This window comes from Clupea harengus, chromosome 6 (genome assembly GCF_900700415.2).
Source record: "Clupea harengus chromosome 6, Ch_v2.0.2, whole genome shotgun sequence".
NCBI classification, from domain to species: domain Eukaryota; kingdom Metazoa; phylum Chordata; class Actinopteri; order Clupeiformes; family Clupeidae; genus Clupea; species Clupea harengus.
This window is the reverse complement of record NC_045157.1, coordinates 20,547,771-20,818,187: the sequence shown is the minus strand read 5'-3', so window position 1 is coordinate 20,818,187 and position 270,417 is coordinate 20,547,771. Positions and strand designations below refer to the sequence as shown.

General features: G+C 42.1%; 19 protein-coding genes across 49 annotated transcripts in view; 14 read left to right on the top strand and 5 right to left on the bottom strand.

Moving 5' to 3' along the window:
- The first annotated feature begins 3,433 nt into the window (after positions 1-3,433).
- On the top strand, positions 3,434-6,963 carry psmd7 (proteasome 26S subunit, non-ATPase 7). Its single transcript, XM_012834669.3, has 7 exons — positions 3,434-3,600; positions 4,901-4,992; positions 5,084-5,176; positions 5,308-5,405; positions 5,506-5,586; positions 5,866-5,957; positions 6,071-6,963. Exons 1-7 carry the CDS (start codon positions 3,527-3,529, stop codon positions 6,543-6,545), a joined length of 1,005 nt encoding a protein of 334 aa, XP_012690123.1. The 5' UTR covers positions 3,434-3,526; the 3' UTR covers positions 6,546-6,963.
- Positions 6,964-7,955: 992 nt separating this feature from the next.
- pkd1l2a (polycystic kidney disease 1 like 2a) lies at positions 7,956-26,337 on the bottom strand. The gene is given in 39 exon segments (XM_042707936.1): positions 7,956-8,249; positions 8,383-8,514; positions 8,603-8,704; positions 8,872-9,082; positions 9,175-9,335; positions 9,452-9,579; positions 9,703-9,836; positions 10,198-10,528; positions 10,798-10,983; positions 11,060-11,220; positions 11,350-11,429; positions 11,541-12,013; positions 12,109-12,298; positions 12,400-12,650; positions 12,781-12,980; positions 13,160-13,306; positions 13,622-13,800; positions 14,244-14,345; positions 15,783-16,013; positions 16,218-16,408; positions 16,510-16,735; positions 16,867-16,998; positions 17,197-17,317; positions 17,529-17,653; positions 17,756-17,911; positions 18,195-18,332; positions 18,501-18,680; positions 18,996-19,141; positions 19,501-19,754; positions 20,110-20,131; positions 21,271-21,681; positions 21,776-21,954; positions 22,387-22,534; positions 22,972-23,082; positions 23,643-23,703; positions 23,705-23,832; positions 23,934-24,092; positions 25,674-25,933; positions 26,330-26,337. Coding segments are annotated over 39 exon segments (6,711 nt in total). The 3' UTR covers positions 7,956-8,093.
- A 494-nt stretch (positions 26,338-26,831) lies between these two features.
- LOC116220811 (beta,beta-carotene 15,15'-dioxygenase-like) lies at positions 26,832-31,150 on the top strand. Its single transcript, XM_031569346.1, has 11 exons — positions 26,832-27,266; positions 27,624-27,755; positions 27,851-27,980; positions 28,111-28,258; positions 28,554-28,701; positions 28,830-29,050; positions 29,141-29,407; positions 29,530-29,635; positions 29,743-29,837; positions 29,933-30,044; positions 30,214-31,150. Exons 1-11 carry the CDS (start codon positions 27,206-27,208, stop codon positions 30,372-30,374), a joined length of 1,581 nt encoding a protein of 526 aa, XP_031425206.1. The 5' UTR covers positions 26,832-27,205; the 3' UTR covers positions 30,375-31,150.
- A 12,736-nt stretch (positions 31,151-43,886) lies between these two features.
- On the top strand, positions 43,887-48,203 carry bco1l (beta-carotene oxygenase 1, like). Its single transcript, XM_012834654.2, has 11 exons — positions 43,887-44,324; positions 44,681-44,809; positions 44,905-45,034; positions 45,165-45,312; positions 45,608-45,755; positions 45,884-46,104; positions 46,195-46,461; positions 46,584-46,689; positions 46,796-46,890; positions 46,986-47,097; positions 47,267-48,203. Exons 1-11 carry the CDS (start codon positions 44,261-44,263, stop codon positions 47,425-47,427), a joined length of 1,581 nt encoding a protein of 526 aa, XP_012690108.1. The 5' UTR covers positions 43,887-44,260; the 3' UTR covers positions 47,428-48,203.
- Positions 48,204-53,895: 5,692 nt separating this feature from the next.
- On the top strand, positions 53,896-60,808 carry bco1 (beta-carotene oxygenase 1). Its single transcript, XM_031569345.2, has 11 exons — positions 53,896-54,067; positions 55,597-55,725; positions 55,953-56,082; positions 57,483-57,630; positions 57,722-57,875; positions 58,212-58,423; positions 58,537-58,800; positions 58,896-59,001; positions 59,152-59,246; positions 59,359-59,470; positions 59,575-60,808. The coding sequence occupies exons 1-11, from the start codon at positions 54,004-54,006 to the stop codon at positions 59,727-59,729; spliced, it is 1,569 nt and encodes a 522-aa protein (XP_031425205.1). The 5' UTR covers positions 53,896-54,003; the 3' UTR covers positions 59,730-60,808.
- A 918-nt stretch (positions 60,809-61,726) lies between these two features.
- bola3 (bolA family member 3) lies at positions 61,727-65,073 on the top strand. Its single transcript, XM_012834646.3, has 4 exons — positions 61,727-61,886; positions 62,171-62,294; positions 62,406-62,494; positions 63,109-65,073. The coding sequence occupies exons 1-4, from the start codon at positions 61,851-61,853 to the stop codon at positions 63,172-63,174; spliced, it is 315 nt and encodes a 104-aa protein (XP_012690100.1). The 5' UTR covers positions 61,727-61,850; the 3' UTR covers positions 63,175-65,073.
- A 110-nt stretch (positions 65,074-65,183) lies between these two features.
- Positions 65,184-86,720, top strand: vat1l (vesicle amine transport 1-like). The gene is made up of 9 exons (XM_012834659.3): positions 65,184-66,282; positions 67,516-67,645; positions 68,373-68,588; positions 69,018-69,160; positions 70,397-70,500; positions 71,242-71,297; positions 71,609-71,803; positions 84,029-84,112; positions 84,850-86,720. The coding sequence occupies exons 1-9, from the start codon at positions 66,053-66,055 to the stop codon at positions 84,946-84,948; spliced, it is 1,257 nt and encodes a 418-aa protein (XP_012690113.2). The 5' UTR covers positions 65,184-66,052; the 3' UTR covers positions 84,949-86,720.
- Positions 86,721-88,265: 1,545 nt separating this feature from the next.
- On the top strand, positions 88,266-90,485 carry clec3a (C-type lectin domain family 3, member A). The gene is made up of 3 exons (XM_042707935.1): positions 88,266-88,374; positions 88,577-88,660; positions 89,855-90,485. Exons 1-3 carry the CDS (start codon positions 88,266-88,268, stop codon positions 90,250-90,252), a joined length of 591 nt encoding a protein of 196 aa, XP_042563869.1. The 3' UTR covers positions 90,253-90,485.
- A 102-nt stretch (positions 90,486-90,587) lies between these two features.
- Positions 90,588-109,916, top strand: usp47 (ubiquitin specific peptidase 47). Of its 8 annotated transcripts, none has more exons than XM_012834689.3 (29): positions 90,588-90,828; positions 94,608-94,667; positions 95,980-96,174; positions 97,724-97,837; positions 98,061-98,214; positions 98,378-98,474; positions 98,598-98,746; positions 98,973-99,052; positions 99,681-99,830; positions 100,012-100,107; positions 100,220-100,372; positions 100,552-100,710; positions 100,967-101,098; positions 101,332-101,408; positions 101,930-101,985; positions 102,091-102,203; positions 102,376-102,483; positions 102,744-102,951; positions 103,424-103,539; positions 103,683-103,802; positions 104,172-105,093; positions 105,386-105,561; positions 105,676-105,756; positions 106,118-106,233; positions 106,603-106,721; positions 106,948-107,078; positions 107,382-107,429; positions 107,546-107,676; positions 108,093-109,916. In XM_012834689.3, the coding sequence occupies exons 1-29, from the start codon at positions 90,784-90,786 to the stop codon at positions 108,265-108,267; spliced, it is 4,281 nt and encodes a 1,426-aa protein (XP_012690143.2). In that variant the 5' UTR covers positions 90,588-90,783; the 3' UTR covers positions 108,268-109,916. The 8 variants fall into 8 exon arrangements, with proteins under 8 accessions (XP_012690143.2, XP_012690142.2, XP_031425204.1 ...); XM_012834688.3 differs by having other exon boundaries at positions 99,669-99,830; XM_031569344.2 differs by having other exon boundaries at positions 95,977-96,174; positions 99,669-99,830.
- A 924-nt stretch (positions 109,917-110,840) lies between these two features.
- Positions 110,841-116,170, bottom strand: dkk3a (dickkopf WNT signaling pathway inhibitor 3a). The gene is made up of 7 exons (XM_012834660.2): positions 115,843-116,170; positions 115,390-115,503; positions 114,934-115,011; positions 113,414-113,506; positions 112,302-112,446; positions 111,757-111,913; positions 110,841-110,966 (listed from the first exon to the last, which is right to left on the bottom strand). Exons 1-7 carry the CDS (start codon positions 116,044-116,046, stop codon positions 110,879-110,881), a joined length of 879 nt encoding a protein of 292 aa, XP_012690114.1. The 5' UTR covers positions 116,047-116,170; the 3' UTR covers positions 110,841-110,878.
- A 1,866-nt stretch (positions 116,171-118,036) lies between these two features.
- mical2a (microtubule associated monooxygenase, calponin and LIM domain containing 2a) lies at positions 118,037-152,583 on the top strand. Of its 7 annotated transcripts, XM_012834724.3 has the most exons (28): positions 118,038-118,681; positions 126,973-127,391; positions 132,202-132,409; positions 132,681-132,797; positions 134,261-134,362; positions 136,508-136,663; positions 136,900-137,000; positions 138,174-138,431; positions 138,590-138,705; positions 139,156-139,282; positions 139,532-139,622; positions 140,678-140,825; positions 142,133-142,332; positions 143,133-143,239; positions 143,502-143,573; positions 143,716-143,850; positions 144,136-144,264; positions 144,575-144,853; positions 145,151-145,258; positions 146,965-147,123; positions 147,286-147,357; positions 147,629-147,712; positions 148,465-148,572; positions 149,472-149,646; positions 149,771-149,847; positions 149,937-150,021; positions 151,968-152,063; positions 152,351-152,583. In XM_012834724.3, the coding sequence occupies exons 2-27, from the start codon at positions 127,131-127,133 to the stop codon at positions 152,021-152,023; spliced, it is 3,531 nt and encodes a 1,176-aa protein (XP_012690178.1). In that variant the 5' UTR covers positions 118,038-118,681; positions 126,973-127,130; the 3' UTR covers positions 152,024-152,063; positions 152,351-152,583. The 7 variants fall into 7 exon arrangements, with proteins under 7 accessions (XP_031425196.1, XP_012690178.1, XP_031425197.1 ...); XM_031569336.2 differs by having other exon boundaries at positions 118,037-118,681; positions 149,937-152,583; XM_031569337.2 differs by lacking the exon at positions 146,965-147,123 and having other exon boundaries at positions 118,039-118,681; positions 149,937-152,583.
- A 3,251-nt stretch (positions 152,584-155,834) lies between these two features.
- atpv0e2 (ATPase H+ transporting V0 subunit e2) lies at positions 155,835-158,890 on the top strand. Its single transcript, XM_012834657.2, has 4 exons — positions 155,835-156,039; positions 156,373-156,420; positions 156,576-156,675; positions 157,601-158,890. The coding sequence occupies exons 1-3, from the start codon at positions 155,936-155,938 to the stop codon at positions 156,667-156,669; spliced, it is 246 nt and encodes an 81-aa protein (XP_012690111.1). The 5' UTR covers positions 155,835-155,935; the 3' UTR covers positions 156,670-156,675; positions 157,601-158,890.
- A 2,789-nt stretch (positions 158,891-161,679) lies between these two features.
- Positions 161,680-176,054, top strand: cars1 (cysteinyl-tRNA synthetase 1). 2 transcript variants are annotated; one of them, XM_012834733.3, is made up of 22 exons: positions 161,680-161,799; positions 163,891-163,982; positions 165,017-165,105; positions 165,335-165,431; positions 165,599-165,697; positions 165,905-166,054; positions 166,448-166,588; positions 166,833-166,921; positions 167,026-167,147; positions 167,440-167,552; positions 168,685-168,813; positions 168,925-169,054; positions 169,194-169,297; positions 169,480-169,577; positions 169,756-169,945; positions 170,078-170,146; positions 170,231-170,312; positions 170,402-170,482; positions 171,035-171,102; positions 173,959-174,018; positions 174,330-174,413; positions 174,643-176,054. In XM_012834733.3, the coding sequence occupies exons 1-22, from the start codon at positions 161,778-161,780 to the stop codon at positions 174,769-174,771; spliced, it is 2,238 nt and encodes a 745-aa protein (XP_012690187.1). In that variant the 5' UTR covers positions 161,680-161,777; the 3' UTR covers positions 174,772-176,054. The 2 variants fall into 2 exon arrangements, with proteins under 2 accessions (XP_012690187.1, XP_031425195.1); XM_031569335.2 differs by lacking the exon at positions 161,680-161,799 and adding an exon at positions 161,896-163,272.
- Positions 176,055-176,283: 229 nt separating this feature from the next.
- nap1l4b (nucleosome assembly protein 1-like 4b) lies at positions 176,284-188,780 on the top strand. Of its 5 annotated transcripts, XM_031569332.2 has the most exons (15): positions 176,284-176,386; positions 177,959-178,009; positions 178,545-178,641; positions 179,174-179,315; positions 182,919-183,002; positions 183,230-183,361; positions 183,467-183,538; positions 185,085-185,224; positions 185,456-185,601; positions 185,975-185,994; positions 186,116-186,235; positions 186,350-186,385; positions 186,480-186,542; positions 187,017-187,048; positions 187,847-188,780. In XM_031569332.2, the coding sequence occupies exons 1-14, from the start codon at positions 176,299-176,301 to the stop codon at positions 187,020-187,022; spliced, it is 1,197 nt and encodes a 398-aa protein (XP_031425192.1). In that variant the 5' UTR covers positions 176,284-176,298; the 3' UTR covers positions 187,023-187,048; positions 187,847-188,780. The 5 variants fall into 5 exon arrangements, with proteins under 5 accessions (XP_031425192.1, XP_031425191.1, XP_012690151.1 ...); XM_031569331.2 differs by lacking the exon at positions 187,017-187,048; XM_012834697.3 differs by lacking the exons at positions 176,284-176,386; positions 187,017-187,048 and adding an exon at positions 176,427-176,515.
- A 5,451-nt stretch (positions 188,781-194,231) lies between these two features.
- Positions 194,232-194,648, top strand: LOC116220684 (pleckstrin homology-like domain family A member 2). Its single transcript, XM_031568624.1, has one exon. It carries the CDS (start codon positions 194,232-194,234, stop codon positions 194,646-194,648), a length of 417 nt encoding a protein of 138 aa, XP_031424484.1.
- Positions 194,649-200,195: 5,547 nt separating this feature from the next.
- Positions 200,196-200,612, top strand: LOC105906460 (pleckstrin homology-like domain family A member 2). The gene has a single exon (XM_012834614.1). The coding sequence runs from the start codon at positions 200,196-200,198 to the stop codon at positions 200,610-200,612; it is 417 nt and encodes a 138-aa protein (XP_012690068.1).
- A 1,023-nt stretch (positions 200,613-201,635) lies between these two features.
- Positions 201,636-217,547, bottom strand: slc22a18 (solute carrier family 22 member 18). 2 transcript variants are annotated; one of them, XM_042708052.1, is made up of 11 exons: positions 217,130-217,547; positions 216,549-216,802; positions 216,309-216,406; positions 215,684-215,829; positions 214,681-214,813; positions 207,681-207,793; positions 207,476-207,577; positions 206,351-206,451; positions 203,091-203,192; positions 202,345-202,465; positions 201,636-202,117 (listed from the first exon to the last, which is right to left on the bottom strand). In XM_042708052.1, the coding sequence occupies exons 2-11, from the start codon at positions 216,678-216,680 to the stop codon at positions 201,933-201,935; spliced, it is 1,233 nt and encodes a 410-aa protein (XP_042563986.1). In that variant the 5' UTR covers positions 216,681-216,802; positions 217,130-217,547; the 3' UTR covers positions 201,636-201,932. The 2 variants fall into 2 exon arrangements, with proteins under 2 accessions (XP_042563986.1, XP_012690148.1); XM_012834694.3 differs by having other exon boundaries at positions 217,192-217,547.
- A 99-nt stretch (positions 217,548-217,646) lies between these two features.
- On the bottom strand, positions 217,647-253,252 carry LOC105906459 (oxysterol-binding protein-related protein 5). Of its 8 annotated transcripts, none has more exons than XM_031569324.1 (25): positions 247,696-248,733; positions 240,586-240,643; positions 239,058-239,136; positions 232,761-232,914; positions 230,828-230,950; positions 230,202-230,275; positions 229,656-229,736; positions 229,103-229,204; positions 228,779-228,982; positions 226,622-226,706; positions 226,219-226,378; positions 224,826-225,036; positions 224,107-224,291; positions 223,794-223,875; positions 223,499-223,597; positions 223,283-223,379; positions 223,081-223,179; positions 222,758-222,855; positions 222,567-222,656; positions 222,133-222,269; positions 221,540-221,719; positions 221,080-221,215; positions 220,759-220,855; positions 219,556-219,658; positions 217,647-219,237 (listed from the first exon to the last, which is right to left on the bottom strand). In XM_031569324.1, exons 3-25 carry the CDS (start codon positions 239,097-239,099, stop codon positions 219,102-219,104), a joined length of 2,775 nt encoding a protein of 924 aa, XP_031425184.1. In that variant the 5' UTR covers positions 239,100-239,136; positions 240,586-240,643; positions 247,696-248,733; the 3' UTR covers positions 217,647-219,101. The 8 variants fall into 8 exon arrangements, with proteins under 8 accessions (XP_031425184.1, XP_031425186.1, XP_031425187.1 ...); XM_031569326.2 differs by lacking the exon at positions 240,586-240,643 and having other exon boundaries at positions 247,696-247,827; positions 247,997-248,732; XM_031569327.2 differs by lacking the exons at positions 240,586-240,643; positions 247,696-248,733 and adding an exon at positions 246,870-247,684.
- Positions 253,253-254,126: 874 nt separating this feature from the next.
- Positions 254,127-270,417, bottom strand: part of ptprja (protein tyrosine phosphatase receptor type Ja) — a 22,176-nt gene continuing 5,885 nt past the window's right edge. Inside the window, exons 2-31 of one of the 5 annotated variants that reach the window (XM_031569318.2) lie at positions 267,212-267,230; positions 266,879-267,073; positions 266,634-266,723; positions 266,144-266,413; positions 265,616-265,858; positions 265,201-265,473; positions 264,652-264,909; positions 264,270-264,524; positions 263,753-264,010; positions 263,383-263,637; positions 262,881-263,147; positions 261,904-262,164; positions 261,382-261,654; positions 260,935-261,204; positions 260,440-260,697; positions 259,854-260,123; positions 258,976-259,119; positions 258,653-258,854; positions 258,265-258,383; positions 258,010-258,097; positions 257,873-257,920; positions 257,721-257,729; positions 257,446-257,533; positions 257,075-257,165; positions 256,865-256,938; positions 256,606-256,740; positions 256,405-256,521; positions 255,903-256,063; positions 255,589-255,724; positions 254,127-255,412 (exon numbers count right to left, since the gene is read on the bottom strand). In XM_031569318.2, the coding sequence (XP_031425178.1) occupies positions 255,257-255,412; positions 255,589-255,724; positions 255,903-256,063; positions 256,405-256,521; positions 256,606-256,740; positions 256,865-256,938; positions 257,075-257,165; positions 257,446-257,533; positions 257,721-257,729; positions 257,873-257,920; positions 258,010-258,097; positions 258,265-258,383; positions 258,653-258,854; positions 258,976-259,119; positions 259,854-260,123; positions 260,440-260,697; positions 260,935-261,204; positions 261,382-261,654; positions 261,904-262,164; positions 262,881-263,147; positions 263,383-263,637; positions 263,753-264,010; positions 264,270-264,524; positions 264,652-264,909; positions 265,201-265,473; positions 265,616-265,858; positions 266,144-266,413; positions 266,634-266,723; positions 266,879-267,073; positions 267,212-267,230 (5,283 nt within the window). In that variant the 3' untranslated portion in view covers positions 254,127-255,256. Of the gene's footprint in view, positions 255,413-255,588; positions 255,725-255,902; positions 256,064-256,404; positions 256,522-256,605; positions 256,741-256,864; positions 256,939-257,074; positions 257,166-257,445; positions 257,534-257,720; positions 257,730-257,872; positions 257,921-258,009; positions 258,098-258,264; positions 258,384-258,652; positions 258,855-258,975; positions 259,120-259,853; positions 260,124-260,439; positions 260,698-260,934; positions 261,205-261,381; positions 261,655-261,903; positions 262,165-262,880; positions 263,148-263,382; positions 263,638-263,752; positions 264,011-264,269; positions 264,525-264,651; positions 264,910-265,200; positions 265,474-265,615; positions 265,859-266,143; positions 266,414-266,633; positions 266,727-266,878; positions 267,074-267,211; positions 267,231-270,417 lie in introns of all 5 variants that reach the window. The other 4 variants (XM_031569317.2, XM_031569320.2, XM_031569319.2 and 1 more) reach the window with 4 other exon arrangements.

Genomic DNA, 270,417 nt, shown 5'->3' with positions numbered 1-270,417 from the left:
AGGAAACCGATGTGAAATTGAAATAGTTCTCCTTTAACCCCCACATCCTAAAGGGAGCAAAATAGCATTCTTAGATCTACAATATGATTCAGTAGTAATTAGATATTAGATTAACATTGTCAGATTGTACGTGTGCACTGTGCTAGTGACGATTAAGACAAGGGAATTGTTACTTTTGTTCGGTCAAGGCAAACCTGAGCTGTATTTTACGGTATGATAAGAGGTATAAAGATGTATAAAGGGTCATCATGTGAGTCAGTAAGTGCACATGATGGGCTTTAACAATCTCTCTTTTCTGTCTGTTGCTGACAGGCATCAACCTGACCTCATCATGGATTTTTCAGAATAGATAACGGGAAAGGGAATTGGGCATTCTTATGTTTAAGGACATCAAAGATGGTATACAGTACTGTGCAAAAGTTCTAGGCATTTGTCTTAACAAAGTTTTCTTTACTTCTGCATTAGTGTTTCAATAACATATATACTGTATATATATTTTTAAATATCCGCACGTTACAATTTTTTTTTCAAACATGCCTAAATCTTTTGGCTACTGTATGTGGACATAAATCATAATGACCACGATGAAACAAGGACTGTTCTATACAAGTTTCCCTGAGGTAGGCCTACTGTGGCATTGTTAAACCTAGGATATGCTATTTCTGTGTTTAGATTTACCATAACCTTTCATACACAAGGTATGTGGACGGTTTGATCAGGTCTTTAAAATGTGTATAATTTCACCAACATTCACAAAAAATGCTGCTTAGATGGGCTACATGTCTGCGATAGATGTGTCGAACAATGGACTACTTCTTTTCTCTTCCAAATATGTGTGATGCTGTCTCTGTAGGATACTACATATGTGTAGGATTCTCAGGATTCTCTAGAGACAAACTTTGTTTGATGCAGTATGAAGGTTATCCTGATATTGATGCAGATGAGTGGTCTCTAGGTCATCCAGTTCAGCCGTGTTTGCATCACACTCCAAAACAGTAGGTGGTGGTATGCACCCATAGAATAAAAGATGGTATGAGAAATTAGTTTTTGGCATGAGTGACCTCACCAAATCGTCTTAGACTGTAGGAATAATATAGACATCTCATCACAGACAACAATCATGTTACGGTTAACATTAGATCCGGCTGCATTAGCTGCAGACGCACCCGGTCCCATAGCCTCAAAGGGGGCCCAAAATAATCATGAGTCATGACATGAGGCATGACATGAGTTACAAAACACAAACTGTCAAATACATTTAACTCACCAAACTGTTGCCTCGGTTTTCCATTGGCGGATTTTCGCTCACACTTAACAAGCTGGTGAAGAAGTTGAGTATCGTGGAGCTAGCGACAATAAGTGACGCAAAAAGCGTCAGAATAAAAGTCCGGTTTGACAAATGATTCAACGTTTTGACCGGCAGATGCCTGATGTGCTGGTACCTAGGGTGGATAAATACAATTACAGACTCATCTGGCAAATAGCCATGGAATGAGATGGTAGCATATTATGTCGTTTTTCGTTGTTTATTATCATTCATTTCTCCATTAAATCAATAATACATCACCACATCCAGAAAGTTGCATTTCACACCAAGGGCCGCTTAGCTGCTAAAAAAAAAAAAACGTTTTATTTAAACTGCTTGTGAGTCATAGAATATCCTATACATTACTTAAAAAAATGAGCCTATAGACTGTGTTTAATATGAATAGGCAGGACAGAGTTGCAAGTTCTTTTTTTAACACAAACAGAAATACACACAACACTTACCAGAGGGGAGGTTTTCAAAAAGACCTGACTAGGCTGGGAAGGGTCAGCCATAATCATCCCTGCTCACTTCAGGGCCCTGGAGTCGTGCAGGTCCTGGAGTGTTGGCAAATTGCAGCCAATCACCTTCTCAGTAGAACAAATGATACACTGCAGCTTTTCTCTGGTCTTTGGCAGTAAAGGCAGCATACCAGATGGTGATGGAGCAGGTTAGGATGGAGTCAAGGACCTGTTGACATCTTTACACAACTAACATCAAAGAGTAACAGAGTGCCATTATAATGTTCCCTATTCAAAATATAAATGTATATGCAATACATACACATACAATATTTATACACACCCATGACAGCTGGTGAACAAACAGTAAATTGTCATTTTTGTACTTCATATTGCTAAGCAAGACAGGGAAGGTGGCAGTATCTGTATAATGTTATTCACATAAAAAGACAAACAAGTAATGCTGAAAGATACAGAAACAAAAAAACAAGGCCTGTTTAGCCCACTCACCACATCAAAGTACAGATCACAGGTGGGATGTTAGTTGGACAGGACAGAACAGAAGACAATGTTAATAATAAAACACATGTTCTACAAGCGGACACAAAGAGATTCACTTGTATTTTCACAAGCTACTCAATTATATAAAGGAAAAACATTGGCATTGAAATGTACTGCATATAAATTGCACCAGATGCTACAGAAAAAACTATTTAACACTCCACATAAACATTAAGGAACACTTGTATGACATAAGGAACTACAATTTGTGAAACAGCATGACATTAACTGTTTTAGAAAATGTGTAAAGTCAGTTTATTTGGCACAAACGACACACAGCAACACACACGTGCATTTAGGGTGGCGACACAGGACACACACACACACACACACACACACACACACACACACGCATGCCGAGGTCGCAGTCAATTTTTCCTCTGCGTTTTCCCATCCTGGACTGTCCTTCCTCCAGGGCAGCCAGGAGCAGTGGGCAGCCTTTATAGCATACATTTCTTTGAAGTACTTGTTATGAGGATTTCATTTCACTGCCATATCAAGGATGCACAGGTTGTTGTTTTCTCAGCCACACAATTTGAAGTTCATCAGTAGGCGATTACTGTAGGCCTATTGTATGTGGCTCAGGTAGGGCTTACTATGGCCCGATACCTACAAAGGCGATGCAGGTGTCATTATCTGTATATTTCCTTAAAGTACTTGTTATAAGGATTTCACTTCACCCCCATATCAAGGATGCACAATTTGTTGTTTTCACAGCCACACAATTTTAATTCCATCAGTAGGTTGTAAGTTATTGTAGGCCAATTCTATGCATTTTATCGCTTATCTTTCAACTCTCAGTCTCAAGCAGGTGGAATGATGATGTTGAATCACCTTTTCTCTTGTATTTAAATTTTTGGATTTGTCATTTCCCAGACTTTTTTTATTTAAGGAAGAAATTACTTTATTTTATTTTATTTGAACAACAGTAGGCTCTTTGCATTTAAAAAAAGGCATTTCAAGCTTTTTTTCAATTTTTGGTTTAGATTTTCCCAACTTTATGTGTATTGTACCTTTGGTAGCACATACAATTTGTTAAATGAGGATTTTTCTTAAAAGTTTCGACTTTTATTTTGAAGACATTACGAATGGCGGCCATATTGAAATTTTCATTATTGTCGCTGGCTACACGCTGCTCAAGTGAAATTTCCATTGAATGATAGCTAGCTAGGTTATTGTCAATACTTCATTGACCAAAATGCCGGAGCTTGCGGTTGAAAGGGTTGTTGTACATCCCCTCGTGTTGCTGAGTGTGGTTGACCATTTCAACAGGTAAATATGTTTGTATTATTTGACCTAGGGTTTATTTGTGAAAGTATATCTTAGGTCGCGGTTTAACTTCAGGGCCCCAGCGGTGCTGGCTCATCGGCTAACGTAAATAGTAACCAAGCTATTCAGCGAAGTAGATAACCAAACATAATTTCTTAGTGAAAGTACTACTGAAATAATTTTTACGCGTGACATGTATGCTGGAAAGGACAGAGTTTGTAGGATAAATGTACTGAAGTCTAGTTTGTCTGCTGGGACTTTCATAGTTGTAGCTATAACGTCAGCTAAACTTGGAGAACTATCGACAGCTAACGTCAGGCTTTGCTACCTTTGGCTAACATTAGGCAAGTTAGCCAGTATCTGTCATTTAGGGTGCTATAGCTGAAAAGTACGTTATTTGTGGCTGTGATTTAACGCATAATACTTTCTTCCTAACTGCGTTATTAAATATGCAGGCGTCAAATTAATTCAATTGTAACAATGTAAGCTACGTAGCGAAAGCAGGAAAGGCCAACCGGCTTCAGTGTCGTGATTTAGACAGCATTTTTCTCGCTAACATAACGTTAGCTAAGTAATTTATTTGGCCAGAAGATGCACAATTTTCTGTCCACAGATGATTTTCATCATCGTGATATAATCCTTACTCTCAGTATTTCATTAATATATTGATGTGAGGTAATTCTGGTTAAAGCCATAAATATCAGACCGTTGGCTAGTTCGTGTGACTATAACTTTAGCTCCAAGCTAGCAAAATGACTCAGTCATTTAGCTATCTACCTAACGTTAGCTGCGTAGTAAGTCCATGATTAACAGTTAGCATTAAATCAATAAAACATCTGGCAACTTTTTCAGTTTTTCCACTTTTTCAGTTTCTGTCTGCAGTTGCTTGTGTTTTGTTCGGATTTAATTGTCGTATAAATGTAAAAAAAATTCATCTTGCCTGAAGAGGCCTAGATAGTAGAAAAACGACCTCATTCCTACCTGATACTTTTTTTATCAGTTTTTGTGCAATTGTTTACATTTTACAAGGCTTGAAAAATGTAAACAAATGCAATTAATTATCTAGAAATAAATACAAATACATACAAACGCCCTATGACAGTTGTATCAATGTAATCGTGTTAGTTTAAAATCACAATTTGCCGTATTGCTAGTGGGAATGTGGAGAAATACTGAAGATGCCATCAAGAGTGAAGCATAAACATGTAGTGTCTGTCTAACACCTGTTCTCATCCTCGATGCCATTGAGTGAAGCATAAACATGTAGTGTCTGTCTAACACCTGTTCTCATCCTCAACGCCAGAATCGGAAAGGTTGGAAGTCAGAAACGTGTTGTGGGTGTTCTTCTTGGATCGTGGCACAAGAAGATTCTTGATGTTTCCAACAGTTTTGCAGGTTATAACATGCTTCTCTTGTTTTGAAACAGCTTATCTGACAATGCTGGTATGGTTATACCAACTAATGCACAATGCCTTTTGATATACAGTGCCTTTTGATGAGGATGACAAAGACGATTCGGTGTGGTTCCTGGACCATGATTACTTGGAAAATATGTATGGAATGTTCAAGAAAGTAAACGGTAAGTTTTTGTGTCTGCGTGCGGGATATCAGTCTCACAAGCTGTGTCCACCATTTTCCATCCCTGTAGGTGGAAAATATCATATGTAATTGGGCTCTAAATCTCTTTTTTTATGTTCAATTGCTCTTTAGCCAGAGAAAGAATAGTTGGGTGGTATCACACTGGTCCAAAACTACACAAGAATGACATTGCCATCAATGAACTCATGAAGCAGTACTGCGCCAACTCTGTAAGTAATTATAAACATGTTGTAAGGTTTTAAATGCCTTGAGTATGTAGAATTCTTGCTTGACTTCTAAAATACTGTGATTTGTGTTTGTGATTTAAAGGTGTTGGTCATCATTGATGTGAAGCCCAAAGACTTGGGGTTGCCCACTGAGGCCTACATCTCTGTGGAAGAAGTGCATGATGTAAGATCATCCTTATTATTCTTGTTTATAATACTATATATAGAGAGAGATGGAGAGAGAGGTGGATAGAGAGATAATAGTATAATTAAGTATGTAAATCAATACTGTAACATAGTAAGTATTATTATTTATTTCCACAGATTTGATTACCTGACCTAAATGTGTGCAACTTTAGATAGATTGCTTTGTTTTGAACTATTAGCTCAGTGATTTTAACTCCAAAAAGATGATGATCGGATAAATAGGGCCTGACATGTTTTGCTGTGCTCTGTGTGATAGGATGGAACTCCCACTTCAAAGACATTTGAGCATGTGACGAGTGAAATTGGAGCTGAAGAGGCTGAAGAAGTTGGTGTGGAGCATTTACTCAGGTAGGGTCATTTGGCAGGTGCTGAGTCCTGTGCTGCTGGAGATGATGGACATTGAAATGCCATAGCTGAATAGTTCTGATTTCTCAAACTTAAACTTATTTTATTTTTAACAGAGATATCAAGGACACAACAGTCGGAACATTGTCTCAGCGCATCACCAACCAGGTACATGGCCTGAAGGGCCTGAACTCCAAACTGCTGGAGATCAAGGGTTACCTTGAGAAGGTGGCCACTGGCAAACTGCCCATCAACCACCAGATCATCTACCAGCTGCAGGATGTGTTCAATCTGCTGCCGGATGTCAACTTGCAGGAGTTCATTAAGGCCTTCTACCTCAAGACAAACGACCAGATGCTGGTTGTCTACTTGGCCTCCCTAATCCGTTCCGTCGTGGCCCTCCACAATCTAATCAACAACAAAATTGCAAACCGAGACGCTGAGAAGAAGGAGGGTCAAGAGAAAGATGATGCCAAGAAAGAGAAGAAAGAAGACAAGGACAAAGAGAAGGAGAAGGAAAAAGAGAAAGAGAAGGAGAAGGAGAAGGGAGATGCCCCATCCAAGAAAGATGAGAAAAAGGAAAAGAAATGAACTAGTGCTTCTAGCATGGGCTCACACCGTCTTGACTAAAGTTGAGAGGATGTTTGTTTTTTGGTACCCCCGTCCTGTTTGTAAGTACAGGTTTGGTCGGGCATTGTATTTATCTTTTTGATAAAGAGGACTCAACATGCTTTTGTTTTGATTAAAAGAGGGAAGGGAATCCCATTTTTTTTTGTCATTGGTCATTAAATCCATCTGTGCTACGTATTATATAGAGATTTTTTTTTTGTTTTTGTTTGTTTTTTAAAGAAAAACACTGAGGCTGGTATCTGACAGTCATATACTGCAACAGTCCTTGAAACATCAAGGCGTGGTTGTAACCTACTCTTTTGTTCCCCTTGGTGTAGGATCTGTTGAAGAACAAACATGTAAGCCATTTTTACTAAATAAAAAAAATTCTAATTTCAAACCTTCCAACGATCATTTTCAATATAGCTGAAGCCTCATAGTATTTGCAAGGGGGAGAGGCAGGTCACGGGAAGATCATCTTTTACATTAATTAATAAGCATCAAGGACATTAATCATAAGACTCAAATTTCACCAAATGGCTGCACTTAAAGTATGCTGTATGAAAACAAGGTCCTCAGTGAGCTGCTTATTCAACTGGTTTGTCAGCACAATGTCTATATTAATACCACTGAAAGCACACTAAACCATCTCCATATAACCTATTGTACAACATAGTAGTTATTCTAATGCCTTTGCAATACTTACCCCATTAAATTGAGACTTGAATTGTGGTTTATTTATTTTATGACAAGGACAGTCCATCATAAAATAAATGTATTGTCCCTTAAAAAAAAACCTTAAGTGCTCTATTGTAGCTCTTCATTTAGAAACATTACCAATTAGATGGCACAGATGTGTTCATTTTGTGTTTTATAGATTTACAAAAATACATATCCTGTGTGAATTTAATTTAATCTAAATCTCATTATAAAGAAATACAATATGTCTGACGGGCTCAGGAGGAACTGCTTTAGAGTTACTCTGACCGTTCCACAATGTTCAACCATATGCACCCCTCCTGTATGGATGCAATACATGAAGACATGAATTCTGCACCAGCGTATTATGCACTGAATTATTCGTATGAAATATTCCACACATCATTTTTGGCCTTTATGTATTTATTCCACACCAGAAAAAGCGTGTGATAATCAAAGCACTAACGAGTATAGTTAGGAAATTCAAATACCATTTCACTAGGATCTCTCAGTGATAACATGTGGACAGTTTACAATGTTTACGCCATCCAAAATAATTCATATATGAAAGACACAGGATGCTCCCTAACACATCACAACTACTTTCCCCAAATCTTGGGATGTTGTCTTTTAATTATAAGAAGTTCAAGTTAGCAACATACAGCATATGTGTATACATAAACAAGAACCAAAAGCAGTATATTTATTTATTTTGCATACTAACTTTGTCCTACATGCGGCAACATCACTTCCCTACTAAAATCCCAGACACCAGACTACTGAGCACCAGAGTGCTTCTGTTGCTAAAGTAACAATGGAAGACAAACAGTTTTATGATATGACAGATGGTGCAGGATTGTTAGTGGTGGAAGAGGAGCCACTCTCTTTTGCACTGCAGTGGTTGTCTTCTTTCTTTTTGACCTTGATTCCAAACAGGCTGCTGATTTTCATCAGCATCAGGTCTACTATCTCCTCCTCTTCAGATGGCTGGGGAATAAAAGGATATCAATGTAATTAAAATCTCACGAATCTTAGACATACACTTACAGAGAATGCAGGGTATAATATTTAAGAGTATTTTCTTAAAATCAAAAGGTCAAATGTTTTGTTATGTCAAAACCTTATGGTGAAGTTGCTCTTCACTAAATGCCACCAGGATCACAGAAATAAAGAGGTTCAACACCACAAAGGTCATAAAGATGATGCACGATCCAATTAGGAATGCACCAAGAACTGGGTTATCGTCCAAAACCTATAATCCAAAACCAAAACAAAGAGATTCATGAGCTGTTACCTATTTGCATTAATTTCTGTAGAAAGTACATTTACCAAGAATTTACCTCATCATAGTTGAAGATTCCAAGCTGTAAGCTGACCATAGTCTGTGCGGCATTAATGAAAGTCCTGTATGAGTATAGCTTCCAGCCATACATTAGGTTGCACTGCAAAAATATGTGTAGTTTAATATGAGATTGTTTATTGGTTAGGAATACAGTGAATCTAACTAACAATCAGATTTACATAATAGCATCAATTGTATGCTTCTGTGATATCAAACCATTACACTGGAGGCCGGTGGTTGCATGGATATCGTGCGTGGGTAACCTACAGCAATGGAGTAGGCCAGAAGCATGATGGTCATGACCAGCAGGAAGCCAGAGATGTCTGTCCACGCTCTCTGCAGGGTGGAGGTGATGAGGTGCAGTTTGGGATTGAGCCGCAGCAGGTGCCACAGCTTTATGGTGGACAAGAGAACCAGGAAGGCGATCAGGTAGCCCAGCACTGCATCCGCTGTAGCAGTCTCATGGAAACTGGTGTACCTAATGGAGAAGAGGTTTCAATATAACTTCACGATCCAGTCCCAAGATTCTGCACCATAAGGATGGTCACCTGAAAAATGATGATCACTCACGTGTCCTTGTTGTTTTGATAGAATTCCAGGTCCCGGTTTCCCAGCAATGTTCTCTTGATGAAGACACTCAGTGCGCTCCAGCTGAGGATGATGATGGAGAGCTCTAGAAGGTTCCATTTAGTCTTAAAGTAGGCCCACTTCTGCTGCTTCATTAGCTTACCCTATTAGGAGAGAGAATGATGGCTTTACAGATGGAACTATGGCTACGGAGGAATGAACAGTCTTGTTCATTTTTACTACTTATGTTTTAGGTAAGTCCTTCATGAAAAATACTCACCTGGACAAACATATAGTAGAGAATGAAGAGAAAGTAGATGACCTCAGAGGCCATGACAAAAATGTGAAGGCCACCCGTAGACTGATAGATACGGACAGTCTGTATCTCACTACGATACTGGAATGCACCTGTACAAACATAATGTTGCTGAATTGTTGGAAGTAATTACACATTATAAAATTATTGTGTTTATGTCTGATCTCTGATATTTGAATGTGAAATGGCTCTAATCAATAAGATGCCCGCCTTACCCACAGCTGTTGTTTCTAGCATTAGTGTGACAATGCAGAAAAGGTTGATGTTGGCGTTGTACACAGTAAACTCCACGAAGATGGCACGAGTGTAAACATCCAGCCATCTGTTGTCGAATAAGTACTGAAGAGCACTGTGGATTAGAAAAATATGGTAATCAGTTACAGTTATTGAGAAAAAATATGTAATTCAATTATAGTTACTAATCAACATGTTGGGGATTACAAAGGGGTAACATCTGAATATATTATTTTCTGTAAAAAGCTTTAAAGCTTATATGTAGACTATGCACTGCCTCTCATCTACTAATCAAAAAGAAATCGAAAGTAATCAAATGTAACAAGTTGTACCAACAAAATAGTTGCATTACTTCTTACACTTTTAACAGGGTAACTCATAGTCTGTAACCTATTACATTTAAAAAGTAACATTGCCAACCCTGCAAGTGATCTTAAGTTCTTATCGTTACAGTTTTTCATTTGTCATCTTTTTACCTTGTAGCATTGGGTAAGTCAGGGCCCAGGTTCACTACGAAGCCTCCCCCTCTGTACATGGCCACATTGCCCCAGATGGGATGTGCTCTGAGTCTGACCTGACTCAGGTAACGCCAGGGTCTGAGAGCCTCCTGTGAGGTATTCATATCCCTGGACCGGTTCCAGCCTGGTCCATAAGAGCCCATGTCCTCTATCTCCCAAGAGTACGGAGCATGACAGTCAGTGGCAGACTGGCGCATAGAACGGGCAATGCGACAGGAGTCCTTCTGCACCCTCACCTGGCGAAGGCGGGCATTGCCGATAAGTTTGGAATTCCCATCTGTTATGAAGCCTAGAGTAAACAGAGACTAATGAGTGCATGAGGCTGTGTACAATTAAAGTGCAGACATCACATACCTTCATGTTGTGGATTTGACATGATGATGAGATGATTTTGTATTTTAAACATTGACTAGGGCTAGGCTTATGTTCCCCTTTGACTTCCATTTAAATATTATACTGTACTGTACTTGTCATACTGTATGTTTGTCTGTTATTCAATCCTCAAATGGTATAATGAAACATTTGTCTATGAAAACTACATAATAACAAACTGCTTACCCGGATATTGTCCAAAAAGGTTGTTCAGAACGGATGTGTTGGCCCATTTAAACACCTCCTTGTGACTCATAGAATCTGCGATTCCACAACTGAAGCTTTGCTGAATGTGCTGGTTCAGATAGTAAGCATTTGGATCTCTCTGACCATAGGCAACCAAGAGTAACATCCACATGAACCCCATGTATACTGCGGAAGGAAAAAACGGTTAGTTCTGATTCTTCAGTGGATGGAATGACAGTGTTTATCAGTAGGTCTCACTTACTGAGGATCTCTTTGATAAGAGCAAATACTTTCTGCTCCTTGATCATATTCATTCTCATCCTCTCAATGTCTGAGGGTGGCGGAGGCTGGTAGAAGCTGCACGTGCTGTCTCTTCGTGCAATCCGTACAGCATCAGGATCACCTTAAGGTATGTATGTGTGTGTTTATTTAATTTACGTTAAATAACTGATACATGACATTATGATAAAGTATCTTTATGCATAACAAAGGATTTGTGGTATAATAATAATAAATAATAATAATAAATAGGTACCTGCATTTGGCCCTGATCCATCAATAGGTGGATCGCCGTATTCTTCCTGATCGACTTTCTTCAGCACCAGGGCAAAGAAAACTGCAAAACCAAGCACCTGTGTGGTGTCGAATATAACACAGATATGTCAGCATATCATAAAAGTCTTTTTTTATATACATTCATTTAATTAAATGCAGTTGGTTTAAAGTTATTTCAAGTTTCTTACTTTCAAAGGCTGAGTGATAAAAAGGCTTTCAAAGAAGGACACCACCATGGAGATTAGCCAGCTGACTGAGCGCTCTTTCCCGTACTTCAGCCCGTACAACATAGTGAAGAACGCAGACACTCCACTGGTCGCCACAACCAGAAGCCAGCCGATGAACACAAACCACCAGGGCAGTCCTCCCTGACAGCATTTCTTGCCAGCGCCTCCTCCCTCTGTGCTGTCCTCCGGGCTAGGGCTGCGGGAGGGGTGATCTGCGCTGGAGGCTGAAGACAGGTGGGGCTCCAGGAGATCCTTCATACCCCTCACCTGCTGCACGGCCTGGCTGTAGCTGTCAGGGTTGGAGAAGCGGGTGGGGCCTAGCAGCCCCAGCTCTTTCTCCACATGCTGAAGCTGCCGGTAGAGGTATTGGCTGTAGAGACTGCACCTCTGGCCATCACTGGTAATTTTCTTTGGACTTTCAGAGGAAGTGTTCTCTGTCAGCAACAAAGAATTACACCCCATTTTTTAAGAATTGCAACTTCCCTTTTACAAGATGCATTTGTCATTAATAAGACAATATTGTAATAACCTTCTAAGGTGACAGTAAACTTGGAGTCATCTGTGTAAAACCTGTCCCCTGCACGGTTCTGCTGCCGGATGATATCCTCCACGAGTGACAGAAGAGTGTTGATGTCAGGGTTTTTGCCAGATGTTACATCTATCCTGGGAAGAGGGTTCTTCATGACCTTGGAGAGGGACTGAGCTATTCTTTTTATGTCCTGGGGGAAAGTGTAGACATTACCAGCATAAAATTGAAGACCCATTCCACTTATTAGATGGTTAAAGCTGAGTTACTGATTATCTGTGTAATTTGTTTTACCTTGATGACAGCGTCTGGTGTTATTTCCCTGTGCTGGCTCTCAGGAGAGGGTGGCTGAGTTGGTGACACACGACCACTCTTTGCCTGTTTGCACGTCTCTGCCATGGTCCTCTCCTTTCCAGACTTCTTGGACTTCCGCTGTCGGGGACGTGTGTTTCTGAAGATGCTGACAATGAGGAGGTTGATGGGAAACATGATGATGGAGCTCTGGATGCCAATCATCACTTGTTGCATGGTGAACTCTATGTGACCTGTCATATTGGGAAAAGAAGATAAAGAAATAGTCTAACCTTAAAAGGCATCTTACCTCAGAAGTGAGCGCTGCTGTCTGTTGTTCTCATCCAGGTAGTTTGGCAAAAGGTGAAATCTGCAGAGACTTACCCAAGTCCATGGTCTGCTCAGCGGGATCTGTGGGCACGCCGTAGAACATGATGCTGGTCAGCATTGTGCAGAGCAGCAGGGAGAAACAGCAAGAGACGCGCTGCACACATGTGAAGGTACTGTTTGGGGGACGGCTGATCACAGAGAACCAGATGTGGCCGTCGCGGAAATCTTTTGCTGTCTTCATGTAGAACAGATTGCTGCCACATGAAAAACAGGACATAGACCCATAAATTAACTTGAAGAAAATCGATATTTTTGTCATACCTGAATTCCAATACAATATGTTGCTAAAGACTGGGACTTATCATGACAAAAAAATGTTCTAGTCACAATCAAACAACATATGCAGAACAAATTGAAAAACACAATGTTTTACCTAAATCTCTTTAAGTCCATCTCTGTAGCTGCAGGGAACACTTTATCCAGGACACACTCCCCCATATCTATGGCAAGCCATGAGCTACAGAGGAAGTGCCATTTCTGCCCTGTCTCAATGTCCTGCACCATCACTTTGTTAATGTACCTGTTTTGCACAGAACATTAGAGGCAGGCATAAGAGTCACTGTAAAACATGGATGTCACAGACACAGATGTAATAGTACTGTGTGCCTGGTTTAGTGATGCTACACCAACCCTGCTTTTGGTTAGCTCTGTGTCATAGACTTGGGTTCAGATCTGGCACACAGCACGTATCTTGGTACGATGAACTTTTTCAGATGAGTGGATGACAGATTTGTGAAATTAACGTGTAGCCTATTGTTTAATGATTGCAGTAAGTAGGAAAATATGAGTGGATGAGGTCTTGACTGGTGGCAGTGCACAGGCAAATCTATGTTACCAGGCGGGATGATTTCCTGAGTTGTCATGCCAAAGCCTGACACTCTGCAGGTCCCCCAGTGAGAATGGTGTGGTCAGTAAAAACATGTCCACCCCTCCTCTCTCAAACACTGGCTTGTCTGGGTCAGTCAGATGGTGGGGTTCACTCTCACCCTCAGTGCCCAGCAGAGTCACTGTCACCTGCCATGGGACCAAAGACACAGTGTGACCTTTGACATAGGAAAACTCACTATAACCGGCATCACATAGTCATTGTCAGTAAATGAGAGAAAAAATAGTATCTCAAAATAACAACAACAGGAAATTGCAACCTTACCAATCAGAGATGGCCATTAAGACCTTGAAGTAGTCAGGTATACAGACCTTACCAATCAGAGATGGCCATTAAGACGTTGAATTAGTCAGGTATACAGACCTTACCAATCAGAGATGGCCATTAAGACGTTGAAGTAGTCAGGTATATAGACCTTACCAATCAGAGATGGCCATTAAGACCTTGAAGTAGTCAGGTATACAGACCTGACCAATCAGAGATGGTCATTAAGACCTTGAAGTAGTCCGGTATACAGACCTGACCAATCAGAGATGGTCATTAAGACCTTGAAGTAGTCAGGTATACAGACCTGAGAGGATGTAGAAGCCCCACGCCGGTGCCCAGTGCTGATGTTCATAAAGTATCTGTATTCTGCCAAGGGGTCGTTGTCTTCCAGCACAGTAACCTTAACCTAAGAGGCAGCACAAAATGGGTGAAATAACTGACAAATACAGACTACTGTGAGTTGATCAGTAATTCTTATTAAATGTAATTTAATAAATACATTCACAAATAAGGATGATCTATATAATGGGATCCACAACTACTTTGAGAGGGTGTTGTAGCTCAAACTGGTAATTCCTGTGAACACTGGCACCTTACACTTAGCACTGGATGGTACCCCTAGGTGGAGCTCCAGGGACTGGTACTTACCTGACTGCTGGAGAGTGCCACTAGGGGGAGCTGGGTAGTTACAGGTTAGTACCTCTTTCAACTTATGACTACAGTGATCATTTCACGACCTCTTGAAATTGAGTCTTTCTGAGTTTTTGTCTGTTGAGGAACACTAAATGCTGTGACAAGTCAAAAGCCAATATAATGTTGGTGCAACAACAGATAGCTTACTATATACATTGCACTGTTTAAAAGGGAAAAAAATGTGGAAATAAAATATTTATGCTAGTAGACCCTGTAGGAACCCCACAATTAACCAACTCATTAGATTCGACATTATTTGTACATATTGATATTTGTCATTAAGATCCTCCTTAGCCATGAATATGCTATTCATCTAATACCATATCACTCCAGCTTCTTCAGTCTAAAAAACGTTCTCTGAACGGGAACAAACAGGTCTTGTCAAGATCTGTTCTTTCTCATTTAGTTATGTGATAGTTCATGCAGATGCTCCCCCACACAATCCGTGCATCAGTTCACGCATCCCTCATGGCTCCTCTGCATGGGTCCTGGATGATGGCCTGCCAGAATGAATGGTGGACCACTTGACCGATGACCGTCAACTGCAGCGACTTCTTCCCTAGCATCTGTGTGTGCCTCCCATGACAGTGTCAATGCGGAGCGTGGTTGTCCCAGGCAGCGCTCTGGGGAAGACCAGAGAAATGGTGGACCAGAGCTGCAGCTGTTCGGTAGGAGGGAGGGGACAGTGTTCATTGGTTCACAGTTCTCCCGCTGTGTTGCCCCCCTGCAGTTTGATGGTGGCTGTGCTGGGTTGCGGGGTTTCGACCAGTAAGTAACCAGTCCCTGGAGCTCCCCCTAGTGGCACTCTCTAGCAGTCAGTGCAAGGTGCCAGAGGCACTGACCGGTAAGTAACCACCAGTCCCTGGAGCTGCCCTTAGTGGGACTAGCCAGTATCAGCACAAAGTGTCAGGGGCCTTAAGACCGTCCAGCTTGAGCTACAACTGCTTCTGACTGTCTTTCAGTACTATCACACTGGATGAAACTCCAACAGCATACAAAACTATTCAGGGTATGATGCCAATCATAGAACAATATACAATGAAAAGTATTCTGATATATGTACAGTCTAGTCTAGTCATAGCTGGGCTTGTAAAATACCAACCAGAATGTCACATACGTATCTGTGAGGTTTGTAATAAATGAGACAGACCTTAGCTGTGTCTTTAACGTCCTTCCGGCGTGCCCATATCACCACCACAAAGTAGGACAGGACGATAGCACCAATAAAGCACACCACCACTGGATTGTTGACAAAAGTGCCAAAAAGCTGAGCAATCTGAGTGACATCTATCACATTGGGCATGACAAAGAAGGAGCTTCCAAAGAACGTCAGGTGGTTACATAAGCACTGTGTGACCAGGGGCGTAGTCAAAGGGCCAACCTATGGATACAGAGTAGAGGATGTGCTATAGACTAAAATACAGAACATCATCAAGTTAAATGAATCAGGTGGTAGTGATGGGTAATAACAATCTGAATAAAGCCTGTTTTCATTGTAAAATGCTTTCATAACCAACACTGCTTTTTGGTAAAATGCATAATCACTCTCAGATAAGTGCAGAAATGTAATGCAAAAAGAACATACCCTGCATCCATAGTCACTCCAGTTAAGCTTTAGTTCATCCCAATACACGCACTGAGCAGCGATGGATGTGATGGACACTGAGGCATTTGTAGAGTTTACACCAACTTCTACAATGGGCCTCACTAGAAGGTAGTATATACCTTCATCTATGGTCATATTGCTGGGGCTCAACACCCATGTATATCTCTCATCTGCACAGAATCAACGGAATGACAAAACACATTTCAGTCATTCAGTTATCTTGATTTGAGAAGTTGTGCATATTATTAGGAATGAGTTTCAATGTGGACACCTTGTGTGTTTCCCTCATGTGGTAGGTAAGTTTGTGCCTCGTAGTGTGTGTTATTGGGATACTCCTGAAAGCCTATCATCAAGTGTAAGGAGATGTCCTCTGAGGGGTCCAGCTTGAGCACCAGGGACACATTAGGTGATGTCACATTGATCATGATCGTGCTGAAATTTCCGAGGTCCAGAAAAGTGCTGTTCACTCCAGCAGCTAATGGCCTCGGCAAAAAAATCTGAACAAAATCAAAACAGTTACTGGAAAACTGGGTCTCAAATGAACCACCTTAGCTAAACAAAGGATTTACAACATACAATAAACATACAATAAACAAAACACTGTAACAACTTATGTAAACATGCCAACCTCAATCTCATTTGCCAGGTTCCCAACGGGGATGGTAGAGCCATTCTCTCGGGTGAGAGACAGAGCTCCCACTGTGCCATTGATGGGCTGTGCTTCATTCCAGGAGAATGGATTTGTCTCAAAGCTCATCATCTGATATGGAACACAGACAGGTGGTCAACCAGAAGTGAGGATAAACACCATTGCTGACAAGTGGAGTGAAATATGCAGGAGCAGAGAAAGTAATTAGTTGAAATTACATAATAGTCCAAACAGTTGCATTCAAACACAATTTAGACAGAACATACATTAGCATCCATGCATTGTCTACACTGTGTGCCTAATTCTTACGCGGACATCCACTGGCTTCTCTGGTGGCACAACAGAGGGATCCAAAGGTGGGAAGGTGAAGCTGGCAGAGCTGGAGTTCTGAATTGTGAATGACTGTTTCTTAAGGTCCTCCGGAGACAGTCTACAGGAGGGATATTGTGTGATAGATTTTTTTTAAGTGCAAGCTGTATATAGACAATATTACATAAAGAAATGATAAATTGATCTTTCGGTAATAAAGCACCAATTCAGTGATCCACTACGGAATGGAAAAAAGATATGCCTTGTGTAGCTTAGCGTAATGGAAAGAACAAATATAAAATGACCCTGCAGCGTAAGTAGCTGGTCCTTACCTGTTGACGTACAAACTAATCTGAGGAGTGCTTAAGACTGTGGGCCCTTGGCTGAGCGTTCTCCCTGCAAGAAGGGCACTCTGGACATTGTCTACAGCATTGAGTAAATGTTCTGTGATCTCACTCTGAAATATATGTAAACGTCAATGAGTGAGTGCCTGTACCAGATCATATTTATTCAAACATTTAAATCATTTGAAACTACACTTTTCATGCAGCAAAAGTACCTGTTTATCTGTAGCTGCTGAGACCCCAAGGATATTACTAGCAGCTTCAATGAGAGGCCTGGATGCTTCCAACATCTGCTCACTTGCATCATTTCCAGGGAGTGGAAATGAGGTGAGGGACTTGCTGAGTTTTGACAAAACAGAGCTGGCCTGAATCTGTTCGTAAGGGAACAAAAAGTGTGCATCATGGGCTAAGGTAGTCCTCAAAGGCTCAATTCCAGTCCCATATCACACTGGGTTCCTTAAACCCCTTTTAACCCCTCTGATCAGAGTATGTAGGGGGCCCTAGATTCTCAGATCCAGCAGCTCATAGTCATAGACAAGATATCTGTGTCTGTGTGGCACACCTACTCAGACTGTATTGCGAGCCATATATGACAGAGATAAGTATTTCCTTAAGAAACGTAGGGTCCAGCACAAAAGTCCAGAAGTCCTTTACCTGTGTTGCTGTAGTCAGCTCATCATCTTGCTTAGTAAGTTTTGCCACAGCACTGGCAATGGCCTGAACCTCTTCTGGACTCTTGATGGGGGCACTTTTTATCGCTACGGACATGTTGGTGACCATCTGCTCTCTGAGCTGAAAGGAAACCAAAATGATCGTTGAACTGGATTCCACATCTTAGCATCTCACGGCAATACCATGGGCTAAACTCATGATCACGACAGTTACCCCATCAACATGTAATTTGTTTGGATAATCGTTTATGTTAACCTTCAGCTAAGCGCTTATGATTTGCACTGATACCTCTTTTCTGGCACTCTTCTCCTCCTCACTGGAACCTTCATTCAAGGCATTGGACACAGATTGGTACATCTGCGCCAAGGCTGCCCCTGTAAGCTGGCCTTGGCTCTGCAACTCTGCCACTTGATTTGACACCAAGTTCTGGAGACCCTGTACAGAGGACTCTGCAATAGAGTCCCTCACCTAAATGACAGACATACATTTAATGTGGACAAACACATCAACCATCATTTTTTCAGTTTCATCCGTGTCCATTTTCCACATACTGTATCATGTCAGTTTGTGTCTTGTCATAAGGGTGAACAATGTTCAAACACAGTTTCTAGTGTGGCTGAACTGGATGAGTGTTATCCTATGCTAGACGCCTCACATAATGTTAGCCTAACATTAAAACCTCTGCTGATACCATGTCATTCCCTTCAACATATTCTGTTCAAGGTTTGTTGATCGAAATAAATCAGATAAGAACTGAGAATTGTCTTATTAGCAATCACAAACCGTGATGACAATTGTGGAGTTTAAGGTTTCTCCTGCTGAGTTCTGCGAAGTTGCAATGACAGTCAGGCTGTAGTCACTACTTTTGTCCCCTGGCGGCAGAAAGAGTGACCTCTTTTCGGGATTATTACCACAATAAAGGTAATTGCCTACAAAAAGATAACAAAATGAGCCAATGTGTTAATCAAGATTTGGTCACTATATCAAGAATGATAATGCAGTTAGTTCATACACTTTAAATTACTATATAAACCTTCATCCTGTTCATTTTTATTTGACTTCATAAAAATAGAAAACAAATTGGAACAGTTTCAGTTAATTTTAAGTATTCCAAGCGATCACCATCTGACATAACTGACAGAAACTCTTCAAAGCTTGACATTAACAATGTACCCAAGAGTAGTTCCTTACCACTGGCAGTCCTGAGGCAGTAGGTGCAGGGTCCAGGAGTACAGAACAACTGGGTTACTTTACATGTGATGGTAAATGGAGAAAGACCATCTCCAGCAGTTGGGTTGGTCCTGCATGAGAGGACACTGGGTGGAGCTGCGCTCGTCCCAGGAGAAGCTGAGGTTGTAGCAGAGACTGATGTGCTGGGACCAGAAGCTGAGGTTGTAGCAGAGACTGATGTGCTGGGACCAGAAGCTGAGGTTGTAGCAGAGACTGATGTGCTGGGACCAGAAGCTGAGGTTGTAGCAGAGACTGATGTGATGGGACCAGAAGCTGAGGTTGTAGCAGAGACTGATGTGCTGGGCCCAGAAGCTGCGGTCGTAGCAGACAGAGATGTGCTGGTCTCAGAGCTAGACTGTCCTTTTGTTGTGATAGATGCAGAATTTGTCGGTGCCACACTTGGGGTGCCAGTTAATGGAATTGTAAATTCACCATGCCCAGACGTTGTTATTCCTGATACTGTTTTTGAACCTATCGTGGATATAGTAAATACAAAACATCAGTGAGTTACATATAGTGACTTATATTCATGTGCACAGTGTCTGAACTAGAATAAGGCACTTACCATAAACAACCACTTTGATCTTCTGCTGTGCATTTACAAGGGTTGCCTTTGGGACCGCCCATGAGCTACCTCTCCCTACCTCAGTCAGACGTTTTTGATCACCGTAACAGGGGCTGAGGATGTCCTTGAAGATAAAAACAACAACAAAAACAGACAACAGAATTCAGCCAAATTATTAGAGCTTTAAAATACAGTATAAAATATCACCAGTATATATATATAATATAATATAAATATAAGTAAACACACTCACAGAGACTGCAGATGTGTCTTCCATTAACCACACTATCGTCTGACAACCCTCACATTGCACAATTAGTCTTAGATCATTTTTAACGTTGACAGGGTTACAGTGCGCACAACTGAAAAGAAGATTAATTTGCATTGCCATTGAAATCCTGGAGCATAAGACATCAAACAATATGTGTTACATTAAATCCCCAAAACATTAAAACGAAATGTATATATATAACCAAAAATAGCTTCACACCTTATTTTGACAGTTATTTCTTTCTTTGGAGTAATGGTTACACATTTGTTTTTTGTAAACTCCTCAGTTTTACCCGAATTTCCTTTAGTCTTCGTGCCTTTCACAGAGTACATTACATATTCAAAGGGCCTTGGAAGGCAGTCCTCGGAAATCTGATGAGTTTCCCCATCAGAGCTTTCACGACATTTACAATTCTGACTGACTGAAAAACAGAAAAAATTGAAATCCCAATCAGAGTGACACCAATGTCATGCTAGTCAACATATAACCATAACATGTTGTGACAGACTTACTGCAGCTCCATTGATTATCATAATTTTTTCCATTTCCAGTGACCTCAAGCTTGACATTTGTGTCTCCAATGTTAGGATCCTTAGGAGTCATTTTAATTTCAGGATTGGACCTGGGAATTCTCACATGCTCCTCGCTCTAAATAGAAAAGTCATGGGAGTTATATGGATCAGTTTAATTCCGGTTTAACTAGGTGTAGCATTGACATGAGAGTTACAGAGAATCAAGTAAGGATTCAATAGCTGAATGCATCTTTGAGGGAAAACCTACTGAATTTTGAGTATCATTTGACCGAAGTTCTAACTCAGGGAGGCAAACCACTGTTGTATTTCCTGCATCTTGATCTAGGGCTGAGACTGAATTCCATGCTTTGACCTTCACTGCACTGTTCCTAAAATACAAACAATATAGGTATCAGACAACTCTGAGAGCATTCTCTGATTGATTACATTGTAATGAAAATCTTTTAAAAGCATGGAAACCTTGGACACTTGTTGAAATGTTGAAAACCTGAAGACTGCCACTGTCCATTTCTCTTGTGTCCTGGGCAGTCTTATTGTCGCTGTCGGATATCTGGAAGAGCAGCTGCACGGGAGCTCCGTGGTCCAGAGAGACCGTGATCTGGAGGTCTGACTCAGGGCACAGCCCAGCCTGCGATGACACTGATGCCTGTAGGCCCTGCACCAGCTCTAACACACACACCTCCAGTGCAGCGGAGGGGTCTGCAGCGGTGACGTTGTTAGAGGCCAGCAGAGTCAGCTGATGGCAGCCTAGACCCAGTCTCTGCACCGCCTCTGGACCCAATGTGATGTTGTGAGGGTATATGCCAATAGCGGCGGATGACAAGGCCAGCACTGTGACATCGCTCTGAACTTTGTAGGTGACATTGGTTCCTGTGAAAATGAAGTCATGTGCTCATCTTATCAACTCTAATGGTACCATTAAAACTAATTTCACATGGGCACCGCATGGAGACATTTTGGTTACCTGCCTCCAGTTCGACCTGGATTGTGAGAGGGTTGTTGGCGAGGGCTTTGCAGTTTGCGCTGATCATTGACTGGCCCATGCTGTAGCACTTGATTACACCAAATTCACTGAGTGGTTCCTGGATAGTGATGGTCTTCTGTGCTGTCACATGCCACTCACTGGTGGAGCACTCCACCCCCCTGCATGTTTATACTGATGCACCACACTGGCTTGTGACCTAACCAAAGGAAAGCTGATTAAACACCACTTAGATGCTGCTAGACCCTCTTTCTAGAACCTCAGAATGTTTGTGTTCCATGTTCTATCTTTCTTTTCAATCAGAATCACATACCAGCCTACTTTATCTATGCTTGTGAGGTTTTGTGATATCCCAAATATCTCTTTTTTAGCTTAGAGATTCATAAATGTGGATGTCAACATCACAGCAAAGTGCAATTCCTAAACTCCAAAGGTCATCTATTGCATCCCTGACCGTATCATCACTTCTGCTTTCTGGATAAATCATCAACCTTCTTTTCAATGTGGGTGTAGTCTGTAAAAGTTGTGGCAACGCTACAAATACAATTGATGCAAATTGCTTATAAAGTAAAAACACACTCATCTAAACTCACTCATCAGGGCTGTATGGATCGATAGTGTGGCCATCACCTGCACTGAAAGTGCATGTCAGGTTGCCCTGAAATGGGTGCAACAGCCACTTCACCTGGATAGTGACGTTGTCAAAGACAGCAGCCAGCTTGCTCATGAGCAGGTGAAGACCTGGAGGACAATTATAAATATGTCACAGACCTCATAGGCAACAGATACCATCATTTTAATACCATTCAATACCATTTGTTGAGTGAATGATATGGGAATAGAGTTGAGTGATATGGGAACAGGTGTAGGTGGTAATGCAACAGATAAGGAGATTATGAATACAACATGGCAGGCAGAAGGGCACGTACAGTATGTACACCAAAGGTTCACACAGTCACAATGTTACAGATTAAGCTTCAGTTAAGTATTACTGACCAGGGCTGTATAATCACTAATTTTATCCTTCATGAATACTGATCCATTAATTTGCCTTGACATATTTACAGTCCATGATTTCACTATGACCACTACCAGCTATCATTTTTATGTTTTTATGTCTATAAATATGGACAATTTTGGAAAGCATAAACAATCAGGTTGAGACAGAGAGCACCTACCATCTTTACAGTGATATTCCACAGACAAGTAGCTCCCAAGACCAGGGCAAGGTTCTCCAAAAGATGATGCATCTGCCAAAGCCTGGCAGGCTTGAAGTCCATGGCAGTGCCCTTGAAATTGAATAACCGTCATTGTATTACTATTTGTTTAGGAAATGTGGTCTACTCTCTCCTCGTGCAAGGCTGTCCATTCAATGGAAAGTATCCCTGTACCAAGTATTAGATTCACAGTAAACACTGTACTTCACAGAGAGGAGTCCATATTGCACACAGTGTTGACTTCATCCCTGTAGCTCATCCGGCCTCCTCTACAAACACAGATATATTTCTGAAAGCCCTCAGTAAATATTGACCTTGTTATAGTATGAGCCTTATTTATCCTCTAAGTCATCAAAGCGTGCTATGGGAGAGAGATCCTTTTCTGCTTGAACTATCAGTGATGACACAAACATTAGGGTGGCTGTGGCATTTGCTCCCTTTGATTTCATACAGAGACAGCTGAGTGTCTAGTAGTCTTAGTAGAGAGATGTTGTACCCTCACCACAAAGAAAAACACCAAATAATATTGTTGAATTATTTCTGTATATGATGTACATATTATCAATTTAGGGTGTGTAAATGTAAGTAGAAAACACATGTAAAGCAGAGAGATGTTGTGCTGACCACCATACCTGCTGCTAAATCTACTACATCCACCCAACTGCACTCCTCCTGAGAAGATGTGACGGAAGAAGAGGTGCCACCCTTGGCAGTAGTGTATCGTCTTTCTACCGAAGAAGCTGTCGTCGACCTGTATCACCTGCCCAGAGCCACACTGAAGTGTAGCGTTATGGTTTGCACAAGCCATAGATTTCCCATTCTCTGAGGAAAAAGAACGTTACCAGACATGACTGGTAGGAACAGAACAAGACTGCTTTTATCCCATAAGCCTATGCACTCAGAAAAAGGAAATGAAGACTAACCAAATTCACAGACAAAGAGCATCTCTTGGGTGCAGTTGTCTGTGGCCTCCCATTGAAAGCCAGAATCCTGCAGGATGTAGCCACATCTGGCTCCTACTAAGGGCTCACCCACCCAGTTAGAGTAGCTAACATCAGAGCCATCAAGCCAGGACAGGGTTCCTAGGAGAAAGTAATATAATGTCAGTGAAGCTTTTACCAAATACATTTCCATACAGGATGAATGGTTCTAAAATTAAACAAACTTTCTTGTAGTGGTTTTTATATGGAGACTGAAACTAGACCATTTTCATACTTAATTATGCATTTCAAATACAGGCTTATTGTTGTAGTGACGAGCGGAGGTAAGGCTTCTCTTTGGCACTCACAGCATTTATTCAGATGGAGGACAATTGACATAGAGTGCGGGAAAGGCTCTGGGCTTTATACACATGCGCAGGTGGACACAGGCCTTAACACATGAGGTAACTACATGACTCCTTATCGCTAACAAAAGATACACGCTGACCTTAACAAAGGAGGGGAACATGAATACACTCTTAATAACAAACATTACACATAGAATTACACAGTACACCCTACAGTTATTACAAGCTCGGAAATATGGGTGAACTCACCACGCCAGAGCACAACATAGGAGCACGCAGCCCTGCATGCTGCAATATGTACCCTTTATGTGATTCCTCAGATCAGGTTCCCAGTGATAACGTTGTTCAAATCAGAAACAATATATTTCCACCAAGCATGTATACTGGAGTTGCAGCTTGACCCTGGTAGGGTCTAAATTACCCAAACAAGACACGGGAGGAACACCCATAAATGGAACAATAGAAGCCGTGATAATGAGTGATAATGCTTTCTCTTTTGTGAAGAAGATAAAGCTAGGGCTGTGTCAGTCTGGCCATTAACCCATTTTCAAAGGCATGAGAATAAACACATTAAGACCCAATATTTCTTGTCAACAGACTGCTGCTAATCAGAGATATCGAGAGGGCGCTGTTTTTGGTTGATTGACAGATGTGTAAATGGCTTGGAGGCAATCTGAAGTGAGAGATAACACTGATTTAAAAAAAAAAGAAGCCGGTTTAGTGGCCGCATTTCCAGCATCATTTGATAGACAAATGAGAAACACGGCAGATATAAAAGTTCAAGGATTGTTTTGTCACCCACTGCAGAAAATCATGCAGTAAATACTTTCTCCTGTCAGCCCATAGTGTATCACATTGTCTGGTGTATCACTGCTGGGACAATTACCAAGTACAATAATTCAACCAAATCAGCTGGTAATTGGATCTGGAAATGGTAAATGTATTTATAATGTTAATCTTGATAAAGAAATATGTGGTTAGGCTAAGCAGTTATTCTTCTTGTTCCTCTACATTTCTTCAGAAGTATCAACTGCAACAACACTGTTTAAGAAACACTATTCTAAAGAAAAGGCAGAAGTAGTACACACACACACACACACACACACACATACACACACATACACACACACTCCTCACACAAACAGCTTGGTGGGAACAACTTGTACTATCAGTGGTTTACTAACATGGTTCTCATTCACATCCCCTCTTTCACATCTCCCTGTGCAAGTTTTAAAAATAAAAACCATTAAGAATGCTCTGTTTTGTTCATGTCATGTATTCAATCCATCATTAAGAGTACAATTGTAACTGTAAGTACTAAGACAGCAGACCAAATCAGGGTGATCAGCTTTTTTTATCACAGCTCTTGTATTACCTTCAGCGGCAGCCGAGTCCAGGGTCAGGTTGATGGAAGCTGGGGCCAGCCCTACCCACCAGTCCTGCTGGGGCTGAAGTTGCCTCTGGAAGAACTGCTGCGTTTCATCATTCTGAATGAACGCCAGGTGTCCTCCACCTCGCTCACACCAGCGCTGAGCACTCTGGAAGGTGCGCTGCTGCGCCACAAACTCATAACAGGAACCATCGAAAGCCTCCTGGTGCTCTAGACAGGCCGACACCTCTGTATAATCTTGGCCACTTGTCACAGATATGTGTAAAATCGCAATGAGGAGCACCTTGGGTAAGGAAACCTGTCTCCATCTTTGCCACTACTAGTGACCTGATGCAGCCTCAAAGCTCTGCACATTTAAAGCATACTGACGTCAGTTGCCCTCATGCTGCTTCAATCTCATGAAATGACCTGTTCGCTGTCAGCGGGCTGGCTGTTTGACTGCTTTGTGACATTTCCATTGAGGCATTATTGTGAACAATGGCCTGTAGTGAATGTGCTGTAAAAAGGTCCATAGGTAAATAACTGCCGGACAATCTGTGTTCCCAGTGGGTTGATAGTGAAGCCTCAGGACCACTGTCTGCTTTGGAAGATAAGCTTGTGAAGTTGACCAGCTATTATAGTGAGACGCTGTTGTTCTGTACAGTGCCATCTTGTCATCAACAGAAACGACACATTGTTGTTGTAAATTATCTATAGTGTTTATGTTAAGTTCTCAAGGAAGACCAAAATGGTTTTCATAATCAAAAGCCCTGCCACTGCTAGTTCCTTCAGCTGTTTTGCAAGCAAGTGGATATTATTAATATTTCTATAAGATCTTCTGTTGACCTACATTTATGTTTATTTTTTTATATGGTATGCCAGTTATCAGTTACCAGTTACACACTGACCTCCTCCAGGCCTCGCTGGCAGAAATATAAAGTGCCACCTGCCAAGATTATTTGTTTGATTGCTTGCTGTACCAAGAACGGTGTGAAATTAACATTACTCTAATAATGTCTTTAAGGGTGCTGTACCTGCACCCAAAATTGACTTTTTTATTTCTAAAATATATTTAGTTACTAGTTTTATAGTACAGTATGTGTATGGGTCCTTATTCAGTTCCTTAGATTTTTTTCCCACAAAAAAACAAGGCGATCTCCCAGTGTTCTTGTGAAAAGTAGCAAAGTCCACAAAAGCAATTTAGATAAAGATGGAAGGGAATTATAGAGTTTTACATATTTTCGTAGTGTGCGCCACGTCAATAGTATCTCACAGATCGTCAACAGTGCAGATTGAATGCATGTGTCGATAAAGTAAGATACAAAGAAGTAAGTTGACTGATAGGCGTCAATAAGTCATGAAAAATGTGTCACATAATACATAAACATGCAGTTACGCATGTAGGCGGTAGTGTTTAGTCGACGCATATATAGACTGGCGTAGTAAACGAAGGTGCCTTTGAACTTGACAGCATTCCATTTCACGAGAAAGCAGTCATACGTACGGCACGGAGAATACTGAGCTGACAAATCGGAATCATGCAAGCAGTATTTACTAAGAATGGATCTGAGACCCCGGAGCCCGTAAAAGCGAAAGTATCTTGGTAATTCCGAGTAAACTTTCACTCAAACTTAAATTAACTAATTCAAAACCGTCACTAAAAACATAAATGTTATTTATCTCTTTAGGGTTTTATTGTTCATTTGTGATATGAGGTTGACAGCTGCTTGACTTTCATGTTGTTGCATTTTATTGTTTTAAAACTGGTGTCAACAAGAACGATGATCTGGAGATTTATGTTTAGTATATGAGTTATAGTGATTGTTACTGAACAAAGCTGTTATCATTTTAAACTGTCTGAACCACTGGTTTGCAGCTGAACTGATGACAAAAGCTAATACTGAACATGACTGGGGAAATAGCATGATTCCTTCTTTTCTTGTGTCTGTCTGCATCCAGGAGCAATCCCAGACTGGTTACAGGGGACACTTGTGCGCAATGGTCCTGGCTTGTTCAATATTGGGGATACTGCTTACAATCACTGGTTTGATGGCATGGCTCTCCTCCATAATTTCACCTTTAAAGATGGTGAGAGAGAAGGGCATAGCACACAGCACTATCCACACTGAGCTACATTTCGCAATGCAATACAGTTACTGATAGTGAATGCTATCACTTTTCAGGTGATGTGTACTACCGGAGTAAATTCCTTCAGAGTGAGACTTTTAAAAGGAACACAGGTGCCAACAGGATTGTTGTGTCAGAATTTGGGACTATGGTCTATCCTGATCCCTGCAAAAACATATTTTCAAAGTAATACCTGAATTTCAATGCAATACATTTTCATTTTCAACTTCAACTTACTAAGTTGCTATGGAACAGAAATGAAATTACTCAACACTGATGCAGATTCAGATCCATGACACTTTTGGCCTTTCCAAAGGGCTTTCACCTACTTCAGCAATGCCATCCCTGATTTCACGGACAACAACCTTGTGAACATAATAAGATATGGCGAGGACTACTATGCTGCATCTGAAGTTAACTACATTAACAAGATTGACCCGCACACTCTGGAAACAGTGGGCCGGGTGAGTTCAAAAATTCCAACATTTGTCTTCAATTGAATTGAAATGAAAAACATTTAAAGCAAAACTGTGGAACTTAACATTTTTGTTTTGAGGACAGGAGATATCACCGATTAATGAAAATGTTTGTTTTCCTTGCCAGTGGTTTGAGAGGTTGTTCCATAGTCCTCTTGATTTACTATATGAGTTGATGTGTGGCCAAATTATTATTTGACAAAAGGTCATGGAAAGGTTACTTAACCAAGGTGTGAAAGCCCTTTATAAAGTTATGAAACACATGTGATACATTTTCCTGTAGACAAATTACAGGAACCACATTGCGCTAAACTTGGCCACTGCACACCCTCACTACGATGAAGAGGGAAACACCTACAACATGGGCACAGCGATCATCGGTTTTGGCCGACCCAAGTACATGATATTCAAAGTTCCAGCAGATGCATCAGGTATCAAGAAAAAGAAGGGTTATGGTCTGACGCGGCAACACTCAGATCGGATAACATAAAACAGATTCATACTTAATATATTCAATGTTTAAATGTTTATGAAAAGAAACACTGTTATCTGTCTGCAGATGAAGACAAGAAAAAGCCAGCCATGAGTAAAGTTGAGAAGGTGTGCTCCATCCCCTTCCGATCATCCCTCTATCCCAGCTACTTCCACAGCTTTGGCATGACGGAGAATTACATCGTCTTCGTGGAGCAGGCCTTTAAGCTTGACATCTTCAAGCTCGCCACGGCCTACTTCCGAGGGGTCAACTGGGGAAGCTGTCTCAAATATGACAAAGACGATATGGTAAGCAAATTATTTCTTTTGAAGTGTATATCCTCTAATGTTTCCACCTTAAATTCTAGAGGTACTACGATTTATATTTGTCTGTTGTAGACATATTTCAATCTGATCAACCGGAAGACTGGAAAGGCAGTGTCCACAAAGTTCTATGGAGATCCTTTTGTAGTGTTCCACCACATAAATGCCTTTGAGGAAGACGGCCATGTTGTATTTGATCTGATCACGTACAAAGACAGTAACCTGTACGACATGTTCTACATTGAAAACATGAGACAAGACACAGATAAGTTTGTCGAAAACAACAAAATCTTCTCGCCGCCAGTCTGTCAGAGATTTGTCTTGCCCATTACTGTTGACAAGGTATAGTGGACATCTCTGCATACATTTCAGTGAAGTTAAAAAAGCCTAATTTGAATTATTTGAATTCAATTTGACTGGAATTATGCCTGCTTATTCTATATGGGTCACACCTCGTCTTGCAGGACACTCCAGTGGGCACAAACCTTGTGACACTAAAGGACACAAGCGCCAAAGCAGTGATAGAGAAGGATGGCTCAGTCTTCTGTTCGCCTGACACACTCTTTGTGGGTAGGTTTCCTCCTTAAATTAACTAATGACCTGTACCATTTGATCAAATAAGCCCTTGGTTGAAAGTTTTTCTTCTTTATCTTAGCTGTCGATTTTTTCCCCCGCAGGTTTAGAGTTGCCACAGATTAATTACAAATTTAATACCAAAAAGTACAGATATTTCTACGGTTCAAGGGTGGAGTGGTCTCCACATCCAAATAAGGTAACATGTTGTCTCAACACCAGATAATGTAACAGGTATAATAGCAGGCACAGATTTACTCATAAGAGTCTTGCTGTCCATCCTTTTTCCTGCAGATTGCCAAAGTGGACATTGTCACCAGAACTCATCAAGAGTGGAGGGACGAGGAGTGCTACCCATCTGAGCCTGTTTTTGTGGCCTCACCCGACGCAGTGGAGGAGGATGATGGCAAGTAGTACAGGCTGCATGCGAAAGAGGAACATGAAAATATAGTTTTATTTCTGACAATTACCACAAAACACAGCACGTGTTGTATTGTAAGGTGAATACTATCAATAAAGTATAATGATATGTCGTTAATCATGAAATATATGTTTTCCTTCAATTTAATTTTCAGGAGTCCTTCTGTCCTCGGTCGTGTCTCTAAATCCAGCAAAATCCCCCTTTATGCTCGTCTTGAATGCCAAGACAATGGAGGAGATTGCACGTGCATCAGTGGATGCCTCTATTCACATGGACCTACATGGCTATTTCATTCCTCAAAAGGACAGTAATTGAGCAGGTTTTGGTCTTGTGGTCTGAGGTCAGAGTTTATGAAAGTGCACTATGACTATAATTCACATTATCAGTCAAATCTCAGCGAGACTGCCCCAGGGGGACATGCAAGATTGAACAAAAAAAGATATAACAAATTACTTTGAATAGAATATTTGTTAACATATAATAAGTTATTTAATACAATAATTTGTATTTTAACATTATTAACCTTCAAAGTCAGAACTGGTAGTAGCTACTTTGCTACTTCTGTAGTTAATTTGCCCTGGCCTATTGTAAACCATACAAGTAATTCATAACGTGGATGTATAGCCCTTTAATTTGTTTATTTGTTATCTATTGTATATTTGTATGATAATGAAGAATGTGTGGAGGTCATCTCAAATAGAGGAAGTGAATGCTTTTGAATGCAGGCTGGGTTTTCATTTTAGGTGTCATTGGTTTTCAAAGCACATTACAAACTGCTTTTATGAATCTCTGGTCTTAATAATCATAGTAAAACAAGACCTCTCTGTAAAAGCTTAGATGCCCATGCAGTAAATCTTATATAAAGCACTTATTTATATTAAATGGTCAAGAGAAATCATTTCAGCACCATTTGTCTTGCACAGTCTAGTCAAAATGGTGGAAAGTGGCCAGTATTGTGGGAAATAATGTACAGTATATCAATGTCTGATAAAAAGCTGTAAGCAGTCTTGTGGTTATTTAACCTTACTTACCCAACTAGCATGTTATGGGTTTGGTATTAAATTATTTTAATTATTAAAGTGCACTAACTATATATCGTCTTTCATTATTTCATCTATAAACCATGTTTCAATTTACTTTATCCAAGCATGCATATAAATGCATTGATCTTATCAAACACAATCTTGTCAATCAAGTTGTTGCGTCAGTGTAGTGGTAGTCAAAACTGATCTTGCCGTTACTTCAACAGTTATCTAAGAGGTTTTGACCTTATCCACATAACTTTTAGTAATGTAGCATCCTTCCTAACCTCCTCAACAACAGACAATTCTTGTCAACTAAACCATTCACAACAGCTTGGCAATTAAGCATTTCCAGACTACTAATTACTAATTAAGCATTTTTTTTTGTTATACACAGGACAAGATGTTACATTCCTTGTGCTATTGGTTGGGGATTTCTCACCTAAGTGTTACAACACAACAGTGTAAACGACAACCATCATTCTGATACTTACCAGTAGCCTACCTAACAACAATGACAACAAAAGCCATTTCCTAACTGCCTTATTCGTGATTCTCTCAAATTGAAATAGCCACTTCATGCACAGTCAAAGACCACATTATGCACGGCAAAAGCCCAGACTGCTAGCACCACAATTTCAATTTACAGGGCAAGAAGGTCTTGTCAATGGTATTGATAGCCTTAACAATGAATTCTGCAACCTGTCCTCGGTCTCTCAACATATAATTGTACCATCCAATGACTGTGTAGTCGATGGTACCACCTTCCTCAGCTCTTCACCGTTTTCTGTACAAAAGAAGGAATCACCTCGCCATCAATATAAAACTATAATTAAGTGGCCTCTTAGCTAGGTGTAATGTGCTTCAAAGATTAGTAATGTGGTTCAGCATAATGTGTGTCTCATGTAAGTACACACAGTTCCACAGTACTCACTCAAAGCCTACAATCATGTAATGGTTTGATTCAATGCATTTGAAAAATGAATGTGAGATGAGGCAAGACACTGAATGACATGGTTAAGATGACTAAAAGCATAATAACTGGCTTGACTTTGCACACCTCACAGCCTTAATTACAGACTAACATTGTGTAAGGAAGGGATTTTTGTGTCTGCTCTCATATGGATGCAGAGGAGATTCTGTGTCCACTTGCCACAGACACATGGAGAGTTATCTTGCTTGGAACTTTTTTTTTTTTTTTTTACATGTTATTACTTTACCAACACCAGGGAAGAAAGTATGGGGTATTTCAGTGACATGTGCAGATACATTGACTCCCTAACCCCTTTACATATTTACAGCTACTGCCCTCTGCTGTCTAAGTTCTTCCTTAAGAAGCTCCAAACAAACATAAGACTCACACAAGCTCATCTCTGTGCCCCTTTAAGTGTAAAACTGCTATTTTGCATCAGTCTATGATAAACAATATGATATAAAACATACTTCTCGTACATGTTTGATTATGTTAATTTAAGTAGTGTTTTGTAATGCCGGGATATTTACTCTGTGCTATGAACTTCAAGTATGGCTTGTAAAACAAACAGATGACAAATGCCAAGTCAACTGGTTAGTGATCTGTATTGTCAGGAAAGTGAGCAGACAACAAATAATTGGTGGTGGCATCTAACAAGAAAGAGAAAATCTCTCAGGACTTAAGTGTTGAGGTTAAGGTTAAGTGTACTGAATTTCTGTCAGGCACTGATTTGGTACAACATGATTTTTGACTCACCTTCCTCCCCAAATAATCAGAATCAGGTTTTATTGGCCAAGTAAGTTTGCACAAACAAGGAATTTGACTTGGTAAAGTGGCTCTCACTGTGCTTACACAGAATATACATCACAAAACAAAACAATACAAACAGTGCAATATTTAAGAAGTCTAAAAAAGTATATACAAGGAGGAATGCCTATATACAGGAGCTGTGAATTGTAACACAACTATAGTGCAAAGAAGTGGAGAGTCCAAGAAGTGCAGGGATAAATATTAGATGGTATGAGTATGACGGTTATACAGTAAGGCTGAAATAAATAAATATGATTGCGGGAGTAATTGTACAGTGGTTATTATAATGATCCAGGGTTATTGCACAGTGCCACAGTGGGTTAGCTGTTCAGCAGTGAGACAGAGAGGGGGAAGAAACTGTTTTTGTGTCTGGAGGTTTTGGCGAACAGAGATCTGTAGTGCCTACCAGAGGGGAGGTGTTTGAGAAGGTTGTGTCCAGGGTGTGAGCGGTCTGCAGTGATTTTTCCTGCCCGTTTCCTGACTCTGGAGGATTACAGGTCTTAGATGGTGGGCAGGTTGGCACCGATGATCTTTTCTGCAGACCTGACTGTCCGTTGGAGTCTATTCCTATCCAGTTTGGTGGCCGATCCAAACCAGACAGTTATTGAAGTGCACAGAACAGACTCGATGACTGCAGTGTAGAACAGGATCAGCAGCTCCTGAGGCAGGTTGTATTTCCTAAGCTGGCGCCGGAAGTACATTCTCTGCTGGGCCTTCTTGATGATTGTGTTGATGTTGGGTTCCCACTTCAGGTTCCGGGAGATTGTAGATCCCAGAAACCTGAAGGATTCCACAGCCAACACAGTACTGTTGAGTATGGTGAGGGGGGGGCAGTGCTGGGGGGCTCCTCCTGAAGTCCACTGTCATCTCCATGGTTTTAAGCGTGTTCAGCTCTAGATTGTTGCGACCGCACCACAGGGCCAGCTGGTCAACTTCCCGCCTATATGCAGACTCATCATCATCACGGATGAGGCCGATGACTGATGTGTCGTCTGCAAATTTTAGGAGTTTAACAGATGGGTCTCCTGAGGTGCAGTTGTTTGTGTAGAGGGAGAAGAGCAGTGGGGAGAGCATGCATCCCTGAGGTGCACCAGTGCTGACTGACCGGGTGCTGGATGTTATTTCACCCAGCCTCACCTGCTGCTTCCTGTCTATCAGGAAGTTTGTGATCCACTGACAGGTGGAGGCGGGCACAGTGAGCTGGGTGAGTTTGGTGAGGAGGACTTCTGGGATGATGGTGTTGAACGGCGAGCTGAAGTCCACAAACAGCATCCTTGCATAGGTCCCTGGGGAGTCGAGGTGTTGCAGGATGTAGTGCAGCCCCATGTTGACTGCATCATCCACTGACCTGTTTGCCCGGTAGGCAAACTGCAGAGGTTCCAGCAGGGGGCCTGTGATGCCCTTCAGATGGGTCAACACCAGCCTTTCAAAGGATTTCATGACCACAGACGTCAGGGCGACGGGCCTGTAGTCATTCAGTCCAGTGCTGTAGTGTTTCTTAGGGACTGGGATGATGGTGGAGCGTTTGAAGCAGGAGGGGACTTCACACAGCTCCAGAGATCTGTTGAAGAGCCGTGTAAAAATGGGGGCCAGCTGATCAGCGCAGGCTTTCAGACAGGAGGGTGACACACCGTCTGGGCCTGATGCCTTCCTTGTCTTCTGTCTCTGAAAGAGCTGGCACACATCCTCTTCACAGACCGTCAGTGCAGGGGGGAGTCAGGGGGAGGGGGGAGGTGATAATAGGGGGTGCAGATGATTGTGTGAAGTCTGAGTTGGAGCAGGTGAGGGGTGTGAACTAACCTGCAGTAAAACATATTCAGATCGTCAGCCAGTTGAGTGTTCTCCATGGAGTGGGGGGAGGTTTTCCTATAGTTGGTGATGTCCTGTAGGCCTCTCACAGGGTCGTTAGCTGAAAACCTGTTTTTCAGCTTTTCAGAGTAGCTTCTCTTTGCTACTCTGATCTCCCGCTCTAGTCAGTGTGTTTCTGGCCTGGTTGTACAGGATCCTGTCCCCACTCCTGAAGGCCTCCTTAATAATATTAAAGAATCATTACAGTGCAGCAAGGTTTGGTTGCACTGTTAGATATCTCTTTCATTATCAATTGCGATGACATTGCAAAATAGACCGATCATCCAAGTCTAAGAAGTAGGGCACCTCTTATCCCAAAGAGCAGCCTTTGAGCAATCACGTAATTACTGTACAGCACTACCCACTATGCACAAAGCGGCACAGAGTACAAAGTCGCCAGACCAGTGCTATAAATGCATTACATAGGCGTATTCAACAGACAAATGCCTTTTGGCTCCATGGTGAGCTCAGGATAAAAAATCTCTTTAGCTTCAATATTGACACGTGATCATTAGCTATCGCCAAGTTCATTTATGGCACCCATGTAACTACTCACTGGCACGTTCAAGGACACTAGTAAACTCGGTTGAAACAAACAGACAAAGCTGATCACATCAGACACTTGTTCAGCTAACAGTCCATTCCCAAAGACATTGTACATTCACTGATGAGTGCATTGAATTCTGTTGAGTTCTCCACTGTGACTTGAGGAGGTCTCTCTAACTCTGTCCTGAGTTGTGTGTGTTTGTGTGTGCGTGCAACTCACTTACACTTCAGTTTGTAAGAATATGCTAAGTAGCTAGACTTATTGCACATCTGTAATTTGTACCAGAGCCACATAACTTTGAAATGTCACAAGATTAAGACAGTTTGTCAATCTCTGTCCAAGTTTTCTCAACTAATTGCAAGTGAAAAGTCTACTAATGCCCACTGCATTGTTTTAATTTCACAATTTCTTTCAGTACCTTATCAATATGAACATTTTCTCATTCCTCGTAAGCCAGAGTCATGTAAAACATACGTTTGACTTTATGTGGCTATGTTTGCTTGGCTGTAGGGATATGCACCAGTGTATCATCACAATAAACCACATCATATGTTAAAATTAAGTAGGTAGGGGAAACATTACCACATCTTATAGATTCATTTTTTGTCTTGTGTATTTGTTGCAGCTTTATGCTTATATAAGCATTGCTATAAAACATAAAGAACAAAAAACATGGCAGTTTGTTAAAAGGTGGTTTTACTGTTCAACCAACGCATAAGACTTACAACAAATATCAAGACATTAATCATTTTCTCATGAAAGACTGCATGAAACATGCAACATTTTCTCAGGAAAGAGTGCAGTTTATGCCACGCTCTTTTAAACAGGTGGAGGTTCTCCTCCCATGACCATGAAGTCTGCTTTCATGAGTTAAAAATTGACTTGAGCTCAACATGTGATAAATGACCTGATGAACCTTCACTGTGATGTAACTCATACCCATAAAACCTGACATGAAGATGTACACGGCACTCCTCTCCTGATAACATAAGTTGTTTCCTTGCACCTTATTTGGGTTATCACTTTAAGATAACATGTTGTGTGCTGATAATGCAAGGAATATGGCCATCCTGGACATTTGTTTGTAATTACAGTTTTACTGGACCACACAATATAGATAGATAGCTTTGAACTCCATCACCCTGCATACAAAGGGTAACATAATTAAGGATATCTTGCATACACCTCTTCCATATCAGCCATGAACAAAGAACAAATGTATAGCTTGCTTGGATGAACAGATGACCGAGTTATAACTATATAAAATATTTGGGTCAGATTAACCTTCAAATGCCTTGCCGAACAAGCGGAAAGTCCACTGACGTCCTGTGACATTTGGAAACTGCTCAAAATGTCATATAGCTATAAAACGTTTTGTACTCATAAAACACACCTGTCAGTTAAACATTTAATACCTGTAATTCCTCTATCAACAATAAATTCAAGAAAAAATAACGAACTCTATGAGTACGAATTAAGATAACAGGTATTTTTCTAAGAAGCGTGCAGCTAGAAAGCTAAACGCTTCTTAGAAAACTACCTGTTATCTTAATTCGTACTCATTATACAGGGAGGCTCGATGAACAGGGGGAGGGGTTAAAGCTTTCACATGTCTTTATAAACCAGTCTCTCTGAGGATTCTTAGAAAACTGCCTAGCTCTGGCATCCTGAAAGCAAAATGGAGTACGATTACGGTAAAAACAAAGAAGAGAGTCCTGAGCCAGCCGAAGCAGATATCGCTGGTGAGTGTTTGTGTGAGTGTGTGTCAGTGACAGCGATGATGAACCATTTTACACAAACGCCCTGGTAATTTACTTTATTTCAAGATATGATGTATTTCCAAATGGTTTTAAACCCCTATTTGAAACAAGCTGATTGTTGATCCTGTTGGTACTGTTTACTTGGGACTAATGCTGAGCAGGGTTTATATGATATATGTGATTATCTATTCCAGACACTCATACAGTGTAACTGAAAAGGGGAATAATGTAACTTACTTTCTACATTAGGGGCAGGTGGCACTGCCCCACCAGATCCAGATGGCGCTGCGGTGCAGAAAGCTCAATACATCTGTGCTTTGTGGCAAAATATATCTTACTTTATTTAATATGCAAAGTAGCGATTCAATTGTGAATGGGTGTGTGTGAATAAACTAGACTCACAAGCACTAGAGTGCTGTTTTGGAGTAATTCGATTCGTGTGTGTTTCTCTGTGTGTGCTTGCTCTGTGAAATGCTGTCCCTCTGCTCTGTGGGGTAGCGCGGCAATTGCTATGAAAATAACATTAGCGTGATTTGAAAGTGTACAGTGGGGGAATGGGCAGTCTTAATTGTGCCCCTTGAATCCTGCCTAGCAACAGGTGCCCGCTGCCTGCAAAAACTGTACCCTGGCCCAGTGACCAAGAAAAAATAAATGACAGATCTATAAGACATTTCTACTATTTTGGACGTTTTTTCATTTAGCCTACAATGAATAATGTAGACCAACTTCCTTTTCAAGTGATCTGCATTGGTTAGTCAAAACTTTTTTTTTAAGGTGAAGGTGCTTGGACATTTATAGTGCGCCGTTCACTGTAAACTGGATTGGCGAATTAACTTTTGAGCTGATGTGTTGCTTTCGACATGTTTTGGACAATGCGCCGTTCCTATGTATATAAGCTGCATTGGTTGAGGTTTTTTTTCTTTTCTTTTTTTGGAGCTGATGGATGTGTAACAAAATGCAAGAGACTTTAATGGACAAACTATAATGAACTAACCCCCGTGTTTCAAGTTGCAGCCTGAAATAATTTCTGTATATAAACCAACATTGTATGTATCAATGAAATCTTCAAGGACACCAACTTTTTACAAAGTTTTGTTCATTTAGCAGTATGATTCGTTGCTGTTATTTGTTTCAGTTATGTTATTCGCTGCATGTTGCATGCGTAGGCTAAGTTGATATTCACATCATAAGATGCACTGTTCCTAAAATACAAACAATATAGGTATCAGACAACTCTGAGAGCATTCTCTGATTGATTACATTGTAATGAAAATCTGATTTTAAAAGCATGGAAACCTTGGACACTTGTTGAAATGTTGAAAACCTGAAGACTGCCACTGTCCATTTCTCTTGTGTCCTGGGCAGTCTTATTGTCGCTGTCGGATATCTGGAAGAGCAGCTGCACGGGAGCTCCGTGGTCCAGAGAGACCGTGATCTGGAGGTCTGACTCAGGGCACAGCCCAGCCTGCGATGACACTGATGCCTGTAGGCCCTGCACCAGCTCTAACACACACACCTCCAGTGCAGCGGAGGGGTCTGCAGCGGTGACGTTGTTAGAGGCCAGCAGAGTCAGCTGATGGCAGCCTAGACCCAGTCTCTGCACCGCCTCTGGACCCAATGTGATGTTGTGAGGGTATATGCCAATAGCGGCGGATGACAAGGCCAGCACTGTGACATCGCTCTGAACTTTGTAGGTGACATTGGTTCCTGTGAAAATGAAGTCATGTGCTCATCTTATCAACTCTAATGGTACCATTAAAACTAATTTCACATGGGCACCGCATGGAGACATTTTGGTTACCTGCCTCCAGTTCGACCTGGATTGTGAGAGGGTTGTTGGCGAGGGCTTTGCAGTTTGCGCTGATCATTGACTGGCCCATGCTGTAGCACTTGATTACACCAAATTCACTGAGTGGTTCCTGGATAGTGATGGTCTTCTGTGCTGTCACATGCCACTCACTGGTGGAGCACTCCACCCCCACAGTGAAGACCCCTGCATGTTTATACTGATGCACCACACTGGCTTGTGACCTAACCAAAGGAAAGCTGATTAAACACCACTTAGATGCTGCTAGACCCTCTTTCTAGAACCTCAGAATGTTTGTGTTCCATGTTCTATCTTTCTTTTCAATCAGAATCACATACCAGCCTACTTTATCTATGCTTGTGAGGTTTTGTGATATCCCAAATATCTCTTTTTTAGCTTAGAGATTCATAAATGTGGATGTCAACATCACAGCAAAGTGCAATTCCTAAACTCCAAAGGTCATCTATTGCATCCCTGACCGTATCATCACTTCTGCTTTCTGGATAAATCATCAACCTTCTTTTCAATGTGGGTGTAGTCTGTAAAAGTTGTGGCAACGCTACAAATACAATTGATGCAAATTGCTTATAAAGTAAAAACACACTCATCTAAACTCACTCATCAGGGCTGTATGGATCGATAGTGTGGCCATCACCTGCACTGAAAGTGCATGTCAGGTTGCCCTGAAATGGGTGCAACAGCCACTTCACCTGGATAGTGACGTTGTCAAAGACAGCAGCCAGCTTGCTCATGAGCAGGTGAAGACCTGGAGGACAATTATAAATATGTCACAGACCTCATAGGCAACAGATACCATCATTTTAATACCATTCAATACCATTTGTTGAGTGAATGATATGGGAATAGAGTTGAGTGATATGGGAACAGGTGTAGGTGGTAATGCAACAGATAAGGAGATTATGAATACAACATGGCAGGCAGAAGGGCACGTACAGTATGTACACCAAAGGTTCACACAGTCACAATGTTACAGATTAAGCTTCAGTTAAGTATTACTGACCAGGGCTGTATAATCACTAATTTTATCCTTCATGAATACTGATCCATTAATTTGCCTTGACATATTTACAGTCCATGATTTCACTATGACCACTACCAGCTATCATTTTTATGTTTTTATGTCTATAAATATGGACAATTTTGGAAAGCATAAACAATCAGGTTGAGACAGAGAGCACCTACCATCTTTACAGTGATATTCCACAGACAAGTAGCTCCCAAGACCAGGGCAAGGTTCTCCAAAAGATGATGCATCTGCCAAAGCCTGGCAGGCTTGAAGTCCATGGCAGTGCCCTTGAAATTGAATAACCGTCATTGTATTACTATTTGTTTAGGAAATGTGGTCTACTCTCTCCTCGTGCAAGGCTGTCCATTCAATGGAAAGTATCCCTGTACCAAGTATTAGATTCACAGTAAACACTGTACTTCACAGAGAGGAGTCCATATTGCACACAGTGTTGACTTCATCCCTGTAGCTCATCCGGCCTCCTCTACAAACACAGATATATTTCTGAAAGCCTCAGTAAATATTGACCTTGTTATAGTATGAGCCTTATTTATCCTCTAAGTCATCAAAGCGTGCTATGGGAGAGAGATCCTTTTCTGCTTGAACTATCAGTGATGACACAAACATTAGGGTGGCTGTGGCATTTGCTCCCTTTGATTTCATACAGAGACAGCTGAGTGTCTAGTAGTCTTAGTAGAGAGATGTTGTATCCTCACCACAAAGAAAAACACCAAATAATATTGTTGAATTATTTCTGTATATGATGTACATACTATCAATTTAGGGTGTGTAAATGTAAGTAGAAAACACATGTAAAGCAGAGAGATGTTGTGCTGACCACCATACCTGCTGCTAAATCTACTACATCCACCCAACTGCACTCCTCCTGAGAAGATGTGACGGAAGAAGAGGTGCCACCTTGGCAGTAGTGTATCGTCTTTCTACCGAAGAAGCTGTCGTCGACCTGTATCACCTGCCCAGAGCCACACTGAAGTGTAGCGTTATGGTTTGCACAAGCCATAGATTTCCCATTCTCTGAGGAAAAAGAACGTTACCAGACATGACTGGTAGGAACAGAACAAGACTGCTTTTATCCCATAAGCCTATGCACTCAGAAAAAGGAAATGAAGACTAACCAAATTCACAGACAAAGAGCATCTCTTGGGTGCAGTTGTCTGTGGCCTCCCATTGAAAGCCAGAATCCTGCAGGATGTAGCCACATCTGGCTCCTACTAAGGGCTCACCCACCCAGTTAGAGTAGCTAACATCAGAGCCATCAAGCCAGGACAGGGTTCCTAGGAGAAAGTAATATAATGTCAGTGAAGCTTTTACCAAATACATTTCCATACAGGATGAATGGTTCTAAAATTAAACAAACTTTCTTGTAGTGGTTTTTATATGGAGACTGAAACTAGACCATTTTCATACTTAATTATGCATTTCAAATACAGGCTTATTGTTGTAGTGACGAGCGGAGGTAAGGCTTCTCTTTGGCACTCACAGCATTTATTCAGATGGAGGACAATTGACATAGAGTGCGGGAAAGGCTCTGGGCTTTATACACATGCGCAGGTGGACACAGGCCTTAACACATGAGGTAACTACATGACTCCTTATCGCTAACAAAAGATACACGCTGACCTTAACAAAGGAGGGGAACATGAATACACTCTTAATAACAAACATTACACATAGAATTACACAGTACACCCTACAGTTATTACAAGCTCGGAAATATGGGTGAACTCACCACGCCCAGAGCACAACATAGGAGCACGCAGCCCTGCATGCTGCAATATGTACCCTTTATGTGATTCCTCAGATCAGGTTCCCAGTGATAACGTTGTTCAAATCAGAAACAATATATTTCCACCAAGCATGTATACTGGAGTTGCAGCTTGACCCTGGTAGGGTCTAAATTACCCAAACAAGACACGGGAGGAACACCCATAAATGGAACAATAGAAGCCGTGATAATGAGTGATAATGCTTTCTCTTTTGTGAAGAAGATAAAGCTAGGGCTGTGTCAGTCTGGCCATTAACCCATTTCAAAGGCATGAGAATAAACACATTAAGACCCAATATTTCTTGTCAACAGACTGCTGCTAATCAGAGATATCGAGAGGGCGCTGTTTTTGGTTGATTGACAGATGTGTAAATGGCTTGGAGGCAATCTGAAGTGAGAGATAACACTGATTTAAAAAAAAAAAGAAGCCGGTTTAGTGGCCGCATTTCCAGCATCATTTGATAGACAAATGAGAAACACGGCAGATATAAAAGTTCAAGGATTGTTTTGTCACCCACTGCAGAAAATCATGCAGTAAATACTTTCTCCTGTCAGCCCATAGTGTATCACATTGTCTGGTGTATCACTGCTGGGACAATTACCAAGTACAATAATTCAACCAAATCAGCTGGTAATTGGATCTGGAAATGGTAAATGTATTTATAATGTTAATCTTGATAAAGAAATATGTGGTTAGGCTAAGCAGTTATTCTTCTTGTTCCTCTACATTTCTTCAGAAGTATCAACTGCAACAACACTGTTTAAGAAACACTATTCTAAAGAAAAGGCAGAAGTAGTACACACACACACACACACACACACATACACACACATACACACACACTCCTCACACAAACAGCTTGGTGGGAACAACTTGTACTATCAGTGATTTACTAACATGGTTCTCATTCACATCCCCTCTTTCACATCTCCCTGTGCAAGTTTTAAAAATAAAAACCATTAAGAATGCTCTGTTTTGTTCATGTCATGTATTCAATCCATCATTAAGAGTACAATTGTAACTGTAAGTACTAAGACAGCAGACCAAATCAGGGTGATCAGCTTTTTTTATCACAGCTCTTGTATTACCTTCAGCGGCAGCCGAGTCCAGGGTCAGGTTGATGGAAGCTGGGGCCAGCCCTACCCACCAGTCCTGCTGGGGCTGAAGTTGCCTCTGGAAGAACTGCTGCGTTTCATCATTCTGAATGAACGCCAGGTGTCCTCCACCTCGCTCACACCAGCGCTGAGCACTCTGGAAGGTGCGCTGCTGCGCCACAAACTCATAACAGGAACCATCGAAAGCCTCCTGGTGCTCTAGACAGGCCGACACCTCTGTATAATCTTGGCCACTTGTCACAGATATGTGTAAAATCGCAATGAGGAGCACCTTGGTAAGGAAACCTGTCTCCATCTTTGCCACTACTAGTGACCTGATGCAGCCTCAAAGCTCTGCACATTTAAAGCATACTGACGTCAGTTGCCCTCATGCTGCTTCAATCTCATGAAATGACCTGTTCGCTGTCAGCGGGCTGGCTGTTTGACTGCTTTGTGACATTTCCATTGAGGCATTATTGTGAACAATGGCCTGTAGTGAATGTGCTGTAAAAAGGTCCATAGGTAAATAACTGCCGGACAATCTGTGTTCCCAGTGGGTTGATAGTGAAGCCTCAGGACCACTGTCTGCTTTGGAAGATAAGCTTTGTGAAGTTGACCAGCTATTATAGTGAGACGCTGTTGTTCTGTACAGTGCCATCTTGTCATCAACAGAAACGACACATTGTTGTTGTAAATTATCTATAGTGTTTATGTTAAGTTCTCAAGGAAGACCAAAATGGTTTTCATAATCAAAAGCCCTGCCACTGCTAGTTCCTTCAGCTGTTTTGCAAGCAAGTGGATATTATTAATATTTCTATAAGATCTTCTGTTGACCTACATTTATGTTTATTTTTTTATATGGTATGCCAGTTATCAGTTACCAGTTACACACTGACCTCCTCCAGGCCTCGCTGGCAGAAATATAAAGTGCCACCTGCCAAGATTATTTGTTTGATTGCTTGCTGTACCAAGAACGGTGTGAAATTAACATTACTCTAATAATGTCTTTAAGGGTGCTGTACCTGCACCCAAAATTGACTTTTTTATTTCTAAAATATATTTAGTTACTAGTTTTATAGTACAGTATGTGTATGGGTCCTTATTCAGTTCCTTAGATTTTTTTCCCACAAAAAAACAAGGCGATCTCCCAGTGTTCTTGTGAAAAGTAGCAAAGTCCACAAAAGCAATTTAGATAAAGATGGAAGGGAATTATAGAGTTTTACATATTTTCGTAGTGTGCGCCACGTCAATAGTATCTCACAGATCGTCAACAGTGCAGATTGAATGCATGTGTCGATAAAGTAAGATACAAAGAAGTAAGTTGACTGATAGGCGTCAATAAGTCATGAAAAATGTGTCACATAATACATAAACATGCAGTTACGCATGTAGGCGGTAGTGTTTAGTCGACGCATATATAGACTGGCGTAGTAAACGAAGGTGCCTTTGAACTTGACAGCATTCCATTTCACGAGAAAGCAGTCATACGTACGGCACGGAGAATACTGAGCTGACAAATCGGAATCATGCAAGCAGTATTTACTAAGAATGGATCTGAGACCCCGGAGCCCGTAAAAGCGAAAGTATCTGGTAATTCCGAGTAAACTTTCACTCAAACTTAAATTAACTAATTCAAAACCGTCACTAAAAACATAAATGTTATTTATCTCTTTAGGGTTTTATTGTTCATTTGTGATATGAGGTTGACAGCTGCTTGACTTTCATGTTGTTGCATTTTATTGTTTTAAAACTGGTGTCAACAAGAACGATGATCTGGAGATTTATGTTTAGTATATGAGTTATAGTGATTGTTACTGAACAAAGCTGTTATCATTTTAAACTGTCTGAACCACTGGTTTGCAGCTGAACTGATGACAAAAGCTAATACTGAACATGACTGGGGAAATAGCATGATTCCTTCTTTTCTTGTGTCTGTCTGCATCCAGGAGCAATCCCAGACTGGTTACAGGGGACACTTGTGCGCAATGGTCCTGGCTTGTTCAATATTGGGGATACTGCTTACAATCACTGGTTTGATGGCATGGCTCTCCTCCATAATTTCACCTTTAAAGATGGTGAGAGAGAAGGGCATAGCACACAGCACTATCCACACTGAGCTACATTTCGCAATGCAATACAGTTACTGATAGTGAATGCTATCACTTTTCAGGTGATGTGTACTACCGGAGTAAATTCCTTCAGAGTGAGACTTTTAAAAGGAACACAGGTGCCAACAGGATTGTTGTGTCAGAATTTGGGACTATGGTCTATCCTGATCCCTGCAAAAACATATTTTCAAAGTAATACCTGAATTTCAATGCAATACATTTTCATTTTCAACTTCAACTTACTAAGTTGCTATGGAACAGAAATGAAATTACTCAACACTGATGCAGATTCAGATCCATGACACTTTTGGCCTTTCCAAAGGGCTTTCACCTACTTCAGCAATGCCATCCCTGATTTCACGGACAACAACCTTGTGAACATAATAAGATATGGCGAGGACTACTATGCTGCATCTGAAGTTAACTACATTAACAAGATTGACCCGCACACTCTGGAAACAGTGGGCCGGGTGAGTTCAAAAATTCCAACATTTGTCTTCAATTGAATTGAAATGAAAAACATTTAAAGCAAAACTGTGGAACTTAACATTTTTGTTTTGAGGACAGGAGATATCACCGATTAATGAAAATGTTTGTTTTCCTTGCCAGTGGTTTGAGAGGTTGTTCCATAGTCCTCTTGATTTACTATATGAGTTGATGTGTGGCCAAATTATTATTTGACAAAAGGTCATGGAAAGGTTACTTAACCAAGGTGTGAAAGCCCTTTATAAAGTTATGAAACACATGTGATACATTTTCCTGTAGACAAATTACAGGAACCACATTGCGCTAAACTTGGCCACTGCACACCCTCACTACGATGAAGAGGGAAACACCTACAACATGGGCACAGCGATCATCGGTTTTGGCCGACCCAAGTACATGATATTCAAAGTTCCAGCAGATGCATCAGGTATCAAGAAAAAGAAGGGTTATGGTCTGACGCGGCAACACGCAGATCGGATAACATAAAACAGATTCATACTTAATATATTCAATGTTTAAATGTTTATGAAAAGAAACACTGTTATCTGTCTGCAGATGAAGACAAGAAAAAGCCAGCCATGAGTAAAGTTGAGAAGGTGTGCTCCATCCCCTTCCGATCATCCCTCTATCCCAGCTACTTCCACAGCTTTGGCATGACGGAGAATTACATCGTCTTCGTGGAGCAGGCCTTTAAGCTTGACATCTTCAAGCTCGCCACGGCCTACTTCCGAGGGGTCAACTGGGGAAGCTGTCTCAAATATGACAAAGACGATATGGTAAGCAAATTATTTCTTTTGAAGTGTATATCCTCTAATGTTTCCACCTTAAATTCTAGAGGTACTACGATTTATATTTGTCTGTTGTAGACATATTTCAATCTGATCAACCGGAAGACTGGAAAGGCAGTGTCCACAAAGTTCTATGGAGATCCTTTTGTAGTGTTCCACCACATAAATGCCTTTGAGGAAGACGGCCATGTTGTATTTGATCTGATCACGTACAAAGACAGTAACCTGTACGACATGTTCTACATTGAAAACATGAGACAAGACACAGATAAGTTTGTCGAAAACAACAAAATCTTCTCGCCGCCAGTCTGTCAGAGATTTGTCTTGCCCATTACTGTTGACAAGGTATAGTGGACATCTCTGCATACATTTCAGTGAAGTTAAAAAAGCCTAATTTGAATTATTTGAATTCAATTTGACTGGAATTATGCCTGCTTATTCTATATGGGTCACACCTCGTCTTGCAGGACACTCCAGTGGGCACAAACCTTGTGACACTAAAGGACACAAGCGCCAAAGCAGTGATAGAGAAGGATGGCTCAGTCTTCTGTTCGCCTGACACACTCTTTGTGGGTAGGTTTCCTCCTTAAATTAACTAATGACCTGTACCATTTGATCAAATAAGCCCTTGGTTGAAAGTTTTTCTTCTTTATCTTAGCTGTCGATTTTTCCCCCGCAGGTTTAGAGTTGCCACAGATTAATTACAAATTTAATACCAAAAAGTACAGATATTTCTACGGTTCAAGGGTGGAGTGGTCTCCACATCCAAATAAGGTAACATGTTGTCTCAACACCAGATAATGTAACAGGTATAATAGCAGGCACAGATTTACTCATAAGAGTCTTGCTGTCCATCCTTTTTCCTGCAGATTGCCAAAGTGGACATTGTCACCAGAACTCATCAAGAGTGGAGGGACGAGGAGTGCTACCCATCTGAGCCTGTTTTTGTGGCCTCACCCGACGCAGTGGAGGAGGATGATGGCAAGTAGTACAGGCTGCATGCGAAAGAGGAACATGAAAATATAGTTTTATTTCTGACAATTACCACAAAACACAGCACGTGTTGTATTGTAAGGTGAATACTATCAATAAAGTATAATGATATGTCGTTAATCATGAAATATATGTTTTCCTTCAATTTAATTTTCAGGAGTCCTTCTGTCCTCGGTCGTGTCTCTAAATCCAGCAAAATCCCCCTTTATGCTCGTCTTGAATGCCAAGACAATGGAGGAGATTGCACGTGCATCAGTGGATGCCTCTATTCACATGGACCTACATGGCTATTTCATTCCTCAAAAGGACAGTAATTGAGCAGGTTTTGGTCTTGTGGTCTGAGGTCAGAGTTTATGAAAGTGCACTATGACTATAATTCACATTATCAGTCAAATCTCAGCGAGACTGCCCCAGGGGGACATGCAAGATTGAACAAAAAAAGATATAACAAATTACTTTGAATAGAATATTTGTTAACATATAATAAGTTATTTAATACAATAATTTGTATTTTAACATTATTAACCTTCAAAGTCAGAACTGGTAGTAGCTACTTTGCTACTTCTGTAGTTAATTTGCCCTGGCCTATTGTAAACCATACAAGTAATTCATAACGTGGATGTATAGCCCTTTAATTTGTTTATTTGTTATCTATTGTATATTTGTATGATAATGAAGAATGTGTGGAGGTCATCTCAAATAGAGGAAGTGAATGCTTTTGAATGCAGGCTGGGTTTTCATTTTAGGTGTCATTGGTTTTCAAAGCACATTACAAACTGCTTTTATGAATCTCTGGTCTTAATAATCATAGTAAAACAAGACCTCTCTGTAAAAGCTTAGATGCCCATGCAGTAAATCTTATATAAAGCACTTATTTATATTAAATGGTCAAGAGAAATCATTTCAGCACCATTTGTCTTGCACAGTCTAGTCAAAATGGTGGAAAGTGGCCAGTATTGTGGGAAATAATGTACAGTATATCAATGTCTGATAAAAAGCTGTAAGCAGTCTTGTGGTTATTTAACCTTACTTACCCAACTAGCATGTTATGGGTTTGGTATTAAATTATTTTAATTATTAAAGTGCACTAACTATATATCGTCTTTCATTATTTCATCTATAAACCATGTTTCAATTTACTTTATCCAAGCATGCATATAAATGCATTGATCTTATCAAACACAATCTTGTCAATCAAGTTGTTGCGTCAGTGTAGTGGTAGTCAAAACTGATCTTGCCGTTACTTCAACAGTTATCTAAGAGGTTTTGACCTTATCCACATAACTTTTAGTAATGTAGCATCCTTCCTAACCTCCTCAACAACAGACAATTCTTGTCAACTAAACCATTCACAACAGCTTGGCAATTAAGCATTTCCAGACTACTAATTACTAATTAAGCATTTTTTTTTGTTATACACAGGACAAGATGTTACATTCCTTGTGCTATTGGTTGGGGATTTCTCACCTAAGTGTTACAACACAACAGTGTAAACGACAACCATCATTCTGATACTTACCAGTAGCCTACCTAACAACAATGACAACAAAAGCCATTTCCTAACTGCCTTATTCGTGATTCTCTCAAATTGAAATAGCCACTTCATGCACAGTCAAAGACCACATTATGCACGGCAAAAGCCCAGACTGCTAGCACCACAATTTCAATTTACAGGGCAAGAAGGTCTTGTCAATGGTATTGATAGCCTTAACAATGAATTCTGCAACCTGTCCTCGGTCTCTCAACATATAATTGTACCATCCAATGACTGTGTAGTCGATGGTACCACCTTCCTCAGCTCTTCACCGTTTTCTGTACAAAAGAAGGAATCACCTCGCCATCAATATAAAACTATAATTAAGTGGCCTCTTAGCTAGGTGTAATGTGCTTCAAAGATTAGTAATGTGGTTCAGCATAATGTGTGTCTCATGTAAGTACACACAGTTCCACAGTACTCACTCAAAGCCTACAATCATGTAATGGTTTGATTCAATGCATTTGAAAAATGAATGTGAGATGAGGCAAGACACTGAATGACATGGTTAAGATGACTAAAAGCATAATAACTGGCTTGACTTTGCACACCTCACAGCCTTAATTACAGACTAACATTGTGTAAGGAAGGGATTTTTGTGTCTGCTCTCATATGGATGCAGAGGAGATTCTGTGTCCACTTGCCACAGACACATGGAGAGTTATCTTGCTTGGAACTTTTTTTTTTTTTTTTACATGTTATTACTTTACCAACACCAGGGAAGAAAGTATGGGGTATTTCAGTGACATGTGCAGATACATTGACTCCCTAACCCCTTTACATATTTACAGCTACTGCCCTCTGCTGTCTAAGTTCTTCCTTAAGAAGCTCCAAACAAACATAAGACTCACACAAGCTCATCTCTGTGCCCCTTTAAGTGTAAAACTGCTATTTTGCATCAGTCTATGATAAACAATATGATATAAAACATACTTCTCGTACATGTTTGATTATGTTAATTTAAGTAGTGTTTTGTAATGCCGGGATATTTACTCTGTGCTATGAACTTCAAGTATGGCTTGTAAAACAAACAGATGACAAATGCCAAGTCAACTGGTTAGTGATCTGTATTGTCAGGAAAGTGAGCAGACAACAAATAATTGGTGGTGGCATCTAACAAGAAAGAGAAAATCTCTCAGGACTTAAGTGTTAAGGTTAAGGTTAAGTGTACTGAATTTCTGTCAGGCACTGATTTGGTACAACATGATTTTTGACTCACCTTCCTCCCCAAATAATCAGAATCAGGTTTTATTGGCCAAGTAAGTTTGCACAAACAAGGAATTTGACTTGGTAAAGTGGCTCTCACTGTGCTTACACAGAATATACATCACAAAACAAAACAATACAAACAGTGCAATATTTAAGAAGTCTAAAAAAGTATATACAAGGAGGAATGCCTATATACAGGAGCTGTGAATTGTAACACAACTATAGTGCAAAGAAGTGGAGAGTCCAAGAAGTGCAGGGATAAATATTAGATGGTATGAGTATGACGGTTATACAGTAAGGCTGAAATAAATAAATATGATTGCGGGAGTAATTGTACAGTGGTTATTATAATGATCCAGGGTTATTGCACAGTGCCACAGTGGGTTAGCTGTTCAGCAGTGAGACAGAGAGGGGGAAGAAACTGTTTTTGTGTCTGGAGGTTTTGGCGAACAGAGATCTGTAGTGCCTACCAGAGGGGAGGTGTTTGAGAAGGTTGTGTCCAGGGTGTGAGCGGTCTGCAGTGATTTTTCCTGCCCGTTTCCTGACTGTGGAGGATTACAGGTCTTAGATGGTGGGCAGGTTGGCACCGATGATCTTTTCTGCAGACCTGACTGTCCGTTGGAGTCTATTCCTATCCAGTTTGGTGGCCGATCCAAACCAGACAGTTATTGAAGTGCACAGAACAGACTCGATGACTGCAGTGTAGAACAGGATCAGCAGCTCCTGAGGCAGGTTGTATTTCCTAAGCTGGCGCCGGAAGTACATTCTCTGCTGGGCCTTCTTGATGATTGTGTTGATGTTGGGTTCCCACTTCAGGTTCCGGGAGATTGTAGATCCCAGAAACCTGAAGGATTCCACAGCCAACACAGTACTGTTGAGTATGGTGAGGGGGGGGGGCAGTGCTGGGGGGCTCCTCCTGAAGTCCACTGTCATCTCCATGGTTTTAAGCGTGTTCAGCTCTAGATTGTTGCGACCGCACCACAGGGCCAGCTGGTCAACTTCCCGCCTATATGCAGACTCATCATCATCACGGATGAGGCCGATGACTGATGTGTCGTCTGCAAATTTTAGGAGTTTAACAGATGGGTCTCCTGAGGTGCAGTTGTTTGTGTAGAGGGAGAAGAGCAGTGGGGAGAGCATGCATCCCTGAGGTGCACCAGTGCTGACTGACCGGGTGCTGGATGTTATTTCACCCAGCCTCACCTGCTGCTTCCTGTCTATCAGGAAGTTTGTGATCCACTGACAGGTGGAGGCGGGCACAGTGAGCTGGGTGAGTTTGGTGAGGAGGACTTCTGGGATGATGGTGTTGAACGGCGAGCTGAAGTCCACAAACAGCATCCTTGCATAGGTCCCTGGGGAGTCGAGGTGTTGCAGGATGTAGTGCAGCCCCATGTTGACTGCATCATCCACTGACCTGTTTGCCCGGTAGGCAAACTGCAGAGGTTCCAGCAGGGGGCCTGTGATGCCCTTCAGATGGGTCAACACCAGCCTTTCAAAGGATTTCATGACCACAGACGTCAGGGCGACGGGCCTGTAGTCATTCAGTCCAGTGCTGTAGTGTTTCTTAGGGACTGGGATGATGGTGGAGCGTTTGAAGCAGGAGGGGACTTCACACAGCTCCAGAGATCTGTTGAAGAGCCGTGTAAAAATGGGGGCCAGCTGATCAGCGCAGGCTTTCAGACAGGAGGGTGACACACCGTCTGGGCCTGATGCCTTCCTTGTCTTCTGTCTCTGAAAGAGCTGGCACACATCCTCTTCACAGACCGTCAGTGCAGGGGGGGAGTCAGGGGGAGGGGGGAGGTGATAATAGGGGGTGCAGATGATTGTGTGAAGTCTGAGTTGGAGCAGGTGAGGGGTGTGAACTAACCTGCAGTAAAACATATTCAGATCGTCAGCCAGTTGAGTGTTCTCCATGGAGTGGGGGGAGGTTTTCCTATAGTTGGTGATGTCCTGTAGGCCTCTCACAGGGTCGTTAGCTGAAAACCTGTTTTTCAGCTTTTCAGAGTAGCTTCTCTTTGCTACTCTGATCTCCCGCTCTAGTCAGTGTGTTTCTGGCCTGGTTGTACAGGATCCTGTCCCCACTCCTGAAGGCCTCCTTAATAATATTAAAGAATCATTACAGTGCAGCAAGGTTTGGTTGCACTGTTAGATATCTCTTTCATTATCAATTGCGATGACATTGCAAAATAGACCGATCATCCAAGTCTAAGAAGTAGGGCACCTCTTATCCCAAAGAGCAGCCTTTGAGCAATCACGTAATTACTGTACAGCACTACCCACTATGCACAAAGCGGCACAGAGTACAAAGTCGCCAGACCAGTGCTATAAATGCATTACATAGGCGTATTCAACAGACAAATGCCTTTTGGCTCCATGGTGAGCTCAGGATAAAAAATCTCTTTAGCTTCAATATTGACACGTGATCATTAGCTATCGCCAAGTTCATTTATGGCACCCATGTAACTACTCACTGGCACGTTCAAGGACACTAGTAAACTCGGTTGAAACAAACAGACAAAGCTGATCACATCAGACACTTGTTCAGCTAACAGTCCATTCCCAAAGACATTGTACATTCACTGATGAGTGCATTGAATTCTGTTGAGTTCTCCACTGTGACTTGAGGAGGTCTCTCTAACTCTGTCCTGAGTTGTGTGTGTTTGTGTGTGCGTGCAACTCACTTACACTTCAGTTTGTAAGAATATGCTAAGTAGCTAGACTTATTGCACATCTGTAATTTGTACCAGAGCCACATAACTTTGAAATGTCACAAGATTAAGACAGTTTGTCAATCTCTGTCCAAGTTTTCTCAACTAATTGCAAGTGAAAAGTCTACTAATGCCCACTGCATTGTTTTAATTTCACAATTTCTTTCAGTACCTTATCAATATGAACATTTTCTCATTCCTCGTAAGCCAGAGTCATGTAAAACATACGTTTGACTTTATGTGGCTATGTTTGCTTGGCTGTAGGGATATGCACCAGTGTATCATCACAATAAACCACATCATATGTTAAAATTAAGTAGGTAGGGGAAACATTACCACATCTTATAGATTCATTTTTTGTCTTGTGTATTTGTTGCAGCTTTATGCTTATATAAGCATTGCTATAAAACATAAAGAACAAAAAACATGGCAGTTTGTTAAAAGGTGGTTTTACTGTTCAACCAACGCATAAGACTTACAACAAATATCAAGACATTAATCATTTTCTCATGAAAGACTGCATGAAACATGCAACATTTTCTCAGGAAAGAGTGCAGTTTATTCCACGCTCTTTTAAACAGGTGGAGGTTCTCCTCCCATGACCATGAAGTCTGCTTTCATGAGTTAAAAATTGACTTGAGCTCAACATGTGATAAATGACCTGATGAACCTTCACTGTGATGTAATTCATACCCATAAAACCTGACATGAAGATGTACACAGCACTCCTCTCCTGATAACATAATAAGTTGTTTCCTTGCACCTTATTTGGGTTATCACTTTAAGATAACATGTTGTGTGCTGATAATGCAAGGAATATGGCCATCCTGGACATTTGTTTGTAATTACAGTTTTACTGGACCACACAATATAGATAGATAGCTTTGAACTCCATCACCCTGCATACAAAGGGTAACATAATTAAGGATATCTTGCATACACCTCTTCCATATCAGCCATGAACAAAGAACAAATGTATAGCTTGCTTGGATGAACAGATGACCGAGTTATAACTATATAAAATATTTGGGTCAGATTAACCTTCAAATGCCTTGCCGAACAAGCGGAAAGTCCACTGACGTCCTGTGACATTTGGAAACTGCTCAAAATGTCATGTAGGCTAGCTATAAAACGTTTTGTACTCATAAAACACACCTGTCAGTTAAACATTTAATACCTGTAATTCCTCTATCAACAATAAATTCAAGAAAAGATAACGAACTCTATAATGAGTACGAATTAAGATAACAGGTATTTTTCTAAGAAGCGTGCAGCTAGAAAGCTAAACGCTTCTTAGAAAACTACCTGTTATCTTAATTCGTACTCATTATACAGGGAGGCTCGATGAACAGGGGGAGGGGTTAAAGCTTTCACATGTCTTTATAAACCAGTCTCTCTGAGGATTCTTAGAAAACTGCCTAGCTCTGGCATCCTGAAAGCAAAATGGAGTACGATTACGGTAAAAACAAAGAAGAGAGTCCTGAGCCAGCCGAAGCAGATATCGCTGGTGAGTGTTTGTGTGAGTGTGTGTCAGTGACAGCGATGATGAACCATTTTACACAAACGCCCTGGTAATTTACTTTATTTCAAGATATGATGTATTTCCAAATGGTTTTAAACCCCTATTTGAAACAAGCTGATTGTTGATCCTGTTGGTACTGTTTACTTGGGACTAATGCTGAGCAGGGTTTATATGATATATGTGATTATCTATTCCAGACACTCATACAGTGTAACTGAAAAGGGGAATAATGTAACTTACTTTCTACATTAGGGGCAGGTGGCACTGCCCCACCAGATCCAGATGGCGCTGCGGTGCAGAAAGCTCAATACATCTGTGCTTTGTGGCAAAATATATCTTACTTTATTTAATATGCAAAGTAGCGATTCAATTGTGAATGGGTGTGTGTGAATAAACTAGACTCACAAGCACTAGAGTGCTGTTTTGGAGTAATTCGATTCGTGTGTGTTTCTCTGTGTGTGCTTGCTCTGTGAAATGCTGTCCCTCTGCTCTGTGGGGTAGCGCGGCAATTGCTATGAAAATAACATTAGCGTGATTTGAAAGTGTACAGTGGGGGAATGGGCAGTCTTAATTGTGCCCCTTGAATCCTGCCTAGCAACAGGTGCCCGCTGCCTGCGAAAACTGTACCCTGGCCCAGTGACTAAGAAAAAATAAATGACAGATCTATAAGACATTTCTACTATTTTGGACGTTTTTTCATTTAGCCTACAATGAATAATGTAGACCAACTTCCTTTTCAAGTGATCTGCATTGGTTAGTCAAACCTTTTTTTTTAAGGTGAAGGTGCTTGGACATTTATAGTGCGCCGTTCACTGTAAACTGGATTGGCGAATTAACTTTTGAGCTGATGTGTTGCTTTCGACATGTTTTGGACAGTGCGCCGTTCCTATGTATATAAGCTGCATTGGTTGAGGTTTTTTTTCTTTTCTTTTTTTGGAGCTGATGGATGTGTAACAAAATGCAAGAGACTTTAATGGACAAACTATAATGAACTAACCCCCGTGTTTCAAGTTGCAGCCTGAAATAATTTCTGTATATAAACCAACATTTTATGTATCAATGAAATCTTCAAGGACACCAACTTTTTACAAAGTTTTGATCATTTAGCAGTATGATTCGTTGCTGTTATTTGTTTCAGTTATGTTATTCGCTGCATGTTGCATGCGTAGGCTAAGTTGATATTCACATCATAAGATTTAATTATTTCTGCTACTTCGCTTTTGTGATGGTGACATGACGTCATACAAAATTGACCCACTAGAAATTTCAGGCTAAAATCGCCACTGGTGCAGAGTATGAGACATGTTTTCTACCTAAAACCAAAACTTGTATCTGAACAGAAGTAAATCTTTAGTCATATTTCTAATTAGTCATATTTGGGCTCACATGTACAAAGAAGAGTACTTTGCATCATGCTCCATTTTTTTTCAAGTCATTTCGAGGTGTCTGTATTCACTGGCCAATACATTATTTAGAAACAACTGTCACTGCTCTGTGTTCATTTCTGATTTCAGGAACGCTTCCAGATTGGCTTCAAGGCACTTTGGTGCGTACTGGTCCAGGTATATTCTCTGTGGGTGAGACCTCCTACAACCACTGGTTTGATGGAATGGCTTTAATGCACAGCTTTACAATTAAAGATGGTAAGGGATACTTTCTTACATACAAGGGACAACTGTTTGGACTGACTACACATATTTGTACTTGTACTTACTTGTAATATACTTATTCAGTTTTCCTGCTTTCCACATTTATTTAGACTGATTAGAATAGTCTTAGGGAATCATGCTGGGGGTTAAGAAATACAAAATATGTTTTGAAATTGGGGTATATAAATAAATTAAATGGATAATCTGATAAATATCTTTAGGTGGAGTGAGCTACAAAAGCAGGTATCTCCAAGGAGACACATACAAAGCCAACATGGAGGCTAAGAGAATCGTTGTCTCTGAGATGGGAACAATGGCCTACCCAGACCCTAGAAAAAACATCTTCTCCAAGTAAGTACCTTCTGTTCCTCTAGTGATTAGGATTCAGGAAATCTTTTCTTGCTTTGTCCCCCCCATGATTTCGTGATTTTTTGTCATTCTTTTGCGATCAAAATGACAGATTTTGTGGTGGTGATTCCTCAAAGTTTGCACAAAAAGTGGCGACTTTTGTTTCTCTTTAAACCCCACTTAAACTTCACATACTAGAAAATAAGTGAATGAGAGATAAAAATCACAGACATCACACAGAATATCTCATATGCGTTTTACCAATATTAGTGTAAATGCACCCTCTTCAATTCAGTTTGTTTTATTTAAACCTATAAGGCCTGCTGTATCATATTTGCTACATGAGTTTTTGAGACATCTACATCATCATGATCCATACTTTACTGAAAAACCTGTTCTATGCAATCTGATATGTATTGTGCCAGGTAATCTGGCGGATTAATCGTGCACTGTAGGCAAGGGCAGTGGGCCTTTGAATACTATATTAAAAATTGCTGCCTTCCTGTAGCAACTCAAGTTTTTGGCAGGGAAATCTTTAGTCATTTTGAAAAAGTTACTGTAAGAATGCTACCATTTCAGTATACAATTTAGCAAGCGCAACACAAGACACACAATGCTTGGCATCTGACTTGCTTGATCAATTGTTCTGTCTTTTGCTTGGTTACTCTCTCTTTTTCTCATCCTATCCTCTGACAACGTCTTCCTCGGTTTCTTCGTTGCCTTTACTATGATGTCCATACAGAGAATACTGTGCTAAAGCATTACGTAGTTATCGCAAGAGGTCTCGTGCCCTGTACCCCAAAGTTACATAGTGAAATACCAGATGCACCAGGCATGCTGTGGCGGTGGCAAAAACGCAATTCTCCGAAGTACAAGTCCGTGTACCACCAAAATGATTTTTAAGCTGTTATTTTAAGGTAAAATTGTTGCATAATGTTACTTTAAGGTAATGTATCTGTATTGTAATTCATGATGCTGACAAACACCATTTCTCAGTAACTCTGAGACGGTATATGGACTCAGGATTTTTTCCTGAGGTGGTGCAAAAATGTTGCATCATTTGACCACTGGGGGACACTGTTTTTTCCCCGTCAACAAGGCGAAATAAAAAGGTTGTAGAAAGGTTCTTGTTTGAAAAAAAAATAGGATCATTAATTTCCTGGTTTCACTTATTCTTGCTCATTCTCTCACTTTAATGCCTCGATCATATTACGCACTGCTATGCAGCATTTCTAATTTTATACAATTTTATGCAAATAAGAAAATATGCCGGATCCGGGACAAAATGCAGTAAACTGCTGATTTTGCATTGAATCAGCAAATTGTGGAATTGCAAAAAACTGGAGGGACTGTAGGCCTATGTCTATGAGCAACTGACAAAATATTTTTTTTCAAACCCACAGGGTCATTACCTTCCTCAACCACGCTGTTCCAGACTTCACAGATAACTGTGGAAATAACATTATACGATATGGAAATGACTTTTATGCCACTTCTGAAACCAACTACATTCGAAAGATTGATCCAGTGACCCTGGAAACTCTGGGCAAGGTAGCTGACACACTGAATAGTGATCTACCCCATTACACTCAGTTTCTCTTTGTAGCCTTTACCAATTTTCAAACTCTAACTTGTTTTTAAGGTGGACTACCTCAAATACCTTCCTTTGAACCTAGTGACATCACATCCACATTATGATAAAGAGGGAAATACCTACAACATGGGCACCTCAATTGCAGACAAGGCCAAGTCCAAGTACATAATATTCAAGGTTCCAGCAGCGACTAAAGAAGAGGGTAGGTGTTTCAGTATGAATTATATTCAATGACCACTCTTAACCAGCCAACATATTTGTTTCAGGGTGAAATCATCACATACATTTATTGTGTCATTGCTCTAAGCAGTTCATGACCACCCCGCCCCACATGACAAATGGCAAATTTGTCTCACCTAAAGAAGACCTCATTAACTGATGACATGCACCCTGACCACATTACCAAAACCCAGGCTTATTCTGTACTGCGAAATTGTTTTAAATCAAGTCTGACAGATGCATCATCCCAATATTAGGGTTGTGCTGAACTAATGATTTGGCTCTTTTGTGATAAAAGGATTCCTATTGTCTCTTATAGATGCCGCTCCTGCCCTGAAAAACCTGGAAGTCATCTGTTCAATACCCTGCCGTTCCCTTCTCACCCCCAGCTACTATCACAGTTTTGCCATGACTGACAACTACTTCATCTTCATAGAGCAGCCCTTCAAACTTGACATCCTTAAGATGGCTACAGCTTACATGAGAGGAGTTAACTGGGCTAGCTGCATGAAATTTCATCCGGAGGAAAATGTAACTGTGATTTCAGATTTCAAACATAACTGATTTCAGTAGCTTGACAGAAATACAACAGCAACACCTGTTACAATTTCTGATTTTTTTCTGCATCTCCCATCTTTCTACAGACTCTAATTCATCTTATTGACAGAAGGACGAAAAAAGAGGTGGTGACTAAATACTACACTGATTCTATGGTTGTCTACCATCACGTGAATGCCTTTGAGGAGGACGACCATGTGGTGTTTGATGTGATTGCATATGACGATGACAGTTTGTATGACATGTTCTACCTTGACAAGTTGAACAAAAAAAATGGGAACCTAGGGTCATCAAACAAAGCCTACAGCTCACCAAAATGCAAGAGGTTTGCTCTTCCACTCACGGACAAGGTATGTTGTCTGGATGTTCAGTAATAATAAATCATTTTGGAAATGATTTAGTCAATCAGTGCTTATCATTTACAGAACTTTTATGTTGATTTTAGGGGTCTGAAGTAGGAGCGGATTTAGTGAAGCTCAAGTACACTACAGCCAGTGCTGTGAAAGAGAAAGATGGGAAGGTGCTCTGCCAGCCAGAGGTTCTATGTGGAGGTAAATCTACTTCAGGGACAGATTGCTTTCTGAAAATATAATGTCACCAATGCATTTGTGCAAACGTTGCTATTCAAACAATGTTTTGTCGCACAGGACACAAGAAATGTTGTGTTTTCAGTTATTCTTTCCTTTCCAAAAACCATGTAGATGTAGAAGTACCCAGGATCAACTATGATTACAATGGCAAGAAGCACAGATTTGTGTACATGACAAAGGTGGGGATGTCAGCTGTTGCCACAAAGGTATGATCCCTCCCTTTGCATTATGTCACCTCAAATAATAAACCCTAAGGAGTTGTTATATGTGCTGTCTACTTATATAACCACAATTGATCATGTATATACATCACAACAGATTATCAAGCTTGATGTTGAGACAAAGAAAAAGCAAGAGTGGACTGCAGAAAACTGCTGGCCATCTGAGGCTGTTTTCATTTCCAGACCAAATGCAGTTGAAGAAGATGATGGTAAGCCATAACGACACACCCCATATAAAACCCTGGATGTGTAGTTAAAGTTATTGTAGGTACAGTTTCCAATATCAATACAGTTCCTTTTCTTGTTCTTGTAGGTGTGATCCTAACATCTGTGATAAATGCAACACCGGGTGAACTAGGATTTCTACTTGTACTTGATGCAAAGACCTTTAAAGAGATTGCTCGGGCACGCGTAAAAGCAGAACTGCACATGGATATGCATGGACACTTCATCCCTCAGAGCAGTTAAATTCAGTGTCTTAAAAAGTAAACAGTCCAATACACTTGTATAGTAGCCTACTAAAGAAACATTGATGACATTTTGCAATTTCTCTATATAAAATGAATTGCTGTGATATCACTTTAGCAACTTTTACTGTGAATATGTAATCACTGTAAATGAATGATTCTGAGCTATTTTTATAAAGCTTGTGTAGGCTTTAGCCTAAGAGTCTAAATCCAGCATTAAGAGGTGTGTTTCTGGTCAGAAAACTGAGCACTGCACAGGGACAACATTTATTATGAGTACTGAACAGGGACAACATTTATTATGAGTACTGAACAGGGACAACATGAAGCTGACTGGCTGACGGGCAGACTAGCGCCAAAAAGCAGCCCTGGGAATTTGTTGTCAAGTGGCCCCAGTTTGATATGCCAGATTCAAACTGACACGTGTTGATCAATCGATGAATCATTAATTGAAAACACCATCTGTTATTGTTTGTGTTTGGTTACAATACTGAATCTGTGTTGGTTTTTGCTACCTCCTGTTGGTTTCTGCTTTTGTTTCAGTGCCATGTTCACCTGTTTGTTTAGATTGTACAGCAAGTTTTTAACATACATCATTTTTACACTGGGCTATTAAATAGTATATGCCTTATAGGCTAGTGCAAAAAAAATTATATAGGCCTAATCTATAGAAAATAGCAGCCCATTCTCATTATTTCATAACAGTGATAGTTCATCAATTTAAAACATTTACATGTACATTTTACTTATTTACTGTCAAAGTCGATGACCTTCGATGAACTAAATAGTTAAATCAAACCTGCGGTCGGACTTTTTGAAACGCATTGAAACACCAGTTTTAAAAGTTCCCGAACTTCCCAATGGCCAATTCGCGCCTGAAGGTGACTCATTTAATTATGGGGGGAAAAGTGTGCTTACATTTTTTATGTTTTATAAGTTGATCAAACTGGTTCAGCAGTGTCTTCGCAGCGTGTGTGGTAATATACCTATGCAATGAAATGCTTTTATGTGTGTAGGTTATATTATGGCCTATTCTGTCCTTCCTCCAATAAAAGAAATAAACAGAGATGCATAGACCTACCTCGGAGTCTCCTTAGTCACTTTGCTTTGAGTGAATACCTGAAATTAGTATCCAACTGGTACATTACAAAGATATTCAAAGCTATTCTATAGCGTTAGGGCTATGTTCTTCTTGAGACCTATTATTCCATCCAGGGATGGATTACCGAACGGGCCTACCGGGCCCAGGCCCAGGGGCCCATGAGCTCAGGGGGCCCCTAAGCCAGGGCCTCGGTGTGAAGTCGCTGTTATATATCTCTTATTTGTGGTTGAAAGAGGTGTCTTTTGTTAATTTGCTGTTGGCTTTAATTGAGTGTACATGCGCTGTCTTAGAAAATGTGTATGTGCGCTGTAAATCCTGTTGAGTTGCAGGTACATTTTGTTATTGTGCTGTTGAAAAAAAATGACATTATATTTAAGGAATGTTTTGCGAGTGCGCGGGGGGCCTGTTACATGTCCAGGACCAGGGGCCCATGGTTTCATGATCCGTCCATGATTCCATCACTCATGTTTACTCAAGTGTACCTAATGGTGTACACATTTTGACACGGTGAAAAATTGAGTAAACATTCAACAGGTTTGGCCTACGGTCACAAAATAACTGAAAAGTTTCTTCTGTAATTTTCTATTTTATGAAAACGGGTGCACACTCTAGGAGCGCAAGGAAGACATACTGTATATAAAAGGTTCAAATCTGCTTGCAATGCTTTAAACAGTCGCTAGAGGGCGTGCGTGATATTCACGGCTCAATGAAAATAGGAAATGGAACTAAATGAATAAAGTCTTTGTGGACAAGAAAACAGAAAATTAGCTTTGGAATACAAAGACGGTGTAAAGATAGTTGTGCCCTTGTTTTTTTGTTAGAGAAAAAGTGTGAAGGTGTTGCCATGTTGCCATTACAACCTATGATTACAACGGGGGGGAAACGTGATACGTGACATCATCTTCCCGCGACCGCATTTACACAACTTTCAGCACTGGTGGTAGCGACATGACTTTTCAGAGAGGTTGATTTTAAGTATTTAGTTTGTCCGTTTAGTTCGCAAAACTCTATAGTGTCACTATGATTTCGATTTCAAGATTTGCTCTCAGGTGCCATGTAAGTTAATGCAGTTGTTGCGGTACTTTGCCTACATTAGTTTCATAGCTAACTAAATAAGCCACTGCGATAGATACACTTGTGATGGTCACCTTGTGCTTTTCCCACTCGACAGCTTGAACGGTTGTTAACGAGATGTTATTATACGTGTACATTCACATTTACTGTAGTTTATGATGTATGTTCAAGTGATCGCTTAAATTATAGCCGACTTTCCACGTTAGGTCCCTAGTCACGACGAACGTTACCTTGGTCGCTCATTTGACAATGATATTATCTTGCAGAGCAACGCCTGTAGGCAAGTGGCCAGGACATTGACCACACAGACTGACGGCGAAGTAAGAATCGCAAGTGTATTAAAAGAGAAATTTCCTCAAGCTGCGTCTCTGAGGGTTGTAGATATATCCGGTAAGCTTAGTTAATCAATTACATCATGTATGTAACCTGTTGTGACCCTGTTTGTAGCGCGACGTAACTCTTGTGTAACCGTTAGTGATGGCTGAAATGCTTTTTTTGTAGGTGGCTGCGGAGCTATGTATGAAGTCCATATAGAATCTGATGAATTCAAAGGTAAAAGAACAGTACAGCAACACCAGCTTGTGAATCAGGTAACTATCTTCAGGTGACCACTGGGGTAGGGGGGTAAGGAGTAGGGTATTATCCCACATAACATGAAGTATGTATTTGTATTTGGGGTATCTTACTTCCTTAACACGTATGATTGCTAAAATATAACAACACATTCAAGTAACAGTGGTGTCACGCAGTATGCAGTGGTTGCACCCTCAAACATACCTCGGTTATGAGGTTGACTAGTTGAATGATAAGCCTAACAGTTAACAATTAACTAATGTAATTTGCACTGACTTTATCACAAGACTTACTCGGTTGGCTGATCAACTCCACATTAAGGAGCTTTCAGTGATATAAAAATGTGTTGGTAGGGTTATTGCGCAAATGTGGCAAATTACAGCAAAAGTTAACATATTAGCAAGCCTTTTTATCATTGTCAACTGTGCTGTTGTTGGTGTTTGTAAGGATTTTGCATGCCTTTTTGATAGGTGGGTTGCTAGTTTTGAACAATAACTCCTTACTGCTGCTTTAAGTAGCTTTTATAGCCAACCAATATCATTTAATCAGCTCGTTTGTATTTAAGAGATGTATGTGTTTGGGAGTTTTGTATCAGTCTCAAACACTCATCAGTTTTTTTTTTTTTTGTTAGGCACTAAAGGATGAGATCCAAGCCATGCATGGTCTTCGAATATTCACCGGTATCCCGGGAAAGTAGAAACCAGTTTTTTATTTTGAACTCCAAAACATGTTTTTGATTGAAGATTTCACAGAAAGCGCCAGAAGGAGATATTTATGATTCAACCCACAATGTTGTTTCCTGTCCTTCTCTCCTTGAAGACTCAGCAGAGGGTTTCTGTTAATACGCATACCTGAAAAATATAATTTATTTCATTTTATGTAAGTAAGTCAGATATTATTACACCAGTTATACCATGTGAAGAAAACTCCAGAGAACAAAACAATGTATTGATAGCTTGAAAAAGGACGGAATAGTATTTCACTCTGCATGTCTTATTCGTGTGTCTCAGGCTTTTTTTTTTTCATAATAATTTTTTGTTGTTGTATGCGATACAGTGAACTATTTAGGAAATGAAAGTGACATATAACGCTATTATACGCACAATGTCTATGCCAAGAATGTATGCTGTCATTTAGTGTCAGTTTCCAAAGCACTCAAATAATAAGCAAAGCAAATACATGTTCCTCACCACTGGCCCATAAGCATCATTCTTCGAGTCCTTCCATATTGGCCTTTCCCTTAAACCATGAAAGAATGTTGTGCTTTTGCAGCACTTGTTCAGATCTCTCTATGAACCGTTACAGTCATTCACTCAAACAGTAACAGCTACAAAGATTGTACCCTGTCATCAATATAAGATAATATTACGCCCCCCCCCCCCCCCAAAACACACATAGGATGCGTTTTCTGTAAAAGCGCCGACAAAACAATTGATGACCCAAAAGCTTAAAAATGTACTGTGATAATACCGTCATTGACCAATGGTGTATGGTGGATCAGAGTTACATGAGTGGCATCGCTCACTAGTGTTGTATCTAGTAAGGGGACATTAATTCTATCTCAATTTTGAGGAATTCATTAAAATCCAATAGTACGATATAGCTTAGAATCCGATAGAGTTATTAAGATCCCATAGAAAGTTTCGTCAACATTACTCCTGTAAAGTTTGTCAAATGCCGGTGCACTCTGCTGAACACCTCTGCAAAATTCTGTCACAGATAACAGATCTAATATATACCCTGCTATTACTTTTCACTACTGGGTGTCAGTATTTACCTACATAGAGCCCTACCTCAACTGTTGCTTTAGGTAAGTTGAAGAAAATTAGTGTATGCCTTGCTGCTGCAAACCTCTTCAGTAAACAGAATCATAGTTTATCCACCTGTCCTTCATTTAATGATTCACTGCAGTTTAGCTGTTTGATGAAGAATAATTGAATTGATTTAAGATTGATGCACTATAAGAAATTCACTGAAGGCCATTTGGAGTTTAAATGTAAATCCAGTAAAATAAAACTCAACATTCATTAACTTGTTAAAGTAAATTAAGGTAAAGGAAATCGGCAGCAGAAGTGTACACTCCATAAGGGTAGTTAGTATAGGGGGTGTATAGTAGCTTTATACTGTAAAGTCTTTAGGTTCTTCCAAAGTGATGAGTAAGCCGGTCTTGGTGGAGCACCACCACCCGATTCTGCTTAACCAGTTGCACCATATACACAATGTCAGACCGTTTTTCAAGCACAGTACAAGACCCAACGCTTGGGAGATAGGCCCTTTTTCTGCTCAGTGGTAAACACCCATACCTGTGCACCAGGGGCAAAGTCCTCCCCCCTGCGGCCAGTGTCATTAGCCTGCTTTTGTCAAGCTCCGGCATCTAAGAGGGCCTGCCGAGTCAACTGTGTGTAATAGTTCGCTCCATAATGCTTTGCGAGTGCACTTGCATTTAATTCATGTAGAAGTGTAAAGTGAGTTACTGTTATTATTTTGTCCGTGTTTCATTGATGTTTGATACTTCAGTCTAGCCGCACTTCTGTTACTGCCTGTTTCATGTCATAGTATAAGCCCTTCCCGCTGATTAAAAGTAATTGAATTCTGAGGATGCCTGTCTTCCGCTAGGGGCCACCACTGATTTTAATATCTGACTTTGTCGTACTCAATGTGGACGAGGTATCACATCCACTTAAAGTTTACTCTATTTCCATCCATTTGTGAGCAGAGCGCACCTTTGCCTTGACAATGGAAAGTGCACCTACACAAGACTGAACCATTCAATTCATAGAGTGAGGGGTGAAATATAAAAGCTACTTAGATGGTTTTACCAAAATAAATGGAGAAACAAACTACAAATTTGTAAATGTTGTGACATGATAATGACAAAGGTAATTCTTTTCTATGAAGGCCCTTGTCAGGCCTATGTTGCAATGTGTCCTTTTTAGAACTGAGAGCCCTTGCTAAATTGGTCAGTCAGAAGCCATTTAATGGTGTTGCATGTTTCATTTGCCGTGGATAGATAGTGAAAGGTGTTATTCTGCCTTTGGACTATTAACACTGAATGAGAGAGCTAATGACCAGTATTATAGCAAGCAACAACTTAGATCACTTTAAGTCATATAGCCTATAACTTATTATTTTTTCCAAAGTTCAAGCTGAGATTTTAAAACATTTTAAATGAGCTCTCTATGGATGGAAGCAATTCCCTATCCTTCAGTTTGTAATGGAAACAAAAAAGACATGACAGAAATTACTAGGCTACTGTGTTCTTAGTTGGTTTCACACATTTTAAATATGCCCATGGAGTGTCATCTCAAAACATCAGTCTTGAAGAATCCGATTGCTGTGATATTATCAAAATGATAAATTATAGCAAGTTACCGAAAGTTTAAATCAACGTTATATTTTTAAGTTACACGTGTACACACAGTTTTACGGTAGTCTCCTTTCACAGCGGCCAAATCCGTTCAGCCATAGCAATTTAGCAGCATTTGCTGCACTGTGTACAGGGATACGCAACCTGCGGTAACCACATCGCTGGGAGGGGTTGACGGAACCCGTTAGTTTGCTATCTCAGCCTGCTCATGAAACCCACGGATATGCCAAAGGAGGGAGCGGAGATGACAGAAGAAACTGATCATATGATAGAGAAAAATTGCGCTAAAGAATCAGAGAATGTCGCGTCTGCGGGGGATGCCAAAGAAATGCGCGTCGTAGTGCTTACTGGCTTTGGGGGTCTGAACAAACTCCGGGTAACCAAGAAACCGATGCCAGACCCACAGGAAGGAGAGGTCAAAATTCGGGTTAAAGCATGGTAAATATATTTGAATCCCTGCTAAGTGAACAGGTTATATTTACTTAAAAATGGAGTTAGTGGAAAATAATAGTTGGAACTTTGTGCAACTGGCAGGAATCCAGCAACATGTTGCGTTCGGTATCACCAAAGATCATGGGTCCATAAGTGGGGTGTTGATTCTCATACCAGGTTTTCTATACTCAGTCATTGTTTTTAGGCTATTGTCTTTTGCACTAATACCTCAGCCATCCAAATGGTTTAGGTTTGCGTCAAAGCTGCACCTAGTATTTTATTATGTATTTAATTGATTAAGTACCAAATGCTTTTATTTCTGGCATGTCAGTTGTAGAAAGGAAACGTGCAAGGATAGTATGGGATCAATAATTATGTATATTTGGAATTACATCCACGTTTCTCATGAAGCGTAAGTGCACATAATAATTAATTTAATATCAAGTTTATTTGAATGAGTTGTCTCTGACAGCACCACATACCACTTGTCATGTGTCAGTAAGAGAATCATGGCTCATCATTTCTCGTATGTAGGCCGCTGCTTGACGAAAAATATTTGATAAGCTCGTGGGCAAACGACTTTAAAATGAATCAATCGAAATAGGCTATATGAAATCATCAACGTGGAATGAAATCAGCAAAGTACCAACAACTGTGTACACGCTCACCATCCACTATTTTACGATAATCTCTTGAAAACATTTTTATTCTAAATTTCACAAGGCTTTTGTCCCTGTATATTTTCATGTGCGGAAACCTTTTACGTTTTGTTGATTATGCTGGTAAGTAGGCTATCCCTTTCAGGGATAGAATGGTGGAAAATGTATTACATGTATTAATAGCCAAATGTATGGAAAGGTTTTCTCATAAGTGTGACTACCACAGTGAAAATTATTTAAAAACTGGTGGACTTTTCATTTGAGCTGTTTCATTTGTATATTCTCAGATACATTTTCATTGCCAGTCATAAAAATCTTTATAAAACACTTATAGGCTATATTTAATTCCCCCCAAACGTGTGACCATCATAGTAAAAGGGACTGTTTGAATGAGACAACTAAGACTGATTTAATTAAATAAATAAGTGGGCCTAAAAGCCATCTGTTTAGGTTGCCAGTTGAACTTTCAAATGAATGTGCCTCTTCAATTAGTAATGTAAAGACAAATACATGGGCTACTTGCATGCTCATTAAATGTTTGCATGTTAATGATAGTTTGAGGTATCATTTCTCTTCGCAGTGGCTTGAACTTTGTGGACCTCATGGTTCGACAAGGAAATATTGATAACCCTCCAAAGACTCCACTTGTACCTGGTTTTGAATGCTCAGGAATAGTGGAAGCGATGGGAGACAACACGACAGGATTTGAGGTAGGTGAATCAGCCTCTGATGACTCACTGCTATCACTGACTCTCAGTGGGAAATTACAGCAGGCTTTTTTGTGAACTGCCGTTTTAAAAGCACGCTTTAGAGGAGAAACACTTAGAGGTCATCACTTTCTACCGTTTTTTTTCTTTTCGTTTCCTTTTGTTTTCTTTTGAGGCATAATTCTTTATAATGCATATTTAATCCAAAACAAATAGTATCTATGACAAAATGAAAGATTTTAGAGGTCTTTTCAGTGATGGATGTTAAAAAAACCACATTTACTGTACTTAAAGAGGAGCTAAAGGCTGTGTCTAATGTAGCTTGGCCTCTTACAAAAGCATTAATGGAATCTGTTTTAAAAGTCAGTCAGTGCCTTGAGCTTGCATATTCTGAGAATTCGGATTTTGTGGTAAAATGGTTTGATTAATTTATCATGGGCAACAAATACATGATTAATATAATACCCTGGCTGGCATTGGATAGAAATACATTAATCACATTATTTTAATCTTTCAAGCAACTTCTTTTTAACAAAGACGTGTAACTTAAACTACCCCAGCTGGATAATTCGCCTATTGCCTACATTTGATATCTACCACTCCTGCCTTTATTTTTGATTATACATGATGATTAATGAGTGAGGTGCTGTTATGGTGTGAGGAATGTTCATAATTCAGAGGCCATGTCAGCCTCTAACCTTGATCAGATGGGTGCTGTTATTTTCCACAGATTGGTGACCGGGTCATGGCATTTGTGAATTACAATGCTTGGGCTGAGGTGGTCTGTTCACCACTGGATTTTGTCTACAAAATCCCAGATGATATGACTTTCACTGAGGCTGCAGCCTTTTCCATGAACTTTGTGGCCGCCTACATGATGTTGTTTGAAGTTGCCAATCTCCGGGAGGGCATGTCAGTCTTGGTTCACTCAGCAGGAGGAGGTGTGGTAAGTTACCCGTCCATGTTCACACGTGTGCCATTCTCATAAGCTGTTTAAAGTATAATTGCTCAAGATGGTGACTAATGATATTTTTTGCTGTTGTTCAGCACTTAGGCACATCAATATCAACGTCATATTTATGCCCAATATCTTAAATGCTAGTGACACAGGAGCTAAAATCTTTGCAATTACACCTCTCTCTGTAAATCATTTTACTGTTGGTGTACTTGCGTTCCCTTTGAGACAGCTTGCCTACTGTGAAAGAGATCATTTAATGTAAACTGTAACTTTGTAATGGACAGATACAAAGTATTTCTTTTAACTTGTATAAACTTATATCTACTGCTGTTTTTGAATCTACATAAGCGAGAGACTGAAAAGCATCTACATAAATGTTAGTCACATGATCTCTCCTGGATGGATTGTCTTTTTCAGGGTCAAGCTGTTGCTCAGCTCTGCTCAACCGTTCCGAACGTCACCCTGTTTGGGACCGCCTCACCCTTTAAACACGAGGCCATCAAAGACTCGGTGACTCACCTGTTCGACAGAAACATCGATTATGTGCCAGAAGTGAAAAAGTAAGGGCTCTTTTGCCAGTACCAATGGCTCACTCACGTGGCATGCTACTAAAAAAAATCCATTCTTAATCCTTCCTTTTAAGTCAGTGATAAGATTCCGATTGTGGAAATATCTATAGGAGAATATAAGACGGGAATTGCTCCCTAGATGAAGGGGAGTGGAGTTGTATGGTAAATGCATGCACATGCAAGTTGAATTGGTAATGATAATGTGATTATAGGAGCCACGTCAGTATGGACTGTGCGGATGGAGACATTACCCATAATCGAGTGCGGGTTTGTATGACCATGGTCGCCATGGCAACACATAGAGAGGCAGGGAGGGCATTTCTTCAGGGAGGAGTACCCATAGTCTGTAAATGTAGCAACCAGCAACAGTTGATGTGACAAGCAGTAACAGATGCTATTTGAGAGTCATTCTGACAAGGCTGAGACTGATGTGGCCATTTCTGACCAATCCTCTTGTGTGGGATCAAGCCGGAGGTGCATAACACTGTTATTGATCTCTGCTACTTGCAGAAAAATATCTGAAGCTTTGGTATGTCTAGTGACCAGGGAGAAACATCATCGCAGTACTTGTACACTGGAGTGGTACTATATGTTAAGGAATATCAAAAGAGAGAGAGTGTGAGTGAGGGAGAGACTAATAAGCCTTTCATCTCTGCTACCCCACATTCTTCTCAGGATCAGCAGGAAAGTAAAATTAAATTGGTTTCAAGTCACTCAGTCCACACAGGCAGTGGGCATCACAAGACCACTAAGTCAGGCTGCCACACAAGTTGCCCAGCCAATGGGAAGGCATTAGAACCTCTTGATTAGAGCATGTTCTCATTCCTGTCCAGCTTTTCCAATGCTCTCATTGGAATTCTATGGCATTCTATGAAAATAAAACTACGGCTGTTGGTTGTATATCAACAGCAAGGTCAATGTGATTCTTAAGATGATGTAACTGTATTGTGCCACAGACTGTGTAACAGTTCTTATTTCATTGTAACTCTTTAAAGTGGATACATTGTTTCACTCTGGTGCATACTTTGGGATTAGTATTGCTATGACGAAAGTGGAAAAATGTGTGGTATGAGGGAAGCGTGTGGTTAGATACACTTTGCAGGCTGAATTTCAATTTCAAAAGAGATGTTTCCTTGTGCTTTTATTAAATATTCTGGCCTTGGGTGCTGTGTGCTGCATAGACTGCTCACAAGAGGAGACGCAAATGGAATTTTATGTATTTCCTAGGATCTCTCCAGAGGGGGTAGACATTGTCCTGGACTGCTTATGCGGAGAGAACACTGGGAAAGGCCTTGGCCTTCTAAAGCCCCTGGGCACATATATCCTTTATGGTAGGTATGGTGTCTATGCCATGGGAGATTCATGGTTGTTTCAGCTGTCATCACTGAACTCTCAAAGGTGCACTTTCAGAAAGTTCTACTGAGTTAAGATGACTGTCCTTGTCTTGCAGTCCTACTGTTTGAAAACCACGTAGTCTGATTCAAAATAATTTTCCATCCACATAGAATCTAGTAGACCGCTCTATCCCATAACTGGTCATACATTTAAGTTCTAGCAGTTATTCAGACGTCTTCAGACAGTCACTTTGTTTTGGTGCAGTAAAATGATAAATGTTAGTTTTCACTGTAATCATAGTCTGGAAACTCCCAACCCTCCCTAACCCTAGCTCAGTCCACCACATTCCTGCCCAGCCAATCATCAAGCAATAGAGTGAAGTCGATCCAATCCCATTCAATATCATTTGTAATTACAATCTTTTGCAGTGCGGATGAAATCAGTTGGAGGATGTCAAAACCACAACAAACAAAATAAAGCCATTTAGACAGTCATCCAACACCATTAATATGTATAATATGTATTGTTAACTGTTATCCTGGTTAAGTTTGCTTGTTTGAAAAATACTAATTTTCTCTGAGTCTGTTTTTGTTACCAAGTGACAAAGTCTTGAAAGTTTAATGTAATTAAATGAATTAATTTGTTTCACACTGTTTGTGATCATTTCTCTGTGATATAGTAGCATGGTACTGAATAATGAATTCCATTTTAATTTGATTCTGTCATAATTTTCACAGGCTCATCAAACATGGTAACTGGAGAGACAAAAAGTTTCTTCAGTTTTGCCAAATCTGTGAGTAACTTTTAATCTTATTAACAGTTCTCTGTGCCAAAAAGGTATGTTTCAGAAATAGAAAAAACATTAAGCAACATTATCCTCCCATTATATGAACCAACCACAGGGATGAAAATGTTTCTTTAATTCTTTGAAAAGCATTTCTGTCTTGAAAACACTTTTAGTTAATTACATAGATTTATTCGCTGATTTTGACAGCAAGGTGTCAGCAAGACTATAATGTAACAATTAAACAAAGTTCAATCATTCACCAAGTTTGGCAGTGAGAAGTATAATAAGACTAATGTTGGCTGTGTTGTTTTCTCTAGTGGTGGCAAGTGGAGAAGGTCAACCCCATTAAGCTCTATGAGGAGAACAAAGTAATGGCCGGGTTCTCGCTCCTAAATCTCCTCTTTAAGCAGGGTGGATGCAGCCAGGTGAAGAACGCAGTCCACAAACTCTTTTCCCTTTACAACCAGCAGAAGATAAAACCTCTCGTAGACTCCCTGTGGGCACTGGAGGAGGTAAGATCTACTCTACTGTAAGTAATCAAATTTAGTTCAGTTTGCCTAAATTTTGTCCAGTGTTGCATCATTTTCGGTTCAGGGGGTCTTTGTGTAATCTGACGACACGATGCTAAGAGCAGAACATTTCCATTCTGGTTCATTTACCCTTCGCTATGGTGATAACAGGTGACAGGAAGACAGGGAGCCTGATCAAAAGAAAATGATCTGCAGACCATCTGGATTATGTCCTGTTGAGTTTGTGCCATGAATCACTGTCAGCTGTCTGTAGATGCATTCTCTATCAGATGGTGGGTGGGCTGTCCAACCTGGTCCCATCTACCATTGCTGCTCCCACCCACTTAACTCCAGTCAGCCTTCCAGCCCTCTGTTATGTCTCCTGCACCTCCATCATGGCAGTTTATCCATAGCTCACTGTTGGGAGGTGAAAAAAATATATATATATTTCTGTTTGAAATGTAAATGTGATATTTAAGGTTCAGTGCCGGCGAATCAGATCTTAAAGTAACACTATGCAACAATTTTATACTTTTTGAGGTATGGTTTTATAGGCAAGTAGTTTTGGTACCATCCTCAAATTAATTTTGATAGCATACGGTCATGTGAAGGACAGATAAACACCTGTGTCTTCCCCACTAGCCATCCAGGATATGCCCTATGTAGTTATGTGTACCGGGCTGGAACACCCTGCAAAAATGGAAGAAAAGCTTTCACACACATGACATTGGCAGCTATACTGCCAAAAGACACTAGTTAGTGTGTTGGCAAGCTTCTATGAGTGTCAGCTGGGCTGTTGGTGGTGTTCGCAAGGGTTTTGCATTCCTTTTAGGTAGTTAGCTTGCTAGTTTTGGAACATAACTCCTTATTGCTGCTTTAACTAAGGAGGTTATTGTTTGGAGGCCGGTTTCCTCATTTTCTCTACTGTTGGCTGTGTGGTGAATTTTAAAACGCATGAAAATATCAGATCTTATCTGGTAACCAAGGACTACAAGTAGCTTGTAATGCCCAGATTCTTTGTGAATGGTAGTGTGTTTTCACTGAATGAGTGTCATAGTGACTGTAACAATAGGGCCATTAATGAACACAATAAATACCCTTCAATCAAGCAATTTATTTAAATGATATGCTAACTATCTATATTATTTTATACTTCAACTGCATTCTGATGCTGTTCAAATGGGCTGCGTCCTTATACAGCCATGTTTCATATTTGCCGACTCACAAAACTTTGATGGTAATGGGTAATCTCAAATGGTATGAACTAAGCCTCTGAGGGCGGCTTTCTGTTCCAGACAGTAATGACTTTGTTGTTGACTGAATTGCTCAAAATGTTGCACACAGCTACTGTTTGTTTCCCATGTGAAACAAGTGTTTTCATGAATTATGGCCTATTACATTATATGAATCCTGCACTGTGGCTGGTATTTCTTAGCACTGCATAATGATGGTTGAAAGGGGACTATAATATCTCAGTTTTTGACACCGTTTGGTTTCTAGGGGGTTGAAGTGTGGAGCTTCATCATTGTCTTTCCTTACTTCAGTAGGGACTCATGTCTGATAAGTTATCTTGTGTTTACTCTCCTCTTTGCACCATTGTTTGGACTCATAAATACTGGGACATTTGACATTCTGTGACTCACACATCATCGTATTAGCAGTGAAATATGAATTATGCTCTCACGGATGTCAGTGTTGTGGTGTTGGCTGCGTTGCGGTGAAAACACTCCTCCATTTCCAGTAATATTATTCAGTGGCCATATGCTTTTCGAGAGGAAAATTGCTGCCTTGAAGCGTGTGTAGGCATCAGCGTTTGCAAGCATCATATTTCAGTGTCTCAATACAATTTGCGTGTTCTTCTGTTCAGTTTTGCAATCATGCTTCCTCTGAGGGCAACAGGGGACCCTGCATCTTTTTAGAGCTGCTGTCCTCCATGATTAAGCCCTCTGGTTTAGTGCTTTTTACTGCTCTAATCCACGGTGCTGTGCTACTCTAATGATTCACTTTGGGGTGATTTCCAAGATATAGAGAATGCAATGATGTGCAGTTAAACAATATAACAACCCCCTGATGGTGAGTACACCTTATTGTAATATGTTGTTGGAATAATTGATACAGAAAGTATTCTTGTTGGTGAATCTAGCAGTGAAATTGTGCAAGTGAATGATCCACTTTTGCAAACAGCATTGCAGGAGGCTGTGTGGATTTAGTTCCTCCAGAGAACTTGTATACTAATGTTTCCACCATGTGACTGGATGATATGGGTGGAGTATGAATGCCAGATGATCCAAATGATCAGAAATAATTAAATCAGGACAAAATTGCATTGGGCCATCACTATCAATATCTAGCCCTGGATATCGGGGCCATCAGAAGCTCATACATAATGCCACATTTTTGATATACACTATCTATGAAACCAAGAGATAGGATGCTGCCCATCAAGCCAATCTTAGATGCCCCATGACTTATTGTAGGGCCTCATCTGGCAGTAGTAAATGCTGCCACAAATGGCATTTCAATTCCAGCGGCAAACACTACATAGGTCTCACCGGCCTGAACCCAAATAGCTCCACAACGTCTGTGGAAGCTCGCTAGGATGCAGTGTGCATAGCAGAAGCACTCCATGTAATTCAGAGCAGGCAATTACCACTGCCTCAGCTCTCTCAGATAGGCTGAAGGCTCAATGCCGCAGGACATAGCTGTTGTTATTGGGATCAGCGATGGGGAAAGCCAGGGACAGAACTCACAACTACAGGCTGAAGCACCACAGGATCAGGTACGGGCAGGTGAGAGATGACTGGCAGAACCAATATACTAGCAAGCAGCAGGGGAATGACATGAACATCACTCTTTGAGAGCACTGCCTGGAAAGAATTAGACCGTCTCACAATCCTCAGTGGAGGATTTCAGGGACTGATAGAAAAGAGAAGAGTGAATAGGGATACAGCTGATGCTAAACATCTTTGCAGCTATTCTTGGCTTAAAAATCATTATCTAGATATTTAGATATATCTTTTATGTTGATTTGATTTAAAGAGTTTGGGAGGACTACTGCAATTTTTCAGGATGTCATAAGTCTTTAACAAATTACGTTTTAATGTCAGTGATTTGGATATACAAAGGATATCCACAGAATAATTTACTAGCAGTGCCATGTCAAGTAAATGTTCTTACAGGTCTGCTTATCCCAATGGGCTCCAAAAGCCATCCAGCAGTGCAATCATGTTGCCATGGATTTTTCACTTAAAGGCTTTCAGACTGTTGGCAGAAGCCTGTATGTAAATAATCTCTGACTGCCACTGTGAAAAACCAACAGTAGCTGCTGTGTTTCATTTTGTTTGAGGCAACCTCTGTCTCCACTCATCGAAGTGACAAGATAAAGAAGAGGGAGTACGCGTATTCTTTTGCTGTTGCAAATAGTTCAGACATACTGAGAATGAATGAACTAATGGAGAGGATCAGAGGAACATATTACAAATTAATCTCAGTGGGGAAATGAAGAAAGGTGTTGGATCCTTTGTCTACCCTCTGTCTTTCTCTGAGTGAGATAAAGCAACCTGAGGTGAATCAGATTTAGCCATGCCTATGGCTACCTCTTGCCTTGGGAGACAATAGAATGTCATTACTCAAGAGTGGTTTAAGCTGATCCCTCTTCCCCCTATTACCCCAGGTAGAGATGGCTATCTGGCTGTTTACCTGTATGGCCCTTATGGCCTGAGTCCCTTCTGGGCAGGTTGGGAAATGTAGTTTAATCTCTGTATGACAGTGATGTAGTGAGTATTAGTAATGGTACTGACCTGGCAGCATAAAATGTCTCCTTGTTTACAGATGCATTTCACAGAGTGGACCTTTCAAGCTGCCTTATGAAAGAGTAATAGCTATTTCCCACTATATTTTAGACATGATGCACTCTGCAGAAAAGGGGTCTTTGTGGTAAGAGGTTCTCTTAGCTTCTCCTTTGATGATTGGCTTTGAAGGCACAGGATTCAATTATGCAAACCAATGCACACCCAACACATAAATACATGATGTTCTGTTACTCTGCTAGGCATCTTCTAGGGTCCTGTGTAATGCTGGCAATTTCATCTGAAAGGAGAGGAGTGGAATCTTCTCAATGATGAAATCGACACCCACCACAATGCCACGAGTCGCCCTCGGTCACGTGCCTGGGTGCGGTACTCAAGGAAAATCGGACAAGAGAGTGGGATCTAATTTTGGCTGTGCTGACTCACAGGGGGACTTTTTTAACGCCTGATTTATACGCTGTTGCGCCGCGCGGAAGGGGCATGTCGGCACAGAGAGATAGAGATGGAGGGCTTCTGTTGAGACAGGTGTTGTCAGCATGTGGGCTGCTTGCAGAGCCCAGTGCAGCATCTTCCCCCACTCCTGCACAGACACACATCTCAGCCTCGCCGATAGTGTCAAGCTGGGGATGGACTTGTCAAGCCAGGCCTGATTTAGAGTGTCTGACCTAACCTCATTAAACCCTGCTCCTGCATGCATAGATGTTAACTCTTTACTCCCTCACACCTCAGGCCCAAGGTAAGAAGAAGCCGGGCTGGATTCTACGTTCATACTCATGCTGAGGGAGCCTTTAATGCAGGACAGGGTCTCATCAAATATAAACAAAGCTTTGCATGCACAACTCAGCCCTGTAATTTACAAACTCTTGCACACTCATACACATATGGCTGGGTAGACAAACTCACGCACACACACATGGACTGGTGCACATGGGCACATGCAAACATGCACATTATGTAATGACGGCAGGACAAAGGATACTACACCAGTTTAATTATGCTCGCAAACAGTTATTTTATTGGACTCAGGTGGTGCACAAGCTTAGTCTTGCAGAATATTTGTAGGTATCTAAACCGACTTCTCTGACGTTTGTTGTCATGTTCTCCTTGTCTTGTCAGGCAAAGACAGTGCCGCCCGAAAGTGCCATTTCTTTGATATATTGGACAGTTTTTGTTTGGTTATTTTATATTTACTTTTTTGCATTGGGATTTCTCTTGCTTTTTCATCATTTGAATTTTGTGATGGACTAAAACCCTATTTCATTGCCTCCTCACTCTGATTCTGACCCACCTACAGATGGTAACCCTTCGCTCAGGTCCATCACAAACATAATCTGTGGTTCTGTGCAATGAGGTACCATTCTTACTATATCTAGTGCCCTTATATATAACCATGAAAAGCTAAATATATCGCATATAGTAAATAGTAATCGTGCACAAGGAGAAAGTGATTATCTGTATGCCTCAAGCCTCTAGCAATATGTTTTGTTTTTTTGCATCTTTACAGCCTTCTTTTTTTTCTTTTCTTTTTTTCCTGCCAGGCAGACTCCTGCCGTGCAGTTTCACGTCATTAAACTGCGGTGCAGAATTAGAGATCGGTGACTGTACATCACCGTTGTTCAGTTGCCACCGCTGCTGACATTTCCTCCTTGGTGATGCCACGCTTTGCACAGTTGCCATGGGAACTAGGGTCCTTCGCTAATAAATATGCCAGTGTTTGTTGACCTCTCTGCACAATTGTGCGGTGAGATAGTGACCAGGCTCAGAGAGAGAGAGAGAGAGAGAAGGCCTGGAGGCATTTAAATGGCCACTGACCGGAGTGGCTGAAGAGCTGCTTTAACACTCCCATCTCCCAGATGAGCCTCAGACAGCTCGCATGATGTCAACCGTGGGTTCATTTGAGTGTATCAGTGAAGGCCCTCGTGGGGAGATGGCAAATTGCCTTGACGGCACCAAATATCGCTGTTTAAATTGCTCAGAATGGTGCTCAATGAAACACCTGTAGTGTAGCTCGTTCACACCACTCTTTCAGGATTCTGATTCGTTTAGTGGTGTTTTGAACTCATGGGGTCTTGCCTCAGCACTTTTTTTTAAATGAGCATTACATGCTGAATTAATGTCAGGAGCTGTTGCATTGGTCATGGCCAGCTTACTAATTTAATTGTGCCACACCTGGTGAGACCAGGAGATGTCAAGGATCTTATTAACAAAGCAATCTGGCATGAGTCATTTGTCTTTTTCCTAGTCTGTGAAGGATCTACGTGATGCACAGATATTATTTTATGATTGGATGTGGATTGCACAGATTAGGCGTGATGTTACCTTCGTATTATTTGTTCAGTTGGTTCATATTATTTTGCGCTCAAGAGTAAAATATTTAATATATAATATATAAATATAAAACTGCTGTCAAGAGTTTATAGTGCTATTTGTACGACAGCAACTGAGATTAATTCTGTTTGTGTTACCCAGTTGTCTTTGTGACCAGTGCCACCAATATCTCATTTCCGTTTGTAGTGTTGTCTTCAAGCCAACACAGGGCTGTTACACCAAATTGCATCAGATAATGTAATTCTCCTACCTACCACTGCTTCTCTCAAACAAAAACAAAACAATTCAACGGAAAATGAATAGTGTTGCAAATCGTAATAACAAAAGGGCACAGTTGTCGGTGGAGATTGGGTTTCATATCAGTTTTTATATCTCATATGCTGTGACATGTATTGTTTACAGCACAGAGCACTCCATGTTGTGTGTTTTTGTTCATTCCATATTTCATATTTATCTCAAGTGTGGTTTAAGCAAAACATGTACGCAAAATAGTGAATCATAGTGTTTTTCTTTCATTTGATGTTAAAAGGCAAAATTGGATGAACATGGGTGGGGTGATGTATGTGAAGAGAGGTATGATGTTCCAACGTACAAACTTATTTCAGGCTTAATTGGTTATTTGCCTTGTGTGAACATCATGTTAGGAAGCTTTATCTGCTATGGCCAATTAACATGAATCTATTTTAATGTTATTAGTAATACATATTCTGTATATTATTTTTTACATGAATGTGTGAATTGTGACCTTAAGTTCTAAAATTATATGTTACTAGACAACTCCCTTGGGGTCTAAATCCACTATAGAATTGTGGGGTTTGTCCATCCATTCCAAAATCCAAAAGTGTTTCCAAGTTTACTGAAAACCCCATTTGTTTGAGTGGGACAAATGACTCGGAAAACGGAATTAAGTACATGTCTACGTGTCTTTAGAAACTATAAATGTTACTCAACAAAAGCAACTTTCTTATTTTATTTACAGGCTGTTGTCATGTTCATGTTTGATATCTTGACTGAGGGAATATTTTCAGTCTGAGGGAATATTTTCAGTCAGACTTTTTGTCTCCATTTTGTTCCTTATTGCGAGGGATATTACAAGTGTGTCTTAGTTGGATGAAGGTGGTGACTTCTGCTGGAATCGATTTCAACTCAGTACCCATCACTCATGGCTTCGTTAAGGTCTGCCCTTACAAAGTTACCAGAGATCTGTGAGATTTCCCATTGGCTCATAGTATCAGTAGGGATGGTAATGTGAAATTGTGTGGTCTTTGACTGAATAGACAGGGTGTGCTTTTGGTAAGGAATGTCAGGAGATTTATCAAACTTCACATCCTGGTGAACTGAATGCTTGGCACAAACTGGTATGCTAACAAGACGTGTCTCTGTGTATATCTTTGGAATTTATGGAATTAAATTACTTTTGCTCTTTTTGAACAAGCTTTGTAAGGGGGGGTGGGATATTCCCTGAAACCATAATCAAAGAGCAATGGGTTGAATGCCCGGAGCCCAGTGCGTGGGATGAGAACCAGCAGGGAGACTTTAGCCATCACCAGCCTCACAATCTGCTCCATACACACATATGGTGGGCTTGCCTGCCTCGATACCACTGATTCATGTGCAAGCAGATACATACCAATGTAGCAAAGGCCTTACAATACAGACATTATTTAATTATAATCTTGAGAAAAGCATCCACAGTCACAAAAGCACAACTCAGTCAAATTGCTGATGCCCTTGACACATTATTTCCTCCCATACATCATTTTCATGCCAGCTTGAGTCCGTCTACCAACGGCTGAACGGCTGACTGGCGCTCAACCACTGTCCTATTTTTTTGTGTTGCATTGTGTTCCCTGTGTGCCTGGATTGTGTAATGTTTATTAAATACGTGAATGAAGAACTTGACACAAAGGGGCACATTCATTCTGGGTTCACAGTAAATTAGATAACGCCTCGCATCACTGGTGACTAGCCCCTCAGTAATCGTGCGTGGAGAAATGGAGGGGTAACTGTAAAATGGGGAGGGGCGATTCCGTAAATCCGGCCTGGATTTCTCTCTGCGTCATTCTTTCTGTAATTCCACTACTCTGGTAATTGTGATCATCAGTTAAACCACCTTTTTTTTTTTTTTTTTTTTAGGCTGTTAAGCGTTTGTATAGAGGGAAAAACAGTGAGTCCACGTTGCCCCGCTATCCTGAGTGTCCACTGATGGCCGTGCCTTCCCAGAGTCTCAGTCTGGATCATTCTCTGGTTTTATGCATGAGTTCCCCCTCAGTTCCCTCCACAGCATTTGAAAAGGTTCAGCTCCTAAATCTGCTTTAACAAGTGATTAGGAAGTGAAGGGAGCCGTGGTGAAATGAGAAGAGATTTTTGGAGCAGGGCTCTCACATTATTGTGCTACACTTTAGATTTTTGGATTCACACCTCTGCACTGAGTGCGTGGACATGGTTATCTGTATATTATGGTGTGAATCTGCCATTTTGAGGCAGTGTGTGTTCGCTGTGAAAAGTTGTCCTTGACTGTCACAATGCTGCCTGCCTGCATATTGTAGGAAACCCATCTAGCTTTTGAGAATCCACTTCAACAGCCCCAGACTCTTTTATGTAACATGAGCCAGTGCCAGACATTGTCATTGTCTGCTTTCAGTTATAGTGGATCACGGTCAAATAAAAGGGCCCTTTTTATTCCTCTGACAAGCATCAGATATGTTTAGGATTTTGCCCCTCCCCCATCCCCAATAGACTTTCTTTCAGTAAAATAACAAAGGCATTAAATCTAATTCCACTTCTCCATGGCTGAGGGGCACAAACAAATGACTGCTTTTGAAAAGCTGCGGAGGAAAATCAGATCTATCATGCAGAAACTCTATCTTGCTCTTCGTTGTCCTGATGTGTTTGTCGGAGAAATGTGATTGCAGTGTTGTCCCTGAAAATACTTTATTCTCCATTCCACAAGGGCATTTCCTGGTTTGGAGCATACCTTTCACTTGTTCCATCAAGAAAGACATATAACATCCCCCTTGACTATGCAACATGGGCAGTGGGATATTGACTGTTGCTAACATCACATTTGCCTCTCGCGTCTTCTAGTGATTAGATTGATTAGAACTGGATATGTCAGCAAAAGAACTCTTGTCTCCCTACTAACTAAGTGACCATGTACTGCAATCAGACTCCACCAGCAAGCTTGATCAGGAAACCGTCCCTGTATGGTGTTCTCTGTGTCAGGTTCTCTGTGACAGACCCCCGACAATAAAGCAACACTTGGTCCAGTCTGACTGATCTGCATTCTTAGCACCTAAAAGAAGCTCTCCTGGTATTGACTGAAGGGGCATGTCTGTGGCTCAGTGGCTTGATTCCACCCACACAAAGAGAAACTCCTCTGTGTGAACATGGTACCTTTTCCACAGTGACATTGTGAAGTATCATTTTTAGACGCACCAAGGAAACGGTGTAATTCCAGACAAAGGACTGCGTTCGTAGGACATTCCTGTGGGTCACTTCTGAGTTTTCACACCTTTACCCTAAGTTACTATGATACAGTATGTTAAGGCCATGCTGCCACCTCTAATCATCATATCCACCTAGTACTTTAAGTACTTTAAGTACTCTTTAAGTACCCTTTCCAGTGTATTTAAAAGCCAAGTATATACCTCTGTTGTCACTGTCATAATATTGAAAGAACAGTGAACAATATTGTTTACCAATATTGGTTCTGTATTGTTCATGAATTAGTTCAGTGAATTAGTTCTGTATTGTTCATTAGAATTTATTTTGAAAAACTATATCAATGATGATTTTAATCTATGTTACATTCCAAGAAGGTCATGTTTCTGAGACCACCTTGTTTTGAACCTCTCTGTTTTACCTTGGTGTTATCAGGAATCATATAGGCAGAGCACTGTATGTTTGAGAGAGATAGTGCGATCATTGTTATGACTTATTTGTGTGCATATGTTCACAGATATATTTCCCAGATGTTTCCCAGAAGACATCAAGCTTTAGATTGGCCTGTCAAATGTTATACACAAGAAAAAAAAAATTGCAATCACGTGAAGCTATTTGCACGCCGACGGCTGAGATGAAGTAGATAGTGTTTATGAAGCGCTTTCTCAATGATGCGTTTGATTGTGTTCGCCCAGAACTGCTCTTGCTGCTTACGCGTGATGGCCACAGCGGGCCCATTCTTGAACAATCAAACCCCCCTGATAGCTGGGCGGCCTCTGTAATAGAGTTGAGGGGAGTTTGCCTGGTGTTGCCAGCAGCAGCAGTTCAAGATGCAATAGATGCTGGATGATTGATGATGAGTGTAACCTTAGAGGCAGGGAGTCCCGGAGATTGATCAAGACAACAGTGGGCGCTGGTATAGGCCCCCAGAGCTAGACAAAGTCTATGAAACTTAAATATAAAGTTGAAATTGTCACATTTCTCAGGGACTGCTGCGGCTGAAAACTCAAGATAAGGGCCGCTGGCAGTCAGCATACAGTGTGTTGTGTGGAGCAGAAAGTAGAGGTCTCCTTTCTATGGAAGGCTTGAGAATATATGTACAACCTCCTGTTTAACGTGGCCACAGAAAACTCAAATAAAAGAAGACATGGTCAGAAATTCTACTCACTCCTACAATCAATTGAGACTTGTTTCTCAGCTGGAAGTTTGTAAATTGATATCATCACAGTTGGAGAGGAGGCCCTCTCTTCTCATTGCTATCAGATTGTCATGTCATTCCATTACAATGATGAAAATAAATGATCTAAGGAGATGCATTACGAGATGAAAATGAAACATTAAAGTTAAAGTAGTTCCAGAGATATGGCCATCTGCTTCTAGTATGTAACAGACATAGCATAATAAGTCAGATGAAAATTGATGAATAGGTTGGCATGTGGGTGTAAGAATCTCAGTTTTGGAAATCAGTATGTGTCTGATGGCTGCTCACTGCATACTCAAGTGCATGGTGCCTTGAGCATTTTGGGGGATAAAAGTTAGCTGCCTTTTGCAACACAAGCCGGGCATCAAGCTCAGGCCCAACCCAGACAGTGGTCTTAGTGGCCGTTTGTCTGTGGACGTCTGATGATATTTAGCTAGTCAGACTGTGTTTGTGTTGGTGTAGCCATTAGCTTTCTCTCTGGGCGTAAAAGAAGCACTGCCTTCTGCCTTCACCCACCTGTTTTGTTTGTCAACCCTGTCTTGATTTGCGCAGGCTTTTAATGAATAAATGTTGCAAAAAGACTAGAGGCTTACATAATCCCAGTCCAAGGTATTTGAAAATATATCTGATCATTCTAGTATTGCAACTTGAATATTTGAACTTGCATATGTACCTTACAATTGAACGTTTTAGCTATGTTCCAGTCAACATATAAATATTAATGAGGCAGATTAATGTGGGATTTCTAAATGTAGCTTCAGTACTGTAATCCTATCAAGTCAGTTAAACATTGACCTGGTACTTTCGTGTAAAGTTGAGTTTAGTTATGCGAAAGAGATCCATTCAGCATTTAACAAATGGATTTGTCAACCCATTTTGTATATTTATCATTGTGCTTGAGGAGCACAGTAACATTATGAATCTCTGTGGCTTCAGTTTTTCAGTTCAGCTGTGTGTCTAGCAAGTTACAGCTTAACACACAGATGTTCTTGAAAATCTGGTTGAACTTGTGTTTATTTTAGCTGTTAAATCACTTATGTGGGAGTTTGTTCTGCTCAAAACAGATACAGGAGCGTTCTCCCTCATTAGCCTGTCAGAACACCAGGTAGTCCAGCTCTTAACTCATGTTCTACACAACTCCACTGCCACCCACTGTGCACTTTGAAGCATTGCATACCTTAATGGGCAATAGTTGCTGCAGTTCTAAAACGACATGCCTATTAAAATACACTGCCTGTGATATGTGTGTGTCTGTCTCTCTCTCTCTCTCTCTCTCTCTCTCTCTCTCTCTCTCTCTCTCTCTCTCTCTCTCTCTCTGTGTGTGTGTATGTGTGTGTGTGTGTGTGTGTGTCTGTCTGTCTGTCTGTCTGTCTGTCTGTCTGTATGTGGGGGTGTATAGTATGTTTGTGTTCAAGGCAAATGGTATTTCTTGTGTTTGATTTGCAGGTGAAAGAGGCTATGCAGAGAATCCATGACAGAGGCAACATAGGGAAACTAATCCTGGATGTGGAAAAGTCCCCCACCCCTTTGGTGACTTAGTCTATTTATTCTTTTCAAACCACAAACACTTTTCAGTAGTTAATGAACTTTGCCATGATTAGCTCTCCATGATTTCCATGTGAAAATTAGGAAGTGTAAATTACACTGTTACTACTGCTGTCACTGTCTAAGGCCAGCGAAACTGTGTGTGGAACTGCTCCTTAAGGGAATAGCAGTTTGACAATTGTGTGAAGGAGGCTACAGAGGGGAGAGGCTGGTGACAGTGAACACTATCCCTATGCTGGAGCAAATAAGATGTTTCCATGGAAACGTCTCAGCCTGAAACCCATCTTAAGGGGAAGCATATGCAGAGATAATTGCGAACACAATCATTGTTTTATAATCTGTCATATGAATTTGACCAGTGAGAATTAGCATTGGCCTGTCGCCGGTACTCAATAACTCAATAACAAGGTTCAGACATGCATCCTAATTATGAGTGACGGAGGACTAATGGAAATATTGATATTTTAATACAATTGTACACTGTATAAGTAGTACTATGCCCTCTCTTTCTCTCTCTCTCTCTCTCTCTCTCTCTCTCTCTTTCTCTCTCTCAATTGCTTGGAGAACTGAGATGCAAGAAAGTTGTCACTATAATGACTGGCAGGGACATGTTTGGTTTAACACTTTAAAATGGGAATGTCTTACATCATCCTTTCTCAGACTGTGCTCTCTGCTGTTAAAGACAGCTTGGTCATTATGTTCTCCCCTCTCTCATGCTGTAGATGGCTAATGATAGCACAGAGACCAGTGAGGCAGGCGAAGAGGAGGAAGAACATGAGGGGGACAATGACAACAAGGAGCGCATGCCCTTTATCCAGTAAGCCCTGAGCACTACACTGGGGCCTAAGGAGAGCCGGAGGAACCAGAGACTATTCCAGGACCTGAACTACGCACCCGTGAATCCATGCTGTTGTACAGTGTATGAGTGTGTGTGTTTGTACTGTAGTTGCGTTGTCGACTAGTTTCATCAACATGTGACATGTTTGAAAGCAAACTTATGAAAAATGTTTCAAAACATATGTTTTGACTACACAAAAATTCAAACAAAAGTGCCATTCTCCAATGCAGTGTTGAAATATATTTTAGTTGCCAATCAAAATATTGTTAGGTGGTTATCAGTTTCCGTGGTGTTGGGGGGGGGGGGGAGAGGGGGGGTCTGCACCAGTAGGAGTTTGGATCTTGTTGTTTTGATATGAGAGTGAGTGAGTTGCCAAGTGAAAAAAGAAAAAATAGTAGAATAAACACCTTTTAAAAGATTTCAGTGGAAGGATGACAGTACTGTGTTTGACTCTTATGTGATACTTCTGAAACTTATTTCTTAAAAACACAACCTGATATAGGAACTCACCGTTCATTTATGCATTCTTGCATTAAACATTAACTTCTGTTATGTGCCACTTAGCATTTGACTTAATCCATCCTGCAGTAGTAAAAAGGACAACTGCTAGTGCCTTTGTGTTGTCTTGGAGTTGAATATTTCGAACTACTTTCCCCTCATTCCTTGTCATTCTGTAGAGCCTTAATTTACATAGCATACCCTGTACACTGTATTTCATGTGGTATTTGTGTGATTAGATTTTTGATTAGCTTCTGTTAAAGGGCAACCTCCTAGCCTTATTCTATTTCGAGACAAAAAAAATCAGTGTGGCAGTGAGTGATTGTCTTTAATTTATTCCTTTGCATTGTTGCCATGCTGTGTCATGTTTACTGTACCTTCTGGTGCCTCTGCATGTAGTGCCACACAGAAATGACATAGGCCATTTTCACATCATGAAAAGCTAACCCTGCTAGAACATTCCACTCACATGAAGCAAAATATTTTTATGGTCCAAGTCTGTTATTCTATTTGTGCCAGAAATGCTTCATCGTGCATTGTGCAGAATGCACAGACAATTCAGACTGACTGTGTTTAAGTATTACTCAGTAAGGTTCATATTGTAAACTTTATTACCGGTACACACAAACCTTTTTACAACAAACTCGTAGTTTTAACCTAAGTGTTTCTAGTTCACCTAATGTGGTTTAGATTTAATCAATAAGTTCTAGAATTACCTCAGGTGAGCAGAATCACTAGAGGCGATTATGGTTATTAATTTTGTTGAGAAGGTTCTACTTCTGAATGATCCATTGGAATATCAAATCAGGAACAATTTTAATGACTTTCAAATCACCCTTCAGAAGAACTACATTTGTCTTCAGTCAGTTACAGATGAACTCAGAGCAGATCATTAGATATCAAAATATGCTTGATGTACAAAGGTGCAGATGAAGGATCTATAGCGCACAAGAATCTGACTGTGTCCCCTCTCTGTTTGCCTTTGTGTAGTACTGTGGACAAATATTCTGTTTGTGAGTGACAGAGTGAAAGTGTGAGAGTAATGTTTTGTCAGAATGGGTAATCCATTTGCCTTAAAAAATAAACATTAAAAAAATAGTAGTCATATATGGCTATTTCATAGGATGTGTCCAGGTGCATATAGATGAGAAAATATCAACAAATGTGTGTGTTAGTCTTTTCTTGTGTTCTGCTTTACTTATGTTGTTTGTAGGCATCCTGTTCTTTTCACCTTAATAAATGGATCTGCATAGCAAACATTGCACATTGTGGTGTTTAATAAAACTGTAGTGTGCCTGACGAGACATTGTATATACTTGTCGCTAGTGTCTTTCATCTGTTGGATTCACAAACACCATGCACTCTGGTAAAGCTGTGGTAGCAATAATTGCAAAAGCAGGAATGGTAAAAAAAAAAAAATCTTGGCACGATGTCCATTTATTTCTCTTCCTTCACACAGCAGAAATGTAACCAATGACCTTTCTCCCTCATAAAATGTCGTTTGTGTTATCGGATTAGACACGTAAATCATTATTCTTTGTGTTATCTTCCATCATGCTGAATTCAACCATTCAATGCTGTAGAAGAATCCGGTCGATTATATTTGAATCTCATTGGTCGTCTGCACTGTGGCAGGGGTTCAATAAATAATGCTGTATGAGTCGCCTCAGCCAGTGACGTGTGTTGTATGAAAGGCTTCTGTGGTTTGGGTGCCATGAATATTATGTTGTAAACTGTTCTGTCCTAGTCAGTATGACTAAGTATCTAACACTGTTGGCAAAGACCTATGTTGTCCCTTGAAACATACCTCTCTTTTCACATATTAAATATGTGAAAAGACTGAGGGTCTTTATAAATTATACAGCTTTCCATATATTCCTCCGTATATTCATTTAGTCATAGCACCAAGGCACTAAAAAGTTCCTTGAGTCTCCTTGTTTTAATCGACAGTTTTTCTATACACCTCCCTCCTTCCATCTCATAACATCACATCCTAAAAATAGCCTCCTCCACAGGAACACAGAGGTGAACCTCCTCAGCAAATATGTTTCTTATAAAGTACCTGAAACAGAAACCATACTATAAGTACTATAAGAACCTCTTTCTTGAAATATCTGCACTAATGATGCTTTTTTATTATAGAACATCTCAATTATTGATGCAAATAACACATTGGGAGGGGAAACTGCAAATAATCATAACTGCTATAAATGACCATTAAACTAATGACTAGTCTATTGGTAAAGATTGTACCTTCTTTCAAACAGCAAGTTTGCATGGCATCACATGGCAGTTATAGTGGCTCTGGTATGTTTTGGAGCCACGGTGAAGGGGGGTTCCTTTGATTGCACAAAGTTGCCATATATACATTTCATGGTGTTACAAAACAGGGTTCATAACTGGAGAGAGCTGCCCATTGGGTCTGTTTACTGTACTTGCACATCATGTAACAGTGTGGCAGTCAATGAATTTACAGCTTGTTTGAGCAATGAATGGGGGAAAACTACTAAATGAGCGGCACCCTAGCACAGGTAAATATTTATGAATGGGCAGAAACAGGGCAGCGATTGTTCTCACTTCGTCCCAGGTATTCTAATCCCCCTTGATGTCTCAAGGGGGCATACACAGGCTCTACACTGTAAGCCAATGAGATGCCAGACCCTTACTGTGCAAACCTGCAGCCCCCTATTTGGAGAGCTGTCTACAGCCCCCATATTTGGAGAGCTGTCCAGAGTGTCAGGGAGCTTCTTTCAGTGGTATAAACTGAGCTCCAGTGTGTGCCAGACTCTAATGGCTGCAGCGATGGCGTGCCCAAAGCTCCTGATCCTCCTGGTACTCTGCATGGCCCTGCTTCAACATGGGGACAGCATGCCCTCCCGCTCCAGGAAAGCAGCCCCAGGTCGGCAGAGAGGTAACACACATCACACAGTAGAGGTAGGACAGCCACACTTTCAAGGATAGGTGGGTGCTGAGAACATGTTTTAAGACTAACGGAACAGTTAGGAGGTATCCCACTCACACATTGCCTGAGAGTCAAGTACAATTGCAGCATGAATTTAGCTCATTTTGTTATAGTCCTGTTTTTACCTCTTTTTCTTTCACCTGAAATACAGCAGATGAGGAGGATATGAAGACACAGATAGACAAGCTGTGGCAAGAAGTAAACTCTCTGAAGGAGATGCAAGCTCTACAAACAGGTGAGTGTCCTTGTAGGGTCTTTGTGATGTAAGAAAAACCCCTTCAAATGTATTTGGGTGAATACTTAAGCTTGCCGTCTATAGTTCTGCCCTGATAATTGGCTTTACATTTTGTATATAACTTTGCTCAAGTTATACTCGATTGAAAGACACTCGCCTTGTGACAGGACAAGGCAAACTTACTTTTGGTAAACTGACATGGATCTTGTCTTATGAGCTGTATCACCTCCACAGGGAAACCCGCATTCTGTGTTTAGAATTTCTCCATAACTTTCTTACAGATCCCCAGTCACTAATCAGTGCATAGGAACAGCATAGTGTTCCTACGGCTCAACTAGTGCCAGGTGTGAACAGCACTGTCATGGGTTGTACACCCAGGGAGCACAATTACGGATAGAAACATATATCCCTTCACTATGCTGTAAATTGTTGTGGATTAAGTGCATGCTAACTGCATTAATGTGAATGTAAACTTAAATGTACATGTAAATATTGAACACTAAAGAGGGCTTCGCGGGTTGAATTATGAGAACAATATCTCCAACAGAGGGCGCCAGCAAACTTAAAGACCATATTACATTTAGAGCGGTTGACAATGCACTCTTCCTTGTGATCTGGCCATGTGAGGCTTTAGACCTTTAGATTACTGCATTTGATACTAAGTTTACATTTTTCAGTTGCAGATTACATGCAGTGCATTATAGATGACAGTTTATTTCCTCACAGAACGGTCTTCTGCATCAGGCTTTATACAGGTCAAAAAAAATTGGCATCTGTCTGAACTTACTTCTTTGAAAGGGTTTGTTTGTTACTCTGGGAAGACTTACTTTTTCCAAGATAAATTGAATGTTTAGAGATGCTTAAAATATAAGCAAATTTGAATTTGAGCTTGTTGTGTGCTTCAAACAAGGAAACTGGCAAGAAAAGTATTTATTTGAACAAGGATTGCTAGTTCTGGAGGATACTGAACAGATACTCACTGGTGTGATAAACTACAAAGACTGGGCTAATTTACATACATATAGAGTCATTTACTAAAGTGACTAAATTGAATTCATGAATGAGTTTCAAGGAGAAGTACTATACATATTCTTACTTAAATAATTAGTAGCCTATCCTTCATGTCTATTTCTTATTTGTCAACTTGCCAACCTTTCTTTCCGTTCTATACATTGTTGTTATGCCCTTTTCTAGTTTGTCTGCGTGGAATCAAAGTGCACAGGAAATGCTACCTGGCCATTGAAGAGCCCAAACACTACCATGACGCCAATGAAGACTGCATTGCTCAAGGTGGTACACTAGCTACCCCACGTGACATGCAAGAGAACAATGAACTGAGAGAATATGCCAAACGGAGCTCTATGGGTGCCAAGGATTTCTGGATTGGTGTGACAGACATCGTTAAGGAGGGCCAGTATGTGGATGTTAACAGCATGCCAGTCACTTTCTTTAACTGGGACAAGTCCAAAAAACAACCCACAGGTGGCAAGAGAGAGAGCTGTGTCACTCTCTCCCTGGCTGCACAGGGCAGGTGGCATGATGAAGTCTGTCGCAGTCAGAAGAAGTACATTTGTGAATACCTAATTCCTTAATGTGGTGTCAATACAGAATGCAGTTAATACACCCAAATTTGTCTGAAGAAGCAAATATACTGACTTGTTTTACCTTCACATCCAGGTTGTCTGATTTTCATGCTAAACAAAATTCACATTCCTTGAAGATGTCAGCCTCTTATGTCAGTAAGCTATCAAGGATAGTCACGGCATTATTATTATTATTATTATTATTATTATTCCATTGCTGCTATTGTGCAAATGGATTGGCAGGTAATGTCAGGACGCAAGATGTTTAGGAAGTGACGCAAGCCTCTGTTAACTGAACTCTCGCGAAACTGACGAACGGCCATTTTTACCCCCATTGATAGCTGTTTGTGCATAGGTGGTGTAACTGAAAAGAAAGTATCTGCGATTAGTTTGATTGCAAGTTTTTATCTGTTCAGTTTGACTTTGATATCCAACTGGATTGAACCAAACAGAAATTATGTTTGTGTACAACGTTACTGCTCTTCACATTTCCTGTTGACATCCGATTTGGGGTAGATGTCCGTATAAACTGTCGCCCAAATGGAAATGGTGCCCAGCGAAGAAAACCAGCTCGTACCCAAAGAGGTGAGATTATCACATACACACAGTGACCGGGTTTTGTCAGCAGCGGGCCCTCTGAATGTACGTGTGAGAACATTAGCAATTCAGCAACACGGACAATAATAAACGGGGCCATGTTAAGGAGAAGTTTACATCGATCTTATCACAAGGAAATCGCACAAACTAGAGGCAAATAAACTAGCTAGTTGCAGGACGGCTAATAGCAAGCTAGTAAACCAGCTCGAGCAAAGAGTAATATCTAACGTTGATAAACTGTCTCGCTAGATAATTGTTTCTCTGTGGTCTTCTGTCGATTGAGATATAAGTTGAATACACCAAGTTATTCAGCGGAGGCGAGAGTCATGGGGGTCAAACTGTACCGATGTTAACTTTTAATTGTTAGTTTCGCACTACCTATAGTATGTTAGCCAGTTAGCTAGCATGTAGCTGGTTTGCTAGATAGATAGGTTACAGCTAGCAAACGCTAGCTAAACATTGAGAGAGCCATTTTAATCCATCTTATTAAAATACAAACAAGTTCATTATCTTGGTAGTGTTGAATCGAGTCATTGTTAAGGAATGTTATCAACAGAACTACAATGTGGTATCCTGTGTATTCTGGTGGAAACCTGACGGATGTTGTTTGCCGTTGTGCTGAAGAATTGAAACGCGACATTTAAATGACAACAGTATAGCTAACTCTCGTAGCTTTAAACTAACGTTATGGAATCAACGTTGTCAACTCTTGCAGAACACCTTCTAGGGCCTTCATTTTTGCGACCCGGCTTGGTGACCAAGCTGGTCATCTATGCTTTCTGAAATGGTGCTCGTAAGACAGCCGTGACCGCACAGCGCTTGGGCAGTTAGTCGTATACTTTTGATGACGCCTATCTTAGCTAACTACCCCGCTATCTAGTTAACAGTAATCGTCCACTTAAAGTAGCTACGGTGGACCATCTATCGAAATAAGCAATTAACTTCAAAGAGTACACATGGATGGTGTACGCCCTAGTTTCGTATCAGGTAAGAAAGTATGACGGAAGCACCTGTGACTGTGTCATTGCAGGGACAAAACAAATAGCCAACAGTCGTTGTCGGTGGTTATCACCATGGTTTAGGCCTAGTTGTAATTGTGATAAATGTTGACCTGTCATTGTGCATGGAGATCTGATTCGGTGACGCAACATCTACTCAAACAAAAACACCATGCAGTCTTAAATTGACTCACTTTTTTCTTTCTTTTTTAATTAAAAATACACGGGACCACATTTTTCCATAGCGGTAATCAAGGCACGTAGTCGTTTTTTTTTTTTCCTCCTTCTTTTACCCGCAGTTTCTTTGAGTCCTTAAAAGAGAATGACATCGTTGTAAACATTTACCATGAAATCTGACACATTTGTGCAGGTTATATTTATTAAAAATGATTTGCAGTAGAGTTTTGAAATGTGTACTATTTTAATGCTGAGCAGATTTTAAACAAATTTGGGGGATACCCCTATTCTTGTTTCTTCTTTGATTGCGATTAGCAGTTTTCGTAATAGATTCATTGTGTCTTAAAACAAGAGCCTTTGAGCTTGTGACATAACATGGATGACTCCACTGAACCCGCTGGAAATAGAGGCAAGAGCAGTGTATGGGGAGTCTTCTGCAGTTCAGCAGGATTAGAATCACCAACATTCTTGAGTACAGTGATTTGTACTTCAAGCTGTAGGCCTAAGAGATGTTTACTACTTCATCTGTTCTGAAAGAGAACATCAAAACTACTGCTTTGTTTGCGCTGACTGATTATTTTTGACATTTTGTCATAGGCCTACTATGTAGCCTACATTATCTAAGCAAATAAGCCAGTCTAGGTATGAGTTTCTGAAAAAATTGAATTTGACCATTACTGTACTGACATGGGTCAATCTGTGTGTTCTCAAAAGAAAACAGACCTGGATGCACATTGTAATTAGAGAGTTACATGCAGTGTTAGCCTTAGTTGATACCTTCCCATTTAAATGGACAGGTTTTACTCTGGTTCAGTGTACAAGAGGCACTAGCTACGGCATTCATAAAGTCAGGGAGATAGATTTTGAACAAACATCCTCAGCAGCACGGATATCAGGTGCCCTGATCAGTTCACACTGACGCAACAGTTTGTCTCACAAACAAGAACGCTTTCAGAGAAAGTGTAATAGGGAGAAGATCTGTGACCACAAACTCTCTATGTGCATCTACTTATAATTTATAAAGTAGAAACAGAATTGGCAGCTGGTAGAAAAAGATACTAGTAGCTACTGAAAATTGTTACACAGATTGCAGATAGAATATCATTGCACAATGTACTTTTAACTAGAAGGTGCTTTTTCGAGTCATTGGGCTTTGGTCCCCAAGGTGTAATGGGGCATGTCACTGAGTGCCCCACGTGGTAATCTGCTCCCTCTTTTGATGTCACTGTGTCGGCACCCATTGCTTCAGTTTGCTGTAGTCATCATGTTTACAGAATCCAAGCCTTCCCTTGATGGGCGGAAGTGATCCACACCTCTGTCCACAACAGTGGACATGAAACTGTGTGCATGACAGGCCATTGACTTTCATGTGCTCTTAAATGTCATCATGGTTTGCGCTGGTTTTTATTTCAGCACTTTCCCAGAAACTGTGTTTTGATTTACACGTATGGATTTTGCATATCATCACACTGTTTCAGTTCCTTAAAGGCGATGAACTTCTGGATCAATGGCTTCAGGTTTGTAGGAAAGCTAGACCTCATGGCCACATTTGGTTGGCTCTTCAGTAGACCACCTGCTAGCTGCTGTTAAATAATTTTGACAGTGGGCTTGTGCTGTCGAGCCAGTCATATTACCAGAGGTATTTTTGTTTCAGATTATTTCTTCAGTACTCGATAGCTTCCGATGCTGCTACTTTGTATGTTTACCTTGCTCCAGCATTCGCAACTTTTGACAACCTAAATAACCCAGTTAGAAGTGTCATCCAGTGGTAATTACTCTTCTGGTAGACTCAAACAGCCACTTAAATCAGGAAGTGAAAATTGCTTTTTTGTATGCCTCAGGGTTAGTCTCATAGTCTTAAAATTGAGTGGTGATTGCTTTGTGTTTCCTCTCGTTTAACCTGTCAATTTACATGATTCCTCCCTGAACCGGTTTTATTGGGGAGTAAGGTACAATGACGTCAAGTTGTTGGGATTGTAGATTGCCTTAAGGCCCTTTGGCGATGTCATCAGGTCATGGTACATGCTGTTTTGTGAATATATTGTACATATGCGCTGTCATCCTTAATTTCTTCATTGTCAACATTTCCTGACATTTACAACTGCAATAGAGCAGTCATTATGTCCTGGGGAAAAATGCAGATTATTGCAGCTGGACTGAAGGTATAGGCTAGCTGGACAAAAATTGCAGTCATTTTTGCCAGGTGACCTGTTCAGATGATTCCCTGCCTGCTTTTTGTCTGTGCTTCGAAGCGAGCGACAGAACAGGTGTCCTCCTGTCAGCACCTTGCGATATTATCCATGATAAAAATACCCACTAAGCTGATAATGCCCCACTGTGTATCGACATCTCTGGGACTTTTGGAGCAGCGAGCAGTCAGATTTAGCCAAGATTGCTAGATTCCTTTTCTTTTTTCCCTCCCTACAGTGTTATTGAGGTGTTGATTAAAATGACCTGCGAGAGAATTCCCAGAGACCTGTGGCATTTAGAGTCTGGGCAATGTTAACAACAGCAGCACTGTAACATTTCTGTCTTTGTCATACTCTGAAGAAAGAAAAAAAAAAAAACTCAGTCATGTTTGTTTGGCTCCAGGGGCTGTTTTGGAGATGCAGACAAAGCATTTTTGAGGAAATGAAGCAGAGGTATTCTCAGGTAGCTTCTGCTAACATTGAACTGTGTGTGTGTGTGTGTGTGTGTGTGTGTGTGTGTGTGTGTGTGTGTGTGTGTGTGTGTGTGTGTGTGTGTGTGTGTGTGTGTGTGTGTGTGTGTGTGTGTGTGTGTGTGTGTGTGTGAGAGATTCTGGGCGAGTCAAAGAGTGAGAGTCATGGAGCCTTTGCGTGCCTGTGCATGCTGTGTTGACATCAGAGTGCTTGTTTGCGTGTGTCCTCTCTTACTAACCTTTGACCCACAACACACCTGCTTTCCAAGACTCTTGAACGATGCCCTATCGACAGATAAATAATGGGAGAATGGCTAGCATGTTAAAGGCTAATTTACTTGCTAGCAGCTAGCTCCTCTAAAGAGAGTGGTGGGTGTAGTCTATATAGAGTAGAGCACCAGACAACACAACATGATCTCGCTGCCAAGCTATTGCTCAAGTGATCCCCTTCCAAGTTGTTTTTCTCCAGGCTTACTCATGAACACTGCCCCCATCTCACCGATATCCAAAAAACATGTCTCTTACATCATTCTTGGAACAGGGCAGCCATATATTTTATTGGTATCAGTAATATGAGCATGGTGCAGTCAACAAAGGCCCTTGGCAGCTGTGCTAAAGGAGAGGACCTTCAGCCTCTTGGAGGAAAAAAAGTTATTTTTCAGTGAGATCTTTAAAAAAAAAAATCTTTCTTGGTGACTGAACATAGCTGGCCCTGTTCCTAAATCAGTTTCAAACCTTTTAGCGCTGAGCCTTGTTTGTCTGTGTGTATTGAACGTTTCAGCAGTTGATCTCTTCCTACTAACAGGCATGTCAGTCTCTGCATTGTTACAGCCTGAGTTCTTGGTCATTGATTTTGACAGACATGCTTTGGCTGGGTTTAGTTACGCACAGGCAGCTCGATGGTCCTCCCTCCATGTGTTTTGTATGCCTCCGATCTGTCGATTTTAAGCTGTGTCTTTGGAGAGCTTAATGTAACAAGGTCTGCGGTAGGTCATATCAAGACTGCATTGCACAAGCCGGCTGCTCCAGTTTTGTTCAGTTCACGTCTGTCCTTTTTGGTGTGTGTTAATGTTTGAAGGACATCTGCTGCATTGTCTGTGGAACTGTTGAGACTGGTGGTTGACTAAACGCATTTTCCCCATGTGAGCTCTATGTTCAGTTTTGTCAGATTTATAGTAACAAAACAATACTAATGAAATAGTGTGTTAAGTTATTGTGCACATGTACTGGTTTGCAAATCTGCATGTGTCTGTTTCATTTCTGCATCTGCTCTGTACTTACTGTGTGTTCGTGTGTCCCAAGCAGATAGAAAGTGCAGCTGAGGAGCCTCGTGTGCTGTGCATCGTCCAGGATACCACCAATGCCAAGACTGTTAACGCGCGGCTGACCCTTAACCTGCCGGCTTCCACGCCCCTCTCCAAACTCTGCGAGGATGTGGCCCACAAGGCTGGCTATGTGAACGGCACCTTTGATCTGGCATGGGGCAGCACGGAGGCCATGGTGAGATATTCACCTGTGCAGGGATGATAGACTGGCTAGTGGGCACCATGTATGCCACTAACCACAGTACTGGCAAGGGTTGAATTCTCGTAAAAAATTAAATGCAAACAGTGGTCAACAAACATGTTGTTGTTATAATTATTATAATTGTATTGCATATTATTATTATTATATGCAATACAGTAAATGTTATAAAAAGGTACTTCCACTACTACTAGATAGAACTGCAACAATCCTGTAGATGGTGACTGTCGGTGTGGAGGGTGGGGCATCTCAAAGAACGCAAGGCTATATGATTATTTTTAACATCATAGTGTTTACCATTGAGTATGATTACAAGGCTCTTCCCCCTTGAGCTGTGGGTGCTTAAGAGTAATGAAGGCCGTGTGCACTCTGGGGTCATGCGTGCCTGTGTGCGTATGAGTGTGCTGTTTTTCGCCCGCCCACATGCTAATCCTGCAGCTGACCTAGAGCACAGGTGCTGGGGCTGGAGTTAGCTCACTGAGTAGGTCAGTGGATTAGACCCGTTTCCACGCCTGGCCAGCCACTCTCTTTTTCTCTACCATATACAGGCCTCCCATGGCCATGGAAACTTGGAGAAGTCAGTGGATTTTACATTTGTGTGCGAGATACTATAGGCTATTGTGAAATATTTAAAAGCTTTGTTTATTCTTTGTTTTCCTGTTTTTTTTTCTAGTGGTAATTGATTGTTTTGTGGTGGAGGGTGCTTTCACGTTACCATAAGCTGCTTTTTTTTTTTTTTTTTTTAATCCTCAAAATATCGGTATCATTTTAGGAAAATACACTGGTGTGGTTAGTAGGGCATTGTAATGGCAAGAATCTGGCAGTATGATACATATCATGATCGAGGGGTTACGATTCAATATATTGCGATGTTGTAAGCAAGGCGATATATGTTATTTAAATCGAATTTTAGGAAAATTGTCATGGTGTAAGGAACATACCACCAAATTTATTTTATGCATATGGTCACCATATGCATAAAATACATTTAATCAGTGGGTTCTTTATTTGCATTTATCACAGTCCCTGTAACAACCAACATTATATGCAACACATCTGTAATGGAAGCTCACTATTTTAATTCATTATTCATCTTTTTTTTTTCTAATTAAAATTTGAATTATGACCAAGTGTCTATTACTACAAAATACTAGTTTTGTGTACAGCAGGGCGTAATAGCAGGGAAAGTTTTCTCACTGACAAGCTGCTTATCAGGGTCTGCCAGACGTTCCAGAGTGTTATAGTCATGCTCACATAATGCTGAATAATGTCATCTTTGCCTGACGCTCAATTGACTTGGAGACACATTCAACAGGGCAAACTCAATGTGCACACCCACAGGCTACTGCACGGCTTCACCCCTGAAAGAGCTTTTGAACACACACACCTGATCACATTGCTCCCCTTGCCAAGGCTTGCAAGTGAGCCATTGTCACAGCAGGCGGCAGACAAAAGCAGGCTTCTTGCAGGGATCCCCCTCCTCTTAACCGGCGACCTCTTCTCCTTTTCTTCTTCCTCTCTACAGGCACCTCTTGACCAGAGCAGTGAGATGACTTTGGTGGACTCAGGGTTCGCGGCAGGCAAGAAGAACTTTCTCCATCTAATCGATAAGGATGGGGAGCAGCCGCAGATCGCCTCTGTGAGTGGAGGCTACAGCCAAATGCCCATGCACACATACACACACATGAAGGCTATATAAAACATATAACAACATATACGTTTGGCTTATCTCCTCTCATTCTCCTGCATATATTGAGCTACTGTATCTACACTTAAATTAAATCTCCCCTAATACATTTTGGAAGACTATATTTTTGTAATGGAGCTTTTGGTGGAGTTGACCTCCGGCCCTCTGTGTGCAGGACGAGTCCGGGACGGCGGACAGCAGCGGTTTGGACGACAGCTCGCAGGACCGCTTCATCGGCCCGCTGCCCAGAGACGGGACGGTGGGCTGCAGCAGCGACTACAGCAGCCCCAGCTACTCCTACTCCTCCATACTCAACAAGTCAGAGACCGGTAGGCCTTCCTCCTCCTCCTCTTCACCACCACCTCTTTCACAAAGGAAGTACTGAGGAGAAAACACTGCACTTGTTCCTACAGCATGACCTGCTCACTATTTTTGTCTCGCTTTCCTTGTTCGTCTCTTTCTTTCGACATCTTCTCTCTCTCCCGCTCTCAGGGTATGTGGGTCTGGTCAATCAGGCCATGACTTGTTACCTGAACAGCCTTCTGCAGACACTTTTCATGACTCCAGAGTTCCGAAATGCACTGTACAAGTGAGTCGGGTTTCTCCAGAATGCACAAGCCCATTCACGTCTATTGAGTGTGGGGAGGGGGTTTTCTTTAGACGGTCCCATGAGAATCAGTGCACGCACTCACGTTCTGCTGTCTGTTCCTAGTTGGGAGTTTGAGTCAGAGTCAGAAGAGGACCCGGTCACCAGTATCCCCTACCAGCTGCAGAGGCTCTTTGTGCTGCTGCAGACCAGCAAGAAGCGTGCCATCGAGACCACGGACGTGACGCGGAGCTTCGGCTGGGACAGCAGCGAGGGTGAGTCCTCTTTCCCACCGGCCTGCCCTTCACCTCCACAGGAGCGTCCCCTCACGTGTGCATCCTAGCACTCAGGGAAGCCCGTGTACATCTTTGCACTTTGGCCTCAGCTGTTCTCTGTGGTATTGTGAAACGTAGCGCAGCTTTGTTGTTGTGTTGCTCACTTTGACTGTGGGTTTGTTTGTTTGTGTGTGTGCGTGTGTGTGTGTGTTTTGGTGTTTTTCAGCCTGGCAGCAGCATGACGTACAAGAGCTGTGCCGGGTCATGTTCGACGCCCTGGAGCAAAAGTGGAAGCAGACTGAGCAGGTAGAACTCATGCCCCCCACCCCCCACCCCACCCCTTTGCATATAGTCGCTAATCCTCAGCCAATGAGTGCTCTCCCCCGGACGCCAGAACAAAGAGGCCTGTGTGGAGTGTCAGAGAAAGTGGCCGAAAAGCCCCGGGATCAGCTATTTCTGATCCGGGGAGGTTCGCGTAAACAGCCTCAGAGGGTTGGCTCATGTGAGTGCAAAGGAGTGGGAGGCATTCATTAAGGAAGAGCCCGGCTCCACTCAGCTGAGCGCCAACGGCTGACTGACTGACTTGCATTGTGTCCCTACTCATCGTGTCATCCAAACAGTGCCCATGTTCATCTAGCTGTTTTTTTTAAGGCAGACCTGCAAGCCTCTTCAAAGGCCTCAGCAGTGCATGATTTGGGGGGATAATGAAATGTCAAGTGTAATTGTGACCACTTTTGTAAGTGAACTAGCCTATTGAAGTCAAAAATGTGAGTGGGCTACAAGTCAAAGAGCTCAGTGAAAGTTTAGCATTCATACTGTGTCGAGAAGCACGTCATCGGTTTTGGGCTCTTGTGTGTTCATTGAGAATTAGTGTATTTCTTTATTCTTTATAGTCCGTTGTTCTTATTCTGAGTGCATTCAGTTGTGTATCCAGGCTGATCTGATCAACCAGCTGTATCAGGGCAAGCTGAAGGACTATGTGCGCTGTCTGGAGTGCGGCTATGAGAGCTGGAGGGTCGACACATACCTGGACATCCCTCTCGTCATCAGGCCGTTTGGGTCCAGCCAGGCCTTTGGCAGTGTGGTGGGTCTCTTTCCCCTCCTGAGTCATGGTGCATTCAGAGTTTTAGTGTCCTCAAGTGAAATGACCTCATACTACTTTGAGAGAGTGGCTTTAGTTAGTTGGGTGTTGATAATGCAGGCCATAGTTAATTGTTTGATGTAGATTTTCTGACTGATGATTGTGCCTCTGGGTGGTATCACAGGAGGAGGCTTTGCAGGCCTTCGTCCAGCCTGAGACTCTGGATGGACCCAACCAGTACTTCTGCGAGCGCTGCAAGAAGAAATGTGACGCCCGCAAGGTGAGCCCAAGCCCCAAGAAATGGTCCTCCCCTCAGGTTAAATAGCCTTTTGAGTGGCGCTCACTCCCCGGGCGGTAATCTTCACGTGGCTATGTTTGTCTGCTTTCTGCAGGGCCTGAGGTTTCTGCACCTTCCCTACCTGCTGACTCTGCAGCTGAAGCGCTTCGACTTTGACTACACCACTATGCATCGCATCAAGCTCAATGACCGCATGACCTTCCCCGAAGAGCTCGACATGAGTTCCTTCATCGATGTGGAGGATGAGGTGAGGGAGAGATTTAGTCAGACAGGGAAACAAACTATCCTTCATTTTCTCTTATTTGACGTTTCCAATGTATTTATGTAGCCCTTCGTGGTATGTTAATGTGTAGAAGCAATCATCATAGGCGTCTGTGTGTCTCACCCTCATACTCTTGCTGTCCCCACACCGCCCTTTCGCTGCAGAAGTCTCCCCAGACAGAAAGCTGCACCGACAGTGGGGCAGAGAATGAGGGCAGTTGCCACAGCGACCAGATGAGCAATGACTTCTCCACGGACGACGCCGTGGACGAGGGCATCTGTCTGGACAGCGCCGCCAGCACAGAGAGGGTACTCAAGCCAAAGGTGAGTCCTGATTGCAACCCCCCTTTACCTGCCTGCTGAAGTTAGAGGTGACTCCTACAACCCTCTTCATCAGTTCATCTCCCAGCTCCCTGCTAACAGCTAATGGTTGCTTTCCCCTCACTGCTGATGAGTCCATGTCTATCCAAAGCTAACCTCTTTTACCTTCTCAACTCCACACTACACCAGAGAGGGTCACCACACTGTCATTACTCCATCCCTCGGTGGGTTTTCCTGACAAACTTTGTTTTGTCCCCAGAGCTCGCTGACCTTTGAGCTGTTCTCAGTCATGGTGCACTCTGGGAGTGCAGCAGGGGGACACTATTATGCCTGCATCAAGTCCTTCAGCGACGGCCAGTGGTACAGCTTCAATGACCAGCACGTCAGCAAGGTCAGTCCTGAAAAGATCTGCAGTAAGGCACTAGGGGGTGGCCTTCTGGTTTAGGTCACAATGAGGCGGGGTGGGGTGGGGGGGTGTTTGCTCAGCTTCTAGTCTATTTTCATTGAGCCTGGTAATCCACCACACAAATGCTAGGTGCCCAGTTTAGATAAGATTATGTCTGGAACATGACTGGGTGTGCATGTTTTGACTGGATGCTCTGTGTTTGTTGTGTTTATGTGCAGATCACACATGACGACATCAGGAAAACATATGGGGGGTCCTCAGGGAGCAGAGGCTATTATTCCAGTGCCTTTGCCAGGTCAGTGCAACCTCCCTGACCTGTGGCAAATACAGATGAATGTCTTGCTATCACCGGTGGCCTACAGTATAATAAGTTGACTTTAGTTAAAGATGTTCAGAGAGTTCTAATTAAATGTTCCACTTTGCATTTTAATGTTGTTATAACTATGAGGGATAGCCTTTTGAAGAAAAATGCTTTCGTGTTGCGCTGGTGTCAAAGAATGCAGAGATTTCTCTCTACTCCAAAAAACAGAAGAGCTGCTGGGAAATTGCATCACTATACCACAATCAAAAGTCTTCATCTAAAGGAACCCTGTTCAGGGTGTTGCCGACTGACGTGGTTCTCTCAGAGGGGAACAGGGGGCCCATTATTGCGGCATTAACAAAGCCCTGTTGATAGCCAGTGTCATTTCATGTAGCGCCTCCTTAGCGTGGCAGTCGAACGCCTCCCGTAAAGAACATGGCGTGCCAGCTGATAACATTTAGACAGAAAAAACAATGAGCTAATATTGTCCTCTTTATCTCTCCCTCTCTACGCAGTTCTACAAATGCATACATGCTTATATACAGGTTGAAAGATCCCACACGGAATGCAAGTAAGGGAAATAAATATGCCTGACTAAAATTTTGCTTTTACATGTTTGTTTTTTTTAATTGGTAGATGTTGGATGTCTTCAATATGTGTTGCATGGCTTTTACAGAGTACTTGGATGCGGAAGAGTTCCCAGAGCACATAAAGCGTCTCGTCCAGAGGGAGAAAGAGTCCGAGGAGCAAGAGAAGAGGCAGAGAGAGATTGAGCGCAACACGTGCAAGGTGAACACACACACACACACACACACACACACTCATTGCCACTGAAGGACACTCCAATGCCACTCTTGACATCAGAGCTCGAATACCTTCTCCCAACAGAAGTCTCTGAAGTGTTGTGACTCGTCTGTACTCAGTGCTGCCTCTCCCCTTTCTCTTCACTCCCCTTTGTCAGATCAAGCTGTTCTGCATGCATCCAGTGAAGAACATGATGATGATGGAGAACAAGCTCGAAGTACACAAAGACAAAACGCTCAGAGAGGCCACAGAAACTGCGTATAAGGTACAGTCCACTCTACTGCCATGGCCTCAACATTGCAGCATATTCCCCACAATAGCAGGTGTGCTATTGCGAAGTGTGGCGTCCTTGAAGTGATTGATACTTAAAACTTGTAATTAGCCTTAGTGTGTCAGGGTGGCTTGTAGGATCACCCTCTTCATACATCATACATTTCAGTCTTAACCAATAGCACTGGCTGTAGTGCGATTGACCAGCTTGTGGGATCAATCCACTTTAATTTCTGTGTCGGTTCTGCCCGCTAGCTCATGGACCTGGAGGGTGTGGCGCCGTTGGACTGCTGTCGACTGGTGAAGTACGACGAGTTCCACGAGTACCTGGAGCGTTCGTACGAGGGAGAGGAGGACATGCCCATGGGTCTGCTCCTCGGCGGGGTCAAGTCCTCGTACATGTTTGACCTGCTGCTGGAGACGCGTCTGCCAGACCAGGTCTTTCAGCCCTACAAACCTGGAGGTAAGAGACCCAGACCTGAAGCTCAGATGATCCTTACCTTCAGAGGACATTTCCCAGCATGTGCGTGTGTGGAAGCCCTTTCACCTCAACAAATAGTGGTTGTCAATATTTCTTTTGGGCCAGCCCTTGACAAATAAGGCTGTTTCTGCTTATTAAAGAACAGCGTGTGCTTCTGGCTGTGCACATACAGTATACATCCATGTGAGCTCATCAAAATGAATATGCACACCTGATCAGTATAATTTGGTCAATCAAACTGGGACTATATGGTGGAAAAACCTTTGTAATTGAAGGTTTTAACCTCTTCTAGTCCTGTCTATGTGTATATAGCCTGTTTTTTATAGTCCCAGATGCTTTGATCTTTTGTGTAGCCACAGCCAGACCCAAGGTTGTGGCCACACAATGGCCTTTCACATCACAGGCTGTGAACAGGCTGTCATGTTTGTATACATCTCCATGTGTGTCCCTATAGAGGTCATGGTGAAAGTTCACGTGGTGGATTTAAAGTGCGAGACCATCGCCCCTCCAGTGAGCGTCAGGGCTTACCTGAACCAGACGGTCACCGAGTTTAAGCAACTCATTGCACAGGTACAACCCCCTTACGTGAAATGTGAAATGAAGTATCAAGCTGTTTGTTTGCAGTTACCTTATCTCAAAGACTAGATGTTTGAAGTTTTGCACTGTGTGGTATACATTTGGTCATATTTTACGTGTGTGTGTGTGTGTGACAGGCCACGGGGCTTTCTGCAGAATCCATGCGTGTCGTCCTGGAGCGCTGCTATAATGACCTTCGCCTCCTCTACGTGCCCAACAAGACACTGAAAGCAGAAGGTTTCTTCAGGAGCAACAAGGTTTCCTTCCCCTCCGTCTCACATAAGCAGTATTGTTGAGGACATCCTTTGATATGTCTTCCATTAAAAGGTCTTTTGGATGACCTACAAACGCTGTGATACAGGGCGTGCCGTTTGTACAGCTTGTCTGCCCGGATGTGTCTGGAATGCTTTGGTGTAATGTGGTGTTGAGCTTTGAGAGAGTTTAGTTGTATTCCTTTTTGCTGTAGATAAGTAGCAGCAAAGCATCAGATGTGTGTCGAGCAGAGCTGATATGTATATGTAACTCAAGATTGAAATCGACGGCAAATCTGAGTTAAGTGCCCTTGTGGCTTGATGGGTAAAATGAGGCGCTTGTGTTTCTCTGACTGTGATCTTTGTTGCCCCCAGGTGTTTGTGGAAAGCTCTGATTCTGTCGATCACCAGGTCACTTTCACTGACTCCCTTTTGTGGAAACTGCTGGACCGCCACGGGAACACAATCAGACTGTTTGTCACCCTGCCCGAGCAGTCGCCAGGCTCCCTGGCCAATAGAACTAGTTGCCCCAAGGCAGGTGCCACCGGTGGCGGTGGTGTGGACTCTGAGGACTCTCTGGAGGGGGGAGCCAAGGGCAGCAGAAAGTCGGTGGAGGCAATCCTGGAGGAGAGCACGGAGAAGCTCAAGAACCTTTCCTTACAACAACAGCAGCAGCAGCAGCAGCAGCAGCAGCAGCAGGGCCTGGTCACCAGCACCAGTGGCAGCCAGAAGAGCTCCGACCACAGTGACTTTGAGCACATCGACTCCCCATCCCAGGACACTGAGTCGCCGTCCACCTCGCAGCCCGCTGCTCCCTCCCAGACCGCCCAGCAGCAGCCCCTGCAGCCGCAGCAGGAGAGCCGAGGGCGTGTCGGGCCCAGCGGGGGTGCCGGCGGTTCCTGTGCCGGTGCCGCCGCTGCCGCCTCCTTCTCCTCCTCAGATCCAGACAACCAGTTCCCCCTGGAGGAGCGCTCGGACTCGGACATGAACAACGACCGCAGCACCAGCTCAGTGGACAGCGACATCCTGAGCTCCAGCCACAGCAGCGACACGCTGTGCAACGCCGACAGCAGCGGGCCTCTGCCGCTGGCCAACGGCCTGGACTCGCACAGCATCACCAGCAGCCGCCGCTCCAAGGCCCACGAGGGCAAGAAGGAGACGTGGGACACTGCAGAGGAGGACTCGGGCACCGACAGCGAGTACGACGAGAATGGCAAGAGCAAGGCTGAGGCGCCTTACCTGTACTTCAGGGCAGAACCCTACACGCAGGACGAGGGAGCAGGAGACGCACAGAAATGTGAGTCCCTCTCTCTTCATAGTTCATAACAGCAGTTCTGCTGCTGTTGTTGTCTTCCATAGTGGATAGAGAAGACAGGACATTAATATACTCTGATATCATAGGGACCTGCTGAGCAGTGTGCTCTCTTATGCAGTGTGTTATAATGCTTCTGTTATTTTATGTGTTATCTATCAAAAGGAGCATCAGAAACTCCTAGTGAACATGTACCAAGCAGCCATGCAAGTACCATGTCATTTAGGTTCAGGTCAACAGTCCTCACGTTTTTTTTTTTCTCATACTGGTCTGACAGGTCTACTGGTCCACGTGGACAAGAGAATCACACTGGCAGCGTTTAAGCAGAACCTGGAACCCTTCGTGGGCATCACGGCCACGCAGTTCAAAGTGTTCCGCGTCTACGCCAACAACCAGGAGTTCGAGAGCGTACGGCTAAACGAGACACTCTCCTCTTTCTCAGACGACAACAAGGTCAGTCCTTAACCTGTGGTCACATTGGCTCATTCGGTCATAAGTAGAATAGGTCTGCATCTGAGTCACGGCTGTGTCTGTGTACTAATGAGTGCTATATTTGTGTTCTTGAAGATAACCATTCGGTTAGGACGAGCCCTGAAGAAAGGAGAGTACCGAGTGAAGGTTTATCAACTGCTCATCAACGATGCAGAGGTAAACCTAAAACACCAAAGCTGCAGTCTTTTGAACTCGCACACACGCACACTGAACTTAAAGAAGCATTATAGAGTTCTAAAACTAGAGCTACCTATCTCAAAAGCATGCCAAACCCATCAACAGGCCAGCATCCTTTGAGGATGTTGTGCTGTTAAGGTTTTTGCAACCTGAACCATAGAACTACATAGTGCATAGCCTGGACGGCTAGTGGCAAAGACAGGTGTGTTTATCTGTCCTTCACATGACCATATTCTAGAAAAATGTAGATGATGCCAAAAGTAGTTGCTTATAAAATAAATGCAAATTGTTGCAATGATGTTCAGTAATTGTCTGACCCCAAGTTATTTCTGTCCCCCAGCCTTGTAAGTTCCTGGTGGACACGGTGTTTGCCAAGGGCATGACCGTGAGACAGTCCAAAGAGGAGCTTCAGCCTCTGCTGAAGGACCAGTGCAAGCTGGACCTGAGCATTGACAGGTGAGTCACACACACCACCACTGCACACACACCAACACTGCACACACACCAACACTGCACACACACCAGGGAAGGTTGGTCATCCAATTCAAAAATCACTCTCTCAATTGACATTGATTATAATGAACTAATGTTCCATTGATTGCCATGTCGTGACTGTGTTCACATGAGTGGAAGGTGGAGAGGAATCAAGAGCGAGCGAACCATTTAATCAAGTTTTTTCCTGCATCATGTATCCAGATAAAATGCTTTCGGTTTAGCTCATGAATTTTTAGCAGTACGAGAATCAGTGCTTTAACCTTTTGCAAAAATGACTAAAGCGCTCCGGAGCCGCTGCTGAATGCTAATGAACCATGTTTATATGGTCAGATTTCGCCTCAGGAAGAAGACCTGGAAAAACCCCGGGACAGTGTTTCTTGACTACCACGTCTACGAAGAAGACATCAATATTTCCAGCAACTGGGAAGTTTTCCTGGAGGTCCTTGAGGGTAAAAGTCGTTTGAATGTTTTGGAGGGTAGAAATAGCTACTGCATGCCTTCTGTCTGATGGGTTACTGGAAAGGCAACACTCTTGTGTTCTTTTCATGTATATGAGAAACTTCATGCAAACCACTTTAGCTACTAAAGTCAAGGAGTCGGCCCAATCATGTTTTTGGGTGCACTAATAGAATGTTCTGAGAGTGGTGTGTTTCTGCTTCATTAATCCTCCACCAGAACCAGAGCGGATGAAGTCCATGTCCCAGCTGGCAGTCTTGACCCGGCGATGGAGGCCGTCCCAGATGAAGCTGGAGCCCTTCCATGAGGTGGTGCTGGAGAGCAGCAGTGTGGAGGAACTCAAAGAAAAGGTGTGTGCGTGCTTGTGTGTGCGTGCTTGTGTGTGCGTGCTTGTGTGTGTGTGTGCGTGTGTGTGTGTGCGTGTGTGCCTGTGCATGGATGACTGCAGACCACACAAGTGCAACATGATTCTAATGTTGTGGATTCTAAAGCGACATGTGATTACTAGGTCCTCTCATGCTGTATAAATAGTGTGGCTAGAATGGACCACTGGAGGGAGCTAATGAGCAGTGGATTAATATAGCTAATTACTTTCATCACACATGTCAGTGTACATCATTAAATTCTTACTTTTTTTTTTAATTCTTTTACAGCTCAATGAATTGAGTGGTATTCCCCTTGAAAACCTGGAGTTTTCCAAGGTATGGTGACCATTTTGTACTTACTAGGACAGTGTTTGAATCCAACCCAATCATTTATGACATGCACTTTACCCTCAGTCACCAGTATAAAATGCGGATAAAATGTTTCTCTTTAGGGTCGAGGGACGTTTCCTTGTGATATCTCGGTGTTGGAGATTCATCAGGATTTAGATTGGAACCCCAAAGTGTCCACCCTCAACGTCTGGCCTCTCTACATCTGTGATGATGGAGCTGTGGTCTTCTACAGGTAATCGCCATATAGGCAGAAACCCCATCTGTGGAGCAGCACTCTCACTACTCTCTAAAAGACCACAGACTGATGTATAAAGGCAGTGGGCCATTACATTTACATAAATACTCATTGAGGTTGTTTCCATACTGGAATAAAACCAGTTTGTTTTGGAGCCAATGTGAGTCTTACATTTGATTTTATTTATTTATTTATTTATTTATTTATTTCCTTTTTTACATTCTCTCCCTTCCTTCAATTTGCCCTTTTTTTGTTTCTGCACCCTGAAACTATTGAACTTCCTTTTATCTTTGTGTGAAGGTCAATAGTGTTTCAGTACCTTGTTCTGTATGGAAGCAATGCATAGCGGTGGTGCCTAAGCGCGCGCTCCTGACCACCATTTCTCCTTCTTCCTCTCCTCTGCCCGGCTGCAGGGACAGCACGGAGGAGCTGATGGAGATGTCGGAGGAGGAGCGCAGCGAGCTGATGAAGAAGGAGAGCAGCCGGCTGCTGAAGACGGGCCACCGGGTCAGCTACTCGCCCCGCAAGGAGAAGGCCCTCAAGATCTACCTGGACGGCGGGCCTGCCAAAGACTCGAGCCAGGACTGAAGCTGAAGCAGAGGTGGAGCCGGGCCTTCCTCCTCAAATAATCGTCTCTCTCTCTCTTTTTCTCTCTCTCTCTCTTTCTCTCTCCCTCTCTCTCTCACTCTCTCTTTTTTTTAAGTAAAAGAAGAAAAACTTTTATTGTTTTCCCCGCTGGCCTGCCTGCCGCCGTGTAGCGCGTCACCCAGCCCGCGCCCCGCGTGGGACCCACGTTGAATCAACGTAACTAGTGCTGTTGGGCTGACGACCCTGCACCCTGAACTGCAACGGGGGACGGGGTATAGCGTGGCTCTGATGACTGTTGTGCACTATAGTTTATTGTACTGTAAAGTTTAAAGGGATGTGCAAAAGCTATTCATTTGTGAATCGAAAAGAAAAGAAAAGAAAAACAAACAAACAAACAAAAAAAAAAATCCAATACCATTCTGAAAAATCAGATGCATCAGATCCAGAGAGGTGCACGGCTGGAGTAGAGGCCCATACTAAGATGGCCTCTTTCCCTCTCCCCACCCCCCCCCAGTCTCTCGATCTGATTCTCCTTTTGCTCTCTTTTTATTCTCATCAATGCTTTTGTCTTCAATTACTTTCACCCCCCCCCCTCATGCCTTTTTGTCTCCCCAAGAATTTGCTCTCTTTCATGGGAAGCTTTATGATGGAAGCCCTCCCTGTTCATATGTGCACTTTTTACTCGAAAGTGACCATTGGAAGTCGTTGTCCACCTATGCCCCATGAAGCCACAGTCTAGACATCTTCCATCTCTTCAACGTCTTCTGCAGACTCCAATCATAGTTTAATGCTCACGTGTAAAATTGTTGATTGAATGAAATTGTTTTCCTTTTTGTCGTTTATCACTCAACTATAAAAGCGATAGTAAGTGAACTGCTTTCCTTCACCCAACCCTTTATGGCTGTTGAGGTTTGCCGTTTCTCTGTACATTTGATTGTCTATCCCCCCCCCTTTCCCTGCATCTCCTCTCGCTGCGTGTGTGGGATGTGACCCGTCCCTCCAACACCCTGTGTGACCTTCTCAGGCTTGTTGCGCAGACGGAGTGCTTCTCTCTCTCTCACGGCATGTCCTCCTTGAGGGGGCTCCTCAATACTGGTACATATTAGTCTGCCTAGCCTCCAGCGATAGACACGCAAACCAAGTAGACAGCACCATTTTTGTTTTGTCTTGGTTTTTTTTTTATTATTTTTTTTTTTATGTAAATTATTCTCACCCCAGACTTAATGATGATGTTAGGTCTTGAGAGTGACCTCTGGCACACGTTTTAATTTTCTTTTCTTTTTTTCGTATTTAACCTTTTGTCCGTTTAGAAGATGTCATCTGTTTTTTTTTTTTTTCTTGTTTTTATTTGTGCACAATGTGAACGGAGCCTGGGTTGGGGTTTAAGTGGGTTTTGGGGCGGGGTGGGGTGGGGGGGTTGTATAGGTTGTGCAGGTAACCAGAGCTGAGGCATGTAACTAGGCTGACTGCTGCTGCTGCTTCATGTAGACTGAAAAGCAGACGGAGTGGGACGCACACAAACACACACACACACACACACACACACACACACACACACACACACACAAAAATACACCTGGCTCCTTGTGCCGCCACAAGCTGTTCACAGTAGACATGCCAATACAGAAATAAAGAGACAATAAATTTCCCGTTTTTGTTTTGTTTATTTTGTTCATTTGTCATCTTAATGCTACTGCTGTCGTAATTCTGAGCATTTTAGGATTTAAACTGCATTTTTCCATTCTTGTTTTTATTCTAAGTGCCACCTTTAGATTATTTCTGTATAAATGCAACACTAGATAAAGTCCCTGAAGGTGGTATATGTTGTCTTTTAAGGTCAAAATTTCAAATTAGTCACACAATAGTAATGGAAAGGTATGATGAAAACAATGTATGTGTCTGGTTTCTTTGTCTTAAAGAACTACAACAACTGTTTAAAACAAAGAAACTGTTCTATACAATGCATGGCAATACTTTAAAGTCCTTTTACACAAGACTACGTTCATTAATAGTTTTAGTTTATTCATGCAAAAAAAAAAGAGAGACCAACGGAACACGGATATGAACCCTTTATTGTCTTAATAAGCATAACTGTGACTGAGTTACAGTGAGACTTTGGGAAACCAACTGTAACTGATCATTGATGCTATTGGACTGCTAATGGTATTTGCCATTTTTATTAAAGCAGGTTACCTTCAATTTACAATAAATAAATACATCTTAATAGTATTGCATGGTGTTCTGATAAATACGATTACACTGTGTGTAACTCTCGGGCATCTTATTAAGACTCCTGTCAACTCTGTTAATAATGGGGCACATGTACTGCAACACACCTACAGCATTAGTTAAATGGTTAGCGATTTGCACACTGCAGTAGGATTTAAAATAAGGGCCTGGCTTGTTATGTGGCCGGATCATCTTATGTGTTAAGCCTTTGGTTAGAGCTGGTTTATGTTGTATTTGAATGGGCTCTGTTGCACTATTGAGGAATGTGATGCTTTTGTGGAGATATGATGCCCTTGTTTCTGGATGCTAACCTACCAAGAGCCCACCACTGGATTGTCTTATGTGTGCGTCTCCTTGCTCCTCCACTTCGAGCCGTGAACTCTCAGATGATGTAGTCAATCTCGGAGTAAAGGGTGTCGGTCAGTTCCTCCTCGCTGGACTTCTGGGGCTGTAGACACAGAGATCCCCTCCTGGCAGAGAAGATGCATTCATTCACACGGGACACGGCCGGCAATATACTACAAAATTGTTGCATGCACAAAGTCAGTAAAACTAGGACTGCCTTTCTGGGTCACTGCACTGAATTAGAGACAGGATATGGCCATAAACAGCTGATTTTTTAATAGCTTGAATATGCTGCTATGAAACAGGTTAACTTTGACATTTTCTGTAAATATCACTTGGGCATGATTTAATAGCAATACTATGAGTTCACTTACGACATTTTATGACAATTTATATCATTGTCAGTAGGGTGACCAGATGCAAATAGACTAAATGTGGGATGAGTGGTAAGTTTGTGTGGGACATGTTACTGCTACTGAGAGGTAACCTAACATTTGTATTCTCATGAACAACTGTGTTAAAAAATATATATATTTTGTGTTTTTGTGTACTGGCCCCACGTCTGCATGTTCTGGTTGACGGCCATCCCCGCATCATGATGACCGCTTTCACTACACTCTTCTCAGCCATTAGTTGAAAGACTTGAAGGCTAGTTGAAGGCTTTTAGGAAAGCTTGGCTATGTTGTATGTTTGACACAGCCTAGAAATGATGCTGTAACAGCATAAGCGTCTCATGTACCGGGTGGGTAAAAGAACGCATCCATGTGTTTTTATTTCTGACAATTAAAGGACTTTATCTCAATATGTGTGATGCAGGACAAAGGGTCAACATGCTGCAAGTGAAACCGGGACACTTGGTCACCCTAATTGTCAGTCAAGAAATTAATTTTAATAACAGAATCAGGACCCTCATACCCCATGTGCTGGCACTGGAGCTCCCCAGCACAGGGGCAGTGCTCCTTTGGACCCTCCCCCTCCACGTCCCAGGACAGGAGCTCCATCAGGTGATTGGTGGAACTGAAACAGCGCTCATGCTCGATTGGCTTGGAGTTGCACACAGGGAAGAGCAGGGCTGTTGAGGGACAATATGAGGAAAGGTAAATTGGCTTCAGCATTGACTTCTCTTGTGGCTCTGTATGGGACCTCCATGCTCGTCTTTGGTTCAGACTTGAAAGCTCACATGAGACCACATAGAATATTCTCTATTTTTTCCCCAAAGACAATTAAACTGGTCTTTTTATATTTAAAGCAAAGGGCAATAAAAGCAGGGTGTATTAAATTAAAAACAAATGTGGAATGGTAAACATATGGCACAGCAGAGGCCTTCTGTGAGCAGGATGTAGACCTTGGAGCTGAGATTCACAAGCAAGCAGGCGATTTCCACTGGATGTAACTCACTGTCTAGGCATGAAGAATTACATTCCAGGTTTTGGCAGGATGGGACAGAGAGAGAGACTTACCTTTGTGGACAGCACAGCACAAGTCGGGACAGCAGTCGCTCTGGTGTTGACAGATGCTCCCTCTCTCTCCTTTGGTTGCATTTTGAGAACACTGGCCCCAAATACATAGGTGCCCCGAGCAGCACTCCTCATCCTTACTACATGACTACAGAGCACATTGAAGAAAAAACACCAACAGTAAACATTTGAATGAGCATTACATCAGGCTGGCGTACACCATTATGCTCACCATACGCCATAAAAACCAGGTTACTTTAATCGGTGTGAATCCTGCATGTTTTCACCCTGAAAAATGCCTTACTAGTCTTCAGCTTCATGACAGCGTATTCGTGAGCTCACATTCACTTTCATGCATTCTTAATATTTTGGGCACACACTCTATCTTGGACAAGTGCCACTGCCAGTATTTCCAGTGTGTGCTCTGACTTCGGCATCTTCCTCCCACCCACTCCCTCGCCCACAGCACTGCAGGGCTAGCATCTGCTGAAACTCTGCCTTCTCTCTGCCTCTTTCCACTCTCTCATCTGTATCCCCAGTGAGTCAGGAGAATTAAGGAGGTGCTCATATTTAGCCAGCCTTGCACTCTGATGGGAAAGTCAGTGGGGATAAGGAGTGCTCATATCTGATTACACTTAGCACTTGTGGCTACACTGCAATGCAGTTATAATGCAGACTCAGTTGCATCATATTATTAAAATGCTGGGTGGTGAAGGGCCTTTTGGCTATGTATCTCGTTCTAGCAACTGCCTCTAAAGAGATAGTAAGTGTTTCCCTAAGTATTTTTTTCTGCAGCATCTTTTCAAAAGATCCCTGTAAGGCTTGTCTTACCATCCCATAACCCCTTGTGAAACTCTGGCAACCTCCATAAATGTTTGTCATACTCCTTGAAAGGTATAATGACCTTTAAAATCTTTTGTTGATTCATCATGAGACATCATACATGGTTAAGCATTCATTCTGACTTTAAATATGTAAATGTTAAAGTACTGTTGTAATGACCCATATAATTCAGTTTTAGACAAAACCAGCTGCGTTAATCAGCTGCCTACATTTAGAACCAACATGAAGACTGTAGTTGCTTTATCATTATGCCCATTATTTGATTGCCTTACCCTATCCAGTTCTTTGCAGGGCAGACACTGGGAGCGGTGCGTCTCATAGAGGCAATATGTGCCCTTCTCACAGTCCTCTTCGATGATACACTCCTGTGTGAGAGAGGGGAGGGGTAAGGACACATTCAGGGCGTTTTAGAAAAAGAGGTCAGTGGTTGTTTGCATCAGGATCCAGTACTCTCTAATGCAAAGATTCTCTACGATCCTTTTCGTAAGATGGATGCAATCTACACTGTGATTGCCAAGGAAACATAATATTTCTGTTAACAAAAGGGTCTCATATAGTTGATATATCCTTCAGACTTACAACGCTGTAGAGTAACCATTTATCCACAGATATTAAGCCTGTTTTCAGCACCGTAGACTGGAATAACTCTTAGTGTTTCATGCCATCTGTGTACACTCCACAACATTCCACAGCCATTATGTGTTCCCCATTAGCTGTGTATGTTATCTCCTCTTTGGCTGACCCTTAAGACTTTTCGACTTCTGAATTGAGAGCTATGGTCACATACTGACCCTAGATGTGGTTTCGTAATAGGAAACATCTGCACAGAGCTAGACACATTATGTACAATGCATTACTTGTTCTCAGGTTTATACGGTAGAGTAATTCAACACAATGTTGAAATTATTAATTCAATATATGGCATGGTAGAGGCTCAGCAACCTTTGACCTACAGAAGAGCAACACAGGGCTCTCAAACGTTCTATGACTCCAAAGTGAGCCCTTATGTGTACAAATCCGCTATATGATCTCAGCAGTATTTATTTAAACCATTAACGACCGTACTAATGCTGGACTGAAATGAAACCTGAGACTAGAGAGCTACTCTAAGAAAATATGCCGTTTCCCCTTTTTGTAATTTTACTTCATAAATAATCCTGGATGAGGACAGAGGAGGAAACCTCCCGTCATATATTTTAGGCCAAAAAGACTTTCAAAGCTGTCACTGTTTATCATCAATAAAACTACTGAATTACAGTCTCAGCTGACCTTTAAACACCTCACTCAAACATTCAAATCCATTGTTTACAAGTACATTTTCATTAACTTCGCCATCGTTTTCTACAACACTCCAACATACTTTTCACTACTCTGAATGACTTTTCTCTGGGTTCTGTGTGTGTCTGCCAGACTCAGTATTTCAATGCCTGGCCTTATGCATCACATCCTATGTGAGTCTGGACAGTCAGCATTTTCATCAGTGTGCTGATGACACAGCCATATGCCCTGAAGGACAGGGTAGTGGCCTGAGGACCTCTCAAGACTGACGCACGTCAGTTAGAGAGAGAATTAGCTGTCTGAGCGTATGCTATGTGTTTGTGTGACAGAGTGCAGGTGAGGAGTAGAGGATACAAAAGACTGAAACAGAGATAATATTTCATTTGAGACGGACCTGCATAGCATATAGCAGAACAGTACTTTTGCTTAATCCAACTGGTGAGCAATGTTGACTTTACAAGAAAAAAATTCTCAGTCTACAAGCAGAGGAAAATTAGTGTAACAAAGCACTCACATGATCAACATCATTTTCTTTGGTTGTCTGGATCACACTTCTGGGAAAGTGAGTCTCTCCAGTTGCGTTGTCGGCCACCTGAGTGAGAATGCAGATCCAATCAGGAACACATTACAGACACACATAAAGAGTCAATGTGTACTACTGATTCAGGGCTGGAGAAAACGTCCTGTATATCTACCTATAATTAACTTTAATCTCACTGAATTTCCCCCACAGGTAAAAGCAATTTCACAATGAAATAGCAATGCCTCGACTACTTTACATTCAGTAATTATTTTAGAAAACCTAAATAAATTCTTTGCATTAGGACTAAATATCATATAATCAGAATATAATGTATGTTTCACTATAAAAGGCATAGAGACATTGTCTTTGAATAATAAATTGGGCAAGTTGTTAGTATGCACACAGAGACGTTACACTGAGGGAGTGAATGTCAGATCGGGGGCCTACCTTCTCAAACTCCTTGGTAACTTGAATGGACTGATTTCCGGCCACACTCTCAGAGATGTTTTCATTATGGTAATCCTGTGCATACGAGCTGGACTTGGCACTCTCATTGTTTATCTGAATCACAGATTCATCTTATAAAAGCAAACTCCTTCTTTAACCTTTACAAAGATCAATACACCTATTTTCAGCAACCCATTTATCTCCATGACTAGAGTCAGGAAAACAATGCCTGATCATAGTAGATTTCAGAATCAGTATTTTCTTGAGGTCATTGGGTAAATGCTGCAAATAGCATAAATATAAACAGATAATTTGATGGCTGTTAATTTACTGACAATTTTATGTAAATACATAGCAGCAATGATTGACAAGCCAGTGAAACCTGTGCTGTGTTACAGAGAAATTAGCTTGTTAATGCACATCTGTGTAAGTCAAACAAAAACAAATACCAACCTGGTGCACCGCGTCTTCTAGTTTGTGTTGCGTATCTTCCATCAGTTCCTCTACCTCCCTAAACATATCATTTAAGGTTGTATGACCTTGGGATACATTTGCCTCGAGTGTGCTGTTGACGTCCGAATCCACGGTTGTTGGCATATCTGGTAGAATGCCATTTCCGACAGCCAGACACAGGCTTAGAACGAAAAAGAGCATCATCTCGTCGCAGTATTAGAGTCGTTCAACTGAACGAGCCTGTCCTCAGTCCACAGTCTCCGTATGCGCCGTGCAAATGATCTAGAAGAGCAGCACTGTCATCTGGCACCGTGAAGCAAGCCAGCTGTGCCACTCTTGGCAAGATGCCATCGGGACAGGGAGGACACCGATGAAACAGCAATAATAACGTGAAGGTCGTTTTTATCTGGGAAACGTCTCGATCATAGCAAATTAGTTAGACACCGACTAAATATAAAACTGCTGATTGTATGGATGTGAAGCAGATACTTAGTAGGTAGGCTATCGTGGAGGTTTAATAGCTTGCGTTGGAACTTTTTAGTAACTCACACCCATATCATACCATGAAGTTACTAATTGGGTAACTTAAATATTTTTACGCATTCACTTTAGTGCTCGGCCCCACTGGCCGTTTTGGCTATAGACTATGATGCCAGAGGATGGGTGGGCACCGCAGTGGGCAGGACTCCTCCGCTCTGAGGTTGCAGGGCACAGTAGACTAATGTGATGTCATGTCGGAACATGTTAATGTAGTCAACATATAACCACCAATTCCGTCTGTTCAATAAAAACTGCTTCATTAAAGAAGTTGAATTGGCTAGTTTTGGTGTTTATGTTACTTATGTAGTTTGTAACCTAACCAGAAATATACAGGGGTATATCCTACAATAATCTCAAAACAGAGTTTCACTCGTAATTTGCATTAGGCCGCGTAGGCTTTACAGACTAGGCTACAAAGTAGGCAACTTTGTCTTTTAAACCGGCTCAAGCTATTCACGGTCCGAGCACGCCATCACGTGGCAAACCTGCGGTCCGACCTTATTGCAGTCATCATAAATTTAGTCTGTTGACTTTCTGCTGCTGTGTCTTTGTGTGTTTTTGAATGATGGCAAATAGGCTCTGGTCATCATCACAACTGGCGCAATGAAAACAGACGCAATATAGTGAAGGCTATGCTAGGCCTAATGTTTGTAGTTTTATTTCTGAGTATGCATTAGGCTCCTACAACAAAATGCAAAAATGAGCTAACCTACATTAAATTATCATCTCTTATCAACAATAGGCATACAACGAATGTACAACGCCAAATTAAGATAGCGTAACAATATTATGTATTTTTTGGAGATGAATGTTGGGGGACTGTTGGGTCTGTAGAATGTATTAGCCTAACGTTAGATCCAGGCTAAAAAGCCGGCTGTTGCATGTTTGATGCATAGACATATATACCTATATGTCTATGGTTTGATGTGAACCAATCTTGCCATCATCTTACACTACAACCAGTTTACCGATGAGGGGCGCTATTTACATCAAAACGGGCAACCTTAAGCCCCCACACAAATTGGAAATGATAGCTATAGAACAAAATGAGATCACTTCAAGTGTCAGTGCTTTCCACATCTCCATTCAACAGTGATCCTGTTGGGTAGGGTAGCCTACAAAGCTGGCTTGAAGTTGACCGCAATAGTAGGCTACATAAATAAGATGTCATATTATCAACAAAGGTTTGACCAAAGGTCAAATGCCTGTTGGTTGTTCAGGCAGGACCTTTTGTCCGTATTGTCCGAAGCCTGTTGGTGATATATGAGGAGTTGTCGATCATCCGCCGTTTGCAGTACAAGCATGCGGGCCGAGAAGGAGCAGAACAGTTGCGCATCATTGTTCTGATTGCTGGCCTGTGCGGTGACATTGGACCTGTAAATCAGTCAACACATGCTTAAACGGAGAGAGATGTAAGCTAGCCTACCCTCTACATTGATTGGCTAAATGGCAGCCGCGTTCAAATTCTCGTATAGATACGTTGTTGATCATTATAGGTTAGTTCACACACACAAACTGAGTGAGCAATGGACATTTGTGAAGGCACAAAACAGTTTGTAACGAGAAGCGCAGCAGTCGAACGTCAGTAATAAACTAAAATGTCAAACCTCGTCATTTATTCCTATTTTCGAGCTACCCTATGTAGTTCCACTTGCAATTTTCGACAATGAAGTCTTTACAACTGCCTATCTCGCAATCGAATATGCGCTGCAGTGTTCATATGACCGTTTAAAAAAATCAGTGCAGTGATATGCAGAGCAGCTGCGGATATTTTTATGCCCCAGTGCACACTTTCGTATCACCGCATCCACGTGCCACCTTAGATCTCAGACACTCTTTCCAGTGAAGTAACTTTGTCCGCCAGCCGCGCGCCAGTGAAATTCACAAGATTGGTTTTGAGGAATTGGAGTAATGGCGAGATTTTTAAGTCGTTAATAATATTTATTTTGATTTAAAATAACAATTACGAAAACAATACACAGGACATTTGCTTCGCTGTCAAAGCCCTCTCCGTCGGAGCACTTCTCATTGGAAGTTGCGTTCGTGAGCACCGCCTTCAAAAACAAGCCAGTCGCTCAATGCGAGCTCCCAACGAAACATGCCTTCACACGAAAGTGACAGACGGATTTGACCGTAGGCTACTGGTACACAGTGATCACCTGAAGTCGCGGTAGAATTCGCTGGCTCCTTTACTTTTGTTTACTATAGGTATTCACCAACGAACTAGGTGTGAAGGCGCCGCGTATATCAGCCTATACTACCCTGCTTGGTAAATTGTGAGACGACAGCGGAATATGAAGTAAGTAACCTACTATAAAACACTGCTTGTTTTCGCCATCAGTTCAATAATTGTGCGCTTTTGTCTCTTGACAGCCGTTCAATTAATGTTCAAGATTCTATCTTACAAACAGCCTTGTGGTTTTGTCAGGTTCCTCTAAACCGAAGTAGCCATTCAATCATTTATGAACAGTGACTAATGTTTCCATCCTCGTCTAAAATGTAACATATCCTTCCTCCGAGCATGTTGTTTAAAACTGTTTTAAATTCAGGAAGGTAGCCTGCTGTCTGCTGTAAAATGTTTACAAATTGGGCTAACCAAGCTGGACTACTTAAAGTTATTCGTAGTTAAGCCCCTGATTTTAAAATCAATTCTTGTGATATATGAAATTGTAAATGTATTCAGCGATTTACTTTTGACCTGGTCCCCTTTGAGTATGAGTGGGCAGGATTATTTGCAAAAGTATGGCATTCCTTCTGTATGCCACAGATCCTAGGCTATAAAGTCACCTTGGCCACTGTACCTCAGAAAATGGGACAGCCACTGACACAGACCTCCCTCTTCTATAACTAACACAGTCAGAACTACTGAGGAATAAAGTGAATCTTTTGAAGTTGTTAAATTATGTTAATTTTAGTGCCAGTGCAATTTCAAACTATCATCTTTCTCTACACGCAGAATTTAGTTTCATTACATTTGTTTTATGAAGCAGTCTTTAGGCTACACCCTTTGTTGAAAACACAGAAATACATGGTAACAGTAGTGCCAGGTATTGCTTTTAATCAGTGAAGAATATTTTTAGGAAAAGGTATGCTTAATTAACATTCCTTACTTCATACTTATGTCCAATACTTCATAACTTTATAGGAGTCTAAGTCTATCTTGACAGCATTTTGAGGGAACATTCATTTAGCTACAATCACTAACTTCCAAAACCTTATGCAATAAAGCACGTGTGGTTTGTTTGAACTCCTATAGCAAGCCTATAGATTTAACCAGTATATAGATCTTCTTTTATCTGAGTGTCTAGCCTCTCCCTACATGTCCACGCCGTGTTGTAAAAGTCAGAGTTGCAAAACTCCTCAGACTTCTTGCGTCGATGATAGAAGTAGATAGATAGATAGATGATAGAAGGTAGTAGGAGTCAATTAGAAAAACAGCAGAGATGTGTCATTAGATATCTGTTCTAGTTACCAAAAGCTATGCTGTTGAGTTGAGTAACTGGGAAGACATAAGGGGAAACATCCACACAAATGGAGACAGACACAGAAAGATGACTTATCGCCTTAACAGCATGAGAAAGATAACGCCAGCTTTGAACTGTTCCCCTCTGGACTCTTTAGCCTGTGCAACTGTAACCCATAGATTATCTTGTGTGACAGTGGGGATGAAAATACTGTGAACTGGCTGAATTCTTCTAGTGATCCCCTGAGTAGGTGCAGGCTACCACGCAGTGGCATATATGCTTGTTTGTGTACAACAGTGTTTGCAGTTGGACTTGTATGACCAGTGTCTGTTTCACTTAAGAATGTGAAGAAATGGCAAATGTGTACATTTGATGTGTGGCTCCCGGCAGAGTTCTGTTGATGTGTGCCGGTGTGTATTGTGGTGTGCCTATGGCTTCTGGGGTGATTTTGTCTTTGCAATGAAGACCGTGTGAGGGAAACGTGAGAGGAACAGAAGGAATGTGGCATATGAGCAGGTCTGTGATTCAGAGAGACAGCCACACAAACAGACCAATTTCCCCCCTCCTTCTTCTGAATGAGCAATCGTTTCCTGTGCATCCCACGATGGCTCATGCTTTCGCAGGTCCCAAGACGATTTTAAATCCGTTTGTATTGCAGGGAGCTCACAGAGATATTGCATAAAGAGATGCTAAAATGAGAGAATGTGCCTTCCATGCTGTCTTGATGTGTACATTGAAACAACACATTCTTTGAGTGCAGTTTAAGTACCACAGAGGTTTTCAGACCCATAAGATTTTGATAAATATTTCATGCTTTTTATGTTCATTGAAAACCACTGGGCTTTTTTTTCTTGTATCGTTTGAAATTCCTCAGGAATTCTTAGCGTTGTTGGCCTCTTACGCTGTCATATTGCATAATTCTGAAGATAGCTTTGTGGCAACACACACATACGGTTGCCATGTTCCCAAAACTTCCAGATAGTGTTCTTCTGCACTTTAACTATTTAGAAGGTAACATGCCTTTGCCCTCTTAAGAATGCTGGCCTGTGTTTAGATTCCTATAAATCAACTGCACCTGTTTAGGAGGAGTGACGTAAGGTGAGCAAAAAAAAAGTAGTTTTTTTCTGACATCATCAAGTTAACAACCACCATATTTGGTCTGTTCAGTTGACCAAAAAATGCATGTCTCTCACCAAGGCTAGTATTTGGTTTAGAACTTTCTAATGGTGTGGGAAGTAGAAATCCAAACAGATGAGGAGCTGACATTTAGTCCTCAGTTTTCATAATTATTTAAAGATGTCTGCTGAGATGGAGAGGTTTACACAAACCCAACCTGATATTCTCAGTGGATATACTTAAGGGTAACAACAGGGGAGGTACAACAATCTTATGGCTCATTAGGGTTTACAAATAAGGCCATACAATAGCTAATCTTGGAATTCTCAGTAGAACTTCGTAGAATGTTCAGTTTGGGTCCAAATCAGCAAAAATGAGTGAAAACACAGCTACTGGTACCAGCAGTTCAGTCAGTAATTAGTGGTCGGAGAAAGCTTGATTTAAACCCAGGATTGAAGGGGAAAATACAGTGTTCCAGAGCAGTCCTACCAGAGCAGGTTTGTCTAATTTTAAAACCAGGCACATATGAGCTAACCACTCAAAAATCAAAGCAAGTCTTTCCCAGCAAGTTCACTGCCACTCAGCCGACCCAATAAAGAAACCAGATGAACTTTAAGTCGACGCTGCTTTCATTGTATCTAAGGCAACAAGGGTGAGCATTAATTTTGTACACTCCTCTCCTTGCATAGACTTTCCTCGAGCAGACTAGTGAACTTTCTATTTCCTCCCTCTGCACACACGTTTCCCTCTCCGATCCAAGCAGAAACGGACCCATGTTTCCGGTCCCTCAGCATTGGCCATTGGGACAGGAAAGAAAGAGAAAGAGTGAAAAACATACAAGATTTGTACAGGATTTAAAAAAAAAAAACACTGGTTAAGGCTCGAACACTTACTCATTTAAAACCTCACACGTTTGTAGCATGTTCGTATGTAGAGAGATAAACCCTCACTGGATTTAGCCATCCACTGATTAACAAAAATGTAAAACAACATGTACGTATATTATTCCTGAAGTACTTGTTTGTTTTACCAACACAGGTTTTAAAAAGACATGAAAGTTTAAAGTCCTGTCAAGGCAATAAGCCCTTCACTATGACGTGTGGTTGAAGTTCATCAGAAGCCGGCATGTGTTGCCTTTATGACTCTGGTGAGCACATGGCCATGAGCAGATGTCTTCAGGATCACTTGCTTCCTTCCTCGAGCACAAAACCTGTCTGTCACCCCTGAAAACAATTTTTCCTGTTCTGCACTCTATACCTAGAGGGGGTACAAACTCACTAGTGGCCAAAGCCACAGCAGATAAGGACATGGAAGAATATTGTCATGTGCTATCATTACCCTGTGGCAATTCATTTGAGTGGTGCTGGACGAATGGGCTACTTTAACAACCTCAGTCAAGTAAAAATGGCAACTTTCACTACCCAAAAGCCAGACAGTATAATTGATTGGAACCAGGTAATGTTTATTTGGTGCTTATCCACTTAACGTCTTTATTCCTTTCGTGCGAATGTGGTCATGCCATAAAGGTCTTAGGATTTTTCTGGGTATGACAGCATCTGCCAAACCTTGCATAAGTAAGCAGCCCATCTTTGTGCTGTTATTTTTATCTCTCTTGTGTGGCTCCAAATGTTCTCAGAGAGGAGGGGACATGCGGTACGCACACAGCGGCGGGTCAGACCGGTGCTGAGGCAGCTGAGACAGCTGCTCCATGTCTCTGGGTCTCGCTTCTGTGTGAATTAATGATTTTTCTCCTCACTAGACGGCCCGGCCGGAGCTGGCCAGATAACATATTGTTTTCATTCTTTGTCCAAGAGAATCTTCCTTTGTTTTGGCATCAGCACTGCGAAAAAGAGTCCAGCATTTTTTTGTGTGTGTGTGAGAGACCAACTTTATGAGATACTGGAGTTTAGTTTGGTCAGGAGAAGGACTCAATCCATGACAAGCACCGGGAAACATTGTTTTTCTCCTCCTGGCGCTCGACTCGCAGACACATGGCCTGCTTATCACAGAGTGCAAACTGGGTTCCTTCCTGGTTCAGACCATGGCGTAATTAACGTGTTATGTGTAACTCCCAGCTCTGCTGCTGCTTCCTCCTCTGGTGACATCAGCTTCCTCTTGTTTCCTCTGACAGACAGAAATGCTCTTCATAAACAGCACGCAAAGCTTCCCCAACTAGTTCTCTACAAGGATATGGTCTGTTAACTTTGCAATCCTGAACTATAACTTTATCTATGGCCCATTTCACCCCCTGATATAATATGTTGGTGCTATTACTGGGTGTGGAGTTGCAATGCCAAGTTGGATATCACTTAATTAATTCTGCCTCATTACCATCACCATTGTGTTTCACTGAAATGGGTGTGTTCCCTTATTAGCCATGGCTCAAAACTGCTGAAACTTTCATTGCATGCCTTTTTACCTTAGCCAAACCTGACCTGGCATCAAACCTCAAGAGAAGAATAGTAGTCAGACTGTTTCACTGGCAGTTGTGTTTTCTGTGTTTTCTTTGTGCTTGTGCTTAATGGGCTGCCGTCAAGCAGAGAGAGCAGCAGTGATATCATAGGAGTTCTCTTTGGTGTTGAATTGTCAGTCGAAACAGGTGCATATTTCACATCCTTGGAATTCTTGTCCAGTAATGCTTGACTATGGGATGGAGCAACTTAAAATTCCATTGTTCTCTTTCTTCTTACAAGTGAGGAATACGGATGACATTTTTGTTGTTGTTATTTTTCGATTCACACTAGTTTAGTTGTATCTAAATGCCGATTGCTCACTGTTAATGAACCACGCTTGTACACTTATTCATACATTCGGAAATTGACTTGGTCATTCTTAAAACAGATATGATGCACAGATGTTGTTATACAAGGAGGCAGTTTACAATTAAATGGGGATATTTGTATACTGTGTGTGTTTTGTGTGAATTTGTATGTGTATTTACATGTGTGCGTGTGATTCGAAAGAAAAGGAAGAGAGATCAAAAAGAGAGAGAAAGAGAGCGTGTGTGTGTGTCTTTTACAGAGAGAAAAAAAGAGCGAGAGAGGGGAAGAGAGAGAGAGAGCGTGTATATGCGTGTTTTAGTGAGGCTCTGTGGGCTAGTGCTGTCTGCCCACGACTGGCTTTCCATTCTCTCAGCTGGTGAAGTCATGGCATTTAACTCGTTACAATGCAACCTCAGCTCAAAGGCCAAGCTGTGTGGACTGCCTGGGCTACCTTTTCATTAACCCCCATGGTATTTGCCGGCACTGGGATCTAATTGTTTTTTAGGCCAGCATGCAAACCCAATGTTTTGTAATACAGGTATGAATGTCTCAAATCAGACTTTAACACAGCATATGAATTGTTGTGAGGCAGAGGCTGGAAACAATGAAGTTAAATAACCACATATTTAAGTTGCTTCCTGGTGTTTTGGTCCGGACTCCCAAACTACTTGTTAGTGGTCAACCAACTGCATGTTTTCTGTAGTTTTACTGAGGTTCGAACTTTTACTGCTAAACTTAATGCTAAAATCTGCAGAACTAGGCACCGTGGGCCCCTATATGACACACAGGTGTAGACTGAGGTCATCAGTCATATGCTGAATGACCACTGAAGTTGTTGAAGTTGTTGTTTTATTACCCAAAGTACATACCATCAAATTGAGGTGTCATAAAAATATTAAACTAAGGAATCTGCATGTTTTTATGGCATCCCTCCCACCCCACCCAACCCCCAGCCATAATACGATTCTGAACTGAAATAATTCCTTATATTCCTGAACCAGTGCCCTCAATATATATACTGGAAGTGCAATTAGTAGTGTTGTTTTTCTTCTGAAGTGAGTATTGCTAAACTAAACTGGTCTTAATATCCTGTTGCTAATATAACAGCATCCTTGTGTCACTTCCCAGCCACACCACATTAACCCTGCACATATTAACACACATAAAGCAACAATCTCGAGAAGGGCATGTGCTTCTGAGTGACACTCTTCATGCTGAGGCTTAGCCCCCCCCCCCCCCCCCCCCCCCCCCACCCCACCCAGTAGAATAGCTGGAAGGGGGTGTGTCCTGTGCTGTGGTGCTCTGTGGCTGTGTCAGGCGTCTGGGGTCTGGAATGCGGGCTGGGTGTTTGCAGGGCTGGGCCCTCTCCAGTGTGGAGGCTGCCAGAGTTCATTCAGCACCCACATGCCAGGAGCGGACACATCCTCTCTGAGGGGGCCGCCAGGGACGAGGACGAACACGGCTGAAAACACAATCTCTCAACTTTCCGCCATGTCTATCCCTGTGCTGTTGCTGCTAGTCTTTCTACATGGACCATTACCCCCCAACTGCTCACCTGCTTACCCTTTTCAAAACATGAGCTGCATTAGATGGGAACTACATGGTGTCAGTATGACATCAGGTGAAATGTTTTCATGCTGGGACCGATTTAGCACCTGTGACAGTTAAGGGGGAAATAAGTGTGGATTGCAGAAGTCAGATTCGAGCTATTTCTTTTTTTGACATACTACCTCCCTTCTTTATAGTATTACAGAAGAATACCTCTCTCTGCACCTATAGCAGATTGGTAGACAAGGTCTTGCGTCATCTGACCTGTTTGCATGCAGACAGCTGATAAATGATCTTCAGGGTTTTCAAGAGAACAGATAATCTTTGGGGCTCCGAATGGATATGTTTTGGCCATTTTCAAGCGCTGTGTATGCTATTATGGTTACAGATGAATACAATGTCCAAGAGGTCGCCAGTCGTGGCGTAATGCATTACTCACCAAGAGGTTACTGACTTCTACTGAGCAGACTTTCCACATCTGCCGGGCTGCTGTGTTAGCACACTGATGTTTTGCCTTGATACAGAAATTCGTGCAGCCTGACCATGTTTCACTGCTGATTTTAAAGATACTCTGCTGTCTTATGGCAGGTTACACGCCTGTCAGTGATTTGTTCACGGACAGCTTTTTAAGAGCTGCATAGGAAATGCAGCATACATTTACTAGAGTCAGAGAAGTGATCTCATTCTTTGTGTTGTGGTTTGGAGCCTACAGTTACATTACGATTTGAAGAATCCTTTTGTATTTGTAATATATACTAATTCTATTCTAAAGATATTCTGCAGAGACACTCTATATGTTATACTAATGTGTATCTAATTCTAGCTCATCTTGTTATCTTAAAGTTAAAGGCTTTGGAAGTTAATAGGGAACTACACGTCCTAGGGCATTGCGTACTGAGCTGTCCCATATGCCTGAAAAAAAAATGCACCCCTGTCCTGTTCTGTGCTGCGGAGCCAAAGCCACAAGACAAGCAAAACATTTTTTCTGCTTGCTCGGCAAAACTCTGCTCAGCTTACTCTCCTGCTAAATTGGGTGCTACGTCCAGTGAAGTGTGAATGACTAGCAGAGAGAGAGCAGATGAGCAAAGCTCGCTGGTCTTGTTGAACTGCCTGTGTAGCATTTTTTGGGTGTTTGTATTTGAAGAATAAAGTTGAATAAAAAAAAAATGAGTTCAACTGCTCAGTGCAATCCACTTCAGCGAGACAAAAATACAGACTGTAGTCTGCCTTAAGCCTAGCTGATATGCAGCCAAAGACTCACCAAAGTAATCCACAGAGATAGAATGTACTGAGAGACGGTATGGAACACGTTATTATCTGAGCTCAATGTTTGGACTTGCTGACGCAATTCATTTTCATCAAACCAAACCGATGACATATCACAGATGACTCAATCTTACGTCATGTTTGATTCATTTAGGATGATTCTTCTTTGGCACCCTTTAAACAAAACAGTAAATCACCGGGCACAGGCTCAGTGTTTGGAGTTAAGCAACTTGTTTTTGGCATGTTTCATCTCACCACGTTAATGCTATTGTAGGCTGCTGCTAGTGATTCAGTAATTGACGTAACAACCTCGCAGGCCTTTTTAGTTTCTCCATTCACTGGCACAGTTATGTATCCGTTCAGAATGCCATGCTCCTAATGCCCACAAGATGACTTCAAACTACTCAGTGTTGTTTTTGTTTGTTTTTCTTCAGGTTGGGCATGACCATAGACTCCGGGGTGTGGGTGTAACCACTAAACCAGCCAGGGCAAAAAGGGACAGACTTCGGGAGTAGCGGGCAGACGAGTAGAGAGAAGAGCCACAGAACCAACCCAGGTCTCTAAGCTCTCACTGGGGGAGGGCGAGGTGAAGATGGCCGACACCGAGGACGAGCAGGGCAGGACGGGGAAGCTCTTTGAGAACTTTGTCCAGGCCTCCACCTGCAAGGGCACACTGCAGGCCTTCAACATCATGTGCAGGCAGCTGGAGCTGGACCCCCTGGACCATGAGACCTTCTACAGCAGCCTTAAGACCAGGATGACCTCCTGGAAGGCCAAGGCCCTGTGGACTAAGCTGGACAAGAGAGCCAACCACAAGGAGTACAAGAAGGGGACAGCTTGTGCAGGCACAAAAGTAAGCAACGGTTCTATTTATTAAATCCAAAATGGTAACAAAGGTGTAGGAGGCCTCTCAATTGGAGATAGAGGATCTCTTGGGCAGGGAGGGGAGAATGCTTGAATGTGTGTGTGTGTGTGTGTGTGTGTGTGTAGGCGTGTGTGTAGGCGTATGTGTAGGCAGGCTAGCAATTTGAATGAATCATACAGGGCTGCATAGTAAAGGAGTCCCTATCAGCATTGTGGTTTTCTTGTTTTTGCAGTCTGTTTTACACTATCAGCAGTTTGTGCTGATACCAGAGCGAACATTACAAAGGTTATCTAGCTTGTCTATTCAAAACACAATATGTCAAGACTGATTAAGCCATTTTCTGCAGAGTACGATTGTGGCAAAATGGTAACAATGACTCTTTCTGCAGCTTCTGCTGGTAACTCTTTAACCAAGAATGGTTCTAAAGTAAACAAGTGAAAAGTCCACTGATAGTAGGTTTATTCCTCTCTTTCTCTACACACACCCTTGTGTGTGCCCATGTATGCATACTCCCCCACCCTCTCAAGATCTCGCCATCTCCCACCAGCGTTTGGTCTGAAAACGTCTGTGACAAAGGCTCTCTGAGCTTGCTTACAGTAAGGTCCTCCCTGTGTGATTATACAGCACGTCTAGAAAAAAAACCAGCACAGCCCTCAGACGACATCTTTCAGCAGCTTCCATATGATTATTTCAGCTGGTCCAGCGCCGGCCCTGTTCTTGACACGCCCCCTCTACCGCAACCACCCACCCACCCCGTCTGAATGGCACTCTGCCCAGATTATTATTATTAAAGTGTGCGTGTGTGTGTGTGTCTGTATGTCAGTGTGTGGGCGGGTGTGTGTGTGTGTGTGTGTGTGTGTGTGTGTGTGTTAGCAGTAAGTATTTTAAAATGAGTCGAGTATTCACAGTAGAACTTCAAATCCTCTTTGATTCCAGTCATAAACTTTCCTCTGACTGATTTTCGAGCCTTGCCAAGCCTCAGGACCATGCTCCTCAATGGCAATGATTAATATTGCAGTACAGATAAACAAAAGAACAGATGTGCAGGCTCTTCAGCATGGGTCATTAAGTGTATTGAAACAATCATATGCGAGGATCTGATTTATGAGAGGCACTGGGCGATTGAAGGGGGGTGTTGTGTCGCGGAGGAGGCCGAGTCGTCTGAAAGAATAGCAGCAAGTTCAGCAGATAATATGTGCTGTTTCGCTGTTTCCACAGCTACACACCCTTGTGTGTGCCCACGTATGCATACTCCCTCACCCTCTCAAGGGTGACAACGGTGCCATAAACAGGCCAAACAGTTCCCTTATTTGGGCCGATGGGTCTGGTCGCAAAGCGGGCCATCTGTGTCCCATAGGTGACTTGGTGTGTGTGGTGCTGTGATGACGCAAGTGACGGTTTACTGTGCAGTTCAGAAGGAGAGGGGGGATCAGAGAGAGGGACATGATATCACACCCCACCCTGCCTCCAAATGTCTGGAACCGCAGTCAGGGCAGGATATGAGGTCATGCTCACATCTATCGTTCTGCTGGTTGTGGCGTGCCACTGCCATGCTTTTTCACCCCTTCCCTCATTCTCCTCTTTTTTTCTTTTTCCTTGAATGTTGCTTTGTTTTGCCACCGTTGTCATGACAGTTTTCTGCATTTGAGGAAAAGGGAGCAGCAGAATGAGTGTTGAAACAGACACACAGAGGATTTCACATAGAGGATGAATGAAACACTCCCCAACCTCCTGAGTTATTATGCCTCTGCTGACTTCTGCATTGCTCCCGTTGTGTTGAAATATCTGGAGCATCGCTGTGCAGGAACGTGTTTTATAATTTATTTTTCTAACGGCTCTCTCCGGTCTGGCTGAGGCTGGGAGACTTTTCCAGGGCGTTGCCGAGCCGCTGGCCAGATTGGATGTGGAAAGTATTTGGTCCTGGCCTGCCATCTGAGGAAGCGAGATCCTTACCTAGACTAGAAAACCAGTTCACTGCAGTAGTCCCTGGAAGGGGTTTGTCATTTCCCACTTACGCTGCACTTGGCTGTGCATCTTCAGGTGTTTTTTTTTTGCCCTCGTGCAAATTCAGCCATAATTTTTGTGCACCTTGCAAAGTAATCGCACTGCAATAAATTATCAGTTGGGAGAGTTTGTCTGCCACCTGCTCCTCTCGGCACATCTCTCATAGTTGCTGGTTGCTTAACTTTTTCGGCAGTTAAAAATATACAGCAAACATATCTTGTCCTACATTCAGTATTTTCCAGTCCAGCATTTTCTCACCCCAGCAGCTGTGACAGCGTCTTGACAAATGTGTTTATTTTTTCCCTTCCTTGATTACACACTTTAATAGCACACAGGATTGTTTTTATTTCAATGTGACAAATCAGATTTGCTCTTTCTGACAGGGCTGTCTGGGGGCTGTTTGAGTTTCACAGACCATGTGTTCTGCTGAAGAACCGTTTCACAGGCTCTCAGGCTGTGGGGACCCGCGCCAGGGGCTCTGTCTGCTCTGTACGCTGTGTGTGCGCGAGGTTCCCATGCAGCTCCAGATGCCTGACTGTGAGAGAGCTGGCAGGCTGTGTTGTCGTTTTGCCGGTGGTCTGCCCCGGATGATTGAGTGCCTTATTGGAATGGCGAGACCTAAACCAGCGCGAGCCACAGCCAGTGCACTCGGCCAAGCAGCGTTTGCTGTCGCGTCCATTCCGGTGCAGGGGACCGGATCGCTGCTCCTCTTTGGGATGGTAAAACCAGAGTTTGTGCTAAGAAGATGCCCCTCAGTTTCCTAGAGTCAAGCTGCATTCCAGGCTGAAGTAGCTGCCTGCTCTTAAGCAGACAAGGTCCACTGATCAGCATGGATCCTCTCTGTACATGCTGACTCCTGTCTCAGACTGGCGTAATCGAATTAGATGAGCCAGTGATTGACACCCACCCACACTCTGTAGGGGTATCATTGGGGTAATAAGGTCAAGACCCTCCAGGTCAGTGTTTTCTGGCCCTAGTTAGGATGAGGTCAGAGGTCGAGCCCCTCTGCTGTTTCTGAACATAACTGTGGTGAGAACCGCCCGAGCTCACTGGCTGCCCGACCCTCAGGAGATGAGCCCACAGAGCAGGAAATTCCTCACCTCTGCAGCAAACACTAAGGGGCTGTTTTAGAGGAGGGTGGGGGGCAGAAAAAAAACAATAACTATCATTGTGATAATGTCTGCCTGGCTTGATAAACACATCTCACTGTCCCATGTGCACTGCATATCTCTGAGATAAAAAAAAGAAGTGTCGGGGGGGGAATGTGGCCACCCCTGAAGATTCCCATTGTTTCCTCCTCTGAGGTTTCTCAAGAAAGACGTCAGTGTTCCAGTCAGCAGCACACCTGGCAGGTCTCATCTCTCGCCGTGAGAGGAGTGCGTCCTGTTTCATCAGTCAGCGCCTACGCCGGCAGAACTGGGGCAGGCCTGTCCAGACAGAGCTGCAGCCACCTGCATCTGCCTAATACCTGTAGGCCTGATGGATTGCAGATGCCTCTCTCTCGCGCGCGGCCGTCCCCCCCCCCCCCCCCCCCCAACCCCCCAACCCCTTCATCCCCCAAACCCCGAGGCCCTGAAACGTTGTGATGACACAGCGCAGCATAATCACACAAACTCGCACTGAAGACGGAGGCGGAGTCGGTGGGGGAAACAAACAGAATGACTTAATCTCATCCATGCTTTTATTGCTCTCGGGAGGAGTGGCCCTTATATGGCCTGGTCTCTCTTGCTCTCTCTCTCTCTGTGTACTGTTGGCGCAGACAGCGCTGTAAAACGGTTTCCCCGCTGGGAGAGGCTCTGGTTTTGTGTGCTGGCCTTAGCCAGAGATGGCGGTGCTGTTCCCCCGGTACAGCTACGCAAACACGATAAAGCCACTTCGGAAATCTGAAACTCAAGCAAATCAAAATATGGCGCGGGTGAGGATGGCAGTGACACAACCAGCCAGTTCCTGTGGTCATTGTGGGTGCGACCTCCACCTGGGCGACGGGAAACAGGGCTCTCTGTTCAAACACGGCCTGGTTCTTCCCTGGACTGTGCCTGTGCACTCTGCCCTCCAGGGAAAGGGGGTGATAACGCACCGCTCTGTTGTTTGCGAACGTAGGTGGGACATTTAAGGAGTTGAGGAAATGACAGGTTTAGAAAGACAAGGGTCAGATTGGGCCACCGGGACTTGAATGCAGAAGCACAGGCAGGCATGGACTCTCATCTGGTGGTTAGGGGAAGCCTCCAACTGAGCTGTGTTGGTTAGATGATACCTCAAAGCCAACCCCCCCCCCCCTCTTAAACTGCCCTTTTATCCTGCTCGAATGTGGGGATGAAGTCATAACCGCATTGCACATTCTCAGACCGATACTGTAACCCAAAAAACTGACTTCATGCATATTTGAGTGAGACAGCTGCTTGAATAATGTCTGTGGTAAGACGTGGTTGTCAGTAAGATTTAAGGCTTCCAGGTAATAATGATTCTAATTTTGGTGCTGTGTAACAAAGCGGCATTCCATCAGACGCACGTAGCCGTAGTTTGATTTCAGTCCGGTAATTGAGTTTATCAGGCATGGCGTCATGATACATTCTCTCTAAGTCAATTTAATTTTCCCCTACAATACTGTACTTGTTTCTACTTGTCTCACAGTATCTGTGAGTTACACTAATGCGATTAACAGAAATAAGTACCCTAGCTAAGCTCCATCCCAGACATAATAAATGGCTTGCATGATTTTTGGACCTGGTGTTGTGTACACTAGATCTGTTTATCTGGGCCGCTTTCCCTGACTGTGGTGGTCTTTCCCCCACAGTGCCTGATCATCGGTGGAGGCCCGTGTGGCCTGCGGACTGCCATCGAGCTGGCTTTCCTCGGGGCCAAGGTGGTGGTGATCGAGAAGAGGGACGCGTTCTCCCGCAACAATGTGCTGCACCTCTGGCCCTACACCATCCATGACCTTAGGGGCCTGGGAGCTAAGAAGTTCTGTGGCAAGTTCTGCGCTGGAGCCATAGACCACATCAGTGAGTACCGCCTAACTGAGGCTGCCCCACATCCATTGAGCCTGCTGGTTATGATGTCTATATTGTAGAGGACATTAAGTCAGAATAAATAACAGAACACAATACACATTATCACGCACTAGAGGACAATAATAAAGCTGAAACTCTGAACTGAAAGGTTGTGTGTTTGTGTTCATGCAAATGTGTGCTTCTGCAGTCATGGCGGTGTTTGCTTGACATTTGCATTTGTTGACATACCTCTTGGGGCTCATGGTCTGTGTCTCTCTGTCAGGTATTCGGCAGCTTCAGCTCATGCTTTTGAAAGTCGCCCTCCTCGTGGCTGTTGAGTTCCACGTCAACACGGAGTTCGTCAAGCTGCTGGAGCCTCCAGAAGACCAAGAGAATGAAGGTGACTGCCTTGCTTTTTGCCCCATAATCCAGTTCACTTTATATGCATTCACTCCCTTACCTGTTGCACACATGCAACCGTTTACAGTACAACTCAGTCCAACACTCAAATATTATACTTAGTTAAGGAGTTGCATACAGCATGCCAGTTGACATGCCTGTCCAAGTAATATAAGAGTGCATACCTTCCAATCTGACAGTTTATTATCCAATTTATAATGCACAGTCAATTGAGATTGTTTTTGACCGTTGCTGAAAAAGTATAATAGGCCCTGGGCTGTGCACATGCAAAGCTGTGGTTGGCAGGCAGGCAGGAGGGTTGTGTGATTCCATTACATCAGTGTGACATTGGCATGCACATCAATGCTCCTGATAACATTGCTTTTCCACCAGCGCTCACGCGGTCTCCTGTGGCCCATTAGAGAGACATCAAGTCCAGGAAGACAAAGCCCAAAGCAGAACAATGAACTTCCTGACTCTGTACAGTATCGCTCGCCTGTGAAAATATATCTCCATGGTGACCAGTGGTCAACAGCGTTATAAAATGACATTAAACCCCAAGAGGAGAAAACCGTGTTGTTTCATGGCCAGAGCACACTGACTCACGTTATGAAGCACACATGGTAATGTTTGATGCTGTATCGAAAACCAAATAAAGACCTAATCAAATGCTGATTATTCCGCGTAATTATAACCATATCCTCTTTTCACTGCCTCGCAGCTAGGTACAGTGTGCTGCCAGATGTGCATGCTTTTAAATAAGCATGCATACAGTGCTGAATGAAAGCGCTGCTGATCTAAGGAATGACATGACATCAGTGGCTTACAGACTTGGGTCACCCAGGGGCTGCTTTTGATTTGGTTCCCTTTTAGTCCACCGATTGTTAGCGGTCCCCCCACTTCCTCTTCAGCGAGGAACATCAGTGGGCTGATAGAAGCAGAAATGTTTTTCTAAATTAAGATGCTCTGTTGCTGTACTGTGCACGGACCTTGCCCCTGAAACCTGCCTAAGGTCGCACCGTCAGCTCTGTGTTGCTAATTTGCTGTAATGGAGAACACACAAGTGCTCTAGTCTGGTTGTGTTTACTTTAAGACGTATGAAGATGATGATAACAAATGTGATTTGTATGAAACATAATGTAGCAGAAGGCAATATTGCCCCTTATGTAAGGGTGGAACTGCTAAAATAGATTACGCAAGAAACTACCCTGAGCGCTGCTTGTTTGAGAGGTTGTCATGGTGGCTCTGCCCTTTTTCACCAATGCGTTGACAGGTGTGATAAATATGGCATCTGACAGCAGACAACAAACAGTCTGTGTGTACATGTGACATTCAGCTCTGTGTTTGTTTGTGTGTGTTTATATTGGTGTGTTTGTGTACGCCTGCAAATGTCCTTGTGGCATCGGCGCGTGTGTGTGTGCGTGTGTGTGTGCCTGTGTGTGTGCATGTGTGTGTGTCATCCAGGACCTGGTTGGAGGGCAGAACTCCGTCCTGCTGATCACCCAGTGGCTGACTTCGACTTTGACGTGGTGGTGGGGGCGGACGGGCGACGGAACACTCTGGAAGGTGGGTGAAGGAGAAAGCTGTGATGCAGCTGCGGACTGTGTCGGTGTCTGGTAAACAAAGTACATTTTTAGGCACAAATATGGCCTATTTCCATAGTAACTGTACAAGTAGGATTATATTTCTTCTATATTTGGAGAGGAAGTATTAGATGGACACAGTGATAGGACTGACGAAATATGACCCAGCGACCTGCGAAGATATACAAGCCGCAGCGCTTGCCATAGCTCTACTTTCTTTACAATGTTCTATCTCTCCTTAAATTTTACTCTGAACTATTCACTGCAATACCCTAAATAGCCTTAAAATCACCAATGTCAACAAATTTCAAGTTGGAATGTCTAAATTTCCCAAAACACTTGGGAAAAGAAATGTGATAAGGAAAAGGCCAACTTTGTGTCACTGTGTGCTCTTTCTTTATTAATATGAGATCTGCGTAACAACTGTAACTAAGATGCGTGCAGAAATCTTGGCTGTTGCGCTTGGCCTCTCTCTCTATCTCTGTGTGTGTGTGTCCCTCTCTCTCTCTTGCCCATTTAGAGGTCATTGTTTCATCCAAGAAAGTTACGAAACCATAACGTAAGGCTTACTTCAGTAAAGTTATACCCCATGATGTCATGGACCTCCCTGAGAGACAGGGGAGGGGGACGTGCTCCAAATCAGCGCAGCTGGGGCCCACATAAAGCCGGCGGCCAGGGGCCCCTCCCAGCGCCGCGAATGGGCCTCTATGGCTGACGCAGGCCCCCTGGACTCATTCTTTCACACTCGTCATTTTTTCACCTATCCTGTTCAGATGCTCCTTCCTAAAAAGGGCATTGCGTGATCTGAAAGAGCGCATTGCAATGTAGGGCGGCAAACAGTGAAAGTAGTCCAAAGCAAACTAAAGCTGAACCAACTTCTAACTTGTGTGCCGTTCTCTTCCTGAGCATTAAGGGCTATTTTTGCTTGTCTGGGGAAAGTTAAATATACCCCAAAGGGCCATTCGAGGGGACTCGCCGCTGCATTCGGTAAGAGTGATGGGAGCGGGAGATAAATGCCCCAGTGAATTAACATGACAGTAATGGAGCAGCCTTGGCCCGTAATCAACTGCAAGCTTCCCCCCCAGAAAAGCACTTTTCAGGGCCTCATATATTATTTTGTAGGGGATGAGGAGGGTGGGGGTAGTGTAGAGAGAGGAAGAGGTTAGCTCATCTTCCTCCCTATCTCTCTCAGACTTGACGGGGTAATTAGGGTGTATTCCTTCAGCTGCGGTAACTCTAGCTGGGTATTAGCATGCAGCCTGCAGGGTGAGCTATGGAAATAAGCTGGCAGAGTGGCGTCTCCGTGCCTTGGCTTGTGCCTGTGTGCAGGCGTCCCTCGGTTTGTTGCTTTGTCACCGCAGCTTGTAGAGCTGTAGATCATGCCTCCCTCTTGTCACCCAGCGAAAAAAGATTTTTTTCACAGGGAATGGTGGTGACAGGCAGCAAAATTGATTATGGCTTGGCAGGAAAGTTACGTTTTTTGTCTCAGATCTCAATGCTACTATGTTTTTGGGCCATGATTTGCCTCTGATAAACTGTAACTCTGTAACTCCTTAGCTCGTTATTTAATCCCTAATGGTCTGTATTTTACTGAGAGGAACAAAATGAATAGCTATTAGCCCTGTAGAATGGCTGTATGGAGTTGGAAAATTGCTTCATCCAAAGTACTCCGAATGAAAGTTTCACGGCCATTTAAAATTGAATGGCCCATTTGCTGCTGGTCCTATTTAGAAAAAAAAAGCAATTCTTTGAAGTGAGCCGTGCCAGAGCGTTGGACATCACACAAGGACAGAGTACTTTCGTTACCAGTGTCCTTCACCCAAGCATCACTTAGCCTGCGGTTATGCGGTTATAAAAATCTCCTCACCTTTGTAGAGGGCCCAAGCCTCAGAGGGCTTAAAATAACTGGCCTGTGATTTAGGCATTCAGGCAGGGCGGCAGATTTCCCATGGATTAGTGTGCCTTCCCCAGGCCCACAGAATGTAATGTCACATTTTCTCTCTCTTTCTCTCTCTCTCTCCCTCTCCCTCTCCCTCTCCCTCTCCCTCTCCCTCTCTCTCTCTCTCTCTCTCTCTCTCTCTCTCTCTCTCTCGCTCTCTCCCTGTATATGTGGCACCCACACCCACAGGGTTCAGGAGGAAGGAGTTTCGTGGAAAACTAGCCATCGCCATCACAGCCAATTTCATCAACAGGAACACCACAGCAGAGGCCAAAGTGGAGGAGATCAGCGGCGTGGCCTTCATCTTCAACCAAAAATTCTTTCTGGACCTCAAAGACGAGACAGGTTGGCCCAAAGCTTCCTGATGTTTCTGAAACACAGTGTTTAAGGTTACAAACACAAAGTACATAAATCTTAAATAACTATACTGTGTCTGAATGTCTGAGGCCTAGCACAGATAATCAAGAGCAATTGTATAGAAAAAAAAGAATTGTGAATGTTTGTACTTATAGTAGTATATAGAGTTATCATGACAACCACCTGTCCTCATACAACCTTCTGTTGCCTCCGCTCTACCGCAGGGATCGATCTGGAGAACATAGTGTACTACAGGGACAATACTCACTACTTTGTCATGACAGCTAAGAAACATAGTTTACTGGACAAGGGAGTCATCATTAACGTAAGTTGCCACAAACATGGTAGTAAAAGCCTGTGTTGTGTGTGTGTGTGTGTGTGTGTGTGTGTGTGTTGGTGTGCGTGTATGCGCGTGTGCGCGTGTGCGCGTGTGTATGTGTGTGCAGGTCTGTGTGTGTGTGTGTGTGTGTGTGTGTGGGGAGTTCCAGATAGTCTGAGTCAGTCATCATCTATGGTGGCCTGCCAACTGAAGAGTTTATTAGCCGGGGCACCATAAACACAGCCATGAGTGCCGATTATTATAAACATCCCAAAGGAGGGCATATTTAACTGGATTATGAGGTGCCTGGGGCTGCGTGTTCACACAGTTCCTGTAGACACACACACACACCCACACACACACACACACACACGAACACAAATATATGAATAAACACACATTCTTTTGAGAAACATAGACAAACAGGCGTGCAATCAGATTCATGTTGATACAGGCACTCGCACAAACATAAAAAACAGGCATGCGCCCACACTCTCTTTAATACATACTTCATCGAGGATGCACACTGTTTAGGCTGGCCTAGTTCTGCCTGAGTCATTGCCATGAGTTTATTCATAGAAGCACCGAGGGCTAAAGAGTTTAGACTAGTGCTGTCAGTGAATACATCATTGGAGGTGTTTGTGTTCCCGTGATTTTGTAATGTGCCACTGACGTCTATTGCCGGAAACATTTACTGCAGTAATAGTTTTTCTTTTTTTCATCCACCATCATCAACTACATGATTTCAAACACTACTACAACCCCAAATCAGAAAAAGTTGGTATGGAAAATGTAAATAAAACAAAGAAAGCAGTGATTTATAAATGTACCTCGACTTGTATTTCATTGCAGACAGTATGAACACAAGATATTTCATGTTTTGTCGGGTCAACTTCATTTGATTTGTAAATATTCATGAGGTGAAACCTCAAATAATGTGCTGTTGTATTGTTTTTAATGTAATACAGATCAAAGATAATTTACAAATCACTGTTTTCAGTTTTAATTTCAATTTAACATGCTGTCCCAACTTTTTCTGATTTGGGGTTGTATATACTACAAGACCAACAGAAATAATGAGGCCAAATTTGACACCCCACAGTTTCGTCTGCTATTTTGTACCATTCATTTTACACAAACTCAGAGACGCCCAAATAACTCACTGCCATTGCATTACAGGACTACATTGACACTGAGATGCTGCTGAGCAGTGGGAACGTGAACCAGGAGGCTCTGCTAGGCTATGCCCGGGAGGCAGCGGACTACGCCACCCACTACCAGCTGCCCACCCTGGACTTCGCCATGAACCACCTGGGCCAGCCGGACGTGGCCATGTTCGACTTTACCTGCATGTATGCCTCCGAGAACGCTGCTCTTGTCAGGGAGCGGTTCGGCCACCAGCTGCTGGTCGCATTGGTGGGAGACAGTTTACTAGAGGTGAGACCGGCTGGGTAGGGTTCAGTCTGAGAAAACAAGGTGGCACCACCTTGTATTAATTTGCTTGTCCTCAAAGACGAACCCCTGAGTGTTCTTGATGGAGCCCCTTGAAAGACTCTCTCTAATGTTTGCTGATAAATGTTTGGATGTTCCTTCAGCCGTTCTGGCCCATGGGCACAGGGTGTGCTCGAGGTTTCCTGGCAGCCTTTGACACAGCCTGGATGGTGAAGAGCTGGGCACAGGGCAGAGCTCCAATAGAGGTGCTGGCAGAGAGGTGAGACACTGGACACTCAAGATTCAGAATGTCATTCAGAAGTCAGAGAGGTTGTTTAGAGGTTTGAGCACAATAGAGGTTTCTACCAGCTGATGTAGAACAATGAAAGTGGAGATGTTCCTGTCTTAAGTCTCTCAGTAAGGCCCGGCTTTCCACCAATCAGGCGTAAAGAAGCTCAAAGTCAGGGATCGGGCTTCAGGAATCTCGGTCAAATGTGACAATGCCGGTTATGGGTGGGGCAGGACAGGGAAGAGTTTTGTTGTCATTCCTCTGTCAATGCTAGCTTGATTAGCAATTCTTCCAAATTGGAGCTTTAAAGATTAAAATCTTTAAAGGCAAAGTTTAAAAGGATTCATTGTGCTTATGACATTTTTTTCTACAGCAGCAATATAGTAACTGTCATGCACTGTCTGAAGTGGGTTTTGAACTTTCTCTCTCTGTGAATTTCAGGGAAAGTCTATATAGAATACTACCTCAGACCACAACTGAGAACATCACCAAAAACTTTGATCAGTATACAGTTGACCCAGGGACACGTTACCCCAATCTCAACTCTAACTGCGTCAGACCTCACCAGGTGAGCAGATATGCCTGAAAATATAGTATATCCTTTTCATAACATACACTCCAACTCTTCCATATTATGCACCACCATGTATCAAAGTGGAACACCTAATGTTTGTCATGAAAGCAATATGCAGGCCGTGGAGTGAAAACATGGCACTGTACATTACTCAAGAATAGCAGTTTTACAGAAAGGTATCTGCCCATCCGGTGCATGTGTTTACTCACAAATTTTGGGATGGGCTTTTGTGTTGTTTCCTAGGTGCGACATCTCTACATCAATGGAGAGCTGAAGAACTGTTCTTTAGAGCGCGCTGCAACTGTACGTCGCCCCGTCAACCTGTCTAGACGAGGTCAGTCCATTGTTATTGGCATGTGGGGCTTTCTAGTGTTGGTTAAATGCTGGTTTCACCTCCAGGGAATTGCGGATTGCAGTGTCTGCACAGCATGCAAAGAAACTATTTATTTTATGTTTATGTCAGATTCTCTGTGTACAAGCTGTAGCCTGTCTGAAGTGGTCCTCTGTGGAAACACTCCCTTCACGATGAGAAAGCAGTACATTTCAATTAGACATGTGTTTTGGGCATCACTGGCCCTAGTGGTTATGAGCTCAAGAATACTTTGAGGATGCGCTCTTGCAGACCTACACAGACCAAAGGCCTGTTTTCCTCTGCTGTTTAAATGCGTCCCAGGGCCGTCTCAGTTGTCCACATCTCTGCATTAGGAGTTTGGCTCCTGTCTGATGTTTGTTTTCTCTCGCATGGAGAAAAGGCCTTCTGGGGAGTGTTCAGTCCTCAGTACGTTGCTCTTGATGGTTACGCACAGCTTTTCACCTATAACCTGTCTTTGAACACATCCCCACCCTTCTTTAACGACGTCATCTCGGTACACAATGAGGGGCATGTCTTAACACAACACCATACATACCTCAGCTGCTGTTTATCCTGTTATCTTCTCCCTCTCCCTTAACCCACTGGATCACTCCAGTCACCTCTGCGGTTAGGAGTGGGTCACTGATTTTCATCACTCACTTCCTCATTGTCGTGAGACGCTGACGTATGAGACGGGAAATATCTTGATGAATAAAGCGTCATATGCCTCAGTTTCAAACGTGTGCCATTGGATTTGACCAATGACACAGCGGCATGCTCATATCTTGTAAATACATTAATAACGCATTTGATTAGCATCAAGTGTTTTGCTACGGTCTGACTACATTTACGTAACAGGAAAACTGCCAAAAAAAGACACTGCGGTTTTGCGCTGTCTGAGGAGAGAGTGTGTAGTATTGTGCTGTCTGATGTCAGTGTGTGGAGTATTATAGTGTCTCATGTCAGTGTGTGGAGTATTATAGTGTCTCATGTCTCATGAGTATTAAAGTGTGTGTGTGTGTTCATCTGTTCTCCAGAGTCCGAGGTGAGGCCAGGCCGGCTACAGACGTGGTGCCAGAAGCAGACGGACGGCTACCAGGGCGTGAGCGTGTGCGACCTCACTTCCTCCTGGGCCAGCGGCCTGGCCCTGTGCGCCCTCATCCACCGCTTCAGACCCAACCTCCTGTAAGATCCCACTGCAATCACCCCTGCCTCTGCCTCTCCTCCCCACAGGGCCTTCTTCCGCAACACATCCTAATTCTGTTGTGCCCAGTCCAACCCTATAATCAACCCTGAATGCTCTTCATGACATGCTTGATATATAGCTCTTTCCGGGGTGCTTGTAAAACTGGAGGCCATGTGCAGTACTGATGAATACCCCATTATCCAGCTCACTTTTATTGTTCATGAGCTCATGGTGGCGGGTGAGAATAGCCGGAAGGGTTTGCCAAGATGAGATCAGCCATGAAACGAATGATCAGATGTTTATGTCTCTTAACAACCGCAATTGGTCTTATGATGTGGGCCCTGTTGTAAGTCTGCCTCTTGGCTCTTGCTGCAGCTCAGAGGCCCATTTGTAAAGTGTAAATATGGGCAATGCGTGTGAAGAACGCTTTGACCCGTGTCAAGTGCTCTTTTTTCCCCTTCCCCCCTTTCGGCTGTTTCTTCATTTCAGTGTTGCGAAGGGATGTGAAAGAACCAAGCAAACTGAGGGTCAGACACGCAGTGTAAAAGCTCAAAGAGACCCAGTCTGTGTGCCACAGAGGGAGGTTGTTTGGAGAGCCTGACGTTGACATCTGTTAGACTTCTCAGTCCTTATCAAGAGTCATTCCTCACATAGTTAGTATGTCCAAAGACAGCCACTCCAGATAACACTTACCAGTTTCACAACACTCTTAGCTCCAGCGCTCCAACCACCACTCGATAGCGGTGTTTCTACTATCGGGCCAAATCCGGGCAACCTAGTGCGTGCCAAGGCCAGCTGCGATTCCATTGTCACTTCCGGGGCTTGATCGTGCCTCCTCGGGGCTTATGACCATTTTAAGAAATACAGGAGTCTGACAAGTCTGTTTACCTTATGCTTTATTTGATTGTTTACTGTACATTCCACAAAGCCAAGATCAGAAACAGCAAACAGCCACTTCGGTTTCCATTATGTTCCTTTTCTTAACGTATTGTGCTGTAGGTCATAGATGCCTGGCATCCAGATCTTTATCGCATGATATCTCAACAATCTCTGAAATGGGTGGATGGGTGACGTTTACACCAAGGTAGTATGTTATGGGTAGCTTTTAGGCCAGTACTGCGGGTTCTTGTTGTCAGGGTTTGAGGCCGTGGGCAGTTAGTCCCTGTTGGCCTAAAGATAGCCCTAGCTCACACTGGCCTGATAGTGGAATCACGGCTGTGTTTCAGTGTTGCACCAATGTTAGTGCAGTCTTCATATCTCAGTGTTATGCTCACTGTACCCTGTCTGTCTACCTGCTTACCTCCAGAGAATATGATTCGCTGAACGAGGAAGACTATGCTCAGAACCTCCAGCTGGCCTTTGACGTCGCTGAACGCGAGTTCGGCATCAAGCCATTCACCACCGGCAAGGAGATGGCAGCTGGTCAGGAGCCGGACAAAGTCACCATGATTACCTACCTGTCCAAGTTTTACGAGCTCTTCAGGGGAACGCCTCTTCCACCCTCAGGTAATTTGTGCCTTGACAACACCTGCCCTCTCATGGTACTCCTTTACAGTATCACCCTCATTCAGAAAGGTATTCCATTCAACAGAAAAACCTGCACAGCTCTCTCAATGGGTCACGGATTAGTATCTTTCAACAGCCCAGGGCCACGCTTTGCACAGGAGAACTGTGACGAGTCCTTTCTCTCTATTGTGTGCTCTCTACTTTGTGTTTTTTTTCCCCTTTCTCTTCAAAAGACACTTGAATTATGGAGGCCAGAGAGTGAGAGAGAGCGTGTGAGATTTCATCCAGCCTCGGGTAAAAGAACAGCTTGTTACACAATCCCCATCCGTTATGGAGCGTGGCATGTGGGGAATGCACATCTGCCCCAGTGCAGGTTACCTCAGTAGATATGGACAGACGGGGATACCTATGGAACACTCTCTCCATATACCCTGTGCAAAGACCATAAGTATACTTGGCTCTGTGACCTGTGAGAGGTCATAGGATCCTCTTAAGTTACACGCCCTGTCAGCTGCCCAGATCCACGAGTGAAATATTTGAGTTAAATTGTGTACATTCCTTTGATCTGGTATCATGAAGTGGACGTTTCCAGGAAAACTTTTGTTTGTTAGCGGGCAGTTTCGTGAGAAAAGCAGATGGGCTGGCCTGGGCCTCTGCTTTCCGTTGCAGCATTATAAGGGTCTTTTCTTAATTGGATTTGAACATTTATATTGGCTGTCCACGTATGTGTATCATTAATAACAGAGTACAGTGGAAAGTCGTAAAGCTTTAACAGAGGGTAATATTTTTTTCCGATGCAGATTCAAGGAGAGAGGGGGATGCTAACAACGATGACTGCCCTTCCAAACCAACCAGGCCTGTTTACAAATCATTCAGCTTTACGCAGCCAAGAAAGCGGATACCAAAGGTAGAGTCAGCACTCGTTGGTTCCTCTTTACTGTGTGTAAGTGCTCTTTAATTTATAGACTTGAGACACATTTGTGGTGGGATAACATTTCCAGTTACTACAAGAACGTTTGACCAATATTGCCTTTGCGGTTCAAGGAAAACATGGAAAGTAGAATCTCACAGATATTTGATTATGCAAGACTTTTTGAGTTTTGGGAGACATTACTGTAACCTTTTACGCTAACAGCAGAGATTCAAATGCTTTTATTCTTATGTGTCAGGATGATAAGAAGTTGGAGGAAAATGACCCGACCTACAAACGAAGACGGAAGATATGCAGCTATTTAGAAGAGGTTGGTTTCGCTCAGTACTCTGTTGTTCCATCTGGCTCTGATTTAATTCTGTCTTATCTGACGGAAATATCGAAGCGCCTGGATCAGAATAAAAAAATGAGGTGTAAGGCTCACGCTGATTTGGATTTGAATTCTTTCACAGGCCACAAATTTCTCAAGTCAAAGTTCGTCCGGGAGGGACGGGCAGGAGCTGAAGGAGAACAAGGTGAAGTCCATGGCTACCCAGCTTCTGGCCAAGTTTGAGGAGAGTGCCCCTAGCTGCTCCCTGCGAAGACAGGTGAGAACCATTGGACACATCTGTTGGACTTGGACTGAGTCCATGATATCACTGAAGAGCATATCATTGTTTCACTCAGATAAAAATCCCCAGTGCAGGGCCAATGCAGGGCCTCCTATGTAGTGTCTTTGAGATGTTTCTCTTGATGAATGGTGTTCCTCCGCACGTCCCCAACTCCCAACTGTAGGGATTCTGCATGTCAGGTTTCTTCTTCTTCTCTTTTCCTCCGCTGTCCTCTTTGAACCCTTCCTTTCCTGGCTTTCTTTATTCTCTGCGGTGCCTCAGTCTGGGTTGGGCACGGTGAGGCCACCCCGGCCTCCCTCCCTCGACATGACTGAGAGCCCCCTGTTTACCAGACCCAAGGAGCGACGCCCTCCTCCTCCTCCACCTCCTCCTCCTCCGACCAGGAGACAGGTACAAATCTGCTGCAGCACACTCACACTCACGCACATAACAGCTCTCCCTCAGTACATGAGGTGGGAGGTTATATAATGTCTTTTGAGGGCCACAGGGTGGAATTTGCCAGTGAGATAGACTTGCACGAGAGGTTTCTGCTGCCCCACCCGTGCGGCACCCAGCTGGGCCTCAAGAACAGGGAGGCTGTCAGCCAGCGTGAGGCAGGAGTCTCTCTCTTCTCACACACACACACACTCTCTCTTTTTCTCCATCTCTCTCTCTTTTTCTCCCTCACTCGTTCTCTGTCACATGTGCTGTGTGTTTGCAGTTTCAGTCTGCAGCTGCAGTCAGACACAAAGAGGAACAACCCCCTCTGCCCTTACCCCAGGCCAGCCCCCTCTTCACTCGCAGGCGCCCCAAGCAGGTCGTTCACTCGTATGAGCAGTCGCGGCCCAACTGCGCAGACACTGCTGCTTCGGCCGCAGGCGCTGCGGACTCTGCAGACGGGGCAGACTGCCCCGGCCACCCTCACTCCCCTCGCTCCGCAATATTAGTCATGAGAGGGATGCTTCAGCGCTTGCAGAGGGTGGAAGATGAGATCACCCAGGTGACCTGTCACTCTTTCGCCTTCGTCTGCTTTCTGTCTTCACCTGTCTGTTTTTCTGACTTAAGTTCCTGTCTCTACTGTCTACTGCTGCCCTTTTTGTCTTCTCTTTTGAGAGTCAGAGGTTAGGGCAGAAAATGGACTTAGTGCATGTCCTGTTAATTTATGTCCATGTCGGGGATTGACTGAAATCTTTCCGTTCAGACCTCACTGCCTCTTCTCTTTCCTGTCCCCCATGGTTTCTCTCTCTCTCTCCCCTCCATCTCTCTCTCTCTCTCCTCCCTCTGTGGCATCCTGCAGAGAAAAACCCAGACGCAGAATGCTAGAGAGTTTCACAAAAAGAGCATAAAGGAGAAAGCCGTCCACTTGAGCTCTCTGTTTACCGGGTCCGAGACCTCTGCGGCTCAGGTGACCGTCTCCCTGTGTGAAGCCCTCCACCCCACTGAGTGCACCTGTGTTGTTGCATGCTCTTGTCTGATTCCACCACGGCTGGTTTTCACTTGTTTTGGTTTTGTTTTACATTCCACGCTGTTCAACCAGCCCCCTCCCCTTTTGGCCTTGTGCATCATTTTATTGCAATGTTTGCTTGCTCTGAATTAGAGTAATGAGCTACGTATGTGCACAAATATATGTGTCTTGTGTGTGAAAATAGGAAATGCAGTGTAAGTATTCGAAAAGAGAAACACATTAAACTGAAATTCTTAAATATATATGCATGCATATAGCTGGGTTGAGTGTTTGGTATGTCCATTAGTAAGTTGCATGCACCTGTGTTCAGTTATGATTGTGAAGGGTGGACTACCCTGAACACTGGAATACATCATTCTTGGGGTCTGGATCATATCACAAATGACAGAAGGAGAGTTCAGATTGAGTCACCCCTGCCAATGTTGCATGGTGTGCACGTTGGTTGTTGATTGCTCGCAGGAGGACATGATGTTCTGTGTTTATTTAATCACCTGTTCTGTTTTAATAGCGTGAGCCTATAAATGCTTATTTACGTCAAGGCGTCAATGCTACAAAGCCTCTTTTTTAACCAATATTAACGCCCAGTAAAAACACATTAGACAACCTCTTGTTTCAGGAGAAACCATTAAAAATAAATGGTCTCTCGTTGTTCCATTGCGTAGTTTATAATCCCCATCTGAGACTGAAACCTGCAGAAGCCATCACCGAGGCGTGCGCTCTCCCGCTGCTCCGCGCTGTTAAAGTGAGTGGAGGCTCAGATCCCGAGGGCTTCATTGAGAGAGAAAGAGAGGTATGGAGAGATAGAGACAAAAAAGGGGAGAGAGAGAGAGAGAGAGAGAGAGAGAGAGAGAGAGAGAGAGAGAGAGAGAGATGCCTCAGGGCTCTGTTGTTGGAGCCCTGTTGCTTTATTACAAGCTGCATGGAAAGCCATCAGACATCAGGTATCCAGCGCAGCCAAAAGATGACTTATACTCCCTGTCACTCAAAATAGGCAAAGGGAACAGTCTTGGGTTTTCCGATCATTTCTTTGTTCAAAATGACAGACAAAAATTGTGGTACTTGAGAGAAGGTCACTAGTCCATCCGGTTTGAGTCTTTACAGCATGGAGCATCCGGGTTCACTGGCTGCTCATTCAAACACAACTGGCAGTGCTCTCAGGAGGGGAAGCTAGGTGGGGCTTTTGTCTTAGTTGCAGCAAAGCCTGCTGGTCAGTTAGGCCACCAGAACGAGGGGTAGATGATTACAGGGTGAATAGCTGACACATTTGTGAAAGCATTACATCTGCTTGACAGGTGCTGCATGTGCTTTGGCCTTCCACTGCCAATACAGGGTTTGTGTGTGATTGGGAACGGTTTGATACATAATGAGTGTCTGGGATGGGGAATCAGATTTGAGTTTTTACAGTGGAGCTTCTGCAATACCTCATTGGGAAGTAACAGGTTAACCCCCCCACCACAAACACACACATCACTCACATTACATGCACACATTACTGAACTGTACCACACGCCAGGGCAGGAACAGTCAGTCATTAATCACCTCTTTTCTATCCTAATGCCTTTACCCTCTAACGCTGTTGTCTGTCTCTGACTCTTATCTCCTCCCTGTCGTCCACGGGGCCCCCTCACCTCCTCTGCTCCGGACAGCCTGACTACTCTGCAGTGTTGCCTCTTAACACCAGCCACCTAACTCCCCAAATAACTCCAGCAATAACTCCACCGCCCCTCCTGCCAGAATGCCCCACTTCGTCCTGCCCCCCTCCTCCCACTTTCATATCCTCCGCATTCTGTCTGCTGCAGCAGCAGGTAAAGGATCCACCCACGGATCGGTCTTTCACCCATCTTGGATCACTTTCAGGAATGTCATCTTGTGCACTTTCATCATTAACAACTATATCATCTCTCTGCTTCATTTCTCTGCCTACGGCACACGTTTGATGGGGGGGAAAAAAAAACACCTAAATCCAGAAGCCACAAGATTTAGATATGCAGCTTTGTAGAAACACAGCTGAAAGACAAGCACTGAATGACATGCGGATGGTGAGTGCCCCTCAAAGTGCCTCAAAGCCACATGCATGTTCTCTAGGTATATGTTATTGCAACATGCAAGGTTTTGCCTCGTAGTTGGCACTTAAATCAAGCTCCAAACCTATACTTCTGATAAAATCAACATCTTTTATGTTTTTATTCTACTGTATTTTACACATCAAAACCATGCTGTGTGCTTTCTTACACAGCATCATGTTGTTTCTATAGCACTACAAATGAAAACTGTGAGTGATCAGTAGATATAATCTTGTTTTGATTTCAGTGTAGCGGCAACACGTCCCATTTTACGCTCAACAAGCAAATAGAAACGCCTCAGTCAAAGCAGGACCCTGCTGGGCCCAAACAGGTATTTTTGTCACTGTGTCAATGCGCTTGCCCTCAGAACCCTCTCACAGCCCCTCGAGAAACGCTTGCATGCCAGTGTGCGGTGTGATTTTTGGCTGAGCCTGAAGCCACGGGTTTAGATTAGCCAGCGTGTCCCTGAGAACATCAAAGGGAGTTTATTATTGTGGTGCTGCTCCTTGTGGGACTGTCTGCACCCCAATCCCCCCCCCAGGTAGATACCTGATCAGGATCAGGCCATAAGGATATGCAAAAGGACCCCAAACCACTCCGACATTCCCAGTTTTCCACAATAGGAGAGCATTCCAGGCAGTCTTCCCATTGTTAGAAATGGTTTGTAATTTAAATCCGTTTGATGGGAAAACCTCCCATTTTTTTACTGGAGGGGGAAGGGGTTGGTGGTGGCTGTGAGTTAAAAGTCAAATTGCGGAAGGAGCAGTGGTTTGGGATCACAGGATGAAATCTGAGGCATTCTTCTAACGCTGGGTAAAGAAATGAATGTGGGTTCCTTTGAGTGAGAGGAGAACATCTGAGCACTCTTCGGCTGATATGGATCAATCTAACCACATGCTGCATGCAAACAGGTGTTGAGCTCAGTTGTGTTTCCAAATTCAAATTCCTCAGTTTTTCTGACTTCCTCTGCGCTCTGGGTCATCTGCACTAACCCCTGATACTGTCTGCATCAAGCTGTCTCTGTCCCTTTCTTGTCTTACTCCTTCTTTCCCTCCCACTTCTGTGTCTGTCTGTGGCCGTCAGCGCACGGTGGGGAAGGTGTCTCTGGTTGTGAGAGCCAGGGCTGAGACGATAGCCTCTCTCTATGAGCACGATCACAAGCCCAAGGCCAACAGCCCGCCAACCTCTCCGGTAAGCCCACTGGACATACACATCAGCAAGCATCAGCATTGTGTGTGTGTGTGTGTGTGTGTGTGTGTGTGTGTGTGTGTGTGTGTGTGTGTGTGTGTGTGTGTGTGTGTGTGTGTGTGTGTGTGTGTATTTGTGTGCCTGTTTAAGACAACAACAAAAAAATCCCTGTCAAGATCAGCAGTAATGTATCGGTGAGGGAACTTCAGGTACAGAAGAAGCAAAAAAATATGGTGGGATTTTCACTTTCTGACCTTTAGCCCACCTGGCTGCCAGGTTATTGCAGCCTGGGGATTTGGGGTGTTAGAACGCTGAGTGTTGCCTTACTGCATATGGCTGTGTGTGTAGGCCACAGTGGATGGGTTCCAGGTTCGTTTTTAGCACTCTTCAGTGTCACAGAAGGGGCAGCATTAAGATCAACTTTACAGGAGTCTGGTGTTGGGTGAGCGAGGCGGTTCTGTGGGAAACAGGAGGGTACCTCCTTTATAAGGGAAACATTAAATTGAACTTGTGTGACCTTCTGGAAAAACTGACTCACCATGCCCTCGTGTGAATGCTTCCTGTTTTTTTTTTTTTCAACCTGTTTCCTGGTTATGGCAGAGCATTTCAGCACGTTGAGTTTTTTTGTTATTGCAAGTAGGAGGGACGTCTGCATCCGCATTCATCTGCTCTGTCTCATCTGTCTAATCACTGGAGGCAAAGTCCAAGCATGAACTCTCCCAGGCCAACAGAGCCAAATTAAACATCGATAACTTTTCAAGTTACTGTGTCATATAACTCACTCTCTTTCTTTCTTTCTTTCTTTCTTTCTTTCTTTCTTTCTTTCTCTCTCTCTCTCTCTCTCTCTCTCTCTCTCTCTCTCTCTCTCTCTCTCCCTTCCTCCCCCTTGTTCTCTCTCACAGGGCTCCTTCCGTAGGGAATTAGGTGGCAGTGAGTCATGTCACTCCTGTAACAGACGGGTCTATGTTGTGGAGCGGCTCAGTGCGGAGGGCCTGTTCTTCCACAGAGAGTGCTTCCGCTGTGACACGTGCTGTACTCCGTTACGCCAGGGCGGACATGCGTTTGACTCTGAAACAGGTAAGTCACAGACGCCACAACTACAGAGCACCTGAGCATCTCGGTTATGAAGTAATTAAGTTTACTGTTTTTATGCCAGATGTTAAGCTCTTCATGGAAATGTATGCATGTCCTGTTTCCTCAGGCAAGCTGTACTGCAAACTGCATTTTGCAAAACGCACATCTGGTGCAAAGCGAGAGAAGGCTTTCGGTCTGCATATGGTAACCATCTTCATCACAGTAACAGCAAGTAGTGCCTCTTCCTCTCAATATCTGATACCTGACATGCATGTGTGTCTTTCTCTTTTCAGGAAAACGACAGCACAGGACTCCAGGACGACTCCGGGACGCAGAACTCCAGCGGAGGCAGCTCCTTCTGCCCACGGCCGTCTCCAGGTACCCTGGGCTCGCTGCTCAGGAAGAGCCTGAGCTGGCCCGTGCACGTGACCCGGTCTGTGTGTGCCGTGCCCCGCCGCCTGTCGCGCTGGATGCGTAGCGCCGCTCAGGCCACGCGCCTCCACCTCACGGCCCACGCCGAGGACTATGGCTTCCTGTTCGAGCTGCTGAGCCTGGGCCTGCCCCTGCTGGGCTTCCAGCTGGAGGTGCTGCTCCACATGTACTCCGAGCTCGAGCTCGGGCCAGGGACCATCTCCCCGCAGCCCCTGCTGCAGTGGGCTGAGCAGCACCTAGGCCTCAGGCTCATTTAGAATAAAAGAATGGAACTCCTATGTTCCTCTGGGGCTCAATGCCATTCTAGAGAACTCACTCGTGTTTCCTAAACGCATGTTTGAAATGCATGCGGTGATGATGGCTGGCCACTGTGTAAATACCTATAAACAAGGTTTTAGTTTTTTTTCCCTAACAGTCTGCTGAAAGCAGGTTGTAGTTTGTTCATAAAGTAATTTCAAGAAAATTAAAGACGATCAGCAAGTGCCTGATGTAAAACATCTTTCACGTCATGGGGTTGATGTGTGTGTGTAGCAATGTTTTAAAAATCTAAATGTACTCATCAGTACACGTCTACATTCAAATCTCCTTTATGAATCTATTTGATGAGTTGCTCAGGACAACTCCTCCAAATATGTGTTCATTGCTTTTCTCAGGTTGCTGTAGCTCCAGTCTTTCTGAACATTGTGATTAATGCACAATGTCTTAGAGCACTTTAAAATGGTGGTCTGTCCTTGCCTGTACATGTGCCTATTTCTGAGAGGTCTTTTTTTATTTCTCGTGTGCAGACAAGAATGACCAGATTTGTGCAGATGCTGCAAGTTTACTAAACCTGACAGAACTCAGCAGGAAGGGCAGTGTGTTCCTTTAAGGTCGTGTGCAATGAAAAATGCCAAAACAGGGTTTCATCTTTTAAGCCATTCACATAGCCAAATCTTTATTTAACAGGTTTACATGTGTATGTGTGTCTGTGAGTGTGTTACAATCTTCCGTTAGAACATTTCTTAGTATCTCCCATCTCAAACATGCTGTACCATTGAATTGTAACACTCTTTTATTTTACTTTGTTTCCAACTATCATTTTGTTGACTTGTACAGCTGTGTTTGGGCATTTTTTCCTTGAAATGTAGCTGGATGAAAGTAGCATTTCAGGGAAGTCGCTGACTGGCATGGCTTGGTGCCATCCGTTGTACCAGTCCATGTAAAGATGACCCAGGTTCAGATCATGATGCTTTTTAATACCCCTCTTTAATTTCCAGGACAGAATTGGAAAGTAACGAAAATGCATTGAACACTTTTCTGGTAGTAGCAAAAGCAGAAAGGAGTATAACGGATTTGACATGGTTCATCTTAGTCCTCTGAATCTGGTTGTCTCTACAACTGTTAATGGCATGTCATTCCACTGCTTCAACTCGGCTACCCTAAAACTACTCGTATGCATGAACAGTTGAGTTGCATGTGTGAAAGAGCACCTTATATATCATGTACACCAAAGATAATGCAGATGCTGTAGAAATGTTTTTCACCAAACTGATTTTCACCAAAGATCTTGTTAGATTTCTGGTGTTCTCTACATGTATACACTGAACAGTTAAACTCGTACTGAAACTCATCCCTGGCTGGCCACTATTATACCCACCAGTATGATGTCTCCAGTATGTGAATAGGAGTTAAACAGTGACAGTTTACATCCGTAGTATTTTTACATGGTAATAAAGCATTTATTTGTAACATTACACATCTAGGGAGGATTTTTCACCCACACGTTTCTCCTTGATTTAACTCCGATGTATGTGTAATGTATGTGTCCTTTTGTCTTACTATTGCTCTTTGCTATCTCTCTTTCCATTTCATAATACCTCTCCTTTATTTTCTCTTCTTTGATTCACTTGTAGTCTTTTTCCAAGTTCCCCACGTTGACACCTCCGAGTCTGAATCATGTCAGCCCTGAAGCTGATCCACTCTGCATAGTCACCTGGCCTTGTGCTGTGGTCAGTGTTTCACCATAGGGACGCATGATCAGCTCTTTATACTGTTCAGCACCTACTTTTCACTTTACAATTTCTTACACTGAAACGTGTGTCTTCCATTGTCTCACATTTCAAGTGTTAAAATGTGGCGTGTTGTGGCATGCCAACATTCCTTTCTGATGTGGTGTAGTGCTTTTTCAGTGCATGTTCATTCTAAATTCTGAAAGAAAAAAACTCCTGGCCTTTTTTTAACTGTCTCCTTTTTTCTATACTTCTGTCTTTTATGTTTGTCGTCTTCTCTATTTCAGAATCCGTTACCCTTTCTGAAACCCATTCAAGAGCTCCTTTGTCCTTCTTGACAAATGGGGATTCTTGTACCTGAGTGGACTGTAGTTTAAGTGGCACCTTTTATTTGACATGTTGTAAAACTGTATAAAGTTATTTCAAGTGAAACTTGTATGGAACATGGAAATGTGCATATTGCATTATTTATGACATTCAGAGCAATGCACACATACAATAAATGAACTGATTTGTTTTAGTTTGCAGTGTTTCTTTTTTGTGTTTCTCACATACCGTCAGAGGCCGTCCACTTCTTGCTATGAATGATCATGTATATTCAGAAAGCACAAAGCCTCAACATGAACATCTTGGATGGTGTTGTTATTAAAGTAATATGCATATCCCAATCAGGAGCTACAATTATTTTGTAACGCTGCTTTTAAGTCAGAGTGATGTTAAAATACATTATGCAGGTTTTTAATGTTTTTCAAGGAATGTTTGACAGTAGTAAATAAGTCGTTTTTATAACATCCTCAAATACATTCTGCTGGGATATGCTGACGTAGAGGAGAGATAAACACACTTTAATCATCTAGGCTATTTACTATGTAGTTTATTCTAGTTGGAAACCCACAAGCATCTTCACAGCATGATATCACTGAAATACATCAGTTGGCAAGCTAGCTAGCGAAGAGCCAACTACTGTTTTTGGTGTTTGCGAGGCTAGTCAGTCGGCGAGTTAGTTTGCTAGTTTGAAACAAAACCCAATAATCCCTCTTTGCAAGTCTACCCCACATGATCATTCCCCGCTCTGACATCATATTACATGCATTTTATACACAAGCCTCAGTTTGTGTAGTGCTGCATTGTCATATACAGAGCAGATTAGCTCACCCTAAACATTCTTTCCTATCCCTGATACCAGGCAAAACAGCTCCAGCATAAGAGAGTGTGAACAGAATGAGCTCAAACCCCACTCGGCACTGAGGAGGCCGATGCTCCTAAGTGGATTCGGATGAGATCTACAGCTTGAAAATGACCATTCAAAAGTTAAGTGGGGATGTCTGAGCAATGAGGTCACCAACTGCATATCAGAAACCACACAGCCCTCACTGATACTGACCTCCTATATGATATATGCTTGCCAGATAAGGCTCTCTCATGCTGACCTCCTATTTGATATATGCTTGCCAGATAAGGCTCTCTCACAGGGGGTAGCAAATACCATATGTGGGCTGCAACACTGCTCTGTATCTTATTTCAGCAGTCATGCTAAAACCTTCCCATACCTGGTTATCATTACCCTAGCGGACCCCGTTTGAATCCCTTAACTTTGGTGAAGCTTTTCTTTGATCACACTTAAGCAACTGATGGAGCAAAATCAGACTCTTGGATTCTCGTTGAAATCAGTGACTATAAAATACTCTTTTCATTGGTTTACATTCACCTGCACAGTGTTCTCAAATGAGAGGAAAGGGATGGAGTCATTGTAGAGTTTCTGGACTCAAGCTGAACTCCAACTCAGAGTACATTTCCTCTCAGGGGATAGGACCTAAGAGGGAAATGCATTCTTGGGTTATGAAGTGGTTGTGTGCATGCCTTGTCAGGCCACTCATAAAGAAGACAAGAACTCTCTGGTGATTTATTAGAAGCGATTCGGAGCTCCAGCATAACAAACTTCACAGTTGTATTGGGTATTGGATGCAGTCACGATTGGTCATCGGCAAAACAGCAGGTTGCTGCAGTGACTAAAGGCTGCTGTATGTTTAAAAGCCTCGAGAAAAATACCATCTGGCTGAGAAACAATGGGGCATGTAACTGTAACAGTGTCAAGTGGATTAATGAATTAATGAATTAATGAACACAAATACGATTCAAGTAAATATACAGTCAGACGGACACATAGAAATATAGACAGAGACTGGCACAGGTATAATAGATAGGAAAACAGATGGACAAAGACAAGCAGACAGATGGCTAGGAAAAGATAGATACATGCACACAAAGAAAGCCTTATTTACCCTGAAACATCAGTATAATGAGGCAGATGACCAATACGTACACAACACATCAGATAATCACAGGCCTATATCCTACACCTACATCATACATTGTACAATATAGGTCTATTAGTCTGTCACTAAACACTCCATGATTTTGTCTCATCACCATAGAAACCATCAAAACCCTAAAACAAATACTGCTGACCCTCAGAGCAGCACTCAAGAGAGTGGCTTCTGTTGCCCCTGGATATGGTATTTTTCCTTGCCTGTCTTCACTCTCCTCACTGGACTCTCCTGGCCACTTGGAGATAACAGGCGATATCTCCCTCTCTGTGGATGCCGCCTTTGAGTCATCCCAGGACACAACAACCCAGTTAGCTCCTGAACCTCAGTCCGCTCCCTACTTCAGGATTCCTTAACTCTTCCATCATCGCACACAAATTGTCGGAGAACAAGCTGCCGTCCAAGTGCAACATTACCCACACGTTTGTGTTGGCAAATGGGCTGATTTTTCTGCTGTAGTGAATCTTTTAATGTAGTCCTCTAACAAATGATACATACTTGGGTGCGCGGCTAAAAATCAAGTCAACACAATGTGCATCACAATGTGCACTCACCACTCATGACTCTAAAGTTCAAGAGATGATAATGAATTAATTATATCAGTGTTTCCGTGTCATTACAGTGCTTTGTTTGTTAAAATGTTCAATGCTGTGGTGCTTGCACTTCAATAATGACCTTTGTCATAATTATGTCATATTAATAAAATAACCTTCAAATATTCAGAAATGTAGTTTCTTTTCAGCAGTCCCAGTTTTCCCATAACATTTTGGAAGCAGTGTGGAGTATCGACAATTCAAGTTGACTCATTCCAGGTGCTCTGTTTTCAATGAGGCTCCTGAGTTGAGGTCAGGTTGTATAAGAAAGAAACAGCGGTCCATACCGTCCCAAACCCCCTCCCCAAGACAAACTTTAATCTGATACTGCCATCTACTGGTTAATTCGGATACACTTAACAGGGGGTCCTTATTTGGTCTAATTATATATTTTTAAAGGTTTTGTCATTGCTCCTAATCTACTAAGTGTACGAGTGTACGAAGAGGTCCAAACGTGGAATTCTGCAGAGAACCACACTACTCGCAACACATTCTTTTTTGTCAGCGAGCCTACATTTAAAAAGACCTACATTTCCCACCATACCTCGGCTCCTGTGTTCAGGATCAGTTGTATCAGGGAGGCACACACCAGCACGCGCGTGTGGTAGGGCAGTGGGGTAGGCTTACCGACCCATACGCAAACTTGTGTGTTCTTAAGGCCTCTTGTTATATGTATTGTCAAAACCTATGATGGGAATGGTCACTATCAATGCTCTCTTAAGTCTCAACCTGTATCAACCCTTGCTTGATTGTAATCCTGACTGATGGCACACTTGCACCAGTAAAAATAGAGTAAAAAGAAACAGATAGACCGTTACAGCCAATCCGAAGCGGTGTGACGTAAGGTAGGTGGGACAAGTCGCTTACTTGCTTACGTGAGAACGCATCGTTATTTCAGTCCATCATCACGAATATACTAAGGATAAAATAAAAACAATAATCGTTGTGCAAAATGGTTGCCCACTCGCTTGCCTGGCCGATGATTTGTTTTACAACACTATGGGGTTTGGTTGGTGTTGTGGCCCCCTTTTTCGTGCCAAAAGGTCCAAATAGAGGGTAAGTAGGCTTTAAACGTTAATGTTCTTCACAGGACTTAACGTTATAGTTATTCGTGTGATATAACCCTCGAGCGAAATGTAGATTGTAAAACCAATATTGTGTTTCTTGTGGTTTAGCCATGAAGATTCTGTATTTTGGGATAAGTGGGAATACGGATGATTTCCTTAAAAGGCCTCTTGCATCCTTAGAGCGTAGTGCATCTTTCTAGTTACCCGTATCTCTGCTACAACCTCGAATTCTCACTATGTTTGATGTAAGATACACATTTTCCAGGTGACCCTTCATTTACCAATTCAGCTAATTCTTTCCTTCCTTTTGTTTTGCTATCAGTGTTATCATCACAAGTCTGATATTGACCGCCGTCTGCTGCTATTTGTTGTAAGTATTCAGCATCATTTAACGTGCATTCATTTGCGTGGAATTGAAGTAGGAATATGCTGCAAATATCAATTTCTCAATCTCAGCCTCATAGTTCATTAACCCTGTAACTATAATGTAAGTGTAACAATAAATGAACGTGTTCCCCATCTCAGCTGGTTAATAGCCATCCTGGCTCAAACCAACCCACTGTTTGGACCACAGTTGAAGAACGAAACCATTTGGTACTTGAGATATTTCTGGGAGTAGAGACAGGTATGGACCAAAATCCCTGCTTTTTTTGTACTAAAATGTTCTTTTTTAAGAGAAATTATGAATAGGCCTATGTTATCTTTCTGCGCCTTACTATGCTAGAGAATAGGACTATCTTTAAAGGTGTTCTGCATTTCTCTGTATTCCTCCTCTGCATTTTGATCTGTGAAGGAGGACTTCCTGCGGGCCCCCAACCATTGATGCAGTTAAAGACTCAAATGAGTCAACAATAATTGATTAATAAAGTGACCTCACCATTTTTAACCTCTGCCTGGCCTGACATAATGGGTGTAACAAAAAAGGCAGTAATGAATAAATGATTATAATCTATCATCTTATGCTCTCAAACATAACATAAGGATCCACTATATGTAGTGTATGCCTGCTATGGAGAGTGAGGCAGATTGCTAACGTAAAGACTGAAGTGCGTGCCAAGCCCAATAATGCAGCCAGCTGACTGTGCATGGTGTAGTTTGGTGTCTTATGGGTTTTGCTGTCCAGGCTCTTTTATCGCAAAACATAGTTCAGAGGAAGAATGACTAATCCAAACGGGTTCCAACAGCTTTACCTATTGGACGTGTAATGAACATTGCATTGTGCCAAAACAACCATATTTCTGTCAGTGATTTCGAAATACTCTGAAGTTATTGCACACAAAGGGATACACCTATGTGCATTCATAAATACTGTGTCAACTTGAAAGTTATGAAGAGAAAGATAATGTACATATGTACAACTATATAAACAGTTAAAAAGATCAGCTGTATCCTGTGTTAGATGCCAGAAACCAGTACTATCAATTGTCACCATGTAAACCAGTCAACATTTTATTTGTTTAATTTTTTTTTCTGTAAAACTGTAAATATACTATATCTAGTCTTCATGTGTTTTATTGTGTGTTATCATTTAATCTTTTCTTCTTTTGCAGCTTGTTGTGGAGAGCCATAGGATGGAGCCTCGATCCCTTATGTCAATTCGCCTATAAATATATAAAAAATATGTTATTTAATTTGTCAATACATATCAATATATTATTTATAAATAATTTATACTAAATGTTCTCCAACTCTGATTTCTGTCTTGTATTATATGTAATTTACACTGGGCTACCAGGTCTTTTGAAGCAGAAAAGCCTGATATGTACATTGCAGTCACAAATGTGAAAATAATCAAATTGAAAGGTTAGCTCTATATGTTGTTCAGTGTAATTTGGACCCATTTTTAAATCTAAATCATGGTTTGGTTTTTTTCCAGCCTGAAATGATATTACTCTCTCAATTCACCCAGCATGTATACTTTTTTTCTACAGATATAATTTTTTTTGTGTGACACACATTTTTGTCGCACATTTTGTTTGATGTCAGTGTCAACCTATTGTTCAAAATGCCAAAATGCAATTAATGTAGAGGGGTCAATTCAGGAAAACACTGATCAGATGTGATGAGAAATCTTTAAGCAGTACAATTCTGCATAGATATGCATTGACCAGCAATCTAACCAATACAATCCAGTCATCTGATTATCCTGCAGCCCAAAAGAAAAACATGTGAAAGGCCATTTCTGTCCTGTCTCATGCTCCTGAGAAAGAAAATAAAGGCAAAACAAGTTCAACTATCTGTAGTTATGCTGGGTACGTTCACAAGGGAATCACCTGAAACATTTTTGGCCACTGCCAAACTTGTGGACTGTAGTATTGTATGTTGATGGTGTTAATTATTTCGTTTTTAAAAGTAGTGTTGGTAAAGGTGTTTGACTGCGTATTTTGATTGTGTGATGGGAAAAATACTGTTTGATGGTGTAATACTTCAAATGCTTTGAACAAAAACACAAAACAGTTGATTAATATTCTTGCCAATCTGCATCAATAAAATCATTTAACTGGCTGATATATTTTCATGTCATCTGTATTTCTAGAGTTACAGACGACGTAATACCATCTTAATAACAGCATCATCCATAATTTCTTTAACTCTTTAGCACTGTACAGCATTTTAGGTTGAATGGTGTATGAGCTATCAGTCTCTGTATGGTCAATACACAGCCTCTTTTTAGATACCAGCGAGTGTGATGCCTTTGTGAAGGCACCAGGGGTAGTAATCTTCATAGACCAATTCTAGTGTTAACATCCAATCCAGTTCTTCTATTAGCATGACCAGGTGCAGCTGAGTGAGGACCAAGTTTGTGTTGTGATGCTAAATAAAAAATATATGGTAAAGACTTTGAGGAGGACCAGTATCTCATTATGGTTCATTGAGGTTTGACAAATGTATCGGCTCACACTGATCAGTTATTATTTGAAGGCTGTCGAAGTACACATAGAGGATTTCAGAGCTGTCACAGCAGCAGAACTTTCTGGGATCTAGAGACGCAGAGGACAAAGTATTTTGAGTTAAACTGAGTCACAACACAAGACCTGTTTTTACTATGTTCAATCAGAATTAGTACTAGTATTACAGTAAGTAGTGAGTTTACAAGTTCTCCAGTTCTTCACTACAGTTAGTGCTCTTGCAATCATACACTGCAGAAAAGAAGATGGTAGGTTAGAGGAGAAAATGATACATCTGGTTTAGGTTTGAAGATGTTCAATATAAGTGACAATATCTATGATAAGGGACAGTTGAGATGGATCTATAGAGAGGCTTCAAAATAACTGAAGTGAAACCATACGTCTTTTCTGCAGTGCTCACCATTTTCTTACACTTGACCATTCATATAATGGCTGAGTGCAAGCAAACAAAGTTACAAAATAAATTACAATAAAACAATATTTGCTTGCCTATTTCAAAATGCAGGCTATGGAAATTTCACATTTGTATCAAAGCAAGTCACACAAATATAATTTCAATGGCATTATTCCTAGAATCTGTCCTGGTTTATTCATCAGGTTTAGCGTATATCAAATAATGATTTGCATAATTTGTTCCTGCTTGCGCAGCCTTGAATATGCAAGCAAAAGCCTAGTCCATCACTGGCATTGGATTTTGATGTGAGGTTATTACAGGAAAGGAATGTGTGCCCAATTCTGAACAATGCTAGAACTTTTTGAAAAGTCAAAAAGTTTTCAGAAAGTTCCCTGCTTTCTTGACTAAACTTACCAGTATTGCCCCATAGAAGATGTGTATTTTATTGCCAAGACAATAAAATCGGTACTTTGTAAGATAAATTGACCATTAAAAAAAACTAAATTATGTATAGTGAATTAATGTCTGTAACCTTCCTTACCTGCCATATTTTTTTCAGCCATCTGATGGCACTGAGGTCCTCTATATAAAGTTATTGGTTTCACCTACAGCTCAGGTTTAGATTGATTTCAATTGCTGTGTCATCAGGAACTGACACTATGTGCATCTTAACTTAAATATGGTGCGATGATGGTTTAAGGAGATATTAGAACGATTTCCCCCAGAATTAGACTGATATTCCATCACAAAGATGACAGGCTTGTAGGCTATGCATTTCTCTACCCATATAGGCCTAAGCCTATCTTGTCTTTTAAGAGTACTCTGACTGTAAATTAAACACTATATTGGCCCATTACGTCACATAAACAATGAAAAAATAATGAAGGCTTGTTTTCCTGATTGGCATCTTAACTACAGTAATTAATGTGTTTGTTACTACATATTCCTGTTATTTTTAGGTCCAGAAGGAAATCTCGGGATCAAGGGATTTCAGGTCTAATAGTGGAGAAAGTTAAATAGCCTTGATTCAGGAGGAAAATAGTACAGGATGAAATGTGCAATTAGGACTTGAGAAAACAAGATATGATCCTACAATGTATGCAGTGGGGAGGTGGCAGGCTATGATATCCCCCCATTAATTACATCCATTATTAGGCGCCTACTATTGAGAGTGAAGGTCAGCTCTTCAACAGGAGTGAAGGGGGGTAGTTGTGGTTTACAGTTTTTGTTGTTTAAGTTTCACATGGATCCTCACAACAAATCATTTTCTCATTCATGCAATGAGTCTTGATACTTTTACGTTTAAATTTAGCATTCTCTGTTTATTTAACTCTGCTTAATTTCTTGTAAACCATGCCATGCATGCTCTAAAGGAGAAACTGTTCAGAGTAGGAAACCACAATGTTTTCTTCACACAAAATGAAACTGGCATCCACTTGATCTTCGTCATCACCTTCTTGGCACAGCAGAAATCTTTTCTTGTAAATGTGTTAACACTTTTCAGTTTCTGTTTCACAATTTTTTAACAGACTTTTTTTACAGACTTCACTTATAGCTGACTTATAGGATAGAACGCATTTTATTTATCCCTGATAGGAAATTCATTGTCACAAAGCTATGGCCTGAATATGCAAACATACAAAAACAAATCAACTGAAATTGCTTATCAAATAGTCATGGAGTGGATAGTGACAGTCGGCAAAGGCCAAATTACGGTCAGAAGAGTGATTCTATTTAAGGTAGTTTAGAGCACTATTGTCATGATGACATCTTGTTATCGTTATCATAATTATCATTATCATCATCGTAACATTGTTGTCACAGGTATAAAAAATTGTTTATTACTAGTTTATCAGGTGACTGTTAGAAGTCTTCACTAAGAGGCTAAAAGATGTCAAAATGTAGGCTCGATAAACGTAAGAGAAAGAGCAGGCTAGGCCTAGACTATAACGCACTTATTCGACCATAGTCGACATATTCGACCACCTTACTGAAAGCGTAGCCTATTCTATGACATTACAGCCACCCCTTCCTTGCTCCTGCAGCAACATGTTGATTGGTATGAATTGTTAATGGCTCGGTCCGAGCCACTGTGTTTTTTTCCTGTTTACAGAACAAGGACTGTGTAGGATTTTTTTGGAGCACGCACCAAACTGACAGCTAGTGGGGAGTAATTCGCTGAATTTGACAAAGTATATGGTTGGGTAAGGATTATGTTTGCGGAATGCGCTTGTAGCCTGCTCACTGGCATAAGACCTCACTGCATCTGACCTTACCAATATGGTACCGGAATTGGCTACGTTTCACTATGGTTTCACGGCTGTGAAAAGACACGCCTTTTCCGGACCATAGACGTAGGAATAACTGAGTCCGTGTTCCGGGCACGTTATTGTTGCATCAGATATTCATTCAGCAATAACAGAAATGGCAAGCTCTGGAGAGCCAGGTAAGAATATAATAAAACATGTTTCCCTATCAAAACGAATAGTTAGTAAGAAAGCATGTCACTATACTTGTCAAAAGCTAGTCTTATTTTTATTCTGTGGATCTGGAATACATGTTTGGAAATGATAGCAAAACACAAATTGCACTGCCTCCCCGCAAGCTAACTTTACGTTCCATTTCACAACATTAATATGACATTGCGAGTAAGCATAATATACGAGCCGTCACCTTGATTTAATTTGACATACAACATTGCAGCTGATAAAATGTGCCGATATATATTGATGGTTGCCCCAATGACTATATGCAGTCGATGGGTTGTCCTGATTGTTAGCTTATGATATTAAGCGTACTAGGTTACCATACGGTTTTACTCTATTTTCTAGTAGATTTGTTTGGGATGGACTGATTGGGATAAACAGGCTCAGCTTATATCTCTCATCCCATTGGACATTCGTGTAGTTAACTAGTAAGTTATATGTATTTTGCCCAGGTGTATTCTTTATTTTTTTTAATGTTATGAAGACAGCGCTTTTGGTGACTGAGTAAATCCATATTTAACGTTCAACGTTAGTTGTGCTTTTTTATTGCTTGGCAGCTATCTAATTTAGTAGACTTGCAATACTCAGCAATAGTCAGACAAAACCACCTATTTGGATAATTAGCTACGTTATTTGTAGGGTCAGTTTTGCTTTCAGTTTGGAATCCCTACATTGTCCCGTCTGGACTAAAATCACCGCCCCGACAGACACACCACATATTTTGAAAAGTAGCTAACGTTATTTGTAGGGTCAGTTTCCCTTTCAATTTTGAAATCACTGCTTTGACCAGCAAAGTCCTGGTATTGCAGGGCCAAGAGGGACGCAAAAGTCACATATCACTCTTGGCTCGCCAGTGTAAGCATCATGTCCGCATCACTTATCCCTTGGCATGCATTGTCGGGGAAATTCTCTAATTCCATCTAACTTATATACTTCAGAAGACCAGAGTTGTTTATTTATTTATTCCAATTGCAAGAAGGGTTTGTGGGGACTGAGAACCCCAGCATCAGTTACACACAGAAAGGACAGACAGGCAAACACAGCGTCCTACTCAGCTCTTAGGTAGGGTTTTGTGTGAACAACTTAAGAGCATTTGAACATTTACATTTTCCATTCCACAAATTGCGCACCTGACCCACAGGAATGTTTGCAGATATGCCATCTGTACATGTTTTGTGTGTGCCCTCTTGTCTCCACAGCCTTTGATTATGGCTTCTTGCTGGGCATAAGGGAGGATGCCCACAGGGCCCAGGCGCTGAATGAGTACCTGAGCACCCGCAGTTACCTGGCCGGGTTTAGTCCCTCTCCAGCCGATGCTGAAGCCTTTGCGCTTCTGGGCAAGCCCCCACACTTAAAGCATGTTCACGCCCTGCGCTGGTACAGGCATATAGAAGCCCTGCAGCAGGGCCCCCAGGCCCCCCCAGAACTCAGCAGTGAGTAGAGAGGCCCTGAGGTCAGGCCAGGCTACAGGCTCTATAAACAGTAGTTAGTGCATGTAGGTTGTCACTATACCATGATGAAGTGATAATGGAATTTTGCCTTCTGCCCTCAATTTGATTGGACAGTTGTCTTTAGAGCATGTGCACTGCTAGACGATGAATGTAGTTTTATTTCTATTGATTGTCTGTGAAATAGTGGTTTGAGTAGACTGTCACTTGAAGTAATAGAGGGTGGGCCTTTGTGGTTTAGTCTTTGTTGGGCCTGCTAGATACGTCCACATTGTTTCAGTATAATTTTGCCATTACCTCACTGAACGGTGTTTGTGTGAGGATGTGTGGATGAGAGTGGTGTTGTCTCCATAAGCATTTGTCTGCCAGTTGGTAGCTTTGTCCATGAGGTTGCTCCATTTCCACTTCATAGTGATTCTACCAACAGGTGTGCCTGCGGGGGTCTATTCCCACGGGTTACCTTTGTCATCCACACATAGAGGGAGCATGAACGTACAGTTGCCACCCACTCTAATCCCTTGCATAATCACATTCTCTCTGCTGTAATGCAGCTTGTGCCGAAGAGAGATAATGCGCTCACAGAGCCCACCTTCTGTCTTTCAGCGAAAGGAAAGAGAGTCCAACCCTCCTGGTCCCCTCCAGAGGGAAGCGAGCCATCCAAGCTCAAGCTTTATAACAGCCTCACGCGTAGTAAGGTGAGATTTAGTTTTTTTGCCTCTGGTTTTTGTTTCACTTCTGTTATGATAAATCACAAGCTTTTTCCCCCCTTTATCAGAGAGTGCTGCCATCCTCATGTAGCTTGGTCTGTGGTCTTGTCTACACGTATCCGGACACTTTCTAAAAGTCACTTTTTTTGTTTCGGTTTTGAAAAGGATCACATCCATAGTACACAACGTTTTTTTTCTCCACGCAAGCGCGAGAAAATGATTCTTAAACGCCCAGACCTCTGCACTCAGCATACACATAACATCTAGCTAGCTTATCATGTCAACTGACCATTAATTGCTTGGAAAACACATATTAAATATGTAAATATTGCATTCAAGTTAATGTGAATTTGAACATGTTACTATAAGTGGCTGTTCCGCAAGTGATTACAACGATCCTCATGACTGTATGTTATGACAACATTAACAGACGAGCTAGACATGCCATGCAGAAACAGTCTTTTTAATTATGTTTATTTTTAACTCCTTAAAATCTTTCAGCTCAAGAATATCAATATATTAAAGGGTGTAGTTTTTAGTGGCATCTAGTGGTGAGGTTACTGAATTGCAACCAGCTAAATACCCTTCCCTTCACAAGCGTGTACCTATTGTGTGTCTGTCTAATGCCATAACAACGCAAAAAGCCCGCTCTCTCTCTCTTTTATTGCAATAATGCTCCACAACTTAGATATTTCCTAGTCTTTGTTTCTGATGGGTTAGTTGCTATGACAAGTGTATAACATATATCTTCCACCTCATAAAAATATAATGCATAATGCATGTATTGATTACTTGATTCATAAAGCCTTCAATTAAAATATACTCCAACACTATTCAACTTTGGTGACATGGTGGATGACACCACAGTGGCAATATGTAGGCACTTCAGATTCACATTTGCTTGTTTGGTATCTGTTTCTATGTACCACTGTACTAATTTTAAGTTCTATATTATCTCCAAGCTGAAGGTTATCATGCTTAAGATGTTTAGTTCATGATTATTGTATGTTGGTATATTGCAGGAAGTGTTTGTGCCCCAGAATGGAAGAAAGGTGTTGTGGTATTGTTGTGGGCCAACGGTTTATGATGCCTCACACATGGGACATGCCAGGTAATTCTGCAACAGAGCTCCACAGACTGAACGCATTTAACACACGCAGTAGGGTCAATCAACCATTTGCAGAAGATAAGCTTCTCCATACCCTTGTATGTTAACTTGCCGTGCAGCATCCCAAAGACAATTAAAGTTGGCAACAAATAAAACATGGATTTGTTCATTGTCATCTTGTTCCCTGTAGTTTAGTTTGGTGTCACTGAATCTTTGTCCTCCTATTTCTCAGGTCCTACATATCTTTTGATATCCTGCGAAGAATACTGATGAACTATTTCAAGTATGACGTGTTCTACTGCATAAACATCACAGATATAGATGACAAGGTAAGAGGAGTTGCAGATGAGTGATAGTGTCTGTGTTCTTTCCCATTAAATGTGTGTGTACAAGCAGGGGTAAATGCATGCTCTTAAAAGTTTGAATTACCAGTTGAAGGTTTTTGGTATATGATGCTTATGTACTGTTATCATGAACTCATAAACTTTTTAAATAGATCATCAGAAGGGCCAGACAGAACTACCTTCTGGACCAGTACAAAGAGAAGAAACCTGTGGCCTCCCAGATCCTGAAGGATGTCCTTACAGCCAGAGAGGTGATAAAGGAAGAGAGATGTCTGCAATACCACATACTAAAAGTCCCCCTAATATGGGTGATATTGATTTTTTATATATCTTTCATCAGTGACATCAGTAATGTTTTCTCCTTGTGTAAACAGGCTTACAGACAGCACAGTGCCAAAGTAAATGAATACGATTAAGTTAATTTTTTTTTTTTTTGCGTTGTTGTCATGTTTGAGCAGCCGTTCAAGACAAAGCTGGCTGAAACGACAGATCCTGACAAGAAGCAGATGCTGGAGAGGCTTGACTCAGCGGTGGCTGCTGCCCTGGCACCACTGCAGGCGGCAGCGCAGAGTGGAGCCTCTGACACCAGCATCCAGAGCCAGGCCCAGGTAGGCCAGGAGATGGGTCTCTCAGACATAACTTAAGACAACTTTTTGAGCAAGGTCCCTCATAACACTGATACGATCCACCCCACCCCACACCACACACTGAAATTCCATGTTTTCCAAGCAAAGATGTTTCTTGCTTAGGTGCCATTATAATTTACTTGGTTTCAATTTATTATTTGCCAAGGGTGATGCTTGTCTATAGCAGATGTGTATTTAAAAAAAACTGACATATTTTCCTTCAACTTATTATTCTCATTATTGTAATTAAAATAAAAAGAATACTGCACCGTGTCCTTATGCATGTAAAGCTGCCTAGTAGTAATTTACACTTTGTCTCAACATATTTAGATTTGAGTTTGAGTGTATTCTTCCATTCATTTTCCATTTTAAAAGGTTTTGCTGGAAGAGGCCAAAGATCTCCTCTCTGACTGGCTGGACTCTCAGTTCGGCAGTCAGGTCACCGAGAACTCAATCTTCTCCATTTTGCCAAAATACTGGGAGGGAGAATACCACAAGGATATGGATGCCCTGAATGTGAGTGCTATTTCTGCTTTCTTGTGCTCATGTAATGAGACAAAGGGGTCAAAAGGGTGTGCTGTGTTTGAATACCTTATCAGACTGAAAGAGTTGGTAGGTCTGGTAAGGTGAAACATTTAACTGGGGCAATTCACCTTGCTTTGGTACTGGTTCTCAAAAAAACATTATTTATGCTGGTAGTATTTGTATATGTAGATTTGTCACCAACCCCACAAATCTTTCATGAATTTCACTTCACTAGGTTCTTCCACCAGATGTACTCACGCGGGTCAGTGAATATGTGCCAGAGATTGTAGAGTTTGTGAAGAAGGTAGTGGAAAACGGTTATGGGTAAGAACCACGCGACGCTTTAACATGAATCTCTGCCATTTTCTTAGATGTTATGTTAGTTTATTTGTTCAGCCAGCCCAGTCAGCATTTGCTCCCATTTGCAGATATGAGTCCAATGGTTCTGTGTATTTTGACACGGCAAAGTTTGACACCAGCCCCAAACATTCCTATGCCAAACTGGTGCCTGAGGCAGTTGGGGATCAGAAGGCTCTTCAGGAAGGAGAAGGTATGGGCATAGAGGATGGTGGTGTTCAGTTTTTTTCATCTCAATAAATGTTTTTATAATTGAATGAGGAATTAATGCAACATCATTCTATTACACTGTTCTGAAAAGAGAAGCATTGGTTGTCTGGTTTTTAGGTCTGTGGCAGCTGTATTTCTCTTTGAATATGTCATGTGGAAATCTCTAAAAAACCTTCTGTGTGTAAATTCCTATTAAGTCTTTTTAAGCATTACGTCAGTTTTGATCTGGTAAATTGGTCTGACAGTGAACATGTTGTCTCTCTTCTGTGCTGCAGGAGACCTGAGCATCTCTGCTGATCGGCTCAGTGAGAAGCGCTTCCCCAATGACTTTGCACTCTGGAAGGCTTCCAAGCCAGGGGAGCCCTCCTGGGACTCCCCATGGGGAAAGGTGAACTTCGAACACATACCTTTGAACTTCATTATATAGTGCATGAGCCAGAGGGAATCACAATTACCATTTGGTAATTACCATTTTTCTGAAAGCAATGTATCTCTGGAGTATATTTTTTGCATGATAGCAACTTCGATCTGGTAGCTGTGTGTTTTAATAGACTTCCTATTTGAAGAAAATAAATGTCATGAAAAATGAATCAATTAGAGCTCCCAAAAAAGGTACAAATATGATGACTTAGGATGTGATTATTTTATGGTTGCAACATGAAAGTTGTGATTTGTGTGAAAATTGGATCCAGTCAAATACGCTAAAACTGGACACAAAATCTACAGATCTACATTCTAAATTCGAACATTCACACATGAATTACAAATTATCATTTACATTGCATTCTAGGAACTGGTGTAGTTGGCAGAATATATAGTTTCTTTTGCAATACTGTATGGTCATGACTCAACATTTATTCAACACATATGCATTAGAGTTCTTTGTCTTTTGACAGAAGGTGTTTTTTTCCCCTTTAACATAAAAGGAGGTCTACAGGACTGTAAGAAACATTACATTGTCGTGTCAAGTCTGTATCTGGGTGTGTTTAGTGCTACAGCAATACAAATATTTTTATGGTGTCATTTATTGATCAACGTCCTGGTCAAAGGTAGGAAGGTAGAAATACAATGTTCAATAATGGCATTAGCATTAGCAGCAGTGATGCAAACGTGTGGCTCAGAAAACTTTAAAATGTGTTGGTTATTAAGCAGACATCTTGAAATGTGTCAGCCATAATGGATACAATTTTCACACAATAAATACATTTCTGGCTGACAAAATCAAATACCACATTTTCATCAGTCATTTTGATGTTTGGGACCTTTGGTAAGCTCTTCAGTGGTTTTACTGGAAAATGTACTTTTCATGACTTTTCTCCGAATAGGGGGAGTCTGTGACCTCACAAAGCTACCAAATCCAAATTGCTCTCGTGCAGAAATATACTCCAGAGATACATACCCTATTTTGGGGGCCTTGGCTCATACACTACTAAGTTTGCCAAGGAGTTGCCAAGTTTTCTCTGAAGCTGCATTAGTAACTAAATAACCTTTCTTTTTCTTTGGATGTTTTGTCGCTATAGGGGCGACCAGGCTGGCACATTGAGTGTTCGGCCATGGCAGGATCCATTGTGGGAGAATCCATGGATATCCATGGTGGAGGATTTGATCTTCGTTTCCCCCATCATGACAATGAGTTGGCACAATCTGAGGTAAATACTGCCTGTGATGAATCATTCACCCAAGCCAATCAATGTTTGTTTTTTTGTCACTGGTTTATTTTGTTATGAATATTGATAGTTATGTGAATTGCATCTTCACAGGCCTACTTTGAGAATGACCACTGGGTTCGCTACTTTTTGCACACTGGCCACCTTACCATTGCAGGCTGCAAAATGTCAAAGTCTTTGAAAAACTTCATCACAATTAAAGACGCTTTGGCCAAAAACACGGGTAAGTAGCATGTAAAGAAAAACATCAGTGAATCTGATGGGTAAACAACTACAGTGATCATAAAACAATCCTGGTAATTTGAGGTGAGTAAACCTGTGTAGTTATCGCAGTGCCATATTTTCCCTCCCTTGCCCTATAGCACGACAGCTTCGCCTGGCCTTCCTCATGCATTCCTGGAAAGACACTCTGGACTACTCAAGCAACACTATGGAGTCAGCCATTCAATATGAGAAGTTCATGAGTGTGAGTTATAAACACATCTGATATCTTTAACCTTGTCTGTAGGAGGTATGTAGCACATATGTTACGATAATCACAGAGGGAAAGATTTCATCCATCTGATCTGTGTGTGGAGCAATTCCTTTAACAATACATGAACTATTTAATTTTGTATGTAAACAAATTTCAATAACCTGTGCCTACAGGAGTTCTTCCTGAATGTTAAGGACATCCTTAGGCCCCCCACTGACATCACAGACCAGTTTGAGAAGTGGGAAGCTGCAGAGATTGAACTCAACAATAGGTGAGAAACCTCAAAGAGTATAAATACCACACATCATAATTATATATATTATTATACTATGAGCTTGAAATCTTTACATTATAAACTTTTAGTTGTAGATATACCTGTGCGATATGAGTCAGATGGAGATGGTTGGTTGGTGTGAATTGGCCACTCAGAGGTCCTGTCCTGTCTGTAGTCTCTATGAGCGGAGAGCGGCAGTGCATGAGGCCCTGTGTGACAACGTCGATACACGAACAGCTATGGAGGAGATGAGGTCTCTGGTCAGCCAGAGCAACACCTATATTGCCAGCAGGAAGGGCTCCAGGTTACTGCCCAACCGCATGCTGCTTCAGAGCATCGCCGTCTACCTGACTGACATGCTAAAGGTGAGGCAGACAGCCCTAAGATCCCAGAGGAATGGTGTGAGCTGTCCTCTGTGGACATGGTTTCCCAGTATTATGCCTGGTCAAATATATCTCTGAGCTTGCAAGTCATTTTTACATTGTGTACCACTGTAGACATTTGGTGCCATTGAAGGAACTGAGCCCATTGGTTTCCCTGTTGGAGGAAGTGGCCAGAGTGTTGATGTAAGTACATACACTACATATAAAGTCATGCATTGGAATTGTTATATGGTTGTTTCATCAATCTGATTGTGTGTCTCATTGCAGTTGGAAAGCACTGTGATGCCATATCTCAAAGTCCTGTCAGACTTCAGGGAAGGAGTTAGGAAAATTGCACGGGAAAAGAAAGGTGAATGGGATTGGAAATCGTTGTCACCAAATGCATGTCTAAAACAAACACTGAATGACCGATGAATGACATGCTTTCCTCTGCCTCAGTGACTGAGGTCCTACAGTTGTGTGATGTGGTGCGAGATGACACTCTACCTGAACTCGGCGTCCGCCTGGAGGACCATGAAGGTAGTGTGTGTGTGTGTGTGTGTGTGTGTGTGTGTGTGTGTGTGTGTGTGTGTGTGTGTGTGTGTGTGTGTGTGTGTGTGTGTGTGTGTGTGTGTGTGTGTGTGTGTGTGTGTGTGTGTGTGTGTGTGTGTGTGTGTGTGTGTGTGTGTGTGTGCGCACGCGCAGTGCTCACCCAGCCATTTACAGCGTTCCAGGTGCCTACATCTCCCAGCACTGCATCTGACATTGGCTCAGTCCAGCATTGTATAGTGTGCTCAAATTACTTACATGAAGTTTGACCACAAAGGAATGTGTGTGCATGTTGCTGATAGATGCTGTGCTTTTCTTGTCCTTTATCTCTCATCGATTTTGCCTGGTTCAATTAATTAGCTTACAGGCATATAACATGTAATGGCACACAGAGGTTACACCACATAAATATTTGCTTCCCCTTAATTTCTTGCCCATGACACTTATATCATTCACTTTTGTTATACTGTTTACACAATACCTCTATAACTACAGAATTTGGGATGCTAACTTATCAATCACTATGTACCATTATTTTTATAGGACTTCCCACAGTTGTCAAGATGGTTGATCGGGAAACCCTGATGAAGGAGAAGGAGGAGAAGAAGAGGGTAGGCACCCCCAGGCACCACTTAGTTTCTCCTTGAAAGACATAACTCATTAAAGGTGTTTCTGCATGTGGTTTTGCAGCACCTGTCCATCAACGCTGAATTATCTCTTTGGGCTTGTAAGGCGATCTGCCTTCTTCTAAATGGAAAATGTCCCTTACCAGGCATGCCCAAGAAAGCAGAGTCAAGAAAGACAGGGAAAGAAAAGACCTGGACTCCAAGTCATAAAAAATGTATCTGAGCTGTCTTCAGAATATATTGCAAGGAGTCGTGTTACACATGCCAATTGTTAGGCCTGTTTTAAGTTACTCTTAGCACAGCCTTTGTGAACATTCCCTAGCTCAGGTGGGTTTAGCTCATCAGGCCACTGTGAAACCCTTTAATCCTAGCAGGTGCTTAGCACATGGTGGAACTGTTTCCTGAGTTCTGAGAAATAACACTGTTGCCATACATCTTGTGTTCCTGGATAGCTTGTTTTTGTGGTCTAGCACTCTGGGGCGGAATTTCACATGGCTGAGAAAACCAAGAGTAGCAAGTGGCTCTGATTTTATTATACTTCATCTCTGGCAAGGTGTGAGGGCAAAGGGATTTTATACCTGAGTAACCTGAGCACAAGTCGAGTTCTGACTAACTATCTTGAAATCATAATTTTCCCTGAATGTTTTTATGTACTTTAAAGCAGCAGTAAGGAGTCTGAAACTACTGAGCTACCTACCAGCTACCAGCCCAGCTGACACTGATAAAAGCTTGATAACATTTACATTTACATTTAGTCATTTAGCAGACGCTTTTGTCCAAAGCGACGTACAAGGGAGAGAATATTCAAGCTACGAGCAATAGAACCTGGTGTAACAATAAATAAATACTACTTTACATTAGAAATATAACAAAATGAAATAAAAAGAAAGAAAGAGTGCAGAAGTGTAACTGCTGTAATTGCAAGTTACGCACTAGTCGAAGTGCCAGTTAGGACGGGAAGTGCTCTCTGAAGAGTTGGGTCTTCAAAAGCTTCTTAAAGGTAGAGAGGGACGCCCCTGCTCTGGTAGTGCTGGGCAGCTCATTCCACCAACGTGGAACTACAAATGAGAATAGTCTGGACTGCCGTGCTTGCACAGACGGCAGTGCCAAACGACGCTCACTAGAAGAGCGCAGCATCCTGGGTGTAGCATTTGCCCTTACAAGAGCATTTAGGTAGGTGGGAGCAGAACCATCAAGCACTTTGTAGGCAAGCATAAGTGACTTGAACTTAATGCGAGCAGCTACAGGCAGCCAGTGGAGGTCAATGAGTAGCGGGGTGACGTGTGCCCTCTTCGGTTGGTTGAACACCAGACGCGCCGCCGCGTTCTGGATCATTTGTAGTGGTTTCACCACGCAAGCCGGCAGGCCCGTTAGGAGGGCGTTGCAGTAATCAAGGCGTGAATTCACCAAGGTTTGCACCAGCAGCTGGGTGGCATACTGGGTTAGGTACGGCCTGATTTTGCGGATGTTGAATAGCGCAAAGCGGCAGGACCTAGAGACAGAGGCAATGTGGTCCGTGAAAGTCAGTTGGTCATCAATAATGACCCCGAGGTTTCTTGCTGTTTTGGATGGAACAAGAGACAAGGAGTCAATATTGATGCTGATGTTGTGGTGGATGGCCTGTTTGGCTGGAAAGACCATCAGTTCCGTTTTGGCCAGGTTCAGCTGAAGGTGGTGGTTTTTCATCCATGTGGATATATCAGCAAGACAGTCCGAGATCCGCGCCGAGACAGTGGTGTCCTCAGGAGGGAAAGACAGAAACAGTTGAGTATCATCGGCATAGCAATGATAGGAAAAACCATGCGAGCGGATGATAGGGCCCAGTGAAGTGGTGTAAATGGCAAAGAGAAGTGGTCCCATCACCGAGCCTTGGGGCACCCCTGTGGTAAGGTGGTGAGGTACAGACAGCTGACCTTGCCATGACACATTGAACGAGCGCCCAGTGAGGTACGATTCAAACCAGGAGTGCGCCTTGCCAGAAATGCCCATACTTGACAGTATGGACAGAAGGATGCGGTGGTTGACTGTATCAAACGCAGCTGATAAATCAAGCAGGACGAGAGCTGAGGATTGAGCTGCTGCTCTAGCTGTTTTCAAGGCCTCCGTCACAGACAACAGGGCTGTTTCGGTGGAGTGACCACTTTTGAATCCAGACTGGTTTGGATCGAGGAGATTGTTCCTTGCTAGGAACTCTGTGACCTGTTTGGAAGCTGCCCTCTCAATGGTTTTTGATAGGAGCGTGAGAAGTGAGACCGGTCGATAGTTTCCCACCTGAGTGGGATCGAGAGACGGCTTCTTGAGCAGCGGTGTTACCCGAGCCACTTTAACTTTGATAACATGCAAGCTGGTGTCTTCTGGCGATATACATAGTTTTATGCCCTATATTGGCTTCCTATATTTTCGCGGGGTGTTCCGACCCAGGAACCTAGAACTACATGGTGCATATCCTGGATGGCTGGCGGGAATGACATGTGTTTATTTGTCCTTCACATGACCATATATCACCAAAATGTATTTGAAAATTATACCAAAACTTGTTTCCTATAAAAACAGACCTCAAATTGTTGCATAGTGGGGTTTTTTATATGTACAAATGTTTACTGAACTAGCCTAATACCTGCAGCGTGAAGAGAATGGAGCCTAAGAATGATTAGAGCAGGTTAGGATACTGAATGTGTCTTTGGGGGGGCCTGTAGGAGCACGTTTTTGAAGCTGGTTGTGGTTCAGATGAGAATTTAAGTTGCAGACAGACATCTGTCATTGGTGATTCAGTTTCACTTTCACAATATCCTTGCCTTTGTAATCCTTTTAGAAAAACTGTCTTTTCTGTTAATTTTTCAGTTGGAGGAGGAAAAGAGGAAGAAAAAAGAGGAGGCAGCTAAAAAGAAAGAGGAACAAGAGGTGAGTGGATGAGTGGTGTCTGACTACTTTAAGTCGTTTCTGTAAGTGTGTCTATATTTATTTGTCGCAAGATACCAAAAGGATGAAGTGTTAGGAATGAAGGGTATCAAAGATGAACACTGACATGACATTTTGGTGTGATGTGGTAGATTAACGGTGAATAAAGGGGATTATCGAAAATCCAATCAGTTTATGTTCAGTGATCATCCCATCGTAATAAAATTCTAAAATAAAATACAATTTTGAAAAGCATAATTGAAGGAATGGTTCCTCACCAATTGTTATGTGATTTATTTTTTTCACCCACATAGATGGCTAAACTGGCCAAGATGAAGATTCCCCCCAGCGAGATGTTCCGCTCTGAAATGGACAAATACTCTGCGTTTGATGAAACAGTACGTTTGATCCATGAGAAATTCTGAAGGAAATATTTCTAAATTTTGTGTGAATGAAAGTATTTGCTACAAAATAGAATCCAGTGATTAATTGTTGTGAATGAGATACTATTTCCTTCTTGCCTGAGTGCATGCAGACCTCAACCAAATTGTCTTATCGACTAAAATGTTTCTTTTTCATTCCAGGTTTCTAATGACTAACATAACTTCACTTTGTTTCCCATATTAGGGTTTCCCCACACATGATGCAGAAGGCAAGGAGATCAGCAAGGGACAAACCAAGAAACTACGCAAACTCTATGAGGCACAAGAAAAGCTACATAAAGATTATATTCAGATGAGCCAGAATGGCAACTGAGGATTCTGGGAGATTGAGTCTGCCCAGCCCAGCAATCCGCCCATCCTGTGTCCTGGTGTTTTTACAAAATCGAGGCCAGCAAGGTGCCTGTAATCTGTGTGTCCTTGGACCGAGACTGGGCTTTGTATTTTCCACATGGCTGGTACATTACTGTCAAATGATTCCTTTTACTGTGGTGTTATTAATTGTGATGAGAGGACCTCAAAGTGGGTTGACTGATTAAAGGGCAACATGACAGAATATATTTCCTATGATATGAGTGATACTGAGGCCTGAAAGGATTCTGTAAATTTCATAGTTTTCACATTAATGGGACATTTTGGGATTTTTCAAATGTTTTTTGCCTGTTTTTAGATCTTTTGGGTCAAAATGTTTACTAGGGACAATTAATAATCAAAATCGGCCCAGAACTAAACTAAACAGGGAACCGCAAAACGGCTATGCAATGGAATCATATGAGGTAAGACAGCACGTCAAAGTAAACAGCTTGCTTTCACCACTGACAGGCTTGTGTATGTTAATATAAAGGTCTGGGAACATGGAAAAAATCCCCACAGAGATACACCTGCATGTATTTACGGCAGTTACTATATAGAAACTGTAGAAAATGACTTTGTACAGTCAGTGTTTTACCTCTCTTATTCTGGTCTCTGACTTACCACCCCTATTCAGTACCTCAAAAGAGCGTGCCTGTAGTCGATTGTCCTACTGTGTGGTGCTGCACCTTAAAGGATAATCAACTACAGGCACTGAATGGGGTACTACGTCAGAGACCACAAGAAGACAGAGGTAAAACACCGATTACAGAAACAGTAATTTACAGTTTCTTTACAGTTATTGAGATAAACAGATGCAGGTGTAGAGGTCTGTAGACTCTCTCCATGTTGTCAGAGCCTTATAATAACATTTACAAGCCTGTCCGTGGTAAAGACAAGCGGTTTACTTTGACGCTGGATTACCTAGTAGGATTACATTGTTTAGTCATTTTGCAGTTGCAGGTTTTAGCATTCTATCTAAATACTAGACTTATTTTAATTGCCAATTGTCTATAGTAAAACAATTGAGCTAAAAAAGAGCTAAAAATTGGGCCCAGCTTGAAAAATCCTGAAGTTTCACTTTAAAGCTACATTGTGAGCCATGTGTGGCAGTCATTACAGTCAGTTTGTGGTTCCATTCAGTCTGTAGGTTTACCACAATGGTGAGACAGAAAACCTAAGAAATATTTCCAAAAAAATAAATGTTTATAAGGACATGAAGTACAATAATAAAATGCACTCTTCAAATAATTTTGTATGACTCATTATTTTAAAACATTTTAAACTCTTGAGCTTTTTTCCAATAAACCAATAAGTCCCAGTAATGATAAGACTGAAATAACAGGACTTTTCCCTTCCTTGACAATTTGTATTTTCTAAGAAATCAACTATGAACTATTATTTAGATTAGATTCAACTTTATTGCCATTGTACGGGTACAAAGCCAATGAAATGCTGTTATACTCTATATATAGTTTATGGTAATGAAGCTATGATCATATTTTTACATACATTTTCATTATTCTTTATTGTCTTTGTTGGTTTACGGCATCCAGCAACAGATGAAGACAGTTTAACAGGTAAGTGAGCGTTCAGATTTTGGTTCTGAAATGTAAATTTTTTCTGACCAATGAGGTTTAACTTTACTGCTTAGTGGTCCACTTCACTGAGGCTTCGAGCGTGAAGTCACAAAAACAGCTCAAACCAAGGTAAGGATCGGAACTTGGGGAACAAAGATTTTAAATTGTGAATGTGTCTTTATTTGTTGCAAACTACTACTTTATCCTTAATGCGAATAGTAATGCGAATATAGTCCCCACGACAACCTGTAAATTTGCTGCGTGCAATGGTCCTGGTCATCTTGTCAGCTTACTGGCTCGGGCTAATGTTGGTTTTCCAGAGATATCAAATCTAGCTAGCAAAGCAAAAATGTTGGGCTGTTTACTGGATTTGGTGAATTAAACTGCCTTTTTGCAAAGGACAAGTAACATTACCCTTATGTACTCAATATATTATATTGTTAATTGTATGGGCCCTAAAGGTAATACTTTATCATACCTGCTGACGTTAGTACAGCTACATTGCTAGCTTAGCTTGAGATGCTGTCAGCTGTACTGCTGTCAATGTTAGCTTGCCAGCTAGTTATGTCATGATTGCATATAATATGTTCATACGTGCCCGTTTGGGAAATTACTTGATAGTCTAACTTGGGTAACTGTCTGTTTGACGACCATATAATGATGTATTTATTAACTCGCTAACTCAGCCGCTGTATTTTCCCGTGAAAACTGGCACCGCCCAATTTATTTTCTGATGTTGGCACGCAGTGAGCCTAGTAGCCTTTTGGGTAACTTATTGTAGCAAGCTAGATGGCTAACATGTTGGTCCTTGCTAACTCGCTAGTAATTAGCTAGATAGCGTTAGCTACATGCATAGCTGTTTGAAAAACAGTTTCGTTGCAGTTGAATGGACCCTCATAGTCAATATGCAATATGTCAGTATATTAGTTATGTGTCCGTGTATATGTTATTGTAGACGGAAATAGAACATTACCTTTTTAATCATAAAAATGACTATTGCAGCATTTACCTCACTTTCGCTAAGCTTACATTGCGTCATCGGACTGCGCTATTCGGCATCATGACGTCTTCGAACGTGTTGGTATTTCAAAACAATACAAAACTACAAAGTTTAATTTTCGTGCCGTATGTAGATAGCGTGCTAGATAACTGTTTACAACCTTTTACAATCTTCATTGAGTTAGCCTTCAGAAGCTAGACCAATGAATGTAAACAATGTGGGCTTGTTGGACTAGTGAGAGTGGCAGATCAAGCCACCTGTCTCACCGAAACTATAATGGTATTGGTAGAGATTAGATGCTAACTTCAACCTGCTTGTCTGACTCTCGCTAAATATATCTTACATTTGCTCAATGTGATCGATGACGTTAGTAGTCATACATGTTCTGTTGTTTAACCTCACTGTCTTTGCTAGCTATCGATACATTAACTTGTTACTTTTTGTAACGTGTAAGAGAATGTCAGTCCGTCTGACGCTGTTTTGACATCTCAGGGACTTGTTACATGACTTCATCATTGCGGCATGTGACGAATAGTCCCTTGACTGAAAAACTCTTCTACTTGTTTTTACAGAAAACAGGAGCTGTGATTTTAAAATGGACGGAGACAAGGGTGAAGCCAAAGGTAATTTATAGCATGGTGTGCTTGATCCAAGGGACTGATTTTATCGGTACATTACTTTGGGGTAGAAGGGGATACTTTAGATACTGAAATATTAATTTGCTGTCAATTAGTTCTTATATCTATGGTGGGTAATTAGATATTTATTTCAGGAGAGTCCATGTTCTTTGAGACCTACTGCTTTAACAGATCAAGTGTCACTATAAAATTTTCATGAAGCTCAAGTTTTTCTTTGCCAAGACTCTAAAATTAAGAGTGGTGTTTAGAGTATCTACTTGTAAGCCACACGCATCTTGATAACACACTTGACCTTTAAATGTGAGGAAAGGATTCTTAACACATTAAATATCCTTTTACAGAGAAAGTAAAAGTAAGTAAATAAGGTGTGCTGCAGTTATTTCTAACCCAGTAGGGTAATTAGTCATCACAGGCTAAAATCTGAAATGTCAGGTAACCTATGTTTCTTTATTGCCCTTGTTGCTTGGATGTAGAATTTCATCAGTATTCTTTTTTTAATTTGATAATGTATTCCTTCCAGGTAAGGTGGGTGATCAGGTTATGCAGAACCCTCAGGCCTTGGCAGCTCTTCAGGACAGACTGGACAGCATGCCACATGGTCCCTCCATACTGGAGAAGTAAGTAATGACGGTGGTGCAACAATTTTTCCGTTTTTGGAGCATATTGTTCCAAGCAACTAGTACTGGTATCATCTTCAACTTAATTTTCATGGTATATATTCATGTGAAAGACAGATAAACGACTAGGTCCTAATGCTATGCACTATGCAGTTCTATTGTTCAGGTCAGACCACTGACACATGCATGAGTTTACATGCTAGTAAGTCTTTTATCAGTGCCAACTGTGCTTTTGATGGTGTTTGTATGGATTTTGAATGCCTTTTCGGTATTTAGATTGCTAGTTGCTTACTGCTGGTTTAACAATAGTGTCTCAACTTGCCACACATCAGCACCATGTACTTGGCTACGCTTTGTAGGTTAATAGATTTGTACATAAAATTAAACCACAACGGTTTTGACCAAGCATTGCACTATTTTGTCGGAAACACTATCAGATTAGCTAGTGTATTTATCAGCTTAGTAGTAGTAGTGGTGGTTGTGGTAACGTAAGACCCTTGTTAATCCTAAATGCTTCTTTTTGTTCTTTCAGTTTACCGAAGGCTGTGAAGAGAAGAGTCAATGCCTTAAAGAATCTGCAGGTGAAGAGTGCGCACATAGAAGCCAAATTTTACGAAGAGGTTCACGAGTTGGAAAGAAAATATGCCGCCCTTTATCAGCCCATTTTTGACAAGGTAGGAAAAGGTTTTTTAAGGCTATCTGACTCACTTTTGGAAAAATTATGACTAATGCTGTGTCTGGTGTACACTATATGGACACCTACGCTAACTTGTAGGACTTGCCATTCCAAATCCATGGGCATTAAATGGCATTCTAAACAGCTGATGTAACAAATGTCGCGCTTGTTCTCAAAAGCAGATCTGTCTCTCAATACAGACTCTGTTTGCACCTATGTAATAGGCTGAGGAACTACTGCAGAAGAGTTAGTTGTTGTATTTTTTTAAATTTTGAATGCTGTTTCATTGCATTGGTTATATTTAAACTATTTTCCCCCTCCATGTCTAAGTTCCAGTATATCCAAACAAAGTCAGACTCAGAATACTCGTTGCACTTGGCAAGCTCTTTTCTGTCTAATTGACCTTGCTGAGTTTTATTGTGATTGAACTAATTATATACCGGGCTTGTTTGCAAGATCATGTGATTAATAGGTTGCTCAATGCTTGCTGGTCAAGTTGAATTTTGGAGGCAAAGACAATGGCTGATGTCTCCTATCATTTAATTGGTCACTTTGAATACTGACCATGACCTTTGATTGGCTGTTTGGTTTGATCACTGCCACACATAAACTTTAGTTTTGCACTCAAGACTAGACCAATCCTGCCAGTCCAGTTGATGGATTAGTAAAGATGTTGGGTTGTGTGATTAGTAGAGCTGCAACGATTAGTCGACGTAATCGACGATGTCGATTATGAAAAATTGTCGACGATGATTTTTATTATCGACGCGTCATAAAATATATTTAAAAAAAAATGTAATTTTTTTTTTTTTTTTTTGGCAGACGCTAGCAGAGCTACCGGTAATTTTCATTCGGTATTGCAATGCACTATAGGAAGTGCGAAATAGTGCATCTTTAACTAATAATAATTGACCATCATTGAGAAAAATGGAACAGAATCTGCAAATAGCCTAGCATACAAATCATGCACCGTTTTCTTTGCCCTCCGTTCTCGTACCTTCATGGTCATTTTCCTTCATTGTCATTTTCGAATCAGAAATGGCCGACTGAAAAGCGAATTATTCTAAGACGGCTCATGTTACCATGGAAACAATAAACAAAGCTAGCTTTAGTAGCTGCTGCATATGAGATATGGCTAACAGAAAAGTTGTCATTTTTCTCAATGATGGTCAATTATTAGTAGTTAAAGAAGCACTATTCCAGTATTTCAAAGAGAATGAGCTGTGGGAGCACAAGAACAGTGAGTGTCTAGCAGCAATTATCATAGACATATATGATATATCTATAACTTATAGTAAGGTTTAAGCTTACATGTTGGAAAACAGAACGTCTCATGGAGGATGCTTGCTAACGCTATTTCATAAATGTTAAGTGCAATTGTCGCTACACGATGGTAGTCCTTGGGGGATCGTAGTCCCTCACATTGCGCATGCTCAGACACAAATGGTTTACGGCATAAGGCTCAACATCAACATCAACATATCTGGCTTGTCTTAACGCATAATGTAGGTTTATTTAACGTAATATTTAATAATGTTGTAAACGGTTTAAACGTCAACATATGGGGCTTGTCTTTAACGCATAATGTGGGTATATTTAATGTTATATTTAATTATGTTGTAAACGGCTAACAGCATAAGGCTCTACGTCAACATATGAAACGAAACTGGGGAGAGACTTTTTGATCCTCCACCTCATCTGTTTTGTCCACTGTGACATCTTCTTTGTTTTTAAATAAATGGTCATGTTTTAAAAAAACTGATTTTCGTCGCTTTTCTCCATGATTGAAAACGGATCTGTCGTTGTGACGCATGCGCGTGCGGCTTCGCTGTCGACAGCAGTCGACAGTGTCGCAAAATGACACATGCGCAATGTGAGGGACTACGATCCCCCAAAGGACTACCATCGTGTAGCGACAGCAATGTAGTAAATCAGTGAATTATCAGAGTAGCCTGTATTTTCGTTTGTTCTGAATAGTTAACCTCCTCCACTTAGCATTCTTCAAACAAAAGATTGTGGAAAAAATATATATTTCATAAGTTGAATTTGAATGTCACTTGCAGCCCAGTTATTCTTGCGTTATTTTGCACTTGCAGAGGCTTGATTGCTAATTTGAGTTACTTTTAAAACTTTATTTGCACTTTCTCTTTACTTTTAAAAGCATATTTGCACTTTAATTTGTATTACTATTTAATTTATGTATTATGATTACATTTGTTACTCAAATACATTTGAAATTCAAATTCCAACATTTTGAGTCGTTATTTTAATTTGCTATGGGAAATAATCATTAGATTAATCGAAAAAATAGTCGATAGATTAATCGATTACCAAAATAATCGTTAGTTGCAGCCCTAGTGATTAGAGAAGAAAGTTGAATTGTCTTTTTTTTATAATCAGAAATGATTTTGATTCATTTTTTGTCATTTTCGAATGTAAGCCATACATCGTAGGCAGGTATATCTTCCACGTCAGGCTATATTGCACAGATATCTACACATTGCAGACATGTAACATTGCAGACTGTAATCACCAGACTATTAACCGCGGTTTATACGTAAGGGATAATGCATTGTCCAGAGGTCATTATCCAAAAATAAATCCCGACGGGGCGAACAGCACCCCGACGCGCAGCGGAGGGGTGTTGTTTCGTCCTGAAGGGATATATTTTTGGATAATGACCGACGGACAATACATTATCCCGCATATTATACGGTTACTTGCCAAAAATGGCCCATTCAAATCAACTGTACTTTTTGGAACATTCTGAAGAGCCGTATAATAAATTGATTTAGCTACTTAGCTAGCATAGCAGCTAGATAACCATAGCAACCAAGAAACTGTTTGCTGCATAGCCTGAAGCAAGGTTTAATTTCTCAAAATCAGCACACCAATAAAAAAACAGTGTTGTGTCCAAATGGATTGCAATGGGACACCAACATGGGCTTACTTCGATATCAATGTAGTGTATGAAGGGGACCTCCTAGGCCTAGGCCAAACCTAGACCCGTCCACCAGACTGCCAGTGAAGCGTGATTCATCGCTCCAGAAAACCCATTTCCACTGCTTCAGAGTCCAGTGGCAGTGATCTTTACACTAAATCAGCAGAGTCGGCCACTTTTACGCAATGGGCCCCCTTCCGTGACTTCGCATGTTCTACCACTTTGTGGCTGAGTTGTTGATCGTTAACGCTTCCTCTATGCAAAAAGAAGGGACAGTTCTTCCTTCCTAGATCTGCCCCGATCAACTGTAAGTGGTATTATTGCAAAGGTGCCATCCTATGACGGCTTCTCAGGACAACCCATTCTGTTGCAAATGTTTGTCAATGCAGCTTGCATGGCTATGTGCTTGATTTTATACACCTCTTAACAATGAGTTTGGATGAAGCACCTTCAATGATGAGGAGGTGTCATCCAATACTTTTGCCCATGTTCGTGTATTTATTCATTGCATTTTGCATGTGCATAAGGTGTTCGTTAAACTGTTCCCACAATCTGCTCCTTGGAAATTAATTTTGGAATCTCTCTCTCTCTCTCTCTTCACCACTTTCTCATCATATGGGTCAGACATGGTCTCATCATGCTCTGTTGTGCTTTTTTCAGAGAAAAGATATTGTGTGTGGTGCAGTAGAACCTTCAGATGCGGAGTGTGAGTGGCAGAGTGACCATGAGGAAGAAGAGCTGTCTGTAAGTTGTTACATGTAGAATATTGGAATTCCTTTTTTATCAAAGTTCAGTTATCAAATGACCTTGTATCATTGATCACAGGTTGCATAATTGTTAACACATTTTTGGCAGCAACCAGATACATTTGGAAAATTCCATAGTGGGGTATGGAAGGGGTCTTTCAACAAAGAAACAAATAAAGAAAGATCTGAATGCTTATATTCATCTCATGACATTTGTGTCGCTAGGAGGAGATGAAGTCAAAAGCAACAATGGAAGAGAAGGTAGAAGGGGATGCCGCTGAGGAGAATCCAAAGGGAATTCCGGAGTTCTGGCTTACTATATTTAGAAGCGTTGACATGCTCAGTGACATGCTACAGGTGATTGTGCACAGTGAAACATGACATGTTGAACAGTGAGTTTCAAGCCGTTTGGATCTGGTTTTCTGAATACTCACCTACATTTCTTTAATTCCTTTCCAACAGGAGCATGATGAGCCTATATTGAAACACCTACAAGATATTAAAGTTATCTTTTCTGAGCCTAAGCAGCCAATGGTAAGGCAATATTTGTGATTGTTTTGTTTGTTTGTTTGTAGTGACTTAATTGGACAGTGTAGGGAGTCCAAGTTCAGCTAAAAATAGCACACTTATTTAATTACAAGATGCAATGTATGATTATAATGACCAGGTCCAGTGCATGGTGGGAGGAGAAGCTCAGAAGGGCTTCACTTACCAGGGTGTCTGCAGGGTTTTAAAAAGTATTAAAAGGTGATGAATCAAAATTGCCAAATTTAAGGCCATTAAAAGTGTTAAATGTAGTTTTAGAGGTATTTTTTTTTTTTTTTTAAATAGGTATTATTTTTTTCAAGTGTCCTATTCTGATTGAAATTCTATCTTCTAAAGTTCGCGTTAGTTCGTTTAAATGCGGGCTTTAGCAAAGCTGGGCACATAATCAAATATCTTCCGTATCAATCCTGAAGTCTCAACTTTGTATGTTTGATGCTGACGTCATATTCAGTGGTCGTTCGACATCTCAAACACTGCGCGCTTCAACTGGGTAGCCAACTGGCTGGCTCACGTTTTTGACTTGCTTAGGCATATCTTCAACGTCCAGACAACTATCGTCGTCGTCATGGGCAAATGCAAGTTTTCTGACAGCTGGGTGTAGTAGGGAATAACCGGCAGGCTTATTGTTCGGTTTGTACAAAAAACATCAATGTCAACTGGATGGGAGCTAATGCACTTCGGTCGCATATGCAATCCACTAAACATAAAAATTGAATGTTTAAACACCACTCATTGAACTCCAACGAAGGAATTTCGGAGCTGTTTAAAGAAATGTTTCTCGACTCTGACATCGCAAAGTCATTCACGTGTGGTAAAGACAAAACCGGCTACATCATCAGATTTGGATTAGCATCGTTCTTCAAAAAACAGCTTGTTGATGGCATCAACAAGGCTGGGCCATTCGTGTTGATGTTTGCTCATGAGTTCATATTAGGCCTATAGCACACCAGTTCACGTAGTGGATGCCAGTTTGTGAAGTGATATCAGCAACAATTCATATAGCAGATGCCAGTTTATAATGCATCAACAGTTCATGTAGTGAATGCCAGCCAGTGTGCTGGAACTATCTCTCCATTGCACATTTAATGTTGTTTGTTTTATTTTTATTCACAAAATGAAATAAATGTGTGCAATATGTGGTCAACATCAGTGAGTTTCTAAATCTATTATGTTGTGTATAGTGTTATACATGTCAAAATCTCCGTAAACGTTAGAAAGGTCGCCGATTAACACTTGCAACTCAGTGTCGTGATGGTTTTAAAAAAATTCAGAAGGTAGTAAAAAAGGTATTAAATTTAACTTAAGAATTGCTGTATATACCCTGACTTACAGACCCTGGCCACCCCATTTGGCCAAACTGTAGGTTGTCTTTTTCTGCTTATTGTATTTTCTATCTCTCAATGTATTTTCTTCATAGTTGCTTTTAGTCTTTCCAAAATGTTGTTGTAGAGCACTTTGAATGGCCTTTGTTTATGAAAAGTACTTTATAGCTAAACTTGCCGCGCCTTGTGCGTTCGTTGTCTTCCCCCATCAGAGCTTCACGCTGGAGTTTCACTTTGAGACCAACAGTTACTTTAACAACACCGTCCTCACTAAAAAGTACAAGATGAAGTCCGAGCCAGATGCTGAAGACCCCTTCTCCTTTGAAGGACCAGAGATAATTGATTGTGAAGGGTGAGTTTGCAGGCAGCTTATAAAATGACCCCCTCAAGAACCCAAGGAAACCCTAGTTGCTCAGATGTCTTTCCTGTTTATGCAGGACAAGCTGTTCAAAGGATAGTATTTGTTAGTCAGTAGATGAAATAGCTGAAAGAGGATGCGGTTTTCAGTTTGTTGATTTAATGAAATACTTTTCATAATTGTTTGTACTACTAAACATTGCACATTCCTTTATTCCTTTGCTAGTTGCGAAATAGACTGGAAGAAAGGCAAGGATGTGACGGTGAAAACCATCAAAAAGAAGCAGAAACACAAGGGAAGAGGGACAGTGAGGACGGTCACCAAACAAGTGCCCAACGACTCCTTTTTCAACTTTTTCAACCCTATCAAAGGTAGCCTACCACACTCAAGGGGCCTCCCCCAGAATTCACCATAGAAATGAGTCTATCAGGCTTCTAACTGCAGTTGAAATGTAACACTCTGGTCACCATGCTTGTGCTCATCTCATCAGCAGTTACTTAGCAGCGCCTACAGATGGCAGCAATAGCATGATATTGCCACAGATGGCATATTGCTGGTCCCCAAATACTCTAGATGGCTTCTCTTAACTTGTGGCTTACTGACATTTATGTTTGTTTTTATTTTTACTCTTAGAGAGGTTTATGTGAATTTTCATATTCAGAGGCTATTCATGCGTCAATCAGTAGATAGCCTCAGTATTTTTCTTTTTAAACTAAAATTCTTTCTCTATTCTTTTTTTTCCAGTTTCATCAGATGGGGAGTTGGTAAGTCAGTTGATCATTGGTAATAGTTGTTGTTTACCACTGTGGTGTGGCAGTTCGGATTTGTTCATTTTGGCCAGCAGCGAGCGGATGATATGTTGAATTATTATGTGTGTCTTTGCAGGATGAGGACTCTGAGTTCACTCTAGCCACAGATTTCGAGATTGGTCACTTCTTCCGGGAGCGGATAGTTCCCCGGGCTGTGCTTTACTTCACTGGGGAGGCGCTGGAGGATGACGAGAGTGTAGGTTCATCTGAACTACTGAACAGATTTATTTATTTTTTAAATGCAATCTGTAAACCCTATATATATATGTTCTCACTGACCTAACCTGGTTGTTTGTGCATTGACCTTCAGTTTGAGGAAGAGGAACTGGATGAAGGGGAGGAGGAGGTGAGATAAGAGTGAAAGGGATTTGAATCGTGTCATTGCATGCCATCTATTGTTTGACTGTGTGGCGAGGTGACGTTTCTCTCTCTGTGAACAGGATCAGGATGAGGATGCTGATGAAGATGATGATGATGATGAGGAGGGAGAGAGTGATCCCAAGGTGGGTTAAATACTTGCATGCATAGGTAAATGGGCCAGTGGGGCATTGTTTGTCCAAAATTTGACCTTCAGTGGAGAGGCAAAATTGAATACTTATGGAATGTCTTGGGTGTACCATGTTAGTCTGATGGTTACTATAAATCCTTTGGAGTTTGTTTTGTATTTCATGAACAGTTTCTTACCAGTGGTAGAAATTGTAGAAATTGTAGACGGTAGAAATTGGAATCATTCAGCGCACATATCACAGACAAAACAGCCTTTGTGTTTTTGCACCATCCTGTTTACTAAATGTACCCCATGAACATGTCCTTAGTTTGAATGGCTCCCTCACCTGTTTATTTTAACTCGACTGAGTTGTGTAGATTGATGTGCGTGCATTGACAGATCCCTGTGCATTTGTTGACATTAATTGGTGCCTGTCGTTGTTGTCCCAATCACCGTCCCCCCCTCCCCCTTTCCCCTTCCCCTGTTACAGGCATAAGTCATTCTCACCTCATGCATTCCTAGGTAAGGGGGATATGACATGGGCACATTCCAGCCTTTTCCTTCCTGTCCCTAGGTCCATCACTCAGTCCGTCCATCTGTCTGTCTTTGCTTGGACTTACAGCATTCTCTGTCCCTTTCTGTAGACCTCTGTAGATTTCTGTAAAATTAACTACCCACCCTTACTATTAAAACCACAGTATTTTTCCCATGGATTTGTTTGTCTTATGTATTTGGTTCCTAGTTTTTCACTCCTGGCAAATTAACCTTAAAGCAACTGAAAGGGCTCCTTAGTCTTGCTTTGTCACCTTTGCCCCTGAAGCTATGTACAATAATCCTATTAGGGCCATCACTTGGCTAGCAGGTTTAAATATCAACCTCTACAAAATGACCTCGGTCATAGATGGCAGTGCTCCTCAGAGGAGACCGTAAGGAGGCAAGATCAAGGATGCCATGTGTTTGGTGGTTGCACCTTTTCTTGGTGTGATGCTCTCAACTCTGTGTGTTCACTCCACTGGCCTCTGTCTCATCAGGTCATTTATGCATTTCTTTGTATTGCTTCTTTCCTGTCCACATACCGTGTCTAACCCCATGCATACAGCTCGTGTGTCTGCAACAGACCCCACGTAGCCTGTGGTCTTTAATTGTTCTCTCTTTTTGCCTCTCCTCCTTCCATTTCTTTGTTGTTTCCTCCCCTCTGTGTATCACTCCTCCCATATTATGTCCTCTTACACTTGTCTTCCTCTCTCTATCTGTCTGCCTCTCTGTCTGTTGTCCTCCATTTGGGCTGTATCTTGTCCGTCCCCTGTCTCTCCTGATCAGGGTGGGGATCCCCAGCCTACTGAGTGCAAGCAGCAGTAACCTGAGGAGTCCGGTCTCTCCACCTTGAGGCCCACTCCACATGAATTAACACAGCTGGACTCCGCTCTGTAGACCACATATAGCCACCACCACTCTGCGGAGTGCCTGCCTGGTCTTCAGTCCAATGCAATACACACAAATGTGGAAGAGAGGGAAAATAAAGGTTCTGTTATTTTTTTTTTTTTTTAATGCATGACTTGTCTATGCGCCCCTAAACTTAAAAAATAAAAAAAAATAAAAAACAGATAGTGTTAATGAAATTGTAAATATAATTACTAATGGGAAAGGGGGAGGGGATAGGGTCAGGTGATAATTTTTTTTTGTTCTGTAAACGTGGGTTGAAATGAGAGCAAGGAGCAAAAGTCTTGTCACATTCTGGAAGTGTCACAATGTTTAGTTTTTCTTTCTTTGTTTTCTCTTTTTGTTTTTTTATCTCATTTTTTGTTTGTTATTTTTTATCTGACGCCACATTCCAGATTGCCCTTTTAAAATCATATGCTCTATCACAGCCCAAAGTCAAGTGTGCAACTCTTGGTTGACTTGATATCGTAGGTTACTCAGGGTTTTTTATGCCAAGAAACAGTGTGAGCACCCAATGTGAAACCGTGGACATGACCCACTAAATTGTTATTTTTTTTTCTATTTTTTTTTTTCTTCCCTGTTCAGAAATATTTGAAATTCTAGTTTCACTTGTAAGGTTATTTATAAGATATTTTTTTTTAATGGTTTGGACTTATACATATTTGGTCTCATGCAGCTTGGTAGAGCCCTGAGAGAATGTGTATACTCTCTGTGTACCGTACCCTGTGCACACATAGCCCTTATAGAACTTTAACAGTGCTCTTGTTCAACAACCCAAGCGCTTACTAAAGAATTAAACATGTATATTGCCAAATGGAGTCAAGTGGTCTCTCTGTTTTACCTAACCTATGGTATATCTTCAGTCCTTTGTTTTGACATAACCTGTTTAATCTGGGCAGAGTTTTCCGGTGTTGTGTTTTTATTTTTTTTCTCTCATGAGGTGAAGTCCATTGTGGCTGTTTGTAAACCATACCCTCTACCTCTAAATATGACCTCTCCGGAAAGCACTCGTCCTCAACTATGTGATGAATAGAAGAGGCTGACATCATGATGGGTTGACAGGTTGTGTTCCAAGAGGCTCTCTGGTAGCGTAGTTGCAGGAGTAGCGACTAGTTGCAATAAAAGTACATATAGGTATTGTCCACCTCTCTTTGTACTATAAGGAAGACTGTATTTTTTGCCTTTGAATACAAACACTTGAAGACTCATCTTACTCAATACCATACTATTCTGTTGGCATTGTATGCTGTAGGATGTTTCCCAACCGTTTTGATTACATGAGAACTAGATGACCAGTAATAAAAAATGATCCAATATTTCTTAGTCAAAATATATGTGTATGAACATTCAGAATAACAATTCTAACATTTGCTTAGTCACATAAGATAAATCCTAGTGTATTTCTCTGCAAGTGTTTCAGAAATAGAATGTCATTAAACAATTTAAGGCCCAAGTGTGCGGTCATACAGGGACCCTTCTCTGACCATCTGAGACCGGAGGAGGAATTTAACAGCTGATGATCAGTCTCAGCAGTGATGCAGTCGAAATCTCCCACACATGCAGGCTGTATTATTCATAGTGATGACTATTGACACTATTTTTATGATGTAGTTGATGTGTTGAGTCGTGAGTTGTCATATCACGAACAACGGGTCCTAATCTCCTATGCATTGTGTTCATTTAAAAAAGGCATGACTGAACACTGGTGTGAAATAGCATTTCCAAGGCCCCTTATTGCCTGAGAGAGAGCCATTGTTTACTCTAGTTCTCAGTTACACCACCCTGTTGAACAAGCATAATATAAGTTATGGGCATATAAGAAAATTCTGCAAGGCATTACATCCATGCTTTTTTTTTTTTTTCACTGTCACCCCGATGGCCTTGTTCTTACACAGCCATGCCCCCAGCCCTCTCTGTGCCACCTGCTTTTGTTCCCACGGTTTACTCCGCCTGACTCAAATAGTGGAGACTTATCTGAACAATGCCATAAATACCTGGCATGTCCCATCACAAGGGCATTTACTGGGATGCCATGCGTGTGGGTGGCGTGCATTTGAAAACGGAGAGCCGTAAAACGAGACCCCTCTGTGTTCTATGTTTAGATGCATAACAATGGTGGCTCCCACAGGGTATGTTCTTGTTAAAGGGTGCCTGTTGAAATGCAGCAGAGCGAGGACCCTGGATTAGAGCGGGCATTTTATTGACATCCAGTTCTTGCCTAGATTACACATCTGTTTGTTACCATAAAAATTTGTGAGAGGCCTGTGATCTTTTATTATTTCAGTAAGCTCAAACCTTTATTCCTCTATGCATTTGGAAGAGGAGATTATGGTTATTATAAACAGACTTATTTAACTACACAGTTGTAGGTGAAGTTTAGCATCTCCTCTTCGCACTTAAACTTTGCAATTTTGTTTGAATTCATATTTAGTGAATTCTTCTAAACTTATTTGATTTGTAGCATGTGTGAGGAGTGAACAGTTGCATCTACAGATAAGTGCCTGCATTTAAGTGAGAAGGATGTGTTTCACACCCTTGTTTATTCTGTGAGTCGAGTGAACAGCAGTCGGAACTCTTCCGTCATTGATTTATTCCACACCCATACCAGTCACACACATTCTATTCATCGATCCCACCTTCCTTGTACTTAACAGTGCCCATGTAGGCTATGGGGAGGTAAGAGAAAATGAGGATGATAAAACGACGCAACCAAGGGATTCGCACTTGTTTCAGATATACTTTCAGTTTGGTTTATTAGAAAAGGGTTGTGCCACATCGAGATCTCATGCTGTCACACATTTGATAACCTTAGAGACAAAACTGCTCCACTCCTTATCTGCAAACAACCTTTCCCACTGACTCACATGCAAGTACACACCAAAGTTTGAGTGTCGTGACTCCTGACTTCCTGTGTCAATAAAATCTCTTTTTCTTTAATGTGGGGCTGAGACACTTTTATTTTATGATGCAGACTTTGCCCAGTGGAGTAGGTCCAGTCCAGTTTACTCAAGTCCACCCTGACCTCTCTGTGTTGCTGGTGCTGTGGTAGTGAAGGAGCTGTTACATTTCCCAGTGCTGTTCCTCTGATAAGGTCCATGTCACAGACTCTCAGGACCAGAATACTGACACACTCTCACACATCCAAGTTCACACACACACATATACACTAAAAAAGGGAGTGTTGGGAAACCGTTGTGAGCTTAAAACAAAACCTCAGGACAGTGGCTTTATGGGGCGCCGTTTGTAAAATGTTGCACGTTCGAAAATCCTGCTCAGTTTTGGTACATTTAGCATTATCATATGGAAAAAAAAGCATGACAATATTCAAATGTCACTTTTTCAAGCATTTAGAGATAAATTCATGTAGCTAAATTCATGCGATAACTTTTCCAAGGATCATTTTTGGCAGTAACACAAAGTTGTTAAATAATATAAATCTTTCATCTAAATGTTAATGTTAAATGTTAAATGTAAATGTTAAATGTAAATGTTAAATATAAACGTAAATGTTCGATGTTATATATAAATGTTAAATGTAAATGTTAAATGTAAATACAAATATCAAATGCTAAATGTAAATGTTAAATGTAAATGTTAAATGTAAATGTAAATGTAAATGTTCAGTCTACATGTCAGACTTGACGACAGAACATTACAATATTTACGGTAATTCATAGCTTTCAGTCACACTTCAAGGGATACCTTGCGGGCAAATGCTAAGATGTCGACCAACAGTGGACATCGTCGAGCAGTGCAGCCTACTCAATTACGATCGCCATTAAACACAGATCATACCACAATAGCCAGACAGAGATATCTAGAAAAAAAATTACATTTTGGGAACCTGTGATCCCTTTACTGCACCCGCTGATATTTGTATTTCTATAACGTCGTAGAAGTCCCTGCCTGAGCTCCAGTTTGGAGATATTTACATCTATCTAATAGAAAATCCATCCCCCTACACACCTCAAAAACTGAAAGCCTACCAAAAGCACAGATAGTAATAACATTTTCAGACGGGGATGGGTTCATAACGATGTCGTCTGGAAGGTGAAAACTAATAAACATCTTCATTATCAGAGCAAAGATGATTGCCATTTAATAGCTAGCTACCAGCTAGCGAGCTACATGCTGTTAGCTAGCAGCCTTTAGCCTACCCAACACTGTTCTTTATCATTTGACACAATTTCCTGGTTAACACAAGTACAACCACCTGGTCTGGCGAATGACAACTGAAATTATCTTCCCAAGTATTTTCTACTGGCATTGTAGTATTACCAGTTAGATGACAAAATACAGTAGCCTAGCCTACTTGCTTAGGTACTTGTCGCAATCTCAGAGCAGAAACCGGGTAATCCAATTTTAATCGTGTTGATGCTTTGTTTCTTGACTTTATTTCTTGATCTATTCCCGTTTTAGGTAGTTATTCTGATAAATGAGGCGACCAAAACAGAGTTACTGCTTTTATTGCAAGCTCCAAAAATAAGGCTACTTTACTGCCAGCCTGAGAAAAGTTGACCCAGAAGACGTCTACAATCAGCTGGAAACAGCCGGGCTTGTCTCCTCGCCGATTTGAACAGCCAACCGAGCAACAACTGTCTGGCATTTTACTACCTATGTCAGACAATTTTAAAGCGGATATATTAAATAATCTTGAATGAAAGATGGTCAGTTCCTGTATAAATTCCAGTGGTAGACAGCTGTGGACTGTATTTCTTGCCCTCAAGCTGGTAATTCTGACGTGACGTGAAAACTATGAAAGCCAATTACCGTAAATATTGTAAGGTTCAGTCTTCAAATCTGACATGTAGACTGAACATTTAACATTTACATTTACATTTAACATTTACATTTACATTTAACATTTACATTTAGCATTTACATTTAACACTTATATTTAACATTTATATATAACATTGAACATTTACGTTTATATTTAACATTTACATTTAGATGAAACATTTATATTATTCAACAACTTTGTGTTACTGCCAAACATTATCCTTACATGAATATCTCTCTAAATGTTTGAAAAAGTGACATTTGAATATTGTAGTGCTTTTTTCCCCATATGATAATGCTAAATGTACCAAAACTGAGCAGTGTTTTAGAACGTGCGACATTTGACAAATGGCGCCCCATAGTGGCTACCTTAGCAAGTGTATAGGGCATGCGCCATAAAAAATGGAACTATCAACTGTTTCTTAAATAATCCAGGATTAGTAGACGTAAATTAAATCTATGTGATTATGAATATGTGAATATGAACAAACAGATAATTTAGAGTGAATTTGGTAGCAGGCAATGAATCATGGGAACACAACTAAGGTCACAACTTTCTGCAGTAGATGGCAGCCTGAACACTTAAAGTAGCATAACGGAACAATTGCTAATCGCTAACGATATGCTAGCGGCTAAAACAAACGAAATCTCTTGAAATGTGCTGACTGACATTATGACAAACTTAGTCAACAACTGTCCTAACACAGTCAAACATCAAGCAAATGCAACACAAGACAAAGCAAGAACAGCAAATAAGCTACTTACTAGTTCGGCAGACAGTAGAAACCGGGCGGCTTCAGGCAAACCTACATTTAGCAGTAATATGCCTATGGACCCTGGTATGGCAATGGCACGGAGGCGATTCTCCATATTAAAAGTCATTGTAGCGCCCCAATTTTTAAAAAGCTGTTATTTTAAGGTTAAACTGCTTATCCTAACCCTAATCCTGATGTACAATTACTGCATAATGCCACTTTAAAGATGTGCAGGCTATATCAGGCAGAAATGTCAATGGATAAAAAAAATGTCTCATGAAAATATAATTCACTTTGAAAAATCGTAAATATATTCTTTCCCCATGTGTACTTTTTGGGCATAGCATTTTCAGGTTAAATATAATCAAATTGTCATTGTGTAATTTGTATAATAAATGTAGGTTAGCTTAAGTAAACACTGACCCCTACTTGCCATTAAATAGCCCATACTTTATTAATTTCAAACAACTGCTTTGATGAGCTTCCACTTTCATGCTGCTTGGTTCAACTCTTCACGGCTCAGAAACCCAACCTACTCGTACATTCCATCCTGCGTGACGTCAGCTGGGAAGGGTGCAATCACTTGCTATAAAAAGTTACTGCTCCGACTTCCATTCATAGCCAACATTTGGACTACACGCGGCCGACAAGCGAGCAATCGGAGACACGCGCGCTGCTACCCACATACATTTAATTGGCTACACAACTGATTACTTTGAACAATGAAAATGTCTGCTGCCGAGACTTGTAGCTCAAACGTTTTGAAAGAGGGAGAGTTAGAGAAAAGACGCGACAATCTGCTTCAGTTTTGGAAAAGAAAGACGTGCGTATTAACGCCAGATAGTCTGACCATATACCCTGACGCTCAGAAGAAAGCCAAGGGCAAAGAGTTGAAACTTCAGGCGATTAAGAAAGTTGACTGTGTGGAGAGGACAGGAAAGTTCGTCTACTTCACCATTGTCACCAATGACAACAAAGAGATAGACTTCAGATGCATGGACGAGGATGGATGTTGGAATGCTGTCATCACCATGGCACTGATTGACTTCCAAAACCGAAAAGCCATTCAGGACTTCAAGTCACGGCAAGAATCAGACAATGCATCTCCGGGACATCCAGACAGACACATGGCGAGAGCTCCATAAGCAACCCATAAACGGCAGTTAACAGTTTTCAGTGGTGAGTTTACTCGCATTGATCATATTCCCAGTTTACTCTGTATTATGCGGTTCTTCTGTGTGAAGTTTAAGCGATGCGCACTTAAACGTGCCCTGAACAACCTTTCAATTTCACAAAATGTGAATGGCAAATGTGAAATTTTAGTAAAACTGTTCTTTTTAGGTCACATACATGCATACAAATTTAGTGACTGACAGTATTTTCCATGTGTCCAGTACAGACCATGAAGACAGTCGTTGGACCAAAGGAAGGATTTACTGAGGGAAGATGAAGGACTAATGAAGGAATGAAGGACAGAGAAGCTGTTGTTTGGGACTCGAAATAGACCTTGCTACAGCCCGCCAGCATGTCACAAAGCCTGAAGACTACATATAGGTATTGTCCACCTCTCTTTGTACTATAAGGAAGACTGTATTTTTTGCCTTTGAATACAAACACTTGAAGACTCATCTTACTCAATACCATACTATTCTGTTGGCATTGTATGCTGTAGGATGTTTCCCAACCGTTTTGATTACATGAGAACTAGATGACCAGTAATAAAAAATGATCCAATATTTCTTAGTCAAAATATATGTGTATGAACATTCAGAATAACAATTCTAACATTTGCTTAGTCACATAAGATAAATCCTAGTGTATTTCTCTGCAAGTGTTTCAGAAATAGAATGTCATTAAACAATTTAAGGCCCAAGTGTGCGGTCATACAGGGACCCTTCTCTGACCATCTGAGACCGGAGGAGGAATTTAACAGCTGATGATCAGTCTCAGCAGTGATGCAGTCGAAATCTCCCACACATGCAGGCTGTATTATTCATAGTGATGACTATTGACACTATTTTTATGATGTAGTTGATGTGTTGAGTCGTGAGTTGTCATATCACGAACAACGGGTCCTAATCTCCTATGCATTGTGTTCATTTAAAAAAGGCATGACTGAACACTGGTGTGAAATAGCATTTCCAAGGCCCCTTATTGCCTGAGAGAGAGCCATTGTTTTACTCTAGTTCTCAGTTACACCACCCTGTTGAACAAGCATAATATAAGTTATGGGCATATAAGAAAATTCTGCAAGGCATTACATCCATGCTTTTTTTTTTTTTTCACTGTCACCCCGATGGCCTTGTTCTTACACAGCCATGCCCCCAGCCCTCTCTGTGCCACCTGCTTTTGTTCCCACGGTTTACTCCGCCTGACTCAAATAGTGGAGACTTATCTGAACAATGCCATAAATACCTGGCATGTCCCATCACAAGGGCATTTACTGGGATGCCATGCGTGTGGGTGGCGTGCATTTGAAAACGGAGAGCCGTTAAAACGAGACCCCTCTGTGTTCTATGTTTAGATGCATAACAATGGTGGCTCCCACAGGGTATGTTCTTGTTAAAGGGTGCCTGTTGAAATGCAGCAGAGCGAGGACCCTGGATTAGAGCGGGCATTTTATTGACATCCAGTTCTTGCCTAGATTACACATCTGTTTGTTACCATAAAAATTTGTGAGAGGCCTGTGATCTTTTATTATTTCAGTAAGCTCAAACCTTTATTCCTCTATGCATTTGGAAGAGGAGATTATGGTTATTATAAACAGACTTATTTAACTACACAGTTGTAGGTGAAGTTTAGCATCTCCTCTTCGCACTTAAACTTTGCAATTTTGTTTGAATTCATATTTAGTGAATTCTTCTAAACTTATTTGATTTGTAGCATGTGTGAGGAGTGAACAGTTGCATCTACAGATAAGTGCCTGCATTTAAGTGAGAAGGATGTGTTTCACACCCTTGTTTATTCTGTGAGTCGAGTGAACAGCAGTCGGAACTCTTCCGTCATTGATTTATTCCACACCCATACCAGTCACACACATTCTATTCATCGATCCCACCTTCCTTGTACTTAACAGTGCCCATGTAGGCTATGGGGAGGTAAGAGAAAATGAGGATGATAAAACGACGCAACCAAGGGATTCGCACTTGTTTCAGATATACTTTCAGTTTGGTTTATTAGAAAAGGGTTGTGCCACATCGAGATCTCATGCTGTCACACATTTGATAACCTTAGAGACAAAACTGCTCCACTCCTTATCTGCAAACAACCTTTCCCACTGACTCACATGCAAGTACACACCAAAGTTTGAGTGTCGTGACTCCTGACTTCCTGTGTCAATAAAATCTCTTTTTCTTTAATGTGGGGCTGAGACACTTTTATTTTATGATGCAGACTTTGCCCAGTGGAGTAGGTCCAGTCCAGTTTACTCAAGTCCACCCTGACCTCTCTGTGTTGCTGGTGCTGTGGTAGTGAAGGAGCTGTTACATTTCCCAGTGCTGTTCCTCTGATAAGGTCCATGTCACAGACTCTCAGGACCAGAATACTGACACACTCTCACACATCCAAGTTCACACACACACATATACACTAAAAAAGGGAGTGTTGGGAAACCGTTGTGAGCTTAAAACAAAAACAAAACCTCAGGACAGTGGCTTTATGGGGCGCCGTTTGTAAAATGTTGCACGTTCGAAAATCCTGCTCAGTTTTGGTACATTTAGCATTATCATATGGAAAAAAAAAGCATGACAATATTCAAATGTCACTTTTTCAAGCATTTAGAGATAAATTCATGTAGCTAAATTCATGCGATAACTTTTCCAAGGATCATTTTTGGCAGTAACACAAAGTTGTTAAATAATATAAATCTTTCATCTAAATGTTAATGTTAAATGTTAAATGTAAATGTTAAATGTAAATGTTAAATATAAACGTAAATGTTCGATGTTATATATAAATGTTAAATGTAAATGTTAAATGTAAATACAAATATCAAATGCTAAATGTAAATGTTAAATGTAAATGTTAAATGTAAATGTAAATGTAAATGTTCAGTCTACATGTCAGACTTGACGACAGAACATTACAATATTTACGGTAATTCATAGCTTTCAGTCACACTTCAAGGGATACCTTGCGGGCAAATGCTAAGATGTCGACCAACAGTGGACATCGTCGAGCAGTGCAGCCTACTCAATTACGATCGCCATTAAACACAGATCATACCACAATAGCCAGACAGAGATATCTAGAAAAAAAATTACATTTTGGGAACCTGTGATCCCTTTACTGCACCCGCTGATATTTGTATTTCTATAACGTCGTAGAAGTCCCTGCCTGAGCTCCAGTTTGGAGATATTTACATCTATCTAATAGAAAATCCATCCCCCTACACACCTCAAAAACTGAAAGCCTACCAAAAGCACAGATAGTAATAACATTTTCAGACGGGGATGGGTTCATAACGATGTCGTCTGGAAGGTGAAAACTAATAAACATCTTCATTATCAGAGCAAAGATGATTGCCATTTAATAGCTAGCTACCAGCTAGCGAGCTACATGCTGTTAGCTAGCAGCCTTTAGCCTACCCAACACTGTTCTTATCATTTGACACAATTTCCTGGTTAACACAAGTACAACCACCTGGTCTGGCGAATGACAACTGAAATTATCTTCCCAAGTATTTTCTACTGGCATTGTAGTATTACCAGTTAGATGACAAAATACAGTAGCCTAGCCTACTTGCTTAGGTACTTGTCGCAATCTCAGAGCAGAAACCGGGTAATCCAATTTTAATCGTGTTGATGCTTTGTTTCTTGACTTTATTTCTTGATCTATTCCCGTTTTAGGTAGTTATTCTGATAAATGAGGCGACCAAAACAGAGTTACTGCTTTTATTGCAAGCTCCAAAAATAAGGCTACTTTACTGCCAGCCTGAGAAAAGTTGACCCAGAAGACGTCTACAATCAGCTGGAAACAGCCGGGCTTGTCTCCTCGCCGATTTGAACAGCCAACCGAGCAACAACTGTCTGGCATTTTACTACCTATGTCAGACAATTTTAAAGCGGATATATTAAATAATCTTGAATGAAAGATGGTCAGTTCCTGTATAAATTCCAGTGGTAGACAGCTGTGGACTGTATTTCTTGCCCTCAAGCTGGTAATTCTGACGTGACGTGAAAACTATGAAAGCCAATTACCGTAAATATTGTAAGGTTCAGTCTTCAAATCTGACATGTAGACTGAACATTTAACATTTACATTTACATTTAACATTTACATTTACATTTAACATTTACATTTAGCATTTACATTTAACACTTATATTTAACATTTATATATAACATTGAACATTTACGTTTATATTTAACATTTACATTTAGATGAAACATTTATATTATTCAACAACTTTGTGTTACTGCCAAACATTATCCTTACATGAATATCTCTCTAAATGTTTGAAAAAGTGACATTTGAATATTGTAGTGCTTTTTTCCCCATATGATAATGCTAAATGTACCAAAACTGAGCAGTGTTTTAGAACGTGCGACATTTGACAAATGGCGCCCCATAGTGGCTACCTTAGCAAGTGTATAGGGCATGCGCCATAAAAAATGGAACTATCAACTGTTTCTTAAATAATCCAGGATTAGTAGACGTAAATTAAATCTATGTGATTATGAATATGTGAATATGAACAAACAGATAATTTAGAGTGAATTTGGTAGCAGGCAATGAATCATGGGAACACAACTAAGGTCACAACTTTCTGCAGTAGATGGCAGCCTGAACACTTAAAGTAGCATAACGGAACAATTGCTAATCGCTAACGATATGCTAGCGGCTAAAACAAACGAAATCTCTTGAAATGTGCTGACTGACATTATGACAAACTTAGTCAACAACTGTCCTAACACAGTCAAACATCAAGCAAATGCAACACAAGACAAAGCAAGAACAGCAAATAAGCTACTTACTAGTTCGGCAGACAGTAGAAACCGGGCGGCTTCAGGCAAACCTACATTTAGCAGTAATATGCCTATGGACCCTGGTATGGCAATGGCACGGAGGCGATTCTCCATATTAAAAGTCATTGTAGCGCCCCAATTTTTAAAAAGCTGTTATTTTAAGGTTAAACTGCTTATCCTAACCCTAATCCTGATGTACAATTACTGCATAATGCCACTTTAAAGATGTGCAGGCTATATCAGGCAGAAATGTCAATGGATAAAAAAATGTCTCATGAAAATATAATTCACTTTGAAAAATCGTAAATATATTCTTTCCCCATGTGTACTTTTTGGGCATAGCATTTTCAGGTTAAATATAATCAAATTGTCATTGTGTAATTTGTATAATAAATGTAGGTTAGCTTAAGTAAACACTGACCCCTACTTGCCATTAAATAGCCCATACTTTATTAATTTCAAACAACTGCTTTGATGAGCTTCCACTTTCATGCTGCTTGGTTCAACTCTTCACGGCTCAGAAACCCAACCTACTCGTACATTCCATCCTGCGTGACGTCAGCTGGGAAGGGTGCAATCACTTGCTATAAAAAGTTACTGCTCCGACTTCCATTCATAGCCAACATTTGGACTACACGCGGCCGACAAGCGAGCAATCGGAGACACGCGCGCTGCTACCCACATACATTTAATTGGCTACACAACTGATTACTTTGAACAATGAAAATGTCTGCTGCCGAGACTTGTAGCTCAAACGTTTTGAAAGAGGGAGAGTTAGAGAAAAGACGCGACAATCTGCTTCAGTTTTGGAAAAGAAAGACGTGCGTATTAACGCCAGATAGTCTGACCATATACCCTGACGCTCAGAAGAAAGCCAAGGGCAAAGAGTTGAAACTTCAGGCGATTAAGAAAGTTGACTGTGTGGAGAGGACAGGAAAGTTCGTCTACTTCACCATTGTCACCAATGACAACAAAGAGATAGACTTCAGATGCATGGACGAGGATGGATGTTGGAATGCTGTCATCACCATGGCACTGATTGACTTCCAAAACCGAAAAGCCATTCAGGACTTCAAGTCACGGCAAGAATCAGACAATGCATCTCCGGGACATCCAGACAGACACATGGCGAGAGCTCCATAAGCAACCCATAAACGGCAGTTAACAGTTTTCAGTGGTGAGTTTACTCGCATTGATCATATTCCCAGTTTACTCTGTATTATGCGGTTCTTCTGTGTGAAGTTTAAGCGATGCGCACTTAAACGTGCCCTGAACAACCTTTCAATTTCACAAAATGTGAATGGCAAATGTGAAATTTTAGTAAAACTGTTCTTTTTAGGTCACATACATGCATACAAATTTAGTGACTGACAGTATTTTCCATGTGTCCAGTACAGACCATGAAGACAGTCGTTGGACCAAAGGAAGGATTTACTGAGGGAAGATGAAGGACTAATGAAGGAATGAAGGACAGAGAAGCTGTTGTTTGGGACTCGAAATAGACCTTGCTACAGCCCGCCAGCATGTCACAAAGCCTGAAGACTACAGTATAGACTGAAGTGGCTGAACACGTTTACAAGCAAGACATATTTAATGAAAGAAAGCTTTCATGCACATATGTATTTATTCATTCATGTTAACACATGAACATTTCAACATGATATTTCAATGTTTTAATTTATTTCATATTTCAAAATATTTATTCAAATAAATGACTTTTCTACAAAACCCTTACCTACCTGGTCTAGAACATTTTTAAAGCAGTTCTCATTTTTTGAGTTCATCTATCTTAAAATCTTGTGGTATTTATGTAAAAGAATCAGAAATGGAAATATTTGTATAAACTATGACAATTTAATCGTTGCCTATTTAGTTTAAAGTCATCTTATCAGTGGGAAAGGAGTACTTTACTCCTTTTATCAGTTAATTCCTTCCTACATCCTCTGACTCACTAAGACTGTAAAGAGTTGTCCTTGAAAGGTGTCTGTGCCAACACTGAAGTGCTTTGGACTGCCAGGTGTGTCCTTTGATGCTTACGGCACTCAAGACTCAAACTGGTCATTCTGCACACATCACACAGCAGTCATAACCAACCATAGGTGAGATTGGACATACCTGTCAAACACTCGACACTCTAACAAAAAACTTCATCAAATCCATACAATGTTTATAACATACTACCGGTAGGTGTTTAATATAGGAGGAATATATAGTAGGCTTTGAATACAATCAGGTCTGTGCAAATACATACAGTTTTACAATCCAAATTGCATTCATATAATTACAGTGCAAGTTATTATTTATATCATCATTTCGGCTGGTGATTTTGGCTATCAGTAAGAAAAAGTACAACATATCGTCTTTGTATATCTCATATCACATATCTCATGTATCATCACAGTCTACCGGTATGGAATGCTTGAGTTTCCAGCCTCTACTCAAACTGTGTCACAGTAAGCATTGTCATAACTTTTTGTGTTTCTCCGATCTCCTGTCCTTAAAAAGGAGAATAAAGACAGCAGCGTTTATGGCACACTGAATGTATCCAAATGAAGGCACCCCGTAGTTCTCATACAGGAAGCCTCCAATGGTAGGGCCAACTGTGCGCATGAGGGACTGTACTGAAGCACACAGCCCCATCATGGTGCCTAGAGAGAGTGAGCAGAGGTACAGTCATACTCACATGACACACAAACACACACACACACACACACACACAGACAAACAGGCAGACAGACACAGACAAGTATGCAACAACATTTTATGCAACAGGTAGCCTAGCAACTATACTGCAGAATGACTAGGCTTTTGTAGGAGAAAGCTGACTGGTTCAGTGTTGAGCTATGTCATGGCTGTGGGTTACACACCCCCATACCTGTGTCCGTTGAGGGCACACTCTTTGTGAGCACGCTGTCTGTGATTACGTTGAACATGCTGAGGGAGAACATCATGGGAACGACAATGAAACAGAACTGGAATACATTGGCCATAAGTGCCTGTTGAACATAACAAAAAGTAAAAACAAAGACAATTTGGGAAGGACAATTTGTGTAGGGATGCTCTGTTAGGCTAAACAATGTACACATTGAAATGAAAACTGGGTGCGTCATATGTGCCATTATTGTATTAAAATGTTCAAGCTCAAACTCAGGAAAGTTCCGCTGACACCAGAAAGCACTTTGTGTCATCATGTGCTCCACTTGCAGCACAGTTTCTAAAAATGTCACTTGATTCAATTTTAATGGAATTGAATTGGGGACGGAGAACAGAGCAGATGCTGTATTTTGGTCGAGCCCTCAGGTTACGGGGCAGAAGAAATGAATGGGCCAGTCAATGAAGTTTCCTGTGCACAGATGGGAGCGGGCTGGCAGCTCACACTGACACTCACACTCCCAAGCCTCTGCTGCTGGAGTTAATGTGTATGCTAGCTTAATTACCTAGTTATAGTTAATAGTTAATAAGACAGTCTTCAATTAATTTGTATTAGTGACTAACAGTAATTCAAGTCATTGGTGGGTTTCATCTCACAAATGAGTCTGCTTGTGCTCATGCTCAGGCCTATGCATGTAGATGTATGGACACACTATGCTGTCTGCCCCCTCTTGATGCAGACATCCTTACCTGGGCCAGGCCCACCAGGCTGGCTACACCAACAGACAGGAGCAGCAGAGAGCTCTCTGGGTATCTGGCTGTGAGGGGTCCTATCACAGCCCCCTGCATGACCTGATGAAGGACAGGGAAGACAAGAAAAACACAATAATAAAAACAATATCAGCCCTTGAAATATAAACCATCTGGTGGATTTAATGAGGACCTTGTGAGGACAACACTTTTGTCCTCACAAGTCAATGTAATGTCATCCGATTATCAGTAGTGCATACCAAATGACTGATGTTCTTATTTGTTGACCGCCTCACTGTCATCAATGGGAATACACAATTAGAGAGCCACGGGCCAGTGGGGAGCCGTAGTGCAGCACTAACGTCAGTGCCACCCACCACATACGGGTCTAAGTGCCCACAAGCACCCAGGTTTGAGTCCAGCTTGAGGTCATTTCTCAAACCCACTTCCCATCTCATTCTCTCCCACTCACTTCCTGTCTGCTCTTCACTGTCCTGTCAGTAAAAGCTGGAAATAAAACTTAAAAAGCAAAAAGAAAGAAAAAAATCCACAGACTGGCACTAAAAGACCACTTGTGTGAATGTGTGTGTACAAATTAGAGGAAAGGAGGTGGGCAGGGCTGTGCAGAGAAGGATTTTCTTGAGCAGTGACGCAAAAACTGAGTGGCCTGGGAGTTGGCCCTGTGGGCTGTTGTCTAACTGCTGCCACAGTGGCGTAACTCTGAGTCTTATCAAGTGTATATCTGGAGCACCTGCGCTCCCTCTGAAGTCTCCTGACTCATGTGACTTTTGGTCCTGATGACTCACATTCTCCCAGTGCTTTGGGAAAGTTAGGTGCCTTTATTCCTTACATACAGTTTAATTGCTGTGTATATCATCAATACATCTTTACACTGATCAACTCTGTAAGTTATATGAATTGAACCAGTGAAAAAAAATGTAATTGTGAATTATGTTTATCCATCTAAATGCATAGCCACCTTACCTTCAAACACAAATGTAATCATACAAAGTCATCACATTTTCATGACAACATTTTCCTATTGTCATAATAACATGATTAACAAAACATATACAGTATACCATAAGCAGCCATGTCGGAGAGCTTATATTTTCATTTCCCTGTTCGAATGGAGTGTGATTCAGAAAACCTATGACCTAGAGCCGAGTGCTGCTTACGCACGCTTACAGCACCAGGCCTACATCCTCTAACTGCCATAAACACTCCACACCTACACACTCTATGACCAGAGATTATGGGCAGACATTCAACAGAGAGAGCAGCCAAACTAACGTAAACTTCAGCCAGCAGACCAAATAAATCAACCCATACTCGCTACCCCCTATTAAAGCTCAGCACAAACACAATGTGCTTACAAATACAGAAGGACAAGGCAGGGATGGGTGTTGTGATTGTGAAATGAAATAGTGCAAGGTACCTTGTACTAAAACCAAGACTCGCTACTTCTCTACTTTAAATATTTCACTTTAAAAAAAAAAAATATATATATATATATATGTATGTATGTACAGACACAGCATGGGGGAATGGTACACAGACCACAAGGCCTCCATATGAGCAGGCTGAGCAAGTTGTGTAATATTTGACATTAGTTTAGATGTCAGATGAGCTATTTATCTGACACAGTCTTTTCACACACACAGAAGTTTGTGATGTGTCAGATAAACAGCTCATCTGACATCTAAACTAATGTCAAATATTACACAACTTGCTAAGCCTGCTCATATGGAGGCCTTGTGGTCTGTGTACCATCCCCCCCTGCTGTGTCTGTACATACAAGCTCTATGTTGAGTTGGAGTGGCTTGGCTACTACACATGGCTACTGCCAAGACACAGACTGAGGAGGAGACAGGTAAACAACAAGCCCGTCTCATCAGAAGTATGCGCTAACACATCATGAGATTAAGAAATAGCTTGTTAAACACTGAGTTTGTGTAAAGTAGCATGAACCACTAAACCATTCTTCCGGTGGACTCTGAAGTGGATGCTAAAAATATGGTTTCGCATTCCACAGTCCATATTATAACACCGCCGTATTACAATAGCTCACGTGGTGAACAGGATACCATGAGGAAAACTTCATAAACAAGTTCATGTGAGCTTATCCACCAGTTAAAAGGAATTCAAACTCAGCTGAAATCTTTGGTACTTTCTTTTCGATAACAAAGACGGTTCAGTAAAAGTGAAACCGCTGTAGTCTGAGAGTTGGACCCCCTATCTAACTCGCTCTCTGTGCTCACAGAGGCTGCTGTGCTACAAGCAATGTGGGAGTACCCGACACAACAAGTAGCGCTTTCTTGTCTTCTATCACGCTTGGCAGGGGCCTGAATTCCAGCATGGACACAACACTAGCGTAACATAGTGCAGACATGTGACCTGAGATTAGATTCTGTGGTAAGACGTTCTCAAATACGGATTTGTTTAGAGCTACAACTTGCAATCGCAAAAAGGAAAATAACTTTCTAGTGCCATTTCTACGCAGGGAACAAATAGCCTTTTTAAGTATTTCACCATATTTGAATACAGTTTAAATAAGTTGCTCCATTGGTATTGTATTTGGTGAAGAGTTACTCTGGAGAATCAATCAATCAATCAATTCAATCTTATATAGCGCTTCTCTAAATACCCAAAGTCGCTTTACAGAGTCCAGAGTCCAGTAGTCATTCATACACAGTCATACCGGTGGTGGTAAGCTACATCAGTAGCCACAGCTGCCCTGGGGCAGACTGACAGAAGCGTGGCTGCCAATCAGCGCCTACGGCCCCTCTGACCACCACCAACATTCATTCATATTCACAGAATGGTGGTATGCAGGAGAGGTCACATGAGATCTATGGTTTCAAGTTATTGCATCATAATGTGATCAACCCCTGCAATACTGCCTGACTGACAGACAAGCCTGGGATGCCATGGATGACCATTGCTGACAGCACAAACTATTACAGTGGGAGACACTCATATGTGAAACCAAAAGTGGGATCATCCACTTTTTATTACCCTATATACTGCTTGAGGTTTGCATATTTTCAGCAGATTTGACTACTGAAGAATCTGTCCCAACCCTATAATGTGGTGTAGGCCAATATGCAAAATAATTGTCGAGAAGGGACGCTCCGGACCCAAAGGGAAATGTCTGGCTGCCAATTATCTTAGCTCAAACATGTCATGGTCATTCCATGCTCCTCCACATCAATAGTAGCAGGTGTAGAAGAACCCTCTCATGGAGCCTCACTGCTTACCATCTGCACCACGCCAAAGTAGGCCATGAGGTAGCCATTCTGCTCCGCTGCCAACTGGAAGAAATTCATAGCGATGATGGAAAACATGACTTGAAAGATACCTGTTTTAGGGGAGAGGGAAGGAAGAGTGACAATAGGGAAGAACACACCATTTAGTACACATGAAGAGGAGTCAACAATAGGAGCTCTAACGGTGTACACTCAAAACTAACAGAAACACGCTTTGACATCATTACGCTCGCTTCTTATACAAATAAGGGGGCTCTTGAAAATCCCCCTCCTCCAAAAAAAAAAGTCCTGGAACTTGGAATGAGTTGAGGCGGGCAGGACACACCCAAACAGCGTAAGGCTGGGGAGCTGCTCCCTGTCCACATGACAGATGTGGAGTTCCGTATTCTGAAGCCATGTTTGCTCTCTAGGTGTGTCTCTCTGAGTGTTTTTCTTTCTAGTGGAACTGGGGTAAGGGAGGATGGGGAGACAAGAGCACATGCACCAGGGAAAAAATGGGGTGAGGGCTAAGGTATTTCCTGTTAGCGCACAAACTCAAGAGCCCTTCACTGCTATGACGAAGGGCTTTTTTTTCAGGCCCTACTGGTTGTGTGTTTGTAAGAGACAGTGGAGACATATGGGGCAAAGGTGAGGCAGGAATAACAGACGAGTGGAGAAAAGAAGAGGAAAATCTGTTTCTGCCATTCCCATCACTCCTGCACAGGACCAGTGATGCTGTGTCCTGCCAAAAGAAACATGGCTGCAGGAGGGGTGAAATTTTTTTTTTTTTCTCCTGGCAGATGTTTGTCATGTTCTTGCCTGAGTCAGGCTTTCCAAAAGAAGGCTCACACTGGATGGAAAAATAACTTGGATACAACAAAGAAGTCCAATGTCTGCACTTGCATTTTCACTTATTGATTATATTTTCCAAACAGTAGTTATTGTTATGCTGTAACACTTATGTGTAGATTCTCTTATCGAGTAGTGCTTTGAAATCTAGCAGCTAAAGACACTGTGCTCTGTAATGGAGTTCCTACAGTATATGAATACTTCATAAAGTTAATTTAACATTTCATGATGGTTAAGTGTAATAATGTAACTCTGCGGTCCACCATCTTACAAGAGGAATATAGTCACCTGAGGGGAGGCCTGAGGTGATTTTGACTGTGAAGGTCTTCGCCACGCCAGGGTACTTCATGAGCCTGGTGATGTCACCCAGGTTAAAGAGTGAGCGGCTCTCTGAAAGCAGATGATGTCACGTAGGTCATTAACACGTGGAAACACTGTAAAAATCATGGGCTATCTCAAAGCTTGAAGTAAGACTTGCTGAACAGGTTCTTACTGTCACTCTTCTCCTGCACACGCTGTTCTTTGGTGTGTTTGGGGATGAACTTCAAAACCAACAGCAAGCTGACAAAACTCCCGACAGCAGCCACACAAGCAGCACATGTCTCCCTGTGAAAAATAAATCACACTTGCACTCTAAAGATATGTACCTGTCTTATACAGAAATGTAGCCAGTCCTATTAACATTACAGTTATATTTAACACATTACACTGTACAACGATGTACAATGACAAATTATTCTTTAAATAATTCAGTAGCAGAGATATGTCACCATAAATGCAAGGCCTTGGCATGAATAATGACCTACTGTAATTTGTTCAGGAAGAACTAAAATAGAATAAAGGTCTGAGTATCTCATTTAATGGGAACAAAATGTTGAACATGGTCGTTTTTCACAGAGGTTAAAGAAATCATACGCACTAGTGTATTTGTATAATATGCCCTGTATCTGTCTGAAGACTCTAGTGTACAGTCACCCACACAAAACGCTGCCCAAAGAATGCCCGGAGCAGATGGACTGAGAAAAGACGCCTTTGTGTTTCGTTGGGACTAAAAATAATTGAGAAATGCAAAAATCCACGCCTCACAGTCTGTTGAAAAGGTCAGTGAAAGCGAAGGCAGACCAATCCCCACATTAAAATCATCTGAAAAGTGGTTGCGTGGTCGAATAAGCCTGACTCATGAAGTCCAAATGCGTAGAGTAAAACAGAACACTTGGGGTTCTTATGTCACACATGACAGTACCAATATTTGTCACACTAAACACAGATGTGAAAGATATACACACATCCAAACCCATTCCAGATGATTCCTCACTCCCTAAAACATGCACATAACCTGATCTGATTGTACAAATATTATATAAGATATTCAGGTTTGTTGAACAAACACATAGATACAAACAGAAAGAGGGAGAGAAATACAGATAAAAAGTTTGTATTTGTGTACCCATTCCTGATTTTCTGTTAATGGACCTGTCAGGAAAACAGATTCCCTTTCTTCATCAACACACTCTGGGCGTCACTGAGGAAATGGGAATGCTTGAGGAATGACTCACAGGAGCCGTAGCCACAGCCAGCCAGACACACACACACACACACACACACACACACACACACACACACACACACACACACACAAACACACACTGGTAGTCCAATATGACCACACACACACACACACACACACACACAAACACACACACACACACACACACATACGCATGCACGCACACACACACACACACACACACACACACACACACACAAACACACAAACACAAACACACACTGGTAGTCCAATATGACCACACACACACACACACACAGACACTCAGACAGACACACACACACACACACACACACACACACACACACACACACACACACACACACACACACACACACACACACACACACACACACACACACACACACACACACACACACACACACCCTCAGCTGTGTCCCATACCACAACCATTACCACTGTGACTGTATGGACCCAGGACAGCTGTGAGTGACAGACACTGTAAGGAGATACCGAAGGGCCTGACCACGAGTGTGTGTCGGTGTGTCAGCTTGCATGTCTGTGTGAGAGGGTGTGCAAGAGGGAGTGTGCAAGTATCCGGTGTGTGTGTGTGTGTGTGTGTGTGTGTGTGTGTGTGTGTGTGTGTGTGTGTGTGTGTGTGTGTGTGTGTGTGTGTGTGTGTGTGCTCGTGGGTGCCTGTGTTTGTGTGTGGGTTAATGTGATAAATTGTGAAAATTCATTGCGCACAAACTATGAAACACACAATGCACATACAAAAAATGTCTCCTGTTGACGTTAGTTCCACTAAATGTGCAGGATGGAAGAGACGGGGGCGAAGTGATGAGGCCAGCACTGACAGGGAGGAGAAACAAAGGATTAGAAGAGGCAGTGCCCTGCAACTACCACACACAGCCTGCTTCCACCCTACACACACAGACACACACACACACACACACACACACACACACACACACACACACACACACACACAGCCTGCTTCCACCCTACACACACACACACACACACACACACACACACAGCCTGCATCCACCCTACACACACAGACACACACCGACACACACACACACACACACACACACACACACACACACACACACACAGACACAGACACAGACACACACACACAGACACACACAGAGACACACACACAGACACACACACAGACACTGCTGAATCCAAACTAGCCAGCTATATTCTCCTACTCTAATGAGTAAAGAAAATGAGGTGATCCAGTCCTCAAAAATGTCTAAAATATTTACACAGAATTATGAATAGTCTTTCTCTTCCTAATCCTACTAGAGATTTCCAATGGATGTGCATGTGAAAGACATAAAACAGAGCTCAAAAGGACAACATTTCGGCTCGGCTTTTCATTTCAATTCCGCTGCAGGAGCCAATCCTTCCTTTTCAACGAAATTCCAATCAAGTCATAGCCTTAGAGATCACCACAGAGCCCAGAAAAAAAAGGCGCATGACGATAGACATATCTCTTTTTATGGCACCCTGCGTGATAAAGGGAGCTTGGCTCGGGCCTGTGTGTCTTTTTCTCTTGTCAGGGCGTGTTGGGACTTGTCCCGTCCCTGCTTCCCCCTTAGGCCACTAGTCTGAGGCTTTCTGCCAGACACTATTACAACCACACAGCAAACACCCAAAGGCAATTACTCCATTCCCAGGGGTCTGGTCGCACCTTTGTGTGCTCATAGGTGCACCTGAGTTTGCTGGTGACAATGAATGAAGTCTGGTCACACACAGGAAATTGAACATGATAAATGAGCAGGAGCCCCATGATGGGAGCAGAAATGAGCCCTGTTCTAATCCCCCACATTCAGAGGAAATGAAAGGAGGAAAAGGGGACTTCCTCCTGTGGAGCCCATCAATCAGAGAACATTGCTGTTGGAGGTGGCCCTGGAGTTATGGGACAGCCAAGCCAGAAGTAAGCACATGCATGCCTTTGAGTTTAAAAGCTCAAGGCCAGCTGAAAGTTGTGACAGTGCAGGTTGGTGTGTGATTAGTGTGTATAGCCAACTAAAGTTTGTTGTGTGTTATATTCTGTGTGTGTGTGTCTATGTGTTTGTGTGTGAGAGTACTTGTGTTTGTTGTGTGTATATGTCTCTCTCTATGTGTGTGCTTTGTGTGTGCTTTGTGTGTGCTTTGTGTGTGTGTGTGTGTGTGTGTGTGTGTGTGTGTGTGTGTGTGTGTGTGTGTGTGTGTGTGTGTGTGTGTGTGTGTGTGTGTGTGTGTGTGTGTGTGTGTGTGTGTGTGCACGCGCGTGTGTACGCGCGTGTGTGTGTGTGTGTGTGTGTGTGTGTGTGTGTGTGTGTGTGTGTGTGTGTGTGTGTGTGTGTGTCTGGCTGGGTCAGGCTGGCATGATCAGAGCGCAGACAGCCCCTGCAGACCTCTGACCTGTGAGGGGCCTGAGCCGGAGTCAGGCTGACTGGGCCCTGCAGGATTGTCACCATGGCTCTCCAGCTCTCTGGCGACACTCACTCCAGCCCCTGAGCCCTGAGCCCTGATCTGCCCCCCCAACCCCCACCAACCGCTAATTTACTGATGACGGGACACCAGTGTCTCCTGAGGCATTCTGGGCAAAGGAAGCATTATCTTAGAACACACAAGAGTTCTTCTGAGTGTCACGAGGAGGCCATAAAAAAACGTGGTAGCACATGCAGACCACACAGAAATTAATGAAATGGAATCAACACACTGCTGGAATGAAAAGGCTGTTTAGGGGAACAGCCTCCTACCACAGGCCTTATTTGGACACTGGGATCACGGCTTCCGTTTGACCTTATCAGAGGCTGAGGACAAAAGCTTTGTGTGTGCTTGAACACACACACACACACAAACAGAGAAGGAGTATCCAGTGGATTGTCGTGGGTTTATCTTTACAGCTGCAGTTGAACCCTGCCCCTCTGACTGAGCGAGGGAGGTCAGTATGCAGGTGGCTTTCCATGGGCTGTGGCGCTCCACCACAAAGCCAGAGGCAGATCAAACAGAACACTCCCAGATTTGACAATTTCTCACACACACACACACACACACACACACACACACACACACACACACACACACACACACACACACACACACATTAACACACATACTCGCACAGGCAAGGACACATACAAATACACACACATATAGGTCTACTAGGAAAGAAACCACCTCTAGTTGTACGTTTTTTAAACAAACATTCCATTATAACTTGGCATGTGAAACAAGCACATAAGAGCCTACAAACTGTTTTACACACTGTACAGTAATGAAACCTCCTCATTTCATCATTACATCATCAAGACAAATATTCATCTTATACCGCTTATCTTCCTAAGTTCCTGTTCACGTACTGCTACTTTTTGCGGGTGTTTCTATGTTAATCATATGAAAGCGCTAATTGTTAGCCATGGCTCATTGAAGTATATGTACGTGTAGGCTTCAACCTCTGGAGCGCTTTGCGAGTGTAGCATTCGTCAAAAATGACATTTGTCGGAAATATGTATGTTCTCAAGAGAGCGTTTGCGTACTACACAGGGACTTCCCAAGCCTCGACATTATATACACGTTGGGCTGTGTAAACACACAGGGCTATGTGTCTGTCCTGAACGTGTGCCTTGATTGAGGGGTATAGTTGCAGAGCCAGCCCTGAGGCATGAGTCACAGCCCCTTCCATCAGTCATCAGGCAAAACACTGAAAGACTGAGACACTGCAGTGTTTGAACAGCTCTGCATGAGTGCACTCTGATGCTCACTGTGTATATTGCTATCCATTTATGACAAGAAAACATGACAGACTATGGAAATTGTTAAACTCCATGTGGAAGGACAATTGTGTAAATTTCTCCTTGAGTTGTGTTTTGGAAAAGCTGAGTTATGTCTATGAAAATGGGATTACCAGTGGTTTTCTCCAGTGACTAAACACAAGGAGAGGACATCACTCCTTCATGGCGGTAAACCCTAAAACTTCCCCTCAGAGGACCACTGACTACATCATTAGTAACAAGCACACAATACCAAAGAAGGGGGAAGACATTATGGCAAAAACAGGCTTTATGGGAAATCAGTCCAACAAATTCACAGTTTCACTGTTTTGCTTGACAAATGAACCAAGTAAAATTCTGCCTGGAATAAAAGATTTGGTAACACTTTGCTAAAGCCCACTTTCCTTAAAGCATTACAAACACATTAAATGGTTATTATGTATTCATAATTCCTCATAATGATTGACCTAGGTCTATATAACTATATATACGTAGTAATACACCTGAATTTCCCTACCGGGATTCATTCAAGTTTATCTTATCTTATCTAATTTAATGACTGCATTCATAAAGCGTTACGATGATAAAGTAATGTTGAAGTAATGTTAATGTTAAAGTATCAGAATGCACAATAAAGCTTCTTTTACTTCTTGATAATGGCACCCATGACATCTTGGCCCCAATGTAAGATGCTGTTTATTTACCAAATGCTCTTTATGGAGCCATATGTGAATCCATACAAGCTTTCAATAGCTTTTAATAGTTGTGTAGGGCTTATATACAAGATTATAACCCTTTATGAGTGCAGTCATGTCTATTTATAGTTATAGACTTAAGTCAGTCACTAGGATGCATTATAAATACATACATACATTCATAAACATTTATATATGTGTTTACAATGCTTGATTGATACCGGGTTTAAGTTAAGTGTTACCAAAGACTCCCTTTGCTGTGAATTCTGAGTGAAAGAGAGAAAGAAAGAAGAAGACAGAGGCAAAGGTGAAGAGCCAACCTGGTTTAACCTGAAACTGGAGAGAAGGAAAACACCAGCAAGGGTAAGATGCACCCCGACAGACGTGTTTGCAAAATGAAGGAGTTTATTGCTGGGATTACAGGTGATCCTACAGCACCTCTGGTGTCATCTCTGTTTAGATTTTATTGGAGCCTAGAACTACAAATCAAACACACTGAACACTTACTTACTTGGTGCTTTCCTTTTGTGTGAATGCTTTGAATAGTTGACCTTGAATGGTCAGAAGCATAAATGTTTCAAGTCAGCTGCTTACATATGAAAATGACTAATGACTGATAGATTCTAAAAATAATTCATTTTCTCAACATGCACCCTGTTACTGTAATGATACATGTGCTAGATTAACATAGGCCATCACAGGCTGTTTGTACATGTAAATGCATCAGATCTGCTTTGATACAGTACTTTATAAAGGAGTGTTAAGAGTGTGTTGGTTTTACCTGGGGTTTAGAGCTCAGATGTCCATCTCTATTTTAACACAAAGCTGCCCTCTACTGGAGACTTAAAATATTCAATGTGTTCCTGCTTTACACTGACCTACCAAAAAAGCTTTAGTATAATTTCTTATGCTGTTGTGCTGTTTATGTAGCTTAGTATTTGAAGCTTCAGCATTCATTACGCTTCATCAATCTACTTAAACATTTCCTTGGGATCTACTCTTTTTTGGGGGCGGTTTCCATTCTTATTGGTATTTTGTTGTTAGGCAACTTTAACTCAGAAATCCACCTCGCCTTCAAATGGACAGGCACATTGCATTCCACATTTTCCGTGAAAATTGGACGAATGTACGTTAATATAGCTTACCTACTGACTCATATGTGCTGGCCAAAAATTCCCATGGTCCTTCCCTCTACCAAGCGGAATAGTGCCACTCCTATTACCGTGTTTGCATACTGCCTCTTTAGACCATTAATCATTTAAGCCATCACTCATAGGTTATAGCCCTTAATTGCATTGGTAGCCATTCAACCTAGAAAGCTAGCTTTTATCTGCCTTCCTTCCTTCCTTCTCATTTCTATTTATGAGACACAAGAAACCTGACCAGTTGGATGCTAGAAAATGACCTGCCACCGCCACAATCACAATTTGATTACTTAAAATGCAGAGGAACTGACATCTTTATGTCATCACGCACAGCGTTCCAGCTTACCCATAGCGTGTGCTGAGGGTGCCCCCTAGAGAGGAACCTGTGATCATCCCTATGCCAAAGCACAGGCCCAGTTTGGCCAGAGCATCAGCCCTCTTGTCGGGCTCGGTGAGGTCAGCCACCACCATCTGAGTCCCTGCAAAACAGTAGGACTAAGATGAGGATTAAACAGGACTGTAACACTGCCAGTACACTAAACACAAAACAGTAGGACTAAGATGAGGATTAAACAGGACTGTAACACTGCCAGTACACTAAACACAAAACAGTAGGACTAAGATGAGGATTAAACAGGACTGTAAGACTGCCAGTATAGTAAACACAAAACTGTATGTAGTACAACTGTGATGCCACTAAGGGCAACACAATTAAATGTGTATATCTCTGTCTGCTCCAAAGGAGCAATGCCTTGACTTCAAGAACATTCACCAACCTTCAGCAAATGTAGCACATCCTAAGTCATTATAGTAGCCTGATTATGAAAAGTTTTTCTTTATCTTTATTCAGTAATTCTACAGGATAGATACCCAAGGCAGAGGCCTAATATGACAGCAGAATTTTAGCATAAAACCATTTTGACAGTCAAATTTAGAATAAAATTACATGGAAATGTATGGACATGGATCCAGTTTCACAAAGGCTACAAAAAAAGATGCAATAAAGGAAGAAGCAAATAGAAATAAATGAGAACACTGATAAAAATGTTAATGAGATATAAACGTCACAGAATAGCCACACGAGACTAAAACAGTCCACATGACACATTTATAGTGTGAGCATATGACTTAACCCTGCTGATAACTTCAGTCATATTATCTCCAATACACTTTTGTGACACATTAGCACATCCAGCTGAAAGGAACACTAAGACTATAATAATGAATCCTTAAATATTCTCTGTTGTTAAACATTGCATGCAATGAACATGCACTTCATCATATGACATGAAACATTATTACATCATTTAGTACAGTGCACAGTTTGGCATTTCTAGCATGAACATCACCTGGTAAGACATGCATGGCCACTGCAGGGAGCTTGTGAATGAAGAGCATTGCAGTGCTGTCAGTCACAGACAGCAGCACAAAGTAGACAACAGATGCCATGCAGGACATAGAAAGAGCTGCCCGAGCCCCAAATATATCAGCAAACCTGCCAAACAACACAAACCTCTGTCATCTTTTCTCTAGACAGGGAATTCACATAAAATCATGTAAATCATCTGAAACAGAGTCCAGGGTCCAAAGTCAAAGAGTTTAGTATTATCTAGTAAAGAGACACCATCCAGAACTGTTTAACATAGACTGCACCAGGAACATTTTGTGGACAGCACATTTTTTCATGAGGTCATCTACTCAGGACCTCTGGAATATATGTTGATGAAGTGAGAGAATTCTGAATATGGTGACATGTACAACATTAGCGGTGCCTATCAATGAATGGAGTGACTACAGTGCACATGAGGCTGTGAATGACCAAAGTGCCAAAGACTGTCCTGCATGCATGAGGCAGTAACTGAGCCCTAAGTCAATTACACTGGAAATAAATTGAGTTCACTTAAACTTCAGTCTCTCATTACGTTTGGCTTTGATTTACAGCTTAGCGAGAACATAGATATGAGATTTACACACCTGCCAAATACGGGGCCTCCAAGGAGCTGAATGACTCCTACTGTTGTTTGGAGATAGCCAAACCACAAGGTGTCAAAACCAAGCCTCTTGGCCAAATACTGTACAGAAGTGAAGAGGAGTTTTAGCTTTCATTTATTTTACAATTTCACAAAAGGCAACACACGCGTCAGTGCAAATCACCATGTTGCAACAATGAAATGTGATGAAGCTGCGTAACATGATATGTAACAACGTACTTACTGGTGTGATAGAAAACTGCACAAAAAGACATGTGATGTCTATAGCGGCTATCAGATAAGTGACCAGAATCACCCTCTGCCTATTTATGCCGGCCAGAGAATCCACCTTCTTCGTCCGTGTGTTCGACTCCATCTCTTACTCTTCCTGGAGTGTGTTCCAAATTCAAATGTAATCCTTTTCTGAACCCCTTCCCTTCGTTCAAAACGAATCAAACAGCAAGTTTTCTTCTGCTGCCGGCTTGACGTAAGACACGGCTGTTGAAGGCAATTTGATTAACACATTCTAAGCGTCTTTAGTCATAACATGTATACAAAACTGCAATGTGTTCCATTCATAATGACAGTGCATAAATGTAAGGGAAAGGTAAGCATAACAGTGTCAATAGTGAACTCGGCAACTTGTTGCACTTCGACCCAGTGGCAACATAGCTGCTTGGCGATACAAAGTACCTTTCTGCAAAGAATGTGCCACAAACGCATACTAAACAATCGTGAACTATCCTGGTCGTAAACATAAAGTTATGTCCATGGCTACAATACAATGAGGAAATCTAACGGATATGTCAATCACACACAGCCTACCTATTTCATTGAATCGACTAGATTGTTGAGAGCTACGATGGTAGTAACATGTTACATTTTACCTGTTACTGTTCAACACTGTCACTGTCAAGTAGACATTTGAATATGAACTCTATATATAATCCATGTCCTCTGTAAAGTGTATTTGGCTATTGTTTCTTACGCAATGGTTTTCTCGCCATCTTGGTGTTGAGTAAGGATAATGTTCAAGTCCTCCCACTTTTCGCGGCGTAAACACACAGAAGGCGTGGCCAGGAACATACCTTTATTAAGAAACAACCTTCCAGTTGACACTGGGTCCATTACTTAGATTAATTGAACTTAACCGATGAAGACACATTTTCAGTTATTGCAATGAACACACATTTTATACTGAGTAAGAACACATCTTCCATAAATTGATGTTCATTATCAACTGAGTTATTTTCCTTCCACAGTAGCTCTACAATGCAGGCTAACAATTCTGGTGAAAAATCAGCCCAACACGTTAGCCAAAAGGAAGATTTCACAGACCATATATTTTTAATAATGGTTTATTACTAGGAGAAATTCTCTGTAATGAGATTTTAACCCTCTTGCCAGTGAAGCTGAGGGATGCCTTCTCCATTTCCTTGTGGCCTACTATGTAACAAACAAATAGTGTGAAAACCTAGTAAGAACCTGTCAGACACCTCACCTGCATCCAAAGTAGAGTTTGTGCTAGTACTGTACTTTAAGATGTCTTTTAAGATGTCTCAAAACAAGAAATTCCAACACCATTGAATTCCATGCAATGCTTGTTATAGACGCATGACTAGCAATGAGTACTTGCAAATAGTACTCAGGAAGAATTTGTGTCTTGGTATTATACTTTTAAATAAGTGATGCAATACAGGCAAAAGAAAACTAGGCAAGACTGAATGCAGTACATTTTCATTCAGCTAATTCATTCATCTGGTATTTGGTTATTACACATTTCATTCCTTAAAGCAAACACAAGTAACATGTGTGGGAAAACTGTGGTCCTCCCTATAACATCTCCTATAGGATCACATGGTATTTCAAATGTCCCCCTGTGTCTCCCTCACGCACCCTGTGAATCCCCAGGCTACCTGCTTCACAATGTATATATTTGTGAATCTGTCAGAGAGAAATAGAGCAGATGGTGTAACAACATTAACACACATTGATTTGTAAGGGGACATCGTATTCCATTAAGTGATCTCTTGCCCCTCTTATGGTTATGTGTCTCATTAAACCATTTGTTAATTTGATAAGGCAATTACAGTTTTTAGGCATGCTTATAACAGTGTCATGGCATGAAGCATACAGAGAGATTTCTCATCACAGCCTACAGTGAAATGTTAAGCTCTACTACTGACATAATGGCTTTGTGGTTTTGAAGAATCTTACTTGTAAACATAAACTCTTTCCATGAAAGACAATAAATACTGTTTGGTATATTATCAAAACAAAACATCATATAACCAAACATTTATCAAAAAACAAGAATTGCACAATCAATTTTAGATGTTGTTCTCCTGTGTGTGATTCGTCCCTCTTATTTGGCTTTAGCATTAAGGCCCAAAGTTCGAACTGGAAGGAGAATAACCCCATGGGGTCTTGAAAGAATCAAACAAAAAAGAATAACTGAAATAGTATTGCAAGGCCTATAAAAGTGCACATCCACAAATAGCCGTGAAAGAACATCAAATATTCCTAGCACGCTATTAAAATATTATATATATTTTTTTCTGTTGTTACATATATATATATATAACTCTGCCTAATTTGATTTCTATTTCTCATTCATCCCACCTATCCTCTTTCTTCCTGTATCATGTCTCTTGTGCTCTCTCTCCCTCTCTCTCTCCTTCCCTCTCTCTTTTTCTCCAAAGTGCTTTGTGCCTGAGTGTGAGTTCAGATCTCGGGGTATAGTGGAGCTGGGTGGTGGTGAGGTTGCGGTTTATTGCTGGAGGTTTGGTGCCGTGTCTCATGTGGACACGTAGTTGATGAAGAACTGGAGCAGCAGCAGGACGCAGAGGATCAGGCAGTTACGGCCGCTCAGCATCACGCCCTCCTCCGATTGGCTGCAGAGCATCATCTGCTGGCTCATTGTACACAGGTTCCTGAGACACAGGACATGTGGAGACAATGAGTGATACACAGGACAGGCCCTGTGGAACTAATTCAAACTATTGTTGATATAATAATTTAGAGAAAAAAAACAATAAGCCTTGGATACTGATAGTGTAAAAGAGATTATGATAATTAAAAATGCACCGGTCATTCAGACTGCACAAAACAAAAAGAATATTGTAAGAAATGCTTGCCGAACACTGCATATTTGCAACAGAGGAATGATTACAGCAGTCTTTTGGGGGTACGTGGGTAAAAGGGGTTTTGAGGTGTGCAGGAATTCACAGAAAGCATGATCTCTTTCCAACCTTTGAATATCTTGCTGCATTTTCTGTATGGATGCAATGGAGGCCTCAATTTCGGCAAAATCCACAGACTCCCGGGCACACAGAGGACACTGGGTTGCATGGCCTACATAACCAATGGAAAAGAGAATGCAGAAACAACTTTTTCAAGACTTGTAGCGAAGGGAGAGAGCAGTCACCCCACCCGGCCTTGAATCCAGGTCTACAGGGTACTAAACCTAGCCTGACTATGTCATACTCATAATTCTAGTCAGAATATGAGTCTGATACCACTCCATTGGGCTGTGATTATGGGGCGTGTTTCAACCGAACCAGGAGAAAAAATGCCTCTTTGCTCAATTGGTTACCTACAACCAATCAGAACAACGTAGTATGTGACCAGGGCCAGCTGATAAATTAAACTTTTACCGGATCCCGTAGGAAGGAAGGCAAAAACATCTTTTCGATTGACAAATGCCTTGATCGCGTTTCTCTGTTCCTCTTTCAAAATGAATGCACTGTCAATGTCTAAATGGAGTCGAATCTATACATTTCAGCTCTCCAGCGGCAGCCATGTTTGTTGAAAACGAATTCAACCCGTGTGTTGATTACGTTACTGTTGATCATCTGTCCATCATCGTATAAAGCCCGCCTTGACAATTTGATTGGTCTGGCAATTTCTGTCCGGAGATAATTTCTCCCCAACGGAGCGACACCAGACCGAAGTTCCCGACTTCAAATGTTGTGGGCGGGGCTAAGTTCGGTCTGGTATCCAGGCTATTCTAAACCTGCACCCTGACCGCAATGCCAAAGCTACAAAGACATCTAATTTTGGGATTCTGACCTTCCTTCTGAACTTAATCCATCTTTCATCTCACTGCTTGTTTGTTGTGCAACATTATCATTTCTAGGCTGTCCTAGAAACAAGACAAAACAAATAAAGCCTTGTCTTATAAAATAATCATGCTGCTATTGAATAATACAGTTTTGCTACCATTAAAAAAGAAAATGGGACTTGGGAATTCTTGACTTAAACGGCTCCCCCTGCTTCTATGCTTCTTTGTGTTTTTAACACAAAATGTAAGGACAGTGAACAAACCCCTCTGCAAAGTGAGCACACAGTGGTTGGCACATGATTGATACAGCCTTGGCATATAATTAGCCCATTTGTTGGGCTTCATGGAGGCGTTCATGCCTGCCTCTCCCCATCCCGGGTCCCAGCCTTACCCTCGTTGTCTGAGGACTCATGTAGAGGGTCTGAGGTGCTGCTGCTCTCTGTGTTCTGGCTACAGTTTGATTTCCTGTGTTTGCCCCGGGTTTTGGCCTGTAATGAACAAACACGGACACACAAACACACACAGACACACACACACACACACACACAAATAAATGCTGAAATACTAAAAAGGCAGAGGTATGAACCCTGAAACAAATTGAAACCTCTGCATACACAATATAAAATCTATACATTTGCATTTGAGAGTGAAACTAATTCCTGAAAAACTAGATAGTTTTGAGTGTTTCTCTGGGGACTTGAGAAGGTCATACCCGCTGCTGTGCCACCCAGTTCTGACTGTAGGAGAGGCCGTTGAGTCGCATCTGAGGATGCGCCCTCTCCCTGGTCTGGATGATCCCACCCTTCTCAAACTGCATCAGGCTACTGACTGGGTCCCAGGGCTTAGAGCTGGACATGAGCACACACGCGCACACACACACCTCCATTTGTATGCTTTCAGATATACAGTAATGTGTTTAAATCAAGAAGAATGTCTGCTGTATAACAGAGAGGTCCAACTGGAGATTTACCCCAACCCCTCATAACAATTAGATAACAAGCACAGTTGATTAAGCCCTTCCAGGGCATAGGAACACCACAACAAGGCGTATTAGATCTCCCTTTATGTACTACAGCACAGCAGTAAAACAGCAGTATTTCGTTTCGCAAGTCGTGGAATGCAATGTTTCAAGTGGATTCACTTTAAAGCATCAGTGCTCTCAACAGACTCACTCTGCATGTTTGTAGCACCACTCGTTGGTGATGGGGTCCAGGAAGAAGAGCCGGGGATTCCACGGCTGCTGGCCCCGCTCTCGGGCATCCTGCCGCTGGGTCTCCTCCAGGAGGAACTTCTCTTGTGTGGCTCTGTTCTGGTCCTGGTCCACTATAGCGCAGGTCACGTTCTTCCACAACCTGGCACAACCACAAACAGACAGGAAATTAATCCAGAGATGAGATCTGGTCATGCAGTACTCCTAGTCTCCACACGGGGTGAGATACAACGTCATGCTTTAAAGAAGAGAGTAATGTTCAACTGATATCTCACCTATTTGATATAGTCAGTGGCATTATAACTCATTATAAAGTGACATTATAGCATATTATCAGTGGCTGTGTATTACACGGTTTACATCACATCACAATTACAATGTTATGCCAAAATGTCCCATTATCTTAACTTAACGTGTTGCTGTTTTAATGTAGTTGACATAGCTCCATTTACCACAATAGTCATACAACACATCATTTTGTCATATAACATTGCATAAAAAGCCATGCTCTGGCTGGAGTCATGTTTCGTGAGTGGGGCCTGTGTTGAGATTCACCTTTCAGACTCAAACTGCTCCTGCTGCCCTGGCTGGACGACCTGCCTCCTCAGCCTCTGCTTGCGTACCTCTAGGGTGGGGTTCCACAGCAGCTCCCTCTGTCCTGACCTCCTGTCAGTCAGGTACACCTCTCCGTCCTAAAATACACACACACACAGCATTTGTGGAAGATTCATTACTTCATGGGCTGGGATACAGAGAATATGATTCGTATTGAAAATTTTGGTATTACAAGACAACTAGCTAAACAGCATCACCTACTGTACGAGTAATACTAGTTACCACTATGAATCCCATTCGAAAGGAACATTGAAATGATGGAGCTTCAAGCTTGCCTTGCAGAGGATGTTCTGATGGTGATCAAGCTTGTCTTGCAGAGGATGTTCTTCCGTTTAAGTATGATAACAAATAGGTAATACACCAACCAAGCTTACCCAGTGTCCATCAACAGTGCCTAACACTTCTTCATCCTGGAGAATTTTCCCTGATATCTGGTTCACTTGGCCAGAAGTACCAAGAAAAGGCTTTGAAGAAAATAGAAATGCAACATTTTTGTATGACCCAAACTATGTTGTCTCTCTACAGTAATATCCATAATATACATATTACAAATGTCTATTTATACCTTAAGTTTAAATTCCAGGTGTGCTATACACTTAGTCTTTTCACAATGAATTGTTACTCTGCCTCCAAGTTCCAAAGTCATTGTACCATATAAAATGCCTATAAAAAGAAAAAAACTATCAATTTCAATCATTCAAATACAATATAGATGCATCTGTCACTGAATGTAAATGTTATATCTATTCATTTATTCATATTCATTCATATTGTATTTATCTTTAATAGTTTCGGTGGTTGCTGTCACAGATAAAAGACTGTTTCCTTAAATCTCACAGATTAATAGACTATTTACAGAAAAAACGAGAGAGAGAAAAATGACTATACCTTTACAGTGGGCATATGGCATAGTTATAACATACTCCTCATCACGGTTAAGGAACAGCAGCTTGGCTGAACCATCTAGCACAGCTGACAACGAGTTGCCTGAAAAAGAAGAGAAGCCATAGGACTGCAGTCACTGAAGCTTCGAATAAGTTAAAACAGTGAAAATACAGTTTAAATACTGAGAAAAATACTGTTTGCTTACCATAAAATTTTGATTTAGCAAAAATGCTACCAGTTATACAGAAACCATCCTTTTTGTTGCTCACATAAAAGGCCGAAATGGGAGGGTGATGAGACACCTGAGATGAGAGAGGAGGGAGCACAGTGTGATTTCTCCGGAGAATAAACTCATTATGTTCTCAATGTTTGAGATGTTCTGAGTGGCTGGAGCTGAGGAGGTCGAATAATAGATCATCACCTGCTCTGCAATATAAAAAGTGCAGCTGTCTGTGTCAGGGTGAGGCCAAGAGCAGCGAAACGTCTCTCCCAAAATGGGATTGTATGGTTTCTTCAGGCCCTGTGGTAGCAAGACAGAGATAGCCATCATTCCCTTTTTTCCACATCTACCCAAGAAACCCTACAAATGAAATTCCTAAAAACAGCTACAGAACAAATAGTAAACAGCATAACATTACTTGCAGTTTAGCAACATAAACGTATACTGTTTTTACACATGAAAAAAAAACTGAAGAAATAAAATGTCATTAGCTCACCTTGGGCTTCTTGTAAAAGCCGGACAAGTACCATCGCAACACCTTTTTTATTCGCCCATAAGCACTGTCCTCCTTCACTGCCCTGAGAGTTAAAGAAAAAGAGCAGAGACATTTTACAACCCCACCTCTCAGCTATCGTTTAAAACATACCCAACAGCAATGATACTGTTGCCACCCTTGATGTCTTCAGATTCATAAAAATGCTGTGGCCATTCACTCACTTCCATTATTATTTTCTTTTTTAAGCTAGTCATTTCATTCATGATAATGTAGACTGTGTGACTAGTCTATATTTCTCTCCCCCTGGGCTTACTCTGAAAGGAAGTTGGCATGGTAATAGTTGTCAGAGAGCTTGTCCAGGAAAGAGCGTGGCTCCAGGATGAAGGTTGGCAGCACCACCTTGGAGAGGTCCATGCCAGGGCGGAGCTGCTTAAGCAGGGTCCACATCAGGCCTTTATTCTCGTCTGAAACGATTTCTGTTTGTGACGCTTCCCCTGCCTGGAGGATAGAACCAATCGTACGTTCAGGTGACTGAATTTTCACATTAAAGAAGGCATTTCCTATATTTCATATCATGTATTCAACACATTGTAGCGTCTCAAGGGTTTTCTGAAGAGAAAGAAGAACAGCGTTGTTTCCGGTTTTGGCTGCAGCTTTTTATTAAAAAAAAAAAAAAAAAACAGGAAACAGCAGGGACTCATACATCACTGGCACAGAATGAGGGGAGATCACCATTCACACTGACAGACACATCAACGGTGCACAGATACATTAAACAAACACAAGGGACCAACACAGACATCAGTCATTACAACACACAGACGACATGGTAAACAATCACACACACCAACATCAGACACAAAAGGGAAACACGACATAACTATCTTGAGGGGGAACAACAACAAACTGGCCAAATGTCAGTCTTTCAGCACGGTACAATATTATGTCAATAGGCCTTTAAAATGGTTCATACTGCATGTGACACAATTATTTATTGCTATGAGCACAGGTCCTTAATGTCAACCAAACTACCTCAGCAATCTCCTCTTGACTTTGCTCCACGTAGCAGGTGGCCTTGAGGGCAGGGGGCAGGTCATCTGATTGGTCCATGTCACTCTCTTCACTCAGTCTGTCTCCGTTCTCATTGGCCCCATTGTCTGACTCCTCATGAATCTCCCTCTCTGATTTGTCAGAGCAGCCATCTGTTTCCATGTGGATATTCACCAGCATGGAGTCATGTAGGCTAAGAGGACCATGGCAGAGATAAACACATGATTCATGTGTTTCAACAGAAGCATCAGTAGCTTTGATTAAGAACCTTCCTAGTAACCAGTGAATGACATAATAAACACATTATTACACCATAGTTCTGAGAGTTCTGTGTTTTTACAAATAGAACCATAAAAGACAATGCATGACTGAAAATGTACTTTCTATGATCAGGAATTCAGTGATATCAATACCAACCTCCTGACAGGTTTAGCATATTGAATATATGGTGAATATGTTAAATATATCTTAACAGTGCTAAACGAGAGGTACATAATCGGTAATATAAATCAATGGCCATCTCTTAACATGAAAGAAATGCACTGATCAATTACGATAAGATACTTCAAGTGTCCCCAGGAGACAGGAGCACTACACAAAACTCATATTCAAATAACATTCCGTCACGATACAATGTTATCATATTACAAATACATGCAGTCTATTTTGTAGGACAGATATATAAGCACTTTTTGCCATGTCGAGTACAAATGGAGCCTACACCCAAATCTTAATGCTTCACTGGACTCCAGAGGAAATCTTATCAATTTGCATACACTGTGCAAGGTAGGCATTCTGAACGCTGCATCCATAAGCACACTCTCACTCTCTACCTACCCGGGGACTGCAACTGCAGGTAGTTCTTTAAAAACAAGCTATATATAACTCCAGAGCCATTCCACTCCAGCTGTAATTCACAGCCACCTTCTGCACATGATGTTGCTACATCACAAGTGAAAATGATGGAGACAGATGGAGGAGGAATGGGAGACGTACGACCAGGAAAGGGAGGGCGGGCTGCTGCTTTGTTGCCGAATGCAGCATTGGATGATACCCCTGTCACATGACCTGCTAGTGACTCTGACTGGCTGATGATGCATACAGACATGAAACAGCATTCACTCTCTATCTCTCTCTCTGTCATACACACACACACACACACTCTCTCATTCTGTCTCTGTCTTCTTCTCTCTCTCTCTCCTTCTCTCTCTCTCTCTCTATGCCACACACACCCCCTGTCCTGACTCAGAGGATTGACTGCAGGAGGAAAAAGAGCTTTGACCCAGTTTATCTGCCACCGTAATGCCGTATATATCCCGTGATGCAGTATATGCAGTATACGCATGCTCAGCTTATGCATGTGTGCAGTACTCACAGTTGGAGTTCCTGGTTAGACAGAGGGGAGGTCTGGAGGTTGAGAATGTGTGAGGACTCAGAGGAGCTGCTCAGCTCGCCGTCACGTCCAGCCTTACAGGTCAGCTTGTACAGGCTGGAGCAGCTTAGGGCCAGCTCTAGAGCATCCATCCAGCAGCGCCCTGAAGCAACATGTACAAACGCTTAGCCGTTCATCAGAGCATTCGTGTACACACACACACACACACGAACACACACACACAAACACACACACACACACACACACACACACACACACACAAATACACAAAGTGACAAAGAGACAAAGAGAGAGTACGAGAAAGAGAGAGAGTTACACACACAATAATTATCTCTCTCACTATGTCACTCTCCCTCTTTTTCTTCCTCCATGATAGTGTACCCACCATCTGACTCTGATGCAGCCCTGAATATCAGGTAGCTGCTGGGCAGAGGCTGCGTGATGGAGCCAACATTCTCCCTTTTAGGACCCTGAGGAGTGGAAAGCACTATCAGCAGGTTCGTACCAATCACTTCATATTAAAGCCAGGGCAGCAGAGGGTGACATAGACTTTTAGCGATCAATTCAGAACAATTTGACTTTCTAGAAAAAAAAAAAAAGCTTTAAGAGATATTGATTTTTCTAAATATGGCATATATCTCACTTATGTAAAATGCAAATCAATAACACAACACATAAAAAAAAAACAATGATCATTTATTTTCTATTCATAGTTTTCACGTGACGTCAGAATGACCAGCTGAAGGGCAAAAAACACATTCCACACCTGTCTAACACTGGAGTTTATACAGGAACCGACCACCTTTCATTCAATATCATTTAATATCTCCGCTTTAACATTGTCTGACTTAGGTAGTAAAATGCTAGACAGTTGTTGCTCGGTTGGCTGTTGAAATCGGCGAGGAGACAAGCCCGGATTTTGTTTTTATCGCATTTAAAACCCGCCCACGTTGCTACCAGTTGATTGTAGACGTCTTCTGGGTCCATTTTTCTCGGACACACAGTGAAGCAGCCATACTTTTGGGGCTGGCAATAAAAGCAGTCACCCTGTTCTGGTCGCCTCATTTATCAGAATAACTACCTAAAACGGGAATAGATCAAGTAATAAAGTCAAGAAACAAAGCATCAACACAATTCAAATTGGATTACCCGGTTTCTTCTCTGAGATTGCGACAAGTACCTAAGCAAGTAGGCTAGGCTACTGTATTTTGTCATCCAACTGCTAATACTACAATGCCAGTAGAAAATATATGGGAAAATAATTTAAGTTGTCATTCGCCAGACCAGGTGTTCGTACTTGTTTAAACCAGAAAATTGTGTCAAATGATAAAGAACAGCGTTGGGTAGGCTAAAGGCTGCTAGCTAACAGCAGGTAGCTCGTAGCTAACAGCAGGTAGTTCGTAGCTAACAGCAGGTAGCTCGTAGCTAACAGCAGGTATCTCGCTAGCTGGTAGCTAGCTATTAAATGGCACTCATCTTTGCTCTGATTATGAAGATGTTTTTTGTTTTCACCTTCCAGACGACAGCGTTGTGAACCCATCCACTTCTGAAAATTAAATAACTATCTGTGCTTTTGTAGGCTTTCAGTTTTTGAGATGTGTAGGGGGATGGATTTTCTATTAGATAGATGTAAATATCTCCACACTGGAGCTCTGGCAGGGACTTCGTCGAGGTTAAAGAAATAAAAATGTCAGCGGGTGCAGTACATGGATCAAACATTTTATTTTTTTCTAAATATCTCTGTCTGGTTATAGTGGTATGGTCTGTGGTTGATGGCGATCGTAGTTGAGTAGGCGGCACTGCTCGAAGTTGTCCACTGTTTAACGCTGTTTCGCTGTTCTTTTTGCCCGTCAGCTACCTATTGTAGTCACGTGACTGAAAACTATGAATAGTCTAAGAATTCCACATTCCATTCAGCCAATTTGGTAGCCTGGATACCAGACCGAACTTAGCCCCGCCCACAACATTTGAAGTTGGGAAGTTCGGTCTGGCATTACTCCATTTGGGAGAAATTATTTTCGGACAGAAATTGCTGGACCAATCAAATTGTCAAGGCGGGCTTTATACGATGATGGACAGATCATCAACAGTAACGTAATCAAGCACGTCACCAACACACGAGTTGAATTCGTTTTCAACAAACATGGCTGCCGCTGAAGAGCTGAAATGTATAGATTCGAGTCCATTTAGACATTGACAGTGCATTCATTTTGAAAGAGGAACAGAGAAACGCGATCAAGGCATTTGTCAATCGAAAAGATGTTTTTGCCTTGCTTCCTACGGGATCCGGTAAAAGTTTAATTTATCAGCTGGCCCTGGTCACATACTACGTTGTTCTGATTGGTTGTAGGTAACCAATTGAGCGAAGAGGCATTTTTTCTACTGTTTCGGTTGAAACACGCCCCATAATCACAGCCCAATGGAGCGATATCAGACTCATATTCTGACTAGAATTATGAGTATGACATCGTCAAGCTACCAATTTGGTGATTGTCTGTAAAAACATGTGAGAAACTTGAGGAATGGGGTTGAGGTGTCGCACCTTCACAGCCCAGATGGACTGGTCCAGTGGGTGGTACAGTTTGAAGCAGAAGCCATCCTTCTTGGAAGGCCTCTCGATGAGCTTACAGGCATTGAGGAGTATGGTGCCGACCCAGTGATCCACCTTAGGGGACTTGTAAACAAGAAGCACTCCCGGTTTCAAGACACACCACATTTTAGTCCAGCTCTTCAAGGTCCCACGAATCTGAGGAAGAGTGAGGAGTTCACCAAATGCCCACAAGAACACAGAGCGCAGGACAGTACAGACAGAAATCATTTGAAGTAATGATCTAGCACTCAGTGAAGGAGTTCAATTTCACTGCACCTTTAACCAGTTAGACATGATGACAACAGTGGGGTCCTTCAAAGCACTAAAAAGCTCTTTTGTTGCCCTCTTTTTCTCCTGACGATAATTCTTTTTTTGGACCTTTGAAAAAAAAAATATACATACAGAAGACTGACCTTCAGTCTTAATAACATTAAATTACTTCATTACACCACAAGAGGGCAGCACATGGCCTGATAACATAAAAATCAACGGTTGTCTGCATAATGCTAGTGTGGAAGTGCAAATTTACATTTACATTTACATTTAGTCATTTAGCAGACGCTTTTATCCAAAGCGACTTACAAGGTATACACATTTTACACTGATGGCACACTGCGCATCAGGAGCAATTAGGGGTTCAGTCTCTTGCTCAAGGACGCTTCGACAGGGAATCGAACTAGCAACCTTCTGTTTACTAACCGACTTCTCTACCTCCTGTACCACTGTCGCCCCTCAAATGACAGTCACACTCACTTACACAAATCTGAGTTTCTGTCTTAATTATGAGATGCTAAACACAAATACCACACTTACAGTCAGGAACACCCACCTTAAGAGACTCCTTTCTGTCCAGTTTCTCCGTGGGACTAGAGCATTCTTTTTCATGGCCATTGAAAACCTTTGATTCTGACTGAAAATGTATACCAAAAGTTACATTTAAAAAGTGTAGCAAAAACACATTCAACATGAATGATAACATATCCTTATGTCATGAAAAGTTTAATGATCCCAGAACCGTTCTCCCTAACCCTTCATTCTCCACTTACGTGTACTTTACTCGAAAACATGACAAATATTCATCTGGTTAATACGGTATACAAATACTGGGGGGAGCTGTGGAACAAGCGGTAGCATCCCGACCATGTATGGGTATAAGTGCCCACAGGGACCTGGGCTCGTGTCAGGCTCAGGTCATTTCCTGATCCCACTCCCAATCTCTCGCTCCCACTCATTTCCTGTCTCTCTCCCCTATCCTCCTGATGTTCACGATGCTTTTTACAGTCAGGGTGCTGGAGCTTTGCTTCTACCCACCGTTCACAATTCACTGCATTAAGGTGCTGCATCATAATATTAACAAGTGACACTCTTTTCGTACCTTATTTGAAGGAGACCTAGCAGGACTGACATTATTCTTGAGGTTTTGTGTACCATCCTTATCTGTTTCACTACCTGCAACACACCACAACACGATAAAAGAGATGTATGACTCATTTTCACTACAGCAGGTTCAGTCAGTGCAAATCCTTGGAGATTGATATTTTTCCAAATGGCATTACCCCACACAGAACATCAATGCAACCCAAAGAGTATGAATCTATTACTTTCCTTAAATGACTCATGGAGCCTACTCCTGAAAATACCAGGGAAAGACTTATATCTATATCTGATACAAATACACAGGCCCATAGAAGACTATACATTTTTAGGGTGTGATTTAATAAAAGTCACCAAATATTCCATACCTACATTTCATACATGCTGTTTCTCCTTTAGACATATTTATTGCTTTTTTTTTACCCTGAAACTGTGGCCCACAGTAAACAAATGCAAACCCGTTATCATGCCCAGATGCATAGAAATGCTTAGCAACACTGAGAAACGCTGACTTTTTTTTTACTATGTCCACAGAACTAGATAGATGTTGTATGATTACAAGCAATTGAATGTATGTGACAGCAAAAACGGAGTATACATCTTTCAGTGGGGTGGCACTATCTGTACCTAGCAATGCTGTCTGAGAGAGTGGGTGACGGATGAGTTCAGCATCTCTGCCTCCGCCTGTGGCTGTGGTCTCAGGTGTCCTCTTTAACCGCTCCTCTGCGTGCGGGATGGATGACAAGAGCCCTACAGCCGCAGGGCAGCCAGGAGAGAAACAAGTGGGTGTCTCTCTCTCTCCCTCTCTCTCTCTTTCACTCACTCTTTTCCCAGCTGCACTTGTTAAAGACTCAGCTTCAAACAAAGTACAAGCCCTCAATGGAAGGGAAAAAAAACATACAAGAAACAACAACACATTGCACAGGGCTGGTGGACAGGCTGAATGATCGATCACCGCTTGGCTTTATTACATTTTTCTTCAGGTTTGTCTTCTGCTAACACACTGAACACTGTATGGCAGCTCTGATCCATAGTGAACATGCAGGTCTGAGGGGGTAATAGATGGGCAGTTAAACAGGTCATTTCAGTTGGCTTTGTATTTGTGGATGCTCTAAGACTGTCGCAAGGCACAAACTAGGGCTAGGGACATTATCATCATTGGTATTTCTGTGGCATCACAAAGCCGTGATATCTGAACTAGAGACCCATTACGTGAGAATTGGTATTTTTTGCTACTGAGCTCCTCCTAAAGTGGCGGAGTGTAGCTCAATTTTACATCACTGTCATAAATACAAATCCCCTATGAGACCCCCTAATGGAGAGTATACAGGCATGTTTGTTGACAAGCTGAAGGATATGGAACCGACAAAGACAACAACAGAAGCCAAAGAAGTATGTAGACTGACAAGGTTTTACACAAATATGACTCTGCAGCCCATATACATTGTTTTCTAAGCATTTTAATGTGGAGTATGTGTAATCCAACAACATTTTCTTGGTGCCATGCTTAATATACATTGGACAGTGTAATTTCTTACAAGCTACCTGAAATAGGTTTTCAAGGTTGCAAACTTCCAAGGCTTACTGGCGTGAGATTGATGAGGACTGATCAAACTTTTTGACGTGAGATTAATTTATTTGGATGCTAGCCTAAGACAGGACAGGTCGATGACTTTGGGCATCGGAAAAACTACAAATATCCGTGAGACAGGGATGACACCAATAAGGCTATAGCATATGTCGCAATCTTTCATAAATAACAGTGGTAGGTATCTTTATGATGAAAAACTAGTGAGTCGACAACTTTTCTAACATAGCCAAACATCAAGCAAGCGCATCACAAGACATAGCAAGACAGCTAATAAATTATTACTGACTAGTCCAACTTTATGGCCAGCTCAGCATCCTTTTGTAACTTTTAGCTCTCTCCAACAAGTAAAAGCCTTTTTCGGTCTCTTGCTCGGTTACTCTGTATCTTTTGCTTCCTCAGCTTCTTTATTGCCTCTGCCATGATGTCCATACAGAGAATACTGCGCTAGCTTCCTCTTATAGCTAGCGCATGGGTCTAGTTGTTGTTGCGTGAGGTGGTGCCATAAAGTATTGCGTCGCTCTCGCAAGAGGTCTTGCGCCCTGTACCCCAAAGTTACATGGTAGTGGCACAGACGCCTTTCTCCGTATTACAAGTTCAGTGTCACCAAAATTATTTTGAAGCTGTTATTTTAAGGTAAAATTATTACATAATGTTACTTTAAGATCCACAGATAATTTCAGCAGAAAGTCTGAATTCAGAGCTGTCTAGTTTTGCCTCAGACCAGAGATAGGTGGATGCACCTGTTTAAACCCTGACTCACACCATTTCACCATGTGAAGAACTGGTGATTGTTTTTCTGACCTGGGTTTTGTGCAATTACAACACCTTCCGAAATGTACACAGCCAACATGCAAATTTGTGGCTGTCTGCAAATGAGACAGGGATGCATATGCAGACATATAGACCTACTGTTGCTACTGAGTTCAAGTAGTGTGTGGAGTTTGATTGGTGGGAGAGTTCCCAATTTACCTGGACTGAGAGGGAAGATGCTATGGTCTCCATCTGAGAGATTTCGTGAGAGCCCACGGGGGTCCACCTTCTGCGGAGAGGAAACAGTCGGACACAGAGAAAACCGCCGACGGAATGCATTATCCTCCTTCATCTTCTCTGCTGGATTCGACTTCTGGGAGACATGAGGAAGACATATGAGAACTACATTTGCGCTGAAGAGGAACCAGTGGTGACAACACTCTACTGGGTTACATGTATAAGACTAAGAAACTCCCCAGCATGGAAACCTCTAACCATTCGGTACTTAAACATACATTTTCATCATAAATTGTGAGTTTACATGAAAGATCAAGGGTCAAGGATCATGGCCGCAAATCAAAGCCTTCCCTACTTCACATGAGCTTATAATCATGCTCATCCATACATCTGGCTTATGACGCAACACATCACACAACTGTGAATAATTCAGCACAGATGCCACCATTACTGGCTCTGTGCTAAACCTCTGTGAGCGACCGCTTCAAAATACACTTCCGCGACCATTCAACACCTGTTCTGTGCATCGTGATAACTGCTAGATCTATCGCTACTCTCTCCTCTCTCAGGCTCAGGCAGTGAAGCCAGCATAAGCTCCTGTCATAGATAACACCCAGCACATCTGCCAGTGTCAGTTTGGCAGGGATGCTCTCCTCTGACATGATTGAGAGAGATCACTGGCCCTAGGGGGGGTGTGTGTGTGTGTGTGTGTGTGTGTGTGTGTGTGTGTGTGTGCGTGTGTGTGTGTGTGTGTGTGTGTGTGTGTGTGTGTGTGTGAATGACGTTGTTGGGACTGAGTGAGCAGGTCTGTCTGGTCTTGCATACTGGATTTAATGCCGTGACGCACATGCTGAGAGTATGTATACAATCCATATGAATACACACCCCATATGCTGAGAGGTGTGGGGGGGCATCGATCTGACATGTAACATGGTGAGCCTTCTTTGCCCCTCTTTTGATGGCAAGGCTTGATGCATTTATTATTGGTGGTGTGGCTAAAAGCAAGTCCGACTTGTCACCCGCAGTCATCTCGGGTACCTCTCATCTGCTGGTCATCTGCATGCAAATGCCAAGGTGGTAGCCTAGCAATGAGCATGTTAGATGAATGCAGATGGAACATGAATTCGGAGGGGGTATTTTAGATGAAATAACATATTCAATCAATTGGTCAAGTCCAAGTTTTCAAACGTAGGTACTGCCCTAATTTTCAAACAGTGAACAGTCACAGTGAACAGTACGCATTACACATATTGGTAAGAGCAGTTCATCCATGCTATTTTGATGATCATCCTGTAAGATGACACAAATATAAGGAAAATATAAGGTACACGGAAATTGCTTTATTAAAGGTCTTTCTGGTTGCTCTCGAGTACTGGCCACACAATCATTACAAAATCACGAAACAGCCCTGGGTTATAAGGCCTGTTGTGTTAGTGATAGCAACAACAAGAGGATGAAATTTAGAAATTCAGAAAAATATCGGTCTACTTTGCAGCATGCTGTTATGTGTGGGATCTATAACAAATGCAGAGGTTTCAGTGTGTTCCACTCTGGAGCAGTTCTGACAGACTGCCAGACAGAACACTGTCAGGGACACATACCCCCTCTCCCATACGCCCCCACTTCCCATACTGTTTCACTTGCCACTATTAATAATGTAAGAGAGGAAGAGAGTGCTGTGCAAATTCAAAATATCTCCTCAGAGTGAGACTTCAGGCACAGATAAAGACGGTGGGGGGAGGTAGACGGAGAGAGCCAGAGAAAGAGTGAAAGAGAGAGAAAGAGAGAGAGAGAGTGAGAGTGAGAGAGTGTGCTAAAAATAGAGTCTGATGCAGTGGAGGTAGCATGGTGCAGAGGCCCAATCAGCGGCTCCATCCTGCACTGTGACATATAATGCAGTGGAATGAGGCTGGGGCATGTGCCTGTATATCAGCACGGAGCCTGGCCTGACACAGCTCTCATTCATATCCCTGGAGGGCGAAGTGGGGGTGTTAAAGTTAATGCTAAGCTGCTAATGCAAGTGAATGGACAGGAAAGTGTTTGCCTGCGCATCTGTGCCCTTGCAGCTGGCCTCTGGGTCGTTTCTGGGGATTACACAGGATCGAGCCCCGGTGCAGCTCTCATGGCTGCCAACGGATATGATTAGACCTAAAACCGACCCGATTATCACATCGATAGAAGGGAAACACACCTAAGCAGAGTGACAGAGACATAGATAGAGAGAGAGAGAGAGAGAGAGTGAAAGAGAAAGAAAGAGAGTGAGGGTGAAAGGTCTATAGGAAGAGGTGTAACTCTGCTTTTTCTTGACTTTCCAGCCTTTCGTAATGGGTGATGCACATCTACGAAAGGACTGAGGTGTTCATAGCCTTTATGGTGACAGTAACACAAATGTGCCATCAAATGACCTACAGTGTAAGTCACTGTCTTGGCACATAGTTGCAGTCAATGCCAAGTTGAGGTGATGTCTGAGATAGTAGCTCAAAACCTAAGTTCATTTTCCTCAGGTATCTATAAACTCTATGCGGAGTGACTGACATAGGAATACCTTTGCTTGATTAGAATACATAATATATTAATATATTCTCATCTGGAAAACAGCGGACTAAGCTTAAGAGAGGGAGGCTTTTTCCATGATTTAACAACAACAAAAACTGTTAATGGAAACACATGTTAACAGAATTCACTACACGCACATTGGGGATTTAAACCCCTAAGAGTCACAACATTGTCTAAGTAAATTAATAGAAACAACACTGACATCTGGTACTGTAAATTCAATTTGAACAACTGGGAATTGTGGACAAAATCCTGTCATGGTAGTGGGCTCAGAATACCTCCCATCCTACACCACCATACAACCTAAATGGTGAAATATATTTAGCAATCTATTTCTGTGCAGAGGTCAGTATGCTTAGCATTGTGCGCTGGTCAAGGACTCCAGAGACACATTCAGGGGAGTAATCCGCAGAATAACAGGCAGATATGCTGGCAGAAAGAGATAAATATTCCCCTGCTGTGTGGGTGGCCGTGGAGTGTCAACAACGTCCTCCAGGCCTTTCAAATGGGACTTGTCTGACACAAGCCACCCCATGACGGGCTGACCCACTTTTCTTCCCCAACGTATCTGCAGCCTCCCTGGCCCACTACACCGAGAGCAGGAGCGTGTGTCATGAAAACGACATGAAACACAACAAACAAATGGATAAAGAGGAAGACATGTAGGTGATACTTCTCAAAGCTCTCAGCTTACATTCAGCAGTTGGCCACACACAAATACAACATGCTGACAGACTGGGATATACTGTTCATGAGAGTTTCTATACAGCTGAGATGAAACATTTAGCACTGTGCTTCTTTCCCAAATGCTGTTATGTTGCATGATAGCTGCTCCACTTCATTTGGCATTCACAGATTCACCCAGGAAGAGGGCTGATGGCAGAATGAACCTTTACAGAGAAGGTTTCAGCAGTCCGTATGTAAATAGTGCTCCAAAACACTCAATCAAAGACACTTACACACTCTGTTATTGTTTCTTTCTCTCTCCATCATTCATGTCTTCTCAGTCAGTTCTAAGTAAGCATTACTGTTTATTCAGAGACAAGCTCTTAGATCCTCTCCTGGGATATGAATGGACTTAAAACTTTCCACACACAGGCCAAGGGAATATGCACACGGCCACAGCTGTTCTTTGTGTGACAAGCCAAGCGCACACAAAACAAATGAAATTAATGACAGAATTAGACTAGGGGCCTCAACACCTCACAAGGTGGAGTGTGTTTCCTCCGACTTGTGTGAGGACGCAATCTTTTGCGGTCCAGTATTCGGTCCTGCACATTCATTTCACACAGCTCTGCAGAGAGCGATGCATGGCTGTATTTTTAGCTCTGAGAGGCTCTAGACTGCAAGAGGTCACTACCGCTGTGGAACAGATTTCAAATAAGAAACAAACAAGTGCTCTCACCACCTCTCAAACCATTAATAGATTCCTCTCAAGCACTTGAAGAGACTCTTTAATTGCTTTATCCTCCATAGATTGGGAATGCCCTCCACAATTTTGTCACTGGATATGAACAACTGTTTTTTGTCAGTGATGTGATCTGGGGACTGCTATTTTTGGAACTGGGGGAATGACCTGTAAAAAAGTTCTGAGATGACAGAGTGGTTGTGTAAAGGGAGTCCTGCATCAGAGAACCCTCTAAAGTCGATACCCCCCCCCCCACCCCACCTCATCCCCACCCTTCTTCCATGTGACTTCCCATGCAGCAAGCAGGAGGACTGAGAACTAAAGAACTAAATCCACAGGGACCGACATGTTCTCCTACACAAGGGCACATCACCAGAGTTCTCCCAAATCTAATCTAGAGCATACCCAGTTGAGCGTGAGAGAGAAAAAGAGAGAGACACTGAAAGAGAAAGGGAGGAAGGTGGGGCTGGGCGGGGGGTGGTGGTGGTGGTGGGGTGGACGAGGGGATACAAAAAAGGGAGGGTGTAGGTTCCAAATCAGTGAGGCTTGCGTAAGTGAAAATCCATATCTGTCACACATTTAGCCCAGATTGAGGCTATTCAGGGACGCGTCTTTCTTTATCCGCTTGTCCTTTTCCAGCCGGTCCATCCTACCCCTCTCCAATGTTTAAGACACACTCTCTCCTCTGCACTGCATCCAAAAAGATACAAACACACAAAAATACAAATGCATCTCTGCTTATAATCATTTATCTATCTGCTTTTCATTCTTGTCTCATTCCCTTAAACTGTCACAAATATCCTGACTGAGTGAATGCCTGATAAGGAAAGTAGAGAGCAGGTCGCCGCTGCCTCTCCATCCGGACAGGAGGTAGATAAAGCATCAGGTCACTGAGCAAGAGCTCGCATGACAACCAGAGCGGTGGGCATTATCAGACTTGGTTTCTTGGGTAAAATGGATAGACGTGACGTATTTGGGGAAGATAAGGGCTGTATCATTTTACTTGGGTAAGCACATTCTCATGACCTGTCACTGCCTGTGTGATACTGTCACAGGTAGGCAAATTCAGTTAAAAACACATCTGTGCAATGCCACGCATGACACATCGCATTGTTTGACGATAGATGCTACTGGCAAGATGTTTCATTGTGTTGCACAAGTACTGTAGGACAAACTGAGAAACTGAAAAAGAACTACAAAGTCAAGGAGGCTAATGAAGCAAGTGAAACTGCTGGGGAGTGGAGCAAGACTAATACCACACGTGAGACTAAATAAACATGCTCTCTTTGCACTCCATCAGATAAAGCATTAAGACTCCCTCTGTATGAATGTTTGCACGTCACTTCACCTGTCTAGCCTCACCCATCTCCCTGCACCTAGTCACCTCTGCCGTCCATATAAACAAATGCTGTCCCTTTCGGTTTAGTTCAACCCACACCACCGCCTGCCTTTGCTCAGTCAAAGTGTGTTTTGAGTAAGATAACACCAGTGTACACATATGACACACCAGCTACGGCCCATTTCCCAAGGGACACTACCCCCAACCATTCTCACTATATACAACACCCGAAAACGGTTAATCACCCACTTTCACTCAGCACCTACACAGGTTCATAGCTTTATGTGCATATATGAACATTGTTCACAATTCACAATGACAGTTGTAATGCTTGATCTATAATGTAAGCTGTGTAAGATATGTATTCTCGCAGTTCAACAGCTATAAATTCAATGCAGGGCTGAGTGGTTGGCTTGAAAACCGCAGAGGTATCAAGTACATGATGTGAATACCTAATGCATAGCCAGCAGTCAGAATAATCTTCTCAAGATTAGTAGCACAGAAATAAATGTACATTGTCAGCCATTTAAGACTCTCCACCTTTAATAATTCAGAAGTTACAAGGATGCCTCCATTGTGGTTACAGTACTATGGGGCAAAAGGAACGTATTGTGGAAGTTTACACAACGGTAGACATTTCTCTAGACAGAAAGTATAATACTTCTAAAGTGTTGTATATTTGAATGCTATCGGTATAAATATCTCTCTTCATACCTTTACAGAGATACACACACATACAGCATATACAGCCAATACAGTAGTATTGACACACACATACACATACATGTGTACACAAATACACACAGACACACACAAAGACACACACACAGACACACACACAGACACATTCACCCACACACACAGACACACACACACACAGACAGACAGACAGACAGACAGACAGACAGACAGACAGACAGACAGACACACACACACACACACACACACACACACACAATCAAATGTGCATACTTGCCTCTGACATCAGAGTGTCATTCTTCTGTTTCACCAGGGACATTTAAACTCATCTATGGCAGAATCTTGTCATGTTCAGCCTGATATCAGGAGAGAAAGCACACCTTAAGACACCTTAACAGCTACAATGTGGCCTCCTACTTACTCTTGACCTGTATTTGGGAGGCAAAGGAACCATTTGAGCCTGCATCAGAACTAGGGATGGGCATTCGATTAAATTGTCTTAATCGATTAACGATCGATTTTCGATTAATCATTATAATTTTTATATTAAAATTCACTATTTATAGGCTATATTAAAATGCAGTGAAAATAGAAAAAACACAGCGTGTTTCCTCATTGAGATATTTATTACAAGATGAACAACTCTTGTGGCAGTTAAACTTACAAGATGGACAACTCTTGTGGCAGTTAAACGTTATCCGTTCAATGGTTACACTTGAAAATATGCGCTGCTGTACTCTTAAGCAGCGGAGCCGACAGCTAGAAGCCGGTGCTCATAAACACAACTGACCTTCGTTTTTTTTTCTCTCTAACTAATTAATCTCACATTTTGAAATTCATTCATCTAGATTCATCGTGATTAAAAGTTTGTTTTCTTCTAAAGACTAAATCTTATAAATGAACAAGTAATCACTTCATTCATTATTTTAGACACTGTTGTTTAATTGAATTCGTGCTCTCTCGCCATCAGCCAAGGAATGTATGCGAGACACAATGGTGCCCCTCGACGGTAAATCGTAAGAATTGTCCCCTGAAGCAATTCGAATCACCTCAGTCAGCCCACCGTCTTCAACTATGTTGATGGGCCGACAGTCACCCGCAACCTAAACTGCTACAGCGTTGGTAACCTTTTCACGGACTGGTCTAGTTAATTTCCTAGAGAAGTCGTGGAGTGTGGGTTGGCGACCATCTAACCTGGGACTGCTTTCTGTCGGGTGCTTTGCATTAAGGTGATAACTTAAACACGAGCTGCTTCTGTGATAGCTACATTCAGCTTGACAAATGCTACATACAACTTTAGTTTTGTCGATTGTTCTGTCATTTTGCCTCTTAAACAGAAACTTTCCGCCAACAATCCCTCAGCTCTCTCCATCTTCAACTACCGTCTCGGTCTCTTCTATCTAACTGACTGCAGACAAGGGGCGGTTTCGTGCCACGGGTCAACGCGCACCGGAAGTAAACAAAGTTGCGTTAACTGCGTTCAAATATTTGATTGCATTAATCTCCGCCACAATAATCTCATAGAATAACGCGTTAACTTTGACAGCCCTAAAATAAATAAATTACACGCACACTACGCAACAGAACATGCATTAGTTTTAATCGATGAAAAAATAATTTCATCGAGGAAATTCTTAATGATCAATTAATCGATCGTCGATTAATTATGCCCATCCCTAATCAGAACACAGGAATGTGAACTTGTGAGAAGGAGCAGATAAATTAGGTCAGAATCCTTTTTCAGTTTTCAAACTAAATCCTTCGAACATACTGCATGGGAAAAACAAAAGGAAATCTTCGATTACCATGGTGACTTCCCAATTTTCCTCCAATTTTGCTCACACTATGAGGAGGAAATGGCATCTGGGGATGTAGAGACAAAGGTCAGCCTTAAGCCATTATGCCAGAGCAAATGTTGCAAATACATCTTAACCACGACGTACACTCCCCATATCATTCTGACCTCTAAACACCAGCTACATTTACAGGTTTTCTTGATTGCCAAGACACATTTCTTCAAATTATGCTCCATTTCCCAAAACTCCAAACACAAATTAAAAGCTGTACACTCATCTTCACAAACTTCCATGTCAAAACCAAACTCTCCACTCAAAACCATGTGTGCCTTTAAACTGTGCCTTCAGACATCACACAAAAGCCATCAAAAACACACACACACTAAAATAGCTATTACACACAGGTGAGATCAATTCAAAAACCGCCGTAAAAACCTGTTACAGCATTAGGCGGGGGGGGGGGGGGGGGGGGGGGGGGGGGGGGGGGGGGGGTGTGGTGCGTAAGCAATTGAGAAAAACTGTAAAACATGCTAGGAGGTGCTAGCATGAATTACTCATGATTTAGTTCAACTGTGTCAGTAAATGGAAAGACATCATTCTTGACAGAGCCTTCTGAACAGGGACGTGCACAGGAATTTTGAAGGGCTGCCCTGGAAAAAAGGGGCAACACGTTCATTTTTGTCACCGCCGCAGCCACGCCCCCGTCCCCTGGACGCATATTTTGCCTATATCACTTGAAACTCTCACTGACCACCGCCACCACGCCCCCGTCCCCTGGATGCATATTTTGCCTATATCACTTGAAACTCTCACTAACCGCCGCCGCCACGCGCCCGTCCCCTGGACGCTTATTCCGCAATTATTTTATCTAGGCCTACATGAAGTTCTGCAGCCGTAATACTATTTAAAAAAATATATATATTTCCTTCGGAGGGGCAACTTCAGTCGAGGAGGGCAAACAGGCAGTTGCCCGAGCAACCTTAGCCCCCTCCTGTGCACGTCCCTGCTTCTGAAGTGTTCTTATCTAACGTCAGGCTGATCTCTCTCCTAACTGGTGAATAGAATAAAACCAGCAAGGCAAAAACATTATATAAGTCTCAAGAAAGTACACAACATCAAAAATGTTATGAAAAGACCTGTATTTTCCTACACTACTTTCTCACACTTTTCCAATCAATAGTGGCCTGAGGATCTTTTACAGCGCCACAGGACCAGACTGGCCAGCATTTGCTGACATTAACTGGGCAGAATAAGCTCGGTTGGTGTTCTTATCCAATTAGAAGTGGAGCCACCCGAGTAACTGCCAACTCTTTCCCAAGTCCACAGTAGAGAGTGTAAGAAATGAAGGAAGTTTCTTTGTTTCTGATGCAGCAATCTTTATTCCAGTAAAGTGCAGTAACGAAGCACGTAGAACATACTCCGGATTCAGCGGTGTAGGTCTGAACAACAAGCATCTCTAGCCATATATACTGTTCTAAGACACCTCCTAGGCTTCTAATGTAAATGAGCTAGGCTTGCAATGCAAACAGGTCTGGCAATCTCTGACTGATGGTTCTCAATGGCCTCCCCCATTCCCATACTATGATTAATTGCAGTCACTCACACCTCAGTTTGCTTCCTGAACCCAGGGGTCTGTGCAAATCCAGTGTGGGGACCTTTCCTTTGTGACCATGATAAGATAACCATTTGGGATATTCTGCTGGCCAACTTTTGGTGGTCACAGCAGCTGCTTGATCATGAATCTTACAAGAGGTAAGGAGAGGGAGGACTGCAGTGGGGCCCCTCGCTGAGTCTGTTGCCCTTGATTTGCCACAGCATAGTTCACACTCGCCACAGGGCACTCATATACACCAGTGTGTGTGGCTATTTTGGTAAACTTCTCCCCTGTTTCCTTCTCTTCAGAGCACCTGCTGCTCAGAGTGTGAGATTCTGACTAATGACCACCCATTTGATGTGAACTCAGCAGAAAGACTGTTCAAAGAATAGTCATTACACACCATTCAGCTGATTACTATGGTCGACAGATATGTACTGATTGGTTTATGTCAAGCTGGTTAAAACAGCCAACACTGTGGTGAGCTCTACCTGATTTTTTAGAAGAACACGAATAACAAGGTAAAACTCCCTAAACCTTTTCCATCATTCATACAGGTGCACGAGGATTTCAAGTGGCCTCCTTTCCTCTTGAAGATCCTCTTTACCATGCACGGTTCTTGCAGGGCTTGGCCGTGCTGATCCTTTCTGGCTCTGGTACTGTGTAAGGGAAACTAACTGGTGGCTGTGCTCTCTATTGTTACGGCCTTAAAGTCACAGGAACAGAAGCCGTGTGTTGTTCTGGTCTGATGTGCTCATGCCAGGGAACCAGCGGTGGCACCATTGGTGGCATGCACAATGTGACTTCTCAGAGCTCAATCAAACTGTGTCAGCTCAAGATAACACTAGCTGACAGTTCACCCAGAACAGTCAAACACACTCTTACTTGGCAGCGAAAAAAACCGAACGTCATACACTATCGTCAAGTATCCGTAGGACTTTAAAACAAGTGAAAAGGCTTTCTGTTTGTTATTCATTAGGTCCACGGGTGTTTTCGTTGAGAAGCTCTAGGGAGCGGTGCAGTTCGCTGCAGGACGTGTAGCATCTTGCAGAGGTTTGTCCCCAGAGCACAATCAACCGCCTGCTGCCCTCCTGCCTGCTGGGCTCAGGTAATGAGGTCTGGGAGGGCTGACAGCCCTAGGAAGGCCAGCACCTCTGGTGTGAACTGAATGGTACTGTAAGATCTAAAAATAATCCTGAAAACCTATTCCTTTAATGTCCCTGAGAACAATCTGGGTCTGCATGACATAAGCCAGATGTCTTCATCGAGATAACCTTATTATATATTGCCACTGTAATACAACAACTGACAGTTGAATAAATAACTATCTGAATTAGTGCAACTGGTAACATTTTGCTGCCAGGAAAGGCCACAGCGTGGTTGATGCTTCAGAAAAGTCAAAGATGTATTTTTTACCATGCATTAGTGGAGGTACATAAATAGCAAGCATCTTTATCTATTTTTAAAAATATATATATTTGGGGAATTAATAGAAACATCCTGAAAATAAGAATGTAAGTTATGTCAGGCAGTGAAGCATTTTTCCCTCTACTATCAAGTCATAATCCCTCCTCCACACAGACAGCACACATGCTCCATCTTCACGCTGTGCATTGGGGCATTCTCTCACCAGGGCCAAGAGGGCGCAGGTGGCGCTCTTACAGTATCCTCCACTCGCAATGCCCTCAAGGGTACCCACCCTGCACCCATACTCTTTCTTACAACAGAAGACGCATACAGCCTCCATCGGCTCTCCACTCACACCACCCTACACTCTTTACACCGTGGAACTGCTGCAGTCAAACAGCCTGGCTCCATTTTATACTGGGAAGAAATTCATGCCACTGAGGGTGTCAAACTGGTTGGCTGCAGACTGGCTGGTTGATGGCTGTTTATAAACTGGCTTACTCACACTCTCAATTAAACTCATAGCAATGCAACGACTAGATGAAAACAAAAATGTTCCGGATCTAGCATGTACATAAAGATTGTATTATAGAGATTTTGACTTTAGATGTTCAACATCTCCATGCTGTACTACAGACTTTTTTACAAAACAGTTTACTTGCATAGAAAAGCGCGACATCTATGAGCAAGGGATTCAGGCTTTAACTACCAATCTTAAAATATTCACTTATGACTATTTGGTTAGTGACTTATATAGGCCCAGTGCAAACACTCAGCACAAATAACATTAACATTACCATGGAAACAATGCCATGACACATGGTCAAATTCTGCTCACAGTGAAGTCCCAGGTAGACCAGGAAACATCTGCAACACCTCCAATTTTAAACCTTTACACATTTGTGCTGTATGTACACAAACAGTTGCTCTTACTAGTGCAACCTCTATAAGTAAAGCCCCATGTCCCAAAAATAACGGCTCAGAGAGAGCTTAGCCAATATCATACACGCTAAAGGGTTATGTAATCCCCTCCTCACTGCTCCACTTATGGACTTTTTTGTATCAGATTTAGCCGGGAAGAGCAGAACTGAGCCACAGCAGCAGCAGCAGCAGCAGCAGCAGCAGCAGCAGCAGCAGCAGCAGCAGCAGCAGCACCAGCAGACCCAACCTCAGTACAAAAGTGAGGGAGAAAGTAGGACAGGACTTAGACTTTAAGTCTCAGCTTGCTCGTGCAAGTGTGGCACACCATTCATAAGGGGAGGGGGGCGGAAGGGGAGCACTGCCAGGGAAAATGTATGGATGATGTACTAGGCAGACATCAGTGATGTATGGTGTCATTACATGTGCTATTAATGCCATATACATGTAGACATGAGAAAATGAAGGAATTATTTGTTTTGTTATATAACATTACATTCACATGATTGTTATGTATAGGTTCTGGACTACCTATAACCATCTTGATAGCAGATAAATGTGGACCATAAAAAATACCGTAAAAGTCACTGTTACACTGACTATAATGCAAACACGGTATGCAATTTTTCAGCATCCAATCTTAGAGCTTCATTATATTTTCATACTTAAAGACTATTTCAAACACTGCTAAGCACAAACTGAGGGACAGCTTCAAACTGAAAGCTGCTCAGATTTCTCCACCTCCAACATACGTATATATGGCTGCTAATAGTTCCTCTGAAATTGATTTAGAAGATGTATAATCATGTTAGTTTTCACTGTTCCACGTGTGAAGTTAAGAAATATATTAACCTACTGCGATACTTAGTGATATCTTCCCATACAACTTCACAATGAACATGAAGTTCAGAGAGTAATTTAGAGCACTGTTACCTTGTCTCCTCGCTCCCATGTTATGGCCTCTCAAGATTAGCAGCTACGACATCCATTAGCACTAAGCATGCAAACTAAACAACTATAAAGCTGTGTTAATTTCCAATCTTCTTGAAAGAATGTCTCTTCCAGAAAGATCTACGCCAATGTCTTTAAGCCAATGATCTCCAGGCCAGTGAACAATACAGGTTGACACTTCACTCAGGATAATTCATCAGAAGCACTCCTGAAATCCTCACATCCAAACAGCTGATATAAAAATCACTGCGCTGGGATGTTGACATGGCTCTTTGTGATGCACTATCTCAATGAAGCTTTTAAAAAGGGTAAAACAACAACATAATGAAACCAAGTGAATTAGTTGACCAACAGTATGAGCTAATCAGTTAATCTATGGTTACTCCATGAAGTAAGGAGTCACAGAGTTAAATATTGCCTATGATATAATGGTTTACTTACATACCTTTAATATGCGTTTTGAGCTATTAGCTTAATCATGGACAGGACCTACAGAAAGCACACCAATGTTGCCATGCCATATTACAGAAAAGAGTAGCTCTCATTTGGTATTTCACAATCAATTGAGAATAAGTAAGTGTACTATCATAAATAATCTAACAGGTCTTTGAAAGCAGAGTTGCTGCAAAAGTGGGCCAGTGCATCAGTTCCTCCCTGCATGAAGAACTGCTTCTCTCTTATACCGATTCAGTAACTCAAATGTAGTGAGTTCCCTGTTATTATACACTGTAGGTGGTGTTAGGTGGTGATTGTAGTCAGGGAACCTTTCATTTTTTAGACGACTTCTTGTCCTCATTTTACTCCTTGGTGAAGCTGTTTTAAGATCTAGTTTTTCTGTTAATGTGTTAAGTTGCAGGGACTTCCTCCAATTTGTTTTGTGGATGGCTGGCATGGATGACAGTCAACGATCATAATCAGACATTGATGGTGTACCATAACCATTGCGACTGTAATCACTCCCTTACAGAAGACAATTAGCACACCAGATTTGGCGCCATGTATGCCTAAGCAATTCATCACACATTTTTACAACTAACGCTACAGAACAGGCTCACTTGGGCAGCCGTCGCTGAATCATAAGCAGGCTTGGGTACGATCAGCTACCCAGGGCTTAAGGAACAGTGGACATATTGTACCAACAATGCCCAATTCAGATTGAAACAGAACAAGACACAGTTGTTAGGCCACCTTGCTTGTAGTGTCTGTCCCCATTATGCTAACACCATGGATAATCTGCATCAATTACAATACCCAAATTGACAGAGATATAATACTGAAAATACATTTTGGATCATTAACCAGACTGTTGGTGAGCATGCCTTTAAACGGTGGTTTAAAGTTACGTTATGACTTATTTTCGATTATGTTCCATATTGTCAGGATGACTTTAAACACAACGAATTAAATGTTTTAGCTTACTTACTACTGCCTATGGAATGCATAGGCTTCTTATCAGTCTCTTGGTGGGTCTCAGCCTCAGCTCAATTCATTGAGATACATTTGTTCCCGCACTGCCTATACCATCTCTTACATTGCTCTCTTCAGTATTGAGTTATCAAAGGAAAGACTACTAGAAGCATGTGTCGCTACACGTTTTACACGTGTCTAACTGCAACAAATTGCAATTTAAAGAGACTGTTATAAGCAACCGCCGTCTGCGATCGGCCTTTTTCTGTTTTCAACGCATATAAGGCAATCCCTATTTGTTCCATACATATTTTAATGCCCGTGGGATGTGACGGAAATAGAACAAGTTTGAGCTCTACGCTGCCGTCTGCTTTTGACAGAATTTCCGATCACAGCAAAACCATGAAAAGGAGGTTTGAGGATTACACACAATAGATTATGTTAGCAGTGGAATAGCAACAAACTATATTTTACAAAATAATTATAGAATACAGCTGGGCTGGTCCATCAGAGGAAAGAAACCCCCATGCTATACAATTGGAATAGATGGAGAACTTCCAGAGATCTACGAAAATATGGCTGTTTGCGCTGCAGGTTTGTCAAGATATCACAGATAGGTAAAGATTCACTACAAGATACATATAACTAAAACACTGCATGCTTATATGATACAGCTATGACCGGCGTGTAACATTTCACCAAAGTGGTAACATCAGTCAGCCGATGTATTGTTAAAACTGCAGCTGGGTGGTGTAACAGTGTCTAGCCTAAAGCATGCAACGTAATCTATAGCCTACGTGTATGCGTTCACGTCAAAAGCATTTCATAGATTCCAAACTCACCTATTTTAATTCAAAGATGTCATTGAGTTCCAGAGAATAAAGCGATAAGCTGATTTGTTAAACCATTTTAACTCCTGTTGTCAGCGCATGAGATGTTTCGGCGAGTAGGATGACCTCGCTTGCGTCACTGGTCTGGTGTGGAAAAAATATAATTTAACCACCATGTGCCACCTTCTTCCCACCGTCTCTAGCTCCAGCAATGTCCTGTTTCCTTTGAACTACTTAAAATAGCTTGAGGTGGTATATAACCATTAGGCAATGGACCGCTTTTACGTTCGCAAGCTAATTATATGCACCTTACCTCACCACCGAACATGCTAAATACAGTCCATTAGATGCATTTTACCCAGGGAAAACATTCCAGAAACCACGGTGACGTAGCAGTTGAAAGAAGTTGCCTAACCGTGTGTAGAGCAACGCGAGAGGTAGACAACGTGGGTGCCCGTCTCTCAAGTCCACAGATGTTCATGGAGGAAAGTATCACTGGCTGGTCATGGAGGGGGCGTGGTGGTACACATGAAGCAGAGCATGGATGGTAGTGATGTATTGATGGTGTGATGGTGTCATTGTATGGTTAAGCCACATTATAGGTTTTGTACTGGCATTTGTCATCTCCATCAAGTGCGTCGACAATCTGGCAGACGTGGTACATGAATAATAACGACACAGTTTGTACCACAGACCACACATCCCAGAATGGTCACTAGATAACAGAAATAAAAGAAATTGGCTATATAGCATTAATATAAGCATTGTAAAATTGTCTCCTGTAAAAAAAACCTCCTTCATAGCAGTAGGCCTGCCTGTTCTTAAACTTTGGGATTTTTCAACCTGGGCCGTATTTTTAGATATTATGGGGTCTAAATCTTTACTGGAGACAATTAATGATCGAAATCAGTCCAGTATTGAGTTAGAACACTAAAACCGCAAACTGCAAAACGGCTACATAATGGAATCCTATGAAGCAAGCCAGCATGTCAAAGTAAACTGATTGTTTTCGCTGATGACAGGCTCCTAAATGTTAATAAAATGGCCTGACAACATGGAAAGGACCCCTACAGAGATACACCTGCGTCTGTTTACCTCAGTAACTGTAGAAAATGACTGTACAGTCAAGCCGTGTCTCATACTGCCTACTTTACAAAGTACACTGCAATACAGTGCGTAGTGCACACTAAGCACTTACATCTGTAGTGCGTTCTGTCGCTGATTAGTGTTGAGACTGTCGGACCCTAATGTACAAGCTTTTAACCCATAAATCTGTGCGCCAGCTTCTTCCGGCCAACTGGAAATTTTAAACAAAGATGGCGGACTAAACTCCGCTGACGGCCGTGTTTTGTATGTAAATGTACATCTTTTGGCGTTTTCTCGCTTAGATTTTTCAAAAGTTACCGAGAAATAGACACTGTACTATCAGATAACACAGTTATTGTAACCAGCAATAATGGTTGAAGTGATTTGCGAGGCGTCAGTCAGCCAACTTTCCAAACTGAAAAGCTGCCGAAAGGACTCCTCCTCTTCCGCTACGGAGCCAAGATAGCGCTCGTTTAGGGCGAGAAGTGTCCATCGTTTCACAGTGCATTATTTGACCGTTTTCATTGCGCATTCCAGGTACTTTCAGTGCCCTGAATTCTGCTGGTTCTGTCAGTGTGAACGCCCTAAGCACTGAAAGTCAGTGTTTGAAGTGCACAAGTAGGCGGTATGACACATGGCCTCAGTGTTTTATCTGTACCTAGACATAGTACCCCTTTCTACAGTTTTTCTGTAGGGATCCTTTCCATGTTGTCATTGTTTTAGCGTTCTAACTCAATCCTGGACCCAAAAAGATCTAAAAATAGGGCATAGGTTGAAAAATCCTGAAGTTTCCCTTTAACAACTTTTCTTACTCACCTCTCTTTTCCTTTGCCTGATGCTTCACATTACCTTTCCAAAAGTTAAGTTTGTTTCAGTCTTATTTTCTCTATTTGAATTATGACACCAGTACATCAGGCAGAAAGTAACATGGCGGTGAATTCGTAAATTAGTTTAGTTGTTCGTTTATTCGTTGATAAATAACATACTCAGTGAATTCAAACTATTGTTCTCTCGTTTTGAGGCAAAGTGTCAGATTGTATCTAGGAACGCACCCTATATTGCTGCGTGTGTAGTGTATCTAAAACTACATGTTTAAAATCTACCTTAGTAATGCTGTGTTAATGCACGGATCTCGATCACGAAAAATACAGAGGACATGACCCCGGTGTCCTCAATGGTAGATACTGACATCAGCCAAATTGATTTGTAATTGCGCAATACCAGTCAGCAGTCTGGGCATGCTTGATGATGAGTTTTTGATTGATAACCTTTAAATCAAAATGCTACTATACTAACAGCTGTTGACAGGATGACAGTTAGCCACCCGGAAGTACTTTGGCAACCTTTGTTTACAAACATTCTGATTAGGCCTATTGCTTGCTGCTCTTGTATCCTAGTGAGAGGGCTGATTACAGCATGTTAACCAGCACACTAGGGTGGCAACACTGTTTTCGAGCAGAGCTCCTGAGGTCTGAACTGCATGGCCAACAAAGACATGAAGCACATACCCTCTGCTTTGCAGACAGAGCTGGCCCACGCCCAAGCAATCAGAGCGCTGTCCCCAACTGATGGTGGAGATGGCGTAACACTGCATGTCTATGAACACATCCCCATGGGTTAGTGCACTGGGAGAGTGTCAGGTCACTTGGCCTGCGATTATCCAGCTGAAGCACTGAAAGCCAAAGCCACCCAACCGGGGGGAAATGACAGCGGAGTGGTGCAGTGAGGGAACGCCACTCAAGTCTCCAGCCCCTCTTCTCCAAGGGCAATGCACGCTGGTTGGTCGCATGGGCCACTCTACAGGACTGTACTTGAGCTACCAGCTCGATGGTCAACCCTGCTGGGGCCTAATGGGCACAGGTGCCACCGTCTCCATAGTGCAACCTGGCATCCTTCCAGGCACCACTGGTTCACTCCAACCACCGCTCAGCTGATAACAGTGACCGGGGAAAAGGCTGGCACCATAGACATATTTACATGTCTATGGCTGGCACCAGAGGGAAGTTCTGCAATGGACCACTTGATGGAGAGAGTGCTGGCTGCATAGTGTACCTAGATGACCTCCTTGTGCATGCTGCAGACTTAGGAAGCACCCTGGCTAACTTGTGTGAGGTCTTCTAAGCCATCCGCCAAGATAGCCTGCCTCTGCAGCTGAAGAAAGTTCATCTGCGAGAGACAGCGTTCCTGGGCCATGTGGTTGGTGCGGTAAGTGTGTCTACTGATCCAGCGTAATTGGTAGCAGTGAGAGACTGGCCCATTCCTCATAATGTCAGAGAGCTGTGAAGCTTTCTGGGGCTGATGTCATATTACTGGAGTTTCATCAGAGACTTTTGACTTTGCCGAGCGCCCGGTCACTGAGATATTATGCCATTGTAGTGTGCCGGAGGAGCTGCACATAAACCTGGGGTAGAATATTGATGCTGGAGTGTTCAGTGAGGTCTGTTCATTCTGTTTTCATTTAGTCTGTGTGTTATGTGCGTTATTGTGTGTTGTGTCTGTGTTTAAGATCCCTGCCATCCTGCCTATTCTGTATCAGTCCTGAATGCTGAGTGTCATTAATAAACGACAAGATGCCAAAGACCAGCCTTTGAGTTGCTCCCTCATTACAATATTATATATAAATAAGATCATTTGAGCTGAGGTGTCCTTGACAGCCGCTGTTTGTTTCTTTAGAAAACAACAATTAGCAGCTAACATTAAATACTAGCAGGGGCGCAACTACACATTTATTGAGGGGTATTCAACAGGGGTATCTTTTTTTAACCATAGGGGGAGTGGGCATGTTATGTATATTGTCATTGCTTGTGTAGGTCATTTTTTTATATCTGGTGTTATTGTTGGAAGGAATTGTTGCAAGGTTCAGAAGTTCAAATTCAAGGTTGCTTTACTAGCATGTCTACACACAATGGCCTAACAGCAGAATGATAAGCACCAGGCTGAAACTTAATCCTGCTGGGCAGCAAGAAGTGCATCCTGCCCTTCCCACAGTAGCAGCCCCTATTTTACTAAGACCTTATTATTGTCTTTTAATGTACAATAATTTGTAAGTAAGACTATGTGCAACATTTGTTCAAATATTGAGCCCTGTTTTTTCTATTGAGTATCTCTTTTCTAGTCTATTCTTTTCATTGCTGACTGAAAATAATCAACCATTATTTAACAACTTAACAACTCAATTCACTTTAATACGGCTTTGAAAGAACTGAGCTTTTCCAACTGTATTAGGTGCATTGCTAGTCATTGGAACCAACTGCGGTGCCTGGAGAACAGCTGTGACCAATAGGCCTGGCAGGCTTTGCTTACAGTATGTGACAATGTTTACATGAGAAGTAAAAGTTAAATTAACGACAAAGAGATTCCCCGTTATTATGCATTTTTTTTGCCTACCATTGTTTTTCGCTCCCCCCTTTGTGTGGCGCCCCTATGTGCTGCTTATGTTGCATGGCCCCCTTTTTGTGCCACTGACTACTAATCATTGGCAGATGTTTGACTGGTACTGTATGTTTTATCATGTTTTAAGTACAAAACGATGTAAATTGTGCTGCAACAGCTTTGCTATCTTTGCTCTACGTAGGCCAGCTCTACAACTTTACCACTAAATCCTGAGTTACACCCGACGAATGAATACAATTAGACAAATGACCATTACACAAGGCCTACCTTCTTCATGTATTTGTTCCTCCAGCCTTGTTCTACTCAGCTCAGCAGGTTCGTTGCTGGACCACACAAAATTATTCTACACACAAGAAGTGATTGGCTGCTCCACCGGAATTAGCATAGAAATTACTTGTTGTTGCACGCACTGCTGTTCCTTTGCTTAAAATCACAATTTTTACATCAAAGGGAAGCGAAGAGGACGTGTGTGGCATGAGATCGTGATGTCTGTGTCAATTCGGTGAGAGATGGCAGCCCTGTATAATAGTACATACTTAATAATTGCAAGTACAAGTATTTGCATAATTATATTGGTGTGGCTACTTATTACACTGTGACTAATAGTAGGTATATAAGGTTACCAATATGTCAGAGGACAACAGGAAGCATTGTCAGGGCCCTTACTCAATTCAACTCGCTGTCAGCTCAACTCATAGCTGTACTATGCGGTTCATGCCAAGAGACTGAAAGTGCCTTTTCAGTTGTCAAAATGTCATAGCAGAAGGTTATACCTGGTTCTGCTTTCAGAACAACAGAGGAGGTTACACCTGACGGATCTGTATGCCATTGTATTGTATCCATTCTGCTGCCCCATGCCTTTAGCAACCCAGAGCTGGAAACAGGTTATACTCACGGTACAGCACGGCATGAAAGACACAGTCTGCCACTCGATCCAGCCAGTCGGAGCCCAGCTAGGACTGTGATGCAGGTCCGTGTGTGCCTTTGTTTTCCCAGTCCTGTCTCTCACTTGGAACTGTATCACTGTGTATGACCCAGCAACATGGGGATCCTTAACTGTCATTCCACCGAAGGACTGCAGTGTGGAGTGCGAGCCCGTGTGTTGGGGGGGGGGGGGTTGCTGGTGGATGATGTGGAGGGGAGTGTGTGTGTGTGTGTGTGTGTGTGTGTGTGAGAGAGAGAGAGACAGAGAGTTAGGGAGGGCTAGCTCCTCTGTGTGAGCTCTGAGGCAGCACTGCACCAAAAGAATGATGGGTAGATTCACACCTCAAGCGTTTCACTTTACTTCTTTACCGTAGTATAAGATTAGGACCGTTTGGCCTTAGCTATGGGGAATGTGATCCCAAGGTGGCTGCATGATTATATTGTATATTGTGCCCACAAGCAAATGCTACAAAACGCAGAACAATTACATTGGTTCTTGTCATACACTGAAGACAAACAGCTGTTTGAAAGAGACAGGAAGTTTGTAATTGGCCTAGTTTATCATGCCATCCAGGTGTAATGTTTTAATCCACAAGGGAGTTCTCGACTCAGTGCCGTCCGTCCGGTATAACAGTGGCAACCTGAACTGTCTGTAGGCCTACATGTTGAAATAAAAGTCATGCATGTTTTGAAATGTTTTAGAAAAGTCAGTGAGGTCCCCAGACATGTCAGTATTTTTTCAGAAGAAAATGGGCTGCATGGGTGAGGTGTGACGTACAGCTACATAATTCAGAACAGTGTGTTGTCTGCTTCACGTATTACTGCTGGACTGGTAGCCCATACATAACCAAAGATACATAAAAGCACACATAAAGGACAGTAACCAACAGTATATTTAGAGAGGTGTGTTATTTAAGTCTACTCCACTATATGAACATGTATAGTTTTTCATCTTAAGCAGCATAATGCATTTCTCTTTTAGAGTTTAGCGTGAGAATAACAAGAGATTGAACTGTTTAAGGTACACACAACTTGAAATGTTTCAATTACATTTTTATGGAACAAGCACACACACACACACACACACACATTTATACAAAGATGTTGGTAATTACAAAACATACAGTAGTCACAGGCATAGTGCATACAAAATTACAACCCTTCCTTCCCTAATAAAATTAAGATCCCTTTTTTGAAAATGTGACAAAAGCATGTTCTCACGGTAAGGAAGAGAAAGTAAGAAATTACTTCGAAATAACAAATTACCATTTGAAATGACGGACAATGAAATGATGATTGAAATAATGTTACAATATGGCAGTGGAATGTATCAAAGTATACCTAAGCATGTAGGTAAAATGTCACATTTTTATATATGATCCATCATTGTTTTAACTTGTGCTTGATAGGGAAAACAGTTGTCTTTATAACTAAATGCATTATATTGTGAGGTAACCCAAATAAAGGTTGCGTGGCCTGCACCACCTCCAACAAGAACAGAATAAAGAAGGCTTTCAGTGCATGTAGGGTGAGGGTGGGGCAGGGCTACAGTAAGAGGAAAGTAACCGATAGAATGTAAGAAAGTGCTCATATTTGAGCAACAATATCATAGTCTATAAAAAATACATTCAAATATAGCATTTAAATCTGTTTAAATATTTAACAGCATCCTTAAAGATCAGCATTTATGCACAACCTAAAGCATATAATAAATGATGTCCTGAGTGCGATATATATTAACCAAAATAAAACTTTTGCATATTTATATTTGGATGACATGATGTATTGCACAAATAAAATGAGACAAATTAATTATTTTTAACATATATAAAAATAAATCATTTTGAAAGTCTGAAGTATAGCACACCTAATACATCTACAGTATCAATACAGTGTGTAAACTACATAACAGTACAAGAAATTACACTGATAGTACCTGGTTCATAGAAATGATCAAAACAAGCTAAGAAAACATAAGTGGTCTTTATGTATTGAAACGGTGCAATTCCTTCAAGAACTGCACATTCATACTTACAGTTAAATAAATATATAAATGAATATTTAAATGAAAATCCCTTCTATGGAAATTAAGACAATAGATAAGAAATAATTCAACTGGTACTTCAGCGGTGTCACAGAGACAGCCAAGCTTGCTCAGGGGCTGTGACACCTAGGCTTTGTGGTATCCATTTTTGGACTTCTTCATGGGTTCAAAGTTTTCATAAATAGTGAGGGCAGCGGTGTTCTGATAGATTAAATCCACGTTGGTGCCCGTCCTTGACCTGATAATGTCTATGGCACACTGATTCAGGAACACATACTGGTCCTGGGAAAAAAAGAATCACATCAGTTTTCAGTGTAACATTTCTAGGAGCTTCTACCATTCATCAGCTAAAGTCTCCTACTCAATGACTGTATATAGGTCCTCTATACACAGACTAACCCTGTATATACAGTTGATGTTCCTACTTGACAATACATACAGGAAGTCGTGTCACTCACCTCAGTTTGTACCATAAGCGTTCGGTGCATTCGGAGGTCATGGATGATTCCATAGATATCAACCAGCCCATCTCGCTCTATCTGGAAGATGAGCCGATCGATGGCAATGAATGTCCCAGTACGTCCCACACCAGCACTATGTGTTACAGGGGAAAAATACAGACTTCAGACTTTAGACCACAGACTCTCTCACATAAACAGGACTGAGGAAAGGTGTAGTAAATAGACAGTGAAGAAGATGAGTGAGTTAAATAGGGAGAGTAGCGGGGGGGTGATGGGGAGTTGGTGAGAGTTTCGTGCTGATGGCTGCTGACCTGCAGTGCACCATGGTGGGGGAGTGGCGGGAGTACTGGTCCATGTGCTCCCGCACCAGGTGTCTGAAGTTGATGAGCAGTTCAGTGGTCTCCGGCACGCCGTGGTCTGGCCAGGCTGTGAAGTGGAAGTGCCGCACGGCACGCGTCTCTGCCGTCTTCATCTACAGAGGAGCACAGGGCATGCTACAAATGCACTTTCACTTGCCGGGAGCAGTCCAAAGTCAATTATGATAACCCGTGCAATTAATGCTTTATAAAGTGCCTTCAGAAGTGCCAGAAAGCACTGAATTAATGAAATGACTAATCAGTTAAATTACGGTGTGAAAGTAAATAGGGCAATATTTAAAGTTTATGTCAAAATGGGCTGTTGACTGGAAACAAATTCAACCTAAATAACTTCATCAGGGTCTACGAAAAAAAAAAAAACGTCTCCAGTTGTCAGTGGAGCCCTATTGGTTCTGTGGTTGAAATAATATAAATAATTTCAATCGAAATAACTCACATTTTTGACATCAAAGTCCCGAATGGTCCAGTCCTCCAGAGGAAATTCAGAAGTCGTGGTCACAGTTATATTGCTGAAATGTTTAGACTCAGCTGGCCAGTACTCCTCACATTTCACCTATAGGACATTAATCAGGTTATATACACCGCTGACTTGGCTATAATAGAGTGTCAGTATGCGCCTGCATGGTCCACAGCTCACCCGTCCTTGCTCATTGCATCTGGTCAGCATGACCACCGTGTGAACGTTCTTCTCCCAGATCATCCTCCAGAAATCATTCACTGTACCAGGCAAGGGGCCCTGGGCCGCGATAAACTCCTTACGGGAGTTATAACCCTGGAACAAACACGCCAGCGCTCCCATTAACAATGTTCCTCAGTCGCAAACACGCAATACAAATATAAGAAATCAACAAGTTTAGATGAATGAATGAGTCCTTCACACAGTGAGGCATACATACAGGCATGTTGCTGGCATTGATGTAATCATCAAACAAACTGCCATGGACAGACATCTTGACCCGTGAGTTATCATCTATATAATGAACAGAGAGAGGGAGATTAGAAAAACACCAACAATTTATATATGTGTAATAACTTTTTAGTACTATAGGCATTGTGTGCATACAGAGGACACACAAACACACACATACACACTTATTCAGACTTACAGGGTAGCACATTGTTGTAGCGGTTCTTTGCTCTGTTTTCAGGGGCTAAAGCACTGCTCTTTGCCTGAGCAATACCCACAGGCTTCAGGTCCTATGCGTCACAGGGAAAGGACACAGTTACAGAACAATCATCTGAAGCCCAATTAGTATACTCTTATATGTTCTTTACAAAACCCATGTCAGATGCATGGCCTACAGTTCACAATGAATGACAAATGACAGTGTACACAGTTACATCTATTAGCAACATCTCCCTTAGAGTATCTTTGTACCACAATGGCCTCGAGCTACTGGACAACCAGCAGCATTTTTTTAAGTAAAATATGATACATGAAAGTTAACTATGACGGAAATGAGATCCGAGAACTCACCTCAAATTCCTCTGCGAAGCCACAGAAGGAGTCTGCTCTTTGCCTCCTGTAGTGAGCTTCATAATCCTCCACCTTTATAGGTTCACTTCTGTAAAAGCCAAGAAAACCAAAAAATAAGATCATAAATGTACAATAATTGTGCAATAAAATATGACTCTATATATGACATAATTTACACAGAGGGACAATCTTACAGTCAAGTAAAACCTGCTCAAACATGTTTGGAAATACCCAACATAGATCAGTGGCAGGAGTCCTTAGAGGGAATTACTTACACTTTGTTTCTGTAAAAATAAAAGAGGGATATTTTAGATTAGCAATCAACAATTGCCAAGTTAAAAAATGTAACAAATGTTTTCATGTTTTAATTAAATAAACAAATAACTAAATATGACCATAAGGGCCATGATTTCTGAACAAAACTGACCTTATGGAGTGGATGGGCACTCCTGGAGTGTCCTCTTTATTTTTCTTCCTAAAATTAAACATAACTCTTGTAAGATATGTCACATGATGGATCGTACATTTGCATACTGTTTCAAAGGTGCTGGTAATTACACAAACCTCCGTAAGCCGACAACAAAAATCATAGTGATGATGAGGAGAAAGACCACTGCTGCAACAGCACCTCCTATGGCTCCACCAATGACAGCTAGACACACAGAATGACAATGGCATAGTTATCTCCAAGTTATATGCCCTACACCTTAAACAATGTAATGTTTAAGTGATTGAGAGTGGAAGAAGGATGGCTATAACTGCCATTGAGCTGTTTAGGGAAACTGGTGATGCCTTTCGTTGGGCTCTAATAGTTGTTACCTGGATTTTCAGGTAGATATACTGTTGTCGTGTGAAACTCTGTGATTGAAAAGTATGAGTCTGTTGCTGAAATTAGTCCATTGTCTAGTTTCATCTGGGTGAAGATGACAACGGCATATCTGTGAAGGTGACAGAAAGAGGTACATGCCCATTACACAAACATTGGGTCATTTACAGAGTTCCATCACAAGAGGTCAATACATTTAGATACGTTATAAGATATTTGCATATAGGCCTGCAAATATGCTATACATGCAACCCTGAGAAACTATCAAGGAGATAACAACTGTATGATGTGCGGAATGCTAGATTACCGAGGACAATCTCCATTTGTTTTTAAATCTGAAGATCCAATGTCATTCTGGTCAGTCTGCCAGGGTGCTCTTACCTGTACGTCCCCTTTGCATTGAGTGGCCCGTTTACATATCCCTGCCACTGAGACCCATCTCCTATCACCACTGAGATCGTATCTGAGCTGCGACTTGTAGACGGGAATTCCTGACCAACAGCTAGGTATGTGTCGGTCTGTCCTGCTGTCCAGTCTGAAAAGGTCTTGGTCAGGTATTGGGTTGGCCCTCCACTTAATGACCCTTGTTGGGAAAATAACACATATATGATGAAATAAATAAAAACATAATGTACAAAGATGACAAAACGTAAAACTCAAACCAACATAAAAGAAGTTCCGAACATATATCTTGACAATCATACCAAGATCTGAGGTCAAAAGGATGGCATAACTGACTACAGGGCCGTGGGTGTCGTTGAAGAGGCTGGGGTTCAGCTGAAGAGTGAACTTGTCGAACTCTATGTCAGTCGCCATCACACTGCCTTCAGTGCTGGTCTTAGGAGGGACTACAAGAAGCACACAAATCGAGCAATCAGATGTGTATAGAACCATAAATGTGCATTTATGAGCATGTCCAGTCCTTGCAGTGCCATTTTATCTCACATCAGGACAGATAAGCTTGAGAGGTCCCATTTATCAAGCACACACAGTTATTGCTAACCAGAATGTATGTCTCTGTCACACTAAAGATTTACAGATTCCAAGAAGGTATATGAAGGTATACCCTATCAGCACAGTGTATATCCACTAAACTGGTCTTGTCTGTATCATGTATTTACCACTGGATGTCTGTATATATATTATGTACATCTACCAAATGCAGGCTATGTACAACACCTGTTGTTTCCCTTCCCCTTCTGCCACACAACCCTCCCCCTTCCCCCCTTCCTATCTCCACCCGGCCGACCTCAAGCAGATGGGTTCCCCCTTATGTGCTGTGGTTCTGCTTAAGGTTCCTTCCTGACTAACAGGGAGTTTTTTCTTGCCCGTGTTGCCATTGTGCTTGCACTAAGGGGGTTTCAGGCTCTGGGCTCTGTAAAGCGCCTAGAGACAATTGTATTGTTATGGCGCTATATAAATGAAATTGAATTGAATTGAATATGAGTATAAGAGTAACACCTCACATCTTGAGGCTCCATTGGTAGGAAGCTACTTATAAAATTGATGGACAAACAGATAGACAGACAGACAGACACACACACACACACACACACACACACACACACAAACACACACACACCTGTAATGCCAGTCTTGCAGGATATGCTTTTAACAGAGCTGTTCTTTCCACAGCCAGTGGTCAAGATGGCAACAGTATACAGGGTGTTGTAGTCCAGACCAGAGAAGTTAAAGGAGCAACTGGGGTTACATGTGTGAATGAACTGCTTGGAGTTTCCCAGCTCGATTTCAAACCCCATATTTGAGCCAGGAGGGTTAGCCCATGTTAGGCTCAGCATGGCATCAGTCCGGTTGGGCCCATAACAGTCTAACTTAGACACCACCGATGCAGCTGCACAGCACAAATACAGCATGGTTAGCATATGCTGACAGCAGTTGAAATATTCTCAGATGGCTTATTGCTGCAGACAAACTTTGAGGTCAAATGTAACAGGCACCAGGTGCAGATTTGACTTTACATGAACAAAAAAACATGAACAGACGCAGGAAAAAGGAAAATAAATATCAGTGTGTAAGAAATACAAATGATAATTTGTGCAACAAGGTCACTTTTACACTTTTCTCTACTAAAATAATTACAACTCAATTTCTACACCAGTGCCTGACAAGAACCAACTGAGCTCCACAGCTTCATGGCCAGTGCTCACCTGTGCAGTCAGATGTATTCACTAGAGCTCCTGCTGTGCCATCACCAGTGAGGGTCTGAACGCTAAAGGTGTATTTAGTTCCTGCACTTAAACCGCTGAAAGTGTATTCATTTAGCTGGGTGGTGTTAGTGGCTCCTCCATTGGTGCCACTGACCCTATACTTATATCCATCCTTGACGTCAGAGGGGGGGGTCCACTGAACTGTGATGCTGTTTGTGGATGTTGTGGACACGGTCAGAGATGTTACACTCTCGGGTTCTGCCAAAACAAGAGGACATGCACCAGAGTTAGGGGGGATGCGAGACTTCTTATCTATGTACACTTCCGTGTTCAATGGTTGAAGTTAACCTATCGTTGTCACCTGCCGCGGATAACACACTGAACAAAGAAAGGGATCAGAGAAGACTGATATTTTATCATCTCAAGTTTGACTGGTCATAAACCGTTTGCATGGAAGGTATAGTGTAGTATGTACTGGCAGTTCAAAAGCCTTACTTGTCGTCACATAGTACAGGTACACCGGTTCACTCTTGAGGTCCATCGGACCAATGGTTGACACAGAGATGTTGTAGGAAGTTCCAGAATTCAGGCCGGACAGGAGCCGGGTGGTGTTTGTGGTCATGGTTTCATTGCTATGAGCTCCAGTTTCATACCTGACAATGTAACTGAAGTTGGCATTGGTCATGTTTGGAGCACTTCCCCATGACAGTGTGATAGAGCCTGTGGTTTTGTCTATGATTCTTATTTCTCCAGGCTGGGTAGGATCTACAGGAAAGAACAAAACGGTTGAGTGAAGCTGACAGTTCAGACAACCAATCTCAGCTGATGTTAGTAATGTATCGTGAAGTTCAGCCAAGAAGGAAGCAAGATGTAGCTGACTATACAGCAATGATATTGTACATCTACTACAGACAATCCAATCAGTCCGGTTTGAGTACTCACAGGTTGCTTTGGTAACTGGATCTGACGGCTCACTGAAGGAACCACTGACTGTCGTAATGGTGACCGTATAGATGGTGGCGGGCAGCAGGTGTGAAAACGCAAGTGACAAATTTTGATTTGTGCTCTCATTGTTGCTAATGTTAACAGTCCGAATGGTGACTCCAGCAGTGGCCAAGGAGACAATGTACTTGTCAACACCCTTCACGGGGGTCCATGTCACATTGATGCCATTTGTGTCGACATGCGTGACTTCAGGAGAGACTTTAGGAGGCTCTGTGAGAAAATGAGGAAGAGTGAATGAAACAGAGCGCATGTGAGAGAGAGAGAGAGATAGAGAGAGAGAGAAGTGATTAAGAACATGCAGGAGAAGCAGAACTCCTTCAAGCTAAGCTATGTCCTGTGACTGAAAATCTGTCTAGGGTCAAAGGCAGCACATAGTCATGACAAACCACCAAAACAAATGAATAGTGAGCCCATCCTAAATTTAAAGAAAGACAAGCCATGAAAGACAAGCCTCCGTACTTGTGCTGTATGAGATGCTGACGGCGTCTCCAGCGATGTCATTGACCTGGCTATAAACAGTAGAGAAGCAGGAGATGCCTGGGCTCAGCCCTGTGATGTAGATGGCTTCTGCCTCCACTGTCAGGTTAGGCTGGGCCTTGCTGCAGTTGGTAGTTATGTAGTAAGACCCCTCTGGAGGGAAGTCTATGGGTCTGGTCCAGTTCAGGAATACAGCAGAGTCATTTTGTGTGATGGCTACTAACCCAGTGATGGGGTAGGGTTCTGGGGGGAAAGAGGCCCAGGCAGCTCATCAGTAATTCAGCGATGTCACACATTCCGCAAGGAAAGAAAAAATACCAGCAACGGCCTAATAGTAATGAAAAAACAGGCACTGCGTGCACACACAAACACACACACAAACAACAACATAATCCTTCAAGTGTAAATTCACCCCCAGCTCTGAGCCTAACTCCACCCACTGCATAATTTTGAAAAATTCTAAAAAGTTGGCAAGGGACTGAGGGGGCTCGTTAACATTCTTAAGATCAGAGGGGCTGATTAGAGGGCGATAACATGCTTTTTTTTGTATATTAATTTCGTGATGTTTTTTTATGTAATTTCGTGTAGATAAGTCCCGAACTGTGTCTCTTCATCAGCATCGGTTCAGGATGATTTTAAACAGTAGATGGCGTGTTGAGCCATTTTCAACCCATAAAATGCAGATTTTTATAAAAATGTTTTTGTCAATACTGACACCAGCATTGATGTGTTTCATTAAAGTTCAGTCATATAATTTAGTTCACAGCTCAAAAACTCATTTAAGCGGGCAGTACCTCTTTCAAAAACGTGTTGACTAACAAAAACATCTGCTTAAAATGCATTATATTGAAAGCCTAAACAGGTTACTGATTCACCCACTTAATCCAACGTTTGAAATTTTGATTCTGATATACCATCGGACATACAGATAGTGATGGAGCTCAGGGACCAGAACTTACTTGTGAGCGCGGTGATGGATTTGGCTGGAGCGTGAGTGCCACCTGCAGTTTGAGTGGTGACAGTGACATTGTACCTCCCTCCAGACTGCAGTCCCCCTACTGTTGCACTGGTGTCAGAGACGTTGAGCTGCTTAATCTGCGTCCCGTTGGGATAAGAAACATCCACCCGGTAAGAGTAGCCTTCCTTAGCGTCACTTTGAGTCCACTCCACCGTCACAGTCTCCATACTGATGTTCAGCCAGGTCAGCTCACTCACAGAGTTGGGTTCTGGAACGACACCAGGCCTTGAAATAACACTTCTGTGTCCAGTTTAACTATGTACGATTAACTTAAAGCACAATTTGGGACGTATAGTGAATAGGAGTGGCAGACAGAACTGAAAGGTCTCCTTTGCCCCCTGTGAGTGTAGCAAAAACTGCAGAAAAGAGAGAGAGAGAGAGAGAGAGAGAGAGAGAGAGAGAGAGAGAGAGAGAGAGCATGCTGAATCTGTACTGAGACTCACTGGTGTACTGCTGGGTTGTGACCGCTGTGCTCTCATAGCCAAGTGCACCCACAGTCTTCACTGTGAAGCTGTACTGAGTGCCTGAGAGCAGGTTATTCACGGTGATATTGTCATCCTTAGTCAGACTTTGAGTGTTTTCATAGGACACAGTAAAGCTGTACTCTCCCACATCCATATCTAGAGGCCTCTCCCACTTCAGACGTATGGAGCTGTTGGTGTATTGCTCAACTTGCAGCTCCCTCGGAGGGTTGGGATCTGAGGATGGATGAAAAAGAAATATTTTTGCAATAAGAGGGAGTAAAGACACCTAACATACCTAAAGTGTGTTTGATTTGGACTGCTAAAACATGTTGGTCTTAGTGCAACTTACATGTGGCATTCTTGACCATATCTGACACCTCCTGGAATGGTCCACTTTTGGTTGTCACGGTGATTGTGTAGTTTTTGCCCGGCCGCAGGTTTTCGAAAACCACCTCCTGATTGTTCTTCTGGCTCACATTTTGGATCAGAGTTTCCTTTTGTTTTATGGTGATTATGTACATCTTTACATTCCCACTGGGTTTGACCCAGTTGACTGCCATGGTTGAGTTGGTTCCAATCGCAGTCAGGCCTGTTGCTTTCCCAACGTCTACAAAAGGTCAACACAGGTCAGGAAAACACTGCATTTGAATCCGTTCAGTGCAATTGCAGACAATCTTACAGGCAAAAGCCTGGAGGCCATTTAATTGGACCTCGACCCTTCAAACGTCTATCTCTTTCATGGTGTGTGTGTACACTTTAGCTAACTTTGGCTAATATCTAAAGTTCCAGTTTGACAGAAGTGTTAAGTCAGGTCGAGAATCGAAAGATTAGGTGCAACAAGGTGTGACAAGAAAATGGGTTCTTACTTGTGAATGAGGAGGCTACAGAGGGCTCAGATGTCTCGCCATAGGCTTTGGTGGTGACACTGAATGTGTAATCGGTGCCAGGTTCCAGGTTCTCAAAGGTTGTGCTGTTGTCAGAGGTGCTTTTGCTCTGGCCCTGCGCATGTACAAGCAGTGCTTCATATGTGTAAATCCCTTTATCGTCTGGGTGACTCCACGTGAGGAGAATCTGGGTTGTGCTGACAAACTGTGCAACGAGATTGTCTACACTCTTTGGTTCTGAAAAAAAAGAAAAAATCTTGTTAAGTCAAGAGTCAAAAGTAAAAACCATAATAACCTTCTCGAAACTGATGAATAAAACGTTCAGGTCTGCTTTTCAAATTGTTCATTAAAAAATACAACTCACTTGTATAGCACAAAATATATGCAGGCAGCCCTTGGAGATCAGGTATAGTGGTTGTGACACTGAAGTTATATGCAGTTGCAGGTTGAAGGCCTGTCAAGTTAGCAGTGTTTCCAGGCACATTCTGGTCCGTCTGCGTGGGAGAGATTGTTTGGACCCTGTATGAGTAGTAACTCTGATAGCCAAGAGGACTGTCCCATTCCAGTTCCAGCAAACTGGTGGACACAGAACGGCAACGAAGGTTCCCCACAGAGTTGGGCACTGTAAAAACCAGACATGAGTAAGGAGCTTATCCGATGGCAAAGGAAAACCTAAATAACGCAGGGGAGACCAGATATGGCTGTAACATTCACGCAGACTTTAACCAAGCCAAACAAAACTGAACAAAAAGATGATAAATGTTTAAACAATTACAATTGAAAATATCCCTCATCACTAGGGATTTGTTTTTGTTTCTGGTGCCAGTTTAACATCCCAGCTTTAACAATGCCAAATCAAGCAATTTATATGGCTCAATCTCGTGGAAGCAAGAAAAAATTATGTGAAACGTACAAGTGTATTCAGTCAGAGAGACAATGCTGCTCCTCAGGCCTAGAGCTCCTATGGTCGACACGTTGATGCTGTACTCTGTCCCCGAGGATAAACTGGACAGTGTAACAGAGGTGCCCGCTTCAGTGACCTGCACCACCTGCGATGAGCTAGAAGAGTATGATGCATTGTAAGAGAGTGGTGTGACTCCACTCATCAGGAGAGGAGTGTTCCATGTGAGTGACAAGGAAGTGTTGGTCCTGTCAGCGATGCTGACAGCTTCTGGTGGGTTGGGCTCTGAGAGAGAGAAAGGGGAGAGATAAGGAAGAGAGAGGAAGAGAAAAAGAAGGATAGGGTGAGACACACACAAAAGAGGGTGATAATTATTTCCGGGCACTTCGACAGAAGGACTGTGGGTATCACCGAGACCTCTACTTACCGGTAGCCAACTCAACTGTGTCTGAGGGGGTCCTTGCTGATCCAAGAACTGAAGTCACATTGCATCTGTATACCGTTCCAGGTCTGAGATTTTCAAACAGCACCGGTGGCGACGTTGTGCTTTTGTTCTGCCCACCGAGGTACACCACATACTCTGTCACACTGCCCTCGGGCCTGCTCCAGGACACGTTCAAAGAGCTGTTCCCCTGATCGATGGCCTCGATGTTTGTAGGCACTCCTGGGTCTGTAAAAAAAAAAAAAAACATCTTGAGAAGCCTTAAAAACAACAGACGACCTGCTGAAAACAACACCAGTTAAACAACACCAGAAATGATAAACAACAGGTCTCCTGTTTCAGAGGAGATCTCTGGTAGTTTGGTGACACGCTGACATGAGTTCATCAGGCTCTTTTTATCAACAGCCGAGGATCTTTGCCACTGGCTGGTAATGCACCAGGCTACAGTACTAAGAGTACGAAAGACCCCAGTACACAGGCGTCACTGAGATCAAGATCGAAATGAGAACTTACTGGTTGTCACTGGCTTGGGGTCTGAAGCGTCACCAACAGTCAGGTTATCAGCTGCAACTGATCTGACCCAGAATTCATATTTAGTGCTTGAGCTCAGTCCTGCTACCACGGCAGAGGTGTTACTGGTGCTTTTGCTTCCGTTCACACCATTCTCTTTATTTTCCCAAAGCACTCTAAAGAAGGGACTTTTGCCCTCCCCTTTGTCCCAGCTAAGAGACACGGATTCAGACGTGACCAAAACGATTGTTAAGTCGAGGATGACCTGTGGGCCTGTGTGTGTCAGAAAGCGGGTGAGGGTGAGGGTGAGGGTGAGGGTGAGGGAGAGAGAGAACCTGTGAGCTCCTGCTGGTCAAGGGGGAAATATGATGGCATCATCATAAAAAATGACTGAATGTGCTGAGTCAGGCCTTTCGACCCGACTCATGCGTGGGTGTGTGAGTGGTGCTGGTGGTAGAGTGGCTTTGCCCTAAGGAGACAGCGAGCAACTTACGTGTGGTGACTGATGTATTTGTAACAGGATACCCTGCCCAGGTGACATTCACGGTTGTTGTGTTGATGTGCGTGACAGTAGGACTGACCGCTTCTGTGCGTGCATGAGAAGGATGTGGGAAGGGGGAAGAGGAGGCAGGTGAGATTTTTGAAGCAAGTCCTTTTTCGTGAGGACTCACGACATGAGTCAGAACATCACTGAGTACAGTCATTGTAGGAAGCTGAAGGAATGACATGCAAACTTACGTGTTGTGAAGTTGGCGCAGCAGTCATTGGTGCAGTTGATAGTTAAGGAGTATGTGGTTCCTGGCGTCAGTCCACTCACGACTATATTTGTCCCCGTCTGGTTGAAGGTGGTATTGTGAACATAGCATGTGGTATCTCCTGCGTTTATTGTGATTTCCGTAGTGGTGATGGAAGCTTTATAGTTACAATACGTGCCTTTACAGCAAGGAGAGAGGGAGGACTGTTAGTTGTTTGCAAGAGAGAAGTATAATGTAATACACATAATAGCAGGAATTGATCAAGACCATATGGAAGACCATTTAGATAGGGCAAATGTGGCTGTCACGCACTTACATTCTTGTGTATGTGAAACCTGAAAAAAAAAAAAAATGGAAACCATGTAAATCTATTGCATATTTGACACTACAAATAAAATGACATTTCATTTGACAAGTGTAAGGCAAGTAGGCTGTCATTTAAACAGATTAACTGAGCAACCAGCTGTACCCTGTGTTTATATACGCCAATGCTTGCATAATTTCAGTTCAGTTTTCAGTGCTGAAGAGTAGTGAACTACATGTAATTAAACTAGTAGTTTACTAACATGTATTTTTGCAGTAGCTTGCTGGTAACTCGACTACATTCATATTGTGATTCAAGTAGTTAAATTATTTTTTGTGTTAACAACTGAAACTGCAAACAATTTTGGGGCATACAAAGAAAGGAATAATATTTTTGTTTTAATTTACCATTGCTTGTCTACTGTAATTTAACCGTCTTTAACCAGCCAACCACTTCCGCCTTCATCCTGACCGCTGTGAAAGCATGCCCAGGCCTCCACCACACACATGACCTTTGTGTAGTACATGTACAAATGGGCGGGCATGGCTCAGTGCTCACACAGCGACAATGTCATTATGGATAAACTTCCCGAATCTCCATGGTCATACTTCAGCAAACACATGATGTTGACTACCTCCACCGACGTTTCACCTGGCTAAATGGCTAAGCTTGCTTGGTGCAATTACCCCCACCTGCACTCTAGTTTCAGGAAGGCAGGTGTCTGACTGATGGACATTGTATACAAAACCAAAGCTGACATTCCTTGGACTGTCCCGTGAATAGAGGGATTTTTGGGGGGTTTATGAATGACCTGTGAACAAAGGCACTTTTGCAATAAACTCAATAGTCAATAGTCAAGGCATGTGACTTTTTTGTATTATATTTTGTATCAGCATCAGTGGACTATGGTCAAATCATGCTATGCATTTTAGGGTTTGCAGGTTTGCTGAGGAAGAGAATTCTTTTGAACCAGAGCAAATGTGTGTAAATATTTGCCTTCAAATGGAACCGCCTGCTACATTGAGCCTGGCAGTGTATTTGCAGATCTGCCCAGTTATTTTGCATCTCTGCATTTCCTTCTGGAAAAACCTTTTCATGTTATCTTTTCAGGGTAAGTTTCAGAGACCACATCATTAGTTATATTTGCAACAAACACAAAATAAGATTAAAAAAAAAACAGAAAGGGTAAGCAAGCATAAGCATAGAATGGCTTTCTGAAAGGGCACATAAGCAAAGAATGGCTTTACCAAAGGCCTCTTTAATCTATCAAATTTTCGCAGAACAGAGAATAACATTATATATAGTCTACAGCTGAACCACCAAGCTTCCCCATTCTGAATGTGACGGTGTAAGACACCACACGGCTTCCTTCCCCTTTAAGCAGTAAAAACTGAAAATTCTCACATACAAATAATCACAAGTGTAATTCTACGTGGTTTCTGCCACGCAGCTTTAGTTGCAGCTCTGTGCACCACAGACACCAGTCTCATACAACCACTATAGAGGCTGAGGCTTATCCTTGAGCTCACTCTGCTGGGGGCACTGAGGCCATTACTGGATCCATCATGCCACTGAAGAATATTTGTGTTTTTCATATACTTACAACGCATGTGAATCAGTTTTTGCTATGGGAGACGTGTGGTGTTGAAAGAACGGATCAAGGAGCGATGTTAGAAACCTAAGGAAGCTGCCTTTGGAAGACAAAGTGATGCAAGGCCAACACGGAAGAGACTTACACTACGCTATGGAATCTCCTAATCAACCCTCCTTCTCTCTCTCCTTCATAGTGTGTTGCGTGCGCTTCAGATCTGTTGCATAGAATAAACCAACACCCTACCCATCAGACCGACATTCCATTGAGTCCTTTGCAAAATCTTGCAACCGCCACTAACTTCAGAGCTAAAATAGCGTCTATTATAATATAGTATAACAGTGGTGTTTTCACATGAAATCCGTCAAAACACGCCAATCTTTCACCACCAACACAGCAAACACAGCTAAGATACCAGAGGAAACTCAGTTAATAAGCTAGTGGCCTGTGTGCTTAACATCAATGGCATTACAAAGGTGAGGGAAAGGGAAATAAGGTAACGAAATTATTCTTCATGTTGGGCATAGAAAGAATTATAGACCAATTTGAAAGATGCACAAAATAGGGGTCAGCATATAGCTTTGTTCCTGTCACATGTTCATGTCTTTCACACTTCCCTATACAACACAAAACCCACCAATACTTTCACATGCCTTGAATTTCCCACAGTAAGCGGTCACACACCATACCAAACAAACAGAAACCATTGCAATATTTTGTTGCTGTGTAAGTCAAAAACTCTCCAGCAGCTCTAGGTGGGCAGAAGTGTCACACACAGTAGTGACTTATTAAGCATTTGCTCTACATTTGGAGTCCAAGGTCGAGCAAGTCAACAAACAACAGAGAGGAAAAACAATGAATTAAAAACATGAAAATGTTGTGTTCTGTGGTGAGAACCATGTATTTCACAGTTTTCCTTCAGCAAAAAAACACAGACAAAATCTCTGAGCTGACTGACCATCCTGAACGTCTCACTCAGATGTCAAGTGTCACTGGTTCAATCAACCTACACCAATCCAGATAAACAGCTGTGAGGTTGAAAGAATACTCTTCCTTTCGCTTCTGTCAGCTACAGAAGACAGAGCACACTCTGTTCACTCACAGGCCCTGACCACAGGCTGCTACTGGGGCTTCACAAGCCTGAGGTTGAGCTCAGAGGGAGGCTTATCAACCGCTCAACAGCTGCACACAGGAAAGGGCCCTAGACCAGTCAAGGGTTTGCCCTTTTCCCCTAGACAACACAGGCATGACATTAACAACAATGCCAATTCAACTCTATTTTTAACTTTTTTTTAAAGGCTGTACATGTACAGGACATGTAAGCTCTGAACGCATCTGTTCACTTGGTATAGGCCATCCTATAGCTGTGTCGTACCTCCAGGCAGTTTTATTCCATGTCATAAAAAAAGACATCTGCAACCTGGCCCACTGATGCGTGACTTAACACGCCCGTACACCAGCCTTGTTGTCTCTTGGATAGGCTTCGGAATGAGGCTATGGTTATTAGGCATAAGTGTTGATGTAATCTTACTGTGGTACACAAAAGCAGTGGAAGGGCACCATTATTTATTAACTATTATTTTCATACTCAAGCAACTGCTGTTTGCAGACCTGCTGATTTACATAT

What these genes read in the sequence shown, in the direction of transcription:
- LOC105906460 (XM_012834614.1), top strand. Translation starts at nt 200,196, where the DNA reads ATGTCTGCTGCCGAGACTTGTAGCTCAAACGTTTTGAAAGAGGGAGAG.
- LOC105906459 (XM_031569322.2), bottom strand. Translation starts at nt 253,225, where the DNA reads ATGACAGTTAAGGATCCCCATGTTGCTGGGTCATACACAGTGATACAG. An exon ending in CTTTTTATATTGCAGAGCAG is followed by an intron (nt 223,380 to 223,498) that starts GTGATGATCTAT and finishes CTCTCATCTCAG; the next exon opens with GTGTCTCATCACCCTCCCAT. An exon ending in GCACTGTTGATGGACACTGG is followed by an intron (nt 222,270 to 222,566) that starts GTAAGCTTGGTT and finishes TGTGTATTTTAG; the next exon opens with GACGGAGAGGTGTACCTGAC.
- psmd7 (XM_012834669.3), top strand. Translation starts at nt 3,527, where the DNA reads ATGCCGGAGCTTGCGGTTGAAAGGGTTGTTGTACATCCCCTCGTGTTG. An exon ending in AGCAGTACTGCGCCAACTCT is followed by an intron (nt 5,406 to 5,505) that starts GTAAGTAATTAT and finishes TGTGATTTAAAG; the next exon opens with GTGTTGGTCATCATTGATGT. An exon ending in GGTGTGGAGCATTTACTCAG is followed by an intron (nt 5,958 to 6,070) that starts GTAGGGTCATTT and finishes TATTTTTAACAG; the next exon opens with AGATATCAAGGACACAACAG.
- clec3a (XM_042707935.1), top strand. Translation starts at nt 88,266, where the DNA reads ATGGCGTGCCCAAAGCTCCTGATCCTCCTGGTACTCTGCATGGCCCTG. An exon ending in AGCCCCAGGTCGGCAGAGAG is followed by an intron (nt 88,375 to 88,576) that starts GTAACACACATC and finishes CCTGAAATACAG; the next exon opens with CAGATGAGGAGGATATGAAG. An exon ending in GATGCAAGCTCTACAAACAG is followed by an intron (nt 88,661 to 89,854) that starts GTGAGTGTCCTT and finishes GCCCTTTTCTAG; the next exon opens with TTTGTCTGCGTGGAATCAAA.
- usp47 (XM_031569342.2), top strand. Translation starts at nt 93,395, where the DNA reads ATGTCATCATGGTTTGCGCTGGTTTTTATTTCAGCACTTTCCCAGAAA. An exon ending in CGGCTGGGACAGCAGCGAGG is followed by an intron (nt 98,747 to 98,972) that starts GTGAGTCCTCTT and finishes GGTGTTTTTCAG; the next exon opens with CCTGGCAGCAGCATGACGTA. An exon ending in CCACAGAAACTGCGTATAAG is followed by an intron (nt 102,484 to 102,743) that starts GTACAGTCCACT and finishes TCTGCCCGCTAG; the next exon opens with CTCATGGACCTGGAGGGTGT.
- dkk3a (XM_012834660.2), bottom strand. Translation starts at nt 116,046, where the DNA reads ATGATGCTCTTTTTCGTTCTAAGCCTGTGTCTGGCTGTCGGAAATGGC. An exon ending in CCTGCAAAGAACTGGATAGG is followed by an intron (nt 112,447 to 113,413) that starts GTAAGGCAATCA and finishes TGTGCTCTGTAG; the next exon opens with TCATGTAGTAAGGATGAGGA. An exon ending in CTCCAGTGCCAGCACATGGG is followed by an intron (nt 110,967 to 111,756) that starts GTATGAGGGTCC and finishes CTTCTCTGCCAG; the next exon opens with GAGGGGATCTCTGTGTCTAC.
- slc22a18 (XM_042708052.1), bottom strand. Translation starts at nt 216,680, where the DNA reads ATGGAGTCGAACACACGGACGAAGAAGGTGGATTCTCTGGCCGGCATA. An exon ending in GGAGGCCCCGTATTTGGCAG is followed by an intron (nt 215,830 to 216,308) that starts GTGTGTAAATCT and finishes GTTGTTTGGCAG; the next exon opens with GTTTGCTGATATATTTGGGG. An exon ending in TGTGCAGGAGAAGAGTGACA is followed by an intron (nt 207,578 to 207,680) that starts GTAAGAACCTGT and finishes ATCTGCTTTCAG; the next exon opens with AGAGCCGCTCACTCTTTAAC.
- mical2a (XM_031569336.2), top strand. Translation starts at nt 127,131, where the DNA reads ATGGCCGACACCGAGGACGAGCAGGGCAGGACGGGGAAGCTCTTTGAG. An exon ending in TGGAGCCATAGACCACATCA is followed by an intron (nt 132,410 to 132,680) that starts GTGAGTACCGCC and finishes TCTCTCTGTCAG; the next exon opens with GTATTCGGCAGCTTCAGCTC. An exon ending in TCTGTCTGCTGCAGCAGCAG is followed by an intron (nt 147,124 to 147,285) that starts GTAAAGGATCCA and finishes ACCTAAATCCAG; the next exon opens with AAGCCACAAGATTTAGATAT.
- cars1 (XM_031569335.2), top strand. Translation starts at nt 163,008, where the DNA reads ATGTTTTGTGTGTGCCCTCTTGTCTCCACAGCCTTTGATTATGGCTTC. An exon ending in GGCCCCCCCAGAACTCAGCA is followed by an intron (nt 163,273 to 163,890) that starts GTGAGTAGAGAG and finishes TCTGTCTTTCAG; the next exon opens with CGAAAGGAAAGAGAGTCCAA. An exon ending in AGGATATGGATGCCCTGAAT is followed by an intron (nt 166,589 to 166,832) that starts GTGAGTGCTATT and finishes TCACTTCACTAG; the next exon opens with GTTCTTCCACCAGATGTACT.
- nap1l4b (XM_031569331.2), top strand. Translation starts at nt 176,299, where the DNA reads ATGATCATATTTTTACATACATTTTCATTATTCTTTATTGTCTTTGTT. An exon ending in CTGAGCCTAAGCAGCCAATG is followed by an intron (nt 183,539 to 185,084) that starts GTAAGGCAATAT and finishes TTCCCCCATCAG; the next exon opens with AGCTTCACGCTGGAGTTTCA. An exon ending in GAGATAATTGATTGTGAAGG is followed by an intron (nt 185,225 to 185,455) that starts GTGAGTTTGCAG and finishes TTCCTTTGCTAG; the next exon opens with TTGCGAAATAGACTGGAAGA.
- bco1l (XM_012834654.2), top strand. Translation starts at nt 44,261, where the DNA reads ATGCAAGCAGTATTTACTAAGAATGGATCTGAGACCCCGGAGCCCGTA. An exon ending in GCCTGACACACTCTTTGTGG is followed by an intron (nt 46,690 to 46,795) that starts GTAGGTTTCCTC and finishes TTTCCCCCGCAG; the next exon opens with GTTTAGAGTTGCCACAGATT. An exon ending in CGCAGTGGAGGAGGATGATG is followed by an intron (nt 47,098 to 47,266) that starts GCAAGTAGTACA and finishes TTTAATTTTCAG; the next exon opens with GAGTCCTTCTGTCCTCGGTC.
- LOC116220811 (XM_031569346.1), top strand. Translation starts at nt 27,206, where the DNA reads ATGCAAGCAGTATTTACTAAGAATGGATCTGAGACCCCGGAGCCCGTA. An exon ending in CTCTGGAAACAGTGGGCCGG is followed by an intron (nt 28,259 to 28,553) that starts GTGAGTTCAAAA and finishes ATTTTCCTGTAG; the next exon opens with ACAAATTACAGGAACCACAT. An exon ending in GGTCTCCACATCCAAATAAG is followed by an intron (nt 29,838 to 29,932) that starts GTAACATGTTGT and finishes TTTTTCCTGCAG; the next exon opens with ATTGCCAAAGTGGACATTGT.
- vat1l (XM_012834659.3), top strand. Translation starts at nt 66,053, where the DNA reads ATGAAACCCACGGATATGCCAAAGGAGGGAGCGGAGATGACAGAAGAA. An exon ending in ACAACACGACAGGATTTGAG is followed by an intron (nt 67,646 to 68,372) that starts GTAGGTGAATCA and finishes TATTTTCCACAG; the next exon opens with ATTGGTGACCGGGTCATGGC. An exon ending in TATGTGCCAGAAGTGAAAAA is followed by an intron (nt 69,161 to 70,396) that starts GTAAGGGCTCTT and finishes TGTATTTCCTAG; the next exon opens with GATCTCTCCAGAGGGGGTAG.
- LOC116220684 (XM_031568624.1), top strand. Translation starts at nt 194,232, where the DNA reads ATGTCTGCTGCCGAGACTTGTAGCTCAAACGTTTTGAAAGAGGGAGAG.
- atpv0e2 (XM_012834657.2), top strand. Translation starts at nt 155,936, where the DNA reads ATGGTTGCCCACTCGCTTGCCTGGCCGATGATTTGTTTTACAACACTA. An exon ending in CCAAAAGGTCCAAATAGAGG is followed by an intron (nt 156,040 to 156,372) that starts GTAAGTAGGCTT and finishes TTTTGCTATCAG; the next exon opens with TGTTATCATCACAAGTCTGA. An exon ending in GCCGTCTGCTGCTATTTGTT is followed by an intron (nt 156,421 to 156,575) that starts GTAAGTATTCAG and finishes TCCCCATCTCAG; the next exon opens with CTGGTTAATAGCCATCCTGG.
- bco1 (XM_031569345.2), top strand. Translation starts at nt 54,004, where the DNA reads ATGGAGTACGATTACGGTAAAAACAAAGAAGAGAGTCCTGAGCCAGCC. An exon ending in CAGCTTTACAATTAAAGATG is followed by an intron (nt 55,726 to 55,952) that starts GTAAGGGATACT and finishes AAATATCTTTAG; the next exon opens with GTGGAGTGAGCTACAAAAGC. An exon ending in TGCAGTTGAAGAAGATGATG is followed by an intron (nt 59,471 to 59,574) that starts GTAAGCCATAAC and finishes TTGTTCTTGTAG; the next exon opens with GTGTGATCCTAACATCTGTG.
- bola3 (XM_012834646.3), top strand. Translation starts at nt 61,851, where the DNA reads ATGATTTCGATTTCAAGATTTGCTCTCAGGTGCCAT. An exon ending in GAGGGTTGTAGATATATCCG is followed by an intron (nt 62,295 to 62,405) that starts GTAAGCTTAGTT and finishes CTTTTTTTGTAG; the next exon opens with GTGGCTGCGGAGCTATGTAT. An exon ending in AACACCAGCTTGTGAATCAG is followed by an intron (nt 62,495 to 63,108) that starts GTAACTATCTTC and finishes TTTTTTTGTTAG; the next exon opens with GCACTAAAGGATGAGATCCA.